The 260,038-nt window shown below is 40.6% G+C and overlaps 1 protein-coding gene and 1 pseudogene across 4 annotated transcripts; one reads left to right on the top strand and one right to left on the bottom strand.

Moving 5' to 3' along the window:
* Window positions 1–38,132: 38,132 nt before the first annotated feature.
* LOC129032701 (glutathione S-transferase Mu 1-like) lies at window positions 38,133–38,789 on the bottom strand (annotated as a pseudogene).
* A 29,381-nt stretch (window positions 38,790–68,170) lies between these two features.
* PPARG (peroxisome proliferator activated receptor gamma) lies at window positions 68,171–214,648 on the top strand. Of its 4 annotated transcripts, none has more exons than XM_054480367.2 (8): window positions 68,171–68,328; window positions 93,697–93,773; window positions 159,383–159,610; window positions 160,994–161,163; window positions 172,704–172,842; window positions 186,154–186,353; window positions 196,998–197,448; window positions 214,202–214,648. In XM_054480367.2, the coding sequence occupies exons 3-8, from the start codon at window positions 159,385–159,387 to the stop codon at window positions 214,447–214,449; spliced, it is 1,434 nt and encodes a 477-aa protein (XP_054336342.1). In that variant the 5' UTR covers window positions 68,171–68,328; window positions 93,697–93,773; window positions 159,383–159,384; the 3' UTR covers window positions 214,450–214,648. The 4 variants fall into 4 exon arrangements, with proteins under 4 accessions (XP_054336342.1, XP_054336343.1, XP_054336341.1 ...); XM_054480368.2 differs by lacking the exon at window positions 68,171–68,328 and adding an exon at window positions 68,900–69,458; XM_054480366.1 differs by lacking the exons at window positions 68,171–68,328; window positions 93,697–93,773 and adding an exon at window positions 131,184–131,441.
* Window positions 214,649–260,038: the final 45,390 nt, after the last annotated feature.

Raw genomic sequence — 260,038 nt, 5'->3', positions numbered from 1 at the left:
AGCCTCCCAAGTAGCTGGGACTACAGGTGCCCACCACCACGCCCAGCTAATTTTTTGTATTTTTAGTAGAGACGGGGTTTCACCGTATTAGCCACGATGGTCTCGATCTCCTGACCTCGTGATCCACCTGCCTTGGCCTCCCAAAGTGCTTGGGTTACAGGCGTGAGCCACGGGGCCCGGCCAAATTATCTTTTAAAGTTATTTTTAAAATGAAAAATTTAGTGGATACAAATTTCAATCTGATATCCTTATCCTTTAGCCTGAATAACTTCCTGTAGCATTTCTTGCACTGCTAGTTGGCTGCTGATGAATTCTCCCAGTGTTTTCTATTAATGTTTTTTTCACCTTTATTTTTTAGAGATATTTTCACTGGATATTTTTTTCTTTCATCATTTAAAAATCATCTGGTTTGCATGGTTTCTGAAGAGGGCAGGCATAATTCTTATCTGTGTTTCCTCAGTATTATAATGTATCTTTTTTCTCTAGCTGCTTCTAAGAGACTCTCTATAATTTGTTTTCAGCCAATCCATTATGATGTGCTTTGACACAGTTTCCTTTGTGTTTAATCTTGCTTGGGATTCACTGAGCTTCTTGAATTTATACGTTTATAAGTTGGTGGAGTTTTGTTTTTGTTTTTGTTTTGTTTTTTTTCAAATTTTGGGGGATATTGTCCTTTATTTCTTCATATTTTTTTTCTGTCTCTTCTCCTTCTTGGGCATTAGACCACTTAATATTCATTTTAGGCCCCTTAATGGTCACACAAATTACAAAGTTTCTTTCTATTTTTTTCCAATTTTTTTTCTTCGCTGTTTAAACTACATAGTTTCTATAGCTGTGGCCTCAAGTTCCCTGATCTTATTTTGCATTTTTGCATTGTCTAAAATGCTGTTAATCTCATTTGGTGAAATTTTTATTTCAGATGTTGTATTTTTCAGCTCTCAAATGTCCGTTCAGCTGTTTTACATATCTTCAATTTAATTTCCATTTGTATTCACATTTTAACTTAAATCCTTGAATACATTTGCGGTAGCTTTTTAAGTTCTTGTCTGATAATTCCACCATCTGTGTCATGTTAGGGCCGCCTAAAATAGCTACAGGTCACATTTTTTTTTTTTTTTCTTTTTTGCTTCTTCACAAGTCTCACAATTTTATGTTGGATACTAGAGATTGTGATGTTTTGTGTTGGTGTATTTTGTTATCTTCTTTCAAAGGGTATTGTGGGCTTTTTGGCAGGCAGCTAAAATACTTGGGGATCAGTTTGGTCCTTTTAAGGCTTCTTTTTAAGTTTGCTATGTAGATACAGAATCACCTAAGACTATAGTTAGTTGAGCCCTACTTCTAAGGCTTGATCTTTCTGAGACCTCTACTGAATGTGCCAGGTATTTAAAGAGTTCTGTCCTTGAATGCCTCCTAGCATTGTGTGAGCTCCAGGAATTGCTTATAGCATCCTGATAGTTATGTTTGTCCCCGTTATTAGCCCTGCATTGTGTAGTCTCATTCTGTGGGTGCTCAGCTTAGTATTCAGCCACAGGCTGAAGGAGAACTCATGCAAATTTCTGGAGCTTTTGCTCTGTGCAGCTCCTTTCTCACCATTACTCCATCCCAAACACTTTGTCTCCTCAGCCTCCTAGAACTTTAATCTCGGCCTCCTCAATCACCAGACCCCCATATACTGCCTGAGTTCCCCCTCCCTGGACTGTAGTCCAGATAGTGCCTTCAGCAGAAAGCTGGGGTGAGCAGAAGGCAACCTTGTTTGTCTCTCTTCTCTTTTTTTTTTTTTTTTTTTTTGAGGCGGAGTCTTGCTCTGTCGCCCAGGCTGGAGTGCAATGGCGCGATCTTGGCTCACTGCAAGCTCCGCCTCCCGGGTTCACGCCATTCTCCTGTCTCAGCCTCCCAAGTAGCTGGGACTTATCTCTCTTCTCTTAAGGATCATGGTCCTGTGCTCTCCTTTGTCTAATATCTGAAAACTGTTGTTTCATACATTTTATCCAGCTTTCTGGTTGTCTCCAGTGGGGAGAAAAACTCTGGTACCAGTTATTCCGTCATGCCTGGAAGCAGAAGAGCTAGAATCTGCTCTCTGGTTTCATGGAACAATGGTGGCTTATGTGTTCCCACTCTAGGTAATGTAAGGATGAATGAATGAATATGAATGTAATATAGTAAAATAAATTACCAGTGATGTAATCAGATCTCCTATAGCTTAGAGAAGGTTTAACTTCTCACCTTAAACAAGATCACTTTGTCATGTTGCCAGTTTAATTTAAGGTCCATTCTTCCTCCTAGGCCATGCATATTCCAGATATTATCCCTTTACAATGGGCCTTTAGTTACTCATTAACCCTACTGGAATGCCACCTCTAATGACATTAGCTATCTTCTGTGATTCTCTGCAACATAAGGGTAGGAGCATCAAATACGCCTTATTTCCCTGAGGTACAAATAGTAATCTCCAGCTTGCTCCATTGATGTTGGAAATAAGTCATCCAACCATGTTTTTAAGGTCAGGCATGCTAATTTTTGTCTATCTTTTCATGGAGAAAATAAGGTTCTCTTTATACGATACAAAAGTGTAAGTTCTGCTATGGAGATGATGGCCAGTCTCATTCAATTTGTGTTTGGGGTATGGATTTTGTTAATCATGGGGGGACATGGTGAATCGAAGTGGGTCTTCCATATTTTTATGTGTATTTTCTGACAGTCTACTCTTCAAGGCTTGTAACATATTAGATAATTTATATGAATGAGAAATTAATCATTACATGAAGTCAATTCTCTTAGGTATAAAAATCTACGGTTTATATTAACTTGTGTTTTGCCTGGTGTGCACTACACAAGATATTAAGCAACTAAATGCAAAAAGATAAGTAAAGGAGACACTATTATTTTCACGATTTAATGTTTATTCAAGTGCTCACAGCCTTCCTGGTGCTGCACTGAAAATACAATATAAGCAAAACTGGAAAACAGGTGGATTTCGTTAGCAGAGAGGTTGTCCAGGTATAGAGTGGGTTTCGCCTTCCACACTATGAAAATACAGCAGTCTATGTGCATGTCAAAAGTGCCACATGAGCCAGGAGGCTTCACTGAGACAAAAAATGTTTGGTGAGGGAAGGAGAGAGGCAGATTTGTATGCTTTTAAGATTAGAGGATTCCTAATTGTTTTCATGGCATAAGAATCTTATAGGAGTTGTTAAAAAGAATTTAAGGTAAGAAAGAAAAATTCCAGTCCTTTAATGACTTTCAGGTTTTCAGCACATCGTAGTTCCTGACTTTATGAATGGGAAAAGGTAGCATGTATCCACTGGCTTAATCTAAGGTGTCAACAGTCCTTCTCTGAAGTTATTGAAATAAGAGGAGTGCCCACAATTACTAAAGATCTTCCGGTGATAAAAGAGGAATTGCATAAACTTCTGGCTGCATGCATTAGAATGATTCAGTGTTTCACAAAAAAATTTACTCCCGTTGACTCTCCAGTTAAGTAAAATTTCAGGAATACTTTCTCCTCATATTTAGTTGAGTCACTCCAAAGACAAGAACTGCTCGCTCCTGCAGCAGTCATGGTTTCTGAAAGCTGGTCAGAGATTTGCTTTCATTGCACCTTCTTCATCTCCATTTTTCCCCAAATACTCACTTTTGACTGAATGAATGAGCAGGATTCTATCATACCTGCAAGCAGAAAGTTTTTCTCAACCAGGTTAGCAAGGGCAAGATGGCCAGTGGGCTAAGAGCATGCTCTGAACTCCTTGCAATTGAATTGCCTAATTCGCCTGAAAAACCTGCTCCTCTTCTCTTGCTTATCAGGCATGTGCATAGGGGACCTGATTAAGGAAGGCTAGAAATAGGATATAAAGGCACTGCCACAAATCTGCAGTGTGAACATCTACCTAATAAACCCTTTGTTGAAGGCCCATTAACCTTTAACTTCCGGGTCTATGCATACTGTCGACACTTGACTCTACAGAACTTTCAGAGAACGGCGTGCAGTTTGGATAGCCAAGTTTTCTGGATGGCTGTGAATAAGCAGTCAAGCTTTTAAAAAATTAACTGTTCTGGAAGGAAATCATCTGAAATTTGTTTTTCCCTTATAAACAAAATGTATAGAGTACCATTTTCTTGAAGACATAATCATTATTATTTGTTTATTTATTTATTTTTAGATATGGGGTCTCACTCTGTCGCCTAGGCTGGAGTGCAGTGGTGCAATCATAGCTCACTGTGGCCTTGATCTCCTGGGCTCAAGCGATCCTCCCTCCTCAGCTTCCCTAGTAGCTGGGACTACAGGTGTGCACCACCACACCCAACTAATTCTTTCTATTTTGTGTAGAGATGGGGCCTCATGTTGTTGCACAGGCTGGTCTTGAACTCCTGGGTTCAAGCTATCCTCCCGCTTCAGCCTCCCAGAGTGCTGGGATCACAGGTGTGAGCCACCATACCTGGAACCACTTTTAATTTGTTATTTTTAACTGGATATCGGCATAGGAATCATTATTGCCTGGTTTCTTGTGCAGACTCCCATATGAATAAAGTTCATTGACTATGGTGCATAGACTTGGTGACATATTTCATCTGCTCAAAGACATGTTTTACTCTCTCTTTTGGAAGATGTGTTCCAAATAGATGGGGCTGCTTGGGTTTTATTATTATATTATATAGTTTTAAATACACTGAAGAATTAATTCCCGTACTACCAAATGGAATAGCAGATGCTGTGGTGCAGGGCCCCAAATTCCCCCTTCAGGACTAAGGCCCTCTTTGCCCAAGCAGCACATATTGACTGCTCAAAGCTCACAGCTTAGTTTCTCTATGGGATTCTCCTTCAGCCACAGAGAGCTTCCCCCAAGGTTATGTGCCCTCCCTGGATGCAGCTCATATCCAGTGACCAGTCAGTGTGGGTGTTCAAAGGCCCAGCCTCCCTGCCTTGGCTGGAGATAACTTTGAAAGGCCACGCCAGCTCCAGAACTTTCTGTGGGACCAGTGGAGGCCTCTGTTGCAACCGTATTGCTTCCTTCACTCCTTTACACTCCTTTATTCACTGAGAGTAGTCCCAGTGAGCCTCCTGCAAGCAGATCTCCATCTCAGAGTCTGTTCCTCAGGGAACCCGCCCTAAGCGCGGCAGCACAGTGAGTAAGGAGTTCCCAGGCTGACGTTAGCCAGCCAGTCCTTCACACTCCCATGATGTGAACATTTTGCTTTATGGTGGTACAGCAGATCCCTGAATCACATTGTCAGTTCATTCTAAGTTCGATGAGAAAAAAACCTATCCCTGGCCGGGGCCACTGCCTGTGTGGAGTTCGCTCATTCTTCCCATATCTGCAGGGGTTCTCTCAGGGCACTCCGCTTTCCTCCCACATTCCAGAGATATGCACATTAGGTTCTTTGGCGTATACCAGTGTGAGTAAGCGTGGGTGTGTGTGAGTGCACCCTGCCATGGGATGTGAGTGTGGTTGGTGTGGGTGTGTGTGAGTGCGTCCTGGCTAGGGCTGGCTCCTGCCTTCTGAGCTGCCTGGCTGGACTTTGGCCACCTGAAACCCTGAATTGTTATAATTGGGTAAATCTTCTTATTTGTTTTTATTTATCTTTCTTAAATGTATGTGTAGCTCACATTTATTTCGATGTTTACTGTTAGAAGTGTCTTGGTCTTTATTTAGAAGTTTGGTGGGTTTTGAGACCAGAAATATGCCGTAGGAACTTAACTCTTGTTTACACTGGTCTATGGTAAAATTGGTTTCTTCAATGAAATCCCTATCAAAATACCAATGACATTCTTCACAAAAATGAAAAAAAAAATCCTAAAATTTATATGGAATCACAAAAGATCCCAAATAGCCAAAGCAATCCTAAGCAGAAAGAACAAAGCTGGAGATGTCACACTACCTGACTTCAAAATTTACTACAAAGCTCTAGTGACCAAAACAGCATGATTTTGGCATAAAAACAGACACATAGACCAATGGAACAGAACAGAGAACTCAGATATAATTCCACACAATTACAGCCACCTCATCTTCAATAAAGATCCCAAGAACATACACTATGGAAAGGACAGTCTTTTTAATAAATGGTGCTGGGAAAACTGGATAGCTATAAACAGAAGAATGAAACAAGACCTCTATTCCTTACCATACACAAATATCCAATCAAAATGGCTTAAAGACTTAACTCTAAGACCTGAAAAATGAAAGTACCAGAAGAAAACATGGGAAAATGCTCCAGGTCTGGGGAAAATTTTTTATGCAAGACCTCAAAAGCACAGACAAATCAAAGCAAAAATAGACAGATGGGATTACATCAAGCTAAAAAGCTTCTGTACAGCAAAGGAAACAATCAACAAAGTGAAAAGACAACCCGCAGAATGGGAGAAAATATTTGCAAACTATCTATCTGACAAGGGATTAATAACCAGAATATATAAGGAACTCAAACAGCTCAATAGCAACAAATCAAATAATCTGATTAAGAAAATGGGCAAAAGATCTGAACAGACATTTCTCTAAAGAAGACATACAAATGGCCAACAGGTACATGAAAAACTGCTCAACATCACTAACCATCAGAGAAATGCAAATCAAAACTACAATGAAATGTCATCTCACCCCAGTTAAAATGGCTTGTATCAAAAAGACAGGCAATGACAGACAGTGGTGAGGATGTGGAGGAAGGGGAACCTTCATACACTGCTAGTGGGAATGTAAGTTAGCATAACCATTATGGAGAAGTTTGGAGGTTCCTCAAAAAACTAAAAATAAAACTTCCATATGATCCAGCAATTACACTACTAGGTGTATATTCGAAAGAAAGGAAATAAATATATTGAAGAGATACTTGCACTCCCATGTCTATTTCAGTGCTATGCACAATAGCCAAAATATGGAATCAACCTAAGTGCCCATCAATGGATGGATGAATAAAGAAAATGTAATATATATACACAGTAGAATATTATTCGGCCATAAAAAAAGAATTAAATGCTGTCATTTGCAGCAACATGGATGGAACTGGAGGCCGTTATGTTAAATGAAATTAGTCAAGCACAGAAAGACAAACACTGAATGTTCTCACTCATATATGAAAGCTAAAAAGTAGCTCTCATGAAGGTAGAGAGTAGAATAGTGGTTGCCAGAGGCCAGGAACAGTAGGAGGAAGCAAGGGGGAATGGAAGGGAAAAAAGAAAATAAATGTATTTATTACCACTGAACTGTGCACTCAAAAATGGTAAAGATAGTAAACATATATATTTTATCTCAATAAAAAATAAATAAAATTTTAAAAATTGGTTTTATTATATGTTGTTTTGCTTAAAGTTGCAATTTCCAAAAACCTATTGAAGACACTGAGTGAGGACCTCTGCCTTGATCTTCTATTTCCACTTCTTGATTTCCATATTTTCTAGAGAATTCCTTCTTTGAGTGAAGATTTTATAGTTTACTAGTTGAGATCATTAAAATTAGGTTTCCAAACATAGATTATAGACTATAGACTAACATTTACTGCATTATTATCATTATTATTATTTTGAGACAGGGTCTCACTGTGTTGCCCAGGCTGGAGTGCAGTGGCACCATCTCAGCTCACTGCAGACTTGATCCCCTGGCTGAAGCAATCCTCCCACCTCGGCCTCCCAAGTGGCTAGGACTACAGGTGCACACCACCACACCCAGCTAATTTATTTTTGCATTTTTTGCAGAGGTGGGGTTTTGCCATGCAGGCTGTCCTGCATGACCTTTATTGAAGAGGTTTTATGTCTTTGCTTCTAGCCTATGAAGTGTCAGGAATTTTTCTTATAATTTTATTTTTTAAATGTTAGAAATGTTTATTTTGACTATCTTCTGTTTTCTTTTTTTTTTTATACCAAAGTTTATGCTCCAAAAGAAAAAAATGTTTATGAACACACATTTTCCTGTCTTGGCCTTCTTCAAATTCCCTCGCTCTGATATTCTTGCTGCAAAAATTTAGACAAGGGTTGTATACCTTCATTCTTTGCTTTGACGTAAGGTCTCCATCCTAGTATTTTGACAGTTCACTCTGATAATCTCTCTACTGCATTAGTTCCACCTGGAAGTTTCTAGTCCTAAAATACTGAAGTAGCCTGGTTAACTAAGTTGAATTCAGGGATTAGAAAAAGCATTGGAAAAAACTTTAGTATTCCAATGTAGTGCAAATGTTAATTTAGTTAAATCACTTACGAACAAAAAAAAGTATCACTGATCAAAACAAGCATACTCTAAACTAATGTAACTCATTTCACAGACTATCTGTCATCAAAGGGATCTTAGAGATCGCCTGATCTAAGTCCCTGATACCACAGATGAAGCCCGGAGAGGAGAAGTGAATTCCCCAGAGTCACAGAGCTGGGTAATAGTGACAAAAGCTGGAACTTGAAGCTAGGTCTCTTCATTCAGAAAGCTTGATACTCTGCCACATAACCACTGAATTCCTTTTACTTTCTCTCCAAATCACTCCATGAACCAAGAGAATTTTCTTGACTCAGTACTTTGGTGACCACAGTTATTTTAACTTCATTGCTCTGTCAACCTCAAGTGGGTTTCTGGCATTCCCAGTTCCTAATTCGGTTATGCAATCCATCAGCAAAATTTGACCAACGCAATTTAGCTTGGGTGAGAAAATGTTTAAGCACTTTCATCAATAGCTTTTTTTTTTTTTAAGCTTGATGAGACCATTTGATCTGCTCCAGGTGAACCCAATGTACTAAAATAATTGTTAGGACATGTGCACGTTCCTTTTATAAAATGTCTCACATAACATACATCTTTGTGGGGATTTTAGCCTCGCTTTGTGGTAGGATGAACCTCTTTTTCTGACCAAAAAGTACATGCAAATTGGTTCACTTCCCATAAACTTGGGCTCCATCTAAACAAATTGGTTAACTAAATAAGTAACAAATGAATATCCAATTATACAAATATTCATCAGGGAGGGCCATCAGGGTGAGCTTTCGAAGTGAATAAGCCTCTTAGAATTACTCAAAAAAGATAAGAGTGGTGCCAAGCTGGGGGATTCTATTTCACAAATATTTTCCTTTCATATCTCTGGTCTTTGTCAATCTCTTTGGAGTCACCAAGGCAGACAAGCAATTGACAGTTTCTTGCAGTAAATTATTTTGCCTGGAAATCCTGCATAGCAGGTATTGCCTGACTTAGCTGGAAATGATAAACTAGCAATGTTGCTATTCGAGTTGGGAGGACCTGAAGGAGCATAAAGCTACCTGCTGTGTTTTCATATCTCCTAAAGGGAGTGATAAAGAACTTCAGTTTAATGGAGGGGGTTGGGGACGGGGTGAAGGGAGCAAGAAGAACCAGAATTCTCCAAAGCCTTCCCTTTGGGTTAAACTACCCAGAGAAAAAGCCAAACCCAGCCTTGATCATAACTCCATTCTGCAGCAACATCTCCAAAGATATCACAGATCTACAGAGATCTGAGTTATAAAAATCTTTCCCTGGCTTCTCCTGGAATGTTCTGAACTGGCTTCTTAAGAAGTGTTCTCCTGTGTCTGGTGTGGGTGAATCTGACCTGCTTCTTGTATTTGCCAGAAGTGAATGGACTGTGCCAAAATGACCCACATCCTTCCCAGGGGTTTGGTGGATGCTGATACCTAAGGCACTGCAGGTATTTTAGTGTCCTGCTGCCTGTCTGGAGCCAGGTGGCCTCATTTAAAAATTCTTGAGCCTCATTCTGCACTAGCCCCCACCACCACCATCACCGCCACTAACCTCCTGGCATTCTTCCCTAGGGCACTGGGATTCAGGCTGAGACCTGCTTTCTTACAGAGATGTTTCCTTCCTATCTGGCATATCCAGGTAGAAATCACGTTTCATAATGTTTTTCTCCTTTTGTTCTCAGATGTTCTAAGTCGGCTCCCTGCAGCACATGTCAACATTAGAACACCTGGGGCAGAGCTGGCTCCCAGAACAAAAGGACCCTGCCAACAAGCTTGCTTAGTGTTTCTCTGCAGTGGAAATCTTGGGACTGCGGCCTGCTTAGAAATACCCGAGATAATGCAGGGGAGAAAAAAAGCGCAAGGCTTCCTATTAGAACAAGATAGAAAACCACATAGACCGTTTTAAGGAAGCTGAGCTTTTGACTGGACATGAGGGGAAATGGCATAGGGAAGGTGGCCTGTCACTGCCCCGCTCTTGTTGAGTGTACTTTGGGCTTTATTTCATTGGTCACGATTGCAGCAGGTTCTGCTGCTGACCTTCTATCAAGACGGTCCCTGGGTAATGTGGGGTCCAGCATCAGCTCTTGAGGAAAGTGGAAAGGCTGCTGAGTGTATGCGCCACAAGAAGCCCCTTCCTCAGCTCTGTCTCTCAATCACTAAGAATGTTGATTCGCTAAAGTCCAAACTTGCGCTGGCGCCATCTTGGCCTCTCATGCCCTCCCTGGTCTCTCTCCGTCACCTCCATAAAAAGCTACAAGTGAGTCAGCTGCAATGGGAAAAAGGAAAGAGGGTGTTTCTGGCTCCCATACATATGACTCTGAGCAGAGAACAACTGCAAACAAAGCCTTAAACCTGAAACTCTAAAGGGCAGGGTGTGGGAAGGTTTGCGGCCCGGCACGGGCAAGGTTGAAGTGGCATGTTCAGCAGGTTGGACATGTGTACTTTCCTTCCATTTAATAATTAGAAAGGAATGAACTCTCCCCACTGAACTGCGGTCCAGCTTCTGGTGCTCCTCGTGGAAAATACCACTTAAGACAACACCAAGCTTCAAAGCCCTTGCATTTCCTGGCCAAGGATAAAGCGTTCCCTCTTTCCCTGCAGTGAGTCCTACCCCTCTGAACCCGGCCCCAGTTACTCATGTTCTAGGATGTTTATTAATTAAGTTTGGCTTCTCTGGTTGATTTTGCAGAAAGATTTTTTTTTCACACTTTGAAATCAAGCATCTGCACACGGGTTGGTTGGCAGTCTGTTTGCAGACAAGGATGCAGAAAGAAAAGTCCTTGGACTCCATGCCGTGTTGTGTGGCTGCAGAACACTGCCTCTAGTGCCATTCCTCAAGGTCTGCATAACTAGAAGTTATCTGTGTTGTTAACAGGAGACAATATCACCCTGTCGTACCTCTGTGGAATGTTGCTAGGTAAGAAATGAGAATTGTTCATCCAGGCCTTGAGAGGCCTCTCATGAAGGACCAGCAGATATTTTGCAGGAATCCTGGATTGTTTCCCTTGATATGAGGCTTAAACATCTAGAAAAACATTATGAAATGTGATTTCAATCCACCTGGCAGTAAGGGACCCTGTGGTGTTAGGTTTTTAAAAACTCACACACACTTATAACCGTGGAGACAAGTTTTAGCCTGTACCTTGGAACCCCTAGTTAAATCCCAGGAGACAACGCAACAGAGAATGTGTAGGGTGGGATTCAGTGGACTCGAGTCAGACCACCCAGGTTCCAATCCCAGCTCTTTCACTTATGAATGCTAAGTAGGAGACAGCCACAAATTACTGAACCTCTTTGTGCTGTGGTTTCCTCATCCTTAAAAGGGGAACAATAGTAGTCCCTACCTCGCAGGGTTGCTATGAAGATTAAATTATATTTGTAAAGTGCTTAGAAGTGTGCCTGACACATAGTAAGCTCTATATAAGTGTTTGCTAAATAAATAAAATAAAGGTGTATGTTGCAATTGTATTAGTTTGTGAGGGCTGCTATAAGAAAGTACTACAGGCTGGGTGGCTAAAACAACAACAATTGATTGTCTCACAGTTCTCGAGGCTGGAAGTTCGAGATCAAGGTGTTGGCAGGGTTGGTTTCTCTTGCAGTCTTTCTCCTTGGCTTGTAGACAGCCACCTTCTCCCTGTGTCCTCACGTGGTCTTCCCTCTGTAGCTGTCTGTGTCCGAATTTCCTGTTCATAGAAGGACACCAGCAATATCAGATTAGGCCCTGCCGGAATGACCTCATTTTAATTTAATCACTCCTCTAAAGGCCCTATCTCTAAATACAGCCACATTCTGAAGTACTAGGGGTTAGGACTTCAACACAGGCGTTTTGGGGGGTGGGTAATGCAATTCAGCCCATAGCAACACTTTGAACATGAGCTCCTCTGGCTCCAGGGGGACTGTGTGGAGCTGAGGTAGACATGTGTAATGGCAACTACCAAACCACATGCAAGGAGGCTCTTCGATCTGTATGAATCATCTTTCAGCCCTGGTATGTTCATCCATCAAACTCTTATTTTATACTATACTCACAGGCTGGGCCTCTTCTGGGGACTTTAGGAGCACATTTCTTTAATTGGTCAAGTCTTTCATTTTCAAGCTCTATTGGATTCTCCCTAGTCCCGGCGTCCTTTTGTTAAAATCTGTCTTTGATAGACTTTGAGTATGTTGCTCATCAATCAATCCTTCATCTTTCCAGAGTGTCTTGATTCTTTAAGACTGCTTGCACACAGACTCAACCTGTTCTGTTTTTTAACTAATTTGATAGTTTTGTTTCTAATTCTTCATGGCATGCCTTAATGGGTGGAATAGAATGCTCTGTATCTCGCCACACATGCAAGAGTGTTAGCTTATGAGCAACTGGCTTGCTCTGATGGGGAAGGAAGCCCAAAGAAATACCACAGGAGTCATTAATTTTAGAAGTAGTAATGAAGATAAAATCCAAGTGTAAGTTGGAATAAAAAAAGGAAATTTAAAAAATCAAGAATCCCCCCAAACCTGAAGACACAGTGGATTAGGCTTTGAGCTTCATAAGAGCAGTTTACTCTTTGTTGTCTAGTACTCTTGTTTTTTTTTTTTCTTTAATTCTCCATGGTGACTAATGTAATTTTGAACATATATAAGTGCTTAATGAATGTTTGTGCATTAAAAGCATTTGATTGAGGCTAAAGTTTAAAAGAAACTATCTTAGGGCTTATCTGCAGAAAATTTATTAAATTCATTAATATGTAAAAGTACAAGTAAATGACTCAAAGGAGGTTTGAAAATATAAATGACTCAAAAGGGGCTCAGAAGTAGAGGGCTTTTCTCGTATAGGACCACTTACTCAAAGGGAAAAATATCAAAAATATTCTCATACAAAGAGGAACAATCTACTTAATTTGAGATAACAGTTTAACTCTCCTGCTTTAAACATAAGAAGAGAAACAAGAAATCATAGATGATAGAAGAAGGACATTTGCCTAGTTCATTTAAACCAAATCCCTCAACAGAGGCTCGGAGAGATGAATTAACTTGTCCAAGATCACACTGGATACCAAGCTGCTAACCTGATTCCCATATCCTATGCTTCCTCCTTTCTCCTGGTGATCTGGTGACTTATTTAGTACATAAATAATTTTTAATAGGCTTCAGTTTCAGAAAGCATGCACAGTAGTCAAGAAATGGGTGCAACCCACCTGTTCATTGACAGATGAATGGATAAAGCAAGATGTGGTCTCTCGTTACAGTGAGATGTTACTCAGCCTTAAAAAGGAATGAGTGTCTGACACATGCTACACTATTGATAGTCCTGTGTCAAATGGAATAAACCTGTCATGAAGGAACAGATACTGTAGGAATCCACTTATATGAGGTTCCTTATGTAGTCACATTCATAGAAACAGAAAGTAAATTGTGGCTGCCAGGGGCTGAACGAGTGAGAAATAGGGAGTTGTTTAATGGGAGCAGAGTTTCAGTTTTGCAAGACGAAAAGAGTTTTGCATGGTCACACAACAGTATGAATATTCTTAACATTACTGAACTGTATTCGTAGAAATGGCTAAGAGGGTAAATTTTATGTTAGGTAGTTTTTTTGCCACAATTAAAACAAACAAATAAATAAATAATAAATAACGGCTGGGTGCAGTGGCTCACACCTATAATCCTTCAGAGGCTGAGGTGGGAGGATCACTTGAGCCCAGTAGTTTTGAGACCAGCCTGGAGTTTGAGACCAGCCTGGACAACATAGAGAGAGACCCTGTCTCTACAAAAAATTAGAAAATTAGCCAGGTGTGGTGGTGTGTGCCTGTAGTCCCAGCTACTCAGGACACTGAGGTAGGAGGATCCATTGAGCCCAGGAATTTGAGGCTACAGAGAGCTGTCATCACACCACTGCCCTCTAGCATGGGCAACAGAGTGAGACCCTATCTCTAAAATAAATAAATAAGAGATAGAGAGAGAGAGAGAGAGAGAGAGAGAGAGGGAAAGTATGGGAGACAAAACACACACACACACACAAAATGATAAGAAAAATGGGGCAAAATACCAAAGAGAGAGAGGGAACAGCAAAGATGCATCCAGCTTTTTGCAGCCATGGAGCTCCCATCGCTGCCCCCTCCCCACATCCAGACTTCTGCTCTGATTCTCACTTCCACTCACCACACGTACCCATCTGTTCACCAAAATCACACTGCTATTCACACCAGGAGTCCCTCCTCTACGATCAAATTCCTAATCCCAATTTCTACTCACACACCTCATGGGAGGCCAAAACCTTCTTCTGGTTCTTCATTCTCTTCCTCCCCAGGGCTGACCATCACCAAAGCCAAACAGCTCTGCCATACTTTCTACTCTCTAGATAGCCAAGGAGCAGAACTGAACATAAGTGTGAAGATGAAATTTATTTCAGGATCCCTTATGCAGCTCCTGGGCAGGCAAGGGGCTCTCACTGTGCTCAGCCCACAGGCTCTCCATCTTCTCAGGCCAGCTGCCCTTTCTTTACACAGTCTTCTCTACTTAGTTCCTGCACCATCTCCTTCCCTCCCCCCATCTCTAAGCACCCTACCCCACAATCACATCACCACCTCTCCTACACACGATTCAAATTGGCTCTCAGGTGATGGTCATGCTAAAAATAAAATTAGACTGCAGAAATGATACTGGAGCAATATGGAAAGATGATGATTTATTTTCATGTGTTAATCTCTCAGAGAATATTTCCATTGTAGTGGGTGATACAACTCACATGACCATCTCCTGAATGGGAAAATGTTAGCCATCAGAGGCAGGTCTTTGGGAGAACCATCTTAGGGTGGTGAGATCTTTGAGGTACTCACCCAAAAGCCATGTAGCTCTGCCTCCTTTTCCCTCTTTTCTGCTCCCCGAGCCTGGTATGTGTTGGTGGCTTGTCCACCTAATCACCCTGAACTCCTGAGAAGTCTGCCCCTGTCTCTGTGACAGTGTCACCTTAGAGGGAAACAAAATTTGAAGTGTTGTGCTTGGCTCCATAGGCAGAGATTCCAAAGTCCCTACTTTCGAGTAGTTAATAATCCACATCTACTGCCTCAGTTGGGTGGCCAATTCAGAAAAATTCTCATTGGGAGACTTCAAAAGAATGGCCAGTTGAAGCGTATTTCTTAAATTCCTGGTAAATCAGCTTTCATCCTCTTCCTAATGGAAGCTTTCCCCAAACCTGCTGCTTTTAGATAACATCAAATTCTTGTCTGAGCTTCATCTTTTAAAATGTCTTCTTTACTTGGTTGGAAAGGCTAGTGAAAAATGGCATGGTCAGAAATTGCTAGGGAAGGTGGGAGAGAAACGCAGAGTGTGAATCTTATGAAAGTATCAGCTCCTTATTTTACTGAGTGCTGACTTGGCAGAAGTGATTTAAAAAAATGTGTTTCTAATGTGACTAGGTACACATGAATTATGGAGGTGAACCCTTGAAAATAAGTTCTTCACTGAAAAGCATTTTAGTGAATGGCACATATGTCCTTCTAAATTACCAAAAATGTTCAAGCACTGGGGTCAGTTCATAGCTGGAGTTATGGTTGATGAGGAGATTTGTTAGTCATTCTGAATGCAGTGATACAAAGATATGCAGCTCTCTGTATGCCTTTTTAGTGATAACTCATCTGTTGTTCATAAGCAAGACACCCAAATATCTAAGTGTCAGTCTCTGTGCTAATGAATGGACTTTCTGTTCTCACTCACCTTGAATTGTGAGAATGAAAGATCAGATAGTGTTAATTGTTTTCAATTGCACTTGGCAGTTGATCAGGGATCTCTGTAGCCCTCATCATGTCTTTTATTGCTCCCTCCTTGAAGTGGCATGCCAAATAAAGCAAGAATCTCTGCTGTGGCATATTTAAAGCCACCCCCAGTTTTTGTAGCACCAGTATGAAGAAGGAGAAAGTTCAAAATGAGAATTTGTTTTCCAAGGAAGAATGGTACAAATAAATCAGCTCTCTCACACAGACTGCTATCAAACCAACAAACTGATGCAGCTGCCTAGCCGGGGTAGCTGTTAGGGTGATTTGTAGCTAGGATTTCTTCAAAAGGCAAATCCACAATTCTATAAGAAGAGGAGTTAAGCTAACACTCCTAGGTAATCCAGTAAAGTTTCCAGTAATTCTGCTTTTTCTCTCCTCTCAGTCGTTTTATTTTTGTCCTTTGTTTATCATTTGGAATGATGACTCATATTGGCTATTGGGCAGCTCTTTGGCTCTCAACTTTCATTTTAGACATAAGGCATGCTGCACCCTTTTGAATAGTATGGAATTCCTTTTCTAGTTGAACATGTTATGGCAAATCCTAGAGACCATAAACCTAAGTAAGTCTTATTTACAAACAAGTTATCTCCTTTTATCTCCTAAATTTTTTTTTCTTTTAAATACACTTTAAAAAGGAAGAAATACTACAGTCTTCCCAAGAGCTAAAATTTTAGCCTCTATTTCAACTCTTCTTTTATCCACTTGAATTTCAATATTTTTTTGAATGGACTAGGTTAAACCTGGATATTAGGGGCCAGGAAAGAAAGATGCCTCCCTTGGGTTCCCTTAAAATTAATTAACTAACACTTTGGTTAGGAATTGACCCTGAAGAGCTTTAATGAATTTTCTTCTGCCAGAACCAATGCTTTAATGTTGGTATTTGAAAGCAGAGTAAAACAAAACCAAAATAAATAAATGAAATAAAGAGGTTTCTGTAAAGATTTTTAAATGCCAGGCATTAGAATGTCTACGTTTGCACTATATTTTGTAATTGTTGTCATCAGACTGAAAAGTCCTTATTAAGCCATTAAGTCTGCATGGTGCTGTGGTAAGCAATGCATAAAGAGAACTACATAGAGATAATTCCCATTTTGATGGGTAGAAAAGGGAAGCTAAGACTGAGGCACACCACGAAGATTATAGATTTGTTCCAGTGGGTAAGGAATTATGAAGATTAAGAAACATATGGGGGGTTTGTTTCTTTTCACAGTTAAATTTGTTAAAAAGCAGAATAACCATACAACTTTAGAAATAGAGGGGCTTTAAGGATCACTCAGACCAACCCTCTAATTTTATAGATTAGCAAACTGATCCTAGAGCTGCAAAGTGAGTTGCCTAAAGTTATAAAAAATTAAAAGAAACACTCACTGGGCGCAGTGGCTCACGCCTGTAATCCCAGCACTTTGAGAGGCCGAGGCGGGCCTCCTGGCTAACATTGAGACCATCCTGGCTAACGTGGTGAAACCCCGTCTCTACTAAAAATACAAAAAATTAGCCAAGCATGGTGGTGGGCACCTGTAGTCCCAGCTACTCGGGAGGCTGAGGCAGGAGAATCGCTTGAACCAGGAAGGCAGAAGTTGCAGTGAGCAGAGATCGCACCACTGCACTCCAGCCTGGTGACAGAGCAAGACTGTGTCAAAAAAAACAAAAACAAAAACAAAAAACAAAACAAAAAATAAAAAAAAAACAGGATTACAAACTAGGTTTCCTAAATCCAAATTAAATATTATTTCCATTGCACAATTTTGCCTTCATGTTTTCTAAAACACATTAGTAAGTTGTGTATAGATGCTGTGTCAGCAGAGATTTAAATTTTTTCAGGTTAGAAATGGCAGGATTCATTTAAGAGGAGGAAAGGAAAATATGAGAGGCAAGGGAAGAGCACATCTGAAGGAAAGACACGGTAAAGAGGCAAGTGGAGAAGAGGAAGGAGCTGCAAGTTGACACTTAGTCCCTCTTACCAAGGAGGAATAGTGAGATGTCTGGACAGCAGCGGGGAACACCGCACTGGGAAACAGGATGCCTGGGTTCCGCCTCTCATTGGCTCTGGACAATGGATCAGTTACTTAACACCTCTGTATCTTAATGCCTTAGTGGATAAAATAAAGGGTTGAATTGAATTCACTCTGTGGTGTCTTTTCCTGCTTTCTCATGTTATGATTCTGTTATTTGATGGACACCAAAACATTGGGTAGTGCTGGAAAGAGAATCCTGTGTTGTTACGGAAGAACGTGTAAGCTTCCCACAGGGCCACATGTGAAAATATAGTTAGTAGCCATGCGCCAGGAAAAATTATCTCTTTCACTAAAGACCATAGCAACACAAAAAATTCGGAAGTATTCTTGTTTATTTCAGTCTTAGTTTCTTCTTTACCATATAGGATGGTTTGGGTTTGGTATTTATTCACTTATGTATTAGAACTATGAGAGCCAGGTTTTTTGTTGTTGGTTCTAGGTCCATAAATATGTATGTAAACATATATATTAATAACTTTAGGCGTTATTGATAAGGGAAGTGTTTCTTTTTTTCACTCGTTTGGTTAAATTCTTCCTCCTTGCCTAAGTTCCAAATTTGGGGTGGTATAAAGAAAATGTGAGACACACACACACACACACACACACACAATGGAATACTATTCAGCTGTGAAAAATAATGAAATCATGTCTTTTGCAACAACCGGGATGGAACTGGAGAACACTATCTTAAGTGAAACAACTCAGAACCAGAAAGTCAAAACTGCATGTTTGGGGTGAGGGATGAGAAATTACCTAAAAGGTACAATGTACACTATTAGGGTGATGGTTACACTTCACCACTAGGCGATATATCCATGTAACAAAACTGCACTTGTACCACTTAAATTTATACACATTTTTTTTAAATGGGGGTAATGGATGAGTTTAGGGGAATGTTCCTCTAGTATGGAGTGGGTGAGGAAGCTGCACTCTGTGATCTCTCCAGGGGAATGCTGTGGTTATAAAGTGTACGCATTCTTGTATACTGGATACTCAATCTTGCATTGTCCTCAGTTTTTAAAAAAATGACAACTAGATCACACTGGTTGGCTGCTTTCTATTATGTTAAAAATGCAGCTAACAGGTAGCTACCAGAGACAAAGTTGACTATTAAAATAAATGTAATAATTCCTGATCCCAGTTTGGAAACCTGAGGGTACGAAGCTTTTTTTTTTCCCATGATGTGCTAAATAAAATTTTCAAACTTATGCATATAATTATGAAGGCAAAGAGTCAAAATTGTAACCCATCTCAGCAAAAGGCAAGCCAGCTTAAGGCATATTTAAACAAAGCCCATTTCCTGAGGCCTGAGATAAGTGCAGTGTGCATCTAGCCGTACCATCCCAAATATTTGGCCCCAACCTGCCAGGTTCTACCAACTGTCAGTGTGTTTTGGGTTATGCCATTTGGATGTTTTGTCTGCATGGCACTGTGTATCTAGATGTTTGAAAACATCCAGATGATAGATTTTAAAATTTTTGTTTTGATGGGATATTTAACATTATAATCAAGAAGCATTTCCAGTCAATACATGGACATCATCAGCTTTCAAAAAAGCATAGGCTTTATTTTATTTTAGATTAAAATGAGAGAGTAAAAACGTTTATAACTATTATATTTTAACTCAATTTTGCATATTGACTTTACATTTGCAAGAATTACAGTCTGAAACAACATAACCAAAAAGCAATTAAACCGTCCCTAAAGTATTTAGAACATTCTCACTCATTGTCTGCTTGTCTTTTTTTTTTTTTTTTTTTGACATTAAAATTTGATCTTTGCCTTATTGGAACTATGAAGAAATCTAAATCTGAATAGCCCTTTTTATAATACACAGCTATTGTTTGTACTTGCAAAACTGGATTAAGAAATCACTGGTGTTCTTACACGTTTTTTAATTGCCAAAGAAAATTCAGCATATTTCTGCTTAGCCTTGAAATTTCCACCAACCAGACGGCGAGATTGTGCACCACCCACACCCTTCTCCTTGGCTTTCCCAAGTCCCCAGGGAAATCTCAGCTGGAAGCCCGAATGACATGTTCACACTCCTCTGTGCCTTGCTGTGTTACAGCTGTCCTGCAGGTGAAACGATTCCCCTGCTGAACCCATGAGGAGGTTGAGCACTTCATTTGTTCAAATCAAACAAACATCTTCCCTATGCTTCCCCATTTCCATCCTGTCCTGTATCCAAAACTACAGACAACAACCTCTCTTTGAGGAGAACACTTTTCCATGTGCTTCTCCTCCTTAGTTTTAGACATCACACTGCACTGGGGTCATAACAATATTCTTTTTTTTTTTGAGGTGGAGTCTCGCTCTGTCGCCCAGGCTGGAGTGCCATGGTGCGAAGTCGGCTCACTGCAAGCTCCGCCTCCCGGGTTCATGCCATTCTCCTGCCTCAGCCTCCCAGTAGCTGGGCCTACAGGCGCCCGCCACCACGCCTGGCTAATTTTTTTGTATTTTTAGTAGAGACGGGGTTTCACCGTGTTAGCCACGTTGGTCTCAATTTCCTGACCTCGTGATCTGCCCGCCTTGGCCTCCCAAAGTGCTGGGATTACAAATGTGAGCCACCGCGCCCGGCCAACAATATTCTTAAGCAGAAGCACATTGCAACACATGTAATGAGTACAGCCCCCTTTAGTTCTGCAAATTCCTGTTATTCAAGCCCCAATCCCTGCCTTTCCTCTCCCTCTCAAAACCAGCACACACACACACGCACACACACACAGACGCACCACACACCGCACTCACAGTTTTTAAAAACTGGCATAAGAAACTGAATTCCCCCAAACCACCATCCCTGCGTTCTGCTTCTCAGGCACATCTTAATGACTTTCACCTCTTTCTTCTGCTATGTCTTCTGTTTCTTCTGATATTTCCTTTCATACTTCTAAATGCTATGCTTATGTTGCCTTTTTTTTTTTTTTTTTTTTTTTTGAGATGGAGTCTCACGCTGTCACCCAGGCTGTAGTACAGTGGCATGGTCTCTGCTCACTGCAACCTCCGCCTCCCGGGTTCAAGCGATTCTCCTACCTCAGCCTCCCAAGTAGCTGGGATTACAGGCGCCCACCACACCTGGCTAATTTGTTTATTTTTAGTAGAGACGGGGTTTCGCCATGTTGGCCAGGCTGGTCCCAAACTCCTGACCTCAGGTGATCCGCCTACCTCATCCTCCCAAAGTGCTGGGATTACAGGCGTGAGCCACTGCACCCGGCCTACGTTGCCTTTTTAATAGCCTCAGGAATCTCCCAACTTGAAGCTACAGAAGGTGTTAATTTAGTGGGCTTACTCTCCACCCCCTCCCTTCTTTCCTTTCCTTTATTCCTTTCTTTCTTTCAATATAGTGTGTGTGTGTGTGTGTGTGTGTGTGTGTATCTGAGACAGGGTCTTGCACTGTCACCCAGGCTGAGGTGCAGTGGCACGATTATGGCTCACTGCAGCTGCAAACCCCTACTTTCAGATGATCCTCCCGCCTCAGCCTCCTGAGTAGCTGGGACCACAGGTACACCCCACGATGCCTGGCTAGTGTGTGTGTGTGTGCAGTGTAGAGATGGAGTCCCACTATGTTGCCTAGGCTGGTCTTGAATATCTGGACTCAAGCAATCCGTCTGCCTTGGCCTCCCAAAGTGCTGGGATTACAGGTTATGAGCCATTATGCTGGGCCTCTCAATATAGTTTTATCATAATTTTTGGATAAATGAATGTTCTGTGTTTACATTATTATTATTATTATTATTTTAGAGAAGAGTCTTGCTCTGTTGCCAGGCTGGAATGCAGTGGTACAACCATGGCTTGCTGCAACCTTGACCTCCTGGGCTCAAATGATCCTCCCACCTCAACCTCTCAAAGCCCTCGGATTACAGGCATGAGTCACTGTGCCTAGCCCTGTTTTTACATTATTATTACCATGTAAATATTGTTCATGAGCAAGCCACATAGTACATTATATGTATATTCCTTTTTTTGTACAAGTTAATTTTTCTCGAGTTAATAATTGCCTCCCACTTACTTTTTTTGTACAAGTTAATTTTTCTCGAGTTACTAATTGCCTCATTTTTGCTCATGTATTTGTTTTTACTACCACCAATTCTTCCCAAATTCTCTAAAGAACTGTAAAACTCAGTTCAACACAGACACATCGGATAGGTAACCTATAGATATAATTTTGGGGGTGACATCTTTCTGGGAACCCTTCTATCCTCCCACTCCATGTGGGACTAGTTGCCCTTTTTTGGCCTCCTACCCCGCGTCAACCTTGCCTCTACTGTCATCCTGAGAATTGCCCTCCCTTTCTCCGGTGTTGGTTCCCCTGGTTCCTGGATTCTTGACTTCTTTGTAATTAGTTTACTCTGCCATTTTGTTGGAGCACATTCTGTAGTAACTGCCTAAGAAAAAGTAAGTGGGAAGCAATTTTTAAAACTTCCTAAGGAAAAGTAAGTGGGAGGCAATTTTTTAAAAAAGCTTTTTATTTGTGAATAATGTCAAAATTATGGAAGAACTGCAAGAATATCACATGGTACACTAATACAATCACCCAGATTCTCTTTTCTATTCTGTTTGCTTTATACACACACACACACACACACACACAGACACACACGAGAGAGAGAGAAAGAGAGAGTCTATGTATATATTTTTTGGGCCAAGTGTTCTATCTAATCTACCATCCATATTCCTATTTTGTCACCTGATCCAAAAATGTTTTTTGTGTATATCTTTCTCTCTAGAACAGGATCCAGTCTAGTGTCAGATATTGCTTTTAGTTGTCATGTCTCTTTAGCCTACTTTAGTTGGAAATTTCCACTTCTGTCTTTTTCCTTCTTTACACATTTTTTAAAAAGAATAAAGCCCTCTCCCTTTTATTTTAAATAAAATGCTCTTCATTTTTATTTCCTGATGGTTCAGGTTATGCATTTTTCTAGTCAGAATACCTCCTCAATGATGTGTCCTTTTTTAGGACACCACATGTAAGAGACACCTACTGCCCATTTGCCCCTCACCGGTGATGTTAATTTTGGTCACCTGGTCAAGGTGCTATTCAATTTCTCCATGTATAGTTGTTTTTCCCCCTGCAATAAGCAATCTGTGGGAAGACATTTTAAGACCATGCTATTATCCTCTTAATTATTGAAAATTTGCCCTGAACCAGAATCCATTAATAATTCTTGCCTGAGCCAATCTTTACTATGATGGTTGCAAATGACAATTTAATTCCTGCACTCCCTTCACATTCACCAGTAAGCCCTCAGCATTCTACTGAAAGAAAGAGCCCTCCCTTCTCTTCCCAGCCACCCATCCATTTACCCTTGCATCCACCCTCCCATCCAATATCTGTCCATCCATCCATCCATCTATCCATCCATCCACCCTCCCACTCAATAGCTAGCCATCCATCTGTCCATCCATCCATCCATCTCTTCATCTATTCATCCAATGTATTTATCCACCTATTCACCCATCTATCCATCTATTTATCCATATATCCATCTATCTATCCATCCATCCATCTGTTATCTCCCTTCCTTTGGTATGGACTCAGCTTTCTGATGTTTTTTTTCCAATGGTTTATCATTCCCTGTCTCTACTCTGTATTTCTAGAATTCCTATTTTAAAAATTCTAGCACAATCCTCTAGTTGTCTTATATTTCCTCTCTGTTTTTCACCTGCTGGCCTTTTAGTTCTACTTTCTGGGACTGTTTCTCAACTTCATTTTCTAATACATGTCTTGACTACTTTTATCTTTTTGGTTTTCAAGAGCTCTTGCTTGTTTGTGATTGTTCTTATTTGATAGGTACAATGTATTCTTTGTCTCCCAGAATATTGTTGCACCTGTTTTCTGCTTCTGGCATTATTTTCACTGAATTCTGCTTTTTTCAGATTATTTGCTTTGATTTTTTAATTATTTGTGTCCCTTTCATTGTGGAGGTGTTTCTCAAAAGTTTGGTGATATTTGACAGTTTATTTTTAAGAGTGAGGCATGATCAGTGTTTGTTGAATGGTGGACTTTGCTCTGATGTGATTCAGTAAGGCCCATTTATTCTATTGAGATGCCCCTAAATGTCATTAACTATAAATATTTTTTCTCCTAAAGTAGTTTCTCCAGGGGAGAATCATGCAATCTTCTGTTGGGGAGAAAGCATACTGGGGGCTAGGAGGGCTGGAGGGATGGTTGGGGAAAGTGTGGGTTATAAGGTTGGAAGCCAGAGAACAGAGGAGGGACTCGTGTCACAGTGCTCACCTGTACCCTCCATTATGCCTACAGTTCTTGTGCCAGAACCTCTCTTCCTCTTTCAATTTCTCCAAGGAATGAGCCTCCATTCTTTTGTAGGATAATGGAGGCACAGTGACTTCACTGGATGAAGGAATGGAATAGATGTGGAAATGTTCTTGATACAGGTTTTCAGGTAGTCTTCAATTCTCCTCATCCAAGATTCACCTGATACATCCAATTCCTGAACTTTCTAGGGTTCTGTAGAATGAATCAACCCTCTTCTCATTGCTCTCTGCATCGGTAGACCTGGATTTTTGCTTTCTCCACTCTACTAAGTCAGTTACCACTGGTCCTTCTACTTCCCACCTTCTAAAAATGTGGACAATCTTCCATCCATTGTTGTCTCCTTTTTGATTCCCTTTGTACTGGTGAGTTCGTGCCATGATAAATTCCTATTTTGTTATTTTGATGTTTCAAAGGGGAACAGAGGTAAAGATATGCATTGGATCCATTTTGTTTAACTGGAATGTGAACAAAAATTTGAATCTGGATGAGACAAGCAAAGTCCAAGATTGTAATTAGCATTCCAGCTGCCTGCCCTTATTCCTTTCCAAACCACACGTAAATGGCTCCTGGGTCTGAGTGCTGTGCACCTAAGTTTGTTTTGTAATCGGGAGAAAGACATGATCCTAAAGGAATAGTGTATGGGAAAATGTGAGGTAGCTGCTCGGGGGAGGGTGTGAAGAGAAGCGATTCACATCCCATTTCTTTATAAAATATGTAATATTATATCTCATCTGCACAATCCCACATGCCTTTGCAAGATGGATCTACAAAATGGAACAACTTCAAGTAGACCCAGTAACAGAGATTGCCATATGGATTGGCTACAAATGACCTCCATTTCACCACTGAAAATCATAATTCAGGTACAACATAAGATAAAAGGATGGATTTAATAAAAAATTCAGTCAGAAAACAGAAGTTAGTTTTTGTATGTTCAGCAAGTCATGTTCAACACCTATTAGATGCCAGACACCATTCTAAACACTTATTTCTTAGGTTTTTCTTGCTAAGTTATCATTGACATCCTCAACAGGAGAATATGTGTTTTTGACAGAAATGCAGACAAACCCAAGCTACAATGACGAAGTAGGGAACCTGTGGTTGACTTTCCACAGTAATAGAACTGAAGGGTCACTGTGAAGTATAATCTACCTAGGGTGTAACTGACTTATCTCACAGGGATTTACTAGTTTTACCATGTTTGCATGATAAAATATTACTTAGATACATAAGAGAATTATATTTTATCATTATATAACTAACTGGAAATTAATCAATTTGTCCAAATTAACAGTTTATTTATCACTGTTCACTTTGTGTGTGTGAAACCATAGCCAGAGTGCCGGTAAAGTTTATTTCTCTTCTCAAGCAGTGATGTAGTAGAAAAGGAAGACCCACTAGAGGATCCACGAGACCAAAGGGAAGAGAATTCATATATCACCCAGTACTCCAGTAAACCTTGATGGAGTTTTAGTTCAGTACTGTGATACGAGAAGAGAGGAATATTTTCAATACAACTCCTTCACAGAGTTTATTGATGGTGGGAGGTAAGAGGGAAAGGGGATTGTGGAGCCCTCCGCAATGTATCATTGAGTAAATGAAGGACATTGTGGTGTGTATGGTAAGATCCAGTCCGTGTTTGCAACGGGGGAAACATTCACATATTTATAGAGGGAGTCCAGCAGTGCTTACACAAATGGTTAAGACAGGTGATGGCAAATTTGCAGAATACCTTAGACCACTTGGTGATCACCTTCATTCCACCAAATATCAGAGAGGGCAATGATATGGGGCAAAAACTAAAATACTGCTCATGGCAGTGAAAGTTGGTACAACCATTTTGGAGGGCCATTTGGAGCTTCACCTCAGAATAATGCAAATTAAAACAGTGAGGAGATACCATTTTGTGTCCATCAGGTTGGAAACAATTTTAAAATCTTGGAATACTAAGTGTTGACAAGCATGCGGGAAAATTGAAATGATACAGTGGAAATCCAGACAGCCACTTTGAGGAGCATTTGGGCAACAGTTAGACTTTTTAGAAATGGTCTGCGTCCAGAATCCTTGCCTCTGTGAGGCTGCCTGTTGTTTCCTGTACCAATGAATGACATTGAGCATAGAACTTTTCAGGCATGTGCTTTTCACTCAAAATGTTTAGACATCGCTTCACTGTTTTAGGCAAATGTTCCTGTGCAGAAGTCTCGAGCCCACCTAATGAATTCCTTTTCCCTGCGCAGGTGGCTTGATCCTCTCTTTCGGGATACTTGTAGGAATTTTCTTTATCTTCGGCAGCTTCACTAGTATTCTTCTTGATATTGATTATTTCCTATGTATTCCCCAAGACTCTCTGTTGTGCAAATTGAAGTAATCATTGTGGTAATTCTTCCTCCTGCCACTGAATATGTCTTTGACTTGGTTTTCCATGTTTGTTCTGTGCTTTTTTACTCCTAACACATTTTTTTTGTTCTGGAACTGTATTGTTTTCTCCTCAGTTTCTTTCCTCAACATTTCCAGCTCTTTGGGGGCCTTATTCTTTAGTTTTGTTATCTCATCTTCCCTTTAATCTCTCAAGAGTGTGAAGGATATGGTATCTGAGCATTTCTTCTCCTTCCGGGGTAAGTTTGGATTCTTTACCAGTTCTGCATGGTTGGTTTTTGTTTTTTCTTTTTGGGGGCTTGTAGAGGGGAGAGTAACAAATTTCTGCATGGGTCCTGCATCCAACTTGTTTTGCCTACCCATCTTTGACAAAGCAATCCTATCCTGGACTATTTGCCCCCAAGATAGTGTAGGCAAATTCTCCTTGACTCCAAGGAGTTTATCTGGGTAATATTTGGATCCACCCTTTAGAACATGTGTTGAAGGGCAGATATGAATGGGGTGTGGTTTTGCTACATCCCTCACTTGCCTGTAGAGAGCAGGAAGGAATGAGAAGAGAGAGTTGGTGCTTGTTGCAGATGAGTTAATGAAGCTTTGTCACCAATCTTTGTAATGAGCTCTGAATCAAAAGGGCATTCTATTGAGTTAGGGGGAAAAGGGTCTGTCCCTGTAGACAAAGAGTTGAGGCAATGAGGCCCTCTTGAGTTTCAAAGTGTTCCCCTGTTTCAGAGTAAACCATCGAGCTGGTGCACTTAGTGTGAAAGCATTGGGTGTTTCAACTTTTAGTGTGATGTGGTCTAGTGTTCCTCCCTCCACGCAGAGATTTTATTTGCTGCTTTAAACAACAAACAAAAACTCTCTTTCACTTTCCACCTGGCCAAAGGGAAAAAGAGCTAAATTCTGTGAGTTGTTCAAAATGAGGCTTATGATCTATTTATCTAAGGAGGGAGAGGCTTGAAGATAGTTTTCTGCATTTTGTTTGTCACCTAAATATACAATCTTCATACCAAAACCTCGGTGAAATTTTCACTCAATACTGATTGCTCCACTGCATTTCCTTCTGAGAGGAAGTCAAGAGCCTATTCCTTGTAGCTCTTTTAGTTGGGTAAAATTTGTGTTATATCTGACAATAGTTTTTGAAGTTTGTGGAATGAAATGGAGACCTTCACATGGTTTCAACATTGATTGTATATTCTTTTCTCTTTTCACTTAATTTGGTACATTTGGCTCAATTTGGGGAAGAAAATTGTTTTGTAATCCTACATTCTAGCTGCCGTCTAAAGGTCTTTCCAAATTCATATTGTATATATCTTCTCTGTTGCGAATGTGGTTGGTTGAGTTTATTTGCATTGAAATTCTTTATGGCAAATCATGCGTTCAGATCTTTATTGGAATGTTTTCACCTGGTCTTAAAAAAGACCTTTCGTGGTCATCATTATTTCTATATACTTACTCCTACCAGCAGCCCACAGCCCCAAAGAAGACGGAAGATATGATCTTTTAAACAAAATACACTTGATTGTTTTAACTCTCATGGAAAGAGTAGATATAATAATAACATACTTAGACAATTCTACCCAGGTTAATGAGTAGCATTATCTCACAGGCTGTCTGTCCATTTGTAGTGTAACTGTGATTTGGTAAGTAGAGTATGAACAAAGGTGAAGAAATTTAATAACTTCCATGATCTTCTTAAGTTGTTGTTGTTGTTGTTGTTGTTGTTGTTTTTTGAGATGGAGTCTCGCTCTGTCCCCCAGGCTGGAGTGCAGTGGCGCGATCTCGGCTCACTGCAACCTCCGCTTCCCGGGTTCACGCCATTCCCCTGCCTCAGCCTCCTGAGTAGCTGGAACCACAGGCACCTGCCACCACGCCCGGCTAATTTTTTGTATTTTTAGTAGAGACAGGGTTTCACCATGTTAGCCAGGGTGGTCTTGATCTCCTGACCTCGATCCACCCGCCTCGACCTCCCAAAGTGCTGGGATTACAGGCGTGAGCTACCACACCCGGCCGATCTTCTTAAGTTTTAACAGAGTGCTTTTTTAATCGTCTACTTAGGTATACCCAACAAGCCCATACATAAAAATGGCCACTTGGGCACTTTTATTAATGGTCAAACACTAAAATTGTAATAAGGAAATCAGAAAAGGTCATTAACAAATGATTTAAAGAAAAAATACAAACAGTCATTTAAAATAATGTTTACCTCACTAGCTATCAAATGCATTTAAATAAAAAGATACCATTCCATTAAAAAAAAGAAAAAGCCCAAGCCAGGTGTAGAGGTGCACACTTGTAATCCCAGGTGCTCGGAGGCTGATGCAGGAGGATTGCATGAACCCAGGAGTTTAACACCAGCCTGAGCAACATGGCAAGACCCTATATGTAAAAAGAAAAAAAAAATTAAGTCCAGAACTGGATGGCTTCACAACTGAACTCTACCAAACATTTAAAGAAGAACTGATGCTAGTTGTTCTCAAACTCTTCCAAAAACATTGAAGAGGAGGAAACACTTCCAAATGCATGTTACGAGACCATCATTATCCTGATAGCAAAACCAGACAAGCATGCTACAAGACAAGAAAATTACAGATCAATATCCCTGATGAACACAGATGCAAAAATCTTCAACAAAATAATAGAAAACCCAATTCCTGCCACTGCACTCCAGCCTGGGTGACAGAGAGAGACTCTGTCTCAATTAAAGAAAAAAAAAAAAAAATTTGACAAAATTCAATATCCTTTCATGATGTTAGGTATAGAAGGAATGTACCTCAACACAGTAAAGACCATATATGAAAAGCCCACAGCTAACATCATACTCAATGGTGAAAAGTCAAAAACTGTTCTAAGATCAGGAACAAGACGAGGATGGTCACTCTAGTCAAGACAGTACTGGAAGTCCTAGCCAGAGCAATAAGGTGAGAGAAAGAAATAAAGGACATCTAAATTAGGAAGAAAAAAATGAAATTATCTATTTGTTGATGACCTAATCTGATACATAGAAAATCTAAAGACTCTACAAAAAAAAACTCTTACAACTGATGAATTCTGCAAATTGCAAGATGTAAATTCAACATACAAAAATCTGTAATATTTTTATACACAAACAATGAATTATTAAAAAAAAGGAAAACAATCCTATTTACAATAAAATTTTTAAAATAGGATAAAATACTTAGGAATAAATTTAATCAATGAGGCAAAAGACCTGTACCCTAAAAACTATAAAACATTGAGGAAAGAAATTGAAGATGAGACAAATAAATGGGATGATACCCTGTATTCGTGAATTGGAAGAATTAATATTGTTAAAATATCCACACTACCCAAAGCAATCTACAGATTCAGTGCAATTTCTATCAAAATTCCAATGTCATTTTTCACAGAAATAGAAAAACAATCCAAAAATTTGTATGGAACTGCAAAGGACCCCTAATGTCCAAAGCCACCTTGAGCAAAAAGAACAAATCTGAAGGCATCACTTTACCTTATTTCAAAATATGTTACAAAACTATAGTAATCAAAACAGCATGGTAATGGCATAAAAGTAGATACATAAACCAATGGAACAGAATAGAAAGTCCAGAAATAAATGCATGCATATATGGTCAACCAGTTTTTGACAAAGGTGCCAAGAACACACAATGAGGAAAAGACAGTCTCTTCAGTAAACGGGGTTTGGAAAACTGGATATCCACATACAAAAGGATGAAAATGGACCCTTATCTCACACCATATACAAAAACCAATTCAGAATAGGTTAAAGACTTAAATGTAAGACCTGAAACTGTAAATCTACTGGAAGAAAACACAGAGGTAAAACAATTTCTTGGGTAGGATTCCAAACTACAGGCAACAAAAGCAAAAATAGACAAATGGGATTGCACCAAACTAAAAAGTTCCTGCATAGCAAAAGAAACAACAGAGTGAAAAGACAGTCCACAGAATGGGATAAAATATTTGCAAACTATACATCTGATAAGGGGCTAATATCTAATATATATAAGTAACTCAAACAACTCAATAGCTAGAAAACAAATAACCCAATTTGAAAATGGGAGAAACACCTGAACAGACATTTCTCAAAAGAAGACATACAAATGGCCAACAGGTTCATAAAAAAATGCTCAACATCACTAATCATTAGGGAAATGCAAATTAAAACCACAATGAGCTATCACTTCAAACCTGCTAAAATGGCTATTATCAAAAAAAAGAAAGGTAAGTGTTGGTGAGGACATAAGATAAATAGGAACCCTGGTACACTGTTGGTGGGAGTGTAAATTAGTATAGCCATATGAAAAACAGTATAGAGGTTCCTCAGAAAATTAAAAACTGAATTACCATATGATACAGCAATCTACTGTGGGTATAGGGGATTGAAATAATTATTTCAAAGAAGTATCTATACCCCCATGTTTTTTGCAGCATTATTCACAATAGCCAAGATATGGAATCAATGTATAAGTGTTCATCAGCAAATGAATGAATAAATAAAATGTGGTATGTATACCCAGTGGAATGCTATTCAGGCTTTAAAAAGAAGGAAATTCTGTATAAAAACTCGGATGAACCTGGAGGACATTTTGCTAAGTGAAGTAAGCCAGACACAGAAAGATAAATACTTTATGATTACAATTATATGTAGAATCTAAAAAAGTCTAACTCATAATAGTAGAATGTAGAATGGTGGGTTACCTCAACCGTGGATTGGATAAAGAAAATGTGGTCATGTACACCATGGAATACTACACAGCCACACACACACACACACAAAAATTGTGTGCTTTGCAGCAGCATGGATGCAGCAAGAGGCCATTATCCTAAGCAAATTAACACAGGAACAGAAGACCAAATACCACATGTTCTCACTTGTAAGTGGGACCTAACTGTTGGGTACTCATGGACATAAAGATGGCAACAATAGACACTGGAGACTGCCGGGGGGAGAGAGGGAGCTAGGAATGGAAAAGTGAACCATTGGGTACTATGCCTAGTACCTGGGTGATGGGATTATTTGTACGCCAAACCTCAGCATCATGCAATACACCAAGGTAACAAACCTGCACATGTACCCAATGAATCTAAAATAAAAGTTGAAAATGCTTTAAAATAAATAAATAAATAGAAATTTTGTTTCACCTATGTGTAAAATTAAATAAGGCTCTGTTTACATAACAAAGGAAATCCCATTGAAAAAGATCTCATCTAACTGACTATTTGATGCTGTTTAGAGTGAATATTTCATTTCTAGTAAGTTGTTTTTGCCGTGATAGAGTCACGGATTTAGAAATTGTACCTTTTTAAGGAGTCTCATCAAAGAATAAAAGCCATTCTTCTTTGCATTGTTCTCACATATTGCACAAAGCCTTAACCCTATGTCCAATTTTGTTCTTAGATTAAATAAATTAATTAAACTATAATTTAAAAAGGTGGATTACCAGGACTGGGGGTGAGGGGTGAATAGGGAAAGTTTAGACATTGGTCAAATGGTACAAAGTTTCAGTCAAACAGGGAATAAGTTTTAGATATCTGTTCTACAGCGTAGTGGCCATAGTTAATAATAGCATATTGTATATTTCAAAATTGCTAAAAGATTAGATTTTAAATGTTATCACAAGAAACACACAAAAGATAAGTGATAGATATGTTAATTAGCTTGATTTAATCTTTCTACAATGTATGTAAATCAAAATATCACATTGTACCCCATAAATATCTACAATTATTATTTGTCAATAATAAAAAATTAGATATTATTTGCTTGTCAAATTGGCAGGTTTTTTTAAATTTAATTTTAAATGTTGAGAAGTGTGTAACGAGATACTCTGACACAAATAAACGTGGACACAACCCTGATGAAATATAATTTGAAAATTCTTAGAAAGAAAACTTTGAGGTTTTTGCTTTTTGACCCAGACATTCTACTGCAAGGAAACCATCCAAGGTAATAATCAGTGAAGAATATAAGCATTATGTACAGGAGCACTTATTGCACTGTTATTCATAAGAAAAAAAATTTTAAAACAACCCGTTTTCAAATACTAAGGGAATGTCTAAATAAATTGCACTACTTAAGATTAAATGTCATATAACATTAAAATTGTGTTTTGGAAGAATTTTAGCAACGTGGGAAAAGTAGAAGACGTACTGTTAAGTGATAGAAGCAGACCACTCTACATAAGTTAAATAATGATATGTCATGTGCATAAAATAAATCTGGAAAGAAATACACCAAAATATCATCAATGATACTATCTTGCTAATGGGATGATAACGTGATATTTTTATTTTTCTTAAAATTTCTCAGCCAGGCGTGGTGGCTGACGCCTGTAATCCCAACACTTTGGGAGGCCGAGGCGGGCAGATCATGAGGTCAGGAGATCGAGACCATCCTGGCTAACACGGTGAAACCCCGTCTCTACTAAAAATACAAAAAATTAGCCGGGCGTGGTGGCGGGCGCCTGTAGTCCCAGCTACTTGGGAGGCTGAGACAGGAGAATGGCGTGAACCCAGGAGGCGGAGCTTGCAGTGAGCTGAGATAGCGCCACCGCATTCCGGCCTGGGCAAAAGAGCAAGACTCTATCTCAAAAAAAAATTTCTCCACATTTTCCAAGTGTTTTATAATAAGCATGCAGTATTTTATAATAAAGTATGTTATTTTATAATAAGGTGCATTATTTTATAATAAAGTATGTTAAAATGTGTATTATGTTTACATATGCTATACATAATATCTGTGTATCCACAGTATGTCCTCAGCAGGATGAGGGCATGAGGACCTTATGTCATCCTTAAGATGACAGGTCAGGCCTTTCATGATATGTTTGCTGCTTACCTTTCTAGTTTGACAGCTTACTCTTCTCAGAACTTTCCATTTCACTTAAGTCATGCTGAACGACTTGTAAGCTCCCCGCACACGCCATGTTTGTTCTTGTCTCAGCATCTCTACAGATGTTGTTTTTTCTTCCTGGAATGCTCTGGGCTTGATTTCAGGAGAAGTTCATTCCTTTGGAGAAAAGACTTGTAAGAACAAGAGAAGGGCCTCAGTTCCAGGGGTTCTGGGGTACAAGGCAAAACATCATGACAGGATGTCAGGCAGAGGAGAATAAGGTGGAACCCCGGTTATGAGAATCGAGTAACCAAGAAACACATTAAATTAGGTGCTAGAACAACTTGGTGCTGAGTCCTATAATGCTAGACTAAAGCCCTTTGGTTCCCACTCCCTGAAGATATTACCGATGCCCATATTTTAATCTAAAAACAAAATCAAATTCTAAAGCTAAATAAAAAATGAATTGCAATTATTGTACCATAGTTTATCTTCATGAGAAGGAGTGAGGGAGAATTTGTTTTATCCTTAACCCTTGCTGAATAATCATCTAGGTCAGCCTCTGTCAAGCTTCCTCTACACACGAGCTTCTCAACCTGTTTCAATCACAGAGTCGACAGAAGTGATATCTTTATGGCACACAGGGGTAAATACAAGAGGCCCCCGTGGACACAAATGATCAGCCTTGGTTCTCCATGGGCCCCAGTCCTGGCCAGCTTCCCCTAGGGCTAAAATGATCATTATCTCAACCTGCCTGAGACGCATTCCCTGCACACCACCTCTGATCTACATCATTCCAGGCTGAGTTGAGTCTAGTCAGCTTGTAAATGTCCCCAGGAAAAGAGATTTCCTCCCTCTTCCTTAGGTAGTTTTTCTCCTTTGGCTGTTTCCTCAGATGTTGCCTTCTGAATAGCAGCCAGAGATTCCTCCTTTCAAACCATACACTAGTCTAGCCACCACTACCATTTTTAAGGACTTTATTTTAGTGTACACCCATGATTGCATTCTTTAAAGAAGCAATTTCCTGTCACTTTCTTTTGTACAATACCCTAACGTTATGCTGTACCTTAGATAGAACGACCAGACCATGACTTGCATTTCAATAGATTGCTTAATAAGCATCTTTTCTATCAAGTGTCAGCAAAATTCTGTAAGTGGAGACAGAAGTAAATCAGTTAGCAATCAGCCAACAGCTATTTTATTCCGGTTGTGTGAGGGGCCCTATAATACATCCTTCAGGAAGGAAAAAGGAACAAAAGAAAGAGAAGAGGTGAGGAGTTTATGTTGACCACTGTCTTCTGGTGTCTTATGATGCATCACAAACAGACTTATTTCCACCTTTCTTATTCTCTGCTAAAATACTATCCCTAAAAATGTGCTGCTTAATTTTGGTGAACATATTTCAAAGGAACAATAGATATGGAAAAAGGCAATTTTATAAAAGTACCATTAACTGTTCATTTTTAAGGGAACAATTAAAATGCTACCTATTGCAAATTGCTCAGGCTTAATTTCATTTCACCAAGGATAGGAAAATGATCAAATATTTTTTGATTTTTTAATCTTGCTGATTAGCTAAACTAGTTCCTACCATAAGCAGCTAATGGGAAGGGGTGGTATTCCAGACTATATAGATTCATTATTTGTTCCTGTCCCTCCCACTTCTCCAGTGTAGAAGTGTTGGTGCATAAAGCTGTGAAATCATTTACATTTTCCTTTTACCTAATGCTTCCTTAAAATGGCACATGCATCCCTTGCTTTGGAAAGTGGTAGCTACTGTGCCTTTTTCTAGCTCCTATTTTCCTTATAAATAATACTTAGTTCCAATAGCGATAGTGACAGCCTTAGAGGAGTTTCAACAAGAAAACTTAGGCAGAAACTACTCTTCATTTAAAGAAGTTTTACTTGTCAAATAAAGATTGAATATATTCAGCGTGTCCAACATGATGATTTGATACACATACACACTGTATAATGATTACCACAATCAAATTAATGAATACGTCCATCACCACCCATCCTGCACGGTGGATCCCCAGAACTTGTTCATTTTAGAACTGAAAGTTTGTACTTTGATCAACATCTCTCCAGTTCCTGTACCCCTGCCCCTGGCAACCACTGTTCTACCCTCTGCTCCTATGAGTTCAGCCTTTTTCAGATTTCATGTATGTATTAGTCCATTCTTGCACTGCTATAAAGAAATGCCTAAAACTGGGTAATTTATAAAGAAAAGAGGTTTCATTGGCGCATGATTCCGCAGGTTCTACAGCAGGGGTGTCCAATCTTTTGGCTTCCCTGGTCCACATTGGAAGAAGAATTGTCTTGGGCCACACATAAAATACACTAACACTAACTAACAATAGCTGAGGAGCTAAAAAAAAAAAAAAAAAAAAAAATTGCAAAAAAATCTAATACGTGTGTGTGTGTGTGTGTGTGTGTGTGTGTATTAATTCTCAAAATATCCTTAAAAGGCAAACACAAGTATTAGTGTGTTTTGCAGATGCAGAGATCAAAGTTCACACACAGTAACTACATCATGAAGCCAGGTGCCAAATGCTAGAGGCCACATTCTGAAATACCTCTCAGCTGCACCACACACTCAGATTATGTGCGTAGTCTTCTAGCTCTGAGAATACAGTTCAAACTCCTCAATTCAGTGTATAAGGCTTTATAGCATGGCTTTGGTTTATGACTTTATTTTCATCACACACACTATTTGTTGGAGCCATTCAAAATAACTGGTGCCATGCCTGAATGCATAGTATTTGTTTTTTGGAACATCTGTTAAACATGCAATACTTTACTGAACATATACATATCACTGTACTGCTCGATTAATTTTCTTTTTTTTTCCAATAGTTTTTTGAGGAACAGGTGGTGTTTGGTTACATGAATACATTCTTTAGTGGTGATTTCTGAGATTTTGGTGCACCCATCATCTGAGCAGGTACACTGTACCCAATGTGTAGTCTTTTATCCCTCACACCCTTTCCCCCAAGTCCCCAAAGTCCACTGTATCATTCTTATGCCTTTGCATCCTCATAGCTTAGCTCTCATGAGTGAGAACACAGGATGTTTGTTTTTCCATTCCTGAGTTACTTTACTTAGAATAATGGTCTCCAATTCCATCCAGGTTGCTGCGAATGCCATTATTTCATTCCTTTTTATGGCTGAGTAGTATTCCATGGTGTGTGTGTGTGTATATGTGTGTGTGTATGTATGTATATGTGTATATATATATATATATATACCATAATTTATTTATCCACTCGTTCTTGCTGGAGTAAGATGGTATCACATTGTGGTTTGTATTTGCATTTCCCTGATCGTTAGTGATGTTGAGCAATTTTTCATGTTTATTGGCCATTTGTATATCTTCTTTTGAGAATTGTCTATTCATGTCCTTAGCCTACTTTTTTTTTTTTCTTGAGACAGAGTCTCACTCTGTCTCCCAGGCTGGAGTGCAGTGGCGCGATCTCGGCTCACTGCAACCTCCGCCTCCTGGGTTTAAGCGATTCTCCTGCTTCAGCCTCCTGAGTAGCTCGGACTACAGGCATGTGCCACCATGCCTGGCTAATTTTTTGTATTTTTAGTAGAGACGGGGTTTCACCGTGTTAGCCAGGATGGTCTCGATCTCCTGACCTTGTAATCCACCCGCATTGGCCTCCCAAAGTGCTGAGATTACAGGCATGAGCCACCGTGCCCAGCCTAGCCCACTTTTTGATGGGATTTTTTTGTTTTTTTTTCTTGCTGATATGTTTGAGCTCCTTGTAGATTCTGGATATTAGTTCTCTATCAGATGTATAGATTGCAAAGATTTTCTCCCACTCTGTGGGTTGTCTGTTTATTCTGTTGACTGTTTCTTTTGCTGTGCAGAAGCTTTTTAGTTTAATTAAGTTCCATCTATTTTTCTTTGTTTTTGTTGCATTTGCTTTTGGGTTCTTGGTTATGAAGTCTTTGCCTAAGCCAATGTCTAAGAGGGTTTTTCCGATGTTATCTTTTAGAGTTTTTATAGTTTTACGTCTTAGATCTAAGTCGATCCATCTTGAGTTCAAAATCTCATAATATTTTAAGAAAGTTTACGAATTTGTGTTGGGCCACATTCAAAGCCATTCTGGGCCACATGTGGCCTGTGGGCCGTGGGTTGGACAAGCTTGCTCTACAGGAAGCATGGCTGGGGAGGCGTTAGAAAATTTACAGTCATGGCAGAAGGTGAAGGGGAAACAGCCCGTCTTCACATGGCCAGAGCAGGAGGAAGAGAGTGAAGGGGGAGGTACTACATACTTTTTTTTTTTTCATGGTTCAGGCTTTACTGGGCATCACACAGGGCTGGGGTAGGGACCCAGCAAAGGGAGCAGGGCCTGCAGATGGTCTTTGAGGATAGTGCTGGGGAGCTCAGGGATCAGTCCAGCTTCTCAAAGAAGAGACAAGCACTGATAGGAAAAGCAGTCAGGTTGGTGTTAGTGCAGGAAAAGGGAGATGTTAGGAGGGGGACTTTGATGGAGGAGAGTGGGGAGCTGAAGCTTTAAAGATCCTCGATGCGGGGAGGGATCATGTTAGAAGAAAGGAAGCCAACGAGGCCTTAGGGAAAAGAAGAGAGTGGAAACAAGGAAAAAGGAAGAAGTCTGGTTCAGGGAGTCGGGCTGTTCTCCAGGCTCCCAGGCAGCAGGGTGGGCTCCTCCCTCCCATCTTCTGGCATCACGGGGCCCTATTTACTGTTCAACGTAGCTGACTTCCCAAACAAAGGACCTTGGAGGCATTGGCTGGACTTCACGTAGGCAGAGATCTTCTTCAAACCCTCAATTCGGGAGATGAAGTCCTTCAGGTTTGGGAAGGCGTCCAGGCAGCTGGGGTCAAATATACAGTTCAGGTCAAGGATGTCATAGGCGAGGAAATCCACATAGGTGATCTTGTCTCATGCAAACCATGGCCACTTCCCCAGAAACTGTGAGTAGAGCTTTAGCTTTTCGGGGAGTTCCTCCAGGTACTTTGGCTTCAGTTTCTCAAATTCTGGGATGTAGCAGATCATGGCCAGCTGCATCAGGTTGTCCATGGTCTGGTTCTCCGAAATGTCCACACGAATCTTCTCCTCTTCTGTCTCCTCACACAGGTTGTGCTTGCGGGCGATGTGGCACAGGATGGTGTTGCTCTGGATGATCTTGTGAGCCCCATCAAACAAGTAGGGCAGATTGGGAAAGTTCAGGCCCACCTTGAATTTTTAATTCAGCTACTGGCTTCTGTCATAGTCAGGAAGGTCCCCCATTGTGTACTTCTTTTCCTCGTAGCTTGAGTCTGTGTATTCAAGGAGCAGACGGATGGCATGTGTCAGCCTGTGGATGTCCCCGTACCCCAGTGTCATGGGCATGGTGCTGGTTGGTGCAGATTCTGCAGACCGGTGCTACACACTTTTAAACAACCAGATCTCATGAAAACTCACTCACTATCATGAGAACAGCAAGGGGGAAATCCGCCCCCATGATCAATATCTCCTGCCAGCCCCCTCCGCCAACACTGGGGATTACAATTCAACGTGAGATTTGGGCAGGGACACAAATCCGAACCATATCAACGTATAAATGAGATCATACAATATTTGTCCTTCTGTGCCTAGCTTATTTCACTCAGCATAATGTCCTCCAGGTTCATCCATGTTGTTCCAAATGGCAGGGTTTCCTTGCTTTGTATGGCTGAATAACTTTCCATTGCATGTATGTATGTATGTACCATGTCTGTGAGGCTAGCTATTATCAAAAAAATGAGAGATAACAAGTATTGGCAAAGGGGTGGAGAAAAGGGAACCATTGTACACTGTTAGTGGAAATGTAAATTGGTATACCCATTATGGAAAATAGTATTATGATTCCTTAAAAAATTAAAAATGGAACTACTGTGTGATCCAGCCATCCCACTGCTGGGTACATATACAACAGGAATGAAATTAGTAGGTTGAAGTCCTATCTGCACTCTCATGTTCATTGCAGCATTAGTCATAATAGCTGAGATATGGAGCCAAGATTGACCTAAGCGTCTGTCTGTGGAGGAATGGATAAAGAAAATGTGGTATAAACAACTCACTGTTTGCACCTTGAAGAACATCTAGACTTAGGACAGACAACTTTCCTATCATAACTTTTTAACAGAAACTAGTAATATATGGGATCTGTATTTTTTTCAGTACAGATAAGCTATGTTGTTCGCCTTAGACTTACAGGATGGGATGTGTAGACAGGCTTTTTAGAAGCTGTTTTCTTTCATCTTATTCAACATGCTTGCAGTTTAGGTACTTGCCCAGAGATTAGAGGGGTCTTTTATGGTTTTATAGGACAATCAGCTAAATTTTCCTAGCCAGTATGGAGAACTGAAGCAGGGACAGCCCACAGCCTAGTCAGCTATGTTTTGGTTTTTGGTGTTTGGTTTTTTGATACAGAGTTTTACTCTCTTTGCCCAGGCTGGAGTGCACTGGTGCAATCTCGGCTCATTGCAGCCTCCACCTCCCGGGTTCAAGCTATTCTCCTGCCTCAGCCTCCTGAGTAGCTGGGATTACAGGTGTCTGCCACCACACCTGGCTAATTATTTTCGTATTTTTAGTAGAGATGGGGTGTCACCATGTTTGGGCAGGCTGTTCTCAAACTCCTGGCCTCAAGTGATCCACCCACCTCAGCCTCCCAAAGTGCTGGGATTATAGGCATGAGCCACCACACCTGGCCGTTTTTTATTATTTTTAATAATTGCTCAAGTATATCCAGTAATTCTACTTCTAGGTGTTTAGCCAAGAGAAATGCAAACATGTCCATGTAAAAACTTGTACCTGAATGTGCCTACCAATCTTATTCATAGAAGCCAAAAAGTGGACACAACCCAAATGTCCAGCAATGGATGTATCAGTAAATAAAATGTGGTCTATCCATACAATAAAATATTATCCAGCAATAAAAAAGAATGAAATACTAAAACATATTACAACATGGATGAGCCTCAAAAACATTATGCTAAGTGAGAGAAGCCAGTCACAAAACACCACATACTGTATGATTCCTTTGGTATGAAATGTCCAGAATAGGCAAATCTGTAGAGACAGAAAGTAGATTCATGGTAGCCATGGGCTGGGGGAGGCAAGGAGGGGAGGGAAAAGGGGAATGACTGTTAATGGGTATGGGGCTCCTTTTTGGGGTAATGAAAATGTTTTAAAATAGATCCTGGTGGTGCTTGCACAGTTCTGAATATACTGAAAGCCACAGAATTGCACACTTTAAACAGGTGCATTATATAACATGTGCATTGTGTCTCGATAAAGCTGATGTTTAAAAAATAGCTCAATCATAATTCCTCACTCAGGTGTGGGTTAGAAATATGACTTCCTTTCAAAGAGTACAGTATGGAAAGAGGGAAAAAACAAGAATAACTTTATCATGGAGAAAGCCGACAAACACCCGCTCAGCCAGGTGGTCAAGGTTGACATGATGTGATGAGGACAGCGCTTACCTCTGTGGTCTGCCTCCCCCAAACCCACAACCCCAGTCGAACCATGAGAGACACCAGACAAACCCCAACTGAAGGACTTTCTATAACATACCCAACCAGTCCTCTGCAAAACTGTCAAGGTCATCAAGAACCAAGAAAGCCTGAGAAACTCACAACCAAGAGGAGTCCAAGGCAAAAGGATGGCTAAGTGAAATGCGGCACCCTGGATGGGATCCTGGGACAGAAACAGGACGCGAGGGAAATACTGGGGACATCTGAATGAAACATGGGCTCTAATAATAATCTATACCAACATGGGTCCATTAATTGTGACAAATGTATCATACTAATGTAAAATATTAATAACGGGAAACTGGGATTTGCCTTAACTTCTTTGTGTCTCTTTCCTCATCTCCAAAGTAGGGGTATTAATGGTACCTACATCAGGGGTTTGTGGGGTATAAATGATTTAAGCCATTATATAATGTTGAACAGTGCCTGATAGTAAGTGCTCAATACATGTTAGCTACCATTACTATAGTTATTCATAATTTCAGACATTTTGTTTTAAAATGAGAGAGAGAGGTTAAGAAAAAATCTTAGTGCAACCATAAAGGTGACTGTTTTAAAAGAGGTTCAGAAGTGCTGCCCTTGCCTGATGTTTATTAAGTAAACACTTTTTTCAGAGGGAGGTGATAGAGAATTGAATACATAGGTACCTTTTTCTCTTAAGCCATCTACTTTTAAGATAAAGTTGGAAGGAAGTGGGATAAAGTATATACACCCAAGGGGTAAAATGTAAAGGGAATACTTTATATACTGCATAAGGGAGGAAAAATAGCAAGGAAACTAAATAGTTAGTCCCCAAATTAAAAACACCCAGCTCGGCCGGGCGTAGTGGCTCACGCCTGTAATCCCAGCACTTTGGGAGGCCGAGGTGGGCAGATCATGAGGTTAGGAGATCGAGACCATCCTGGTTAACACGGTGAAACCCCGTCTCTACTAAAAATACAAAAAAAAAAATTAGCCGGGCTTGGTGGTGGGAGCCTGTAGTCCCAACTACTCAGGAGGCTGAGGCAGGAGAAAGGCATGAACCTGGGAGGTGGAGCTTGCAGTGAGCCGAGATTGCGCCACTGCACTCCAGCCTGGGCGACAGAGCTAGACTCTGTCTCAAAAAAAAAAAAACAAGCACCCAGCTCACAAATATCACACATGTATATATACACACACAAATATTATGAATATAGTCAATTACAAAATACACAGTGCCTGGTTAAATTTGAATTGCAGATAAACAGCAAGTACTTTTTTTAGTATAAATTTGTCTCATATATTGCATGGGACATACACTAAACAATGATTTGTTTATCTGAAATTCAAATTTAACTAGGCATCCTGTATTTTTATTTGCTAAAGTTGGCAACCCTGCTGAAAGAGCATTATGCATTTCAGGTGTGGTGCGATGGCTCAGGCCTATAATCCCAACACTTTGGGAGGCCGAGGCAGGCAGATCATTTGAGGTCAGGAGTTCAAGACCAGCCTGGCCAACATGGCAAAACCCCATCTCTACTAAAAATACAAAAATTAGCTGGGCAACTGGGCATGGTGGTAGGCGGCTGTAATCCCAGCTACTGAGGAACCTGAGGTACGAGAATCACTTGAACCCAGAAGGCAAAGGCTGCAGTGAGCCGAGATTGTGCCACTGCACTCTAGCCTGGGACAGAGTGAGACTCCGTTTCAAACAAAATTACAAATGATCATTATGCATTTCAATGTTTATTATGTTTTCTTTCTAAGATAATCATGAGGCAGGGCGTGGTGGCTCACGCCTGTAATCCCAGCACTTTGAGACGCCAAGGAGGGCGGATGGCTTAAGCCCAGGAGTTCACGACCAGCCTGGGGCAACATGGTGAAACCTCATCTCTACAAAAAATACAAAAAAAAAAAAAAAATTAGCTGTGTGTGGTGGCACATACCTGAAGTCCCAGCTACTCGGGAGGCTGAGGTGGGAGGATCACCCAAGCCTGGGAGGCAGAGGCTGCAGTGAGCCACTGCACTCCAGCTTGGGCGACAGAGTGAGATCTTGCCTCAAAAAAAAAAAAAAAAAAAGATAATCATAAGAAACAGAAAACTAATCAGAAGTCCCTCTGAATGTCTCATGCGTTTGCTAAGCAGTAATTCTGTAAGCTGCAGTGATGCTGCTGTGTTTCTGTCAAAGGTCACCAATTTGTTGGGAAAAAAATTAGAAGTTGCAACAATTATATCTTTAAAGAAATTATCAAATCACCTTTTCTATTTAAATTCAAGAATAAAAATGTTTTATATTATAATTTCAAGGTTTCAGTGAGAAAAAGGAGAAAATGTTAGTGAATGAAAGAGAAACAGAGAAGAACAGCAGATGTGGAGATGCAGGGAGGCACGAGACAGAGACAGAGAAAGGCAGACGGGAATGAGCGGGGAGCAAACAGAGGAGAGAGAAGGACAAAGGCAGCCAGGCACAGGAGGCTCCGGGGTGAACTGCTGTGCAGAGGCTGTGGTCTCAACAAGCCGAGAGAGCACATCAGGGCAGTTGGAGTGCACTGGTCCTCGGAACCAGGTCAATGTCACTCTAAGGACTAGAAGAAATCAAGCTGAGGGTTGGATGTAGGGTATCCTACATACCCTGCTGCTAAAGAACCTTTTGCTTTAAGCTGAAATGAGAATATTAGAAATGAAGAAAGGAAGGAGTGAGGGAGGGAAAAGGGGAAAAGGAAGGCAGGAAGAAAAGGTGTCCAGCTTTCTCTTTAGTTATGTGTAATAATTTAACTCAACGGGAGAGACTTTAAAAAATAACAGTCTTTTTTTAATGTGCCTTCCAGCTTTCTTTATTTTATTTTTAATTTTTGTGGGTACACAGTAGGTGCATATATTTATGGCACACATAAGATGTTTTGATACAGGCATGGCCCTGTGAAATAAAAACATCATGGAGAATGGGGTAACCATCTCCTCCAGCAATACAATGGACCATCTTGAGTTTGGCTTGGGAATTAAACAAATCTCTCTCTCTCTCTCTCTCTCACACACACACCCCATGATTAGACTCTACATGTTTGACCCTGACTCAGTTGTGTTTCCTTTCCAGCATCCTTGAACCTGGCAAAGTGGCAAAGGTGGGGAAGAGCTGAGTCACCAAAGATAAAGTATAATTCAAGTAATCCATCAGTAAATCATAAAGATTTAGTTGTATGTTAAATTGTTACTAGGCCCAAAGAGTCAGACTTTGAGTAAAGATTTATTTGTATGTTAAATTGTTACTAGGCCCAAAGAGTCAGACTTTGAGAAAAGATTTTGAGCTGTTATACTTTGGATCATTCAGAAAATGAAAAATGGTAGTATTTTACTCAGGAAATTTCATTTCTACTATGTGAGTCTTTTTAAAGCACATGGATGTGGAAATTTTAGAGGAAAACGTCCTTATATATCATTGAAATGAAATATAAGTGTGCTTCTTATTAAGGTGGTGCACATATCAAAAGTCTTTGTTGTATAGGCCCTCGTTCTCTGAGGAGAAAATGCCTAATATTAACAAACAAGGATGGTGAGAATAGTATTTGGGGTTGTTTAATTTAGAAAGAAGGCTGGATAATAGCCAACAGATTTCTTGGCTTTAAATAAGACCCTGGTGACATGTTTAATTTTGATTTCTGAGATTAATTAATTATGGGAAAAATCTTAGAATTTATTTAAAGGGTCACATGGGAAAAGTCATGCAGCAGGAGAGAGGTTTGGTCTGAGATGGAGGAGGAGTTCCAAGATAGGATGACTGGCATGTGGAAAATTACTGAGAAATAAATAATGGCTAATGTTCATGTTTTCCAAATTAGAAAGGAGAAATTATTTTTGATACCACTGTAGAGACTGTTAGAAGCTTTACACAATTTTGTGGGGCGGGGGGTGGGGGAAGAACTTGATGTACACAGAATGGGAAACTTCCCAAATTATCCAGTGTTGTATCTCTAGTATCTAGCACAATGCTTGAGATATAGATTTTCTACTGAAATGTTGGATCACACAATCCATTTTTTGCATATGGATTGTGGGATCCAACATTTAAGTAGAAGGGAGTGAATTCAAGAGCAGTTGCACATTCTGATAAATAGAGAAACTGTAAGATTAAAAAGAAGGTTCAGGCTGGGCGCGGTGGCTCATGCCTGTAATCCTAGCACTTTGGGAGGCAGAGGCAGGCAGATCACCTGAGGTTAGGGGTTCAAGACCAGCCTGGCCAACATGGAGAAACCCCATCTCTACTAAAAAAAAAATACGAAAATTAGCTGGGCCTGGTGGTGTGTGCCTGTAATCCCATAATCCCAGCTACTTGGGAGGCTGAGGCAGGAGAATTGCTTGAACCCGGGAGGCGGAGGTTGCAGTGAGCTGAGATCAGGCCATTACACTCTAGCCTGAGCAACAGAGTGAGACTCTGTCTCAAAAAAAAAAAAAAAAAAAAAAGTTCATTGAAGAAAGAAATACAGACCATTTTATTAGACTGGAACTGGCTTCAGCAATTTAGATTCTTTAAGCATCTGCTAAGGTTACTGCAAAAAGGCCTGAGTGTAGCCAAAGCATCAGATTTTAAAGGAACATACAATGCACCTGTTGAAATTGAAGACGCAAAGGTGAAGATTTATTTTTGATCTCTTTTCTATCTATGTCTGACAATAGTCTCACATAGTATGCTTTTCAATTTTTTTTTTTTTTTTGGTAAACTGTAGAGTATTTGGGGGGAGTCTTTCTGCTATAGAATTTAATCCCCAGAAACAAACACAGTGGGGAAAAAAATAAAAAGAAAAAAACATAAGCAGAAGATTCCATTTAGAGAGCTAATTTTAGCTTGTTCTGTCTTCGATCCACTTTCCTCATTGATCTAAGGTCTTCTGCAAAGATAATAAAATTAATGGCAAATTCACATGTGCCATCACATACTCATGCTTCTATTCTCTACTTCCCCATTTATCTCGTGTCTCTCATCTCCCCTGTCAGAATTCTTTCACAGCTTCTGATTATTTTTTTAAAAGCCATGTTAACAGTTTGTTCCACATATTAACTACTTTTGCTGGAAAGAAATCTTTAGCCATGATTTAATTCTTCTTTTTTTTTTCACCAAGTGCCCCTTGCCTAATCTGCCTGCAACTCCAGATTTTGCAGCTTTCCACACACATTGCTTCACATTTTTCTCTGAAAAAGATGACTTTTTTAGCATTGCCATTATGTAAATGTTACTCTTCTTACAGAAAATTCTGCTGAAGCTAAATTCCTCCCCACCAAGCACATCAGTTTAGGTAAACAAATCCTTAAATACACGATGTTCTTTCTCTGTGTGGTACAAGTAATCATCTGAAAAAAAAAATTAATCAAGTGATTCTCAAAACTCACAAAGTAAATAGCCAGAGTTTAATTCAATACCATCAAGTTTTCAGTTATAGCACTCGCTCATATTCTGCAATGCCTTCTCTTCCACTTAAAACTGCTCAGTGGAGTCAAACTCTGAAAAGTAATAGTTACTTCTTAATAATAGTTACTGTCCCACAAATTCTGTCATATTCATGCCAAGAATAAAACTTTCACTTTTCTGCATAGGAGTAAGTGGAAAATGGACTTTAATTCCTTTTCCCAATTTAGGATGAATATTTATTCAGTAGCTACGTTGTTTTGGCGCCGTGTCGGGATACAGGTGCAGTTCCTTTCTAGATTTCACATTGTCTGGAATGTTCCATGTGTTGATCCAAAATATGCTTTATGTTCCGCAAATGAGAGGAAGAGCTTGGAGGCCTGGATTCTTTTACAACAGTAGTTTTTAAACAATTATTTGAAACAATTCAGTGTTTTGCATATTTTATTTACATTTTCATGACCCATGAGATACTTTTCCCCATATTTGACTTTTACTATTTTGATAACTATTAATGTAATACCTAAATCTCTGAAAAATGCAGAAAATAGCGAGAAAAGAAAAATCACCAGTACTCTGTCCCCCAGAGATAAGACCTTTTTAATGATTCAGAGTAATCTGTCTTCGAGTTTTTAGTCAATTTTAACTTTTTTGAAAGTTAGTTTTGCAACCTGCTTTTTAAATAATGTTTTGCACGTCCTCCATTTTCAACTGCCTAGGGTGGGAAAACAATTTTGTTAGCTACTGTTTCTCATCAAAAATAGTCCAGGATTTGATTATGTGAACTTGTAGGGATGGGGGACATTCCAGGAACAGAAATATCAGTTGTGGCATAGAGGAGAGAAGAGGATCCAAGAGAGGCAGTCTGACAATCGGTGCACATTGACAGTCCCCCAAATCCATAACACAGAGCTCAAATTGCTCAAATTCTGCAGATTTTTTAAGTTACGTAAATAAATTTCACCCTACTCGTCCTTATAAATCCTTTCCAGTTTTTTTTTTCAGTCTGAATGGTTAATTATTGGCTTGTAAGTGTTCAGAGAGGTATTAGGGTGTACAAAATATTCACTGGTATTAGTGTTTTAGATTTCAATAATCAGCAATAATTCTTAAATATTTTCCAAATATCTTTTTGGTTTGAGTAAAATCATGGCATGTAAATTTTTTCCCTCAAAATATACTAGCTCAATAATAGTGATCAAGGCTTGAGATATTATAAAAGTATTGTTCTTTTACATATGATGCATTTAGGATCCTGAAGCTATTATATTTCAATGCTTAATTAGTCATTTCCAAAGATAAGCATTCACTTTGTCTCAAAATGAAACAAACATGAAGTCTTAATTAAGATTTAAATTGGGTGAGGTATTACAGGATCTCAGGTTTGTTATTTTTTTTCTAACACACAGGACTCATTTTGGATGAGTTTTTAACTAACATATTTATGACTTCCATTGGGATGCAAAATAGTATGTGTTTGTTTTTCTTTAGTTTTGTTTTTAACAATCAATTCCCTGCACTAATGGTCTGGGTGAATTCAACGTGGAAATGTCCTTCATATTTTTCAGTTAAATTGATCAAAATGACATGTTGCTCTTTGCTGTTTGTTTGTTTTTTTTTTTTGGCCACTGCACATTAGCTAATTCTTTAAACTAGGAATTTTTTTTCACAAGGATCTAGTAAAAGAGAGAAGGGAACATTTGTTGTTAAATATAACAGAATAAATTATAATTGTATGTTTGTAGGTAACTTGTAGATACGTACTGCAATTTCCTAATAAATATTACTTCATTTCTCAGGCAATTCACTATAGAAATTATGCACTCTCCCACAATACAAAAAAACTAATGTCACAAAGGTGAATTCTAAGATACATATTGACAATAAAGAGCCGTAAGCACACGGTGGGCAAAAGTCCTAGCAAACTTGAAAAATATTTAACTGAACAATAATGGAGCGATGCCAGATGCTAAAAGTCACCAAAGATAATTTTAATTGTTGTAGATATAATGGTGTTCAATGACAGCTGTTTTGGAACAAAAAGGTTATTTCCTGAAAATTTCAGTAAGTTTTCTCCTAAAATAAACTCTCATTGATTGTTAAAATTACCAATTGTCCTTAATGGCAAATAGACACTAAAGTTGGCTAATAACTTTAAATATGGAGTCATTCCTACATGTTGATTTGTAAACACTATCTGGAGGAAAAATTAAAAAGACATAATGTAGCCGAGGGTTATTTCTCCCTATGGAGATATCACAGGACTCTTATGTAAGAGAAGTCGTTGAAAAAAATATCTAAAGCAAAAACTACTTACGGACCGAATGTTGCAACTTTCCCACTAAGCACAGCTTCCTCTCTCCTTTCCCCTCTCTTTTTTTGGAAATGACAAGAATAAGCTTTTTAAAAAAATAAATTTTGTGAAATTATAAATTTAAAAAATTAATTATTTAACAGAAGAGATGTCACATTAGTAAATAAAGGTGTATTTTGTGTGCTGGCCTAGTAGTACTAGAATAAAAACTGCTTTAGATGTTATGTTTATTTATACATTACAAGCCTATTTTTAAGTTTGTTTGACCCAAGGTTATAATTGTGTATGTTACACTTAAGTAAAAGTAATGTGGGGAAACGTAAAGATAAAGAAGGCAGAGTTTCTGTTCTCAAGCCAAGACACATGCTCATTCCATTCATTATTAATTCCTTTTATTTCATTTTTCTCTAATTAAGAAAACTAATATATATTCATTATTTTTAAAATTGGAAAGTTCAGAAAAAGATAAAGAATAAAGAATCACTTGAATATGCACCATCACCTGGAGATAACCACTGTTAAAACATAAACTTATGGTTTTCCTCCATACATGTGCATGTACAAATATATCTTTTTTTTTTTTTTTTTGAGATGGAGTCTCGCTCTGTTGCCCAGGCTGGAGTGCAGTGGTGTGATCTCAGCTCACTGCAAACTCTGCCTCCTGGGTTCAAGTGATTCTCCTACCTCAGCCTCTCGAGTAGCTGGGACTACAGGCACGCGCCACCATGCCCAGCTAATTTTTGTATTTTTAGTAGAGATGGGGTTTCACCATGTTGGCCAGGATGGTCTCGATCTCTTGACCTCGTGATCCACCTGCCTCAGCTTCGGCTCACTGCGACTTCTGCCTCCCATGTTCAAGTGATTCTACTGCCTCAGCCTCCTGAGTAGCTGGGATTACAGGCATGCGCCACCACACCCTGTTAATTTTTTTTTGTATTTTTAGTAGAGACGGGGTTTCTCCATGTTGGTCAGGTTGGTCTCAAACTCCCGACCTCAGGTGATCCGCCCACTCAGCCTCCTAAAGTGCTGGGATTACAGGCTTGAGCCACTGCACCTGGCCAAATATATCTTTAAACAAGAAGTAGATAGTGGGGTTTTTTTGTTTTTGTTTTGTTTTGTTTTGTTTTTAGATTTTAGTTATCAGTTTAACAATGATCAGAAAAGAACTGACTTTCTTTTCTTTTCTTTTTTTTTTTTTTTTGAGACAGAGTTGCTCTGTCGCCCGGGCTGGAGTGAAATGGCACCATTTCGGCTCACTGCAACCTCTACCTGCCCGGTTCAAGTGATTCTCCTGCCTCAGCCTCCTGCGTACCTGGGATTACAGGCGCCTGCCACTACGCCCGGCTAATTTTTGTATTTTTAGTAGAGACAGGGTTTCACCATGTTGGTCAAGTTGGTCTCAAACTCCTGACCTCAGATGATACACCTGCCTTGGCCTCCTAAAGTGCTGGGATTACAGGCGTGAACCACTGCACCCAGCCAGAACTCACAGTTTTTAAAGAACTCCCATTGTCCTTAGGTACCACAAGAATTCCCATTTTCCTGAGATATTTAAGAATCTTTTTCTTTTATTTCATTCTAGTCCTGCCTTGTGGGATCCATAGCATTCAATCATATATGCTAACTAGGTAGCATTCCAGTATTTTCCACTTAAGTGTTCCTTTTAAGATGCTTGGTTTTAAGCAAAACATTTATGTAAGGGCTTTTATATGTCAAAATAAGGTATTAATATTAAATCTATGTTTTTAAAAGATTAAAGTGGAGAAAATTTCCATGAGGCTAAGTCTACTCAAACAAGTAATTAAACATGGAATTAAACATGGAATTAATCACTAGTGTCTGCCAATCAAATGTTTTAGAATTTAGTAGTTTTTGTTTCACTCTCATGTGTGGGATACATTCTAATGTTTTAATACGTTTATTAATTTATTCTGTAGTAATACTACACTGACTTTAAAAAGAGTACATCTATATGTTCTGACATGAATAGACCTTCTTAAGGAAAAAGTTCACAGAAAAAATGTATTTTGAACAATTTATGCTGAACGATAATAAAAGTACATATGTTAAATTACATATGTGTAGAAGTATACATATTTGCTTCTGTTTGTGTGGAAATGCATAGAAAAGAGACTAGCAAGAAACACCTCAATTTGGGAAGGGAAGTGGAAGTGGGGAGGTTGTGAGGGGGAACCTGAACAATTTATTCTAGAGATTTCTATATTCCTTTCTGCAAGAATATATTCATGCATTACTGATATCATTGCTTTTAAATGAAAGAAATAAACATGCTTTTACTACTTATATTGGTGCTTCACTACTCTGAATTCTGGTCCTCATCTCTAAGAAAGCTGAGTGCTCCCAGAAAAGATGTCTGCACTGCACTTTGCACTTTCCCCACAGCCCTAGCATTAGTGCCTTTGCTCAGTAGGTCCCCAGTAGCGCATGTCTTTCTTGAACCTTTAAAATAATTACCTAGAGTGTGATTTAGAAGCCACTGCTCCACAGACCAGCAAAGCCATTACCTTGTGGAGGAATCTACAAAGAGCTCTGGGTATGAATTTCATTGTAAAGTCCTTATAATAAAGTTACAAATAAAAACTGGGATTAATTTTCTTTTCTAGTATGTTATTAGAAGTTCAGTTTAAATAAAGTTTAACCACACTTGGCACATAGTTTTCAAAAATAAGATCTGAGAGAACAGGGACTAGTAACTTCTAGTTCTGCTGCAGGACTGGCCAAGAGCTCTGCAATGGGCATCATTTTTTTCTATTGAAAAAAAAAAAAGAGGTCTCAGTGCTCTACTGAGAACAGCAACCAATGGAAAGAAAGAAGGTATTGGATTTTACAGTGTGAACACAGGAAGGAAAAGTGTACGTGGAGCCCCTCCCCCAGCTGCTACTATTTGCCCTGAACCTAGATATAGGTAGGGCCTGGTTGGATGTGGCAAGTGTAGTTCCGGATTGTGGTTACACAAGAAATTCAGTCTACTTCATTATCAATGATGTTCATCGTATTAATGAATTCCTAAATGAGAAAAGGTGACATGGACATTTTTTGCAGGTGATTTCTTTCCTAAAACACACTTAACGCAGTACCAAACAGCTTCGGTTGTTCACACTGGCAGGTTTTTTTTTCAGATCTCTTGTGATCCAGCCCCAGAAGTGGAAGTGTGGCTAGACAGGCATCAGTCCCTTCATTCTGAAGGCTTTTTCTTTTTTCCCTGGCTGTCTTTCCTTATCATGGGCAAGCCTCTGTCATCTTATTTCTTTTTTTTTTTTTTGGAGACGGAGTCTCGCTCTGTCGCCCAGACTGGAGTGAGGTGGCGCGATCTCAGCTCACTGCAAGCTCTGCCTCCTGGGTTCACGCTGTTCTCCTGCCTCAGCCTCCCGAGTAGCTGGGACTACAGGCGCCCGCCACCATGCCCAGCTAATTTTTTGTATTTTTAGTCGAGACGGGGTTTCACTGTGTTAGCCAGGATGGTCTTGATCTCCTGACCTCGTGATCTGCCTGCCTCGGCCTCCCAAAGTGCTTGGATTGTAAGCATGCGCCACCGCGCCCGGCCTCCACTGACAAAGATTTCTAAAGAGCAGGGGACACTCACTCTCTGTGCTTTCTCACCACTGTCGGTAACCAGCACATGACTGAGAGCAGGACTCACAAGTTAGGCTAAGCTGAGTCACAGTCAGCTCTGTTGCAAACTAGTTGTACGACTCTGGTCAAGATCTTCTGTGCCTCAATTTACTCATATGTAATCTAAGAATGATAATATTCATATTAATAATGCCTTCCCTCAAAGGACCATAGTGAAAATTAAATAGCACAGCAGTTTACAGTGCCTGGTACGTGCACAGTAGGTGCTTAATAAATGTTTCTGACTGGCGTGCCTTCCGCTGCTGCCTTGGTTCTCGTCAGAGTTCCCAGGCCTATCTTCTTGGACTTCTCTGTGCTGTATGACAGTGTTGTCTGCTCTTTTCCTTTGACCTTCATCCTCCCAGGTCGTTCTCATTTTTCTTTTTTCTGCCCTTCTAGCTGATCCTTCTCAGATTTCACTACCCCTTAAAAGCTCACGTTCCCCACAGAGGCCACCCCAGCTTGCCCTTCCTGGAGACCTCTTTCCTATCAACGGCTTCCATGGCTAGGCAGACAATGATGACCCCACACTGCATGTCCATCCCAGACCCCTTCCCGAAGTAACAAGCATGGATAACTATGGTCTGTGGACATCTTCACCTGGCTCTTCCCCACAAACACCAAAAACTTCACGTCTCAAACTGAGCCCAATTGCTCACGTCGGAAACCTGAGGTCAACTTAGGCTGTCTAGTACAAATGATTTTGTTTGTTTGTTTTTTAAAAGGCCTTGGACTCTACCTTCTAGGTTGTTAAAAAAAAAAAAAAAAAAAAGAGTCTCACCCTGTTGCCCAGGCTGGAGTGCAGTGGTGTGATCACAGCTCACTGCAGCCGCAACCATTAGGGCTCAAGTGATCCTCCTGCCTCAGTCTCCCAAGTAGCTGGGACTACAGGTGCACACCACAACACCCAGCTAACTTTTTAAATTTTTTGTAGAGACAAGGTCTCACTATGTTGTTATGGCTGGTCTCGAACTCCTGGGCTCAAGCCATTCTCTTGCTTCCCAAAGTGTTAGGATTACAGGCGTGATCCACCACCTTTGGACCCCAAGTATTTCTGTATGGCTACATCCCACTCATCCTTCAAGATTAAGCTCAGGTATTTCTTATTTGGGAAGTCTTCCCATTAAGCAACCTGGGTTAGGTTTCTCCCCTTCCTATGTACCTCCATGGCACCATGTTATTGCCATGTTTATTGCACTTTCTGCATTGTAATCTTTTTTTTTTTTTTTTTTTTTTAACCTTTCTGCCTCCTCTACTGGACTATGAGCTCCCTAAAAGCAGGGTCTTTTGTCTTTCACCCTAACACAGTGCAGGGAAAAGAGGATGTGCTTAATGAGGATTTGAAAGTGAACCTGTACTTAGCTCACCCTTCAAACTTGATTAACTCCACTGCTGTCTCAGGCATACTGATGTCAGCCTAGAATTTAGCAAGATGAGGGACAGATAGTTCAATAACATTCTAAAGAATTTACAAAATAGTAAATCTATTCCTAGATCATTAAGAGTTAACTGTGTACTGGAGTTCAAGGGAGTCTTGCCAAGTCAATAAATTAGTTGCTGTTTACTGAATACCAACTGTTTCCCCACATGCTGAATATGTTTACTATTTCCATTGCTTGCATTTCTTACCGACAGTAATTGGAATTAAACTTTTTTTTTTCGTGAGAAGGAAGAGATTCTTTTGGTAAGATATCATCTTAAATGATGGCTCTTAAATATTTGAAAATGCAATTTTTCTCTGTCTTAGAGTGTGGGATTTAGACTCTAATTTGCATGATAAAGAACAACATAAAAAAAAACTAGCCTTATATTTTAAGCTCTAACAAAATTTTTCAGTTTACTCATTCTGACCTTCCCGTTACAGCAGTGGTTCTCAAATTTTAACGTATGTGAAAAGCACTTGAGTCAAAGAATGAGAGATGGAATTGGGAATGAAAATATCATGGCTTTTTTGGAAATCTTTCAGTTGTTTAAAAGGAAAAAATTGTTTACGAAAATTTATGTAGTTAAAATTAAAACTTAGGCCGAGCGTGGTGGCTCACACCTGTAATCCCAGCACTTTGGGAGGCCGAGGTGGGTGGATCACCTGAGGTCAGGAGTTCGAGACTAGCCTGGCCAACATGGTGAAACCCCGTCTCTACTAAAAATACAAAAATTAGCCAGGTATGGTGGTGGGCACCTGTAATCCCAGCTACTAGGGAGGCTGAGGCAGGAGAATCGCTTGAACCTGGAAGGCAGATGCTGCAGTGAGCCGAGATCATGCCACTGCACTCCAGCCTGAGCAAGAGGGCAAGACTCCATCTCAAAAAAAAAAAAAAAAAATCGTAAAATATCACCCTATATGCATCTTAAATTTCAGATTCATGGACTCAAGTAGGTAGTTCTAATTAGTCCAGGAATCCTAGATCCCACCTTTCTGGGATTAGAAACAAACAAATAAACAAAACAATAACAATAACAAAACACTAAGTGTTTGACATGGATATGAGAACCACTGATTATTGATTTTTTCTTTTTCTTTTTCGAGACGGAGTCTCGCTCTGTCGCCCAGGCTGGAGTGCAGTGGTGAAATCTCGATTCACTGCAAGCTCCGCCTCCCAGGTTCACGCCATTTTCCGGCTGATTATTGATTTTTAAGTGGAAACACTTTTAAGTGATCTTGAAAGTTATCAGTTTAAGAACTGATACTTCTCTCATAAACAAATTGACAAAGTAGCAAAAAAAAAATTGCTGAAAAAAATTATCAGTTTAAAACACTACAAATAGTTAACACTGAAAGTTTTTAGTTTGCCAGAATTCTTAGATTTATCTTAGAAATAGTCCAAATTATATCAGTTTTTTGTTTGTTTGTTTTTGTGACAGGGTCTTGCTCTGTCACCAGGCTGGAGTGCAGTGGCTAGATCTTGGCTCACTGCAACCTCCGCCTCCTGGGTTCAAGCGATTCTCCTGCCTCAGCCTGCCGAGTAGCTGGGACTATAGGCACGCGTCACCATGCGCAGCTAATTTTTGTATTTTTAGTAGAAACGGGGTTTCAACATGTTGGCCAGGATGGTCTCGATCTCTTGACCTCATGATCTGCCTGCCTCGGCCTCCCAAAGTACTGGAGTTACAGGTGTGAGCCACTGCACCCAGCCTATGTCACATTTTTTACATTAGATAGTTTCCCTTCTAGAATGCCAGTTGAATAAAGGGCCTATTAAATTGTGTGGTTATTAGATAGTGTCTAATCTTTAGGCACCACAAATTAACAAGATTGTTCTTTATGCATTGATCCATTTATAAATATTCACTGAGTACCTACCATGTATCAGGCACACAAGCACTTTGTATGTAAAGTGCTGGGATTTGAGGAGTTCTTCCTGTTTGGAATAGCGTGTTATTTTGAACATAATAGTAATTCAATAAATGTGTGTTGAGTCACTGATTAAATTTAGTATAGAAAATACTATTATTTGAGCTCTTTTGAAATCTATACAAGAATGCTGTCAGAAAAAGTTGCATTGTTAGAACAAGTAAGTATCAGGAAATCCCCTTTGTAGTGGTGGCACTTTAGTGATATCAACCATAAAAACATATTCAGGGATCATAAGGTAAAGTTGAACAATATGCTGAATTCTCTTAAAACACAAAAAGCAAAATTAAAGGGACTATAGAACACACACTTAAACTAAAAATGTACTTTTTAACATTAACCGGATAATTTCCAACCCAATTTGCTAAGAGAATGCCAAATGGTGTTCTATTCTGGAAAATAATCCATTATAGTATATTCATTATAGTATGAGAGTAAAATGAAGTGCTTGACTTCTAATTCAAGAGAATAGACCTGAAGAAGTATATGTATTTACCAGCTCTCCAAAAATAGTCCCAAAACTCCATTAAAATGATCATCTTAAATGATCACTTGGCCTGGTGAGGTGGCCTATTCCTGTAATTCCAGCATTTTGGGAGGCCCAGGAGAGAGGATCACTTGAGGCCGGGAGTTTAAGACCAGCCTGGGCAACATAGCAAGACACACTATCTACATTTTTTTTTTAATCAGCTGGGCATGGTGGCACGCATCTGTAGTCCCAGTTACTCAGGAGGCTGAGGCAGGAGGATCACTTGAGTCTGGAAGTTTGAGGTTGCAGTGAGCTTTGTACTCCAGTCTGGGCAACAAAGAGAAACCCTGAGAAAGAAAAAGAAGAAAGAAAGAAAGAAAAGAAAGAGAGAGAGAGAGAGAAAGAGAAAGAAGGAAAGAAAAAGAAAGAAAAAGAAAGAAAGAAAGAAAGAAAGAAAGAGAAAGAAAGAAAGGAAAAAAAAGAAAGAGAGAAAGAGGGAGGGAGGAAGGGAGGAAAGGAGGAAGGGAGGAAGGAAGGAAGGAAGGAAGGGAGGAAGGGAGGAGGGAGGAAGGGAGGAAAGTGTTTTTAAAAAGATCAAAGCCACTGCTAGGTTATAGGCGATTTTTTAATGAATTAGGCAAAGATATCCCTTCTTTCAGGTAGGGTGAGCACACTGCTAGGATTTCAGCCCCGCTTCATCCACTTGGCTGGCTACCTTCGAGCAGAGTTAAACTGCACATCAATATGCTGCAGCCCTGGAATAACAGAATGACAAAACAGGGTAGGTGGGTGGAAAGGGGAAGCTAAAAACATGCTAGTTCTTATTTAGTAAAGGGAGGATAGAAATAATCATTTTTTTCTCAGTATCATTAAAAACATTTTTTAAATTGAGATATAATTAACATCCCATAAAATTACCCTTTAAAATGTATAATTCAATGGGCTTTGGTATATTTAATAAAGTTGTGGCTGGGTGCAGTCGCTCACTCATGTAATCCCAGCACTTTGGGAGGCCAAGGCGGGTGGATCACTTCAGGTCGGGAGTTTGAGACTAGCTTGGCCAACATGGAGAAACCCCGTCTCTACTACAAAATACAAAATTAGCCAGGCATGGTGGCGGGAGCCTGTAATCCCAGTTACTTGGGAAGCTGAGGCAGGAGAACTGCTTGAACCCAGGAAGCAGAGATTGTGGTGAGCCGAGATTGCGCCATTGCACTCCAGCCTGCGTAACAAGAGCAAAACTCCATCTCGAAAAAAGAAAAAAAAAAAAAGTTGTATAATCATCACCACTCTCTAATTCCAAAACACTTCACCCCAAAAAGAAACTGCATCCATTATCAGTCATTCCCTATGTTCTCCTCTCCCCCGCTCCTGGCAACCACTAATCTATTTTCTGCCTCTATGGATTTGCCCATACCAGACATTTCATATAAAAGGAACCATACAGTATTTGGTCTTTTGTGCCTGGCGTCTTTCACTTAGTGTAATTTTTTGTTTGTTTGTTTTGAGACGGAGTCTCAGTCTATCACCCAGGCTGGAATGCAGTGGTGTGATCTCGGCTCACTGCAACCTCTGCCTCTTGGGTTCAAACAATTCTCCTGACTCAGCCTCCCGAGTAGCTGGGATTATAGGCACCCACCACCATGCCTGGCTAATTTTTTGTATTTTTAGTAGAGACAGGGTTTCACGACATGGGCCAGGCTGGTCTTGAACTCCTGACCTCATGATCTGCCCGCCCTGGCCTCCAAAAGTGTTGGGATTACAGGTGTGAGCCACCGCCCGGCCCACTTAGTGTAATGTTTTTGAGGCTCATCCATGTGGTAGATGTATCAGTACTTCACTCCTTTTCTTTGTCTGAGTAATGTTCCATTGGCTATGTAGACCGCATTTTCTGTATCCAGTGTGGCATATACGTTGGATACACACAATGTTGATGGACATTTGGGTTGTTTCCACTTTGGGGCTATTATGAATAATGCTGCTACAAACATTTGCATACAAGTGGCTTGACCTTTACAAGAAACTTATATTCTGTAATTTTTAAAATAGTTTTAAAGAAAAGAAAAAAGTTGTTTTCATAAAAGGCTAAGTGTGTAATTTCTTTTTCTTTTTTTTAGTTTTGTTTTTCCCCTGTTGTAATTTCTTTTTCTTTTTTTTTAGTTTTGTTTTTCCCCTGATTCAAATATCCTTTCATTATTTAGTTGTACTGAGTTGAGTTGCCCATATATTAAATCGTTAATAATCTTGTGGCTTATAAATATGTTTTATGCAACATTGCCTCCTTTAAGCATGCTATGTGACAGATTTTTTAAAAGTTTTTGGAAATGTATGGAGATACTTGGATTACATCACTGAAGAATCACAGTGATAACTGTGTTTTATAGAGCCATGGTAAACAATGCCTTAAAGGCTAACAGTTTACTTTCAATCATTAATAAATTATACAGATCATGTAGACTACTGCAGTTCCATTTGGTGGAAGAACAGTTAAAGAGGTCAATCAAATTTATCTTTTTAAAACTAGGAAGAGTTAACTTCTTACTACTATAGAAATAATTTTTTAATAAAAACTCTGCATACTAAGGTGTGCAGAAATTGATCTGAAAGAAATTTACATACTGCACTTTTACTAAGAGAATAAATGAATGTTATAGATTAAAATCAGAAAAATACTTTGAGAAGGAAAAAAGTGTCCATGTTATGGTGGTAGGAAGAGATGCCGCCAAAACACAATGTCAGTAAACCAAATATCACTCTTCAGTGAAGCCCTCACACCTCCTTAACTCCCTCTTCTACCTCCTGTTACTATTGTACAAAAGTGTCTAAACTTGTAAATGCAATTCATGACTATCTACCAGATACCTAAACATTTAAAAATCCAGCAGAAATGCAAAACAGAGCTCTGCCAATGCCAAAGTGTCACCCCCAGAGAGGGGCTCCAACCGAAGACCAGAAAGAGAGCTCTCCTGAAGGCCCTGGCAGCAAGAAGTCTGCGGGCAGCTTGGCTCACATCCTTACCCTCGGGCATTTAAGAAATAGGCACGGGGAAAGGGAAGTTATATTACTGAACAATCATAGTGGGAACAGCCTATCTGAAATCACTCTGTTAGGAAGCCTTGGTCTTGAGCCTTCTCAGTCCTCAGACTTGGCTCAAAATATAAATTATGTATCAACAGTAGGTATTCAATGTATCAAGAGCCAAACTGGCACATGGGTCCAAATGTTCAAAACAGAATGTTCAAAACTGGCACATGGGTCCAAATGTTCAAAACAGTTTTTTGTTTATAAAAACAGAAAAGCCTGTGGCTACCTAAGTAATGCAAAAATCAGCAGCTGGGGACTTAACTAAGGGAATATTAATCAATGTTGTAGGCATATAAAAATGTAAATACAACCTCTTTTTTTTTTTTTTTTTGAGACGGAGTCTCACTCTTGTTGCCCAGGCTGGAGTGCAATGGCACGATCTTGGCTCACTGTAACCTCCGCCTCCTGGGTTCAAGCGATTCTCCTGCCTCAGCCTCCTCAGTAGCTGGGATTACAGGCATGCACCACCTCGCCTGGCTAATTTTTTGTATTTTTAGTAGAGACGAAGTTTCTCTATGTTAGGCTGGTCTCGAACTCCCAACCTCAGGTGATCTGCCCGCCTTGGCCTCCCAAAGTGCTGGGATTACAGGCGTGAGCCACCACGCCTGGCCTCTTGTTTTTATTTATTTATTTTTATTTTTTTAGACGGAGTCTGCCTCTGTCACCCAGGCTGGAGTGCAGTGGCACAATCTCGGCTCACTGCAACTCCCGCCTTTCAGGTTCAAGTGATTCTTGTGCCTCAGCCTCACTCTCCAGAGTAGCTGGGACTGCAGCCTCAGCCTCAGCCTCCCAAGTAGCTGGTACTACTGTATCTCAGCCTCCCGAGTAGCTGGGACTACAAGTGCGCCACCACGCACAGCTAATTTTTGTATGTTTATAAAGACGAGGTTTCACCATTTTGGCCAGGCTGGTCTTGAACTCCTGACCTCAAGTGATATGCCTGCCGCCTCCTCCCAAAGTGCTAGAATTTACAGGTGTGAGCCACCACGCTCAGCTGAAAATACAACTTGTAATGCTGACTGAATTGATGACACCACCATTATTTCAATAATACAAATTTATTGAGAGCTGTTCGCTAGGTGCTAGTCACTTGCCATGCACTAGGTGCTAAGGTTACAATAGTGAATTTAAAAATCCCTGCCTTCTTGGAGTTACCCTCTAGTGTGGGAAGGCAGACAATGTACAAGTAAAAGTTAAACAAATATATAATTTCAGGCAATGATAACTCATATGACAAAAAATAAAGCTGTTAAGAGTATGAAGAATTGACAGTGATGGAAGACTCTTAGGGGGCAACATTTGAATTATTTCCTTAAGAGTAGGTTTGGTTTTACAAGCTAGTCACTCGGCAATCAATCATTCAACAAACATTGATTGTCCACTTATTTGATTTCAGGCGCTGTAGTACAGTGAGTCCTGGGCATAAAAAGATTAATCAACTGTGGCTTCTGCTGTCAGGGCATTTACATCTTAGTAAGGGAAGATAGACATTTCCACAGCAATCTATACTGACATATAACAAGTGTTAGAGCAGTGCAGAAGCACAGAGGAACAAAGTGACTTCCCAGTAAGGTCTTCCAGAAGGTATTCCGAAGAGAGAAACGCAGCAGAGGTGGAAGATGAGGGCCATGTGTTGCTTCCCAATGTATAAACAAAAAGGGGTCAAGAAAGGTGCAAGAAAGTGACTGCCCCCCAGGGATCTGCCAACCCAGGCCCCACCCAGTTATCCCAAAGCTTAGGGGACCCAGCTCTGCTGTAATCTGTTCTTGGCACAGACACGCTTTTTGTTGCTTGTTTTTTTTCAGTAACTGAAACTACCCTATCTTTCCCCAGGTCTAGATTCCTTGAGCATTTCTTAGCCTGAGCATGCTTGTGTCCTTAGGTCTTCCGGAAGCTGTAGAGTGCACACAAGTCCTCTCGGCAATTAACACACTTTACAACTCGACCATGATAGACGTTAAGGGTTGAAAATATTTCAGTAGAGAAACTTTTCTGATAAATCCAAACTCCCCCAGAGCAAATTATTCTGACCAACGTTTAAACAGAAGACTTATAAAGACAACATTTAACAGAGTTTGAAGGTTTTATGATGAAATGCATTGTCTGGGATTTCCTTCAGAAATGTAGAGCAGGGAGGGATGTGGGTGAGGGTACAGATGAAACAAGATTGCCCAGGGCGTGACATTGGGTTAGGGTACGTGGGGGGTTCATTAGACTATTCAGCCTACTTTTATATAGTCTAGTGTTTTCCATAATAAAAAGTTTTTGGTTTTGTGTTTAGTTTTATAAGACAAAGCAGAATCTATAAATTCACACAAGTGTCCTGAGAAAAACATGTTCATGCAGAAATCTCGGATTCATAGCTATTTCAAAGTCTACCCACTAGACTCATGACTTTTTTTTCATATGCAAAAAAGAGAGTAGAATGTCCATGTAGACTGATAACTAAAGAGGAAACATATATTTTTAAAGATTTTAACATCCAAACTGTGTTTTAATGAGTGACTGTTTCAGATTAGTGACTGACTAGCAGTAAAAGTATTCTCAATGCTTTCATCCAGATGGTAAATAACATTTATTGAGTTCCCACTGGGAGCCTGATTTGGAAATTCCTCCTGTTATCTCACTGATGAGATTAAGAGAATATATATGTGTATATTCTTTGTTTTCTAATAATATATATATTCCTATTTTAGAGACCCTGTCTCTAAAATATATATAGACAGACACAAACATCTGTGAATATATATAAATATATATAAAATGTGTGTGTGTGTGTGTGTGTGTGTATATATATATATATGTATATTTTAGAGACAGGGTCTTGCTCCGTCACCCAGGCTGGAGTACCGTGGCACCATCACAGCTCACTGTAGCCTCAAAGTCCTGGCCTGAGAATATATTGTATTGCTATTTTACAGATGAGGGAACTAAGCCTCAGAGAGGTTGAATCTCTTGTTCAAAGTCACAACGAGCAGAAATAAAGGCCGGGGTTCTTTCCTTTACACCAGTACTTGATTAAAACAGAATTTCTTTCTTCAGAAAGGAGAAAACAACTAGAAAGTAGGACTTGCCCCTCCAAGAAAATCATGAGTTCCCATCATCCTAACTTTTACTCAATCGGCTTCCTACCTCTTGATACTTAGAGGATAACCTGATACCCAAAGTAGGTCCATTTTTAGGGAGAAAAGTGGAGAAAAATTGAGAAAGCAGGACAAATGGCCCTTTTTTTATTCCCTGAAAACCAAAAGCACTTTTGAACCTTTCAAATGTGTCTTAAACCATTAAAATCTTAAAATGTAAATAGTCTAACTCAAAACTGTTGAAATTACCAAGTGAAATCTCTCTGAAATTAAATGTCATTATTAATTTCATAGGCGTTTCCAAATTATAAAAAAAAAGTTTTCAAAAATAGATGAGTTAAAAAAAAACCAAGGAGTTATTTCATTCAGTGCTTTTAAGAGAGTGTTATTATATTTCTTTCCATTTTAAAAAATTACCTAGAGGAAAGCTCCATGTTGGTGTATCAAGAGAAAAATTACTAATTTGGCTATATTCTCCGTGGTTTTTTTTCTTTTCTTTTTTTCTTTCTTTTTTTTTTTTTTTTTTGGTGCTATCGCACCTCTGTCACCCAGGCTGGAGTGCAGTGGTGCGATCTTGGCTCACAGCAACCTCCCAGGTTCAAGTGATTCTCCTGCCTCAGCCTCCCAAATAGCTGGGATTACAGGCACACACCACCACACCCAGCTAATTTTTGTATTTTTAGTAGAGAGATGGGGTTTCACCATGTTGGCCAGACTGTTCACGAACTCCTGACCTCAAGTGATCCGGCCACCTTGGCCTAGTGCTGGGATTACAGGCGTGAGCCACTGCGCCTGGCCTCTCTGTGGGTTTTTTGAACCAATACATAGCTATATTATATTCTTGACTTGAATATAATCAAGATTAATATTTCCATTAAAATGTCCCAGAAATTTTTATTTATTTATAGGCAACCATTCAAAATAGAAATAGAATGCTGAGTGAAACAGAGGGGTACAGTATATGAGAAGATTAAGCAATTTTAAGTTAGAAGAAAAGGCTGTAAACCTGGCTTTGGTCCTTAAGACCTTGTAAGAGATTAGCAAGTTATTTTGTGAAGGGCAACATTGGAGGAGGCAGAATAAACAGAGGAGGAGAAAAGGACCTTAATGAAATTCAAAGTAAAATTAGGAGGTTGTGGGTAAAATTTCATAACTAGACGTAAAAATCACAAGTGGGAACATGTCAGAGTCATTCAAAAAGTAGATACATTTGTGGAAGTGTGTGTGTGCATATGTGTACGTTTAACCTGCCTGGCATGTTCAACTGGTTATGATTTTTGAAATTTTAAATTAAGATCTTCTAAACCTCCTGGGAATTTATAAGGCTTAGAGATTGATAAATGGTGTCAGATAAAGAGAAGGAGCAAATGTCAGCGCTACGATTACACACAGCTGCTGTAAATGAGTGGCTTGATTGCTTGACTGCAAATACAGCACACTAATTTTCCTAAACTCAATCTGCAAAATGGTTTACATGTCACTATTCTCAATGCCCAGTTTTGCCGAACACTTGGATAATAAAGAAAATTTTTGCTACGATTTTAAATTTTTCCCTTAAGAAGTAGCATAACACTACTATAAAATATCTGAGGTCTGTCCAGTGAGACTAATTTAAATATAGTTGGAGTAAAATGGAAAACAATTCAGTTATGGTAAACTTCTATTTCTAGACTTACACTCTCTTCTTAATATAATAAACATAGTATGCAATTATAAACCTGGGAACAAAGTCCTCTTTATTGAAAGAAAAGTAAATATGTATGCAAATCTCAAATGAGATAAACAACTAAGCATTAATTGCAAAAAAAAAAAAAAAAAAAAAAAGTCCCAAGGGACCAAACACCAATATTTGGAAGGAGTCCTCATGGTTTGGGAAAATTGAAACGGGCATAGTATTTTGTCTCTAGGTACCCCATATGGATCGCACTGCCTATGTGCAAAGTTGCAGGGTGGGGACCATGTGCTGTTTATCATTTTATTCCCGGCACTTAGCAGAGGGCCTGGCACAAAATAAGCACTCAATAAAATGTTTGTGGAAAGAAAGAATTCTACAGCTATAGTTTATACAGTGTTTTTCCAACTTTAAAAGATATGGCCCACAGTAAAAATCACATTTTATACCAACTCCTGGTATACTCAGATACACACACACATGCATTACACAAAAGTTATGAAGCAGCACTTTCTTTAATACAGTAGGCATGTTCTGATTATTCCTGTCCTTTTTGCTTGACTAAAAAATACTGGTTATGACTGAATAAATTGATTTCATAACCTACTAATGGACATATTATTTCAGTTTACATTACTTAACCCCTTACATTTATACACTTAACTACCCATAGGTCTCCTTAAAAAAAAAAAAAAACACAAAATTTTTGATCCAGAGGGAATTTAGAAAATATTCAGCTCAACTCTAAAGTTTTGCACCACTTATGAATTCACTGTTGTGGGGTTCCCCTTAGTCACTGTTATTGAATTATGGGAATTTTCCAACCAAAAAACAGATTGGCCCCCATCTCACATTACATACAAAATTTAACTCAACATGAATTTAAAACCTAAAGGTGAGAACTAAACCTATAAAACTCTTAAAATAAATATTAAGAGCAAATTTCATGACTGGGTTAGTCACTGATACGACACCAAAAGAAAAAACAGGTAAACTGGACTTCATCAAAATTAAAAACTCAAATGACAACATCAAGAAAGTAAAAAGAACCAAGCATGGTGGCATCTGCCTGTAATTCCAGCGATTCAGGAGGCTGAGGCCCAAGGATCGCTGGAGCCCTAAAGTTCAAGACCAGCCTAGGCAACATAGCAAGACCTCATCTTTAAATAAATAAATAAATAAATAAATAAATAATTATTTTAAAATGTAAAAAGACAACTTACAGCCTGGGATAATATATTGGCAAATCATGTATCTGATAAGAGACTTGGATATATAATATATAAATAAATAACTCTTACAACTCAACAATAGAAAGAAAAATAATCCAATTTAAAAACAGGGAAAGGATTTAAGTAGACTTTCTTCAAAAAAGATAAATGGCCAATGAACACATGAAAAGATGCTCAACAGCATAGTCACCAAGGCAATGCAAATCAAAACCATGAGACACCAGCTCAGGCAACATAGTGAGATCCCATCTCTACAAAAGAATACAAAAATTAACTTGTGTGGTGGCATGCACGTGTTGTCCCAGCCACTTGGGAGGCTGAGGTGGGAGGATTGCTTTAGCCCAGGAATTTGAGGCTGCAGTGAACTATGATTGCACCACTGCACTCCAGCCTGGGTGAGAGAGCAATACCTTGTCTCAAAACAAACAAACAAACAAAACCCCATGAGATATCACTTCATACCCTTTAGGTTGGCTAAAATAAAAAAGACTATAACAAGTGTTGACAAGGATGTGGAAAAATTGGAACCCTGACACATTGCTGGTGGGATTGTAAAATGGTGTGCCCAGTTTGGAAAACAGACTGGCAGTTCCTCAAAAACACCGAGTTACCTTATGATCCTGCAATTCTGTCCCTAGGTATATACTCAAGAGAAATAAAAATATATGTCCACAAGTAACCTTGTACATGAATGCTCACAGCAGCATTATTCATAATAGCCCATAAAAGTAGAAACAATCTAAATATTCATCAATTCATGGGATGAGTAAACAAAATATGGTATATGCGTATAATGGAATATTGACCATAAAAAAGAATGAAATATTAATATAAGCTATAACATGGATGAGCTTCACAAATACTATGCTAAGTGAAAGAAGAAAGTCACAAAGGACTTCATATTCTGTGATTCTATTTATATGAATTGTCCAGAATAGGTAAATCTATAGAGAAAGAATATCTCTACCTAGAGTTTGTGGAATGACTGTTAATGGAGAAGAGGTTCCTTTTTGGAGTGATGAAAATGTTCTAAGGGTAGATTTGGTGATGATGGCACAACTCTGTGAATAAACTAAAACTCATTGAATTGTACATTTTATTTATTTATTTTTGAGATGGAGTCTTGCTCTGGGGCTGAAGTGCAGTGGGGCAATCTCGGCTTGTAACCTCTGCCTCCCAGGTTCAATCAAGCGATTCTACTGCCTCAGCCTCCCGAGTAGCTGAGATTACAGGCACATGCCACCACGCCCAGCTAATTTTTGTATTTCTTAGTAGAGAAGGAGTTTCACTGTGTTGGCCTGGCTGGTCTTGAACTCCCGGCCTCAAGTGATCCACCGGCCTCGGCCTCCCAAAGTGCTGGGATTACAGGCGTGAGCTGCCATACCCGGCCTGAATTGTACATCTTACTTGTATGGTATTTACATTTTAGATTATATTAATTATTCCTCAAAAAAGCTGTAATTTTAAAAAGCAGGCTAGGCGCAGTGGCTGGTGCCTGTAATCCCAGCACTTTGGGAAACTAAGGCAGGAGGATCACTTGAGCCCAGGAGTTTCAGACTAGTCTAGGCAACATATCAAGACACAGTCTCTACTAAAAATTAAAACTAAAAAAAAAAAATAGCCAGGCATGGTGGTGTGCACCTGTAGTCCCAGCTACTTGGGAGCCTGGGGTGGGAGGATTCCTTGAGCCCGGGAAGTCGAGGCTGAAGTGAGCCGTGATTGCGCCACGGCTCTCCAGCCTGGGCGACACAGCAACACCCTGTCTCATGGAAGAAAGAAAGAAAGAAAGAAAGAAAAGAAAAAGAAAGGAAGAAAGAAAAAGAAAGCAGATTGGAACTCTGGAATGAACAAGAAGTAGGACACACGCAGCACTTCTCCCTGAGTGGAGACTGTGGATCCGCGTCAACCTGACTACCTTAATCACAGGCCAATAAATGGTCTTTCAGTGGTCAGTCCCTGTAAGATCTGTGGCTCTCAGCTTCTTAGGGGCTGTGGAGGAAGGACATGAGTCTGTTGATTTAAGCTCTGAATATTTTCCCTTGTGATACCCATCCTCGCAAAACTTTGCTTCAACCACAAACGAGGACCTTCTGTACCAGAGGGGCGATAACCACAATGAAGCTAGGAAGAAATGCAGAGCACCCCAGCATATAGTCCATAAGCTTCCTGAAGTGGGGGGCCTCAGGCATCGTTGCCTCTCCAAACAGGATCAGCCCCAGAACAGCATGCTCCAGAAATAAGACTGGAAAAAGGGAAAGAGGGGCCTCAAGTCCAGGAGACCAGCGGCTTTCTGAACGCGCACCTGCCAACCCACTTTGGACAGGTCATGATGGACAGCGTGGCAGGAAAAGAAAAGGTCACTGTCTGCCCAACACATGAGAAACTTTCTCATGCCTGACGTCCCCACTCCGTCCCCACCCATGTTGTCTGAGTCCCTCGGTGTCAGAAACACTGCTAAGAAATTTAAGAAATTCTGTTAATGAGTTTAAGAAATGTTTTTAATGATTAAAACTCAGTGACTTGTGAATAACCATGTAACTTACAAATGCAAGGAACTCTGAAAGTGTGCAGTACCACCGGCTCAGAAGAGAAAACCAAGGGACCCGAAATATGCTTTAATTAAATTTTCTTTTAAAATGTCACTGGAAAGAACATCTTGGGAAGACAGCCTGGCCGACCGCCGTTGTGAAGGGCAAGCCACTCTGGCCGAGAGGGAGCCCCACACCTCGGCTCTCCCCAGACCGGCCCTAGCCGGGGGCATCCCCCTAAACTTCGGATCCCTCCTCGGAAATGGGACACTCTCTGGGCCGCCTCCCAGCGGTGGTGGCCAGGAGCAAACGACACCAGGTAGCTGCCGCGGGGCAGACAGTGGACGCGGGAAAGCCGGTGGCTCCCGCCGCGGGCCCTACTGTGCGCGGGCGGCGGCCGAGCCCGGGCAGCTCCCTCCCAACCGCGCGCCGCCGCCGCCGCCGCCGCCGCCCCCGCCCCCACCCCCAGCCGGCGCCCGCGCCCGCCCCCGCCCCCGCGCCGGGCCCGGCTCGGCCCGACCCGGCTCCGCCGCGGGCAGGCGGGGCCCACCGCACTCGGAGCCCGAGCCTGAGCTGCAGTCGCCGCCTGGGGCGCTCGGGTCGGCCTCGGGGACACCGGAGAGGGGCGCCACGCCGCCGTGGCCTCAGGTCAGAGTCCGGGTGTCCGCGGCGCTCGGGACCCGGCTGCTGGCGGGGCGGGGAGTGCTCTGGGAGGGGGCGCGGAGGGCCGGGACCGAGGGTCTGGGGGCCGGGACCGAGGGAACGGGAACTGATGGGGTCCCAGACGGATGAGAGCTGGGGAAAAGGGGGTCTCGGCTGAGGGGTCCCGGGCTGAGGCAGGGTCATGGTCCGGGAGGACCCGGACTGACGGGTCGCGGGCGGGCGGGTCAGGGGTGACCGGGTGAAGGGGTCTCGGGCTGAGGGCACCCGGGCTGAGGGTCGCGTCTACCGGAGCGCGCACTAGAGGCGGAGGGCGCGGGCAGCGCGCGAGGCGCGCTGACAGAGAGCCGCGGCCGGTGCCGACTCGAGTGGACGCGAGCCGGTGAGTCCCGGCTTCCAGGACAGCCCCCCTCGGGAGAGCGCCGGCTGGGCGCGGAGCTGGGGACACGGGGACCTCCGCGTCCCCGGCGGAGGTGCGCAGGCGTCGGGAGCCGCTCTGGGGGAACTTTGGAGCAGGGTCTGGACCCGGGGAAGCGAACATCCCCGTGCGTCCGTCCTGAGGCCGCGCGGCACCCCTGCTGAGGAGGAGGTCCCGTTCGCTGTTCAGAGCCCAGGGGCGACCGCCGCGTGGGGACCGGAGGACCGTTCAGCGAGGGGCGCGCTTGTGGCTGGCCAGGCCCTGTGCCCTGACGCGTTGTGCTGGCCCTGCGCCCGGCGGAGGGGCTGGGGACGGGGACTCGGTTCCTCCGTGCCTCGGCGGATGGAGCGCGCAGCCTGGACCACCAGCCGCACCCCGGGGGGCTGGAAAGGCGAAGTCGCTGCGTTGTGGGCTCCTGCACATGCCAGGCGCTAACCACTCCTCTTGGGAGCCTAACTGAGCGGGGTAGAGGCAGCAGAGGTTAACAGAAATCTCAGGTCCCTTGGTGGAAGGTGGGTGTGTAGTCGTGGTACTTTACGCCTGGGTGTTTAGGGAGGAGCCTAAGGTAAAGAGTCAGAAACGGGGAGTAACCGAGCTGCGGCTTTTATATAAGGTCAGTGGTAGGTAAGGAAGGGGCCTTTACCTCTCCTGGTGACCAGAAGGCTGCATTTCTGCATTCTGCTTAATTCCCTTTCCTTAGGTGAGTTGGCTCACTCTCATTGCATTTTGTTGGAATGTGTTGGTGATAGGTCCGAAATTTGCAAAATTATTATATTATCCTTATATCATTTTTTTTGCAGTGCTCTTGTTTTATAAGAAGAATCCAATTCACTTGGGTCTTAGGCTAACGGTTGTAAAAATAGTGTCATTGTTATAAAAGAAATCAAGTCAAAAATAGTCGTCTGCCATGAAGAAACTAAAATTTTTCTTCTTTTCCTTGCAAGATTAGGGACAAAATGTAAAGTTTATTTGTGTAAATTATCATTTGGATATAAAACCAGACAATGATAAACTGAGTTGTATAATACCTATTCCTGGAAAACCTCTGATTTTGAAGTACATTATTTTAACCCCAACTGTTTCTGTCATTCGTGAGACAAATTGTTAACTGAAGTTATTAAGAGAACAGTGAATAACTTACTCTTTAAAAGGACCTGGGCAAATCTTCGACAGGTTTCAGGTATTTTATGGCAGTCTTTCTGTCTATAGCTAAGTGATCGATTGCTGACTGAGAACAGAACCAACTGATGGTGCTAGATGATTTAGAAAACCTTTCTGGTATAGGGACTGACATGGACATTCACTGTGGCTTTTCTCTTAAAGAAATACCTTTCACTCTTAGGGAAGTTTGACAGAAAACACTCATAGATGCTACCAGTTAGCATTTGGAGTAATATATCAAAACATTCTGTTCAAGTTTTAAAGTAAGTTTTGTGTAGTATATTTTCAATCAGATTCACTTTGGAATCAAATACACTTTATTTGATTCCAAATAAAGTGTATTTGAATATTCACTTTAATATACGAAACTTTAAAGGTAATGTCTCAACCAAAAGGTGAAGTGTATTACAAAACTATCCATTTTTGTCTTCTTGTGTACTTCACATAATTTTTCTCCCTGATTTAAATTATATGATATTTGATAGTTAACTTGCTAATAATTATGTCTTAAGAGATCTTTGAATCAACTGGTGGCCATCTCAATCTTTTAAAACTCACTTGAAGGAAAAAAGAAACACTAATGATGGTTTTTTTAAAAATCAAAAACTTTTTTCATATTTACAAGTTTGTTTCTAGTTCTTAAACAATAACTGCTGTAAAACCATGGCATCAGTGAGGTATAAAGTTTTGTAGAATCCCAGGCTGAAGACTTTTTAGATGTTGTTTTCTCATTCCTTTACATTAAAAAGAATATAATTTCTTTTTAAAATTAAAACTAAAATGTCCACCGGCATCATATTCTTTGTTGAACTTAAGTGCTTTGAAAATATTTTTGCGATTGATATTTTTACTGATAAAATATAATATTTTCTTTGAAGGACTAGTTTCCTAAATGTTCATTTTTTCGTATGTTTCAGAACTACTTTTTTAAAAATTCTAGATTATGTTTTAAAAAATTGCAATATTTCTAAATTCCTATGACATTTAAAATGTATACAAAAGAAAAGGTGTGACATGAGGAATATGAATTAGAAGTGGATTACTAATGGTCATAGTGAATTGTTTTTAATCAGTGTTATATAAATATAAACAAATATTTTTTTCTTTTGTAATTGACAATAAGGATGTTTGCCACTAACCTTAATTATCAAGATAATTGTGTGCATGAAAGCTGTGTAAAAGGCACAACCGTGGAACATATACAAATATTAATAATACATTTCATTTAGTTTTCAGGTTATAAAATCATTATTAATAACAAGAGGCTTTCATGAAGTAGGAAAATATGTTAAAATGATATTTTCTGAATGTTTCACACATTCTGGCCCACACTTCTTTCCTAGCATCTATATATTCCCAATGCATAGGACAGAGTTGGTCATTCTAATTGTGGGTGTCTTTCTGCTGGATTCATTGTCACTTGGACTTGGAAATACAGTATGTCATTAGGTGTGGCAAATGTACTGGAAGAAGTTTTTGGTCTCATAGGATTCCACTAAATATTAGCTGTAGAGGATTTTTAAAAACTCACTAATAGAGAAAACTTGGTGAAGTCACTAGTCTCTAAGTGTAAACATATGCACCCCCCACAACTGAATTTCTAACTTGCTTATTTTTCCTGGTAGATCTCCACTTTGCTTACTCTCTCTCTTAACATCCCAAAGCAACAAAAAGCGCAGTGATTTTAATTGCTTACAAAGGTCCTTTGAAACGGATCTAATTTGACTCCACAAAAGAATAGTAAGAGTTGTGAACAACCATCTTGCAAGTGTAGATATCCCCAGCGTATCAACTTTAGTTAGTTTCATAGCATTCTAAATCAAAAATTTAGATTTAAGATTATTTGAAATCTTCTTGGAAGTTCTTACTTACTGTTTGCGTCTTCTCAAAATACAGAGGTAGATTGGGGGAGTAATATAGTATATGTTTTAAAGCTGTTATTTAACTAAAATGTCATGTTTTAAATTTTATTTAACGCACTTAAAGTAGGTTCTTGGGATAAAATCTATACAAATGCAATAGGCCATGTTTTGAGGAAAACTTTTGTAGACGTTTAGATAATATCTGTCACCAATAATAGTATATGTTTAAATTATTTTATAAAAACAGATTTACATATTTTTAAAATTTCTCTTCAACAATAAGTATACAGCAATATTTTAATACCGAGAATTTCATTCAGAGTATGACTGTTTACATTTTCAACTGTTTCAATTATTATAGCTTAGGCAAGTACCTTATCCTTTCTCTCAATTTCGTCGTCTTTGAAACGGGGAAAGTGTTGCAGTTATTATTGCTTGCTTTTTTGCTATAATTTTAAGGCTTTATGAGCAAACCCATGTACTTTAAATGATATGACCATGACCCTGAATTTAATTGAGCTGATATTCTGAAAAGAACCTTCATGAATATCTATGTCATAGCTAACTCTTTTACTAATGTTAATAGTTCACCGTAGTTCAAAACTCAATAACTTTGAGATTGTTAAGATTGAAGATTATGCTTCTCATGTGGTGATCAATTTATAAACTGTTTCTGGGAATATTTTAATATCATTCCATTTAAAATTGTATTTTCCATTCCCTGATGACTTTGGACCAAAATCAGCATAGTAATTATTTTTATTCCAGCTTTGCGAGTCCTGTGTAGCCCCTCTTATGTTAATATTATACATCCGATGCATCTAGAAGGCACAGATTGTGTGCTTTTATTTGATAAAGCTCTAGTCTTTGCATATTTTTATGGCACACCTTGTGAATTCTTAACGTATATTCCCCAGGAGCAAGTTCGTTTTATAATGAGGCCTAGGATCCATCAGATCAGAAGACAGTTTAGTGTCACAACTTAAAAGACTAAATAGTGACTTGTGCTTATCATTAAAAATGGGTCTCTTTCAACAAGCACTCACCAAAAAATAGTGTTTTAGTGGCTTGAAAGGTTCAGATGTCTCCTAATAACCCACCTATTTGCTAGTAGGGAGTAAGTGGAAAAACATATAATTAACTGTGCACCATCCAAATAATAAATTTTAAATTCTTCACGTGAATTGTTAATACATATTGTTGTGAAGTGTCTCCTGCTTAAGAAAGTAAGGGACGTGGACTGAATATGCCAAAGAGGAGGCCTCTGCAAGCAGTGTCTTGGTGATGGGAAGTTACTGGTAACAGCACACGGGGTGATGGGGTGAAGAGGCTTGTGTGCGTGGGCCCGGGGGCTGAGGATTGTCGGAGAGGACTTCTCCCACCCTCGCTGGGCCCCAAACTGCACAGTGGACTGGCAAGCCGCTCTGCCCACTGCAGTGTGGAGCTACAAAGCCCAAGTAGGGACTTCACTGAAAGGATGCAGAGGCGAAGGCAAAGAAAGGCTCACGCTGGTGCATGTAGGTGGGCTGAGCGTCCCTGTCGGGGAGTAGGGAGCTGTGTTATCTTCCACTGCCTTAATCCTACAGTGTAGGCTTTCTCAGAGTCATTGCCATACCTTCAACTGTTCCAGTGGCCAGGCTGTTCTCAACTTGAAAATCTTTTGTGGGACAGTGCCATGAATTTTTTTTTCCTACTGTGATTTTTTAGATATAAAGGAATTGAATCCATTAAGTGGAGATTTTAAACCTTCCAGTCAGGATTTAAACTAGATTGTGTAAGTTCAGTTCAGTTGGATTCAATATCTGTTTAGGAAGCATTTTTATTCCACTTCATTGATTTTAGAAAATAAATTCATTGCTTGGTTTTAACTGTGTCACTATTAAAAAAAAAAACACCACTTTAATTTGTGGACTCATCTGGGAGGATTATAATGTGTGGATAAGACGTATTGAGACAGATTATCTGACCTTCTGAGAAGAGTTCAGATTAGCATAAACGTGGGGTGAGAAGTCCTTCACAGTTTGCCACAGATAAGGAGAAGGTAGATATGAGGGAGGTAGAGAAATAGGGAAATACCCTGAGTAGGAATGTACCAGATCTGTATATGCTCAACTCCCGCAATCAGCAGGTTGCATGATTACTGTGTATAGTCTTAAAATATAAGGTTGATTTCTAAGAATTTACCCTGCTTCTTGGTGACATCATAGGACATCTCAGTTTGCCTCTTAGCACTGTTGTTCTCTCTGGCTGTATACTAAAGGAGATAATTTGGGCAAGGGAATGGAAAGAGGTTACTTTTTCATCCTGTATGTTTAAGGAATAAATTTTCCTTTATATCGAGGGCAATGGAGAAACATAACTGTCAAACTGTTCGAGTGCAATGACGAAGTTCCGGAAGGAACTTCCTAACCTTGACCACACCCCTCTGGCTGTCATTCACCTCTTAAAATGTCTTTGAATTTGAAAGTTTTGGGTCTACTTTTAAAATGCCAAAGTTCCTAGCAGGGTTAGTTCACTAAACCACTATCAGCAAAAATATGAAAGACTAGTTGCTTATTTCCTTGCTACCTGAAAACAAGGGCTTTAAGGAGTAGAAAACAGATTTGGAGTTTGAAAGAGGGGGTTAGGAGAGGGAAAAATAAAGTTAATGCATGTCCCAGTTTCCTCATAAGCCAGACACTGTGAAACAAAATAGGAAAATAACCATTTGGAATAGCAGTGGATAGGAAAAGATATATTTACCCATCATTTTTTTTCTCTTAGTCAAGACAAGTCGCAGATCTTCCTTGAGCCATTTTTGACCTCAAAACAGTTATTCTGAAACATCAATTAACCTAAGAAATGTTATCACAGTTCAAGTTATGAGCTAGTATTATCTTAATGTAATTAAATATCTGAATATTATCACTTCATTATGTCTTGTATTTCCTCTGTGATGTTAGACAAATTATGTGGTCTCTTCATGAGTCAACTCTTCCAGGCTTTAAAAGTAGCTTCCTAATAGATTGAAATGAGAGGAACTTTTCAATCACTTCAGAAAATAATGTGCCAAAGTAGTATAAATAATGCTTAATCCTTTGGCAGATCCACAGATCAGAAGATATCATACATGCGGCCAGTCGCGGTGGCTCACGCCTATAATCCCAGCACTTTGGGAGGCAGAGGCAGGAGGATCACCTGAGGTCGGGAGTTCGAGACCAACCTAACCAACATGGAGAAACCCCGCCTCTACTAAAAATACAAATTAGCTCGGCATGGTGGCATATGCCTTTAATCCCAGCTACTCAGGAGGCTGAGGCAGGAGAATCGCTTGAACCCGGGAGGCGGAGGTTGCGGTGAGCCGAGATCACACCATTGCACTCTAGCCTGGGCAACAAGAGTGAAACTCTGTCTCAAAATAATAATAATTATTATTATACATACTTAATTTTATTTTTGCTGAAAATAGTATGGCAAGCCAGTGTATCTCTATTAGAAACAGAAACTTAGTAGCCACCTCAAAAGCAAGGTCATAATTCTGTGAATCAGCTAATAGGTGGTATTTAGCAGTTAGGTATGGGCTACCCTCATGCCTCATGACTAATCACATTGCTTACTCGTCATGCATTTTTTACAGTCTTGCTAAAGTCTGTGAATCTAAAACAGAGAATCTCAAAGTGTTCCTTACTAAATGTTATTCTTTCTGTCAGTTGATAATTACCTGTGTAAACAAGCTTTTGACTGCATCTAGAAAAGCACCTATATAAATTCTTTCTTCTGTTTTATATGGTGGATAAAGTTTATAAAGGAGAACAAACATAAGAATGATGTCAATATAAATGAAGTAAGAACTTTAAAAATCATTTGCATATGTCAAGTATAATCCAGAAGAGTGAAGAAAATACCCAGGCATTTGGCAATATAGGATTACTGCATGTTTTCCTAAAGAATTTGGAACTGATTAGAAACATCCTGATTTTATTTAAAAGCAATATAATGTATTTTTACAGTTTGTTTTCAAGAAGGTTCAAAAAAAAATTTTTTTTTTTTTTGAGATGGAGTTTTGCTCTTGTTGCCCAGGTTAGAGTGCAATGGCGCCATCTTGGCTCACTGCAACCTCCGCCTCCCAGGTTCAAGCGATTCTCCTGCCTCAGCCTCCCGAGTAGCTGGGATTACAGGCGCCCACCACCACACCTGGCTAATTTTTTGTATTTTTATTAGAGATGGGGTTTCACCATGTTGGCCAGTCTGGTCTCGAACTCCTGACCTCAGGAGATCCACCTGCCTCGGCCTCCCAAAGTGCTGGGATTATAGGCGTGAACCACTGTGCCTGGCAAAAAAGGCTCAAATTTGGTGACTTTTAGGACTAGAGCAGTTTGATGTCTGCAAAAATCTAGATGCCAGTTTCTTGAAGGCAAGTACTGACTGGATTCTATTCCAGCATATAGCACAATGCTTAGTAGGCACTTAAATGTTTTAGAAAGAAGAAACAGCTGGTTGTGGTGGCGCACACCTGTAATCCCAGCACTTTGGGAGGCTGAGGTAGGCAGATCACTTGAGGCCAGGAGTTTGAGACCAGCCTGGCCAACATGGCAGAACCCCGTCTCTACAATAAATACAAAAATTAACTGGGCGTGGTGGCACACACCTGTAATCCCAGCTACTCGGGTGACTGAGACAGGAGAATCACTTGAACCCGGTAGGTGGAGGTTGCAGTGAGCCGAGAAGATTGTGCCACTGCACTCTAGCCTGGGTGACAGAGCAAGACTTTGTCTCAAAAAAAAAAAAAAAGAGAATAAAGAATTAGTCTAAGGCAGTGGTTCTTAAAATGTGGTCCTGGGATCGTGAGCATCCTCTGGCAGCTTGTTAGAAATGCAGTTTCTTGGACCCCATCCCAGACCTGGGGTGGGCCTAGCAATCTGTGTTTTAGGGACTCTGCTTTATATGCTGTTTGGGAACTCTTGGTCCAAGATGATTCTTGCACCCCACCTTGTAGAGTGGGGCCCATTTGTCAGTGTGCTTTGGATGATTTCTAGTAGGCCTTACCCTTGCTTATGGTTAAGTTCTTTGCCCTATCTCTCCATTCATAGGATCTCTTGGAACCATCCTGTAAAACTACCCCCATTGGCCTATCATTTATTACTTAGAAAAGCTCAGTGGTGTTGTCAGTAAGCTTTTGTCAAGAGGCTAGCCGGCTCACTAATTAGACCTTGCAACACTGCTTCTTTTTAGCTTAGCATGGCTGCTTAGGAATCCCCAGTCTCCGCGTCAAAGACTACAACTTCAAAGACTGGATTTTATAAAATCATAGAGGATGATTGGCCCTAGAGGACTGGTTCATGTTAAACAGATTTACAAGATATGGATTTGTAAACCTCAATTCCAGTTTAGTAATAGTAGAAAATATTCCCTTCCTAGTGATTGTTGATAATAGTTTTTTTTTATTTTAAAATTCTATAATTTCAAGGATTGAAGAGATTTATACTCATATATATCTGATGTCACTAAGATTTAGTTCAGGTTACTTACAAAGCATTGGGCAATGTTTTGTAACTTTTGGGACTTTTTCCAAAGGGCTGGAGGATATAGGAAAAGCCGTATACACAAAGAGTTTCATAAAAGCATTGTTATAAGAACCCATATTTGAAAGTAACTTAAATATCCAACAGTAGGGAAATGTTTTAGTAAATTATGGTATAATCAATAGTTAAAATATTATACAATTATAATGACAATTTAGAAACTACTCGCAACTCTGAAGAATATTTAAAAAATAGGATAAAAAATGTATGTCAACTATTGATTGGAACCTTACAAAAATGTATGTATATGAAAAAGTCTGGAAGAGAATATACAAAAGTGATAATAGTTATGTTGAAGTAGTGAGATATGGAGGGCTTTTTGTTTGTTTTTATATTTTTCTCTCTTTCCCAAAGTTTATTCAGTAATATAAAATTACTTCTATAATTAAAAGCATACATTTATAGCCTTTTTTTCTTTTTGGTGTGTCTGTGCTTCTGATCAGTAAAGATCAAGGCAATACATGATTTTTTTCCTATTATACCCAAAATTTATTTTATACTAAATTTTATTTCACATATTGGACTTCCCTGTACATTTTACTTGCCTAGTCTCTATTTGGCATGGGGAAAGAAACCCATCTCTGTTATGGCCTCTTAATGTTCTCAGCCATACATAAAGTTTAATTTTGTTGATTTATTTGGGTCCATGATCTATTTGGTCTTTAGCATATGCTGGCAAATAGAGCTTTTAAAAAATAGTTTCCAGAGTTGCTTTCTTTTAAAGCCCTTCTCTCTTGACTTTTTTCTAATTTTTTTCTATTATGTTCCTTTTTTCTAAAATTGAATGACCTCATGATAGAGTTACCCAGTTTTCCTGCTCCTGACAGAATGTTGCACTTATTATCATAAATAGCAGCTGATGCAGATGCACACAAAGGTAAATTTCTGTTACAAATGGTCCTTATGAGCCCTTGATATAATTTGTGATAATAATTTTAAAAATAAAAAGAAATGTAAAATAGCAAGCGAGTAGAGGTTTCCCAAAATCAGTGTGAACATTGTGAAAGTGATATATATGTATAGACACACACACACACACACACACACACACACACACACACACACACAGTAATAGCCTTTGAATGAATTCCTTTTTCATCTTTTCTGTTGCATTGTCCTAGAAATCCCAAAGGAGAAAGTTAAGTGGTTTTGCCTTTGACAGCGGTTACAGATTACATTTTTCTTGTCACTTTCTTTGGGACTTCTTTTGTGAAACTTGTGGCATGTCCTAGAATAATCTTTATCTTAAAGTTTTAAAAGCTTTTTAGAAATTTCATATCAGTGTTATAAATGTTTATTCTGTATGCCTCCCCAGTTTGGGATGATTTCATCCTTAATGATAAGCCAAGACAAACTTCAGCTAACAATATTTAGTTTATAGATCTTAGAATGTGTTTATGGATAAAACAAACTCGATGTGATGATACCTTAGAGAATAGATCTACTGAGACTAATGCTTTTTATTTTCATTTTTGTATTTTATTTATTTATTTATTGAGACAGGGTCTCACTCTGTCACCCAGGCTGGAGTGCAGTGGTGCCATCATGGCTCACTGCAGCCTCAACTTCCTGGGCTTAAGCGATCCTCCCACCTCAGCCTCCCGAGTACTGGGACTACAGGTGTGAGCCACTACACCCAGCTAATTTTTATATTTTTTGTAGAAACAGGGGTTTGCCATATTGCCAGGCTGGTCTTGAACTCGTAGGCCCAAGCAGTCCTCTGGCCTCTGCCTCCCAAAGTGCTGGGATTATAGCCATGAGCCGTGTGCCCAGCCTGAAGCTTTTTTTAAATGAAGATTTATTCAACAAATGTCTATTGAGTCCCTACTTTGTGCCAAAAGCTGTTTCAGATAAGGAGGATAAAGCAATGAACAGACAAATTCCATTCCTCCTTGAGTTTACAATTATTGTTATCTAGATTTAACGAGAACATTTTTCAGTGGGAATGACGGTGACTAAGAGGGGGTGAATGGGCCTGTGCCTTGTAACTAGATGGCATTGCTAGGCACCATGGACTCAGGTGGCTCTCTCTGAGTTTGGTGTAGTGTATGGGGAAGAAAATCTGTGTCCTTGAATATTTTTAAATCTGTGTCCTTGAATATTTTTTCCTAGCTCTCTTACGTATCCTATTATCTTAGGTTATGTTGCATGTATTCTGTATTGTGTATTATGCATAATATATTTATAATTTATTTCTGTCTCAGTAATGAAGTTATTTCAAAGGAGGTAAGAATGAATCCTTTGCTAATAAGTTATTACTTTCCTTGAAAATCCAAATGACAAGAGGATTATTCACTTTGCAAAAGGATTATTTATTTTTATAATGTTTTCACAGTAGATTTAAGTGGTTAACTATTCAAGTGAATTTAATTTATAAATAAATCAATTAATTTAAAAAATTATTTACCACTAACAAAATGTAAAACAAAGTTCATGGAGAATGTCCCATTAACATCAAAAAAACTTTTTTTCTTGGGAGATAAAGTTGGCTACTTTCTCTTTAAAAGGCCATTACAAACTTTTACAAGCTTAGAATATAATATTTGCGTAAAAGGAGACCCAGATCCTGTTTTAAACGACCAAATTATTTTGATCAAATTACTTACTATAGCTATTTTCAATGTCTGTATTCACAAATTGTTTACTATTTCAGTTCTGTTTTCAAGTTGACAGAAAATATCATATTGACCACTTAGAAATAAATTCTGAACCACATGAATTTTTTGGGAAAAAATAATAAGGAAAATCAATTTGGATGGACTTTATATAAAGTTAAATATAATTAATTCTTTCATATATGCAGGGCCATGAAATGTTACAGTGTAACTCAATACAGATGTAACCAAAACCTTCAAATTTTGCAAATTGCACCAGAGTTAATTTGTATGGTTCTACAAACATTTACCAAATGACCACTCATTAAACCTGCCCACCTATGAACATGACCTTATAAAATGGTGAGACATAGCAGTATCTGGCACTGGGCACACAAATTACCACGGCTCAATAAAAGCTGAGAAAATGACTCAGTGATTGAACACAGCGCATTGCCATGGTTGTCTTTAAGCCATTCATGTAATTCATGCTGTGTATTCGACTTAGCCTGCTGTATGATCTTTGATCCTAACCAAGCACAATGCAGCCACAGTTAATTTCTTTTTATCATGAACATTAAATTTTTAAATGTCAGGTTGACTTTCTTTGTCATATAAATTGTGTATGAAATATTTATCCTGGTCCCAGTTTTTTTTTTCATTCTCAAAGGAGGTGAAACCAGCTTTTGAATTCAGAAAATGCAAACTAATATTAATATCAGCCTAAGTAAAACATAATTAGAAGGCAGATCTACTCTGAAATGGAATCTGATATATTCCATGTTCTGTGTTACACATATTTGCTGATTATTTGCTGTCATGTCTTATAATTTTCATGGGAAAATTCCATGTACCAAGCAAAATTGTTAGTTCCTAGAGGATAAGAATGTGTATAGTAGTTCTCATTCTCTTTACCTTGCTGTGCACTGTATACCTTCCCTAATTCCCAGCCAAACTGGGTGCACTATATACACTTTTTAATACTTTTCAACTTGATTTTATTTTGAGGACAAGTGTGTGCTTTTTCAATATCACTTGTATAGGATTCTCCACAATCTTAGGGAATTTCCTAAACTACTCTTTAAAATATTAATTCCTATTTTATGTATTGTTTTTATGATACATAATGATGTGAAACTAATGCCAGGAGAAATTTCCATTTTGTTATTCTGAAGCAGGCAAAATGGGATATGAAAGGGAAAAATGTTAATTATAGACTTCAACATTCTGTGTTGGACCTTGTAGTTGTTCTGGTCAGAAGAACAGGTTTTTTAATGGCCTAAGGGCCAGAGCATTGTTTTGCATTCTTGTTTGGAGACTTTCAATGGCAACTGTAACAAACTCTGCTTAGTACCACAGTTGGAGAAAGTTTACAATAATGCCCAATACGAAATGTTATTCAGACTTACTACTCATGCATAAAATAAAACTGGTTCTCTTCTTAAACTTCGTTAAATGTTAGATAAAACACTATCAAGTTTTGGCCTCATTTGTTTATAATATGTAATTTAATTCAGTTGCTCAGCTAGTTCATATATGAATCACAAGTATTATCATCACAATTATTTAACACTTAATCTCCTTTTATAAGGTAGATATGTGTTAATGAGCAACTTCAAAATACCAAAGAAACTGCTTTACATATACAAGCAAAGCAAATAGATGGACCTTGTGACATCTCTGGACACACACTCTTCTTGGTAGGCCTTCATCTGTGGGTGTAGAACGAAGGTAGGAGTCTGCTCACTAAAGATCAACGCAAGGAACTTCCATGCTCTCCACCCTTGGGCAACCTGCCATTCTCCTCCTGCCACCACACCTGTTCAGCTACTAGGGCAAAGAAGTGCCCTGCTAGACACAAGCAGATGCTTCTCTTACCAAGAGAAGATAATATAAGGAAGGATAAAGAACTGAAACAGGTTTGAGGCGTTCTCTTATTCATCATCTAGACTTCAGTTTTCTTGATTTATTATTCCTTCATGTCTTGCCAGACACAAGAGTTGCACATGTGTTCCAGTTGGTTCTAGGCACAAAGGGAGATACCAGAGCTTCTGTAGCTAGGAGCTTATCATCTGTGTGAGCCAAGAAGGGGTAATGTTGAAACAGGTAACTAACAATTCACTGCAGTATCTGATTAAGGGCTAAAATAAGTAAAGGGAGAAAACAAATGCTACGGAAATTCAGAGAAGGCTAAGATCAGTGTGGAGTGGAGGGCACAGCCAGGTAAAGCCTCGTAGAGAAAGTGGGAATTGAACTAAACTTCGGAAGCTCAGGGATTGACAGGATAGCCTCATGAAAAAATACTAAAAACAATACAGAAAAAGAAACAAGAAGGGAATTAAAGGATGATTCCATTTGTACAAAATATCCCGAGTAGGTACATCCATAGAGATAGGAAGCAGATGAGTTGCCAGGGGCTGAAGAGAAAGGAAAGGGGGAGTGACTGCTTAATGGGTACAGGATTTCCTTTGGAGGTGATGAACATGTTCTGAAACTACACAGAGGTGATGATTGCACAGCTTTAAGAATTACTAAATACCACTGGATTGTACACTTCATAAATACATTTTAAATTGTGAATTTTACCTCAAATTAAGAAAAAAAAAGTTCCTGGTTTGAGGTAACCAAAAGAGAAAATAATTTCCAGTATAAGAAAACAAAGCCTGGAATAGCGAATAAGCGTAAAGTTAGGGGAAGGTTTGCAGAGATTAACCAATTTGAAGTGGAGAGTGCATGGATGTGAGTAGTGAGAAACATGGTTGGAAGTGTAGATTTTAGGCCAGATGATAAAGGGTCTGGAATGCAGGAGAAGGAGTGTGGGTTTTATCTCAGGAGTGGGGAGATTCCAGATCGTAAGAAGAGGGGTGAGATGATTGAATCAGAAGATTGATTTGGCCGTAGCATGCAGGGAAAGCAGTCAGGAGGCTGCTGCAAAATCCGGACATACCATGAGGAGGGCCTGTAAGAGTGAAGTGGAAGGGCAGATGTGGACGATGCTCTGAAGCAGAGAGATGCTCAAAGTGTGGTCCGTGGCTTGATGCTGCCCCACAAGTGTTAGTTACAGACCTGGCACACAGTAACGATAGATTTGAGGGTAAGCCTTTAAAACTTTAATATTATTATGATATTCAAGCACATGATTTTGCATTTCATAGCAATATCCACAGTGGGTGGAAGAGACAGGAAAACTTCCTTCATCCCAAAGTTAGAAGACCGCTGCCCTAAAGGATGAATGAGTGGAGTTGATGACTGACTCCTGTAGGGCAGTCTTTTTTTTTTTGGAGATGGAGTCTCACTCTGTCACCTAGGCTAGAGTGCAGTGGCACGATCTTGACTCACTGAAACCTCCGCCTCTTAGGTTCAAGCGATTCTCCTGCCTTACCCTCCTGAGTAGCTGGGATTACAGGCATGCACCACCACACCTGGCTAGTTTTTAAAGGTATTTTTAGTAGAAGTGGGGTTTCGCCATATTGGCCAGGCTGGTTTCGAACTCCTGACCTCAAGTGATCTGCCTCCCTCAGCCTCCGAAAGTACTGGGATTACAGGTGTGGGCCACTGTGCCCGGCCAGGCAGTCATGTTTTATGGCTCCTTTACAATGTCCCACCCCTTGTGCTAGACACTGGGACCAGAGCAGTAGGCAAGATGGACTGACACTTTCCCTTGTGGAGCTCACTGTCACATAAATAGTCCTTCTTCTTTGCCAAAGGATTGCTAGGAATTAAAGGGAGGTCTAGTTCAGCTCAGCATAAGGAAAGCATTCTAATAACTACAGCTGTCCCAAGTGGGAAAGGATAATTTGTGAGAAAGTGAGTGCTTTGTCATTGGACATATTCATGCAGAGTCTGAATCATCTCTCAAGAAGTCTTGCTTTGGTGGGAGAAATGGTGTAAGTGACTTACAAGGTCTTGTGTAACTCTAAGGTGCCATGATTCCCTATTCTCTAATATGAACTTAGTAGAACATATTTTCTTCATAACTGGCTATATTGGAACATCAGTACATATACTAAGTTTCTGTCTGTTTCTATTAGCACTTGGAATTACAGTTACCTAAATTTACATGCAGATTCAATTTTGAACTTATCTGTACAGTTAGTACCACAATTCTTTTTAAAGCAAGTACTATTCTCTAATGCCTTCTCAGACATTCACTTATTTCCAACTTTAATATTTATAGTAAGTTCCTCTTTCACGTGATGTGTGTCACAAGTCATGCAAATTTCTGCAGAAGTGAGTTACATAAATTGCAGTCAAGCTGCTGACCTGTAAATCATTCGTTCTTGCCCCCGTGATGTCATGTTGTGGTTGAACAAGACCAGACGTGACTACTCACTTGAGGATGTATTTGGGATGCCATTTTAATTGGCTGAAATAACTTTTATTGTTCAACTTACGTGACTAGTTACTGCAAACGTCAAACTGTTACATTTAACAGCTAGAATGATCACAGGTTAATCGCACTTTAGAGGATGTGGAGGACATAGACTCCTATAGGAGTGATAGCCTTACTATATTTTGGGGGAAATTCTAGAATGTTTTTAACTCAAATAAAGGACAGTATTTTCATGAGGATGATTTTAATGCTTATGGTATCAGGTGAAGAAAAATGTTAGCTGCAGAAGAAAAAAATTTGTTTCGCTTCAAGTCTAGTAGAATATTTTGTTAAAATAGCCAATTTTCATTGTGTATTATTAAAACAGCTTATACTTTTCATTAAGATGTATGTAAGAATTTCACATGTGCCTGGTATTACACAGTAGTTACCCAATAAATATTTATTGAATATTGTTGAATGAATGTGAGGTGAGGGCGGAGAAAATATTTCAAATGGAAAAATAGTATGAGCAAAGGAAAACATGAATACAGAGAGAAGCAAAGATGGTTTCTTTAAAGTTGCATTTATATGTAATAACAATGGGAAAACTTTTTGGCTGAGTAATTTTGGTGGCTCCTTAATTTCTTAATATTTAACAACTAATGACGACTCTCTCTGATACTGATATCCAAAGCAAATAGCTGAGCTTGAACGTAGAAAAGTTACTGCCTCTGACTAATCGGAATGTCTGAGCCTTTCCTCTCTTCTTCTTTCCTTCCTTTCTTCCTCTCTTTCCTCCTCTTTTCCCCTCAATTGTGGCGCTAGCTCTTGTTCTTGTTCCCTCTACCCTTCTCCCCTTTTTCGTTCCTGGTGTTCCCTGTGTTTTCTTTTTTCCTTCTTTTTCTGTCTCTGTTTCTCTCCCTCTGAATTTCTGCTTCCTTTCCTCTTTTTCCCAATTGCTACCGTCTCTGCCTTTGGTTGTCTCTGACTGTAATATGGAAGTGAAGTATATTTTTATCTACTAAACACATGATCAAATAGGGATATTTTTATTCTGAATTTAACATTAACAAAAATGTTATGTTGCTTTTTATGAGACGAAATAAAGTTGGATGTCACTTATAAATGGGTTTTGATTGATTTTTTTTTAAGTATTGAATCACTAACCTTCAAATTGGTAGAAGGAGGTCAGTAAACTTTGGCTCATAAATTTTTGTAAGCATAATGGCTTGTTGAATAACTCCTAATTGTCTTTAACAACCTTGGTTTCTGTCCTCTTTTTTCCAAATGCAGACATAGCAGAGGTCTTCAGCATCTAATTTTTATTACACTTTCATATGTGCAGTCATACAGGAGCTGGAGTATTTGTTTTGTTAATTCTGTATCTTTATTGTCTGGAACACTGCTAACAAATAGCAGATGCTTAACAAATAATTGTTGCTTAATATTTCAAATCTATAGTGTCATTCTACCTCCTAATCCCAAATAGCCATCATAACTTTTTGGACTAATATTACTCATTAAGGTAACTTAGTTTACAATCAATTTATAAATGTAACCATACAATTTCGTGCTTAGGGAACGTTTTCTCTCCATTCTCTCTACCTTTAGACCATTCTGCAGTTTAAATCTTGAACCAAAATGTCATTTAGCCATCCTTCTAAATGATTACTCCATAATTAACTCAAGCACCAAAGGAGTCATGTAGCTCTTGATGGTAATAATTAATATTTGTTGAATGCTTATTCTATATCAGGCTCTGTTTTAAGGACATTATATACATTCTCTCATTTTATTCTTTCAACAGCTATGTACACCAGCAGTCCCCCACCTTTTTGGCACCAGGGACTGGTTTCATGGAAGACAGTTTTTCAACAGACTGGTGGCAGGGGGAAATGGTTTCAGGATGAAACTGTTCTACCTTAGATCATCAGGCATTAGTTAAATTCTCATAAGAAGCATGCAACATAGATCCCTTACGTGCACAGTTCACAACAGGGTTTGCACTGCTTGGAGAATCTAAGGCTGCTGCTGATCTGACAGGAGGCGGAGCTCAGGCAGTAACGTTCAGTTGCCCACCGCTCATCTCCTGCCATGTGGCCCAGTTCCTAACAGGCCATGGACTGCTACTGCTTCACGGCCCTGGGGTGGGGGACCCCTGATATGCAGTATTAAAGTCAGATGAAGAAACAGGAACACAGTTCCTAACACACATGGAATGCTACTGCTTCACGGCCCTGGGGTGGGGGACCCTGATATGCAGTATTAAAGTCAGATGAAGAAACAGGAACACAGTTCCTAACAGGCCATGGACTGCTACTGCTTCACGGCCCTGGGGTGGGGGGCCCCTGATATGCAGTATTAAAGTCAGATGAAGAAACAGGAACACAGTTCCTAACAGGCCATGGACTGCTACTGCTTCACGGCCCTGGGGTGGGGGGTCCCTGATATGCAGTATTAAAGTCAGATGAAGAAACAGGAACACAGTTCCTAACAGGCCATGGACTGCTACTGCCTCACGGCCCTGGGGTGGGGGACCCCTGATATGCAGTATTAAAGTCAGATGAAGAAACAGGAACACAGTTCCTAACAGGCCATGGACTGCTACTGCTTCACGGCCCTGGGGTGGGGGACCCTGATATACAGTATTAAAGTCAGATGAAGAAACAGGAACACAGTTCCTAACAGGCCATGGACTGCTACTGCTTCACGGCCCTGGGGTGGGGGACCCTGATATGTAGTATTAAAGTCAGATGAAGAAACAGGAACACAGTTCCTAACAGGCCATGGACTGCTACTGCTTCACGGCCCTGGGGTGGGGGACCCTGATATACAGTATTAAAGTCAGATGAAGAAACAGGAACACAGTTCCTAACAGGCCATGGACTGCTACTGCTTCACGGCCCTGGGGTGGGGGACCCTGATATGCAGTATTAAAGTCAGATGAAGAAACAGGAACACAGTTCCTAACAGGCCATGGACTGCTACTGCTTCACGGCCCTGGGGTGGGGGGCCCCTGATATGCAGTATTAAAGTCAGATGAAGAAACAGGAACACAGTTCCTAACAGGCCGTGGACTGCTACTGCTTCACGGCCCTGGGGTAGGGGACCCCTGATACACAGTATTAAAGTCAGATGAAGAAACAGGAACACAGTTCCTAACAGGCGTGGACTGCTACTGCTTCACGGCCCTGGGGTGGGGGGCCCCTGATATGCAGTATTAAAGTCAGATGAAGAAACAGGAACACAGTTCCTAACAGTCCATGGACTGCTACTGCTTCACGGCCCTGGGGTGGGGGACCCCTGATATGCAGTATTAAAGTCAGATGAAGAAACAGGAACACAATTCCTAACAGGCATGGACTGCTACTGCTTCACGGCCCTGGGGTGGGGGACCCCTGATATGCAGTATTAAAGTCAGATGAAGAAACAGGAACACAGTTCCTCACAGGCCATGGACTGCTACTGCTTCACGGCCCTGGGGTGGGGGACCCCTGATATGCAGTATTAAAGTCAGATGAAGAAACAGGAACACAGTTCCTAACAGGCATGGACTGCTACTGCTTCACGGCCCTGGGGTGGGGGACCCCTGATATGCAGTATTAAAGTCAGGTGAAGAAACAGGAACACAGTTCCTAACAGGCCATGGACTGCTACTGCTTCACGGCCCTGGGGTGGGGGGCCCCTGATATGCAGTATTAAAGTCAGATGAAGAAACAGGAACACAGTTCCTAACAGGCCATGGACTGCTACTGCTTCACGGCCCTGGGGTGGGGGACCCCTGATATACAGTATTAAAGTCAGGTGAAGAAACAGGAACAGAGAGGTAAAATAACCTGCCAGGTGATAAAAACTAGGATTTGAACGCAGACAATCTGAACCCAGCCACCCTGTCATACACAGGAGCCTACTTTGCAAGCATTTGGCCTTCCAGGGAATGAGATGTCCACATCCCATCACCACCACCACCACTATTCCACATTTAACAATTAGACCTATACAAGTGTAACCATATTCACAGGTAACAGTGGATTAAATTTAAACTCTTAGTTGTGTTAATTCACTGCAAATCAGCTTATGTGTCTTATAAGTAGTAAGCAACTTGAAAGTACCTATTGTTGCTTATGACAGGGTAAATTAGATCACCAAATCTTTATATTTAGTAACTTCATCATCACTTAAAAATCAACCACTGGGTCGGGCGTGGTGGCTCACGCCTGTAATCCCAGCACTGTGGGAGGCCGAGGTGAGCGGATCACAAGGTCAGGAGATCGAGACCATCCTGGCTAACACGGTGAAACCCCGTCTCTACTAAAAATACAAAAAATTAGCCGGGCGTGGTGGCGGGTGCCTGTAGTCCCAGCCATTAGGGAGGCTGAGGCAGGAGAATGGCGTGAACCCGGGAGGTGGAGATTGCAGTGAGCCGAGATCGCGCCACTGCACTACAGCCTGGGCGAGAGAGAGAGACTCCGTCTCAAAAAAAAAAAAAAAAAAAAACCACTGTTAGGAAATTCTTTTTTTTTTTTTTTTTTGGTCTCTCTCTTTCTTAAATTCCTCTTAATCTAAGTAAAGACATTTTATTTTGTCTCAGGATACAGAGGTCAATTGAATATAGCAAATTTTGTCAGTGGTGTAAAAATCTGGAGAGGAATGTAAACGGCTCATCTTGTGTCTGGCCTCTAATTGAATCAGTCAGCTATGGTGGGGTTAGGGGACAGATCCGTGTATTTACTTGCATAGGACAAAAATTAGTCATTTGTGAGTGTTCACATACTTCCACCTCTCCCAACCCACCAAAGAGAATTGTAATTTGACAGTACAATAATCCCTTCCCCTACTCTTAAAAAAGTTGATCTTACAAGGTCAGTCCTATATTTTTATGAAAAAGAATATGAGAATGAGTAGAAAGGAACTAGTCATGAAAAGCAGAAGATTTGGGTTGATATACATAACAAAGTGCTGGGAATGAGAGGAAGAGGGAGAATCGTGAAATTCCTGGGCTGGGAATAAAGACTGTGTGTAGGTAGGATGGCCTTTGGTGAAGGAGACACTTTGGAGAGCATGGTGTGTGAAAACACTTAAAGGAAAATTAAAGGGAATTAAGGGGAAATTAAAGGGAATGAGTATATGAGAAGGGTTGCTTTGTGATTATAAACTGAATTTTCTTTAATGTATTTTGAAAGATCCCGGTAAAGAAGGGAATTTCTTTTAATTTTGCAGAGAATGAGGAGTTGTCCAATTAGGTGTTGAATTGTTCCTCCTTGGAACTCTCAAGAGAGGAGTTGTGTTTAGGGATAGATTTGGGAGCTGTAAGCAAGTAGATGTGTTTATGAGTCACAGTGCTGAGGGCAAGAATATAAAGAAGAGATGAAGGCCAAGAAGAAACTTGGAGAACACAAAATAGAAAAGCTCAGAAAGCAGGGGTACCAGGAAAAAGGACTAAAATAGTTATCATATGGTAGGATAATAGGAGGCTGCTCACGGTGACTCACACCTGTAATCCCAGCACTTTGGGAGGCCAAGGCGGGTTAGAGATCAGCATGGACAATATAAGGAGATCTCGCCTCTACAAAAAAATGAAAAATTAGCCAGGTGTGGTAGCGCACACATGTAGTCCTAGCTACTTGGGAGGCCGAGGTGAGAGCGTCACTTGAGCCTGGGTGGTTGAGGCTACAGTGAACCATGATCACACCACTGTACTCTAACCTGGATGACAGAGCAAGACCCTGTCTCAAAAAAAAAAAAAAAAAAAAGGAGAAACTGATTTCAAGGAGCCAAGAAAAGAGACAGATTCAATAGTGGAAGATGGGCAAAATATCAAATGCTGCAGAGGCAGAGACCGTGGTGTGCTGGAGCCACATTGTTAAATTTTCCAATTTTATTGAGCCAATTGTTATGCACGCTATTATTAAAACTTAAATTGAATACAGTTAAACAAATTGTATTAAAAATAAAAGTAATAAATACACAAAGCACACCACTTCCTAATTACTTATACATTGCTGAGATGATTCATGCCCATGGTATCTGAGTAGTGGAAATACACTGTAATATTTGTGCTGCTTTTAAATCAGTCATGATGGGAGTATTTACACCACAAAAATTGGCAAACACTACCAATCAGGGCATTTTTCTCTGCAAGGGGAGCCAGTTAAATATTTACCAGCATGCCACTGAGAAAATAGAGTTGAAGTCAAGAAGAGTCTAATGGATTTAGCAAGAAGGAGGTGACATGTACTTAAGTTTCAGTAGAAAGGTAGGTGACAAAAACCACAGTGAAGTGAGTTGAGGAGTGAAATAATAAAAAATTAAAAACACGTGTTCAAGTAAGTTTGCGAACCGTTGAATTAAACCGAGAAGCAGATTGTTATTGATGATGATGGTTTTGTTTTTTAAATTACAAGGTTTGCAGAGTACATACTATGCTAATGTACTTTATTCATCTCCAAAAATGAAGACCATATGCAAATTTATTTTATGGTAGAACCTTTTCTGTTGGAAAATCTTAGGGAACAAGTTATCTATAGAATACATTTTGGGAAATGCTGCTCTAGTATTTCACAATTAAGATGATACTGATTGTAAAGTTTGAGATTAATATTCTTGTTTTTAAAGTTTCATACTTTTTAAAAGAAATTTTGTCAAGAATGGATGTTGAATTTTACTGAGACTGTTTTTGTCATTTTTGTAGTAATCGTATGGTTTTTTCACCTAGTGCTGTGACACATTTTGATAGATTTTCAAATATTAAATCCTCTTTGCCTTTCTGAGATAAATGTAACTTGATTATGGTGGTTCATTATTTTAACAGAGGATTCAATTTGTTAATTAGCATTTTATTTATTATTTAAAATCAATATCGATAGGTGGGACTGATATTTTTCTCTGTTGTCAGGTTTTACTATCAGTGTTATGATACTCCAGAAAAGTTAATTATGTCACTATATTTTTTCCTACTGAGAAACAGCTTATGTAGTAAGAAAATTATCTCTTCCTTGAAAACTTTAAAAAATCAACTATAAAACTAATAGCTTTTGGGGGAAGTAATTCTTTGATAAGTTTTCAATTATTTCCATTGTTAATTGTTTTTCTGTATCTTAAGTCAACTTCACCATTTATTTCATTTCAGAGAAGTTAGTCTGAGTAAACTGCCCTTGGCTTGCCTTATTATTTACTTACGTTCTGGTAAAAATCCCATCCCAGATGTAAAATCATTGTGTGAGTAGAGATGAACAGCCCCTATCTAACATGGGCTGTGTTTAAGTGAGGCAATTGCCTGCTGTCTTCACAGCCCAGTTCTCTGGCTTCTAGGGATGATGGGTAGGGTGTTTATAATCGAATGAATATAAACTAATCTTGAGTTAATTGACCAGATGGCAGAGGTGAAAGAACTGCAATCCTTGGTGTCTGCTTCCCCCAGAATGGATCTTGTCTCTGCCCTACTGTGTTTCACGTCTGGGGACAATTCCTTCTGAGATACAGTGCAATTCTGAGTGGGTTCAGAAGGAAGAGGACTAGTAAGTAGCAGGAGGGGGTCTGGGGAAAGGTTACCTAAATCTGCCTGACTCTGACAGTAGTAGGAACCAGCCAAGTGTTCTGTTTGATCCAACACTTGGGGCTACACACTAGGAATAGATACCAGTTTCTAGAAATCTTTACTTTTTGCCTTTTTTCCTTTGAAATACCTATGTATTTCAAAGGAAAATTGGCACAAGTATCAAGGAAAGCTGGTACGACTTAATCTTAACCTGGAATCAACTTCTTTAATTTTTACATACAGATTTGTTTCTGTTTTTTAGATTAAAATTTCTTCCTTTTGTTTTCACATATTTGAGCCCTTTTTAATAGTTGCCTTAAATGTTAAAAAAAAAAAAAAAAAAAAAAACCCAAGTGGTAATCTGTCATAGATAAAGGTGTTTCTCATCTCTCATGTGTTCTGCCTGTTGTGTGTAATGAGCGGTTTCGCTGTGGGTGCTCCTTTCATTTCTGGCTAACACATTAGAGTGTGTTTATGTAAATTGCTGTGATACCAGTCAGCAGTCACAGCCAGAAAACATAAAACATGCGGGCATTACACACTGACACATTAGCTCTTTCTAAAGAAGAGCATGTCTCATTCTGAAAAGAACATTGTTGCTTTATTTTTGATATTGAGTCTGTATTAAAAAGTTTTCTTTTTTATTTTTGAGACAGGGTCTCACTCTGTTGCCCAGGCTAGAGTGCGGTGGTGTGATCATAGCTCACTGCAGCCTTGAACTCCGGGACTCAAGAGTTCCTCCTGCCTCAGCCTCTTGAGTAGCTGGGACTACAGGCACACGCCACCATGCCCAGCTAATTTTTCTATTTTTTGTTGAGACGGGATTTCGCTGTGGTGCTCAGGCTGGTCTCCAACTCCTGGGCTCAAGCAATCCGCCTGCCTCAGCCTTCCAAAGTGAAAAGGTTTTCTCTCATTTTTCAAATAGAAGTACTAAACAATGCCAGAGAAATAAATAAACAGGCAAAATACATTGGCTATAGTTTATATTATTTCCTGCTAGAGTTAACAAAATGGGAAAACATTTTATCTTCGTGGTCTACTACATTTATGCCATGTGTTAAGTAATAAAATAGCTTTTGTAAATTATAAATTAAAGGGTACAGATTTAAAAGAGAAAATACTGTAGAGTTTCATGTAGGTTAGACTGTGTAGAATGTCAGGTCTCAATGTTGGCGCTATTCAAACCCTGATGATAAGGCTTTTGGCATTAGATGCTGTTTTGTCTTGATGGAAAATACAGCTATTCTAGGATCTTTGAGCCTTTCATAAGAGAGAAGGTTGTGAATCCTAAGACCCTAGGACCATTTACTTAGATGATCTGCTCTCTGGTTCATCCTCTGAAAAGTCTGCTTCGCGAGGGGTGTGCTGCATTTGCCGTGCCTAAGTGGTTGTGGCACACAACTGTACTGTCACCTTAGGCTTAATAACCATGTGTCATCTAGAATGAAGTTATATTTTACTAAGGATCGTTTTTGCAATGTATAACTTATCAAACATTAACTTTCAGGGTTATTAATCCTTTTAAAGTCTAGTTTTTCTTAAGTCTGCGCAGTAATAGAGGTATCGTCATTCATGTGACATAAAAGATGGAAAAGGGCTTCATTCATGTTAGTGACGGAAATAGAAAGGTAGGTGAAGTGAATCTAATACATGTTTCTTTTATGAAATAATTTTTAAAAGATTCTCCAGCCCTGCATGATTTATGATGAATCATTTTGTGGTCTGTTAGTTACTTCTAGAGAGTAGAAAGCATTGTAGGCTCAGGGAAAGCAAACATTCAGAATGAAATCCAATAGAGAAGGTAAATTTATTTGGGCATGTACATTTTGGCAGCCTAGGCTGTGTACATGTGTACACATTCTGAACATGTGTGTATATTGAAAATCTTGTTTCTTTTTTATTGTTCAGATTTGAAAGAAGCCAACACTAAACCACAAATATACAACAAGAAGGCCATTTTCTCAAACAAGAGTCAGGCTTTAACGGTAAGTAAAATCAGAATTTATACTGCATTTGTATTGAAAAGTATCCCTTTTAAAGAATATGCAAATTATACATTGTATTTTATTGTAAAATTTCCTAGAGAGCGATTTTTGACTATTATAATACTTTCTGCTATATAATTTTCCAGTCAGTTGGACTATGCAGTGTAACTTATTTGTCTAACACAAAACAAAGGTAAGATAGGAAAATGACCTAGAAGTTGAGAAATAACTCAAATCCTTAAAAATGAATCTCTAATTAAAGTCTTTTACGTTCATCTTATTTTTCTACTTAATAATTACATTATTTTAGATTCTTATGATACTTTTAATTAAATTGAGATAAAAATTAAGATTTCTTTCCTGGTTCCCTGTTGGCCATACAGTCATAATCTGGGGTCACAAAGGAGAAAGTAGCTTCGTATAAGCCAAATGTGCTCCATTCTAGGAGGAAGAATTGCTAAGTTATACTCGGCATTAAAACTACTTCCTTCCTGGAACTGACTAGATTGGGGTAGGATTTCAGAGGCTCCAGGGGCTCCCAAAGTTTTGGGATATCCACCATGGATAATTTATCCTTCCAAGGCCTAACTATAGGGTTCTAAGGCAGTTCTTAATCCCCAACTTTTTTGGGAAGGAAAAGGAGACCTGTCACTTTAAGGTTTTATGTAGTTTTAGGATTATTGATTTTGGTAAATCATGAGCTATCACAGAATAGCTCATTTTCCTGAAATCTGCAAATAAATGAAATCCACAACATTGAATAAAGAATCATCAGATAGATAGATACAGAAATTAATATAGAGATGTGTATATATGTGGGTTACTATACATATATATGTTTGCTAACTCTGTCTGCTTCTAGAGGACCTAGAAGCAGTGACTCCCCAGTAGCAAACTAGATCGTGGTTTCCAAATACAGGCTGAGCATCCCAAATCTGAAAATCTGAAATTCAAAATGCTTCCAGATTCCGAACTTTTCGGGCATATAGGTGATGCTCAAAGAAAATACTCTTGGAGCATTTTGGATTTTGGATTTTTGGATTTGGGATGCTCAACAAGTAAGTGTTAAGCAAATATTCCAAAATCCAAAAAAATTCAAAATCCGAGATATTTCTGGTCCCAAACATTTTGGATAAGAGATACTCAATCTATACCATTTTTCCTTAAAGGAAACCAGAGCTCTTTGGAGAAGTGGTTAATTCTAAGGCTGGGGCAGGGAAAATACAGGCTGAGCCTGGAGGATGTTGTCGTCAGCCTGAAAGAGCTCCCAGTGGCCAAAGCTGGAACAATTTCATCAATAACTATGTATAATATTGAATTATAATCTTATTTATAAATAAAATGTATACACATGAGTCCAGATTGATATACATTAATGACTGAATAAGTAAATAAATGGGGGGAGAAGAACTCTTTCTTGTAGAAGACTTTAATAAATGTAAAAGGAATGGGGGAAATAGAAAATTGTTGTCACAAAGCCACAGCAGTAATTGCTGCATGCAACTTCCACTGATAAATACTAAAATTAGTGAGTGGGCCAGGCATGGTGGCTCACGCCTGTAATCCCAGCACTTTGGGATGCTGAGGTGGGTGGATCATTTGAGGTCAGGAGTTCGAGACCAGACTGGCCAACATGGTGAAACCCCATCTCTACTAAAAATATAAAAATTAGCTGGGTGTGATGGTGGACGCCCATAATCCCAGCTACTTGGGAGGCTGAGGCGTGAGAATCACTTGAACCCAAGAGGTGGAGGTTGCAGTGAGCTGAGATCGTACCACTGTACTCCAGCCTGGGCAACAGAACAAGACTCCCTCTCAAAAAATAAATAAATTAATTAATTAAATTAAATTAAATAATTGAGTGAAAGTTTAAGGTGAAACAGAATATTTGCATAACCTCAAAGTATCTGCCCCCACTTACTCATTAATTACAAAAGGAAAAATAGTAACTTTACAGTGGAGAATCCTGATGAACACCACCTTAACCACATGATCAAGGTCAATATCAACGATAATAAGACATAGTGAGCTCATATGCCCCTGATAGAATGTCCTGAAAAGGACACATCATGCCTTTCGAATTCTTCCCAAACATCCTTAATCTCGTTTGACTATGAGAAAGCTTTAACCTAAATACAGACACATTCTTCAAAATGTCTGACCCTCGCCGTTCAACAGTGTGAGAGGCATAAAGGACACATCTTTACTAAGGAACCACCGCAGATTTGGAGGAGAATATTGCACGACAACTAAATGCAATGTGGGATCCTGGATTGGATCCTAGAGCTGAAAAGGGACATTAGTGGGAAAACTGGTGAAATCCAAATAGTTATAGTATTGTGCCATTCTCAGTTTATTAGGTCTTTTTTTGCTTTTATTATTATTTTTAATTAACATATAATTGTACATATTTATGTGGTACAGTGTGACATTTCAATACGTGCATACAATGTGTAATGATCAAATCAGGGTAAGTAGCATATCCATCACCTCGAACACTTATCATTTTTTTGTGTTGGGAGCATTCAAAATCTGCTCTTCTAGCTATTGGAAAATATACGATAGGTTGCTGTTAATTATATTCATCCCACAGTGCTATAGATCATTAGAACTGTTCCTTGTATCTAACTGTAATTTTGTGTCTGGTAACCAATCTCTGGCTATCCCCAGCCCTTCCCAGCCTCTAGTAGCAACTATTCTACTGTCCACTTCTATGAGATCCACTTTTTAAACTTCCACATATGAGTGAGAACATGTGGTATCTGTCTGGCTTATTTCACTTACCGTAATCACCACCAAGCTCATCCATGTTGTCATGAATGACAGGATTTCATTCTGTTTTATAGCTGAATGGTATTCCATTGTGTATGTGAACCACATTTTCTTTATCCATTCATCTGTTGCTGGGACTCAGGTGGATGCTGTATGTTGGCTTCAGTGTATCAACACTGATAATTGTGCTGGGACTGCACTGTGGTAACTGGGGTCAAGCTGGCTGAAGGGTACGTAGGAACTCCCTCCACTATCTTTGCAACCTTTCTGTAAGCCTCAGATTATTTCAAGTTAAGAAGTTTTTTACAGGTCACAATGGAGTCACTAAATAATCATTCTCATTAGATTTTCACTAATTTATAGAGTAAGATTCTGCATTTGCAAATCTTAGAGCAGAGTAACGCAGGGGCATTCTTTTCATCAAGAGTATTTCTTGAGCTATTTTCTAATCCTTCTCATACACACTTCCCATCCCTACCTCTGCAAGTCTGGTCTCTATTTAGTGTACTTAATACTTTAGCCAGTTGCTTACAGCCCTCTAGAAACCTATGAGTTGGAATAACTCCGCAAAGCTCTGCCTCCTCGGGAACCACATCTTAGCAGTGTTTTTTGTTGGTGACAGTGAGGGTCTGATTTGAATGTTCACACCAGAACTGTCGAAGTATTTCGTGAAATACTTTGAAAAAAATCTCTTGATCTACCAATCATCATTACCCAAGACAGGATTTGAACAAGAATTTAGAACTCGTAGTCTTATATTTGTTTGAATGGGAGGAGGAGAGAAGAAGACCATATTGTTTCTAGGAAAAATGTCTGGGAATTCAGTGAATACAGGTAGTACTACAGGAACTTTCATTCTTAAAGGAAATCAATGACAGCATTAAGTTGTCTAGAAAATCAGTTTAACTTTAGAAAAGCATAAAGCCGTTTAAAATCAAAAGAGCAAACTCTTAAAAGACAAAGTTAGGAGCAGGTACGTACTTTGGCGTCTGAAAATGAACGGTCTAAATTCAAGCATTTTGGCATGAAAAATGAAATGTGAAGTATTTGGAATTCAACCCTGAATTTTTTTGCCGGTAACTGTTGTGTATATTCAACTAATTTAGCAAACTGCACTAGTTCACATTTTTTAGGTGAAACAAGAAATAACAGAAGTTGCACCTAAAGTAGTCAAATTTCATAGAGACAGAAAGTGGAATGGTACTTACCAGGGGCTGGGGCACTGGAAGGGAATGGGGAGTTAGTGTTTAATGGGGACAGTTTCAGTTTTGCAAGATGAAAGCATCCTGGAGAATGGTTACACAACATTGTGAATGTACTTAATGCCATTGAATGCACACTTAAAATGGTTAAAATGGTAAATTTTATATTGTGTATATTTTATTACAGTTTTAAAAACTAAAAAAGAAGTAACAAGTCTTCAGCAGTTATATTCCGCTTCTTTGCCAGGGTGTCTGGCTCTAAGGGGAATCTCTGCTTAGAGGACCATTAATCCTTAGGAACCGTTTTTTAAAAAAAATCTAAAGATGGTTCCTGGACATCATTTACCAACTGGCAGTTTAAATGGCCTGTGTACCATAAATTGTGAGGTTAAAAAAAATCTGGTACACAGGAAACAGTAGAGCTGGGTGGCTGGGAGAGTTGCTTTTGGGGTTAATTTATAACTAAGACAAATGAATCTATAAAAAGAAGAAAAGCCCCATAAGAAATATGCTAACTGATGGTGAGGGAGAAAAAGGGTTTAGATAAAAGATATCTGAACTTGTTTGGTCTCAATGATTTTATGACTGAGGAATTCAATTATAGATGTACTGGGTGGAGCAAATCACAATTCTGTAAATTACTAATAGGACACAACGATCTTTATCATTTTCTGTATGTGCTCACATGCAAAGTTCAGTCCTGCCCTCTGTAAATAAACTCTCTGCCTAGCTATACCCATGCTATGAATTCAGGGCTTGAGTGTTGAAACATAGGCAATGCTTACTGCCCCAACCTTAAAGGCAGGTGAAACTGCGATCAGGAACGAAGACAAATTACTTTTGCTTTTGAATTTTGGCCTTTGGGTTTGTTTCATTTTTGTTCATTTCTTTTCGTTTTTATTACTAAAAAGCTGATTTTTTAAAATAAAAAGATCACAACCACACAAAAAAACTATTCTTCTTTAGTTTCTTCCAGTTTTGTTCACATGTGTATGCTTCTTATTTACTGACAGTTACCGTATATGTATCACTTGGCCCTCAGCCTCTTTCACTGTTAGGTCCTGTAAATTTTTCATTTCTACCTGGCTTTCAGAGTTTTCATAATGGCAACATAATCTTAGTGATAGCACGTAATTTACTAAGCCAGTTTTTAGGTGGCTTCTGGTGTTTTTATTATTGTATAATTATGTTTTATTCTTATACCATTACATACCATGAATATCTTTATGTACATATTTCAGTCAATTAAAAAAATTATTTTCTTCAGATAAATTGCCAAGAGGAATTTCTTTGTTAAAGTGTTTGAGCAATTAATTACCTTACTCTTGCATTATTAATTTTATGACATTTCAGATTGCTTGGAGGATATATTAACAGCAAATGAACAAAACATACAAAACATAAATATATTTTGGAAATACATTTAAATGATTTCTGTTAATTTAAATGAATTATCATTTACTTAAGGCTTTGGGTGTATGATAGTGGTGGGAGGCTGGAGAGTGAAGTGCTTCAATAGTTGTTTAGAGATTAGAACGATGTGAGTGGTTTATTTTTATTTTTATTCTTTAGAGTCAGGGCCTTCCTCTATTGCTCAGGCTGGAGTGCAGTGGTGCAATCATAGCTCACTGCAACTTCAAATTCCTTGACTCAAGTGACCCTCTTGCCTCAGCCACCGGAGTAGCTGGGACTACAGGCACACACCACCACACCTGGCTAATTGCTAAATTATTTTCAGAGATGAGGCCTTGCTATGTTGCTCAGACTGGTCTCAAACGTCTGGCCTCAAGCAATCCTCCTGCCTTGGCCTCCCAAATGGTGTTTTTTTAAAAAACCCAGCTTAATAGCAAAGAAGTTACAGATTATTTCCTGAGGCTATGTCAAATTTAAATAAAATGTAAAGACTGTGCTGTGGGTCCCTTACGACCTTTAAGTCTAAATTGCTAGTTATTAGGAAGAAATGATTGCTTTTGAAAATGCAGATTTAACAAAGTAGGACTTTCATAGAGATAAGTTCAAATCAGTTTTTTAAAAATGTTTATTTAAAACCAAATATTTTTAAATTTGTGGTTTGAATATTTGAGAAACAAATTTTAGAATAAAGATATAATAAGAATTTTAAGATACAAAACTATATGTTTACAATGTATTAAAATGAATAGGAAAAAGATTATGGGTGAAACGCTCTCCTTTTTATCCTCAACTTTCTGTTTGGGGGTTCAGTGTCTCCTTCCCCAGTTTTCTTTGCCTAAATAAATAAATAAAGCCAATTATGAGCTCTACAGTCTGAGTTATAGCATTCTTGGGTCTTTGGGTACCACCAATAACTTATATATCACAAATAATACATATACAGTGTTACATAGTAAGTGCTCAATAATTGGAAGCTAGTTCCATGGGGCAAAAGGAAAGCAACTGTGTTCTCTTTCATACTGTTCTAGTTTTTTTTTCCTTTAAGCTCGTGACTTCTTGTTCTTCAGTCCAGATCCTGTGATCTGAAATAATTTAAATTATTAAAAGTTAGATATTTTTAACCTTTTATACTCCCACTACACAGGACATAGGAAATTTAGTGACGTAAGCATCTTTAATAATCTTTAAAAGTCATAAGACTTGGTGGCTGGGACAAGAAACAATTAGGTATAAATTTCAGGGAAATATTGTAATGGCATGACTTTTGTTTTCTTTTGTTAACAAGCCACATGGCTTTCCTCTCAAGCCCAAGGAATACATAGTGTGTTCTCCTTTTAAGATTTCAGTTTTGTCTGCATCACAGAGATGTATGTTTCCCTAAGTTTGCTCACTGTAATTTGTGATTGCTATTTTTCTTATCTGCGAAGGAAGTACAGCAGCTCCCACTGGGGAAATACCATGTTAAGTTGATCCTAAAATAAGAAATCTAAGGGAAAGGTCACATCCTAATAACTTGTGCAAATCTAAATTCCCATGGAGCTTTACAATCATTTTGTAGGAATAGAGTATTAAAAAATCTATTATTGAACTTCTTCCAGATAGTGTCATAAAATTGAAGTACTTTTATATACAGAAGTAACCACTAAATTATAAATACAATTGACAAGACCTAATTTTTTAAGTAATCTATTATGAATACCTAGAGAAATCTGGCATGACTAATAAACCACAAAATCTTTCTTGTCACTTTCACTGGAAATATGAAGTATATTACTCATGAAGTATTGTGATAATTACATACAATAGTAATTTCCTATTACTATAGAGATATTTAATACTCAATTTTTACTTTTTTTTTTTTTTTTTTAACTGATGCTGAGCTTTTAATTATACTTTGGAAGAACCTTAACCATGTCATTCCAGGGAAATTCACTGCTTTGGGAGCCAGGTCACTGAGTTACTGTCTTTCCTCTCTGTTCTTTGGCCGCCGTTTAAGTTTCCTTACCTGTTAAGTAAGAGATATTTATGTTAAGGATCAAGTAAGATCAAATATATAAAGGGCTTAGAAATAATTTACAGCATATATTTATGGTATTACTGTAATAATTGCCTTCACTTTTTTATCTTTTCCAAATGAATAAATCAAAATAGAAAGAGGTCGAGTAACTTACTCAAGCGCTAACAGTCACCGGTACACACTAATCAGTGCCCCACTCACTGGCCAAATCTAAGTAATTCTTCAAGGGATGGAATGTAAATGGAAACTGCTCCCTTATGCTGCATACAGAGGTATTACATTTTTCAGTAAAGATTGATTGTTTCCTAGCACATACTAACCTGTTTTGAGGATGCGTTGTTAGAAATGCATCTTGGAAATTTATGTATATATACATGTATATATATATATGTATGTATGTATGCATGTATGTATTGCTAGAGGAATGTGCGTCCCTGCTTTCTTAGTACAAATTAAAGCCAAACAGAATGTGGTGTTTGTCTTTTGGTATTGTCTAAATAAATACCAGTATCTACTAGTATTTATTTCCTTGCTGGTAATAATGTGTTTTCATTAATTTAAGATTTATAGGAACATACTTGGGTGCTCTACCTGCTAGAAACTGATCTGTAGCATTAGCCATTTGTTGAAATTACTTAGATATTTCTGCATTTATTTATTTCTGTTTCAGACCCCACAATAACTATATTACTATAAGAAATATAGGCCAGACACAGTGGGTGGGTCATACCTGTAATCCCAGGAGTTTGGGAGGCCAGGTGGGTGGGTTATACCTGTAATCCCAGCAGTTTGGGAGGCCCAGGTGGGAGGATGGCTTAAGGCCAAGAGTTGGAGACCAGCGTAAGCAACATAGTTAGACCCTGTCTCTGCAAAAATTAAAATAAAAAAATTAGCCAAGCATGCTAGTGCCCGCCAGTAATCCCAGCTACTCAGGTGGCTGAAGCAGGAGGATCACTTGAGCAGGGAGGTCAAGGCTGCAGTGAGCCATGATTGCACCACTGCACTCCAGCCTGAGGGACAGAGTGAGACCCTGTCAAAGAAAAAAGAAGAGAAGACTAAATTGTTTTTTAAATGCTTATCTATGTGATGTGAGTTCAAAGAATCTCTGCAATGATTCAATATCTTTTTAATATTTTTGTTTGGGAAAAGCATTAAGCTCCTTCATTGTGTTAATTAATTCAGTTTTCTCTTTTATGTTATACACCAGCATGAAAAGTGTGAGATGTTAGAGGCCCACACCAGTACCCTACCACATATTTACCAGGAAAAGCTGACTTTATGCTTAATGGCAGCAGTGACTCCTTTAAAATGTGTGGCCTCTGTGTCCGATGGCGTGGACTCACTTCCTTTAAGTTCGTGTCCTTCTGAAGATCAGCTGGGCTGGGATGAGTGGTGGCTGGCATGTGGTGGAGTGTCTTGCTTCCCTCTGATACATGAAAGTTATAAAAAGTCTCACTAATGAATGTTCTTAATATATATGGGGTAACTAATTTATGCATCAGACTTTGGAATAAAAGTAATAGCAACAGCAAATGAGAGTCTAAGAATAATTCTTTTTTTTTGTACACTTCTGCCCCCAGGTGCCAAATGCTGCAGGGTGGAGGTGGAGGGAGACACAAAATCTTTCTGTATAGGAACCTACTGATCGCTGCTACTATAAATTTTTCTAACCATTTTATTTCCATTGATTATTATTTTTGTTCAGATTTTCCGTATTCCTCATTTGGGTTATTGCAGATTAGCTCTCTGACCCAGCAATCCATCGTTTCCATCATCCTCCAGTCCATAGTTATATTTCATCCCCTTTCAGAGAGCATTAGAGACTCTGTGGTCGGCCCAGCCTACCTCTTTGATGTCATCACCTCCACCTGCTCCCACAAATCTTATGGGTCAGACACACCAGGCTGCTCCATGTCCTCTCACAGTGCTGAGTTTATGACTGGGATGGATTGATTTTCATACTATTGTTGATTCAACATTTTTTATAGTGTACTTCTTGAGATTAGAGACCATGTTCAGGGATCCCTAGTGCTTAACACAATTCCTACCAAATATTATGCAAGTAATAAAATTGCAGTGTCATTGAACATTTTCAGATATGCGTTTATTTCTACTAATTAATCTTAGTGGTATTAGCAGCCTTGACTAAATATTATTTCTAAATTTATTAACATGCGATGCAAAGCATGCTACAGAATTGAATTAAGAAAAGAATTTCCGTGAGAGATATGCATTTACAATTTTGTAGATTTAATCTTTGCATAGACTTTTTTGTTGCAGATATTGAAAATGAATCCATAAAAATACATAGATCCCTTTGCTAGCCACTTTTAATTTAGGGATGAGGAATATTCAGTTCACAGACTGGCTAGCGCTTTTTAGCTTTCTTTAGCATTTGAAGCAGGGCTTCTAAGTCATATGAAAGACTAGACTAGTTATTGGCATTTAAATTTTTTGGCTCCTACTTGTATGTATTATTTATTAAACAAGTAGTTACTGCACTACCTTTATGTATGCAGCACTATTTTAGACAAAATAGAATTGTGACATATTCCTTGCTCATGGTCTTGTTTCAAAGACAATACCTACAACTGAAAGAATTAAATAATAGAGCCAGGCAATATCTGAGGAAAAACGTGCAGTAAAAGTTCAGAGAAGAAGATACACGTGCAGAACTGGAATGATCAGTAGTTGCTTCATGAGATGGTTGCACTGAGCTGAACCCTTAAGGATGTGGATACACGAGAAGGAAGAAGCTGGAAATTTTAAACATGAGGAGCTTCATGGGGAAAGAATTTCAAGCTATCAAAAGATATCAAAGATTGAGGAATTTGGACTTGGTCTGGGAGGTATTGGGGATCTTGAAGATTTGGGGGTAGGGAAGTGATGACAAAAGCTGTGTTTGGAAGGCACAAGTGAAACAGTTGGGTTTTTTTTGGTTTGTTTTTTTCTTTTTTTTTTAGACAGGGTCTCACTCTGTTGCTCAGGCTGAAGTGCAGTGGTACCATCTTGGCTCACTGCAACCTCAACTTCCCAGGCTGGAGTGATCCTCCTGCCTCAGCCTCCCAAGTAGCTGGGACTATAGGCGTACAACACCATGCCTAGCTAATTTTTGTATTTTTTTTTTATAGAGGTGAAATCTTGCTATGTTGGCCAGCCTGGTCTTGAACTCCTGAGCTCAAGCCATCCTGCCACCTCAGCCTCCCAAAGTGTTGAGATTATGGGCGTGAGCCACTGTCCCCAGCTAAAAGAGAGATTTTGATAGCTTATATGATTTGAAGACTGAATAAAAAATAAAGAGGATGAAAAAAGTGAAAAATGAATTTTTGGCTGATAAATAGAGAGATGGAGGTATTAAAAGAAATTGGGAAGAGAGACTCTGTTTCGGGAGGAAGAGGGATTAGCTTGATTTTTGGATTTGATGAAGATGTGAAGTTAGGTGACCAGACCTCGATTCAGATTTTAGAATCAGACTCTTTGATTTGGTGTCATTAACATTGATTGAAGAATGTTTTGAAAGCTGAGGTATTAAGAAACAACACAAAGGTGGAGTTTAAAAGAGGAAGTTGAGCGTGTGGAGAGAGTGCCATGCCAAAGGAGGGGACTTTTAAGAAAAGGAAGACAACACTTAGTACTTCTGTGTACCCAGCCTTGTAGGAATAACTTTACCTGTATAATCTTATTTCATTCTCACAGTACCATGTAAAGTAGGAATTATGATTGTCCCTGTTTGACAGGTGAATTAAGTGAAGTTTATTGTGGTTAAATAACTTGCCTGAATGTCATGCTGCTGGTGCAAGGTTAATCTGAATTTAAACTGAGATCTGTCTGTCTAACCCCCAAGCCCACGTATTTTTTTAATTGAAATGCTGCAAAATGGTAATGAAAGGTCAAGAAGAATAAAAAAAAAAGAGTAAGGCCATTAGAATGTTCAAGAAGAAGATCATTGTTTAAGATTATAAAAGCATAGTGGTAGGAATATTTCAGCATTTAGAAGGTAATGGTAAATTAATGGAGGAAGTGACCCTAGACCGTTGCTAATTTGGGCAGCGCGTAGGACAGTTCTCTTCTGAGGCAACTGAGTCAAGTACAGTAGGGAAGAGTGCTTATCAGTGGAGAAGGTGGGAATGGTGTTGGAGAGGTCTCAGAATAGACATTAAGTAATCCCAGCACTTTGGGAGGCTAAGGCGTGCGGATCACCTGAAGTCAGGAGTTCAAGAGCAGCCTGGCCAACATGGTGAAATCCTGAAAAATACAAAAATTAGCCATGTGTGGTGGCGCTCACCTATAATCCCAGCTACTTGGGAGGCCAAGGCAGGAAAATCTCTTGAACCCAGGAGGTGGAGGTTGTGGTGAACCGAGATCGTGCCACTGCACTCCAGGCCGGGCAACAGAGCAAGACTCTGTCTCAAAAGAAAAAAAGAAGAATAGACATTAAAAAGACAGACTATGTGAGAAAAAAGACTGCTCCCACCAAGTTTAGAAGAAAGGATAATGAGGTTGATGTGCCTGCTGTGCGGGGGGGGATAAGAGAAAGGTGTCAGGCAAGCATAGATGTATAAAAGCACTAGTTACAACTATACTTTGAAAGTCATATTTTACCTGGAAGAAATCTCAAAAAACAAAGACTACATGGCAGTTAAGTGACCCAAATCAAGTCACTTTCCCTCTTCAAGCCTCAGTTTTCCCATATGTTAGACAGGTTAAATTAGGTGAGACAAACTGATCTTTTAGGACCATTCTATAATACTGTGCTTAACTTTCTAAGCATTCTGGAATGGAGCAGCCTTGATCTTTTCACAGATACATCAACCATATAGCTTTATTTATAAAAGGAACATGTTGAGATAACTAAAATTAGAGCTAATATCTTCCTCTTATTAAAAATTGTTAAGATGTCTGATTAGACTAGTTGTAAATTCCCTTGAAAGCAAGGATGATATCCTGCTCTCTACTTTAAAGAGGCTTTGTGGCCAAGCGTGGTGGCTCAAGCCTGTAATTTCAGCACTTTGGGAGGCTGAGGCGGGCGGATCACTTGAGCTCAGGAGCTCAAGACCAGCCTGGCCAATATGGTGAGACCCCATCTCTACTAAAAATACAAAACATTGGCTGGGCGCAGTGGCTCACACCTGTAATCCCAACACTGGGAGGCTGAGGCAGGCAGATCGCCTGAGGTCAGGAGTTCGAGACCAGCCTGGCCAACATGGTAAAACCCCTTCTCTACTAAAAATACAAAAATCAGCCAGGTGTGGTGGCAGGCACCTATAATCCTAGCTACTTGGGAGGCTGAGGCAGGAGAATCACTTCAACCCAAGAGGCGGAGGTTGCAGTGAGCCAAGATTGCACCACTGCACTCCAGCCTGGGCGACAGAGCAAGACTCTGTCTCAAAAAAAAATAAATAAATAAAGGCTTTATATAGAACTCTTCCCATTCTTTTTTCTCCTCTTTGATTTTTTTTTTCTCAATCTCTTCCATGACAATTCAGGGGACATTAATTGTGCAAAAGGCAGTCACTTGTCTGTATTGTCTATTTTTATATCACTTAAATTGGTTTTTCATTTGGTTGGTATGTTGACTTTTTGTGAAAAGGGAACTAAACTTGTGAATTGACTGACAGTGGAAATCATAGGATTTTCAAAAATAAGTTTTGTAGTTACTTAAAAATTAGTATTCTAGTTTTCCATCGTTCATTAGTTTAAATGTTACCAATAATATTTTCTTTATAAGAAGAAATTATGTTTTATATTGTAGAGGAAAAATGATTTAGAAAAACAGAAATCTATTTCTGAACAAATTTAGTGATGCTGATGTAAGAAAAAGAAAACCACAAGAAGTCATCCCAAATTTAGTAATGCTTCCTATCTTAAACACATGATTTCACTTGTCTTCTGGCTAGCTAAAGGTTACAAAATGTCACCATAATACCTTTTACTTCCTTATGAGTTCTTGCTACTCCACCCCCTACCCCCAAATATGGTAGATCGAGTTGTAAAAACCCTGAAGTATGACAATATAGTTTATTGCACTTATAGTTAGAATTATTCTGCCAAGATGAGCTGAGAAATGGAGGAAATGGATTTATATTTACAGCAGTCCAGTGATAACACAATATGCTTTTTCCAGACCACTGAAACAGCAAGCCAACTTTTAAATTTAATACTTCATACAGTGGAAAAGTTACAGCTGTAATAAAATCAACAGATACATCTCTGGTTAATGTTCTCAAATGAGAAAATTGACTGCAAGAACATGTGTCCAAATACATGTTTTTATATACTTTATGCTACTTTCCAGAATATTAACAGTTTTACATAGCGCTGTTTTGGAAGTCATTCATTGTTTTCATCTTTCTGATTAAGAAATAGGGCCAAAGTTGTACATTGCACTGGTAGTAGACTTTTAAAGATGTCTTTGTCTCTTTTTCAGTACTAAGCTTCAAGTTCATAGATTATCCTTGATCTTTCCTTTCCCTAGGTAGAGATTTAGAGTATTTGTTTATGTGAGATATATATATAAAAAAGGAGATTTTAACAAATGACTGTTTGATTCTTGGGTAGAAACTAATACTGATCAAGACCAACCAAGTATTCAGACAAGATCGGGCGTGTTCAGGGTGGTACGGCCATAGACGACAACCAAGTATTCAAACATTGAGTGTTCAGTGGAGGCTGTACAGATATCCTGGGTTTTGATTCAAGATAGTGAGATAGCCATCCTATGAGAATGTGAACTTGAAATAAGATTTTGATTACTTTTTTTTCCTCCTTTAAAGGTTTGTTCAATTTTAGCAATTTTAACTTTTTTTTTCAAAATCTGCAGTATCACAGTATATTTTAAAAGAATGACTAATTTACCGTGATATATTTGGGAGTTACCTTGAAAGAGATTATCCTGTAATTTAAAATACCAGAGGTAGAGTGAAGAGTTGGGTGGCAAAAGAGAAGGAGACTGGATGTTTGTACCCAGTTTGCTTCTTCCCCTTTGTTCTGCTGCTGGTTTTATTTTAGCTGTTCTGTTTGCCTCACCGCAGGCAACGTCACCATTCGGGTTCCAATCTTCTGGACGTAGAGTTTTCAAACCATCTATAAATTAGCAGTCTAAGTGGAACTTTGGCAAATGAGGTTGCCAACAAGCATTTTCTTTATATTTAGATAATTTGAGCTCATGGCCTCTGGGCATTTGGTAAGAGGTCCAGTAAAGAGAAACCTAAAGAACAGAATCTTTATTATGAGTAGTCGCCTTTTTCCACTCAGCAGTTTGATTCCAAGCACCCTGAGAAAAACTAGAGACATAGTCTAGTTGGCAGGTTTTTTGAAGAGACTGAAAAGCTCAAACCAAAAGAGAATGAAGACCACAGCAGAGAACTACCGAGGCAGCTGGCGCAGATGCTTTTTTGGCACTGTTGAGAAAGGCTTCAGACCCACAGTCTGAAGAGGTGGAGAACCCCTCTTCCAGGAGCAAGGCATAAGAGTGACAATTGTTCTGTAGGACAGTGGACTTAGATTCAGGAAAGTTCTTCAGAAAATATATTCAGATCACAAAAAACGTGTTAAAATCCCAGGATTTTTCAGCCAAGAATGGCACTTGCTTCTATCAGCATCACTCATCAAGTTGAAATTTATGAGTGTCCTTTGTTATCACATACAAAGCAAGCAAACTGAACAAATGAGAATGCTTCTTTAGTATCTACGTGGCACTTTAAAAGCTGTTTTCCTTACAAAATATGTGTATGGAAAGGTAAAATGGGAATAAATAGTATTAAGTTCTGTTCTTAGAACCTACTGTATAGTGTAATAGTGCTCTCACTTTTCTCTCCTCGATTCTGATGTCACTTAATCACTCATTGTCACCTCCCCTAGAGGGGGATAAAAAGGATAATAGGAAATCAGAATATTTTGATTTGTAGTTCAACTGTTGATCAATTATCTTTGAGACTTATAACATTCATGACTAAGGAGGATTAATAATTAACATGAGCTGTAGAATTAAAGTTTGTATGGCTTGATAAGTATAAACCACTTTTGGGACCGTTATAGTTCTAAAAAGAGCAGGTAGACTAGATGATTAGTTGTACACTTATTACTGCTAATTCTTGATTGTAGAACAAATTTTCCTATGAAAACCATGTTGTGTATTTTATATCTCTATTCGTTCGTTAAAAGGTTAGCAGTTTTAGATGTCCAGCCTGTAAAAAACAAGTTGCCCATTCTCTCATTTTTTTTTATTGTGGTAAAATATATTTAACATGAAATTTACGATTTTAACCCATCTTAAGTGTACATTGGTACAGTGGCATTGGTTACGTTCACAGTGTTGTACAACTGTCTATTTCCAAAGCTTTTTCATCACCCAAACAGCTCTATACCCATTAAACAACAACTCCACATCACCCACTCCCCAGCCCTGGTTACCTCTGTTCTACTTTCTGTCTCTATGAATTTGGATATTCCAATTATTTCATATAAGTGGACTCATATAATATTTGTCCTTTTTATATGGCTTATTTCATTTAGCACAGTGTCTTCAAGGTGCATCCATGTTGTAGCGTGTATCAGAATGCCGTTCCTTTTTATGGCTGAGTAATATTCCCTTGCATGGATATACCACATTATGTTTCTCCATTCATCTATTGATGGATACTTGGGTTGTTTTTGCCTTTTGCTATTGCAGATAATGCTTCAGTAAACATTGGTGTTCAAGTATCTGTTTTAGTCCCCACTTTCAGTTCTTTTGAGTATATACCCAGGAGTGAAATGCTGGGTCATATGGTAATTCTGTTTTGCTTTTTAAGCAACTGCCAAACTGCTTTTCACAGCTGCTATACCATTCTGCATTCCCACCAGCAATATATATGGGTTCTAATGTCTCTACATCGCTACAACACCTTTTTAAAAAATATATATATATAGCTGTCCTATTAGGTGTGAAGTGTTATCTCATTGTGGTTTTGATTTGCATTTTCCTAATGGCTACTGATGTTAAGCATCTTCTCATGTGCTTGTTGGTCATTTGTATGGGTTCTTTGGAGAAATGTGTATTCAAGACTTTTGTCCATTTTTAAATTGGGCTGTTTGCCTTTTGCCTTTCTATTCTTCTCTTACTTTCAAATTGATTTTCTCCCATATTTCTCCACAAAGTCAAAAAGATGATTTCATTTGAACACAGATAAATGCTGTCAGCCTTCCATTGCCATATACATTGAATTAAGGTCAAATGCTTTTTGTGCTGTTGCTAAAATCACTTGAGAATCTGTCTCTCTTCAACTGAAAGAATTGTTCTGGATGCGTTGATGCTGTGGAATTCCTTGTATTCTCTCCCAAATCTCATTTTAACAAGCTCACATTTAGGGTATGATTCACTGTGAAGTATTCCAGAAAATAAAATCCGTTTTCTCAGAATGATGAGAAATTTTACACCTTGAAGAGACCATCTCTTTTCCAAACTGAGATCCACAGATTCTTGGAGATCCACATATATATTCTTGGGCTCTGAGAGTTTTAGAATTTTAAAATAATCTGTTTTTATATCAATAATTAAAACGTCATTATAAAGCCCAAATTTCACAATACAAGGATATTTTCCTGGAATAAGACTGTTTTCTTACATTAATAAGATGGAAGTGACTTGCCCAAGCTAACACAGCAAGTTAAAACCAACAGTAAAACTCATCTTTGGAAGCTTTACTCAGTGTTCTTTATACTAGTGTGGAGATCTTGCAATGACTCTGTCTTCATTAAGTCTACAGGTAGTGGGGAAAGCAGAAAAAGAACAAGTATTAACTAAAATGATGAGTGCTGTGAGGGAGAGAAATGGCAGTATGAGTTGTGTAGAATGAGAGCAGTTGCATAGGATGAGTTAAGCTACTGTGAGAGTTTGAGGAGGTGGTTTTTGTGCTGATAGTTGAAGAGTGAATTGGTGTTACCTTAAGGGGGTTGTGAGAAGAACCATATTACAGATGGAAGAAATAAGATGTGAGGGCTCTGATGTGGGAAACAACTTAGTTTACTCACTGATTTAAATGGAGAAAAGGAATCCAGTGAGGCTTCAGAGAGAAGCAAGAACTAGGTTATTCAGGGTTTAAGACAATCAAAAGTCAAAACAGAATTTAAACAGGGGAGTGACATAACCTGATTTGCATCATGCTGGCTGTAGTATGCAGAATTGATTGGAGAGGAGAGGATGGCAGACAGGACGCCAGGTAGGAAGCTATGGAAAGGTGCATATGAGAGAAGAGAGTGTCTTTGGATTCCAGTTGGTAAGTGGAAGAGATTGAAGCATGTGGCTGAATGTAAATGTTTAATAAGTGGAATTAAAAGGACATGGAGATTGGTTTGATGGGGACGTCTGGGCCATCAGTTATGACTCCCTGTTTTTGGCAATGATCAGCTGGGAGATTGGTGGCAGCATTTACTAAGATAGGGCTCATTGAAGGAAGACCAGTTTTAGGGAATAGAGGATGAATGGAGTTTTTAACCTGTTGAGTTTCAGTTGCCTATGAGATATTTAAATGGAGTTACCAAATAGATATTTCTATGTAGTGTCGAAGTTCATACAAGAGGACTGAGGCAGAGATATAAATTTGGTCTTAATATATCCATAGCGTTTGAAACTATATGTGCTGAGATAGTTATATACAAATGGTTGTCATATTAAGCATTTTTTCCAATTCCTTTGCCAGAATCTAGTCATGTGAAACGATGAGGAACTGGAATGTACAGTGTATACATTGTTCTTGGCAAAACTAAATTTAAATTTCTGCTTAACCTAATCAACCCAAAAGCCCTTTTCATTTCTGCCTGTGTAAAATCTTTCTTCAACATATTAAGCCATTTTTCTGTCTTGGTAAATATTATAGGGTGAAATAAAATTTAAACTGAATTTAGATAGCCCTGAATTGATGATTCAAGAACTTTTAGAATCTTAGTTTTATTTTTGAATAGCAAATAACATTATACTATAGATACAGAAAATGTTGAAGATTATCCCAGGAAGTGCTCTGGAAGCTGCTTTTAAAAATAAATAACTTTTAAACTGCCTTTTCCCCCTTAGCATTTGCCCATTTGTTCTAAAGGTAGAGGAACAACTTTCAGTGTGTTAAGGGTTTTTAATAGTTAATCACAGTTATATGGCATTTGTTTTTGTTTAATATGTGGATTTTTATGTAATTATCCCCAGAGTCCTAGGTATATCAGTACATTCCTCAGCATTATTAATGTCATCCAAATAGATAGTCTTTGATTACTGATCACTGACGCCATATATAGGGCAGTGATTTCAAAATTATTCTACTACCATTGCAAGTAGACATGTATATAGTAAAGAACCATCCGAAGGCCAGGAGCAGTGACTCATGCCTATAGTCCCAGCACTTTGGGAGACCAAGGTGGGAGGATCGTTTGAGCCCAGGAGTTCAAGACTAGCCTGGGAAACATAGTGAGACCCCATCTCTACAAAAAATTTTGAAAATTGGCTGGGCATGGTGGGATACATACTTGTAGTCCCAGCTACTTGGGAGGCTGAGGGAGGATCGCTTGAGCCTGGGAGGTCCAGGCTCCAGTGAGCCATGTTCACACCACTGCACTCCAACCTAGGCAACAGAGTGAGATCCTGTCTCTAAAAATAAAAATTCTGAAAAGTTACATCTAAATTAGGTTTGAGTAAATGAAGTCATGAGCCAACTGCATAGGTGATCTTTCTAGTGGTAGCAATACCAAAGTGGGCCTTGTAAAAACAAACAAACAAACAAACAAAAACACCCTTTTAAATGTAGTTCTGGGAGAAGGAAGCTAGTATTTCAACTTACTGTATGCCAAGCACTTCTAAGTGCTTTACATTATTCTCTTTAATATTATTTCTTATATTCATCACCACAATCCTCATTTACAACTGAGGAAACAGAAGGAGGTTAAATAGCTTTGCCCAAAGTTACACCACTGGCATGTGGTGATGCAGGGCTTCCAGCTTGAGTATATCTAATTTTATAGCCATCATTCTTTCTCTTTCCATCTCTGTATCTCTCTGGGAGTCAGGAGACCTATATTCCTGTGTTTTTGTTGTTGTTTTGAGACAGAGTCTCACTCTGTTGCTCAGGCTGGAGTTCAGTGGTGCCATCGTGGCTCACTGCAACCTCAACCTACTGGGCTCGAGTGATCCTCAGCTGTGCCATCTCGCTATGGAACCTTGACTAAGCCACGTTCTGAGCTATGGTAAAGCACGATAGTAGGTTCACATTCACGCTCCCCCATCATGCTGATGCCCCCTACCTCGCCTAGAAGGCTCCGCACTTCCTTTCTGTGTGCTCGTTCATTCAGTCTTCAGTCATTTCATCCGTTAGTCAGACAACAGTATTCATACGACATGAGTGACTGAGGTTCTGTTGAGTGACGCAGATAGGAAATAACCTAGCTGCATGGTCGCTGTCTTTCAAAAGGCTATACTCTTAGGATCCACATACAGGCCCCCGTCTCCCGTGAAGCCATTGTCCCCAACCAGCCCATTTTGATGGGTTTTTTTGAGTCCCTGTGAAACTCTGGCTTTTTTACATTTATCTGGCAGTTAACTAGGTGCTGCTTTGTGACAGTTCTTTTATTATTGGATGCAATTCTTAATTCAAATCATGTATCATTACTTAACTTTTCACCTCTTTGCAGCTTCTTTCTCCCAGAAGATTACAAGTTCCTTAAGAGCAGGCTTATACTTCTTTGTATAATATTTCCCACAGTGTCTCTTAAATAGCAAATTTTTTGACCTGATTTACTAAAAAAAAGTTTGTTGACTTGGCTTAAATTTTCTTTTCTTTTCCTTTTTTCTTTTTTTTTTTTTTTTGAGACAGAGTCTTGCTCTGTCACCCTGGTTGGAGTGCAGTGGTACGATTTCAGCTCACGGCAGCTTCTGCCTCCCGGGTTCAAGCAATTCTCGTGCCTCAGTCTCCCAAGTAGCCAGGATTACAGGTGCCCACCACCATGCCCAACCAGTTTTTATATTTTTAGTAGAGATGGGTTTTTGCCATGTTGTCCAGGCTGGTCTCAAACTCCTGACCTCAAGTGGTCCACCCTCCTCGGCCTCCCAAAGTGTTGGGATTACAGGTGTGGAAGCCACCATGCCTGGCTGACTTGGGTTAAATTTTTAAGTTTAGAGTTTACTCCCTGGTTGAATGATCTGGGCCAAGTTACATAGCTTCTGTGAACCTCCTCAGTTTTCAACAAAATGGGAATAATTCCTACTTCTCAAGATGAAATATATAATATATGCAAAAGTGCTCTGTGAACTCTAAAAGACTATACAAATATTACTGATTATTTTATACTTTATAGTCAAAGCCACCCTGTCCTGCATTGCTCCAGTAGACACTTTATGTACCAACATGTACTTCAGCTGTTCACATTATATACTTTTATCTCTGTTATCCTACCATCTAGATCAATACATTTTAACATCTTTATTTGCTCTAAGTTTATTTCTAATTTTTTATTCTTTATTTTGTTTATTCCCATACATTTACTTACAACTTACGACTATGGATTTAAGTAGCATGAACTGTCTTCAGACTGGCCTACTGTGATGAGTCACAAGACCCATCATAATGGATCCAGATTGCAAAATTGGGAGTAATAGAAATTACTGTTAATTTTCTTTTAAGGTAGTTTAATGCATTTACTTGCAGTTTCAGATTGGTAGAAATGGTACATTGTTAGGAATTCACTATTGAGATGATTTTTATTCTATATTAGAGCTCTGAATACTCTGCAAATAATATGTGAGCACTGGTACCATCAAAGCATGTGTTGCCTTAGGTGGTGTTTACAGACCTTGTCGGAGTTGGTAGTAATTCCAGAATATAATCATTTCAATAGCTAAGGCTTATGGTTAAGACTTCCAAAGTGTTCAGAATTTACTGAATTGAATTATTTGAGGTTTTGTTACTGTGTTACTTGTAGTCATCAAATCAAGCTTTATTTTACTGCCTTCATTGAAACAAGCAGTTTTGACCATTTAAAAATATTTTTAATAGGATACTTATTTTCTCTAGCATTTTTAGAGTGTGGTTCCTGTGTGGTGAATGTCTGTCACCTCTTGGAAGCCTTGAAATACACAAATTGACTATTGTTGTTTATGTTGAAAGATATTAAAATGAGATTTGTAATCTAAACGGGCATTACTTATTTCACATCTGGTTGCTTGAAAAGTGGCCAGATGCAACGATTCTTAATGCAAGAGAGCCTACGGCAAAAACTTTGCAATTCTCACCCTCTACAAAACAGCTGCCCTGTGTGAACCTTCAGTGGTAAAAAGAAGAAGAAAAGCAAAGCAAAGAAAATTCACCCCACCACATTCTAATTACAGATTTCCAATAAAAGTATTAATATGATTCCTAGATCAATGAGCTAATCATTAGAAGTAGAAGGCAATGTGGGGGAAAAAAACAAAACAAGAATGGCAGCACTGACCTAGTTTCTAGTTGCCAGGACCGAAGACATCGTGACACCACTGTCCTTTCTAAATCTCCTTACCTTGCTTAATCTTAAAGTGACGGTATGTCCTGGTTTGCCTGTGACAGTCCCGGTTTATGCCTGTTGTCCTAGTGTAATTTTTTAATAGTGCCCTCTTTCACACTTAAAAGTGTCCCAGTTTGGGTAAGGAGGTATATGCCCATCTTAATTTAATCTCTTTATCTCAGAGACATTAATTAGGAAGGGTAAGAAGTGGGAGTTATGAGAATATATTAAAGGGAAAATGATACTCCGGTTGAGACAGTGCTGGAACCAAAAAGCTACTGATCTGAATTCTCCGTAATAAGATGAGAATTGGTTTGCGAACACATTCTAAACATCACAAGATACATCAGATTAATGCTGGTTGCTCTTGGGGAGTTGTGGGGAGGAGGAGGATAACCAGGTCAGGAGTTTGTGGTATCTTTTATGCAACACTAACGTTAAGCTTCCTGTCTGAGGTTTTCCATGTTGTGAGTTTTCACCTCTTGACACTCTTTGAGGACTAGTGATGCTGATATCTACTAGAAACATTTCAGAGAAAAAAAAAGATGGAAGATAATAGTTCTTTAGAAAAATGGAAACATTTACATTATTCTTGATAACTTTGTTCTTCTTTGAAAAAGATTAGCTGAACATCCCTGCTGATTACCTTAATAATCTACTCTGAAATTAATTTTCTCTACTCTAGAAGGCTTGCTGTGGATATATTCTCCTTTAGAGTCCTCCAGATTTGATAGCTATTATTTTTTAATAATAGTTAAGTGCCTTTATTTTGTTTAAAGTACTGAAAACTGAATCAGGTCTCAGGAACTAGTTATGAGCAACTGATTATTCAGCTGGGAAAAGAAGGTAAAGAAGAATATTTTAATAAAGGCCTTTAGGTTTTTATAAAGACATTATGCAAAGAGTGATAACCATCTTTCTTACAACCTCTTCCGAAAGTAAAGCAAGGGGGCTGAGCTTCTTGTGGACGTTTAAGTTTGAATAGGGTACTCTCCTGAAGGCCTTTAAAAATACAGTAGTTTGTCTGTTTGGAGTTTAGCAATCAATCAATCAAGTCTTGAACACCTAATGCTGCACTAAGAATTATAAATGAAGTAGAAGGCATACTCCTTCGTGTCTTCAAATGACTTAATAATATACTTGGAGAAATAAAACAGATACACGTGAAACAGATCAGGTCTAAATTATGTGGTATTGACTCTATATGAGTTACTAGGATGAATTGGCATTCAAAGAACATTTAGTTGGTGCCAACCAATAGAAATATCTCATTGTGTTACAGCGTAAGAAAGATCAGGAAGCCAGAAACAAGTCTTAGTGGATGGCGGAAAATAAGAATATATACATTCATTTCTACACTAATTCATCTATTCACTATTTCTTGAGCACTTACTATATACTATAGGCACATAGGAGTGAGTAGGTACATTGTTCTGAGTAGAACTTATGTGTTAGGAAATAGTGAACAAAAAAGTGGGAGGACAGGTGGGTGTGTGGGCAGAGTATAGCAATAATATTGTTAACCTATGCAAAGGTTAGGCTGATTCTGAATAGAGCAAGAGTTCATAGTGGAAGATTCCTTTTAACACTTAAAATTCATGAAACAAAGAGCTCAAAGAAAATCTTAGAAGCCATCTAATCTACTCTCCTTTCCCTATCTCCACTTGAAAAATGGGGACTTAAGAGCAGAGCTGTTGCGACTTGCCTGAATTCATAAACCGAGTTAGTGGCGGAGCTGAAAGTCGAGCCTGGCTCTTCTGTTTTTACCATTTGCAGTTGCCGCCCCCCCACCCAATTCATGGGTTCCACATCCATGGATTCAACCAACTATGGATCAAAAGTATTTTTAAAAAATAAATAAAAATAGCAATACAATAATTAAAAATAGAAAATGTAAAATACAGTATAAACAACTATTTACATAGCATTACATTGTATTAGTTATTATACATAATCTAGAGATGATTTAAAGTATATGGGAGAATGTGCATAGGTTATGTTCAAATACTACACTATTTTAGATTAGGGACTTGAGCATCTTGGATTTTTGTATCCACAAGGTCCTGGAACCAATCCTTCATGAATACCGAAGGACAAATAAATATATCCTTCTGCCTCTTCAGTCTTAAAGTTAGCTAAAACATTTCAGTTCCCCATGCCAACTCTGTGAATACCAGATCTTAGATCCTAAACTAAAGGTTTGGAAGGCAATCATTATTCAGGCATAGGTAGGAAAGTATGACTTAGAAAATGAATCTGTTTCATGTCTCAATTTTAATAAAAGTCTTGTTTATAAAATGATGAAAGGCTCAATGAGATTAACAACATACAACTTGTAATAAATGTTTTGTAACCATGACACTGATGAGCTGTGTTTTAGACCTAGCTGTCACTAATTGGCTGTGTGATTTTTGCACAAGTTGTGTCTCCTCTTTTGTCTTTATTTATATTATGACAGAATTTAAATTCTGTTTCAGTTATTTTATTACTATATATATATATATATCTTACAATTGCTTGAGTACAGCACAGACTTCAAGGAAAAAATTTCTTATGATTCTCAGTGTTCACATAATTTTTATTAAATATAACTTAAATATATGTAAAACAAGTTGTAAACTATGTTTATAGCTCTTATATATTTGCACAACCAAAATAAATTTTAAAATAAGTTGTAAAGCCCTTAACATTAAAGGTACAAATATGGAAATGACTGCTATAGCATATACTTTTGGGGATTCAACACCTTTTGCTGCTTAATGCCATATCTGATTAAATTTTTCCAAGACTTTTTTCTTTTTCAACTCTTCTGTGAAACATTCCTTTCTACAGTATTACTGGATCTAGTTTGAACCTCAGTTAACTCAGATGAATCATTTACATATTAAAAGTTTACCTTTGTTCTTCTTTCACTAACCTTAGACAACTAAAGTTGTGATATTGGGCACCAGTGAAATCACAGGTAGAAACTGTGGCGCTGAAACTGCTTGTCTGTATTCAGTTATAAAATCATACATATAATCTAAAATATGAATTCTTATACATTTTATGTCATTAAAATTAAGGTAAAATTGAAAACAGAATTAAAAACTTTTCCTCAGAAATCGGAAACAATCTAAATGTCCATCAGCTGAATGGATAGACAAAATGTGCTATATCAATACACAGCCTAATCTAGGCAATTCAGCAATAAACAGGCATGAACTGCTGACACATGCCACAACCTGAACCTCCAGACTCAACCTCAGAACCTCCAAAACATTATGCTAAGTGAAAAAAAGCCAAACACATGAGACCATATATTATATGATTCCATTTATCTGAAATGTCTAATAAAAGAAGCAAATCTATAGAGGCAGAAAAGTATAGTAGATTAATAGTTGTCTGGGATTGAGGGTAGGAATTGGCGTTTGATTGTAAATCAGCATGACAGATCTTACTAGGTGATGAAAATGTTCTAAAACTGATTTATGGTGATGGTTGCAAAACTTGGTAAATTTACTAAAATTCATTGAATTGCACATTCAAAATGGTGAACTTTATGCTATGTAAAATATACATCAATAACGCTGTTTTAAAAGCTTTTTATGAAGACTTCTAGATCTCCTAAGAATATTTAGGTATTAGATATTTTCTCCCTTGACCCTTCCAAGGTCAGAAGACACAGCTGAAAAAATGCTTTTAGTGGAACCAAAGAATGGATCCAGTAACTACAGTATCGTGGATTCTAGCTTTGACTTTGTCACTGACTCTACTTGGGCAAGGCCCTGGGCAGGTCACTTAACCTCTTTGTGCCTTGGTTTCCCCATCCATAAAGAGGGTGTTAGTTTAAATGTTCTCTAGGATTTCTTGCACACATGACAGTCACATCCTCACATTTCTGTTATCTGTGAATCTCTCCCTCCTAGTGATTCCCCCCCGCTCAAATACTCTAACAAAGCCCCTTTATTCAGCATGGCATATGTGGCATATTGCTTGTCTCACTAATTCTTGCTCACACAAGCTTCCTGACCTTACTGCGTAGGTCTTTCAGGTACACAGTTCTCAAAGTGTTGATCTGAAAGTTCCATACAAGACTGGCTCCCCATCATTCATTAATCTCCCAGAGGCTACCTTCTCATCCTATGTAACTCTCTTATGGAAGCTCTCCCATAGATAACAATATACTTCCCCTTCAGGCAGTACATGGAAGAAACAATGGGCTATACAATGGAACCATCCTATGAGATTACACAGAATGAGAACCTGGCCCATTGTTTTATCCTGCTGCCTAAGGAAGCAGTTGTGCTCTTTGGATCCCTATACAGATTTTGGCTTGTCCACCTCCTTGAGTTCCCAAGTAACAATTAAGCAATCTGCCTCCTTCCCTCTTCTCATTTCAATGTGTAGGATATTTGTCAACTTGCCCAGAGTTACTGTAGGCATTTTGAGCTATTCATCTGACTGTGTGCAATAGATAACAAAAACATAATTAGGAGGAGGACTGAATTAAGTCTCAATTTTATTTTTATTTTTATGGCGGGGGAGAGGTGCTTACTTTAGAGTGGTAAAAGTTATTTCTTGTCCAAGTTTTCATCATCCCCTCCTTCCCTCTGTGTTTCAATAAAATGTTTCCAAAAGTTTCAAATAAAAAGTTTATTAAAATAGAGCTCGTGTTTTTAAAAATAAAAACGTAACATTTTACTTCCTAGAGGTATCTGAAGAAAAGCACTCCAGGAGTATAAAGAATAAACTAGATGGTTGGAATGTGGTTTATTAGTCCACAAACCTGTCAGGAATCTTGGACTCTTTTCCTAAAGCTATGCAGACATACAACATAACTTTGGAAGAACCAGTTAAGTTTGTATTCTAACTATGCCCTGTAATTTAGGAATAACTACCTGCTAAACACTGAAAATCTGTTGGTGGAAATCACTGGGTAAAACCAAAGCGTAAGTTATATTATTAGGGGTTGGTAAGTGGTTTTGTATATGCAATAAAAAGGATTAGATGGCTGGGCGCAGTGGCTCACACCTATAATCCCAGCACTTTGGGAGGCCAAGGCGGGCAGATCACAAGGTCAGGAGTTCAAGACTAGTCTGGCCAATATGGTGAAACCTAGTCTCTACTAAAAATACAAAAATTAGCCAGGCATGGTGGCACATGCCTGTAGTCCCAGCTACTTGGGAGGCTGAGGCAGAAGAATCACTTGAACCCGGGAGGTGGAGGTTGCAGTGAGCTGAGATCACACCACTGCACTCCAGCCTGGGCAACAGAGCGAGACTCCGTCTCAAAAAAAAAAAAAAAGGATTAGATATTTGAAGAACCATGGGATGGGTGTCCCGTTAATTGTCCATAGGGCCAAGGAAAATGGAGAAAAGTGAAGTTGAAATAAAATTCTCTAAAGATAGCTGAAAGAAAAACTTAGATATGTGTTTTATGATGTGAACATTCAATGAACAGAGGAAAGAGATGTGCCTAAGAAAGTTTGGTGTTGAAGATAGATACCTTTTTAATAAAAGAGAACAAATTAAACAAGCAGTCTTCCTTTCTTGTAGGAACTATATTTCAGGGTAATTACATGTCTTTAGTTGCTGAAGGAAAGATCTTCCTTACAGAAAAATGCCTCCTGTCTGGGTACAGTGGCTCATGCCTGTAATCCCAGAACTTTGGGAGGCCAAGGTGGACAGATCACTTGATCCCAGAAATTCAACACCAGCCTGGGCAATATGGTGAAACCCTATCTCTACAAAAACATACAAAAATTAGTTGGGCATGATGGCACGTGCAAGTCGTCTCAGCTACTCAGGAGGCTGAGGTAGGAGGATCGCTTGAGCCTGGGAGGCAGAGGTTGCGGTGAGCTATGATCACGCTGCTGCACTCCAGTCTGGGCAACAGAGCAAGACCCTGTCTCAAAAAAAGAAAAAAATTCCTACTAATCAATGTGGAAGGAGTGGTAGAATTAGAAAAACATTTCATAAACTCCAAGTATTGATTCAGGAAAACATGATAAAGTTTGTTACACCTTTAGGTGAATGATTAATGAAACTGAACATCCTTGTAATACCAAAGTAACATTGCACTGATGACTGTCTAATTGAAGGAGAAAAAGTAACTGTACAGTGGAGAGATGAGACATATCACCATTCTAACTTAGTGGTAGATTTTACCATGGCTGATGGTCAGTCATATATTATGCCTTCTGATGTGATGGAATAGGAAGTACACATCCCCTATGGTATATTCAAGCCTAAAATGTTTAACTTGAATCCAGAAATCCTTGGATATAGTGTCCAGTTTATAGGAAACACAGGGGATAGAGAATCAAGCTAAATGATACAACAAGAAAACAACCAGACAAATTCAGAAGTTGAGACATTCTACCTGATAACTGGCCTGACCTCTTCAGTTAGTCAGTGGCCTTAAAATTAAGGGGAAGGAGTAGTCATGCTAGATTTAAAAAGGCTTAGGAACATACAGCCAAATGCATTGCATCATACTGGATTAGATTAGGGTTGGAACAAACCAACTATAAAGAACATTTGGGGTCAACTGGGGAAATGTGAATATGGGCTGGGTATTGTTTGAAATGAAAATGTAATTAAATGAAAAGATGGAGATTATTGACTTTAAAAAGCAGAGGGCTGCCAGGAAGTACCATATCTCATTTTGATTAAAAAATACACATGCTGTGTGTATATGTATATGTGTATGTGCTTATGTATCTGTATATACATATGATCATACATATGCCCAGAAAAAGACCCAGATGCATAAACATTAAGAGTTCAACATTGGTTATCTCTGGTAGTGGAAATATAATTATTTTCTTTTTACCAGTCTGTATTTTCTAATTTTTAACAATGAACGCGGATTGGTTCTATAATAATGAAAGGTGTTTTTTTTTTTAAACAAAAAAACCCCTACCTTTTCAGATAGAAAAGCAGCAGTGTATTCTTTCCTTCAAGGAAAATAAAAATGTTTCCTTTGAGGAAAGAAGATATAAAGACTAGAAAACACTCTAGTATCTTTAAAAACCACCAAGCTTTCAAATACAAAGATTTAACATATGTAAACTGTATTGTACTTCATTTGAAATTCAGTATCTTTACTAAAGAGATTTCTTTTATCCTATCCTACACACGTACAGTATTATTTAATGATGTGCACACAGAACTCTGCCAGCCTGAAACAGTAGGTCTAAGACACGTTTGTTGTTTTTGGCTCCCCTGTGTTGATCTAAATCACTGCCTAGTAGCCCTTGGAAATTTCTATCCCAAAACGTCCCACAGAGGTGCCCAATACCGTAGATTCTCATTCCCCTGGTTCATTCTCATTCTTCTCTCTTGGTTCAGCCTTGCCTTTCTTCACTCTGTTCCCTTTCCTTGTTCCTGCCATCCAAAGCTTCTCTGTCTTTCAGGCTCATCTCAGATTTCCTATCTTTCCTGAAGCCTTTTTGGATTGCTTCCATCTCCATGCACAGTCAGAAGGGCTCTGTTCATCTCTGAATATCTTTCGCACTCCATTGTATCTGGTTTAAATCCCTTCTCTGCCTCTTATTAGCTATGTGATCTCAAAACTCAATTTCTTTATCTGTAAAATGGTGATAATAAATGACTTCACAGGGTTGAGGGCCTCAAGTCAGTGGCGAGTACTGCAGTAGAGGCAGAATACTTAGCTCAACAGAAATTACTCCAGTAATGGTCGTGATTGTTTGCACTTGTCTCAAGCCACCTACTCGTACATTAGAGTGCATTGTACTTGTCTTATCCTCTTTACTAAAAGTAGGAAAATGGCTTGAGAATTGATGCTCAGTCCTATTTATTATTCTATCCCTAGTTATGTGATACTTAACTGTATTGCTCGGTATTTAGCAGCCCATTATCTAATCATAACATCAACCTCATTCTTTCTGAGCTTGTTTCCTTTTTGTGAAATGGGGCTACCATTCAATCTCACAAATTTTTTTTTTTTTTTTTTTTTGAGACAGACTCTTGCTCTGTCACCCAGGCTGGAGTGCAGTGGGGCAAACGGCTCACTACAACCTCTGCCTCCCAAGTTCAAGTACTTCTCGTGCCTCAGCCTCCTGAGTACCTGGGATTACAAGCATGTGCCATCACACCCAGCTCATTTTTGTATTTTTGGTAGAGACAGGGTTTTGCCATGTTGGCCAGGCTGGTCTCAAACTCCTGACCTCAGGTGATCCACCCACGTCGGCTTCCCAAAGTCCTGGGATTACAGGTGTGAACCACCACACCCAGCCAATCTCACAGAATTTTTATAAAGTCTAGACAAATTTTTATATTTTAAAAGACTTAGCACAGCCCCTGACAGAGTAGGCACTCAATAAATGTGGAATCTGAATCTTACTTAAAGCTAGTTTATATTTTCAAGTCTTCTTACTTTTACTAATGCTGCTTTAAGATATATTCTGTAAGTTCAAATGTAGAGTTCTAGATTGAGAAAGAATTTATAATGTGTCTAATAAAGATTGTTAGAGACAAACTTTTAGACTGAACCAATCTACTACTAATGGACTGATGAATCTTACTGGAAAATAAACATAAAATATACTCTGTGTTGCCTGTGGTTTAATTGCCATCAAAATTAAGTTTATTATGTACTGATTTCACATATCTATTTGTTATTGTGAAGAAAATATGTCTACTTCCGCTAAGTGAACTTTAAAAATTTGTACTTGCTTTTGAAGATTCCATACTCTATATACCGTGTCTTCCTGAAACATATTTATGTAGCTCCTTTTAACATAAGAGCGATAAGAGTGTTGCTTGATGACTGCTCTTATTGCTTTATTAAAGTGTCGTGTAAGATTTAAATATTTGATTATAAGAATTCATAATATAATTTTGAGAGCCTACTCTGTTCCAGATGCTGATTTATTTAAATCATCTCTAATTCTCACAACTCCAAAAAGGTAAGAAAACAGAGATGTGACAAGGCTTGAATGCAAACCCAGGTCTGTTTGACTCTTTATTCATTTTGAATAAAGACAAATTACTCAAAGCTTTACTGCCAAAAACTATTACTGGTTCCACATTGAAACCCTATTCAATAGTTGTTATTATTTTCTTCTTTTGCTTTGAATAACCTCCCAGCATTGTTGTGAGTTTCAAACGAAATAAAAACACTATACAGATCCAAGGTGTTTTTTTTTTTTTAGAGTATTATTACCTCAAAGTAGAAATTTTCAAATAGTAATGTTACCATTTTCATAAGAGCAAGGAACTTTGTCAATAGAAACAAAAACATCATACCAGAAGAACCCCAGAATGCTGGGATGACTCATGAAGAATCTGTGAATGAGGCAAGAGAACATTTGTCAGCAAAATGACTCCATGAACTGATGTTCAAATATTATCAAATTTTAATTACCAAGTCATGATTGAGTACTTACTTTGTGGAGAGCACCATATCTAAACTCTGTGGTGAATGATGACATTTTCATAGGTAATTCCTCCACATTAAGTGATTCATCATAGAAAAATGCTTTCATGCTGATGACTTCCACCATGACTGTTGGCATTAAGGATCATTGACCTGAAGAATTGATTTGAACATCTTACTGCATTATTTTAATGAGATAGAGCACCGTTTGGAGCTTTGGACTGGGAATCAAGAAACCTGGTTTCTAGCTCAAACTCTGCTGCTAATTTATCTAGGTCATGCTTTGGGCAAATCATTTCATTCCTCTGGAACTCATTTTCCTTATATCAAAAATTAAGAGTTGGAATATGCTAATCTCCCTCCTATTAAGTTTCGTGAGCCCGTGATTTCAACAGTCCGTAAATTTCCTTTAGTACAGTCACAGAACTGGTAAGTGACACCAGCTGAACCTGAGTGCAGCTCTGCGGCTCTACGCTTGCTGTAGAACCTTTGTGAATTCCCAGTGTGCTTCACCAGTGACAGGATGTGCTACCCAATAAATCTCCATATAACTGATCTTGAAAAATTCATTGATAAAATCTGAAAACTGAAAAAGATACATATTTTAGAGGTTTAGGTTTCCCACAACATGAAAATGTGTCAGTTGATAATATAGCTCACGGTATTTTACTATGCTAGGAAACAGCTTACTAGAGAATTTCAGATATTACATGCAACGACAAGTTAACATAGTTTAGGTGGGACGTCTTTGGTTCAAAGTTACAGTAATTTCAAAAGTGTTTAGCTGATCCCTAGAAAGTGGTTAAACAGGTTAGGCTCTTTTTCAGGTATTAGAGGGAAGTTAACTTTTGAAGGTGGGCAGAAAAGGAAGTTTTCAGTTGGTTTTTTCCTTTTGAGACTTTTAATTTATCATCAGACACTATTTTTTCAGATGAAAGTGCCTTTTATACTGTTACCTAGGTATGAGTCAAGTATGAAAAGGAAATAGTAACTCAGGATTATAATATGAATAAGTATACAATATGGAGAATTTCCATTAAATTTTAAATAAATGAATTACAGTCATATTATTCAGTATCTCAACATTAAAACTCAAAAAGACCTTAAGGATTATTCTGTTTTGTGGAAAGGCCTTTTTCTGATTCTAGAGATGAGAAACGTGGACCCAAAGAGTTGACACAGTAGGTTTGTGGCTGAGCCCAGACAAAAACCTAAAACCTAGGCTTTCTGGCTCCAATGTCAGTGTTCTTTTCTACTGCTTTTGAGTTAAGAAGACCTTTTTTTTTTTTTTGATACCAAAGATACATTTACTGGAGTTATTGGCTTCTTTTTTTTTTAAGACAGAGTCTCACTCTGTCACCCAGGCTGGAGTGCAGTGATGCAATTACAGCTCACTGCAGCCTCGGTCTCCTGGGCTCAAGCAGCCCTCCTGCCTCAGCCTCTCAAGTAGCTGACACTACAGGTACATGCCACCATGCCTGGCCAATTATTTTATTTTTTTGTAGAGGCAGGGTCTCACTCTGTTGCCCAGGCTGGTCTCCAACTCCTGGGCTCAAGGGATCCTCTCGCCTTAGCCACCCAAAGTGCTGGGATTACAGATGTGAGCCATTGCACCCAGCAGCATTATTTTTCTTTAAATCAAAATAATATAATTGTTTAATATAATTATGTCCATAAAATATATTACTTTTGAAAATCTGAACAAAATTACAGTTTTTGGTTAAAGAAGAATGGATTTGCCTTTCAATAAAGTGACACACGGGAGACTGAGGCAGGAGAATTTCTTGAACCTGGGAGGTGGAGGTAGGTTGCAGTGAGCCTAGATTGTGCCGCTATACTCCAGGCTAAGAGACAGAGTGAGACCCTGTCTCAAAAAAAAAAAAAAAAAAAAAAGACACAGCTGAGTGTGGTGGTGAGCAACTGAAATCCTAGCTGCTCTGGAGGCTGAGGCAGGGGGGTCACTTGAACCCAGGAGTTGGAGACTAGCCTGGGCAACATAGCAAGACCCCTGTCAAAAATTTTTTTAATTTAAAAGATTTTCCAAAAGGGGCATGGATACATTGAACATTGACCTTCCTTTGTCTGCTTTTATGGGAATATCTGGCTTGTTGTGATGGTTGTGGTGAAATTTACATCCAGGATACAGGATTATTTGTTCTTCTCAAAGGAGTGTCCCATTGGCCCAGAATTTCTCCCATGTTGTCTCTCCCCTGTGACTATGAAGAAACCCTAAACTGATGCAACCACCACTTGAAAATAAAGTTCCAAGCCAACCTGAATTGCACTAGGAAAAGGCAGCCATTCTTTTGCGTAGGGGGAGAAGTGAGCTTGGCTGGTCATTCTGGTTGTTAGCAATTATCTGGCTTCTGTTGGAGCATCATCCAGAAATTTACATCTTATTGAAACAAGAAGAAAATGGATGCTATTATCAGTTTGTTAGGTCTCTAAACTCCTTCTTGAATGATACATGTGATATGGATGTGCTGTTCTTTCGTTACTCTCATCATCAACAAAAACAATATGTGTGTTTTAATGCCAACCAGGGATTCTGCTAGGTTCTAGGGATACAATGAGATCTAAACGCCTAACCTTTTAGAAGCTAACATAAATGTTAGTAGCACTTATAGCATTAAATGAAGCAGATTTTTAAATGAGGTTATAGCAAAAGAAAAAATACTGTACATACAATTTTATAACAATACTAACAGCTTATTTCACACAAAAGAAAAAGCAATTTAAGCAATTTTAAAAATTCAAATTTATTCTAGAGAATAAATTCCAAATTTATAGCAAAAAAAGAGCGAAGTTTTCATTAGCTTTCAAGAATAATGCAGCTCCAAAATATTTAATATTCTATATTATGGGAATATTTTATGTAAGTCATCCCAACACCAAGTAATGCTAAAAATAACTTTATATAGGTTCAATACCATGATTTTATTAACTATAGATTTTTAGACCTTTTCTTACTTTTTGTTATTGAATCATTCACAGCTTTTATTGGTTGAATTGCCTTCTCCTAAAAGTACCAAAGTGTGGAGAGTTTTTAAGGCTGAGCAGTATTCAGATTCTTGTAGCCAAAGACAGGTTCTGTGAAGTAATATTGAAGACTAAATGTTGAAGAGTAGCTTTCTCTAATACCAAGCGGTCAATTTTTTCAAATATCGTGAACTGGGGTAGAGTTAAGTTTTCATCCTCCTCATTATAGAATCATTCCTCATTATCCGCATTCTTTCTCCTGCTGAGGATGTGGTGGTGTACTCAAAGTCACATCCATACCCCTCTGTCTCCAAAGTCCTAGGAGAGATGGCCCTCTTCTCAACCTCTACATTGCACAGAACCTTACATCCCTCAACAGAAGGAGTACATAGTGCATAAGGAAAGTGGTCTTTTACCACTCCTCCTCACTCTGTAACATTACCAAGGACTATCCTGCAAGGGGACCATCCATAGGATGAATAGCAATAGACTGCTGCATTGATGTGCAAAGTGCTGACAACCCATTGGTGTGCAAAGCACCCTAAGCAAGATCTAAAGTTCTAAGATCTTATCGTGTAAATCACCAGCATGCTGTTTTATATATCTTATTATAATATCCTTCCAATCAGTATTATAAAGGGCAGGACACTGGGGGAATCTTAAGGCTTTGAAGATAGGGATAGTCACGTGCATGTCTTATAAATTCTCTGATGATCATATACTGTTTACTGATAGTAATGACTCTACTTAAACAAATAATATATTTCTCATATCAATGATTTCTCATATCATTGCATGCCAATTGACCTTCAAGTTTAAGCAAATGAAAAGATCACTCTTTTAAGTATATTTGGATAATTTTGATATAGTTACATGTGAACTCATTAAGTATAGAAACCTTGGCTTATTATTTACCACCTAAGCGTAGGTCAGTACCTGGTGCTTAGTAGGTATTTGATGGATGATGGGATGAATAAATGTAAAAATAAATCTTTTCAGTATCTGAAGACAAAACAGATACATAATAAGATACAAATGAGATTGGCTCATCTATCTTTATTTTCATTCATTTGAATGTCCATGTGAGCAAGTTATTTCTTAAGTGACCCAGCACTGCAGTGCAACTATCATTAACATAAAATATGATTAAATAATCCACATTGTATAACTGTTTTGTTAGTAATGTAGGGATGCTTTGCGTGTTGCTTGGTTTGTGTATGCAACCAAAAGTGTAAGCAACATTTACTGAGCTGCTATGTGGCAGGCCCTGTGCTTATTAAAATTGTAGTTTTTGCTAATTGACTGTTTTTTGACACATCCATCTTGTTCATCATTGTATACCTAGCACCTAGCTTTAGGCTTGCCACATATTATATTGGCAATGAATATTTGTTGAACAAACAAATGCATGAAATGCAATGAGTAAGACAGGTTTTTGCTTTCAGGTAAAACATAGTCTGAGGGAAAAAGGAATGTCAGAATGTGGTGGGTGCTATAGGAGTAGGTGTTATCAGATTCTGATGCTATGGAATAATAAACTGTTAAAATATGTAATCTTATGTTTCAGAATCTAAAGCACAGTATGGGAACTATTAGAGGCTTAGAAGGCCTCACTACCCACTAGACTCAGAAGTTGAATAGTGTCAGACAAAAGAGAATAGAAGTAACAGTAGATGAAGAGTCCAGAAGTGAGTCCGTTTGAGGACATGAGTACAGGTGGAAAGACTGCATCTGTGTGTTGCCAAAGAGTAACAGAGACTGGTATAGGACTTGAGTTCAATTCAGTCATATCCTTAAGTATTGTGCCATCGTGTCTGGATTACTTTGTAGTATAAGTAAATTTCCAAGCATGGGGAGGAAAGGAGAAACTCCTTTATTGAGAATTCAACTGAATATAGAGAAAACTAATTTTACACAACTGTAATCACTGTAGTCATTTGGACAAATTAGCAAACCCAAGTTTTGCTTTAACTTGGATTGCCCTAATAAAGATGTTTTGGGGCTTAATGGCACAGTTGCCCAACTCCCCACTTTATTCTGTGCTGTTCAGACCCAGCCAGCATTTCCCCATCAAGCTCTTGCACCATGATTGACAGGGATACTTTTACTAGTCCCCTTGAAGAATGAATAGTTACTCAATGGAGATTAACCAGATATATATTTATTTTACTCAGGGAATATCACGATAAGTATAATTCAGAGAATTATTGCCTTCTGATATACTGCCCTGTGTGGGGGCATCTTTGAAAGTCCGCAAAGTCACTGCAATTCTAATAGGCCACTCATGTGACAAGACCTGCTCCCACATCAGTAATTTGGCACAGCTAGTGTTTCTCCTTGCCAAAAAGGGCAAAGGCCTTGAGCAAGAAGCCAGCTTTTTCCTGATTACAAAACTGACCACAATTCCTCGCCAACCTAACAGCGTAAGTCTATTTTTTTCTGGTGGTGTGTTATTCTTCTCACAGAGAACTCCGTTTTTTCATTATGACATAGCACTTATCATTTAAACATCAATTGATGTTCAAACATCAGCTGATGTAACATTGCTGCAGTTGCTATTGATGGATAAGCTGAAGTTTTTAAGAAAGCAAACCCGATGTATAAAATTGAAACCATATCAAACCCTTCTTCATTCTCTCAACTATCTAATTTTACAGAATTTGGATAGCAGTCAGTATCATTTTGGGCTTCAGAAATCAGTAGAGTAAGTACCTTAGGAATATAACATATCAGTAGCATGCTGATACCAACGTTTAAACTATGGATACATATTTGAATTCCAAATTTTTCTTCAAATAATGTGATTAGAGATTCAACCAGGAATAGACACCGAAAGAAAACTTTGCTCAAATAAGCTTTCTGGTATTTCATAAGCAAGAGATTTAAAGTTCTCCATTTAAGAAGCAATTGATGTGAATTTTACAACAATAAAAAATGCAAGTGGATATTGAACAGTCTCTGCTCGATAATTCTAAATACAGTACAGTTCACGCCCCTCACAAGACACTGAACATGTGGGTCACCGGCGAGACAGTGTGGCAATATTCTCCCTGTAATGTACCAAGTCTTGCCAAAGCAGTGAACATTATGACACAACTTTTTGTCACAGCTGGCTCCTAATAGGACAGTGCCAGCCAATTCAAGCCCAGTCCTTTCTGTGTTTATTCCCATCTCTCCCAAATATTTGGAAACTGATGTCTTGACTCATGGGTGTATTCACAAATTCTGTTACTTCAAGTCTTTTTCTTTTAACGGATTGATCTTTTGCTAGATATAGACAAAATATCAGTGTGAATTACAGCAAACCCCTATTCCATGCTGTTATGGGTGAAACTCTGGGAGATTCTCCTATTGACCCAGAAAGCGATTCCTTCACTGATACACTGTCTGCAAACATATCACAAGGTAAAGTTCCTTCCAGATATGGCTATTGGGGACGTGGGGGCATTTATGTAAGGGTAAAATTGCTCTTGTAGTTTGTCTTCCAAGTTATGTTTGTTTTAATACTATCATGTGTACAATCCAGTATTTTAATGCTTAGCTCGTTGCTATTGCGTTCATTTAAAAACATGTTCAGAACCTTAAAAAAGGAAACCTAACCTAATCTGTATTTTATCTCTGTGCATGGCTCCCATTTCCTGAATTTTAAGCATTAAATGTATGGTTATATCCAAAAACAATCCTGTTCATTTTTATTTCCTGAGTTTGCGTAGATTTCCCAAGAATACATAAGGGCTTTTTAGACTTGAAGGGTCACTTTTTCCTCTTTCCATCTCATATGTTAGAGATCTCTCATAACTGTTTTTATCCCTCTTGCAGTATTTTTATTCCTCTTGAAGTACTCTCAGCTCTTTTCTGTTCTACTTTGAAATCTAGATATTTTGTGTGCACTTTAGCTCTCCCAAAGAATTGTAAGTTCCCAGAGTGTGGGACCGAGTGATGTTCTTTATTAGATTTCTTAGGATACTTCTAGCATAGTGCCTAATGCATTGCAGAATAGATTGTCGGAACCTTGAAAAATATCTGTTCCAAGCATCACATTTTATGCATAAAGAAAATGAGGTCCCTAAAACAGTAAATGCCTATTGCAAGTGACTACCTATTAACTTCTCTTCAGATGTGTCAGAATCAGATACCTACTTTTCAATATTTCTTTCTTGGCCATTGCGAAATATAAGTTCTCCACTTCTATAGCTCCTTCTACTGGAGTTTCTTAGCACAGCCTTTTCTGTTTTGTATTGTCTCCTATTGTCTGTACTTCTATTCATTTTATTTTTCTCTTCTCAGATTCTATGTAAAAATAGATTGTTAACTAGTGTGATTCATGTTTTATAAGTGCTAAAGCATTAAAATTAACTCACTTAATTGCTGAAATGGATGGCTTTACATTTTAACCTTTTAATTTTCCTGGAAGCCTGAAGTTTGAACATATTAGTCATCATTTTTAAAATATAAAGCTTTTTAAAAATTAGTAAGAAAATGTTTCCTGAAATACTGTTTTATTTTATTACAGTAATTTGATTCAACATGTATTTCTATCATCTAAGCCTCTTAACTAGGAGTTTTGTTTTATTCCATAAAATGCTGTTATTCTGTTTTTCTGCAAGCCGTAAAAATTGTTGCTATCTTTCTTCAGTTATTAATATAGCCTGCCTCAGGGCAGAATGTCCTGGCTATACTGTGATATAGTTCTTGAGTCAAAATTTGATAGTTTTGTCTATTTTGAAAGAACATGTCTAGAATGCAGTACAACAAATATCAACAAATAGGTTAACTGAGAGGCAAGTACTATTTGTGGTAAGGGATGGTTATGTGATTCAAGTTAGTTTTCATTCTGTGCTAATCTCTAATTTTATGCTTTGAATTTACTCTAAGTTTAATTTTTTTGAGTCACGATTTCCTCTAAAAGAATGATCCAGTACTTTTCTTCCTAATTAACATAGTGCAGAATGAAATTATTAGCAATTAAAACATTATATTTTGTACCAATAATTTAACCCTTGTCTTATAGGGTCTCTGGCTACTACTTCTTCGTAAGCACTGTTTCTCTGTTAAAAATGTGAGTTCCTAAAGGCCCAAGACCTATGATTGTTACTCCTATTGCATTTTGTAAATGACCTTTAAATAATTACTCCACCTCTTCCAAAACAGACAGACTTAAAAATAAATTAGATATGTGATCATCATTAGCCAAGGCCAGCTGAGTTGAACACTGTGGAGATGAGGTATTTGGTGTGGGTACAGTAGTCCTCTTAGGTGCTCCTCCTTCCTCATCATAGGCAAAGTGAAATTGGGGGTGTTGCAAATGGTTGGGTACTGCTATTAAAGAAAAAGTGTGAATGACTCAGATATCCAGGTAGATTGGTCATATTCATGAGATTAAAAATCTCAACTACACTTAGCCACTATGCCCAAAGAGGACTTCCATACTTTTTCCAAGGCTCCATCATTGCTGTGACCCCTTTATATTATTCCCCTTTCTCTTTTTATCAAGAGCTCCTCAAGCAACCCCAAGTAACCTCATGCTGGCTCTGAAACCATTTCCACTAGTAAAAATTGGCAGGATTGAAGGGAAGCTTCCACAAGCTCAAGCTGAATATGCCTCCTGCTTTTAGTGCCAGACTTAGTCCTGTGTGAATTCTACAATTTTAAGTTGTTGCACCAGAGCCTTGAAAGATGATGACACACTTGTCCTTTGGAGCTGATTGAGCAATGGAAATATGCCTTAGAGACATGATAAATGCTGCAATAGACAATCCTTCAAAACGAGTCTCTCCTGAGAAAGGAGTGAGTGATTGATTGTATGCCATTTTTATTGAGGGATACTTAATCTGTGGTTACATAGCTCCAGGCAACTATATATTCAGAAACATTTAGATAACTGACCAAAGTTTTCACCTTTCCAGAAGTTTAAAGGGACCCATGTAGTACCAGGGAATATAAGGACCAGTCCTTTGTTGGCCACATATTTGCTGTGTGAATTTAAGCACGCCATTTTTCTTCTCTGGCCTTCTGTTTTCACATATATTAACAGAATACACAGGATTAACGGGAGGATTAAATGACACAATACTTGTGAAAGTAGATCTAAAGCCCTATATGGAATTTATTGCTTTAGCCTTATAGCGTTATTCACTTGTGGCTAGAATAGAAGGCTCCGTTTAAAAAAAAAAAAGGCCGGGTACGGTGGCTCAAATCTGTAATCCCAGCACTTTGGGAGGCCGAGGTGGGCAGATCACGAGGTCAGGAGGTCAAGACCATCCTGGCTAACATGATGAAACCCTGTCTCTACTAAAAATACAAAAAATTAGCCAGACGTGGTGGCGGGCGCCTGTAGTCCCAGCTACTCAGGAGGCTGAGGTAGGAGAATGGCGTGAACCCAGGAGACAGAGGTTGCAGTGAGGCTGAGATTGCGCCACTGCGCTCCAGCCTGAGCAACAGAGCGAGACTGCATCTCAAAAAAAAAAAAAAAAAAAACCTAAATTTTAAGCACTTTATGGAATATAGAAAAACAAAAACTGCAGAACTCTTTATTGCACAAGAGTAAGTGGCAGTTTTATGAATGAAGCGGGGCATCTGCATGATCTCCTGTGAGTGTTTTGAGAAGGAGATGATCAAACTTAGAGAAAGCATCTTTGTCTCTAATTTTTTTAAATGATGAAATTATTTCCCACTTTCATTAATATTTGTCTATGAAGAAATTGAAGTTATTCTTTGGGCCAAAATAAAAGTGACAATTACATGTTTTCTTCTCAGAGGCATTGAGAGACTTAGATTATAATGTTTTTCATACACTGAAGTAGAAGTCCAGAAAGATTTGAGTTATTGACACAGATCTTTTTTTTTTTTTTTTTTTTTTGAGACAGAGCCTCACTCTGTCACTCAGGCTAGAGTGCAGAGGCATGATGATCACAGCTTACCACAGCCTCAACCTCCCTGGGCTCAGGTGATCCTCCCACCTCAGCCTTACTAGTAGCTGGGACTACAGGCCCTTACCACACCCAGCAAATTTTTGTAATTTTTGTAATTTTTGTAGAGACAGGATTTCACCATGTTGTCCAGACTGGTCTTGAACTCCTGGGCTCAAGGAATTCTCCTGCCTCGACCTCCCAAAGTGCTGGGATTACAGGCGTGAGCCATCGCAGCCTGCCCCTGAATTCCATAATTTCACATGTAATTAGAATTCAAGACCTTTTTCTTGAATATTACTATTGTCTGTATTAATTTTTTTCTGAGTATGGCTCTAGCTTTATCATTTTTTTCTGACTTAACTCTGATTAACCTCTTTTTTCATCACCAGTACTTGGCAGATTTTGTAGATTTCTAAACTCTGAAAATCACTGTTTTTCTGAAAACTGTCATTTGTCTCATACTTTCCTCCAAAATTATGAATTATAGGAAACACCCCAAAGAAGTATCATTTACATTAGCTGTTTACAAGAAAATACAGGGTTTCATTTTTAATTTTATTTTCCTCTACTATCTCTAAGGAACACAACTTGTCTTGAAAGCTCCCTGACAGCAACTATCCATTTAATCTGCCAATTGCAGTATAAAAATGGGTCATTAAATGAAAAACAATTGTATACCTCTCATAGAGGTTGTCATATATTACTATTTTTGTCAGCATTCTCACTTATAACTCTGTTAGGATAATCCTGGGAAAATTTCTAAAATCTTCATAGCTCTTTTGTTAGGTACATATTCCTCGAGACAGAGGAAATCTCAGCAAAGTAAATTTCTTCATTATCTTAGATCAACAAAAGAGATACAGAGCTTCTGTCCTGTTAGCTCCCTTTGGATGCTTAAAATAGGCACTAGAGGTTGTCCAGTAAATGCTTCATATCCATCTACTAGTGCTGAATATTTGTGAAAATATAGGTGATAATGAATTAGACTCGTTTTAATGGAATTAAGTTTCTGTAAAGTTTTACCAGATTGTCTTTCTTTTGTTTTTTGTTTTTTTGGTAAAAGCAGTTTTGCACCTGTAACTAATTTAGAGACGAAGAAATTGCACATGTAACTGATAGCAACTGCCATCCAACTCTTATAACCTCAGAATCAAGATCACGTGGCTATTTGAGTACACAGTGTTTTAAACCATGTAATTTTTATTTGAGCAAGGGATTTGCCAACACAAGATCGAGGTTCCCACAAGTGGTGAATGGCACTTGTGGTTAACACTGTAAAGCAGATTTAAAACAGTCAACTGTCAATTGCCTACAAGGGAATTATTCCTCATCATCTCATGGCAGGTTTTTATATAGCCTTTTAGCTGACCTTCTAAATGAGAAACTTTGCCATCCAGTGCAAACTGCCAATGGTCCTAAAATGCCTATCTTTATTATCAGTCTAATAATATTTATTGAGTGCCGATTTTCAAGGCACCATAGTGAATGCTGTGAAATCTAGACACTTTTTCCCTGGCTTTCAAAGCTCTTTATAATCCAGGCATATTTTATATATTTTACCTTATTTCTCACCACATTCCAGGCATTGGCCTGCCTTGCTCTGTTCACACTAATCTCTTTGTCCCAAGAGTAAGCCCAACCCACCCTTGCTCCAAGCCTAGTATGTCTTGGAATGCCTTTCCTAATTCTTCCACCTTTTCAAATCATCCCTGTCCTTCAAGGTCAGCTTCAAGTAACCTCTACTCCGTGAAGCATTCTCTGAATACATTGCTGTTCGTTGCTCCCTCTCTCCTCTAAACTGAAAATGTATTCAGAATATCTCTCTTCTGCCTCTTCCACTGCCTTCAGCTCAGTCCAGGACACTGTCTGTGCCTGGATGCTAGTCTCTTGATGGAGTTTTCAGCTTCCATCCTAGCCTCACAACAGCCTAGTCTCAACCAGTCACCCACAGGGATGATGCTCAAATGTGAGTCAGATCCGTCACTCCACCCATAGCTCTGCAGTGGTTCCCCATTTCACTTGTAACAAAAGTCCAAGTCTGGCCCCTACCTCCTGCCCTACCCCAACTGACCCCTCTGGTCTTCTCTCTCTCCTTCTCTCTCTCTTACACCCACTCTGCTCCAAGCACGCCAGCCTCCTTGCTGTTCCTCCCACATTCCAGATGCTCTCCTGCCTTCGTGCACCTGCCCTAGCTCTTGTTCCTGTCCAGGACCCTCTTGCTCTGGCATCCTCTGGTCTACCTCTGTCAACTCCCTATAATCTTGGCTCAAATCTTACCTTAGAGTGAGGGTGACCTTGGCCTTCCCCATCCTAGGACAGGGGAATTACCTATCCTCCCCATTGCTCTTCCTCCTCTACTCTACAATTTCCTATTTAAAAAGCATTTATCGTTTTCTGACATGCCATGTAATTTATTGATGGATTGTATGTATTGCCTACTGTCTGCTTCACCTCCCTGGAATGTTAACTGCATGAAGGCAGAGATCTTTGTCTAGTTTGTTCACCCACTGATGTATTCCAAATACCTGAATAGTAGTGCTCATTAATACTTGCTAAATGAAAGAATAGAATCTTCTAACATTTATGGCTACTATCACACAATTTAGCCCTGAGTTAAAACTGTCTGGTATTATTTCCTGTTTTACATATTCTCTAAGCCAAATCGTATAGTCACTGAAGAAAAGATCCATGTTTTATTCTATATTCCACAAATGCCAAACACATAATAAGTATAATCAGGTCTTGTTGACTTATTAATACCAAGCTGATCTCCTCCTAAGGTCAGAGACTGGAATATATTTAACAAATAAAAACAAAATTTTAGTGTGTGTTAAATATTATTCTAAAACCAATGCTAATATAAACAAACCAAGTACTGGATATGCTACAAACCAGGCACAAATATGTTTTGAATTATCTATTAGTTAATTTGCACCATGTCCCTCCATTAGTTTGAATAGCATTCATTGAATATCATTTGAATATTAATTTTAACACCATTTGTTTGTGAGTTACCTAAATCCCTGGCTTCTTCTGCAAATCTACCCACCTTTTGATACTTCCATTATTCATTTGAACCTCCAAAACACTTATTTGCTAGTAATGTTTAAAAAACAGTAGCTTATTTAATTACCTAATATCTAATATATGAAGCACTTAATGTATTAATTGCCTGATATGTAATAGGTGCCAAACATGTCAGTTCTGTCTTCTTCTCATCTTTGAAATGGAAGTTAATACAGACATAATGTCTCCCCTTGGGTCTTTTAAGTCAGATCTTTAGGAAAAAGTAAAATATTCTCATTATTCTTATTATTTTGCTTGCATTAGCAATTAAGTATGCATGATTTAAGATCGGTGGACATTATCTTACTATTATCTACACTTTACCTAAAGCCGTGCCTTTAGTTTTGTAAATAAAATTATAGACCTATTAGATAGATTGAGCAAGTTTGCTTAGTGGATTAAAATATGATGCTAATAAGAGCCAAAGTGAGTTTGATATTGGGTTGGCCAGATTTACACAGAAGTCTTTGCCATTTACAAAGGGATCTGTTTGCCATTGATACAGCCAAACTTCTAGCCACAGTTACCCAAGATATGTAAACAGTTAACTCAGGAGAAACCAACTCAATTTTCAGGTGTATGCCATATACAAAGTCTCATCACCTTTGCTATTATATACACTTAGTATTATTTCTTAAGCAATATCATGTAATATAAGCGGCACGTTGATGACAGGGACATGTACCTTTTTCTTGGGATTTCAATATGAATGACCATCCAAATCTTAATCATCCCAATGGCTCCACATAATTTGGACACCATGTCTACCGGAAAGCTATCCCTGATTATTGCAGGACATGTTAGTATCTTTCTTTTCCACATTTCTAAAGTACTTACTATCTCTATCATGAGTCTGGTCTCTGTACTTCCTTCTGCTACTAAACATCTCTCACTTTTGTAAGCTTCTCAAGAACCACAATACTATGTGTTTCTTGTAAGGCCTGAAAAACACCTTGCGCATAGTATTAGGTGATTAGCTATCTTGATTTAAGGTTTTAGCTTACTGATTGAACATTTACTGAGCTGAAGATATAGAGAAAGAAAAATGCCAAAGAAAATAAAATGAGGAAGTTTGGAAAAGAGAAACACTCTAGTAAAATATGATGGTAACTTCTAAGAAGCAAGGTTTATAAAATAGATTGTTGATACAAAGAAAACGTTATAAAAAATGGGTAGCTTGAATGGATTTAATCTCCTAACTTTATTTCATTTAAATGGAATGCCTCAAAAGACTACTCAGCTGATCCAAACATAGTAACTTCCCAAACACAAGACTCTTGACGTAGGCCTCAGAATTTGGGAAAAAAAAATTTCCTGCATTGTTTAAAAATACTGTGTCCTTGTAAAGCAGAATAGGCCTTATATACAAGCCAAATATATCAGTGCTAAAGCAAAAACAAAACTTTTACTACTTACTCTTTTATTTTTTATTTATTTATTTTTTTTTTGGAGACAGAGTCTCACTCTGTCACCCAGGCTGAAGTGCAGTGTCACCATCTCAGCTCACTGCAACCTCTGCCCACTGGGTTCAAGCAATCCTCCTGCCTCAGCCTCCCGAGTAGCTGGGATTAGAGGCACCCACCACCACGCCTGGCTAATTTTGTATTTTTAGTAGAGACGGGGTTTTACCATGTTGGCAGGCTGGTCTCAAACTCCTGATCTCAAGTGATCCGACTGCCTGCACTTTTCAAAGTGCTGGATTACAGATGTGGGCCACTGTGCCCAGCCTGCTTCACTCTTTTAGATAAAATGTACACCCTTTGAATTTTTGCTTCCGCCATTTACACTGATTTGAAGTCCTTGATTGAATATGTATTTAGCCTTCATTGTGCAAGGAAGCTGGTTACAAAAACAGTTTATTAAAATACTTGTGTTGGTTTTTAAAAAAGAATAGTTTTAATACAGTTTTTTCTCTTCTTTCTTTTTGCTCTTTTTGTTATTTTTTTATAGAGACACGGTCGGGCTATGTTGTTCAGACTAGTTTCAAACTCTGGCCTCAAGTGGTCCTCCCATCTTGGCTTCCCAAAGTGCTGGGATTACAGGTGTGAGCCACCATGGCCGGCCTTATTACTGTTTTATGAGTTCTGAATTGAATAATTTTTAAGTGAATGTCCTAAAATTCTATGACAATCCTTTTAACACAACTGGAAGAGTTTTTGTTGGCTTATTTGGTTTGTCTGCATGTTTCCTTCTGTCATTCCTCCACTCCTAGGACCCATATGGAACATTCTCTCTTAATTAACTCTTTTATTGAAGTATAATATACATAGAGGAAAAATGTCCAAATCATTTTCACAAGTGAACATACTTGCGAAATTAGCACCCAGACCAAAAAAAAAAAAAAAACAGAATAATACCAACACTCCAGAAGCCCTCTGACTATTCTAATTTCTAACTCATTGATAAGTTTTGCCCAGTTTTGAATTTTATATAAATAGAATTACACATTGTTTACTCTTTTGCATCTGGATTCTTTTGCTTAGCATTTATTTGTGAGATTAATCACACTATTGAATGTAATTGTACTTCATTCTCATTACTGTATAGTGTTTCATTGTATAAATATATCACAACATATTTATCCTACTGTTGATGGGCATTCAGATGGTTTTCATTATTGCAAATAGTACTGCTATGAACATTGTCCTGTAGGTCTCTTAGTGAAGGAGCCTATGCATTTCTGGTAGCTATATGCTTCAGCCAATAATAGAGTATGTTGAGCTTCAGGAGATGTTGCCAACAGTTCTGAACAGGACTCTAGAAATCTATACTTCTACTAGAAGTGCATGAGTGTTCTAGCTCTTCTACACCATCACTGGTACTTGGCATTCTCTGTCTTTTTCACGTTAGCCATTCTGGTGAGTGTGTTGGTATCATATTCTAATTTTAATCTCCCCTCTTCTGATGTCTAAAAAGTTAAGCATTTTAAAAAGTGTTTGTTGTCCATTTGGCTATCCTTTCTTGTAAAGTACCTGTTCAAGTCTTTCACCCATTTTTATATTGAGTACTTTAGGTAAACGTTCTAAAGCATACCTTGTCAGATACATGTATTGTAAATACCTTCTCTTATTCTGTGTGCTTTTTCGTTTACTTAATAAACAGACATTTCTAATCAATATAGTCTGATATACTAGATTTTTCTTTTACAGTAAGTGCTTTTTATATCCTTTTGGAGAAAGCTTTGCCTACTCCAAGGTTGATAAAGTATGTTTTTATTTTAAAAGTTTTCTGGTTTTATATTTCACATTTAGATCCATAATCCACACAGAATTGCGTATGTTGTAAGGTAAGGGTTTATCTCTTTCATGTGGATATCCAATTGATCTGCTTCGTTTATTGAAAAGATCATCATTTCCCCACTCCCCAGCAGTGACATTTTTGTCATAAACCAGGTGACCATATAGGTCTGGGATTTATTCTGGACTTACTCGTCTATTGCATTGTATTTTTGCACCAATTAAGATTGCCTTAAGTACTGTAACCTTATAAATAGTTTGGTATCTGGTAGTATAAATCCTCCAGCGTTGCTCTTCCCCTTCAAGATTGCCTTGCCACTTGGCCTTTTGAATTTCCTTATAAATTTTAGACTCAGCATATCAATTACCACACAAAAGTGCTGAGATTTTGATTGGAATTGTTCCGAATCTATAGATAAATTGGGAGATAATTGAAAGCTTTACAATATTGAGTCCTTCAATCCATGAACATGGACTATCCTTTCACTTATTTATTCTTTAATTTTTTTAAATAGTGTATTTGGGTTTTCATTATGAAGATCTTACACATATTTTGTTAGATTTTTTTCCCGTAGGTATTTGATTGTTTTAATGCTGTTGCAAAAATAATTTTTAAATTTCATTTTCTACTTGTTGCTGGCTTATAGAAATATAATTGGTTTTTGAATATTGACCTTGTACCCAGCAACTTTGCTAAATTATTTTATTAACTATGAGTTTTTTTGTGGATTTTTAAAAACACAGTCTGCCCGACATGGTGGCTCATGCCTGTAATCCCAGAACTTTGGGAGGCTGAGGTGGGTGGATCACTTTGAGCTCAGGAGTTCGAGACCAGCCTGGCCAACATAGTGAAACCCTGTCTCTACTAAAAATACAAAAAATTAGCCAGGCATGGTGGCATGCCCCTGTAATCCCAGCTACTCGGGAGGCTGAGGAAGGAGAATTGCTCTAACGCCAGTGGTGGATGTTGGAGTGAGCTAAGATAATACCACTGCACTCCAGCCTGGGCAACAGAGTGAGACTCTGTCTCAAAAATAAATAAATAAACAAAACGAACAACAACACAAAAATACAGTCATGTCATCTGTAAGTAATGTTAGTTGTAGTTTTATTTCTTCTTTTCCAATTATTCTTTGTCTTCTTCCTGTGTTGCATTGGATGGATCTCCAGTACAGTGGTGAGTAGAAGTAATGATAGTATCATTACCTTGTTGCTGATCTCAAGAGGAAAGCTTTAAATATTTCACCATCAGGCATGATGGCTACTCTAGGATTTTTGTTTGTTTATTTGTTTGTTTTTTATAGATATTCTTTAGCAGACTAATGAAATTCCCTCTCCTTCCTAAGAGGTTTTTTATTTAAAAAAAAAATTATGAGTGAATGTTGAATTATATCAAATGCTTTCATAGTTTGTTGTGGTGGTGGTTGTTTTTGAGACAGGGTCTCACTTTGTCTCCAAGCTGGATCATGGCTCATCGCAGCCTCAACCTCCTGGGCTCAAGTGATCCTCCCACCTCAGCCTCTTCCAGTAGCTGGGACCACAGCACATCACCACACCCAGCTAATTTTTAAAAAATTGTTATAGAGACAGGGTCTCACTATGTTATCTAGGCTGGTCTTGAACTCTTAGGCTCAAGTAATCCTCCCACTTTGGCCTCCCAAAGTGCTGGAATTACAGGTGTGAGCCACTGTACCTAGCCTAGAATATTTTTTATAGTGCTCAGGAGAAAGATTAAAAGTATGAAAAGTGTCTACTATGTATACTTTAATATCATATTGTAATACATTTTAAGATACTGTATAGTATAACTAGTGAAAATCTTCGAATCAGCTCATAACCACTAGTGATCTGGCTGTATCTGTTCTGACACTTTTGTTCTCAGTATCTGTTTAGCTTAACACCCTTGTCTTCTCATTAAGAGTGCTTGACACAGTAGGTTGAAAACATAATTTCAAAAGAGCATAGAGTGTCACATGGTTTTGCCAGACTAAACAACTCTGAGTAAGAAAGTGGCTTTCCTCCTATGGTAATGCCAAGCTACTAGAGGACCTTCAGTAGTAAAGTATGATTTAAAACCCTGACCCCATCTGTCTTTTCCCAGTTGCAGGAAGTCCTTTATAGTGTTTGAGGGTGGGCACAGCAGGGAAACAGTACTCTGGCGGATCTGCAGTGGTTCCCTCCTTTCTTAGTCATTACACACTTTTCTGGATCATTCCTTTCATTTTTCCTTTTCCTCTCCTCTCCCCTATTTTCATTCCCCTATCACTGCGAAGCCAAAACCAAAACGTGGAGGGGGAGCTAGCCGAGGAAAACATTCCAGCTTCTTTTTTCTGATCTAAACACCATTCTTCTTCTTTTTTATTTTTTAATTAATAACTTTATTTTAGGGCAGTTTTAGGTTCAGAGCAGAATTGAGCAGGAAGTACAAAGAGTTCCCATATACTTCCTGTCCCCCACCATGCACAGTCTCCCCCACTATCAACATCCTGCACCCAAGTGGTACACTTGTTACCCCCACTGACACATCATTATCGAAATCCATAGTCTACATTAAGATTCACTCTTGGTGTTATATTCTCTGGGTTTGTACAAATGTATAAGGACATATATCCACCATTGTAGTGTCATACAGAATATTTTCACTGACCTAAAAATCCTCTGGGATCCACCTGTTCATTCTGTTCTCCCCCTAACTTCTGACTATCACTGATCTTTTTCCTGTCTTGATAGTTTTGCCCTTCCCAGAATATCATATAGTTGGAACCATACAGTATGTGGCCTTTTCAGATTGACTTCTTTCACTTACCAATATGCACTTAAGGTTCTTCCATGTCTTTCCATGGCTTGATAGCTCATTTCTCTGCAGCACTGAATAATATTTCATTGTTTGGATGAGCCACAGTTTATCCACTCAGCTACCGAAGGGTGTCTTGGTGCTTCCAAGTTTTGGCAATTATGAATAGAGACGCTATAAACACCTGTGTGTGGGTTTTTTGTGGACTTAAGTTTTCAACTGATTTGTGTACCTACCAAGAAGTGTGATTACTGGATTGTATGGTAAGAATATGTTTAGTTTTATAAGAAATGGCAACACTGTCTTCCAAAGTGGCTGTACCATTCACTAGCAATGAATGAGAGTTTCTGTTGCTCCACATCCTCATCAGCATTTGATGGTGTTAGTGTTTTAGATTTTGGCCATTCTATTTGTAGTGGTATCTTGTTGTTTTAGTTTGCAGTGCTCTAACGACATATGATGTTGAAGATCTTTTCACATGTTCACATGCCATCTATGTATCTTCTTGGATGAAGTGTCTATTCAGATACTTTGCTCATTTTTAAAACAGGGTTGTTCACTTTCTTATTATTGAGTTTTAAGCGTTCTTTGTATATTTTGGATAACAGTCCTTTATCACAGTAGTCCTCGACCTTTTTGGCACCAGGGACCAGTTTCATGGAAGACAGTTTTTCCATGGACCAGTTTCGGGTGAAACTGGTCCACCTCAGATCATCAGGTATTAGACTCTCATACTGAGTGTGCAACCTAGATCCCTTGCGTGCACAGTTCACAATAGGGTTTGTGGTCCTATGAGAATCTAATGCAGCCACTGATCTGACAGGAGGTGGAGCTAAGGCTATAATGCTTGCTCATCAGCAATTCACCTGCTGTGCAGCCTGATTCCTCCCAGGCCATGGACTGGTACTGATCTGGCCCTGGAGGTTGGGAACCCCTGCTTTATCAGATGTGCTTTGTACAGATACATTCTCCCCATCTGTGGCTTGTTTTCTCATTTTCTTGACACTGTTTTGCACAGAGCAGACTTTTTTTTTTAAATGAAGTCCAGATAATCAATTATTTCATGGTTCATGTCTTTGGTGGTGTATCTAAAAAGTCCTATCTGTGCTCAAGGTCATCTAGGTTTTCTCCTATATTGTGTTCAAGGAGTTTTATAGTTTTGTACTTTACGTTTAGATCTATGTTCCATTTTGAGTTAATTTTTATGAAGAGAGTAAGCTCTGTGTCTAAATTATTATTATTATTATTATTTTATTTATTTATTTATTTATTTTTTGCATGTGGATGTCCAGTTGCTCCAGCCCCAGTTGTTGAAAAGACTGTCTTTGCTCCATTGTATTACCCTGGTTTCTTTGTCAAAGATCAGCTGACTACATTTATGTGGTCCTATTTCTGGGCTCTGTATTCTGTTCCTTTGATCTATTTGTCTATTCTTTGCCAGTACCTTACTATCTTAATTACTTTAACCTTCTAGTAAGGCTTGAAGTCAGGTAATGTCAGTCCTTTGACTTTATTGTTCTTCTTTAATATTGTGTTGGCTATTATGGGTCTTTTGCTTCTCCATGTAAACTGCAGAACCAGTTTGCCAATATCCATAAAATAACTTGCTGGGAGTTTTATTGTGATTACAGTGAACCCATAGATCAAGTTGGGATGAATGACATCTTGACAATACTGAGTCTTCCTATCCATGAGCATGCAGTGTCTCTCCATTTATTTCATTCTTTGATATCTTTCATCAGAGTTTTGTAGTTTCCCTATATAGGTTTCATATATATTTTATTAAATTTATACTTAAGTATTTTACTTTTCAGGGTGCTAATGTAAAACAAAACAGACATTATGAGGAAATGTAATGTCTGTTTGGGGGTAATGTGTTCTCAATATTAAATTTCGCTTGTTCATTGCTGGTATATAGGAAAGCATTATGACTTTTGTATATTAACCTTGTATCCTGCAACCTTGCTGTAATCATTTACTAGGTCCAGGAGATTTTTTTTTTTCTGTTCTTTTGGATTTTTTTATGTAGAAGTCATGTCATTTGCACACAAAGACAGTTTTATTTTTACCTTCCCAATCTGTATCCTTTTTATTTCCTTTTCTTGTCTTGTTACATTAGCTAAGACTTCTAGTATGATGTTGAAAAGCAGTAGTGAGAGAAGATTATCCTTGCCTTATTCCTAATCTTAGTGGGAAAGCTTGAGTTTCTCACCATTACATATGATGTTAACTATACGTTTTGTTTGTAGATGTTCTTTATCAAGTTTAGGAAGTTTTCTTATTTTGTCAAATTATTTTTCTGTGTTTATTGATATGATCATGTGATTTTTCTTCTTTAGCGTATGAGTGTGATGGATTACATTAATTTGTTTTCTAATGTTGAACCAACCCCACATACCTCAGCTAAATCTCACTTGGCCATGGTGTATAATTCTTTTCATACATTTTGGATTCAATTTGCTGATATTTTGTTAAACATTTCTGCATCTCTGTCCATGAGAGATTGGTCTATTTTCCTTGTAATGTCTGTTTTGTTTTAGTATTAGCGTAATTCTAGCCTCATTGAATGAGTTAGGAAGTATTCCCTCTGCTTTTATATTCTGAAAGAGATTTCAGAGAATTGGTATAATTTCTCCCTTAAATGTTTGGTAGAATTCACCAGTGAACCCAGTCTGGTGCCTTCTGTTTCAGAAAGTTATTAGTTATTGATTCAATTTCATTAATAAATTTAGGCCTATTCCATTTGTCTATTTCATCTTGTATGAGTTTTGGAAAATTATGTCTTTCAAGGAATGAGTTCATTTCACCTAGATTATCAAATTTGTGAGCATAGAGCCTATTACCCTTTAATGTCAATGAGATCTGTAATGATACCCCTCTTTCATTTCGGAATAACTTTCATTCATTCTTCATGTGCTAGACAAAGTAGAATTTCAACTAAACCAAAGCAACTGTTCAACAGATTTAGCCTTAGTCCTAATTAGATTATTAGTAATATCTCCCTTTAGAAATGTATGAAGGTACTTTTAGCAGAGGAACCAAGCTTGAGCTAGTTTGACCATAATGAATTTTTGCTGAGGAAGCAGAAGAAATGTTTATATTGGTGAGGGCATAATCCTGTAATCTTTTCTGTGTCCTGATACCTCAGGACCAGCGTAAGCAAACTCCCTAGACAAGATGTGGCTCATGCAAGAGAAAATATGCTTTTGAAAATGAACATGGGCCAAGCATAGTGACTCATGCCTGTAATCCCAACACTTTGGGAGGCTGAGGCAGGAGGATTGCTTGAGCCCAGGAGTTTGAGACCAGCCTGGGCAACATAATGAGACCTTGCCTCTACAAAAAAAAAAAAAAAAAATCAAAAAATTAGATGAATGTGGTGGTGAATGCCTGTGGTCGCAGCTACTTGGAAGGCTGAAGTGGGAGGATCACTTCAGCACAGTGGGGGTCGAGGCTTCAGTGAACCATAATTGTGCCACTGCACTCCAGCCTACGTGGCAGAGTGAGACCCTGCCTCAAAAAATAATAGTAATTTAAATAAAATATAATAAAAAACATGGTCTTTCTAATACCCTTTGTTGATCTGAATTTGAAAATTTCCTCTGAGACCTTCTGGCTTATTATAAAGAAATTTGCATCTAAAGATACATATTGGAATGCTTCAATCTCAAAGCTATCAATGGGAAATCAAACCGCAGAAACATCGAATTTGGTTTTGAATATAGTCTAAGTAGACAATAAAATGAAAATACATTTGTTTATATTGAAGAAGCAAATGACACACCAAATAGTTAATTTCTAATAGTTTTCATTTTTTTCTTTTCTTTTTTTTTTTTTTGAGACAGTGTCTTGTTCTGTTGCCCAGGCTGGAGTGTACTGGCATGAACTCGGCTCACTGCAACCTCCATCTCCCAAGTTCAAGTGATTCTCTGCCTCAGTCTCCCAAGTAGCCAGGACTACAGGCCTGCACCACCACGCCCGGCTGATTTTTGTATTTTTAGTAGAGACAGGGTTTCACCATGTAGGCCAGGCTGGTCTCGAACTCCTGACCTCAGGTGATCCTCCCACCTTGGCCTCCCAAAGTGCTGGGATTACAAACATGAGCCACCACGCCCAGCCTGTAATCATTTTCTTAATTCGTGGTGCCCAAAATAAAAGGTTCTATATTCAGAGAAACCATGACAAAATTTAAACTCTAGCCCCAGTACCTATTTAACATTGGGGAAGTCACTTAACCTTTTTATGTCTAATATTTTTAATCTGTTAGGTGGTAGTAATACTTGTGTATAACAACATAGGACTACTTACAACAAGCACTTAATAATTGTTAGCTATTGTTACTAAATTGTATTTCTGCTGATGGGTTCCAGAGTCTTTTCCTCCTTCACTAAACAAAACTCAGGATACTATGTGAAGGAAAAGAAGTGAGTTGGTAGAATTTATTTTTTAAATGCTTGAGTCAAAAGGAGAGCCATTTGTTGCTGAAGTATCAAAACTATTTTCTGATTTTCTTTCATTTTACTTGAAACTACATTAAAATTTTCTCCAATTTTCCAGATGATTGCATGATAATTCCTTTTAAGAGGACGGTAACACATGCAAGAAACAGACTTATTCCCTCTGTTAGGAGAAATCATGGAAAGATATTACAATTAAAAGATAGTGAATTTTAGCTTAATTTTTACCTTTATCTAAATAACACTTGTACATAGCTACAGCTTTCATTGAAGAAGAGATACTCATTCCCACAGCTAAATCCTGCTCCTCATAGGCAGTGATTTTAACTCTTTCACATATTTCTTCTGGTATTTACCTTCCTATCTCTAGAATAACATACTTACACTAATGGCCAGGCATAGTGACTCACACCTATAATCCCAACACTTTGGTAGGTCAAGATGGGCAGATCACTTGAGCCCAGGAGTTTGAGATCAGCCTGGGCAACATGGTGAAACCTCGTTGGTACAGAAAATACAAAAATTAGCCAGCAGTGGTGGTGCATGCCTGTGGTCCCAGCTACTCGGGAGGCTGAAGTCGGAGGATTGCTTGAGCCCGGGAGTTTGAGGCTACAGTGAGCTGTGACTGCATTACAGCGTGACAGCCTGGGCCACAGAGAGAGACCTTGTCTCAAAAATAATAATAATAATAATAACTTATACTATTATTTTTTAAATGGTATTCTTATCCATTGACTTCTTACTGTGGGAGATAATAATTTAGTCCTTTTACTACCATACTCCCTTTTCCAAAACACATACTTCTCCCTCCCCTCCATCTTCACAATGTAGTTACTTGTAATTTGGGGTTAAATCAGTTGTCTGTGCTTACATTGTAGTAACTGAAAGTGCTACTTAAGGTTGAGCCAAGCAGTGTGCTGTGATTCTGTTTCCTGTCCTGCTTAGCTATTTACTTTTCTGGAGTTCATTTTTTTCACTTAGTCATTGCTCATTTTGTTGTCATTTCTTGCTATGTACTCATCACTAATTCATCCTCAAACTCTCTGACAGAGTAATAAAAACTCCTCTGAAAGTGGTCAAACATATCAGGCATTCTGGTTTCTCAGGTGATCCCACCTGGCCTTCTTCCTCCTGCATTTTCTCTAGGCTGCTCTGCATCTGTAGCCTGGGACTACCTTCCACCTGTCTCTTGTCTTTCAGATCCTTTGTTTCCTGGTCCCATCTTTTCTCTTCCTTGGTTCTGGTGGAGAACTCTGGGAAAGAGTACATGGGAGGTAACTTTTCTGGATGCCTTATCGTTCTGAAAATGTCTTTACTCTCATACTTGATGGACGATTTGGATGAGTCTGAAATTCTAAGTTGGAAATTTTTTTTTCTCTTGAATTTTGGCAACATTGTTCTATTGATTTTCTAGCTTCCAGTGTTACTGTTGAGAAGTTCAGTGTCATTCTGATTCCTGATCCTTTCTATGGTACTTTTTTTTTTCCTGTCAGGAAGTACTTATGATTATCTCTATAGAAGGGGTATTAATCTTGACAGTGTTCCTTTCTGTGTGGTTTAAGAAATCCTTTCTCTCTTGGGTTTTGTTACTGTTTTAACCAACATAAATCCTTGATCTTAGTCATTCTAAGGTTAAAGAAAAACTGAGGAACAACTCAGGAATACGTTTCAAGTACATGTGATAAAAGGCAAATGTTCAGAGGATGATAACTATATGTTTAAAAAATGGGAAAAAAGATAGTCGCAAACTTCAATATAGGTTAGATCATCATTTCTCAAACTATATTCCATCACATATTAAACTCCTCAAATATTACACACTGTGCTTTTTTCTCTCTTTTGTGTATTCTCGTGAACATTAGCCTGTTAGTTTAAGAAGTCTCACAGTAAACCTATTTAACCTTGCTTAACCCAGCATTGCCTAAATTTACTTGATCACCAGATTTTTTTGTTTTGTTTTTAATTATTTTTAAAGGAACATTATTAACATATGTATAACACAGTTGGGGAAATGCCAGATAAGACATAGACTTTCCTGGCTGCTAAAGAGCAATTAGGCATTGGAATGAGTAACCAAGAGGAGCTGTGGACTCTCCTTTTCCAGAGGCCTTTAAAACAGGACATCTGTTTTAGGCGTAGTCCTGTTTAAACAATAGGGCTTTGCTGGCGGTTCTTCCTCTTCCTGTCCCCTAGTGGTAGTGTTGGAGGCTTTTAGCCCACCTTTTATATGACTATAGTACTCTGGTGACTAATGTGTACACAAATTACTGTTATACTATTAATATTAATTATATTTATTGAGAACTTATTAAGTATCCAGCCCTATGGTAAGTGCTCTACATACATTATCTAATTTAATCCTCACAATAACTCTAGGAGGGAGACAATATTAATATTCTACAGATGGAGATTAGATATGAAGAGATACAAACTTCCAGCAATAGGGTTGGATTGGAACCTCGGGCATCTGACATGGAGCTGTGCCCATCCTTCTTCACCATTAATATTCAGAACAGCAAATGGCACAAAGCAAACGAACAAATACAATTTGTATATCTGTACTTACTATGTAAAAACGAACCAAGATAATGCTTACTTTATTAGACTATTCAAGACTATTCCCTAAACCTTTTGATTAAGTCAGAGTTCATGACTTTTGTTAGAAACAAATTGTTACAGATTTAGTTCTTCGCATTTTATTCTGTGATAATTTGCCATACAGGAAATGGTTCCTTACATGAGACTTTTTCCCTCATAAATTTGATGACATTCATATACATTCACTAAAGACCCCCAAAAAATAAATCTGGATCTGTGAAAAGTGGCAAAGGTTAAAAGTCCCATTTTCAGTGTATTTACATATAGTAACAACTTGATAACACAGCGCTGAGAATGCCAGGCTCAGAGAAGCCAAGCTGGGCTTCCGTCCAGTCAGCCTCTGGCTCACCAGGAAACCCTGAGCAGGTCACTTTGCCTCATTTTCTTTATCTGTCAAATGAGAACTCAGATGATCTCAAAACAGCCTTTTCTGCTCTAGTGTTTCAGGATGATTCTTGTCTCTGGATGTCAGCTGTCATGATGGGAGAGGAATTAGTAAATTCCCAGGTCAGTTTACACTGCAGAGTGATCTTGATCTGCATGAATCAGTAGGGATGGGCTGGATAAACAAGTTGGAACCACAGTTATGAGTACCATGACATTAACCTGAAACAAATGAGAAGGGATTAAAAAATCAGCGGTTAAGTGTCTTTTAAGGTCATTTCCAACAAAACTACAAAGGACCTATGAAAGGCTTTTCAGGTACATACTCTTGTTGCCTAGCTGAACACATTTCTCTAATAAAGCTTTCATTTGAGAGTTACTCTTCGTAGTACATCCCCTGCCCCCCTGCCTGCCTGGCACATCATAGGTATTCAGTGAAAGTTTGTTGGAACTGTTAAATAATTGTTTAATATAGAACTGGAAAATCAGGAAGAAATAATGTTTTTCTAACCGATATCCAGCGTAAAGTCACAAATGTGGGCTATGGAGCTTCAGACCATCTGTATTCAATGCCAGTTCTACTGCTTAGTTACTGTGTACTTTTAGGCGAGTTACTTACTTCCAGGTCCATGCCTCAGTTTTCGCATCTTTAAGGTAAATTATAAGTGCACCTACTTCCTCGGGCTGGTTGTGAAGATTAAATGACACAATCCGGACACAGTATTTGGCGTAGTACTTTGCACAGATTTAGTGTCCTGTTAGTATTAGCTAATGTAAACATGAAGAAGATGTAACATTTTATCAGCTATTCTAATCATAGTTTTTCTTTTCTTTTCATAAGGGATAACATAAAACCCCAAAGGTAAAGCATATATTTCTGGTGTTCAATTTTACAATTTAGCGTCTTTTCCAACCCACTTCCATACTCCCAAATAATAATGCCTATCAGATTAAAGAAGTTACTTTATTTTTACATGAAATTGGTTGTATTTTTGTTGAACTACTTCATCCTTTGAGTATTGTGAAAAGTCTGCGCATTGACTATAATAGCATTTAAAGCCAAGTTTGAAGGTCTAAGATAATGGCACACATCCATATCCTTTGCTCACAAGTTCTGCCTAAAGACTTTAGCCTGCTTGAAACACTCTAAAGGTTGTGAAATTAATGGATATACCGCTGATGCAACACAACTCAGTGTCACCAGCTAGAGAGTTAAGACATGTTCTTGTTACTGAGAAGGGCTGTTGTTCATGCAAATATTTTGTTCATTTGTTCTTTCATGGGTAATTGCACGGAGTAACAAAAAACACCTCCTCAACTTACAGCTTGGCAGAAACAGTAGCTTATGTTTTCTAGAGACAAAATTAGAAGCAGGCTTTCTGGACCCATCTCTAAGTCAAAATAAAATAAAATGTCTAGGGAACCACTGTGCCTCCCAGTAACTATGGTCCATGGAATAATGTTGTTTAGGTCAAGGTGTCCCAGACCAAAAGGGAAGGGAGAAGGGCAGCGGGGAAGGGGAAAAGTGTGTTTGGGCAATGTTTTCATAGAGATGAAGAGGCAAGCTGTTTTTCTTTCTTACTTTGTCCTTTCAACTTAGAAAAATAAGAAAACCATCTAGGACCACAACCTTCCTCTTGTAATCAGCAAAAGAGAAAAAACTGAATATACGTCGTTGAGGGGGAACGGTTATAGCTTAAGTTGTATTTTATTGATAATGTTGAAGATTAACATTTTTTGGAGAGAACTTAAGTCTTAACAAAACTAAACTATTGAGAAAGTATTGTTATTTTTCTATCTTTAGTAGCAAAATGAAAATTTACTCTACTCTTTGCATAAAATATGATCATCAATAGGCAAGAATTTGGTGAAAAAAAAAAAAAACTGTGCATAGAATATGCACATGGGAAAATAGAATAATAAGATGCTGTCCTTTTGCTCCAGACTGGAAGTCTAATGATGGAGATAGTTATCCAGATAATTATATCTGAGTTAAAGGAGGAGGTACAAAGTGCTGTGGGAACACAGAGAATGGAGTGTTTTTAAGTTGGAGGATTCATAGATGGTTTTACGGAGAAAGCAGCATTTGGACTGGGTTTTGAAAGACAAGCAGGCTTGTGGCATGAAGAGGTGAGGAGTAAGAAGAAGATACAGCAGCCTCAGTAACCTGCATGACTAAAAGAGGCAGGGCATGTTTAACATGGGCAGATAGGATGATATGCCCAGCCACCAGATATGCCAAGAATGGGAGCGAGGTCTGGGATAACCAGTGGAAATAACACTGAAAAAGTAAGTTAGGGCTGAGACATAGAGGGCCTTGAATGCCAAGCTGAAAGGCCAGTGTTTCTCCTGCTTTTCCACCAGTATGCCCTTACTAGTAGAGGACAGCAAAAACATACCATTCTTGGGTGGAGGAAGGGAGGAATGAATAGGTGGAGTATGGGGTATGTTTGGGGCAGTGAAACTATTCTGTGTGATGCTCTAATGAATGCATGATATTATGTCTCTGTCAAAACCCATAGAACTTGGCCGGGCACGGTGGCTCACACCTGTAATCCCAGCACTTTGGGAGGCAGAGGCGGGTAGATCGCTTGAGGTCAGGAGTTCAAGACCAGCCTGGCCAACATAGTGAAACCCCTTCTCTACTAAAAATACAAAAATTAGCTGGGCATGGTGGCACACGCCTGTAATCCCAGCTACTCAGGAGACTGGGGCAGGAGAATCATATGAACCTGGGAGGTGGAGGTTGCAGTGAGCCAAGATCGTGCCACTGCATTCCAGCCTGGGTGACAGAGCAAGACTCCACCAAAAACAAAACAAAAATGTAGAACTATGCAACACAAAGAGCAGACCTTGATGTAAATCATGGACTTTAGTTGGTAATGATGTGTCAGTATTGGTTCATCAGTTGTAGCAAGTATACTACACTGTGCAAGGTGTTAGTAATGGGGAAAACCATGCTTTGTAGAGAGGGGACAGGAGGCTGGGGAAGGGCTATTATAAGAGCTCTGTACTTTCTGCTCAATTTTTATGTAAACCTAAAACTGCTCTCACAAAAGTAAAGGCTACTATGAAAAACAAAATAAAACAAAAACAGAAAACAGCATCCTTTTAGCCATGAGATGTACTACAAGTACAGAGTTTTCTAGGAATTTCATATAATATCTTTAAAAATTACATGAACTTTTCCTTCTTTCCTTAACACATAGATGGCTATTTTCACATTAAAAATTTTCCCAAAATTTCCACAATATAATACACGACCCCTATGGATATGACTTTTGTAATAAGAAGCATGACTTTGGCTGGGCACAGTGGCTCACGCCTATATTCCCAGAAGTTTGGGAGGCTGAGCCAGGAGGACCACTTGAACTCAGGAGTTTGAGACCAGCCTGGGCAACATAGTGAGATGCTGTCTCTTTAAAAGTGAGGTTAGGGGGGTGGGGAAGAGAGAGAGAGAGAGGAAAGAAAGCAGCATGGCTGTGATTGATAGGAAGTCACTGAAATTGTATGTTAAAAATGAAACAAAGCAAAATTAAACCAGTAAAATCATGAGCAACCAATTTCTCTCCCACCCCAGATATTTGTGCATCCTTATTTTCATTTCCCAGTATTCATACAAAAGCATATCCACTACCTTTAACTCACTTTGTCAGCCTTTATTCTGTATGCAGAAAACTTTGCAATAGCATAGTGAGAAATAGGTGATAAACCCACATTTGTGGATATTACAGTGTAGACAAGGGAAATATACTTTAATATGAAAATAAGTTATACTAAGAAAAGTAGATACAGAAATGAAAATTAAGCCTGCCAAGGAGACAGACAAAGTAAATGGAATGACCTGGGTTAGACAGGTTTGGACGAATTTTGAAACAAAGGACACACAGTTGGATGGGTGCCCTGTCCTTAGGAGCACAGACTTTTTTCTGGATGTCATTGAGACCTAGAATGACCTTTAACTATCACCAGTACACATTCCCCTTTTTGGTGTGCAGTGTTGACACTGAAACACAGATAACTTAAGGTTGTTTGGGTACTTATTTATGTAGATAGACATGTGAACCCGTACGGTACCTAATTAGTCCTCTTGAAACCACAAACGCACATTCACAGGACTAGTCTTGTTTATATTTTCAAGGCTTTTTTTTTTTTTTTTTTTTTTTTTTGAGATGGAGTTTCACTCTTGTTGCCCAGGCTGGAATGCAGTGGCGTGATCCCAGCTCACCGCAACCTCTGTCTCCTGGGTTCAAGCGATTCTCTTGCCTCAGCTTCCCGAGTAGCTGGGATCACAGGCATGCATCACCATGCCCGGCTAATTTTGTATTTTTAGCAGAGATGGGGTTTCTCCATTTTGATCAGGCTGGTCTCGAACTCCTGACCTCAGGTGATCCACCGTCTTTGGCCTCCCAAAGGCCAAATTTGGCTGGAATTACAGGTGTGAGCCACTGCGCCCAGCCTCAAGGCATTTTTTCTTATGAAGATCACAGCTGAAATCTTCAATCTTCAACTCATGCAAAAGTTTGCCTTTGGAGTGAATTTCTTGGCAATCTGCTTGGTAAGAAAAAGCAAGTGGTGTTAAAGTGAGAGCATTAAAATAAAATTGCTCCAAAAAATGATAAATAAACAAAAGAAAAGAAAAAGGAAAAGCAAGAGGCCCGTGCACAGATACACAGAGGAGAGTGGCCCCTCCTCCATAAGCCTGTTTCATCAATGAGAGAATCAAGAGAATACTGTATATACAGAAGAGGGTTTCAGGGTCAGTCTTGAGTTTGCATCTTCTACTTCCTAGCTAGAGGACCTTGGACAATTCACTTTACTTCTTTGGTCCTAGCTTGCTTATCTATAAAGTGGGAATATTTCAGATTATGCAGAAGAAAAGGTAGGATGTACTGGGCACATGGGAAGTGCTTGATCAATACCAGTTTGCTTCCCTCCTTCCCTGCCCCTTCTGCTAAAACTTCACAGCTATCTCATTAAGTCATCAATGTATTTAGTATTTAATAAATAAATATTTAACGAGCACCTACTATGAGACAAGCCCTTTGTTAGCCAGTGGGGATACGACTGCAAACAAGAAAGATACGCCTATAATTTGATGAATCCTGGAGTTTATAAGCAGCTCATCTCTGTCTCCAGTGTGAGCAGTCCTAAATTTACACAGTTCTCCACTGGTGTTTTTGACCACAGAGTTAACATTTAAAATACCTATGACTGCTTTTTTGGCACCACTTTGAATAATGAACTGGTTTCAGGTAAACAGAGTCCAGGTACCTATTGCAGAAAGTTTTCCAGTCTACACACTCGGTGGCTCACAGGTCCACGTGAAGTGAACCAAAAGAGTTTTGTTGCACTTACTGTGACAATAAATCATGTTTAGAAAAATGCATGTGGCGTACATGATATTGGGCAAATGATTCATGAAACTTGCTATTCTGTGGCCTTAGAATCCATATAAGTATTTTTCCTTTGTCTTTTATGTGTTTTCTTGTTTCTATCTCTGTTTTGTTTTGTTTTTGTTTTGGGAGTGGTTTAAAATTAATGCTGGGCTAGAGTCTGATTTTGACACTCTCGGGTGTGATCAAATGTTTCCACATATCTCTCTAACCTTTCTATTCTCAATGTGGGGAAAACTCTCTCCTCTTTAAGAAAAGGTGCATCCACAGAAAAGATTATTGAGTAATTTTTCATAGTACAGAAGTAATAATTGAGTAATTTTTCCCTTTAAAATTTTATTTTTGTATTATTTTAAGAACAAAATTATTTTAGGATGCAATTAAAGAAGTTCATTTACCTAAATTTAATTTGCCAACTTTTCTATTACACAAAAGCATTATAAATACAAGTAGAATAGCAAAAATTTCATCCTAAAGAGAAAAATATTTTGGGCTTCTAATTTCAAGAGAGTAAAATTGTCGTTGAACCCTGTGCACACTTTAAAAACAATCATTAACAGGTTGCACCAAACTAGAAGCTTCTTCACAGCAAAGGAAATAATAAAGTGAAAAGTCAGCCTACAGAATAGGGAAATCTGTACATCTGATATGGAGTTATGGATTGCAAATCGTACATCTGATATGGAATTAATATTCCAAAATATATAAGAAACTCAACAAACTCAATTGCAAGAAAACAAATAACTCAGTTAAAAAATGATAAAGGACCGGAATATCCATTTCTAGAAAGAAGACATACAAGTGGCCAACAGATATATGAAAAGGTACTCACCATCACTAATCATCAGGGAAATGCAAATCAAAACCACAGTGAGATATCATCTCACACCCATTAGAATGGCTGTTATCAAAAACACAGATGATAAGAAGTGTTGGCAAGGATGTGGATAGGAGGGAACCCTTGTACACTGTTGGCAGGAATGTAAATTGGTATAGTCATTATGGAAAACAGAATGGACTGCCTCAAAAAATTAAAAATAGAACTAGCACATGATCCAGCAATCCTACTTCTGGGTATATATCCAAATGAAATGGAATCAGTATGTTGAAGAGCTGTCTGCTCTCCCATGTTCACTGCAGCATTATTTGCAATAGGCAAGATATGAAATCAACCTAAGTGTCAATGGATGAATGGATTTTTGAAAACACAGTATATATCTGTATATATAAAATATGTATACACACATACCTATATACACATACAGATGTATATGTACACACCCAGTAGAATATTATTCAACCTTAAAAAAAGAAGGAAATCCTGTCATTTGCGACAACAGAGATGAACCTAGAGGACATTATGCTAACAGAATTAAACTGGGTGGTATTTGACACAGAAAGACAAATACCACATGATCTCACTTACACTTGGAATCTAAAAAAGTCAAATTCATAAAAGCAGAGAGTAAAATGGTGGTTGCCAGGGGCTGGAGGATGAGAGCAATGGGGAGATGTCAGCCAGAGTTTCAGTTATGCAGGATAAGTTCTGGAGACCTAAGTATAGTCAGCATGGTGACTATAGTTAGTGATACTGTATGATATATTTGAAATTTGCTAAGATAGTAGATCTTAAGTGTTCTCACTACACATATTCATACTCAAAAAGGTAACTGTGTGAAGTGATGAATATGTTCATTAGCTTGATTATGATAAGCATTTCATAGTAAATACATATATTAAAACATCACATTGAATATCTTAAGTGTTTTGTTTGTTTTTCGGTTTTTTGGGGTTTTTTTTGTTTTGGTTTGGTTTGGGTTTTTTTGAGGTGGAGTCTTGCTCTGTCGCCCAGCCTGGAGTGCAGTGGTGTGATCTCGCCTCACTGCCACGTCTGCCTCCCAGGTTCAAGTGATTCTTCTGTCTCAGTCTCCCGAGTAGCTGGGATTACAGGCGTGCTACCACACCCAGCCAATTTTTGTATTTTTAGTAGAGATGAGGTTTCGCCATGTTGGCCAGGCTGGTCTCGAACTCCTGACCTCAGGTGATCCTCCTGCCTAAGCCTCCCAAAGTGCTGGGATTACAGGTGTGAGCCACCGTGCCTGGCCTGTATACCTTAAGTTTAAAAATTTTTGTCTATTATACTCAATAAAGCTGGACAAAATTTTAAATAAATAACAGCAGTCATTAACAGACTCAATTGATGACCTTCTGTAGAAGATAATGAGAGCAGGCCTGTTGGAAAAAAGGCATTTATATGGATACACTGTATGTATCTGCACTGTTTCAGGATCCTCTATTATGATACCTGGGTAAAGGGTGACTTCCTTTCTATCATAAAACAGCCTAGACAGCACTAAGAAGGTGGTTATCTTCTTTTCTGTTGTTGTGAGAGCCTAGATGAAATTACTTTGCCAAAGACTCTTTTCATTTCTCTTTCTGAAACTCTGTGAGATTGCTGTGTTCTCTAGGACTTAACTTCACAGCTAGTCTATTTTTCCTTTCAGAAATGACCATGGTTGACACAGAGATGCCATTCTGGCCCACCAACTTTGGGATCAGCTCTGTGGATCTCTCCGTAATGGACGACCACTCCCACTCCTTTGACATCAAGCCCTTCACTACTGTTGACTTCTCCAGCATTTCTACTCCACATTATGAAGACATTCCATTCACAAGAACAGATCCAATGGTTGCGGATTATAAGTATGACCTGAAACTTCAAGAGTACCAAAGTATGATGTTTATTTTCACTTTTCAGACTGCTAGGACTAGAATTGGACTCATCTCTCAGTAACCCTGTAATAAATAATGGTCCAGAGACTAGAAATCTAATAGAGAAGGCATTCACCATTCATTTATTCACCCATTTATCCATGAAATATTAGGTATCTATGAAATGCCAGGAAGGGAGCTGGCCCCAGGTCAATCTTGCCTTCCCCCCCTCCTTCCTTCCTCTCTTCTTTCCTTTCTTGCTTACTTCCTTCTTAGGGACATTTTCTACCTTGATTACACTGCCAGTTGTATCTCAGGCTAAGAGTCCATCATCCAAACTTTGAATTATTTTGGCCCCTTATAAGTTAATAAGTAACCATTCCAAGTCACTTTATATTATATAACTTATCTTCACTGTATTACTGCTACTACAGTACATTTTTTCTAGTATGTCCTTTCAGAAGTTTATAGTGAAACCTACTTTTGAGCACAAATTTGTTTTAACATTGTAGCCTATTGATAAATTTTCATGCCATTAACTAAATCAACATCAAAACATCAGACTCAAGAAAAAACTAGAACTGCACTTTTTGAGATAAAATGTATTTCTGTGATGCTCTTTCCTTGATTTTTATCATGTGTGGGCTGACATGCTGGTTTTCCAAAGCCACCACTATGTAATTGGCAATCATTACTTGACAAGTAAGAACTTCCTGTATTTCTGGTGGCTTTTAAAGATAAATAATATGCTTAGTTATATTTATCTGTGCGGTTTTCAGTTAGAGCCTAATATGGAAATTTAGTAGCCCTGAGCCTAACTAGTAAAAGGTAGGGCTTACTTCCATAAGTTCCGCCATGCTCTGTCAAAGATTATTTCACAAACCACCACTTTTGACTGAACACTAATGGTAACCTGGGCTCGTATTTTTCATGCACCTCAAGCTAGGCATACCATGACCTTTTCACAGTGGTGTTCCTTCTGTGGTTCTTTTGCAAGAGTTGTTTCAAAGTACTTATAAAATGGAATATTTAAATAAAATGTATAATTTAATATTGTGATGAATACCAAAGACAGAACATTTCCTAGCAAAATAAGCTTCCTTGTCTCAAATCCTCTATATTGTCTGTTAGATATTGCAGGGTACTGGGGGTCATAGAACCACAAACTTAATTCTCGTTCCCATTTTATATTTATGGGTGAGGCTTAGAGATGTTGTAACTTGCCTGTGATTACAAAGCCTTCTTTTTCTTGCCTTAACTCCAGTGTTTTTTCATGTTCCACTGTGCTTTTACACCGAAACAATACAAATACAGCATGAAGGTGTACTATGGTGGCTTGCCCTGTTGTCTTTTTAGGACTGTTTTCATGGGATAATTATCCTCTCACATGTCTCCAAACACAGGTGCAATCAAAGTGGAGCCTGCATCTCCACCTTATTATTCTGAGAAGACTCAGCTCTACAATAAGCCTCATGAAGAGCCTTCCAACTCCCTCATGGCAATCGAATGTCGTGTCTGTGGAGATAAAGCTTCTGGATTTCACTATGGAGTTCATGCTTGTGAAGGATGCAAGGTAATTTAAAAAAAGTCTTCTTCAAAGAACTTGTTGAAACTTTATTATTTCATTTCAGCAGAACCCCTTTTTTAGTTGATACAATATATGAATTTTTTTTCTTCATGGAAGAGTGTCTTGCTCTGTCACCCAGACTAGAGTGCAGTGGTGCTATCCTAGCACACTGCAGCCTTGAGCTCCTGGGCTCAAGTGATCCTTCCCCCTTCAGCCTCCCAAAGGATGATATAATATTTGAAAGCCTAAAAAACTGGATAAAAGTTGGGCTGCTTTGCCCCACATTCCTTTCTCCAAATTGATTCTTTGAGACACTGATCTCATTTAATCCTTGCATCTTGCAGATTTTTACAAAAAGGTGACTTCTCCAAGGTGTCATGGCAAGACAGTGATGATCTGGCACCAGGATGCAGATTTCCTGCATTCTCTAGTTGTTTGTTTATTTATTTATTTATTTTTGCTGTACCATGTAATATTGTATAGACACTAGATTTTACGGATTATTTATATATGCATATCTTTGGATCCCTAGAGCAGTACTATAAGATTGGGCTTCTTTATGGCCACATTGCAGATGTAGAAATTACAGGTTAGTAAAACTTGCCAAGGTCATCCCTTAGTAAGTGGCAGACCTCAGTCTAGACTCTGACTCCTTAGGTGGTGTTGGCTCTCAAAGCAGTGCCTCATGTTTCCTTATTCCAGCATCAATGTGAGCCACATACACAGACAGGCAAGGAGGTATAACAGTGTGGGAAAGGAGATACTATTTATCCTCACCTCTTTCCTTTGTGAAAAGGGTATTTTGGAAAATTCAGATGTTTAGTAATTTATTGCTTAATTATTAAGAAAATATGTGAATCCACTCATATTTGGATATGCAGTCTTTTAAGATAATTTTAATATACACAATGAAAAAATAGTACTAATTTATTTTATACTCATTGCACAGAATAAACTTCTCATAAATATTCACCTTATAAAATAAACACCTGCTTATTGGGCTTTTTACTCAACGTAAAGATACAGAACAACAGTTAGGAAAGCTTTAGGACATCTTGGTTCCTAAATGGATGACGGGCCAAAAAAGGAAACTGATTTTTATTGAATTCTTACTACATGCCAAATACTGTATGAGGTAACATTTTCATACATCAGTATTTAACCACATCCTACCCAGGTTTTCTCATCTATAAAATGATTGTGGCTGAGTGTGGTGGCTCACGCCTGTAATCTCAACACTTTGGGAGGCCAAGGCAGGAGGATCGCTTGAGCCCAGGGGTTCAAGACCAGTCTTGGCAACATAGCGAGACCCCATCCCTACAAAATTTTTAAAAAGTTAACCAGGCATGGTGGCACATGCCTGTAGTCCTAGCTTCTTTGGAGGTTTAGGTAAGAGGATCCCTTGATCCCAGGAGTTCAAGGCTGCAGTGAGCTATGATCATACCACTGCACTTCAGCCTGGGTCACAAAAGCAAGACCCTAACTCCAAAAAAAAAAAATAAATAAGTAAATAAATAAAATGACACTGAATTAGATGATCTCTAAAGTTCCTTCAACTGAAACAGTTTTTACTCTAAAGGCAACCTAATACAGTGAAAAGGGACAAACCAGAGGTCAGCTCTGCCACTTTCCAAAGTCACTAGCCAGTCACATATACATTGTATCCTTCATCAGGTCCCCCATGTGTAAAATGACTTGGTTAGATTGGCTACACAAGGTCTTATTCATCTCTAAGGTCTGTAATTTCAAAATGACACTTTGAAACACTCCTGGCAAGAGATGCTTTCATTTAAAACACTAAAACCCATTCATTCTGTAATTTAAACCAAGTTAAAATATTTATGACCTTATATAAAATCATTGTATTAAGTCAATTATCTAAGATCTTGATGAGTAGTAAGAACATGTCATTTTATTGACTTGGATTTTTTATTGAGTGTTTTCTGGTTTTATTGAGTTTTATTGTTAGATTTAATGAGTTGGAGTTTATTTTTACTGAGTTGGATACCATTTTTGAGTGAATAAACTGTTGCTAAATTCTGAGCCATATTTATCTGAAGAAACCATTCTGTTTTGGTCATGTGATAATTTACAACTATAAATAAATAAAAACAGCATGGTTGGTTTAAGGTTCCACAATAAGTTATTGTTTTTTATGGGCTAGTAAAGCACTTAGAAAACTAAAACCTTTAAGCAAATAGTTCCACCATAATCCTAGTAGTCACAAGTTTGTGGAAAGCTAACATTAATGAAAACAGCTGAAAATGGAAAGACAAGAACATTGTCAGTAGTTGGTTATAGTGATAAATCTAAGTTCTGAGGGCACTAAAACTTAAAAGCAAGGAGGGAAGAAGAATAGCAAAAAGAGAAGAGAGAAGAGGAAATCCAGGTGCCTTCAAGTTAGGATTAGAAAGGGTAGAAAGCAGAGAGGGAGAAAAAATACTTAATAAAACCTGAAGACTCTAGGGGAGTCCTTAACCTATCATAGATTAAAAAACAAACATAGAAGAAAACTAAGTGTATTGTATACTAACCTGCAGTAATTTGCAAACCATCCAAAATGTGGATTCCAGAATTCCTAGACTAAAATGTAAGGAAGGTTTTACTCACTTGGAAAGGGAAAATAGACATCTACACATTTTAAAGGTAAGAATAAGAAAAATATTATTCTTGGAAAATTTAAACATTTAGTAATATACTACTTAATATAAAGAAAATATGTGAATCCACTTATATTTTGATATGCAGTCTTTTAAAATAATTGTAATATACTCAATGAATAAAATAACATTTATTATATACTGATTGCACAGAATAAATTGTTCATAAATATTTACCTTATAAAATAAACCCTGCCTCGGCTGGGGTTTTTATTCGGCGTAAAGATATAGAACAGCAGTTAGGAAAGAATTAGGACATCTTGATTCCTAAATGGATGATGGGTCGAAAAAGGAAACTTTTTTTGAATTCTTATTCTGATTTTTATTGAATTCTTAGTATGTATCAGATACTGTGTGAGGTACATTTGCATACATCATTATTTAACCACATCCTACTCAGGTTTTCTCATCTATAAAATGATTCAGATGATATTGGTAGGATGTGGTTACATAATGAAACAATATCATTTGGCTTCTTCAAGTATACATCAGCAGTTCCCAAAGTGTGGTCTGGGGCTTGGACCCTTTCAAGGCATCCATGAAGTTGAAACTATATTCATAGTAATGATTTTTATTGCTTTTTTCACTTTCATTCTCTCAGGAGTGTATGTGGAGTGTTCTGGAAGCTACATGATGTAGAATGATGACATAGCTCTGGTAGCTAATGGAATGTTTGCTTATATGTTCTTGTATATAATAATTTCTCAGTTGTAATTTCTAGTGTGATAAATGTCAGTAAAGATAGCCCACATAAACAAAATCTCTTTGGAGTCTTCCATAATTTTAAAAAAAGTAAAGGGATCTTGCAACCATAAAGCCTTCAGTCTCATTCTGAAGAAATGCAGTTACTCATTCTTTGCTACTTTGAAACTAAACAAAATTGCTGCCACATTCTGAATACTGCTGCATTAGACTAGTGGCTGTCAGTAAAGACATCTCCTTAGCTTATAACCAATACGCAATAAAAAGCCAGGAAAAGGGAATTAGCAAATGTGTTTAACTCATCTGCATGTATTTTCTGAGAGGTGTTTTGGAAGCTTCACATTTGCTATTGTAGTAGAAGGTGGGTTATATTCATAATTAAAATACGGTTGACCACAAAGCTGCAGGCTTATCTATGGATTGAAAAGAATAAACACAGCATAAAACAACTGTTGGTAGATCTTCCTAAACAATTTTACAATGTAAATGGAACAGGTTTGTATTAGTGATTCTTGCCAAAATTCAGTCAGACAGATGAGAATGAGTAGATTGGGTTTTAATTAAGGTGAAATAGTTACAGATTCTTGGGTGTGTTAATATTGCAAACATATGTAAAATAAAACCTTTAGCAACTGAAAGATATATATACTTTAGAGCTTGGAAAGCTATCATTTATTTGTTGTTTACATGTTGGACACATATTTTTATCTTTGGTAAGTTCCATCCTATTTTTTATCTTTAGTGAAAGATCGTTTTGGAACCATAGCTGTACCTAAAGATATAAGTAAATACAATCTACCATACAATACAATGTAATCTAAGTTTGTATTTCTGTATACAAAAGAATGCCGTATGCTTATTAGCCACTTGTATATCTATTCATCCCTACTTCAGAAAGAGTTTTAATTCTTCTCACCTGCCAGTCGTAGCTTATTAATCCAACTTCCAGGGGCCAGACTGCTTCATGGGAAAGCCAACTGCAAGCCCAGCACAGGGCTGTTAATTTCATTGTAAAATCAACAACATCATTCTGAGGTCTCATTGTCCCTGATGTTTTGTTAAAATTAAAGCAATTAAGGAGAGATCAAAGAAAATTTTTCAAATGATATGAAAAATTTGTCTGTTACTTTCTAACAGACAAATGTGCAGACATTAGAATCAATATATACACAAAACAATTTTCTCAAATGGTGACTGATGCATCTCCAACACACCACATCACAGACTTCCTGATCATCAGAAGAGTAAGTTGTTGAAAATGCATTGTTCTATGGACTCTGAAATAATAAAAAAGAGTGTTATTAGAGTGTTTCTTCATCAGTAATATGAAGAAAATTTGGAGAAGCCAGCCTTGTTCTGTAAATCAATAAATAATTTTACAGAAAAGCACTCGATAATATCCTTACATCTTCCTCTCTAGATTCCTTGAGTCAAATGACAAGAAAACACTTGGTTATCATGAACCTGGTGTAAAAAAAGTAAAAGCAAGTTCCAAGATGCATGCTAGGATCTGTGTATTCAGTTCAAGATTTTATTTACATATACAGTGTATAATGTTCAGAATGATTATTCATTGAAACACCTTGGATCATCACAAAAAATGTGATACACTTTTGAAAGCCATCAGCTGAGTCATGTCAGAAATTTCCATTATAAGAGTTAAACTCAATTCTCTTTTTTTTTTTTTTTGAACATGTGTCAAAGATTTATTTAAAACCCATTAACGAGGGAAAAGCAGGATGGTAAATCTAGTTCAAAGAAGAACTTGAAGGACCAAGAATATATAGTCACTGAAAGAAAGAATCCTGAAATAAGATTCAGAATGGTTAATGTTCTACAGGGCAATAAAACCATAACCTTGAGGTTATCTTTTCTTTTTTTTATTATTCTTATACTTTAAGTTCTAGTGTACATGTGCACAATGTGCAGGTTTGTTACATAGGTATACATGTGTCATGTTGATCTGCTGAACGCATCAACTTGTCATTTACATTAGGTATTTCTCCTAATGCTATCCCTCCCCCAACCCTTCACCCCCTGACAGGCCCCAGTGTGTGACGTTCCCTGCCCTGTGTCCATGCATTCGCATTGTTCCACTCCCATCTATGAGTGAGAACGTGCAGTGTTTGGTTTTCTTTCCTTGTGATAGTTTGCTTAGGATGATGGTTTCCAGCTCCATCCATGTCCCTGCAAAGGATATGAACTCATCCTTTTTTATGGCTGCATAGTATTCCATGATGTATATGTGCCACATTTTCTTAATCCAGTCAATCATTGATGGACATTTGGGTCAGATCCAAGTCTTTTCTATTGTGAATAGTGCCATAATAAACATATGTGTGCATTTGTCTTTATAGTAGCATGATTTATAATCCTTTGGATATATACCCAGTAATGGGATTGCTGGGTCAAATGGTATTTCTAGTTCTAGATCCTTGAGGAATTGCCACAGTGTCTTCCACAATGGTTGAACTAATTTACACTCCCACCAACAGTGTAAAAGCATTCCTGTTTCTCCACATCCTCTCCAGCATCCGTTTGTTTCCTAACTTTTTAATGATCGTCATTCTAACTGGCGTGAGATGGTATCTCATTGCGGTTTTGATTTGCATTTCTCTGATGGCCAGTAATGATGAGCATTTTTTCATATGTCTATTGGCTGCACAAATGTCTTCTTTTGAGAAGTGTCTGTTCATATCCTTTGCCCACTTTTTGATGGGGTTGTTTGTTTTTTTCTTGTAAATTTGTTTAAGTTCTTTGTAGATTCTGGATATTAGCCCTTTGTCAGATGGGTAGATTGCAAAAATTTTCTCCCATTCTGTAGGTTGCCTGTTCACTCTGATGATAGTTTCTTTTGCTGTGCAGAAACTCTTTAGTTTAATTAGATCCCATTTGTCTATTTTGGCTTTTGTTGCCATTGCTTTTGGTGTTTTAGTCATGAAGTCTTTGCCCATGCCTATGTCCTGAATAGTATTGCCTAGGTTTTCTTCTAGGGTGTTTATGGTGTTAGGTCTTACATTTAAGTCTTTAATCCATCTTGAGTTAATTTTTGTATATGGTGTAAGGAAGGGATCAATAATTCTTTTATCAAAAAACCTTCCTCTCCTAACCATGCCAAATAACTGAGCACTCTGTGAGTCATCCAGCTGTCAGCTTGCCAAGTAGCATTTTCACCCACTAATATTGTCTTTAAAAAGCAAGAATCAAAAGAGAAGTCAAGGAATATCATAAAATATCTGTGATCACAATGGCAAACATCAAAATTTTCACCAACATTTATCAATGAGAACAGTTCTATACATTAGCATTCTATTAATCTGTGAAAAAAAAAAAACTTTTTGATATCTGAAGGTCCTCAGAACCCTTTGAGAATTAAAGAGACTTCAACGCCAGCAAATTCTACATCGGGCATATTCTTTAAGACATTGCTGATCTCACAAGAGGTAGAGAAAACTCTCCAAAACAACATCAATGAAACAAACATACACTCAGTTCTGAATTGTGAGCTGCAGGCACACTTAGCAGGTCAGGGTTTTCCCCATGATAGATGCCCAGAGAGGTACAGTGGTGAGCATTGCCCCAAAGGCGGATGGCTGTAGCAGTTTTCTGAGCAATCAGTGAGAAGGAGCTGAGTGTAGGGCTTATGAATTAAGCCAGGATTCTCAATAGTGTCTGAAATAGTCATAAGTCAGTAGCACCCCTGGCTACTGAATTCCTAATTTAGACCTTGTAGGAGTCCCCCAGTTTAAGGTCAAGAAACTAGTTCCAAATAATATCAGCAAGCATGTGAGAAGCTAACCATCTTGAATGACATTCATCATCAACAAGAAAACTGATACAGACTCCCTGCTCTTCCCCTACCTGGGGAAAGCAGAAATTGGGACTGCCTGATACAGAATATAAAACAGCTATTATGAATTATTTAAAGGAAGAGGGCATAGGCTTGCAACAATAAACTATTAGGAATAACCAGGATGATTTGAAAACAAAGAGAAAAAAAGGTGAAGCTTCTAAAAGTTAAAAGTATAATTATTGAAATAAAAATTCAGTGGAAGGGTTAGATAGCTTACTGGATACAGCAGAAGAAAAACCTGAAACTGAAAGAGATATGCAAAGAAATTACCAGAATGAAACCAACAGTGTCTTAAAGAATATGCCCTATCCAGGATCTGCTGGAATTTGAAGCTCTTAGTTCTTGAAGGATTCATAGGATCTTTGAATATTAAAGAGGTATGTCTTCTTCACTGATCAATGGAAGAGTAAAGTGCAGAACTGTTCTCACTAATGAACTTTAGTAACTTTTGCCAGTGTAATTATATATTTTCATGTTATTTTGCTTCTGTTCTGATTTTTACTTTGGCAATCAATATTAGTGAGTAAGTAGTGAGAAGAAGTTGGAAAATAAAAAAGAGGCATTCAGAAATGTGAAGGCTAGAATAAGAAAGTCTAGTACTTGTCTAACTGGAGTCCAGTACTGATGAACATCTGAAGCTGTAATGCAGAAACAACATATCCAAGAAGATAAGTGAAAAGAAATTCATGCCCAAACACACTGCAGTTAAACTGCTGAATACTAAAGACAAATAGAGAGTATAAAAGCAACCAAAGAGAAAAGGTAGATCACCTTAGAAGTAAATTGACAAGAGACTTCTCAACAGCAAAATGAAAGCAGAAGGATAATGGAATTCAAAGTGTTAAGAGAAAATAACTGAGTACTCAGTAATCTCTCAAGAATGAGAGTGAGCCAGGCATAGTGGCACACGTCTGTAATCTCAGGCCTTTGGGAGGCCAAGGTGGGTGGATCACTTGAGGCCAGGAGTTCAAGACCAGCCTGGCCAACTTGGTGAAACCCCATCTCTACCAAAGATACAAAAAAAAAAAAAAAAAAAAAAATTAGCCAGGTATGGTGGTGCATGCCTATAATCCCAGCTACCCAGAAGGCTGAAGCTCAAGAATCGCTTGAACCTGGGAGGTGGAGGTTGCAGTGAGCCGAGATAGCAGCACGGCACTCCAGCCTGAGCAAGAGAGCGAGACTCTGTCTCAAAACAAAAAACAAAACAAAACAAAAAGAGTGAAATGAAATATCTATTGGTTGAAAAAACAAAAATACTGAAAAAGTACATTTCAAGGATAGTAAGCCAAACAGAGAAGATATTTGAACATCTGTAACAGACAACAGATTAATATCTAGCATATTTTTTTAAAAAGTCTAAAATTCAATTTTAAGGAAAAGACAGAAACTGGGAAGTGAAAAGCCAGGGACATACAAATCAAGATTTAAATTCAATTTTATACATTTCAGATTGTCAAAATTAAGAAGTCTGACAGCACCAAATGTGGAAGAGACTACAATTTTCATAAAGCGCTTATGGGGAGTGTAAATTGATAGCCACTTTGGAAAACAATTTGGCATTATCTTGTAAAATTTTAATATTCACACATTGTACAACCCAGAAATGCCACTTAAAAATATTTACAGGAATATTTAGAGAAACTCTTCTCATAATAGCAAAAAATTGACATTTCAAACATCCATCTGCATACAAATAGGTTAATAAATTATAGTATAGTCATACAATGGAATACTATATAATTATGAAAATGAGTAAATCATAGTCTTTCACTTGAGAACTTAAATGTTAGAAACCTCATACCAAATTTTAATGGTGTCCCAGAAAACTGCATATAGTATAATACCACTTAATGAAGCCTCAAAACAAGCAAAATTAAATAGTATATTATTTTGTTTTACATAGTAGGTGATAAAGCTGTATTTTCTTTTTTTTATTTTTTTTAATTTTTGTAATTTTATTTTATTTTATTTTATTTTAATTTTTTTATTTTATTATTATTATACTTTAAGTTTTAGGGTACATGTGCACAATGTGCAGGTTAGTTACATATGTATATATGTGCCATGCTGGTGTGCTGCACCCGTTAACTCATCATTTAGCATTAAGTATACCTCCTAAAGCTATCCCTCCCCCCTCCCCCCACCCCACAACAGTCCCCAGAGTGTGATGTTCCCCTTCCTGTGTCCATGTGTTCTCATTGTTCAGTTCCCACCTATGAGTGAGAATATGCAGTGTTTGGTTTTTTGTCCTTGCGATAGTTTACTGAGAATGATGATTTCCAATTTCATCCATGTCCCTACAAAGGACATGAACTCATCATTTTTTATGGCTGCATAGTATTCCATGGTATATATGTATTTTCTTCCTTTTTTTTTTTTTGAGACAGTGTCTCACTCTGTCACCCAGACTGGAGTGCAGTGGTGCAATCATAGCTTGGCTTACTGCAGTTTTACCTCCTGGGCTCAGGTGATCCTTCCATCTCAGCCGCCAGAGTAGTAGCTGTGACTACAGGCACATGCCACCACACCTGCCTAAATTTTTTGTATTTTTTTATAGAGACAGGGTTTCACCTTGTTGCCCAGGCTAGTCTCGAACTCCTGGACTCAAGCGATCAACCCGCCTCAGTCTGTCAAAGTGTTGGGATTACAGATGTGAGCCACCAAACCCAGCCTATATTTTCTTAAAGATCAAGGAAATGACAAACCCAAAATTGAGAATAATGATTACTTTGTCAAGCCTATTGCCTTTGTAATATCTCAGTCACAATTGGGAATCACAAACTACCAGAGATGGAAGTGCTTTCTCATTTTATAGTTGAAAAAGGTGAGGCCCAGAAAGGAAGTTACGTGACATCTGTATTAATTCCACAAATTTTAATTTAGCACTATCATAGGCATTTGGATTCCATCCAGGGGTATAAGAGACTATTCCTGCCCCTGAGGAGCTTATAATTTTAATTGAACAGTGAGGGAGGGGCAGAAAATAAACACTAAAACAATAATAAGTAAATTCTGTGGTGTGTTAGAAAGTCATAAGTGCTATTGGAAAGAAGAAAAACTGGAGCAGAGTAAAGAGGATCAAGAGTTCCAGAAGAGAGGTGGGGCAGGGACAGACCACAGTATTAAATAGGTTGGCTTAGCCCCATTGAGAAGGTGAGACACAAAACTTGAAGGCGATGAAGGAAATAGGCAAGTGTGTATTTAGAGAAAGCTTTCTCCTTGAGGAAAGAAAGAAGTCAAGAGTGATTTCAAGGATTTCGGCTTGAGAAACTGGGAGGATGGCGTTGCATCTGCTGAGATGGAGAAAGCCGCAAGTGAAGTGAGTTTGTAGTGGAGGGTCAGGACTTCAATTTGGACAGGCTGGCTTAGAGATGGCTATTAATTATTTAAATGAAGCTGTCAAGATATCAGAACATACTCATCCAGAGTTCGAAATGGACGTTTGGAGAAAGTCAAAATGGATGTCAATGTCCAAAACAATACTAATGCAGTGCTTTTTGCACCAAACAGGGCCAGATACATTTGAAAGAATTAGCAGTTAAGTTTTATGAAGATGAACACAATAGAAATGAATAGGAATATGATGAACCCAAAAAATGGAGTCAGAAAACACGTCCAATTCGATTTTTTTCAGCTCTTTCCAAAGATGTAAATATAGCAGAATATTCAGTTGGCCTCAAATTGACGTATTTGCCACTTTGAGATAGCAGTCGATTTTGTGAGGATTTATCTGATTACTTCTCATGTTATTCCCATAGTCTCTTTCTGTCTGTAAGCCACAACAATGATGGGGCACACTTTCAACAACATAAATAAGCGAAACAAATTCTGCAGGAAATTATGCAACATAGAGTATTCCAAAAAAATTATCCACATGTGGATTTTTATTGGCCCTGATCATGTTTTAGAATGAAATGATTATAACTTTGCCAGGCTGCTTAGCACAATTACAAAGGCTGGAGCATCCTGCGGGAATGATTTGCAGAGAGACTTAACTGATTACACGGTGTTTTATTTGCATTACATTAAATCCAGAGCACTTCTTAGAGCATGCTGAAAACCAAATGTAGAGCCAAGATCCAATGAAAGCCGCAGCTGGATGTGGTGTCTAAGAGCTAAAAAAGGGACCTGGAGATCCTCTAGTTCTTTATTTTATAGAAAAGAACATTTAGTTCCAGAGAGGTTAAGTGACTTGTCTAAAGTCACCAGTGACAGAATCATGTCAAGAACCTGCCTTTTCTGATTCCCAGGCCAGTATACCTTTCGCTGTAGGTTGCTGCTTCCATGTGTCATAAAGACTTAAAATTTGCTTCTTTTTTATCCCTTTGCAGGGTTTCTTCCGGAGAACAATCAGATTGAAGCTTATCTATGACAGATGTGATCTTAACTGTCGGATCCACAAAAAAAGTAGAAATAAATGTCAGTACTGTCGGTTTCAGAAATGCCTTGCAGTGGGGATGTCTCATAATGGTAAGTAAACAGTCATCACCATATACTTTATTATTCTCATTATAGCTGCCAGACCAGTGGACACTAAAGCCATTGCCAAAAATGTGTACAGTTTTTCCACCAAATGCCAGAATTTAGAATATTGCATGCCGATAAAACATTTCTCATTTAATCAGTGTTTTTAAAGTTTTATTATAGAACCTTTCTCTCTGGTTGGGCATCTGCCATGAGGAGAGAAGAGACTTGAAAAATCTGGGGGATGATGGGAAAAACTTTCGTGTTAGAACAGATATAATGATCATCATGATTAATTTTTATATTGCTTCATGCATTAAAAACAGAATTAAAATTTACTTTTGTGTATCAGTAGTGTCTTTCTACTTTAAATGTAAAAAAATCCTGAAGATGTCTGGGTCTGAAACTTTAAATGGCATATGAGAATTTAGACTCATTTAATTTTTTTTTTTTGCCGTTTATTATGTAAAGATGAATATTCCTTTCCTTCACTTCGAGGAACGTCCATGAGTTGTGGAAAGGGTAAAACAAATTATTTTTATAGTTCTGCAAAACTTCAAAGCCATAGAAACATAAGAGAATAAAACTTTCTACTTTTGAAACCTGTGTCTAAAGTCAAGCTTATGACTTTGGGTGTCAGCTTAAGGGAAATGATGTAGAAGACCTGAGAAAAGACCCATGTTTTCATGATCTGTGGAACTAACTCAGTAAGGTCCTGGAAGACAAACATGTTTGAAAAAATAATTCTTGGTCACTATTTGGTTCTGATTGGTTGCCTGGCTGACAAAATAAATTTTAGGTGTAACTTGATAGTATTATATGTGTCTAGTATTAATCAGTTCTTTTCAATGCACTCAAGAAAAAAAAAATGCCAACATGATCAAATTAAATTTGAAGTTTCATTTCTTCACCTATCCTAGTTTTTCTTTCCTTTGTTTTCATCTGTCTCAAAACTGATCTAGTAAGAAGGCAGTCTTCATCTATATGTACTCTAAAGCATCTGAGAAAATTAAATTTTTGCTCTATCACGCAGATACTTGGTTTTCACAGTGGAAACCATCAAGATATTTGAGAGTCACTCATTGATTAATAACCTACCCTTTAAAAATAGTTCACAAAATTCTATCCGTATGATTACTATGGGTCAGTTCCTCTAAAGGCAAGAATGTATTTTGAATAGAGCTATCAGCAGTACTGAACAGGATGGAAATTTGGTCCAACTTTCCTCAACAATTGACTACATCTGCTGTATACAACTTGTAGTCATGGATTGCAAAATAATTTGCTGGTTCAGTTCCATCAGTTTCCTTTTTATTTCAGACCTCATAAAACATAAGGGCAAGCTTCCAAGTCAAGGGTTGTATTTTAGGTGATGCAATCAAGTTGCAATAAACTTATTTCATCTTTATGAAGAAATTATTGACTTTGAGGTCATTATCACTGAGACAGCCTAGGAAAGCATGCCAGTTCCACTTTTAACACTATTTTTTGCCTATTAAAAAATTATCACTTCACACATTCATGTAAAATATAATTCCTGTTACTTACAGGCAGTGCATACATTGATGTAAAATATATTTCCTGTGGCTTTCAGGCATTGCATACATTTACTTAAAATCAATCTCCAACTGCTTATTGTTTATAGGCAAATATTATTTAAACCTCAACCTATGTAGTATGGATGGTATAATTTTCTCCTCCCATAAAAGTCAAAGAAAGTTATCATAAACTTAATAGGTCATATTTTGACTTCATATGACAATTTATTTTATTTCTAGAGAGGGTCAATCTTGATAGGGAGAATTTGTTCAGTTCTAGCAAAAGCAAGAAAATATAGGAATTAAGTGTCATGACATCAGAGACTTAGGCAGTTCAACGCTTAAAAAATTGCAAACATAGCTAAGAAAACCTCAGAGGTTTTTATGGGAGTTTGTTTGCTGCACAGAAAATAAACATCAGACTAACAACAAGGTTTTGATTAGTTTTGCCTGTTAGCTGCATGAAGAAAACATTTCTAAATACAAAGTTTTCTAGGAAGTTGAGTCACTATTTAAAATCCATTGTTTTGATCAATATGAAGCCAACAGGGTTTTCATTCATATAGAATGCCTTTTTATCAAAAGAGGCTCTGAGTGTTATACCAAAATCAGCACCTAGCTGTTTTCGGTATGTGCAAGAAAACATGAACGTCCCCCAAAGCAAATGTACTCCATTCTGTGTTAACCTTATTTCTGCTGTCTGGTCTCTGATTAGTTTGGTTGATGAATGTAGCTTCCCCTTTGACCATGCACTCACAGCTTTGAAGGAGGCTTCTGAAGGAACTGGTAGGGAACCCTAGGGGCTCTTGCTAATGTTGTTGGATAGTCACTGAAATCAGTGATCACCATGTCCTTTCACTTTGAAAATTCTATGATTCTGTATAATCAAACAGCCTAACTCACTGGATTTTTCACTTTTCAACCAGCTATTCTGTGTCTTACAGTGCTCCGGTCTTCACAAATATGTAGGCACCTGGCATGTCAGTTGCCTGAATTTGAAAGTTTTCACCTATATGTTTTGGTATGATAAAAATAAAAATATAATTTATATATCTGAATCAGGTCTATATGTTATGATCAATTGCTCAGCAATTTTGGGCAGTTGGTTTGATGGTTATGTAGTGATGTAGCCTAAGAGCAGAAATCCAGAGCCTCTGGGCTAGAGAAAGTACAAATGGCATCCTAGGCTATGTAGGGTTACAGCTCTTCAGAAGGAACTTTCATTTTCATTGTGACACATCGCCTACATGTTGTAGAAGAACATAGTTTCAGAATTCTTCCAGTTAGAAACATAGTTTCTCAAATATTCACTTTCAGCATTGGGTAGAAAAAGTACCCAGGTGATGGACTGATTGATATGCTTCAGAAATATGTTTTTTCCTGCAAGTAATGAAAATAAACACACGTTCTTAATTATTTTGGTCATTTAACAACCCATCATTTCTAGACCATGGGTTAATTCCACCGATTGCTCAGAAGCCTTCCTGAGTCATCTCAAGCACAATCAATTCACTACTGTGTCTAGACACTGCCCTTAGAGGAAAGCTCAAAATGAAAATGAAGCAGAAATACAGACCCGCTTCCTAGGCCACTCAGCGGTGCATGTAACTTACCAAGTGATCATTGCATCAACTACTCTTTGTTAGTGAAGCTGGTGTCTGCAGAATCTTGATAAAAAGACTCATGGATAATGTTGCTTCTTTAGTCAGATGGGCTCTTGCATGCATTTTTATAGATTTTCAAAGTAGTCATTTTTGTTTTAAACTCCTGCTGCCAAGTCCTTTATAGTAATCACATTTTAAAAATATGTCTTCTTTATTTTTTATTATTATTATTATTATTTTTTTTTTTGAGATGGAGTCTCGCTCTGTCACCCAGTCTGGAGTACAATGGTACGATCTTGGCTCACTGCAACCTCCACCTCCCGGGTTCAAGCAGTTCTCCTGCCTCAGCCTCCTGAGTAGCTGGGATTACAGGTGCCTGCAACCACACCCAGCTAATTTTTGTATTTTTAGTAAAGACGGGGTTTCACCATGTTGGCCAGGATGGTCTCGAACTCCTGACCTCAGGTGATCCGCCCACCTCAGCCTCCCAAAGTGCTAGGATTACAGGCGTGAGCCACCGTGCTGGCCTTGTCCTCTTTATTTTTAATAAAATTATTTAGTCATTAAGAATTTTGGCTAGTGGGCCGGGCACGGTGGCTCATGCCTGTAATCCCAGCACTTTGGGAGGCCGAGGTCAGAGGACCACTTGAGCTGAGGAGTTCGAGACCAGCCTGGGAAACATGGCAAGACTCCATCTCTACTAAAACTACAAAAAAATTAGTCGGGTGTGATGGCTTGCACCTGTGGTTTCAGCTACTCGGGAGTCTGGAGTGGGAAGATTGCTTTAGCACAGGGGGTGGAAGTTGCAGTGAGCCATGATCGCACCACTGCACTCCAGCCCGGGTAACAGAGCAAGACCCTGTCTCAAAAAAAAAAAAAAAAAAAAAAGAATTTTGACTAGTGAATAATTCATATTCAGAGCTCTTTTTAATGTATGAACTAAATAATAAAATAGTAAGTTTAAGGCTAAGTGCAGTTTTTATTTTTAAAATTGTATGTATTTATTATTACTATTTTTAGAGATGGAGTCTCCCTGTGTTGCTTAGGCTGGGCTCACCTCAGCATCTGGAGTTGCTGAAACTACAGGCATGTGCCACTGCACCTGACCTATTTAAGAAAATAATCTAGAGAAAAGTTGACATGTTATTTATGAATCATTCAGTTAGGTTTTCTCTATAACATTGAGATTTGGTTAAAAATATGTTTTTCATAAATTTAAAAACTATTGAAATCTTAGCTTTGCTGACTAGGGTGTCTTATATAAATGAGAGAGAGTTTTTAATATTTAAAAAAAAAACTGACAACTTTCGAAATAGTTTCTCATTGGCTTCATAAAAATCCAGAAAAAAGATTTCACAAATTTTTGCGACACTCAACATTTTTAAGGTAGTTCTCTCAGTGCCTTGCAAACAGCAGCTCTAGTGTATATTGAGAAAAGGAGATATACCTAATGCTAGATGACGAGTTGGTGGGTGCAGCGCACCAGCATGGCACATGTATACATATGTAACTTACCTGCACATTGCGCACATGTACCATAAAACCTAAAGTATAATAATAATAATAATAATAATAATAAAAGAAAAAGAAAAGGAGAAATTCTGAATGGCAAATAATATATTTCAACTTTAACCTATTCCTTTTTATTATTATTATTATTTTTTTTTTTTTTTTTTTTTTTTTGAAACAGAGTCTCGCTCTGTTGCCCAGGCTGGAGTGCAGTGGCACGATCTAGGCTCACTGCAAGCTCCACCTCCCGGGTTCACACCATTCTCCTGCCTCAGCCTCCTGAGTAGCTGGGACTACAGGCGCCCACCACCACACCCGGCTAATTTTTTGTATTTTTAGTAGAAACGGGGTTTCACTGTGTTAGCCAGGATGGTCTCGATCTCCTGACCTCATGATCTGCCCACCTCAGCCTCTCAAAGTGCTGGGATTACAGACGTGAACCACCACGCCCGGCTAACCTATTCCTATTTTCTTTAGTCTTCTTGGTTGTGTAAAGAAAAATTACCCAAATCTTAACTTTCAGAAAAGGTAACAAAGTCCTAATGCATGTGGCAGTACATGTTTGCTCCAGCTGCCCTGTCCCTCTACCCCGCGTGGACTCCAGAACCGCGCATGTTGGAGCCCACCTCCTTTCCCCACCCCTGCCCGCTTTCCACTCACACTTCAGGCGTTTAAACCCTGCATTTTGCTGTTCCTGGAAAATGGCTTATTCTTGGATACCTCTGGGCCTCTGTTGATGTGTCTGTCTGTTCCCTGTGGAAATTCTGACATTCAAGGCTGACATTCAAGGCTGCATTCAAATGCCTTCCTTCCCATGAGACTTTTCTGATTACCTGCTCTTCCTTTTCTATGTGTTTCATACCTTCCTGTGATATCACATTCTGCCTTAAAAAGCAAGAGAGTGATCAGATACATATTACCAAAAAAAACAAAACTACTGTTAGCAGTAAAAATGATAGAGAAAAGACTGGAACTGGGAAATCCATCTGAAGACCAATGCAGTATTAGGAAATAAGACATTGAGAAGGGTGAGAAGAAAGGAAATTGAGAGAAATATCAGAGCAGTGACCAATGAATAAAAGCTCCTGAAGGGAGAGATGTTGTCAAAGATAATTTAGGGTATCTAATTTGGGTGATAGAATGAATTAACCAAGAAAGGAACACAGGAATATGAGCCAGTTTGTAGGAGAAAATTTTAAATTCAGTTTTATATTGTGTTAGAGATGCCTATGGAGTATCCAGCAACTACGTATAGAGGAATATAGGAAGATGTGAAAAATAAGGCTCCAAATTTCAGTAAAGAGAGAGCAGGAATCATCAGCACCCATTGTAGGTTAGAGAGGTCATACTAGGGACCACAGTATGACTAGGGACAAGCTAAGGGAGAGGCACCATCAGAGAGCTCTGGAGAGCAGCTGGCAGAATGTTACGGGACAGAGAACAGCAGGAACCAGAACAAGAAATTTTAGAAATAAGAGGGTGGAGATGGTCGCCAGAGTTAAAGGCTGGGAGAATACTGAAGAGCCCTAGTCTATTGAGAACTTAGAAGAGGCCGTTAGTTCTGGCCGAGAGAAAAGCATTCAGGATTTTTACAAAGTTTTGGTAAATCCCAGTGAGCCCAAAGCTAGACTGCAGTAGATCGAGAAGTGAATAGAAAGTGACAAACACAGATGGAGTGAAAACAACTCTTTCAGTAAGTTCAGTGGTGGAGGAAAGATAGCTTAAAGAGGAGGTAATAGTAGAGTCAGAACCTTCAACCTGGGCAGAAAGGCCAGAGCCAGTACAGAGAGGTACACTAGAGAAAGACTCATCTGTGTAATATATCCAGTCTCCCCTACCAGACATGTCCTTTCCATCCTTTCACCCAGCCCCATCTGTGTAGCACAGTGTTGCATCAACCAAGTGTTCAGTGAATGAATTAAAGGTTGTCAGGAAGACTTCAGGGAATCAGAGATTGAGTTAGAAGGTGAGCTGGTGGTGTTTTGCTCATCTTCATTTTTGAAAGAAACCTAAGAAAATGTTTAAATGTCCTCTACAAATAGTGTGAAAAATGGTACCTCTGCATAAAAATAATTTAATATTAGTGCTAAAGTTGCTCCTTGTTTTACTTCAGAGGAACAACAAAAGGATAGTTATTAGATTGCCAAATCCTGCAGAACCTCCAGCAGGCACAAATTGTTTTTTTTCCCTCAAGAAAGAGAAGTGAGCCAAGCGTGGTGCTGCATGCCTGTGGTCCCAGCTACTCAGGAGGCTGAGGTGGGAGCATCCCTTGAACCCAGGTGTTCCAGGCTGCAGTGAGCCAAGATCACACTACTGTGCTTCAGCCTGGGCAAGAGAATGAGACCGTGTCTCTTTAGAAAAAAAGAAAAAGAAAAAAGAAAGAAAAGAAAAAGAAAGGATGGAAGGGAGGAAGGAAGGAAGGGAGGGAGGGAAAAAGGAAAAAAAGAAAAAGGAAGGGAGGGAAAGAAGGAAGGAAATAAAGAGAGGTGAGCCAGGTGTAGTGGCTCGTACCTGCAATTCCAGCACTTTGGGAGACTGAGGCAGGAGGATCACTTGGGCCAGGAGTTTTGGTGAGATCCCATCTCTACAAAAAAAAAAAAAAAAAAAAAAAAATTAGCTGGGCATGGTCATGTGTGCCTGTGGGCCCAGCCACTTGGGAGGCTGAGGCAGAATGATTGCTTGAGCCCAGAAGGTTGCAGTGAGCTATGATCATGCCACTACACTCCCACCTGGGTGATCGAGAAAGATTCTGTATCTAAAAAAAAAAAATTTTAAAGAGAGATGGGAAAACAACTTATTGGCAACAGCACGTGTTCTTGTTTGTATGCAACAAACATATAAAAAGTAGAAAAATTGACCATAAGACATAGCCTTACTAATTTTCAAAAACCTGATAATGATTGCAAATTCATCCCTTAGATGTGGAAAGACAAAAATAAGACTTGTCTTATTTCATTCTGTTATTTTCTATTGATTTATTATTTTGAAAACCTGCTTTAATTAACCTTGGTAATTAAGTAGCATTTGTCTTTAATGCTCCTACAATTAGGTAGATGTTTTAAAAACATGCCGATTAATTGTTTCTTAGCATTATACCCAGATCCAAAAAGCAGGACATCTAACTATTCCATGTGCTTGGTGTTTGTGTGTTCAGCAATATCAGTACTAAATACACAATACAGAATCTATCACATGCTAGTAGTAGCTACATTCAGCTCAATAGAAGTGTGTTATATAAAGGAATGCTAATATGCTTTCCCAGAAGTTAATGAGTCTCTGTCAAACCCAGTCTTCCTGAAGGGAGCCTACCAGTTCTGATATTGATAATTTTTTTTACCAAGATACCAGATTTCTCTGTAGGTGATGAATTATTCCAAATAGGAAACCGTGTGCCAGTGTTCTGGAAGTTGCTCTGTGTGACAGGTGCCGGATCTGTAGAACAGACAGAATGTATTTTTTTCGAGCCTCAAAAACTAGACAAATACTGCTTTTAAAAAGAGAGCAGAGCATGTTCTTGAGTACTATGTAGACATTTGTAGAACTTCAGAGCTAAATTTAGAGCTAAAGGAAGGAAACTTTAGAATCTTCTTTTCTAAGTTCCTCATTCAGTAAATAAATCAGTTGAAGACCAGAGAAGTTCAGTAATTTTCTTAAAGCCACATAGCTAGTTTGTCACTGAGCTGAAACTAGAAATTAAACTTCCTGACTGCATTCAGTGCAGTATTCATTCCCTTGCTTTCCAGAGAGGCCAAAAGTTCTTGCTCAGTGACTCACAGTAAGACATGAAGCATTTCCCTTTTAAGATTAATCAGCAGTGGTAGAAGATTTGGAAAAATACACTTGTATATGAATACACTCAGCCTTTATAGTTCTGACCCCCAATCCAGAATGTTCATCTTCTATTTCTAAGCTCTCACTTCAATCTTGCAGGAAACACCTCCCAACCTCCATTGCTTTCCTCCTCTTGGTTGTCAGATTCTCCACATAAAGGGTAGAACCTGAGGCTCAAGAATTACTTAACTAAAAAACACCATCTCACAAACAATTTAAAGATGGAAAGATAGAAATAGAGATAGGCAGACAGATAGACACATAGATTAGGTTTTCAGATTCTGTTCTTTCTCTGTGGGAGAGGTCAGCGTGCCATGACTACTAGCCTGGTCTGGAACCCACAGCAGCCATAGTTACCAAGACCACAGCAATAAAAGCTGTGTTTGTTAAGCATTGCCATGTGCCTAGCACTGTGTTAAACACTTCTTGTGCCTCCTCTTACCACCTCACATGAGGTAGATAGGTACGATTATGTGGGACTCAAAAGCAACGAAATAATAGAACTGGCTTTTTCCCCCTTAAAAAAGATATGCGTGCCTCAGCTGAAAGACAACAACAACAAAAAAAAAAAGTAGGCAAATAAAAATGCTTGTTTTCTGTACAATTTCAGATTTGTGTGTGTTTTATGTGAATTTAGTCTCACCAAATGGGATCGATTTTTCATTCCTTTTATGAACCTCTGGTGTATAAAAATGCTAGAATCACCTATGTAATTGGTTGCACTGGTAGTTAAATGGAACCTAATTTGTAGCATGGGCATTTAACAATACAGATAATTTATTCATTAGAGTTAGCCTTTGGGGGGAACTTCAACTTATAAAAATACATTTTAGTGAGATTATAGCAGAGGGATCTCATTTTTAATATGTCCTAATTCTAAAATGGTTTTTAGGGGTATTTTTTGGTTATATTTGTTAGATGATAGAAAAGCAAGACTAGTAAATGTAGTAAGTGGCTATCTTTGGCTGTTTGTCCATTTAAATTAACTTTTTTGATTACCCGTTAGGAAAAAATTGCTTTTCTAGGTGTGTAAAGTTTTGCATATGTTTATAGCCTCTTACCTATAAAAACTGAATCAGAGCTTAGAACCATGCCTGGCACACAGTAGTCATTCAATAATTATTCCTTGAATAAAGAGACAGTATTGTGTGGTCTGTGAAATAACAGAAGTTCAGGAGCAGCAGATAGTTGGTGATTTCTAGTCACCTCTATTTTGTTATAGGATGACTGATTTTCTCTGAGTTTTACACCAAAATTCCTTCTTCTTTTAATACGCCTTCTTACTTAGTGCTTTTCTCATGATCATTTTCCCAAACTTACTAATGGACATAGTGTCTCATTTTCTGTCTGTTTTTAAACCTGATATTTTGGAGCTTAATCCATCAAACATTTATTGTTAATCTACTATGTGTATTTTGTTACACCTATGAGCAAAGATGAGAAAACCTGTTACTCATATAATTTATATTTGAGTAGAATAACTGATATAAACCAACGTTGTAGTATAGTAACAGTTTAATACATGAGCTAATGTATGCATACAACAGGAGCCCAGCATTTAGGAAGTTTTTTATAAACTGTCCCAAACCCCAGGTTTTTTATATACTCCTAATTCAGTGGATGGATGGCCCATCAAAATCTCCCGTGGAAGACATATAATGTCAGAAGTTACTGAGTGACTCTGATATGCTCTGCCTCCCCTACCCTCCCCACTCCTCAGTTGGGAACTACTGGTGAACAAGAAATGAACGTAGTACAGCCATCCCTCCTTACTCCCTGGGATTGGCTCCAGGACCCATTCAGATACCAAAATTCCTAAATGTGCAAGTCTCTGATATAAAATGGCATAGTATTTGCATGTAACCTACACATACCTTCCTGTATACTTTAGATCATCTCTAGATGACTTATAATATCTAATACAGTATAAATACTGTATAAATAGTTCTTATGGCCAGGTGTCATGGCTCATGCCTGTAATCCCATCTCTTTGGGAGGTGGAGGCAGGAGGATCCCTTGAGCCCCAGGAGTTCGAGACCAGCCTGGGCAACATGGTGAAACCCTGTCTCTACAAAAAAATTAAAAATTAGCCAGGCATGGTGGCACACACCTGTAGTCCTAGCTACTCAGGAGGCTGAGGTGGGAGAATCGATTGAGCCCAGGAGGTCGAGGCTGCAGTGAGCCATGATTGTGCCACTGCACTCCAGCCTGGGTGACAGAACGAGACCCTGTCTCGAAAAAAAAAAAAAGAAAAAAAAAGTTGTTATACGTATTTTTTCATTTGTCTTATTTTTTATCATTGTTTTATTTATTTATTTTAGAGACAGAGTCTTGCTGTCACCCAGGCTAAAGTGTAGTGGCTCTGTCACGACTCACTGCAGCCTCAAACTCCTGGGCTCAAGGGATCCTCCCACCTCAGCCTCCTGAGTAGCTGGGATTAGAGGTGCACGCCACCACGCCCAACTGATTATTTTTATTTTTATTTTTATTTTTGTACAGACAGGGTCTCTCTAGGTTGCCCAGGCTGCTCTCAAATTCCTGGCCTCAGGCAATCCTTTCACTTTGGCCTCCCAAAGTGCTGGGATTACAGGTGTGAGCCACCACACCCAGCCCATATTATTTTTTATTGGTTCTTTTTTGCAAATATTTTCAATCCACAGTTGGCTGAATCTGCAGATGTGGAACCTGCGGGTATGGAGGGCCAACTGCATAAGGAATTCTATCTGAGCAAGTGGTCAGGAGGTCACAGAGGATTTTGAAGGAATATGCTATCTGGGGTTTTCTTTCCATTGTATTTCAAAATACAGTAGACAAGGACTTAATATGTGCCAGAAATTGTACTAAGTGCTGAGGATACAATAATGAACAAGATTCCTGCCTTTGTGGAGATTAAATGGCAAGGGAGGAAAGAAAACATTATAGATTAATTCCTGTGATCAGTGCTGTGAGATGAGGTCATATCCTGAGGGACCCAGACAAGCCTAGCGCCAGGGGCTGGGGTCACCAGTAGATAAAAATATGAACAACCATACCCCAGCCCCATGGAGCAACACAGAAAGAAATGGGGAAGAGTGAGTAGCGAAACAGGATTTTTGACCAAAACCTCCTAGTTTAAAGGTTTCTATATGAAGAGGCCATGTACCAAGGATATATTCACTAAAAGTATCTAAATATAGGCTAATTCAATTTAAAGGAATCCCAACTGAGAGGTAAGATTTTCTTCCCCTCTAACTCCCAAGTCTGGTCTCTAAGGAGGCCCCTACAGAACAATAGTTGTATTAGTCAGCGATAAAATTTATTTAGGGTCAATGGAAATGAATTTATGAATTTGAGACTCAAGGGTACATGTCAGTTTCTTCTTGGGAAAATCCAAGGTAATATTCACAGAGTACTCAGATGGGAAAGTTGTCATGTGCTGTCAAGTCTCATGGTAGAAATGCTACTCTTAGCATAATAACATATAAAATAACTATCTCTGGCTGGGCGCAGTGGCTCATGCCTGTAACCCCAACACTTTGGGAGGCTGAGTGAATCACTTGAGGTCAGGAGTTTGAGACCCGCCTGGACAACATGGTAAAACCCTGTCTCTACTAAAAATACAAAACTGAGCCAGGCATGGTGGCCCACCCCTTGTAATCCCAGCTACTCAGGAGGCTGAGGCAGGAGAATCGCTTGAACCCAGAAGGTGGAGGTTGCAGTGAGCTGGGATTGTGCCACTGCACTCCAGCCTGGGCGACAGAGCAAGACTCCATCTCAAAATATAAAATAAAATAAAATAAAAATCTCTTTGTTCTGGGATTCAGCAGAGACAGAGTCTTGCTAGAGACATAAACAAATATGACAGTCTCTGCGCTCGAGGAGCATATAGTCTAGTGAAGCCGATCACCATAAAAACGCATGGCTGTGATACCACATTGTGAGTGTAAGAACAGAGCTATGTATGCATGGGGAACAATGGACGTGATGACCAGGTACCCTTATTATGGGAAACATAGAACCCAAAGTGTGCTCCCAAAGGAACATGATTCAAAATAATATTTTGCTGAACATATTGGTAAGAAGGAAAGAAAACATATCTGAATTGAAAAGTTACAGTTTATTTTTTCCCCAAACTAGCCCCCACTAACCCCTCTTACATTTTCCTCCTTGCTTTTCTTTCTTTCATTATCTTCTTTCACACTTCCTCACCCTACAGGCAGCCAGTTTGTCTTTCTGACAAACATCATTAAGTGATAACTGTGGAGAGTCGGGAGATAACTATGGCTTCTCTCCACTACGTGTAAAAGTGCTCTCTGGACTAGTAAGATGTGATAAAGCACCATCCATATTTCTTTTTAACAGAGACAAACAGATCTTACAAACTCCCTGAGAACAAAGCCTATGTCTGTACAACTTTGAATTCTGCACAGTTTCGTATTTTAATTCATGAAACGTGTTGATCCTTCTAGTGCCTGACCTTAGGTCAAGTGCTGGGGATACAAAGAAGGTGACCTTTGAATTGGGCCTTGAGGGATGAGTAGGAGTTGGTTCTCAATTATTTCACATTTAAATCGACATACTTCCCTCCCTTTGCTAAACTCTTGAATTCTTTCACTTTCTCAGCAGCATTATGCATTAACTTTTAAAAGTGAAAGTGAACAGTTTAATTTTTACTGATGGTCTGTGCTACTTTTGTGAAATAAAAACATGAGCAAAGTGGTAGACAGAAACCAGAACTCAAGAGCAGTGGAGGAGGAGGGCTTCTACCGTGTGGGAACGAGGGCTGGGAGAGCACAGTGTGTGTTCAGAGCAGTAGTAATCCAATGATTCATCCTGTCATTCCTCTTCCTCTATAGCCATCAGGTTTGGGCGGATGCCACAGGCTGAGAAGGAGAAGCTGTTGGCGGAGATCTCCAGTGATATCGACCAGCTGAACCCAGAGTCCGCTGACCTCCGGGCCCTGGCAAAACATTTGTATGACTCATACATAAAGTCCTTCCCGCTGACCAAAGCAAAGGCGAGGGCGATCTTGACAGGAAAGACAACAGACAAATCAGTTAGTTCTCTTCTGCTGTCTTCATTGGGGGAGGCGGGGAGTTGTTTTGGGTTTTTGTTTCTTTGAGTAAATGGTTTACTGCGCTACAAATGCACACGCAGAATATTGTTCAACTGTTGGCCGTTAACATATTGCAGGCTGAGTCTGAAACGCAGGAAGTGTTTTCAGATAGCATAAGTCAACATTATTTTGAAGAGGGAGAAAAGTCCATAAAGTCTTTGAGAATAGTGTAAGAATGTATTGGTCATCCTAACTTTAATGAATGAACTTAAGCCCCCTCAGCCTATCACCCTCTTTTAGGATCCATCTCCTTTCTCGGCATCAAAATAACTGGCCACAGCAATATTCATTCAAGCTTTACTCTGGGAAGAACCCGACCTAGGTTTAGAAAAGGTATTGAATCCCACTATTTCACCTTTCAGGAGAACTACCAGAGTTACCTCCTTTTTTTTTTTTTTTTTTTTTTTGAGATGTCGTCTTGCTTTGTCGCCCAGGCTGGAGTGCAGTGGCACAATCTCGGCTCACCGCAACCTCCGCCTCCCAGGTTAAAGCGATTATCATGCCTCAGCATCCCGAGTAGCTGGGATTACAGGCATGCACCACCATGCCCGGCTAATTTTTGTATTTTTGGTAGAGACAGGGTTTCACCATGTTGATCAGGCTGGTCTAGAGTTACCTCTTATGAAGTTCAACATGAGGCATAAAAATAGATTCTAGATATTATGTTACCTTTCTTTCCTTGTAGCATTCTTGATTATTCCGGGGCAACTAGAAGCTCTATCCTTTTATTACATATGTGAATTTTATCTTCTGCAAGGCTCTGAGCTGCCTGGACCACTCCAGTGGACTCTCCAACATCTGTTCACTCATTGAGCAGCACTGTTTAGAAAACCCAGAATGGGTTGTAATTGTTACTGAGTTAGGTTTTCCAAGCAGCAGAGCTCTTCCCTCACTGGAAACTGAGAAAACAACATGGAATTATAGAATAAAATTGTACCTGAATTCTAGTCCCAATTCTGCCATCAGCTTGGATGACCTGGATCATGTCTCTGTACCTCAGTTTTTTTTGTTGTTATTGTTTTGAGACAGAGTCTTGCTCTGTTGCCAGGCTGGAATGCAGTGGCGTGATCTCGGCTCACTGCAACCTCTGCCTCCCTGGTTCAAGCAATTCTCCTGCCTCAGCCTCCCGAGCAGCTGGGACTACAGGTGCACGCCACCACGCCCAGCTAACTTTTTTGTATTTTTAGTAGAGATGAGTTTTCACCATGTTGGCCAGGATGGTCTTGATCTCCTGACCTCGTGATCGGCCCGCCTCTGCCTCCCAAAGTGCTGGGATTACAGGCATGAGCCACCGCGCCTGGCTTTGTAGCTCAGTTTTTAATGACAGGGTTTGGCTTTGATTCTGATGTCTGCACAATGCTCCTAGGGCTGTAAGAACTGCAGAACACACTGAGAAGACACCATCCCAGCCATGGAAAGCCCTTCTATGCAGTCATTTATTTTCACATGAACACCTCCCAGAGAGCTATGCAATTACTTGATAGATATGTGTAACTTTTCCCCTATTCAGATATATTGTTAGGAAAATCTCATTAACCTTTCATGTATTTTGATGACTATCTCAAGATGGTAGTTCTTCTGTTTAGCTAAACCATTTAGTAAGAGTAGAATCAGTTAATAGAAAAAGGAAACTTATGGCATAAAGCCATACGGTAATAAGGACAATGAGTTTTCTGATTTGAAAATAGGTCTTTGATACCTCAACAATAATATACCTGGATTCAATTCTTTACAGTATAAAAAAACCTTGCACATTTATTAGGTTTAAGCCACATGTACCTGACTACTGCTATTATTATCCTCTTTATTTTAGAGATAAGGAAAATAAAGTCCAGAGAGGTTAAACATTTTGCCCTAAGACCCCACAGCAAGTGTATAGAAGACCTGGGACTATAATGCAGGTTTTCTGGCCTCTAGTTCAGAGCATTCGTAGCATGCTAGCTCCTCAGTAGCACAGTACTTTAGGAAGCTAGTCTTTCCCACTTGCTGGTAGTAAGCCAGGGAGATATAATACACTAAGAAAGCTTCGCTCTGAGAAAACTTTCTATGATTGTTTTTTCTCAATTTTTAGAATAGTAGGAATTCTTCACCTCATCTGCTATCCCAACATATTCACAATTGGAAAATTTTTGTGCTGTTTCGGTTCTTTTCAAATTACAAAAGTCCTTGACTAGGACTGCTGGCTTTTACATGCACAGGACTGCACAACACTGGTGTTCATAAAGCTCATTCGTTCAATGAGAAAATTGGCCATAGCAAATCAAAAATAAATGAAGACCTCTGCATAGCTGATTGGACTACAGAAAATAAACCATTCATATCCAGGAAGAAAAAATTAAAAGGATTGCTGAAAAGGAAAGAGCCCTAAAGCAAACTATCTACAGTTTTGGTTAGTTTTCTTTTCTTTTCTTTTCTTTCTTTTTTTTTTTTTTTTTGAGGTGGGGTCTTGCTCTGTTTCCCAGGTGGGAGTGTCTTGTTGTATTGGCCAGGCTGGCCTTGAACTCTGGGCTCAAGCAGTCCTCCCACCTCAGCCTCCCAAAGAGCTGGTATTGCAGGTGTGAGCCACCAGCCATGATTAGTTTTCATCAACTGCTTTCTCACCTTCTTTTCATCCTCCAATTCATACCTGCAATCCTTATTAGAAATCCTGTCAACTTAATAGTACCAGAAAGTCAGGCAAAAGACTGAAGAAAAAAAAAAAAGCCTCGGTGGTCAAGAACTTAAAATTACACTACTGGTGTCCAACGTGCTGTTATCTGTGTTACTGGAGGACACCCTCAAGATACCTCACTCCAGTTGACTCCTTGGCTCTAAATCTTTGAGTTAAAAAATAAGGAGGTTCTTTATGAAATAAACAGGTATTAAGCTATTTAAAGGAGAGAGCTGTAAAATGCTTGATTATGGGCTTTTCAGGTTCAGAGGCCAAGCGTTTGTCATTTTCTTCCAGTAACTAGAACTGTGTCTTGCCCCTAATAGTTACTCAGACTATATTTGCTTAATTGAGTTAAACACGGTTGCCTATGCCCTTTGAAATTCTGGACTTTCAACAGAGGGCCTCTAGCCCAATATTTGCTTACCAAACTGGACATCATTGATGATCTGGATTCAGGCAGGGTCTGGAAAAAGAGAGACTGGGCCAAATTAAAATAATCCATTCACTGATGACACAAAACTAAACTACAATTGTTTGGCACCCTCTCTTCTCCTTATCTTGCAAAATCAAATTAAGCACTAGTGGAAAGAAACAGTTCAGAGAGGAATATGGGAAAGAAAAAAAAACCAAAATGTGATTTCCAACGAGACTAGAGATTTGTTCTTTATCTACATGGTCGTGTTATTCATTTGATAGCATCTATCTCAGGGGTATTATGTTATCTCTTGGCCAGGACTCATGAAAGTTAAGATTTGCATTGATAGGAAAAGTTTTGCAGAAATGTGGACTCTTGAGAGGGTGGGAGGTATATAAAAGTGGCTATGGCTGTGCAGCAGAGCAATTTGCATTTCTTACACACCCTGCTTGAGACTGATGTCATTAGTGTTGGTTAGGCCAAGGCTAGGGGAGGGTGACCCTAGCCCTCAGAATAGTGGGTGACCAATTACCCAGAACCTTTGGAAAAGGAAATGACTTGATTGAAGAGGCCATTCTTTAAATGTATCTTACTGCTCAATTTCACCATTGCCTATTGTAGAATGCCCGCTGCCCACTCAGCATTTGCCTTTAGGCAGACCAGGACTCCTTCCCCTCCCCAACTAAACTTCCTTCTCCTGTATCTTATTCCCTAGGGCCACTTGCACCTTTCAAATGGATAAATTAAATTCCCCTGCTCCCCTTCTACCAACTTTAACATCATATCCTTGGTGTATGATGCCCTACTTTTCATTGTTTTGCCTAAATAAGAGTATGCTTGGGAATTTTAGGCTTAGGGCCAGGAAAAGATGGGATATGGAATCGTCAGCTATAGATTGCCGGGCAAGAAATTTTAGGAGCAATAGACCTTTTAACCACCCTCAATAGGATGGAACTGACTGTCCGTACAACCTATTTCCCTTTCAGTGGCTTGCTCCAGCCAAGGCCCCTTATTTAAGAGATCTTTCTGCACTCTGAAAACCATGCATATGCCAGAACTAGGTGCTCTGTTTCATGAAGGCAGTTTGATAACTGAATGGACTTTGGAAGTGCCCAGTGTTTGACTATTACCCTGGTGTGATGATCACACTGGGTGTATCATTGTCACATGATCCCATGTTTGTTGATGAAAATAAACAGTGGTTTTCAAAAACCATTTTCAGTGCCATGGTTTGTCATAAAACAATAAATAGAAAAACGCTTGATGTGCCTGCCAACTTTTTACCCCCTATCTAAGAGATGGCGAAGCTCTGGCTGCACTCTATCTGCAAATAAGGAATAAAACTTTTTATTTGTGCTATATTGGACTTTGGGTTCCAAAGCATCACATTGTTTATGGTAGGTACATGTGAAGTCACCGTTTTTATAATTATAAGAGCAAACTGGTGCCATTGGAAAAAATGGTCTTTCTAAATAGTGTGTGAAATATGAAACTAGTGAAGAATAAAATCAATATGGAAATGTAAACTTCTATGAAAACATTTCCTTACCCGTTTAAGTTTGTGCATTCTGAAATTTACAATGGCCATCAAACCCAGTGACTCAAAGCTATTGGAAAGATATCTGTCCTTTTAAATCCTACACTTACAGCTCAACAACATATGGGCTCTTTTCCCTTTATCTCTGGAAAAGCCTGACTGAGCTGGAATTTGCTCCCCAAAGGAAAGACATCAGGCAGAATCCTCAGAGAAAGGGGCTTAGGGAACCCAGTAGAAATAAAATCAGGATAGTAGTGCCAATTCATTTCTGGGGCTGCTGGAGAAGTTAGGCTTCTGGGATCATTCATCCATGTATCAATATTAATAAAATAAATTCTTCTATTGCCAGGACTGTCAGGAATAGCTAAAGATGTAAAAGATCTGAACCAGTGTGTTCTTTCAGAGAATAAGTTAAAAATAATATTTTATAGAGTTAAAAAGAAAAGCACTTGGATTTTTTTTTTCCAATGGCTGGACTCAGTTGGCCAATACCCTTGTTTGCCCGCTGAGTAACTCTTTGGCTGGCAATTGATTTTTTTAAGAGCTGTGGTTATGTGCTAGTTCATTAGAGTGTGAATAATTCTTCATATTAAGTTTTCATTTGTTTGTCTTAAATCTCTAAACCCTGCAGAAAAGCAGAATATCTTTGACAGCTTTCAAACTTCACTTCCATCACACATAGCACTCCACCAGCACCTCTAGGAAACAGTGGTTCACAAGGCACTGCCCCAAGACCCCAGCATGTAAGAGCGTTAGTTTAAAATCTCCAGTTCATCCTAGAATAGTCATTTTAAAAGGAAAAGAAGAAGTGGGGAAGTCCTATAGAAAGCAATGGAAAGGGAAAATTTCTCAACCCAGAATCGGGGCTTAGGTTCTAGTTCCTGGTTTGCTATAAATGGCACTTTGACTTTGGAATGTCTCTGGCTTCCGTTTATTCATTAGTCAGAGAATGATGGGGCAGATTACTTCTGAAGACCCCTTATGTCCTATAAATCTCATGGTTCTCAACAAGAGGGAAACAGGAACAACAGGGGCAGAAACTAACAAGAGGCTGAGGAAACCAAACCAATGAGTTTTGGATTGTAGCTAACCGAGGAGAACCGTGTGTGTGAAAGGTGATGAAAGTCAGATGTATAAAAAGGAAGAAGGAAACAAAATGAAAACGATGAGCCCTAAGAATTCAGTGTTTTTCCCTGGTAAAACTAAGAACATCAGGAAAGCCACACTTCATGAGGCACACATTTTTCCAAGCCAGTTTTTACACTTGTTACCTCAAGTGATTGTTTGAGAGAGAGTAGAGGGGTTGACTACACTCATTCAATCTGCCAAATTAGAAAAGTCACCCTGAATACCCTGTGCTTTTTGAGTGATTTTCATGTTTATCTCCCTTAGCTTGCTATTTTGTTATTCAAAAGGAGTGTAAACTTACAGCATTCATGTATAATACCTTTCATAACTCATGTTAAAATGCTGATGTTATTGGATTTGTCATTAACACTACTGTTCTATTTCTCCATTCAAAAAGGTAAAAAAAAAATTAATTACTCTATTTTCATCATTAATCCCATTTACCCCATTGTCTTTGTATTCTACATAGGAAGCATGCCATAGATCTATAATTGAATTTACTTATCTATATAAAATAGTACTTTTAATCCCATCCTGAAAATCAAAATATATTTTTTAGAATCAAAATATGTCAAAATTGAAAATCAAAATGTGTCAAAATATTGAAAATTGAAATATTCAAAATTAATTATATTTGATGTAGCCCTCAAAAAATTGATTTCTCCTTACAGAAATCATTTTGCTTTCCTGGAAAAACACTGGGTTCACGTGCAGCTTTCTTCATTCCGTTCTGGTTTGTCCAGTATATGAAAAGCACAAGCACACAATGACCAGTGACAGATTCACCATGAAGCTAATGAAGCTTCATGGGGCTCTTCCCTTGTGCAGAGCTCCTTCCAGTGCTTGAGGAAGGGCCCAAGCAATTTTATTCTCATAATTTGTAATATTTTCCTTAGAGAGGCTCCACTACTATGTATATTTTATGCCCCACAAAACCTGAATTCACCCCTCATGTCCCAGTTGTAATTAAACTTTCTTTCCTGTTAAGGAGGGATGTTTACCCAGCCTTTTGATGTAGGGTCTGAAGATAAATACACTGTTAGCCCCAAACTAGAAGTGTAAAATCATTAAGACAAAATTTGAGGATGACACGGCTCCTATAATGGCAATCTTTGGATGATACTGTCCAAGCTGATGGAAAGTGTAAGGACTCCACTTTGCTTTCTAAAAAATAGAAAAACACAGCCATGGAAGTGCAGTACATTTTGTATGGAACATTTTACCACATTGTACCAAATGTCATGTTAAATTAATGATTCAAGATAAAATACAGACCAAATTTAACCAGGGTTTGAAGGGGTTCTCTCTCCATAAAGCAGGCTGGCCACGATCTTCTCACTAGGTTTGAGGGTAAGGAGGTCCCCTGTGAAATATGAAACTGAACTGTCTGCTATCTAAGAATTGGTGAATTGGTTGCAAAGAAAGGCAGACCACGCCCACCCAGGGATCACTCTTGCAGTTTGACAGATCTACCTGGAGGGTGAAAAAAATCTATGCAGCCTTCAGAAATGCAGTGAAAACAGTATAATCAGATATGACTAGGGAAAAAAAAAAAAAAAACTGGTGTTCATTTGCATGTCAACACCCAGAATTCTCTGCTAGTTCACCTCTTCTTCAGAATGCAGAAAGGATTGAAAAAGCTGAAATGGGGCCGGGTGCAGTGGCTCATGCCTGTAATCCCATCACTTTGTGAGGCAGAGGTGGGTGGATCACCTGAGGCCAGGAGTTCAAGACCAGCCTGGCCAACATGGTGAAACCCCGTCTCTACTAAAAAAATTTAAAAAATAAAAAATAAAAAAAATAGCCGGGCGTGATGGTGGGTGCCTGTAATCCCAGCTATTCTGGAGGCTGAGGAGAATCGCTTGAACCCAGGAGGTGGAGGTTGCAGTGAGCCTAGATCACACCATTGCACTCCAGCCTGGGCAACAGGAGCAAAACTCCATCTCAAAAAAAAAAAAAAAAAAAAAAAATGAAATGGTTTGGCATGATGGTGGGGTGCTGATTCCTCTCTCTGTCCTTGAGTATTTACTGCCAGGAAATCCTGACCAACATCAATTGCCAAGGGGTTAAAGTCACATTGTTGTTAAATTGGGAGAGAAAATTAGCAGGATTTTGTGCCCTATGTTCAACTATTACAGAGTTTCGAAAACAGGAACCTGGAGCTTTATATGAGGGGACAGGGGAAGTAAAGGGGAAGAGTGACAAGGGTGATTTATCAGGGCATAGTTCCAGATAAATCACTTACATGGAGGTGAAAGAATTTCATGCATATGTTCTGTGCCAAGAAGCCAAATGGTTGAGCAGAAGCTCGTCTGAAAGTTGAAGTGGGCAGTTCAGGGTACAGTCTTTCCACATGTGAAAAGATGATGATTTTATATTCATGTTATTTGTACTCCTGCATGTGCAGTTGGTCTTTTCAGGTGTCCAGACCATCATTTTCTCATGACATTAAAGAAAGCCAATAAAGGCTAGTTGTGGTGGCTCACACCTATAATCCTAGCACGCACTTAGGGAGGCCAGAGCAGGACGATCGCTTGAGCCCAGGAGTTCAAGACCAGCCCGAGCAACATAGTAAGACCTCATCTCAAAAAATGAAATAATTTTTTTTTAGAAAAAGAGAGTCAGTATTTCATTAATATAAATTATAATACACTATAAAATGCCTGGAGGACAAGAAACACATTTTCTCTAGGTTCTGTGAAAGCATCATTATGCATTCAAATTTTTCTCATAATTAGAACCTGACGTTCTGGAAAAATACAGTAAATTTTCATTGATGTTACTTGCTCTGCCCCCCTTGTATTCCTCCCATTAATAATATTAATCCTGAAAAGAAAAAAAGAAAAAGGAAAAAAACCACCCAAGCAAAATGTTTAAGAAATACGGTAAGGACAGTTTGGTCCCAATTTCCTTGAAAAATTAGAGCCACCAAGTAAACCTGTTTGGGGGTCCTCAAATCTGTCCTCTTTTGGAGTTTGCTAAGTAGTACAGTTGAAGTGAATTTTTTGGTAACAAAAGTAAAAACTTCCAGAATAACTCCAGTAAAGGGTGTTGATGTGACGTACAAGTTTGGAAATATATTTAACATCTGAGAGTCCTTAATATTGGTGTTATTTCCTCCAGTTTAGAACAAACTTAATCTTTTGATGAAAATCATAGAGTTCCATAGATATGAATAGACTCTCCAAGCAGTGCATCTTGAAGCCGGCTGCCACGGCCACTCACGCACCTTCTCTCTGCCCTTTCAGGAGAGAATTCTCAGCATCTCTGCTCAAAACAATTTTTCCTTTTAGTCCATCAGAGACTTCATGTTTGTCGTGCATGCACACTCACACCTCTCCACACGTATGCCCACTCCCCACACACATCCTGCTTCTGAGAAATGCAACTAGAATTTCCTCCGGAGAAGAGATGGAAACCCCTGATTGAGAAATTTAAGGCCTAGGAAAGGTAAATGACTTTTCTTAAGTCACATAGCTCACCACAGAACCAAAGCTGGAACCCAGATACCCTCAGCTCTTCTTCCAGTGCTTTCAGGTGTACAAGTATTTGAAAAGGATTCAAGGTTTAACTCCTTATGTGTCATTCAGTGTATCCAGTATAAGTAAAATGATGCCCCTTAGTCAGAACAGCCTTGAGAATTTCTCAATGACTACAAACCTTGGTTAGTTCTATACAAGGGAAGTAAGAGACAGAGAATGTCATGACCAAACGACTTAACTTTTGAAGGCAGCCTATTGCAAACTTGAATAATTGGGGCATGTATTTTATTGATTGTTTGACCTATAAGGACAGATATTTTAAAATATAAATTCAAAACTGTTTTTTTGCAGCATTCACCTATAGGCCTTCTATATCTGCTCTTTGTGAAATAGATGGCTTCCAGAGCATTAAAAAAAGAAATAGACATTTTCTTGGTTCAAGAGCTCTAATCTGCTTTCAGAGTGATTTTTAATAATTAAGCATATTTTATGTGCACATAGTTTCATTTGTGATCTGAGAAGATTTCATCTAAAACAGAAAAGTTATTACCTGTGAAGGAGAACAAAGGAAAAGGAAAAAAAAAATTTAAGAAAAAAAAATTTTTTTAAACCTGTAAAGTTACTTTATGTTCAAGTGGGTATTTTCAACGCTGAGTTGCTGAAATGATTTTTTATTGAAAGAAGGTTAAAAGTGTATTTCGTTGAAAGCCAAGATAAACAGTAGATTTTGTATTGTATCATTTTAAAAATCAACAATCAGCCGGGCGTGGTGGCTCATGCCTGTAATCCCAGCCCTTTGGGAGGCCAAGGCGGGCAGATCACTTGAGGCCAGGAGTTCAAGACCAGCCTGGCCAACATGGTGAAACCCTGTCTCTACTAAAAATATAAAAATCAGCTGGGTGTGTTAGTGCATGCCAGTAATCCCAGCTACCCAGGAGGCTGAGGCAGGAGAATTGCTTGAACCTGGGAGGTGGAGGTTGCAGTGAGCCCTGATTGTGCCACTGTAATTCAGCCTGGGCGCAGAGTGAGACTCTGTCTCAAAAACAAACAAACAAATAAATACATATAAAAATCAACAATGAAGACTCCCCAAACAAAGGAAATCAGGACTCTTAGCCAGTCATAGGTAAAGTGTTATAGTGTAAATTGAAGGGAAAGAAGACCAAAATTGGTGAAATATGTTTGGTCCCAGAAGATAATTAAGATGAATAAAAGAACTTGAGAGTATTTTCTCATTATTAAGCATCTTCAGCTTTAAAGATTTTAGTTAGCAAAGCAAGTTTACATAAACAGTTTTCTGAACTGGGGTGGCATTCACTGTGAGTTAGAAATCTCCAAGTCACCCACGTTTTCCCTGTTTTATTTGCAGCCATTCGTTATCTATGACATGAATTCCTTAATGATGGGAGAAGATAAAATCAAGTTCAAACACATCACCCCCCTGCAGGAGCAGAGCAAAGAGGTGGCCATCCGCATCTTTCAGGGCTGCCAGTTTCGCTCCGTGGAGGCTGTGCAAGAGATCACAGAGTATGCCAAAAGCATTCCTGGTTTTGTAAATCTTGACTTGAATGACCAAGTAACTCTCCTCAAATATGGAGTCCACGAGATCATTTACACAATGCTGGCCTCCTTGATGAATAAAGATGGGGTTCTCATATCCGAGGGCCAAGGCTTCATGACAAGGGAGTTTCTAAAGAGCCTGCGAAAGCCTTTCGGTGACTTTATGGAGCCCAAGTTTGAGTTTGCTGTGAAGTTCAATGCACTGGAATTAGATGACAGCGACTTGGCAATATTTATTGCTGTCATTATTCTCAGTGGAGGTAAGATTTGTCTTTTGATCTTCTATGAAAGAGGGTGGGATGACGGTGGGGTGGCCAAAAGAATTTTGGATTTCCTTAGTGTTAGTCTGCATTGTCACTTTAAGTGTCAATGGCATAATGCCATGAATCATCACTACACGTGCAAAACACTGTACCAAGAAAGAGTATCATAGGTTTGCGGTGTGAGAGTTATAAGTAACCCAGGATCGTCTCTTTCATCCCTCAACAATATATTTTTTCCAGTCAAATGCCCTCTTCTCCTTTTTCGTTTTCTTTTCTTTTCTTTGTCTCTTTCTTTTCTTTCCAGAAAGGAAGATTAGAGGCCAATCTAATCTTTGGTTCCTGTAAGTAATGGCATGTATAACTTTGCTTAAGACAATGCTCACTTGATGTAGAGAAGGGACTACTAAGTATTTCTGGTCAAATCATGCTCCTGCCCCACCATCAGTAAGATACTACTTTGAATTGCTTTCGTGATATCAGGAATTAAGGAATACCTACTGACCTCCACCCACTCTCTTGTGTGGATTCCTCTGATGGCTTCCCTTAAAGTACCTTTGTGAGGTAGTTAGTTGTGATTAAGAATGCAATCTGAACCGAACACACAACATAGAAATAAATTTAGTTATTTAGCAATTTGTTGTATTTTTGGCCCTGCAAGTACATGATCTGACTAACCAATTCCAAAAGCCAGATTTTCGTCTGAGTGTGACTTTTTTCTTTTTTTTTTTTTTTTTTTTTGTGTGTGAGACAGGGCCTCACTCTGTCACCCAGACTGGAGTGCAGTTGCACAATCATAGCTCACTGCAGCTTCTAACTGCAGTTAGTAAGCTATGGTCATGCTACTTCATAAAAGTAATACGTGGCCATTTTACAGTTGGGCTCAAGCGATTCTCCCACCTCAGCCTCCTGAGTAGACAGGACTACAGGTGCACACCAACATTCACTGCTAATTTTTAAAATTTTTTTGTAGAGATGAGGTATCATTATGTTGCCCAGGCTGATCTCAGATTCCTGACCTCAAGCAATCTTCTCACCTTGGTGTCCCAAAGCGCTGGAATTATAGGCATAAGCCACCACGCACAATCTAAACGTTACTTTCATTCGCCTCTCATGAGTAGAAGAAAGTTATACTTTCATCTCTCTGTATAAAAATTGTTTTTAAGTGGCAAGTTTTCCTATTGAAGTGGACTTCGGGTGAGCTTTCTGTATGTACTCTACAGTGTATCCTCTGTGAAAAACCCATCGGGGATAGTGGTAAACTGTGTATAACTGCACAATGTATTATAAAGAGCACGATCCCTATGTCGTCTTGTTGTCCAGTTGAAAGGAGAATGTTTCTGAAATCAGGTGCATAGTGCAGTAGTCATAAGAATAGCAAACATTTATTTAGTACTTGCTGTGTGCCAGGCAGTGTTCTAAGCACTTCATGCATATTTATTCAATCCTCACAACAATTCAGGGAAGTAAGGACCATTTTACAAATGAGGAAACCAAAGCACTGAGAGGTTTTCTCATTTGCCTGAGGTCACGTGGCTAGCAAAAGATGGAGACAGGATTGTGAGCCAGGCATGCTGGCTCAGACTCTACACTCTCTACCATCACATCATGCGGAATACCGGCCTTTAAATGCCTAGGGTGCAAATAGATCACAATACGGCATAGTTTACCTTTGGAGCTGTTAAGTCCAGGGTCAAGTCGTGATTCACTTTAAAATAACTATTTGATATTATGGGTTTTTGCTGTTGTTGTTGTTGTTGTTGTTTGTTGTTTGTTTTTTTGTTTTTGAGGCGAAGTCTTACTCTTGTTGCCCAGGCTGGAATGCAATGGCACGATCTCGGCTCACTGCAACCTCCACCTCCCGGGTTCAAGGGATTCTCCTGTCTCAACCTCCCGAGTAGCTGGGATTACAGGCACATGCCACCACACTTGGCTAATTTTTGTATTTTTAGTAGAGACGGGGTTTCATCATATTGGTCAGGCTGGTCTCGAACTCCTGACCTCAGGTGATCCGCCTGCCTCGGCCTCCCAAAGTGCTGGGATTATAAGCATGAGCCACCATGCCCGGCCGACATTATGTTTAGTAGAACAAAAATATACTACCTGGCATGGTTTAATATCTTGACCAAATCTACTTCCTAAATTAATCCCTGGCTCTCTGGTATCTTTGATTAATTCAGCAAAAAAGGATGAGATTCCAGTATATAAGAGGTTTGCCAGAAGAAAAATATTAAATTTTGAAAAATCAGATTAGAAAAACAGTTGATATTATTTATCTAGTATTTTATTTTACTTCATTTTATTTGATTTTATTTTTCGAGATGGAGTCTTGTTCTGTCTTGCAGTGGTGCGATCTCGGCTCACTACAGCTGAGTTTTCCGCCTCCTGGGTTCAAGCGACTCTCTTGCCTCAGCCTCCCTAGTAGCTGAGATTACAGGAATGTACCACTACACCCAGCTAATTTTTGCATTTTTAGTAGAGACAGGGTTTCACCATGTTGGCCAGTCTGGTCTCAAACTCCTGACCTCATGATCCACCTGCCTCAGCCTCACAAAGTGCTGGGATTACAGGCATGAGCCACTGCACCCAGACTATTTATCTACTATTTTAAGGCACATTTTACTTTTAATAAAATTTGGAAATATATTAATATTTAATTTATTTCAAATATTTTTCCTAAGCATGCTATATATCCCATGTCTATTCTTTTCACTTAGTCAATTTCCCATGTCATTACATACTCTTTGTTAATACTTTTTGTTAACTTTTTAAATAAAAGTAATACACAGTCATTTTATAATTGAAAGAGTACAGAAAAGTATAAGTGAAAAGTAAAGGGCTTTGCCCTTAGGATAAAATAGAATTAACAAAGTCCTATTTTTCCTATCAAGAAGTTTACATGCACACTCACGTATATAGATATATACGTACACATATGTGTATGTTCATAGCAGTTTGTATTCCTACCCACATATACAAAGGGAAGCATTTGAAATGAGCCATTCAAAGGTACTTAGTTTCTACTAGGCAAGGTCTAGACAAGAAACAGTCATGAGAATTCTGGGCTTTATGAAGTGAGATCTGAATCTCAGGCATCTATCGAGGGTGAGATCCACCTCCCCGATTGTGCTTCCTTAGAGTAAGACAAAATTTCTCAATTAGTTTTTCCTCCTATTCCAGATTTTCCATTCAGCTAAGCAAGAGGCTTTCATCCACTAAACAAATTTCTGATCCTACCCAATCTTAACAAGAGTGATTGTTTTCTCCTCTGCAATTTATTCTAAAGTCTATCAATTACTTTGGTGGTTTCAGAAAGAAGTGCTTTTGTTGGGGATCCAGTTGGCCTCATTCTGAGCTGGCTGTGGATTCACAGAAGAACTTCACTTCAGCAAAGGCACTTAGGGCCCCAGACTAAAAGAAAGATGAGCAAGATGTACATCATCTAAGAGTGGGTGGGGGTAAGGAATTGGGGATTAATGGGGGTGTACCTAGAGGACTCAAAGAGATTTTTAGATGAAAGTAACTGATTTGACCCAACTCAGTATTTGCTGGGGAAAGTGGAGTTGCTACCTAAGATTGCTGCCATTGAACTTCAGCCTTAAAAACTGCTGATACCATTTGATTGGTACTTAGATTTGCCTGGGCTTAGCATCTCTGCTGTTCACTCAGCTCTCAAACCAAGTTGCTGAGAAAGATGACCTAGTTCTTCTCGAGTCTTTCTCCCCTCTCTCTTTCTCCCCTGAGCTTGGGGGCAAGAATTAGACTAAATGAAAGGAACAGCAACCTATTCTAGAACCAAAGTTCAGGACTTGGTACCTTTTTAAGGGCATTTCATGTCCATTCTCTCATTCGATCCTGACAGTGCTCCTGGGCTTTTAATTCTCATTTCACAGAAAGAAAAGTGAGGGTCATAAACTTAAGCGATTTGTCTGAGATCTGACAAACTAGTGCCACCGTGGAACTAACATTGAAACCTGGATGTTCTAACTGTCCCCTCTGGCCCTGGCCAGTGGATTGTGGTCAGCACACTCACTCTTGTGTTGGTGGCTGCAACCTGTTCTCTCTTCACTATATCCCTAAAGTAGGCCCATACCTAGAAGCCAGGAACAGCGCTTCCTTGGTCATCATGGTAAACAATAACTTCCCTTGCACTCCCTAGTCTTACTGACAGGCTGGGCGGCGTCAAGAGTAATAAAACTGCCTCCAGCAAAGCCATGTTTGCAACTGGCGCCGCAGCATCATGCCAGCCACCCTAGCAAACTCCCAAAACCTACCCAGCAGCCAAAGCCAAGCGTAAAGCCCAGTGAAGCTGACAAGCCCCAGGACACTCTGGTGGATGTTTTGCCCCCTTGAGTGTTTGCTGTTTTGTGAAGAAAAAGTGTGGGAGAGTTCCAGCTGGAACTCTGCAGCAGGCAAAAGCTCTTTTTGTTAATTCAAAACAGTTTGGAATCCATTTCAGTTCTTCCTAAACCTCCAAGATACGGGGGAGGAAATTAACTGGATTTTACAATATATTTTTCAAGGCAAATTGCCATCGCTGTCCTAATGACAGAGAAGCTGCCGATATCACTACAACGGCTGCAGATGGCAAGTCATCCAGTCTCCTCCTGTGCCCTCCTGAGTCTGGCCTGGTGACGCAAACCACCTCGAGGGCAGCTCCTTCTTTTTCCAGCAGTCCCAGCACTGTTCCTTCTCTGTGAAGCCACTTTGGATGGCTGTTCTTGGCATGATCATAGACTTTTCTGCTGTTGAGTGGGCAAGGAGAATAGGGTAGAAGCAGGGGAATTGTTCTCATTGCTATACATTTATAGATCAAAGAGGAGCAGATATTTTATGTTAATTGGATAAGACCTAGTTCTATCAGGTCAGTAACCTGGGGTCCCTGGGGCTCCCCCATGGGTCATACCAGATAGATAGATTTTTTTAAAATTTGTTGGAATTAAAGTAGAATCAAAGCCTAGTGCTAGCCCAGAATAAGTTATTCAATAAATGCTTGTTGAGTGAATAATCATCCGAAATGATTATAATACTACCTACCATTTGTTGAAAGCTTCAGTATATGGGAGAATCTGTCCTGGGCACTTTATATACACCCATAATCTGTTTGTTTGGGTTTCTTGGTAGGAAGACTACATGGCTGCATACATGGTCTTTTATTACCTCCATTTTATAGATGGAGAAAATGGAAATTTAAAGAGGTTAAGCAGTTTGCCGAAGGTCACAGAGCTACTAATCGGTGAGGTCAAGGTTCAGACCCAGGTCTCTCAGACTTTAAAACTGGTGCACTTAATTAACCATTAGACCCTACTTTTTGCGTATTGAGATGTGGAAGCATCTCAATTAATTGCTTCAGTCTTGGAGTTCTTTGGCGGTTATCAAAAACTGCCTATTTCCATATTGCCTGCAGATATTGTAATTAAGAATTTCCAAGGCCAGGCACAGTGGCTTATACCTGTAATCCCAACATTTTGGGAAACCAAAGTTGGAAGATCCCTTGAGCCCAGAAGTTTGAGACCAGCCTGGGCAACATAGGGAGACTTCATCTCTACAAAAAATACAAAAATTAGCCAGGTGTGATGGCGCATGCATGTGTAGTCCAAGCTACTCTGGAGGCCGAGGCAGGAGGATTGCTTAAGCCCAGGAATTTGAGGCTGCAGTGAGCTGTGATTGTGCCACTGCACTCCAGCCTGGGCAACAGAGCGAGATCCTGTCTCAAAAAAAAAAAAATCTCCAGATTATAGTTCAGATATTACTTATTAATATCCAAAGCCCTCCTTAAGACACCATTTTAATCTGTCTAACAAAATTAACACCCTAGGTTTTGAAAATTACTTGAGGAAGGAATAGGGCCTGGTAATAGGGCTGAAGACTGGTGTTCTGGTTCTTTAATTTGTTCAGCCAGTAGGTACCTGGAAATAATAGTACTGTTTGCAGAACTCCCCATGAAAATGGACAGTCAACTTTAAATAACTAAGTAAACACATCTCTGCTTAATCAGATACCATCTTATACTAGGTTCTAATATAGATAAGTGGTTGCAGAAAAATTTATGAGAGGAATGTTAAATTGTTGAAATACCATCCAGTCCCTTCATTTGTTCCTGCCCTTCAGAAACAAACAGAATAACCCTGATGCAGCTGTCACGGCAGAACACTCATTCCAGCTCACAGAATACCAGTGTTCAATCAGCACTGAGTTTGAGGAGCACTGGATTTGGGAGTATTCATCTCTCTTCCCTGTCCCATAGCTGCCCTTCAAACTCTTGAGACTGTTCCCAGCTCTAAAATGGAAAGGGTCGTCTTCTCTCTGGAACAAAAGACAGGATGTACTTGCTTGAATAGGCCAATGCTTTCCTGGAGGAAACTCCAGCTTATGGAGCCTCTGCTTCTGCACAGCCCAGTGCCTTCCACCCCCTCTTCATCTGCTAGCATCTACATTAGTAGTTAACTGGAGAGGAGACCAAACCCAAAATATTACAAAACATAGATATTAAAAATACTGTGAACAACAATCAGCCCACTTTCTCCCACCTCTCCTGTACCAGCTAAATATTTAGCTCCCTCATCCGTAGAGTGTTTTTGGACAAGACAGGCTGGTGCCTACATGGTGAAAATTGTTTTTCTCTCTTTTCTTGTAATATTGCAAATAAACAAGGATATCTGCTTTCTCTTGAGCAGGACAACAGCCAAAGAATGTTATTGCATAGTTTCTGTCCCCTATCTGGGCTACGATTGTGTCTGAGAGTAATAACACTTATTTATTAACTGGAAGAAATTTTACGGGCACCTATGTTGTTTCTGCATAGCTTGTGAGGCTCCTCTCTTAGGCCACTCCTCTCATCATGCCTCCACAGCTAGTTGGCAGAATGGCTTTGAATAATGACTCGCTTTGAGTTATCTAGAAATGTCCCATTAGTTCACTATTTTCATAACCCCATAGACTTGGTTTGACAAGGGTGAAGTTTATTTATGAGTTCTCAACTGGCACCCAATTTTTAAAAACCACAGAGCTGGGGGCAGGGATAGAATGATGGGGAGGAGATGAAACATCCTAGAATCATCTGATATACTTTAAACATATACATATACAGGCTTTTGTTGTTTGTAAAATATAGAAGCATCTTTATCTGTGACTGGTTGAGAAATAAAATCCCTTCCCCAGCCCAGGCATGGTAGGCTGGGATCATCCCAGTGAGCGAGCAAGCAATTGGATTTGCCCTCAGAGACTGACTATGAGGTCGAACGCTGAGTCATTCCTGTCCCCACACCAGCAGTCCTGGAAGAGGCTCAGTCGGTCAGTCAGTGGGCTGCTTTCTGGAGCACTTTATCATTTTGGGCTCTCACAATGTGTGTTTAAACTCTGAGTGACCCCAGGCAGCCTTCCAGACTGGCACAGTTCACCAAGACGTTCAGACAGATCATCTGCAAGTGAGGAAGAATGAAAACCCAGCACTGGTTCAAATCACTCCTAACAGACAGAGGTAGTGAAGGCATCACACAGTCCTAGAGAAATCTTTGGAGGGTTCACCAGCATCACAAGTAGGTAGACCAGAAGAGGCAGCCTGGCCCAGTGCAAAGCCCTGGAATCAGAGGGACAGGAGTTCCAAATCCCCACTCTCTCTCTTCCTAGATGTGTGCTTGCGGCAATTATTTACCTCCCTGAGCCTTAATTTCCGTATCAGGACCCTGAGCAAATCAAATAACATGATGTGAAGCCTCTGGCACAATGCCTGGGACATGTTCAGCACACAATAAATGCTAATTTTCCCTTTTGCCCTATATGATATGATTTGAAGCAGTGCCACTCAATCCTGCCAGTCACATTGCTGGAAATGCCACCAACAGTCATTCTTAAGATCGCGTATTACAATATAAATACTCCTAGGAGATATCAGCTAATTGCTTTATCAACTATCGCTTTAAGGGGATTAGGTGTGGGTTGAGAACAAAACCCAGAAGGAAAGAGATCCTGGAGGAAGGGGAGGGCCTCGAAGTGGGGAGGATTCGGACGTCCTGTGGCCCCCGAAGGAGACGGGGAATGGCAGGACTGCTGGATTCCCAGCCTTCAGGAATTCCCATGAACTTCTTGGGGACTTCATGTGTTTAGACCATATTTAGAGAGCATGCCTGTGTTCTGAGATCACAGGTTTTTCTCAGAGACATTGGGAAGGAGGACAGCGGGGGAGTGGGGTGGAGAGAAGTCATACCTGGCAGCTTTTAACTTCACTTACTGCCCTTCATGTGCTGTTGCCATTTCCAGAAGTTGAGGGAGTAAGGAAGGGTAGGAGTTCTTAGTCTTCCCTTCTCTCTTCCTTTCCCTCCCCTTATCCTGCCCAGAGCATCGCAGGGTAGAGCCACCAGACGGATTCAGGGCATGGAGATGGCAGGTTAGTGGGAGACTTGGAAGGGATCGTTCTTCCCATTTCAGCACCACCCTTCTTCCTCTACCTCCCACCCTGCATTTCCAGCCCCAATCAGATTCCTTCTTGGACAGAGAAGGAGCAGAAATATACATACATCACTAGGCTTAAGCGGGGACTGCAGATGGCTCCCCTGGTCCTGACAAAAAGGTGGGGAGCAAACCGCATGGCTGGACGTAAATTGAGTGACCTGGAATGACTAGAACGACAGGGGGCCCCTAACCCCAGGGTGCACAGAGGTAGGGACACAAGGGCTTTCCAGGGTCGGACAGAAATCTCAGGTTCCATTTTCACTCTGAGAGACCCAGAAATGACAGAGCCCATGCTCAGTTTCCACTGGTGGTGCTGTCGAGTGGAGGGGCTTTGAACATGGCACACAGGAAAGGGTTGCCCACCCTGTCACCAGATGGGCTTGCGCTCTGTTTTGTGGTTTGGGAGTTGCATATTGGAGGTGGGAGTGGAGTGTTGAGTTGAGGCAAGTTGATATGTAATCGCTATTTAATAGGCGGATCAAAGAAAACATTGGCTGGTTTGATTTTTATTATGGTTATCCCGCTCCACCATCCTGGCCCAGTCATATATATTATTGTTATCGGGCATAGATAGGGGAAGCAATTAAATGTGAAACTGTTATTTAAACCGGCAAGTGTCAGAATGTTAACCCACTTCAGAGTGAAGGCTCTACCAGTAACATGTGTGTTCACTGCAGAATGTGCTGATTACAGATGATCTTTATCTGTTTGTCAAAGCATTTGCAAGATCTCTATTTTATGTCATCCCCTTTCCCTGAAAGCAGCAGTAAATGACATTGCTCCTCAAATCATCCATGGCTCAGACCTCTGATTGATTTAAGCTGGCCCTGCTAGCGTTCTTATAAATCCCCAACAAGGTGCAGGCCCAGGAGTGGAAAGGGGAAAACATCCAGAAAGCAGCGGGGGGCGGAGGGGAGGAAGGCTGAAGAGAAAAGAAAAAGGCTGAAGGGAGCAATAATTGAGGAAGAAAGAATAGGAAAAATATAGAAAGGACCCAAGAAAATCAGAGAAATGAGAGGAAAAGAAAGGTAAGAAGAAAATGAGGCAAGTTTACAGAGCAGTAATGAAAATAGTAATAGCTAATTTACTGTACAACAGACACTGTGCTAAGCACTTTCCGTATGTCCCTCAGTCCTCTAACCAACACTATGAGTTAAATTACCGCTACAGCTCCAATTGTTAAAGTGAGGAAACCGAAGTATAGAAAGGTTAAGGAACTTGCCCAAGGTTACCTAGCTTGCAAAGTTGTAATTCCAACTTCTTCTCACTCAGCTGGTAGTGTGCACCCTTGGCCACACATTAGAATCACCCAAGAGCTATTAAAAATCCTGAAGGTCATACCCCAGGCAAGTGAATCAGAATCTCTAGGGATGGGTCCCAGGCATTCGTTTGCTTTTTTAGTCTCCCCAGATAATTTTAATATGTAGCCAAAATTGGTAATCCCTGCACTAGACCAAGCTCCGATTCAAATTTAAATATTAAGAGGACACATGTATAATTTTGCTGAATTATTTTTTCCTTTTGGTAGGATGTGGTGGGAAGGAATTGCTATAGGCCACACCATGGTACTTTGCTGAATTCCGTTTAGGCCCACTGTGATTCTGATGGTTGGATCAGAAAAGTACCCTCAAATTCCCAGCATCATTTCTTCAAGGAAGTAGTGAATTGGGGCACCGTGGGTTTTTTGTTTTGTTATTGTTCTTAAACCACCTTGCCTATGTGCACTCAACTACAGGAACGAGAACTTGCCTGAAACCCCAAACATGTCTGCATCAGGCATTATTTTTCTTGAGCTCCTGAATTTCTGCTCCAACCAAGAACAACTCAAAAACCTTCAATTTCCTGACTGTTGATATGCCACCCACTCCTACTTACACTCCTGACCCCAACCCCATGGAAACTGCCTTTATTCGAACAAACACAAGAATTATAATATGTTCTAAAGTTCCTCTACCTATTTCATTCTCACCATACGCTTATGAAAGAAATGTCATTGTCTTGAAAACTAAGCCTAAATCCAGAAAGATTAGATGATTTGTCCAGAGGCACACAGAAACTAAGTGGAAGAGAAACAGGACTCAAGTCTTCAGTTTCCCAATCCACCGCCTCCTAGAACATGCCTGTAAACTTAGGGAGCCGTGCAATAAAGGAAACTTGAGAGGAAGCGCAAAAGGAACTTACATTGCAAAGTACTGGGTTCCCTAAGTAGCCCTGCCTCCCCTCCAGTTTTCAGCCCACGCCTGAACTAAGGTCTTTCATTGTCTGTGGATCAATTTGCAGCTGCCCTGCAATCAGATTTGTTTTGTTTGTTTGTTTTGTTTTTTAACGCCCTAGGGACAGTCGGTTTCAGATTAGTCTCTATCAGAGAGCCAATAGGGAAAGATGCAGAAAGCCGGGAGAGCAGCTCCTAGAATAGAGACGAAACCGCCTGCATTTTTTCTGCCTCTCCTTCAGGAGACTCCGCTGTGGTCATCTGGTTCCCTAATTGAGACACCTCCTGAGAAAATCTGTGCTAGGGCAACACCCAGCCCAGGTGGGCAGATCTCAAGAGGACCAGAACGTTTGAATCTGCTTCAGATAAACCCTCCACTTAACAGAACCAGATCTGAATGAGATGGAAGCTTTGTAGATTTGCCTATAATCAACAGTGCTCTGTAATCAATTCCAGGACCATGTGGATGGAGACCGGAAAGGTTTCTTTCCCAATTCTTCACAGCCTGGGGAGTAGGGAACTAGTAATTGACTCCAGCCTCCTCGAATGCTAAGTCCTGGAGTCTGAGTCACACACACTTCCCAAAAGGGCCTTCTAGGCAGCCTCCCTCAGCAGAGAGGACCCTTGGCCCTGGCCCTACTCCGGACTCAACTGTAACCTCAGCAAGGTGCAGGGAGAGGATCTCAGGCGGGCCTCCTGGGAACAGTGCCTTTTCAGGCACTCGGCTGTTGGGAATGGAGAGAGAAGAGAAAGGCCCAGGCACAGTCTGGGTGTTTGGATGGATTTCTGTGGCACAACTGTGGCACCTGGCTTAGCTCAGTAAAGGACTGAGTGTGCGTGGAGCAGAAAGGGGAAAGAGACTAGCCGGGAGCTCGTGACCAGTTGGAGGGTGGAGGGTAGGGAACAACCCTGGCAGATCCCTTTTGCCCTTGACTACAGCTTAAAGACCAAAGGAAGCTTTATTGTTGTTTAAGTAAGTCAGGTGTTCTAAGTTTAATGTTAATATGCTTTTTCAATTAGATGTTTGAGTATGTTTCCCCAGTTGAATTATGTAAAGGGAATTACAAATGAGAATATATCTTACAATTTTTGAATTAGAATCTTTGAGATTATCTATTTAGTCCGGTCTGTTTTGTTTAGACAAGAAAATTGAGCCCAGTGATCTTAATCAGTTTGCCCAAGGTCACAGAGCTGGTGAGTGAAAGCTTTAGATGTAGAATATGCAACTTTTCTCTGCTGCCCTCCTTTCCTAAACCATCTTGCCTTAACGGAGGCTCAGTGAGCGGGACAATGGGACTGATCTGTAAATGATCTAACTTGTCATTGCAGAAAATATACTTACTCCATGGCCACAAAATTTCAGCCCTTCAGCCAAGCTTCATCCATCACATCATAAAGAATAACTTGCCAAAGAGGGGTTTGAAAATCCAAACCAGATCCCTCTCCACTCCTAGAGAGGCCAGTTCCATGACACTGCACCGGAGCCAAGTGTTTCCAGCAAGCCCTGATCAGTTGCATGTTAGGGCTTGGTTGTATGATAAACGGGACCTAGTAGATTAACATCATCTCCTCAGCCCAAGGGCTGACCCCAGTGGTGCTGCTCAAGAGGAAGGAGGAGGCTGGGAGCGATGGCTCCCGCTTGTCATCCCAGCACTTTGGGGAGCTGAGGAGGGCAAATCTCTTGAGCCTAGCATTCTAGCATTCAAGAGCAGCCTGGAAAATGTAGAGATTCTGTCTCTACCCAAAAAAAAAAAAAAGGTGGAGGAAGGAGGAGCGGCAGAAAGGCTCCAGGAGCCAGTGTCTAGTAAGCAGAGGCCTAGCCCAGGCTGAGTGGTCCCAGCCCAGGAGGGCCTCTCTCAGCACCTGTCTTTAGATGCACATCTGCCTCTGGCCTTTGAGATGCACACATTTATCAAGTAGGAAGATCCGTAGTCATTAAACCAAGGTACCAGTCTGGGGCCCAGCCTTCAGTGAAGCATCAGTGGCTTTTTCATTCCCATAGAGCAACTGCGAGGAAGGCCCCATGCTCCCAGGGACCCAGTTCTCCAGGCCAGGACCAGATCATTTGTTCCTTCTCAGAATCTGAGATCTTTTGCTGATGGTTCCAAAATTGAATGCTGAAATCTAAAAAGAAAATTACACTTATTCTGGTCAATGGGATATGTTGGAGACCTGAGAGTGAAAAAATCAAACTAAAGACCAGTTTTCTTCTTTAATGGAAAAAAAGTAAGAAAGTTAACTTAGAAGAATATTTAGAGTTCTGAAAATCCCACTCTGAGACCACTCTGCCACCTCACATTGTTCCCTTGAGCCTCATCTCGATGGATAAAGGTCACTAGAGTTTATTAGACACAGGAAAACATCGTTTACAGGAGACTTCTTCATTGTGTAGGGATTCTGCCTTCAGGCCTGTTCACCAGCCGGGAGAATTGTGCCTTTTGATCCAGGGCTCTTGGCCAGAACAGCCTTCTTGCTCATTAATTCAGTCGACCAAATGCTTCCTGTGTTTCCACTGGTGGTTCAGAAATGATCAGAACATAATCTCTGCCCTCTAATACCTCATGGTCTAACGGGGGAGAAACAAGAAAGTCAGAACTTACAATATAAGATAATAAGGAATAAGAGCAGAGCCTTTGGAACCAGACAGACTTAGATCCAAATGTCAGCTCTGCGTTTACTAGCAAGTGGCCTGTCTTGGTAAGATGCAACTTTTTTCTCTAAGTCTTAATTTCTCCCTCTGTAAAGTATGACCTCATGGGGTTATTGTGAAGATTAAATGGCATGTTGTATATGAGGCCCTTGGCACGATCTTTGGAAAATAATAACCATTCAGTGAATGTAACCTACTAGTATAGTAGTGATTGAGGTGTTTATAGGGTGCTATGAGGGCCCAGAGAAAGGAGATGAGACGAACAGGAGAGAGGAAGGGATACTGTTGAGGAAGGATTTCAGGATGGAATCCCACCACAGGCTGTATTTTGAAGAAATGGTTGAAGTCAATAAGAAGAGTGAAGGGAACGTGAGAACATTTCAGGCAGGAAGAATAAAATCTGAATAAGTGCAGAGTCCTGACAGAACATAGGGTGTTTGAGGAACTTGGTATGGAAATAGATTAATATGGCTTAACATGGAGCAAAATGAAACAGAACTGAGGCTAGAAGATGACCAGGACCAGGTCATGAAGGATATTAAAGGTGGGTAAAACTCATACCATGAAGGAGAGAAGAGTTACAGTTTTTAAAAGAAAATAAATAGCCTTCAAGAGCTCAAATTTGAAATCAATATGAGATAGATGATCAAGTGAATGTTCTGTCTTGGTGAGCCTGACTGAGAAAACCTTATAATCTAACCCAAGGCAACAAACTGAGAAATTAGAAAATAAAACTTAGAGAATAGAAAACAAAAACTGAAACCCAAACTTTTCACTTGGAATTTTAAAAACATGCTTCTATATAACTCTTAGGTTAAAAATGAAATCAAAATTGTAAGACAAGCTGTTTAGAAAAGAACTATGAGAGTACTGTTTATCAAAGCCCATGGGATGAAACCAAAGTGGCACTAAGAAGAAAATGTGGAGGCTTCAGTGCATTTATTAGAATATAAGGAATACCAAACCAAATGAATTAAGCATTCAACTCAAAAAAACTAGAAAAAGAGAAGAAAGTAAACCTAAAGAAAGTTTTAAAAAGGAATTCAATAAATTAAAAACAAAACACAATTTTTAAAAACAGACTTGATTAATAAAAACAAAAGCTATGTTTTTTTTTAAAAAAGCAAGATATAGATAAATCTTTGACAAATCAGATTTTTTTAATGAGAGAATGCACAAATAAAGAGCTCTAAGAGCTGGGCATGGTGACTCATGCCTATATTCCCAGCACTTTGGGAGGCTGAGGCAGGAGGATTGGTTGAGGCCAGGAGTTTAAGACCAGCCTGGGCTACGTACCAAGACCCCACCTCTACAAAAAATTTAGAAATTAGTTGGGTGTGGTGGCTCATGCCTATGGTCCCAGCTACTTGGGAGGCTAAAGCAGGAGGATCACCTGAACCCAGAAGTTGGAGGCTGCAGTGAGCCATCATGATGATGCCACTGCACTGGACAACAGATTAAGACTCTGTCTCAAAAAAAAAAAAAAAAAAAGCATTAAGATTAAGTTAAGGGGCATGAATAAAAATAATACATTTCATATTCTAAGACAATATCACCTACAACTTTATTCCAATATAAATTACTAAAACTTTACCATATAAGTAGTAGAAAGCCTGAATAGATAAAAACTATGGAAGAAAAATTAAAGATAGTGATAGATTTATCACCAAGCTTAGACGGGTCTGCAAACAAATTCTAAGAAACCATCAGGGAACAGATCATTACTGCGTTGACACAGAAGGCAAACTTCTCAACTCAGTGTATAAGGCTAGTTAACATTGTTACTAAAACAGGCAAAGAACGGCCCCCAAAATAACTCTAAACCGGTATCACCTACAAATACAAAAACTCTATATAAAATATTAGCAAGTGAGTACAAGAGTATAAGGAACTCTATTAATGTAATTCACTGTGCTAGGTTAAGATAAAACCATAACTCTTCAGATATCATAGCTCTTTAGATAGAAAAATGTAAAAGCATTTGATAAAAATTCAACAACATTCCTGACTAAAACAAATTAAAATTTTAAAACCCCTGGAAAGTCAGGAGTAAAACATGTTCTCCATAATCTATAGCAAACATCATAGTTGCTGATAAACCATTAGAAGCATTTCCTTCAAAGTTAGGAATAAAACAAGAATTGCTACTATTGCTACTATTATTTAATCCCATATTGGAGGTTTTAGCCAACACACCATGGCAAGAAGAGGGAATGAGAAAGGTTAACGCTGCAAAAGAAGAAATAAATAAAGCTACCATTGCTGATATAATTATCTATCCAAAAAAAGTAGAAATCCATGATTAAAAGCTATTTGAACTGACAAAAGTTCAGAAAATTGGAATCGTTTCAATATACTAAAATCAATTAGTTTTCTACACATCAGCGGGGATATATTAGATGTAATGAAAATGAAGGGTCCATTCACAATAGAAGCTATAAAGTATTTGAGAATAAATCTAACAAGATCTACATAAAGAAAAAAGTAAAATATTTAAAAGTAATTTAAGTTCACCATTTGCAAATTGAACTAAAGAAGAAATCTAAAGAAAAACTAGTGAAAATTGCTTGCAATCTGACCACTCAAAAGAAACCTCTGTTAAAATATATCAGTATTTTAAAACTGTGTTTTGTCCTTTGGAAATATGCCGTATTAAGCAAACATAGCATAAGCAAATTAAGCAAAAAGACAAACCTTTTTTTAAAAGCATATTTGTGAAAAAAGCATATTTGAAGCTATGATAAGAAACTGAGTAGAAACTATAAAACATAGATTCATCAGGAAGGAGCAGAAGTTGAAAAGGAGATTTCTGGCTGGGCACAGAGGCTCATGCCTGTAATCCCAGCACTTTGGGAGGCCAAGGCGGGTGGATCACTTGAGGTCAGGAGTTTGAGACAAGCCTGGCCAACATGGTGAAACCCTATCTTTACTAAAAATACAAAAACTAGAAAGGCGTGGTGAGCACCTATCATCCCAGCTACTCAGGAGGCTGAGGCAGGAGAATAGCTTGATCCCGGGAGGCATAGGTTGTAGTGAGCCGAGGTCGTGCCACTGCACTCCAGCCTGGATGACAGAGCAAGACTCCATCTCAAAAAAAAGAAAAAAGAAAAGGAGATTTCTGAGTAGAAACATGTTAGCAGAGGAAACTTCATTTGGGGAACGGGATTGTTTTGATGCCATGCTCCATCCGCTGACCACACAGATTCCATCCTGGCCAGAAAAAGGCCCTGCAAAGAGCTCTGATCATTTTGGTTCTGATTCCATCCTCAGTTCTTACCCATTATCTGCTTACCCTTCCTCCCCACCTATTTAAGATACAAAGCAAAACAAACCAAAAACACAGATGAGTTGCTTGGTAGAGCTGCCTAGGCATCCAAGGCGGGGCCCAGAGGGTTTTTTGACTGAACCCCCTGTTGTGTTTTCCATATGTGCTTCCCCAGACCGCCCAGGTTTGCTGAATGTAAAGCCCATTGAAGACATTCAAGACAACCTGCTACAAGCCCTGGAGCTCCAGCTGAAGCTGAATCACCCTGAGTCCTCGCAGCTGTTTGCCAAGCTACTCCAGAAAATGACAGACCTCAGACAGATTGTCACGGAACACGTGCAGCTACTGCAGGTGATCAAGAAGACGGAGACGGACATGAGTCTTCACCCACTCCTGCAGGAGATCTACAAGGACTTGTACTAGCAGAGAGTCCTGAGCCACTGCCAACATTTCCCTTCTTCCAGTTGCACTATTCTGAGGGAAAATCTGACATCTAAGAAATTTACTGTGAAAAAGCATTTTAAAAAGAAAAGGTTTTAGAATATGATCTATTTTATGCATATTGTTTATAAAGACACATTTACAATTTACTTTTAATATTAAAAATTACCATATTATGAAATTGCTGATAGTATTTGAAGATTGAGTCTTGTGTGTTTCCCACCCTAGACACCAGGCTTTCTTTTTTACCTCTTTTCCTTCTCCCCTCCCTCCCTCCCTCCCTCCGTCCCTTCCTCCGTCCCTTCCTCCGTCCCTTCCTCCCTCCCTCTCACTCTTCCTCCCTCCCTTCCCTCCTTTCCTTCTTCCTTTATTTTTCTTTTATTTCTTAGACATTTTAAAATATGTGAGTGGAACTGCTGATACACTTTCATTCTCAGTAAATTAATTTTTTACTCAATTTACAACTTTTCGGAACTCTGCATCTGCTTTAACAATCAGAACTAAGAAGGGAAGGGGAACTTCAGAATCAGAAACTGCTCAGAGCATGTGTTTTGTAGCCTGGATGTGCTGATATGCAGCATATCCCTGGGATTACCCAGAATTCAGTCTTCTTCCACAATCCTAACCGAGAGTTTCACTTACCACCAGCAGCCTACTCGTATACTACCTACTAATCAATGCCACTGCGCACCCACAGAGCCAGTGGCCAGCAACTGAGCACTGCTAGAAACTCTGGGGAACACAGAATTGTTTTAAGATTTGGTATCTGGGCCAGGCATGGTGTCTCAAGCCTTTAATCCCACATGTTAGGAGGCCAAGGTGGATGGATCGATTGAGCTGGTCTCTTGTTCGAGACCCTGTCTCTACAACAGTTTTAAATATTAGCTATGTGTGGTGGCACACACCTGTAGTCCCAGCTACTCGCAGGCTGAGGCGGGAGGATTGCTTGAGCCTGGGAGTTGAGGCTGCAGTGAGCTGTGATGATGCCGCTGTATTCCAGCCTGGGCCACAGAGTGAGACCCTGTCTCTAAAAAAGATAAAAAAGATTTGACACCTGCCAAAAAGAATTTACTGATTATAAACTGAGGAGAAAAGATTAATCTTTTTCCATACAGATTCAAATACACAGATGAAATCACATGCCAGGTGAATGGTAAGAGTTTGTAGGAAGTAAGATGAATGAAGATTGGAATCCTAGAGACTGAATCTGTGGATTTGCTGAAGAGGGCCTCAGGGAAGTGTTAGACTGGAATAGGTAGAGAGGAGGAGAACAGACATTCCAGAGAAGCAAAATAACAGGAACACAATGAAAGGGAAAAAAAACTGAGGGAGAAGAGCTACTTTCTGTTTTCTCCTTCTGCAGGGCAGTTTTGCTGTGTTTATTCCTGTCCTCCTCCTTGGGACCACTCTGTCCAGAGATCTCTTAGTTTTCTGAACACAGAGGCTAACTATCCGCATCATTAACGGAATGCTTGCCTCCCAAGCAAATAGATTCTAAGTTCCCTGAAGACGTGACCATCTATTCATTCTTGGCACAGCGAATAGATTCGTTGATTCAATCCACCAAATTCACTTGCATTGGCTACTCATGAACTCATCATACTATGTCTTTGAAGAATGCCTTACGGGGTGTCCAAGGGAGAGAATAGAGTCATGGGTTCTCAGTTTCTGTTTCTGACTGGGCCAATAAAGCCCCTTCCTCATCCCTCTTTTCCACTTACCACTAGGGACAGAAATTAAAAACCATGGTTTCAAGCTACTAAAAGCCTAAACCAAACCAAATCAAACCAAACAACAACAACAACAAAATAAGGCAGGTTGGACAAGCTTACGAGTGTAACCAAACTATCTGGAGGCGTCTGTTGTGCAGGACGCTTATTTCCACTGACCTAAATTTCCCTGCCACTTCTCCCTTAATTTATCTTGCCTTAGGATATTTACACTCAGGAGACATAACTGCAGACTTGAGGCTTTCAAGCCAAAATATCAAGAAAGACCTGTTCATCTTTTGCTTAAAAATAACTATATCTCCAAAGAATCAGGTTATAGAAGTGAGTACTGACCCCAGCCCTAAAAATGTAGGATTCCTAACCCTTCAGGAGAGACCCTTCTGAGCTCAAACCTTTAGAATGACAGATAGACAAAGACTGAAGCCGTTGTCTAAGTAACACCAAAACATTTGGAAGGAAAGTGACAAATTCAGTCAGTCATATGGCTCTTTTTTTTTCATCCTTGATGGCAAACATCAGGATATTTTGAAACACCCAGAAGACTGGCTAGAGTCTTCTGTGTAGAGAGCTGATGGTCAGGGATTTCTTGAAAGAATGTACAGGCAGTAGACAAGATAGAGTCCACCTCTGAGGCGCTCCCTTATTTACAAGCTTTCTTAAACAAAAAGTCTTTCAGCCCCGCTGCCTGGTCTCAGTTCCCACCAGCGCTCCGCAGCCCATCCAAGCCTTTCCACATTATCGGAGCTGTTGCTGCCAATGGAAGGAGGAAGAGAAACGCTCTCAGCTCTCTGGCACTGATGGTTAGCATTAAATGGCTTTTAAATCCTGGCAGCTTTCAAATTCCCATCTCTCTGATTTTTTCCCTGTGGCTTGGATGATCATTTGCTAAATATTTGACAACACTTTATATTCAGCCTCCAAAGCTCCTGCTCCTTTCTCCCTCTTTCTCTCCCCCAGGATGAATCATAAGTTAACGAATGTGTCATCAGTTATTCATAGTACTTTCTCTGGACACAAACACACGTAGGGATGTGTGTTAATAAAAATAGGAAGAAAAGTAACCTTAGTCAAGAGTCAAGAAGGGGTTTCCAGGCTCCCACAAGAGCCCTCCCTCAGCACCTCCCTGGAACGGGCTCCCTTTTCCTTCCTCCCGCTGTGTGTGGAGCCCAGGAACAAAGAGGGGACACACAGAAGAAACGAAGCTGCACACCCTGTTTCTCCAGCCACCATAAGAAACTAGGCTGGCGTGAGTTTCTGGCTCCTTTTTTACAATGTGGGTGCAGAGCAAGGAGCCTGGGAGGCTCAGGGTCGGAAGAGGTGGCAGCACTAGCTGATGTCCCATAGCAAATTTCCAACTAGAGGAAACCAGAGGGGCAGCTCTGACACCTCCACTAAGGGGCAAAGAGGGAAGGGGGCGGAGGTGTCTGTGGCGGGCTTTCTTGGTGGCTTCTGGACTCCGATGACTTTTTCTTGGCTCCCTCAAGGCTAAAAAGCAGGTATTTTCGTGGACAGGTCCTCCTTGCTTGACACCACCCGCTGACCATGTGGTGCTGATGGAAGGAGCTGGGTGAGGGGCTGGATGTTGGTCTCTGGATATCCATTCCCTTGGAAATACCTAGTGGAGATGGGGGTGGTGCAGGGCTCCTAATTCTACATCCTGAGAGAAAGAACCAAAGCTCATTTCCACCACGCCCATCCCCATTGCTTTCTGGTCCCCCGTTTCCTACTCGTTCACTCCAAGAGTTTGGGTTATGAGACAGGAGGACCAAGATGCCGGATGGTCACTAGGTGGCCCCCTCCCTACCTTCTGCTCCCCCCCACATCCTGGTTCTTGGCCTCAGCCCCTGGCTGTCTCTGCATCATGAATGCTGTTGTTACTTGCACATCTCCACCCTCACCGTGTGATTGCACCTGGTAGATCCTCCATTTAACACCAACTGAAAAGAAATAGCAGGGTTTTAAGAATTCAAAAGATCCTGCAATGTCCCAGAGCCCCACCGCATTCATTAAACACATAGTCCATACTCCAGTCATGTCTAGCAGGTTATGATGGTGACCGCGACTAGGCCCTGCTCTCAAGGGGGGCACAGTCTGTGGATGAGTAATCACAGCTCAGCAGACGCAACGAGTGCCGAGAGAGGTGAAATGATTTGCAGAGCGTGTGCATAGGCCCAAGAGTGTGAAATTCTCCAAGTGTTCAGAAAACGGCCAGATGAGGGGCATGGCTGCCACAGCTCCCAGGCTAAAATGTGGATGTGGCCAGTCAGCGGCAAATTGTGGGAGCCTTGTCCTCCCTGATGAGGAGCTCTCTCGGGCTGTGTTGGTAGCAACTGGGATCCGGGGATGCTGCCAGGCAGAAGAGAGGCATGGTCAAATTGGCAATTTGGAAAGTCAGCGCCCCGAAAGTCAACACTCCCCAAAGTAGAAATTCCCTCTACAATGCTCCTGATGGTTGCCCAACCCACAGACAACTACTGAAGAGACAAGAAGCTCTCTCCCCTCTAAGCCCCTGGGTGATTTCCACCCCGCAGGCCTGGCTCTGCCCCTGGGCTCACACTTACCACATGCTTGTTCCTGCGCCCTGGGGGCTCCAGCTCACCTCCTTCCCTTCCATCTGGTTGCAATCTCTTGCCTCAATCATAAACAGCTTAAGGACACTGGCCCTATCCCCTGTTGATATCCATTCCCTACCGTTGCTCATATTGCCCCAAGCTACGAAGGTCCTCTGCTCCTCTGCTTCGAGGAGCTTCGTTTCACCTTCTTAATCTAATTCGTGGAGATCTCACAGTCATTTTTATCCACATATGTCAAAGCCTGCCTGTCCCATATCTCATGTCCAGAAAAGGCCTGCATTGGTCATAGACCTCAAGAAAATTAGAGGCTGGGCACGGTGGCTCATGCCTGTAATCCCACCACTTTGGGAGGCTGAGGCAGGCGCATCACCTGAGGTCAGAAGTTCAAGACCAGCCTGGCTAATATGGTGAAACCTCATCTCTATTAAAAATACAAAAATTAGCTGGGCGTGGTGGCGGGTGCCTGTAGTCCCAGCTACTCAGGAGGCTGAGGCAGAAGAATTGCTTGAACCCAGGAGGCAGAGGTTGCAGTGAGCCGAGATCGCACCACTGCACTCCAGCGTGGGCAAAAGAGTGAGACTCTGTCTCCAAAAATAAAAATAAAAATAAAACACATATTAAAAACAAAAGAGAGATTATTATATAAGACACTTAGAACTGTGTGTAGCACACGGTATGTGTTCAATAAATAGCAACTATTATTGGAGACGGCACCCTGGGGTGGACTGCAGAGTTACGCTGATTTGGGTTAAAAGTCTAACTTCACAGCTATGGTTCTAGGGCCATATGGCTTTGGCCAATCTCTTAATCTTTCTAGGCCTTAATTGCCCTCATATGTAAAATGAGATAATATCCACCTTAGAGGGCTGTTATGAGGCTTAAATGTAATAATGGTTGTAAAACACTTCACACAGGTTCCCGGTACATCCAAACCAGTCCGTAGTGTTGGCTGCGGGTAACGTTATTGCTGCTGTTGTTAAAGTGCCCCACCTTTAAGGAGGCATTCTGGGCCCACGGGACAGGCTCTTCCTGTGCAAGTGTTCTGGACCTCACCTGAGGAGCCTGGATTGAATTTGGCATTTGGCAGTAGAGTAAAAATACATTCTTTCAAAAGATTTTGCCTCCAATCTATAAGGATTAGGAGAAAAAAAGTATTTGAAAGACAACTGCTGTGTTCTGACTTAGAATACATGCTCAGGATGAGGCTACAAAAACATTCTCTCCCCAAGTAGTGGGACTTTTCTCTTGTGACTTACACTCCTAATTTTAGACTAATATTACATAGTTGGAATTTCCAGAGGGGTTATAAAGAATAAGAAAATTGCTAATTTGAGTCTGTAGGGAGTGGGTTGGGATATTTTCATCCCCTCCGGAGCTGTGTAAATATGTTCCAGGCCAAAAGTTCCCAGGAGAGTGTCATTCCTGGGGTCTATTTAGTGCCACGGGCTTGACTCAAGGAGGATCCTAGTGGCTTCCTGCAAGAGTTGGAAAATTGTGATCCCCTGGCCATTTTTCCACAATACTGGAAGCCGGAAAGTGTAGATTAGAGCCCCCATTGTCCGTTTGAGACTTAGCTCTGCCATTTTCTATGTATGTGGCCTTGGGTAGGTCACTTTCCTCCCTGGCGACATCATACCTGGCCTGTAGAACTATCTCAGCAAATTACATCTAATTCCTTCATGATGAATGGGCCTCAGTTTCCCTAGCTGTAAAATGGGAATAGCAGCACCTACCCTGCATGTTTTATAGAGTAAATGAAAAAAAGCAGGGCAAGCCTGGTCACCACTCTTTACAGATAAGAAAGGCCCACAGAGGTGAAGGATCTAGGCCAGAAAAATGGAGAGGCAGGGCTGAGGCTGGACCTCAGGCTTCCAGAGGCCCACCCCTGCTAGGGCTCTTTCTTGGTATGCTGTGCTGTCTCCAGAAGAACCAAAGACAGTGTTGCCTGGTTGGCAGAGCAAAAGCGTTAGGGCAGGAAAGACTTAAGTCTGACTTTGGTTCTGCCACATACTATCTGTGCAACCTTAGGTAAGTTGCTTCCTGTCTCTGGGCCTCAGTTTCTTCATCTAGTTGGTGAAGTCCCCAATTCCTATCTGATAGAGTTGTTGTGAGAATAAGAGGTCATAAATGGGTGAAGTGCTTAAGTCCCATAAACTATTAAAATCTTCAAAAGACAAGTACCTCCAACCTCACAGGATTTGCTAGGAGCTCATCCTGGCCAGGGGACATTGGTAACCAGCATCCTCCACCAGAGAAGGAATCATGAGACTCTGCCCGTGAGGACCTGTCCAGTGTTGCCTGGGTCTGATAGGGGTTTGCAGTGGGACTTAGGAAGTCACTTTCTCTGAGCCTCAGTTTCCCCATCTCCACAGTCAGAGAGCTGGTCTGCCCTTCTAGCTCTGATATCCCAAGGCCTTGGGGGCCTCTAGGGGAGGCTGGCAGGAAGAAAGAGCCCTCTCTGGCTGACTCTCGGAGGCCTGTGTTCTCTGCTGCCTGTGCCTGCATTCACCCCTCCGAGCGACCTAGGCCTGGACCAGGCAACAGCCAGCATTTATTAAAGTCCTGGGGCTGGTCCAGCCACCTCCAAGGGGAGGGGAGGGACACCGGATGGCTGGCTGGTTCCCACCCAAAGCCAAGCTGCTCAGAGAGGGGCGTTGTGCTGAGTCAGCGGGTTGGCAGCTCCTGGCCTGGGGTCCCTGGCCGCCTGAGCCTGCCAGATGGGCTGGAGCCAGGAAGGCCTCCGAGGAGCCAGCGTGTTATCGATGATGCTGCCGCTGCTGCCACAGCAGTGGGAAACGTGCCCTGGAAAAGCCTCTCCCCAGCCAGGCCTCCCGGGGCTGCAGGGTGGGGGATGGTTGCTGGGGAAGGAGGAGTTTTAGGAGTTGCCTCCTACTGTCAAGATTCTAGCCAGGGCTGCCCCCGTCGTGTCCCCTGTCTCCCCACTCTGTCACCTCACAATAGCAAGTATTCTTCTCCAGCACCAAGTACAAGCTTTACTTATAAACTGCTCTCTGTCTGCTGCATCCTTCCACAAGCCCGGTGAGGTGGTTTATGGGTCAGGATCCCAGCAGGGGGAAATGGCACACTCAAAAGAGACCATTGAAGAGCATGTCATGCAGAGACTAGATTCAAAGTCGTGGGAGGGTTAAAATGAAGGGAAACCAGGAAAGGATAGTGAAACATGCCAAGGCCGGCCTCCGCAGAAAGCCTTTACCCCCCACCCGCGCAGCTCTAAAGGACAAGGGAAGAAAAGGTGACATGACCTCCAGAGGGCTGCAGGCAGAGAAGAGGCTCCCCGCAGGAGTCGCACCCCTAACACCAAGGAATGCAACCACTGGTCACTCCAGCATGGCCAAGAGGAGTCCTTTTCTCCTCTCAGCCTCCTGCCAAAGTCTCCCATTGGCCAAGTCCAGCTGGAAGCCAGAGAGCAAAAGAGCCAATGGATACCATGCATGCGATTCAGCCTCCTGGAGCACACAGCCTGGTAGAGAAGAGCAGAGGGGGTATCTGAGGGGCAAGGAGAATATTCCGCACAGGTGGACAGTATTGTCAAGCCCATGATACTCAAAGGGAAAGAGAGAAACTGAACTCTGAGGTCACAGAGCCATAACTCCATTCTAGGATTCCAACTTAGGTCCTCCTAGCCCCAGAGCCATGGTCTTTCCATTACATGAGACCCGCTGCAAGAGAGGACCTAGGAACCAGGGCAGAAGGAAAGGGAGCTTGACTCATTCTGCATCTCCTTACATCCCTAGCCGGGATGGGGCCTTGCAGCTGGGAACCCGGTGCGACCCTATGGGGTGCTTCCTGCATGTTTCCATCATGTTCCCTGGAGATGTGAGGAGTGTAGTCTAATGCAGCCCACGCAGGTTTTCCTCTAAAAGTTAACATGAGCTTTGTCATTTACTCCTATATATGTAAATACCTTATATATAGATATTATATATATTTGTAACTTTAAAATTAATGTATAAAGTATCATTTAGAAGTTAAATGACTTCATTTATTTCTACCTACCCCAAAACTTTGAGAAGAAAAAGAGTCCCCAGGAAGGAGCACTACATCTTTCCTATGGCTTCAGGTGCCCCTAAAGAGAGGGCTGTGTACCCCACTTTGAGAGGCACAGACCCTCTTGTCCTTCAGGGAGAGAAGTTCCTTGCCCAGCATCTCCTGGGTAATAGTCAGACTTTGAGTCCCATGACCCTGCTTCTTGCACGGTGGAGACAAAGGAAATCTGGCCAAAATGGAGCCCAGGAGACAGCCTGAAAAGGGAGAAAAGGTCGCTCATGGTCAGCCTGAGAGGAGGGAAGAGGAAAAGATTTGAGCTCCGTGTCAGCAAATGCTCACTGACATTCTCTGTCCCCAGCTGTCCCCATGCTCTGGGGATACATAGATAAGCCTGGCATGATTTGGGTCACCAAAGAACTCACTCTCGTGGAAGAGAAAAACATAAACTCTGGCAACGACAAGACATCCGACAGGTGCCAGGAGTGGAATGGCTCGGAGGCAGGCAGGCGGGTTCAAATCCCCCACGCAGCCATTTCTTAGCAGTATCACCGTGGGCGAGGCATGTAACCGTCTAGGTTTCCTCTTTTATAATTGGGCAAGCTCATACCTACTTCCCAAAGTTACCGTTAAGGAATGAGATAGATGAAGTATGAGAGCACTTAGCACGTAACCCAATGCCGCAAATGCCGGGACAGAGGGTTGTGCACGTCACGACGAAAGAAGACAGCCATGTTTCTACAGCCCCACATTGCACTTATGATTCGACATCGAAAGAATTTATTTTAAATTTCCCAGATAACCTGAGCTCTGTGGTTTCTGTTGCTATGGAAGTGGGGAAGAGGTTTCACTCTGCCCTGGGGAGGTAAGGGAAGGCTTCACAGCGGAGGTGACATTTGAGATGAGTGGGAGGATTTATAAGAGTGGCCCAGGCAGACAAGGAAGAAACACCTGGCAAAGGGCTCATGCACAAAAGCATGTGGCATGTTGGGAAGTATAAATATTGAGATGTGGCTGGGATATGAGGGTGCTAGGGGAGGAGAAATGGCTGGAACAGTAGAATAGAATCAAGGCTTTTTAAATATAGGTCAGGACTTATACTGATGGACTGAGTGATTTCTACTTTATCCAGGGAGCATGGAGAGCCTTGGAAGGTTTTAAGCAGGGAAGTTGCAAATCAGATATTCCCTCTGGTGATCCCTTCATCAGCCGAGGAGATAGGACTTGACTGGAGTGTGGGAGACCACTAGGAGGCTGTGACCGTCATACAGATAAGAGGTGGCAGTGGCATGGTGAGGGAATGGCACTGGCATTGGGGTCGGAAGGAGTAGACAGATTTGGGAAACAGTCCCGGATCTACTTAACATGGAGGTGAGGGAGGGAGAACTCTCAAGGTGATACTCAGGTGACATGGATTATGGGACAGGGACATGCTCTTTATTGGACTAGGGGGCTTGTTGGAGAGAACATTCATAAGTTCTGCTTGAGAAATCCTGAGGGTGAGGTACCTGTGGGGCACCCAGGCGGGGGTGTCTCGTTGGCTGTTTGATCTATGGGTGTCTGGAGCTTAGAGGTGCAGGCCCGCTGGGGAAGAAGGTGACCAGGCTTACAGAACAGCCGCAGTAGAGGAGGCCAACATGTGTTCCTGCCAGAGTTCCCTGTAGGACCGTAGGTCTTGCCCCCGCAAACCCCATTTTCCCACTGGGGTCAGGAGGTCTGAATGTCTGCATTGTCTTTGTATCCACTGGCTCCCTAAAGATGTACAGAGCGCCTTCGGCATGCCAGGGGCTGCTGGAGAAATGGGATTCCCATTTAACTGCCCGTCATCTCATTTCTCCAGCACAGTGACCATCTGAGAGAAATAGTATTGTTCCATTTCACAGGCGGGTAAACTGAGGCCATTAAGTGACAGAACTGGGATTTAGACTCAGGTCTTCTAAATTCAAATACAGTGACTGTCCTTCAAATTGGCAGAACCAAGGACCTCTGGGAATTGAGGGTTAGGGTCCTCCATAAATGGGCCTCCCCCTCCCCTGTGGCTGTTTCTGCTGCCCCAGAGTGGGTATTTCTTCCACTCTGTCTCCACACACAGACGCGCACACCGTCCAAGAGGCATGCCTTGCTGACTCCCTCACAGGACTTTATTCTCTCCGGTAACTCAAAGGAAAGTTTCCCTGAGTGCCTATCTCGCCTCTGGGAGAGAGAGTTTTATTATCAGGGCAGCAGTGGCCCAGACGGCAGGGCCCCACAGGGCAGAGTCCTTTCACTCTTCAGATTCCTTCTCCCCGGGCTGCTGCCACCGCCCCCTCCCGCCCCGATCTGCGTCCCTGGACCCCAGCCAGCACCAAAACAGCGCTGAAAGTCAGCCCCTGCTCGGAAGCCCCGCCCATTCTTCCTTCTCACCCCCATGTTTTCAAGCATGAAGCCTTGGGGCCTCCGTTTTCTCATCAATCAGATGGAGGTGATCCTCCTTTCTACAGACCTAACAGGGCCATATGGAGGATTAGATGAGATAATGGGAGGAGAAAGTGCTTCGCAAACACCACAGACCAGCACTCCTGGGGCCGCCGTGTTATTACTACTGTTACCAGACCTGGTGTCTCTGTACCCGTGGCTCCTGAGTCAGGCCTCAGGGCGGGTACAATTCCAGCTCCAAGGGAATGAGGTTTTCTCCCTGGAGCTATTGGAGGTCCCCCAGCAAACTTTCTGCCTGGGCTTTACGAGCTTCGTGAGAGGGTTTCTGCTGTGACTAACACCCCATCCTCTGACTCCCTTGGTCACCACTACCTGCTAGGCAGGAAGTCAGCAGGACTCGACCCCCCTTAATCACTGCCACCTTCCCATGACCCGCCTCAATCACGTCTCTTTACAGTTGGGCAGAGCCGGCTGGGCCTCCTCAAACTTCCATATCTGCGCCGGGAGATCACTGATAGGGCTAATGGCATTTGCTCGCCTCCACACCCTGGGCCCAGTGCTCCAGGAGTCACGCAATCCCACAGGCCCAGGGCGGAAACTGTTCCCACAGCAGCAAGGCCCTCGGGCCTGGGGAGCCTCCCCGCCCCATAAAATATATGAAAAGAGCCTTTCTTCATGGCCACCTGGCCAGCCAGCCTCAAAGCCATAGGGAGTCCCCTCTCCTCCCCATCACTGCCCACCTCCATCCCTCCTGCCCTCATCCCACCACCTACCTCTGTGTGCTCTCTCTCTCTCTCTTTCTCTGTCTCTCTCTCTCTCTGCGTTTGGGCTCCCAGGGATCTCCAGACCCCTAATTTCTCCTGCCAGGCATGAAAACTTTGCTAATTTGGTAGCCCTCCATTGAATCACATATTCAGTCATTTGTTCATTCATTTGTTCAGTACTCACCAGGTGTCACCTCTGAGACAGGCCCTATTGTTGAATGCTGGAGACATAAAGATGAGTGAGACAATCCCTGACCTCCAGCAGTGTGTGGGTCGGGATTGGGATGGAGAAACTGGAGGTAGGGACCACTGAGGAGGCTGCTGCAGCAGCTCCAATGCAGGAGGCTGGCCCGTGTCCCTCGGCCTTACCACCTGGGTGCACACTGGCCCGACTTCTGGCCGCCAGCCCCTGTGGTTCCTTGCCTGAGCCCTTTCTAGCCACAGAAGTCTGCTTTGCTGTTCCATGCAGCCGACTAGATTTGCCAGGGTCTCAGTGCTCCCCAGGAGAGCTCTTGACTGAGGACTGATGATTAATTTAGTTGGGGCATATATACCCCGGCTCCCTCACATCTCAGGTAGGGTATCAGTTCTGCACAGACTCCCAGAGTTTCCCCAGTGGGATTCAGAGCCAGTCTCCCACAGTGCCAACCTGCCTGAAAACAACTTTTCTGGCTGACTTCTCTTCCAGGTCTCATTTCCTCACTCACTGCCTTACCCGTATTCTCTTATCTTCCAAATAAACTACTTGCACTCAAATCCTCTCTCAGGGTCTGCTTGTTGGAGGAGGCCAAACTAAGAAGACAGCAGGTTAGCAATAGAGGTAGCTGGAGTTAGGACAGCAGCAGTCACCCTCTTATACAGATAGTCAGTGAGAACACGCTTGAGCACCTACTGTATAGCCAGATCCTGAACGCTGAGGACACTGGGGTGAACCCATCATGGGCCCTACCTTTAAGAAACACACTGGGGCCAGGTGCAGTGGCTCACACCCATAATCCCAGCACTCTGGCAGTCAGAAGTTCGAGACCAGCCTGGCCAACATGCCGAAACCCTGTCTCTACTAAAAAAAAAAAAAAATATATATATATATATATATATACAAAAATTAGCCACGTGTGGTGGCATGCACCTGTAATTCCAGCTACCCAGGAGGCTGAGGCACAAGAATCACTTGAACCTGGGGAGGCGGAGGTTGCCGTAAACCAAGATCGCGCCACTGCACTTCAGCCTGGGTGATAGAGTGAGACTCTATCTCAAAAAAGAGAGAAAGCGGGGGGGGGGAGGGATGGAGGGAGGGAGGGAGGGGGGAAGAAATGCACTGGGCTGAGCACGGTGGCTCAAGCCTGTAATCCCAACACTTTGGGTGGCTCAGGTGGGTGGATCACTTGAGCCCAAAAATTTGAGACCAGCCTGGGCAACATGGCAAAACCTCGTGTCTACAAAAAATACAAAAATTAGCTGGGTGTGTTGGCTCACACCTGTAGTCCCAGCTACCTGGGAGGCTGAGGTGGGGGAATGAGTCCAGGAAGTCAAGGCTACAGTGAGCCGTGATCGCACACTGCATTCCTGCCTGGGTGACAGAGTGAGGCCCCGTTAAAAAAAAAAAAGAAAAGAAAAGAAAAAGGAAGGAAGGGAGGAAAGAAGGAAGGAAGGAGATGGAAGGAAGGAAGGAGGGAAGGAAGGAAGGAAGGAAAGAGAAAAGAAAGAGAAAGGAAGGAAGGAGATGGAAGGAAGGAAGGAAGGAAAGAGAAAAAGAAAGGAAGGAAGGAGATGGAAGGAAGGAAGGAAAGAAAAAGAAAGAAGAAAAAGAAAGGAAGAAAGAAAGAAGAAAAGAAAAGGAAAAGAAAGAAATGCACTGTCTAGTGAGTGAGGCAGACAAGTAAACCAACAGTTACCAGCAGAGATACAGGCGATAACGGAACTTAGTATGGGATGCTATGGGCACACAATGGAGAGCCCCTAACTCAGCCTGGAGGATGGAGGAGGCAACAACTAAGCTGCGTCTTTTTTTTTTTTTTTTTTTTTCCTTGAGACAGAGTCTCACTCTGTCACCCAGCCTGGAGTGCAGTGGCGCGATCTCGGCTCACTTCAATCTCCACCTCCCGGGTTCAAGCGATTCTTCTGCCTCAGCCTCCTGAGTAGCTGGGATTACAGACAGGCACCACCAAGCCGGGTGTATTTGTGTGTTTTTAGTAGAGACAGGGCTTCACCATATTGGCCAGGCTGGTCTCAAACTCCTGACCTCAGGTGAAGTGCCCAGCTCGGCCTCCCAAAGTGCTGGGATTACAGGCGTGAGCCACCGCACCCGGCCTAAGCTGTGTCTTAAATGTTCAGTAGGAGCTGCTCAAGTGGAAAAAGTGAGGAAGGGTGCTCCAGGTAAAGGAACAATATAGGTAAAGGCACAGAAGTATAACCAAGCACAGCCCAGTTCCAGAAACACTAAGCCATCCATTGGGGATGGGACATTGGGCATATATGAAAGAATAATGGGAAATGAGCCAGATTCCAGCTCCTAAAAGGGCTCTTGGACATTACATTTTTTAAAGGGGAATCTGAATACATCAATGTTTAACCTGAAGACATGAAACTGTAGCTGGGTATGGTGACACACCCCTGTAGTCCCAGCTACCCAGGAGGTTGAGGCCAGAGGATCGTTTGAGGCCAGGAGTTGGAGGCTGCAGTGAGCCATGGTCGCACCTGTGAATAGCCACTGCACTCAGCCTGGGCAACATAGTGGGACCAAAAAAGAAAGAAGAAAGAAAAAGAAAAAGAGAGAGGAAGGAAGGAAGGAGAAGAGGAGGAAGGGAGGAAGGAAGGAAGGAGAAGAAGGGAAGGAAGGAGAAGAAGGGCAGGAAGGAGAAGAAGGGAAGGAAGGAGAAGAGGGGAAGGAAGGAAGGAGAAGAGGGGAAGGAAGGAAGGAGAAGGGAAGGAAGGAAGGAGAAGGGAAGGAAGGAAGGAGAAGGGAAGGAAGGAAGGAGAAGGGAAGGAAGGAAGGAGAAGAAGGGAAGGGAGGAAGGAAGGAAGGAGAAGAAGGGAAGGAAGGAAGGAATGGAAGGAAGGTCGGTCGGTCTAACAAGGGCATATTTCAGACAGCTTAGGAAGCTCCTTCCCTTCTCCTTGTCCTGCTTCACTAAGGGTCCAGGCCTGGCTGAGACCAAATGACTGTTTGCAAAGGGTCCTGGGGGTAGTCTCTGCAGCAATGACTGATGAGGCTTAGGAGGAAAGGTTAGACTAGAGGGACAGCAAGCAGGGCAGCACTGTGCCCCCTTGTGTCAGCCAAGCCAGTAGTCAAAGCCCTTCCAGAATGATGCTTCCCAGGACCCAGCTTCCACCCTCTTCAGAGAGCCTTGTCCCTTTGAAGTGTGGAAAATCAGGTTTGGGTGCTAATTTGTGTCGATATGGGGAGGGGTGATTCTGACATACCTGGGTACATCTGGGAGCCAGTGGAATGGAACTGCCAAAAACCAGACCTGTGAGCAACCAGAAGCCTCTTAAAGAGTGGTGAGTGGGCATGGTGGCTCATGCTTGTCATCCCAGCACTTTGGGAGGCCAGGGCAGGAGGATAACTTGAGGCCAGGAGTTTGAGACCAGCCTGGGCAACATAGCAAGACCCCCGTCTCTACAAAAAATTAAAAAATTAGCCAGGTGTGGTGGTGCATGCCTATAGTCTCAGCTACTCAGGAGGCTGAGGCAGGAGGATCACTTGACCCTGGAAGGCTCCAGTGAGCTGTGTTTGTACCACTGCACTCCAGCCTGGACAACAGAGTGAGACCCTGTCAAAAAAAAAAAAAAAAAAAAAGAGTGAGGAATGACGGGTCTGAGGAGCTTGACCTGGTAGCAAAGCCTTCTGTGGTGGTAGGTGCAATTCCAAGTTCAGCAGGAGGCTGTCACAAATGTCTTCCCAGCCCAGCTCCATTGACTTCTATCTGGGTCCTAGAACAGAAAAGGCCTCCGGGTAAATCCTGGAAGAGTTGCTTTAATAAAATCTCTGTTCCAAGTTCTTTTCATGAGTTATCTCATTTAGTTTCACGACAGCTCAATGAGGCACTTATTAAATTACCATGTACCTTTTTAAGAAGTAAATGAGGGACAGAATTGCTAAGTAATTTACCCAAGGACACGTAGTTTTTAAGTCGGCAGAGACACCACACTGCAGCTAAGCTCAAGGTGAAGTAGTCACCCCCAAGAAATCTAGCAGGATCATGGGGGCTCCAGACCAGAAACTGCCATGTTTTTTAGGCAGCCCCTGCTGGTGTTCAAACTTCAACCTGATTGGTCTATCCAAGGTCACATGATGCACCACCTAACCAATTACTGTGTCCAGGGGGATGCAAAAAGCCAATGGGCTTAACCCTGTGTCACATGCACATCCCTGAAGCAGAGGTTGGAGCCCCACCCAAACCACACTGGGCAGACAAGAATTTCTGCAAACAAAAATCCAGGGCTGTTGCCAAAGGAAAAGGAAATTGTTTCTGGAGCAAATATCTTGCAACCACTACAGTCACCTAAGGGAAACATGGTTTATTCCATCTACAACAGGACATGGAGCACAAAGAGAATTGTGTCAAGGTCCCACCAGGAAACAGCAGGCACACTCAAAGTGGGTAATTTGAAGAGTGCTTAATAATAAAGGGATCATTTACAAAGGGATGGGCAGAGTGTAGGGAAACCACAGGGATGGGGCCGAGTCCAGGACCAGTCACCTTCCACAGGTCACCAGAACCTGTAGAGGGAGCCAGCTGTGGGAAGGCAGTGGCCTGACAGGAGCCTGACCATGGTCCAGGGAGGCAGCCAGCCTGTGGGGACACCATGGGGAAGGAACTGGGGGAATAAATCTCGGATCCCTCTCTGTTTCCCCAACCTGGCTTCCTGCATATATCCCGTTGACTGAAGCCGGCCAGAAACCAGAGGGGGAGGATGCCTGTTGATGCAAACCATACAAGTCAGCCTCCCAGGGTGCAAAGCATGGGGTGTGGATCCAGAGAGGCAATGAAGGCACCCAGCACATCTTACTACTCCCTGAAAGCAGAGCCTGAGACAGGGACTTGGGTGCAGCAGTGTCTGGAGGAGGAGATTTAGAGGAATCAGTCGTGTGTGAGAGAGAGTGAGACAAAGAAGGAGGAAGAGTTGCTGTTCTCCCCATAGAGAAATACTCCCAAGATGGTTCGTTTGAAGGACAGGCCTCATCCCTATTGGTTGAGGATTGCCCCAGGAGCATCCTGATGGTATTTATTTGTGTGCGGAGAAGGCTCCCATAGTCAGAGAAAGGAGAAAGTCCAGGGGCAGAAGGTGAGGAGATGTGCTGCGTTTACCTGTGAAGGGCTTTGATTATGCAAGTGAGTCTCAGCTTGCACCAAACCATTCACCATCTCACCTGTGGCTGAAATCATAAGTGAGCTGAGGGATGGGACACGGGATACCAAAAGCATAGGCATCTGCAAAATAGGTCTCATGTAGAGTCTTAACAGTCTGCGTTCTAGACCAACATCCCAGGAGGCCCTAAAAGAGCTGGGCAGCAAAGCACAATTGCAGAAAACTTCCATGCAGGATAAAATATCATGTGTTGGCACCGCAGGATGTGAGCAAGTCAGAGTCCCTCCGAAGAGGGAAGGAACAGTTAATCAGACTGATATGTCATTTTATACTCCTAGTGCATCAGTTATTCTACTGCTGCATAACAAATTTCCAAGATGGCTCACTCACAGGGTATTATGGACTGAACGTGTCCCCCCCACATTTGTATGTTGAAGTCCTAATTCCCAATGTAGTTGTATTTGGGGCCTTTGGGAAGGTAATTAAGGTTTGATGAGGTCATAAAGATGGTTATAATCCAGTAAGACTGGTGTCTTTTTAAAAAGAGGAGGAGGCACCAGGAGCATGCACACACAGGGAAGAAGGACCTGTGAGGACACAGCGAGAAGACAGCTGTCTGCAAGCCCAGGAGAGAGCCCTCCCCAGAGACCAGCCCTGCTGCCACCTTGATCTGGCCTTCCAGCTTCCAGAACTGTGAGAAAATTAATTTCTGTTGTTGAAGGTCCCCAGGCTGTGGCATTTTGCTATGGCAGCCGTAGCAGCCAAGTACATGTGGTTGTTGGCGGGAGGCCTCAGTTCCTCACCACGTAGACCTCCCTGCTGCATCTTCACAACATGGCAGCTGGCTTCCCCGAGTGAGGAATCTAAAAGAGCAAGGTGAATCCACAGTGCCTATTATGGCCTAGCCTTGGAAGTTATATTCCATTATTTTCACAAGATCCTATAGGTCACACAGGCCAGCCCTATTCACTGCAACAAGGGACTGCAAGAGCATGAATGCCAGGAGGCTGGGCATCCTCCTGGAGTGTGAGCATAGAGCTGGCTTGTACAGGCACTCAGTATTTAGTGACTGTTGACTGTGCCCCAGCACCACGCAAGCCCTGCTCCACAGCCCCTTTCCCCAAGAGCTTGTATTATTTTGGGAAAGTTAATGTACAGTTTGAATAAGGAGAGGCCAGACAAGCTAGTGCTCAAGAGAACCATAAATTGAAAAGGCTCAAGTGGCTAAAAGTGGCCTTGGAGTAGCTCCAGATAAGTTAGTGGTGGACAGAGAGCCAGGTGTGCCCCTATTCTGACCCTGCAAGGGGAAGGTCCTTACTGCTTGGAGGGTGGGGGTAGGAAGCCGTAGGCCTCTGCAACTCACCCAGAGCCTCCAGTGGTGGCCGAGTGACATTGAGCTGATCCTGCCCCACTGTTTTCTGCCCAATGGCTGACACCACCTGAGATTGTTGTTCCAGTTGGGGACAAGCCTGGAGACCTTGAAAGCAGGAAAGGCCCCCAGAGGCCATCAGATCTCATGTTTGATGTGAAAAAACTGAAGCCCAGAGAGAAAAGGGGGTTGTCCAAGGTCATCAGGAAACAAACATGTACTCAGCACCCTCTTTGGGCCACGTCGTGGGCCTGGCTCTTCACACTCATCATGTCATTTAATCTCTACATCAACCCTGAACTGTAGGAATGGTATACCCTGTTTTACACATGAGGAAACGAAGGCTCAGTGAAGAGAAGTGAGCTGTCCGCAGTCACAGACTGAAGTGATGGAACCTAGATTGGAGCACAGATCTCTCTGGGGTAGAAGGTGGACAAATGGAAGAGATGGCAGGATCGGACATCTACGCCCCTACCAATGGTGGCCTCTGGGAACTGTTTCTACCTCCAGCCCTCTCCAGCCCTGGCAGGAGCTCCCTGAATGGTGCCAGGGACACATGGCCATATTTAGCAATCCCCAAGAAGAGCAGGCTCGCTCTGGGACAGAGCACACCGAGGTGACCCCACTGAGCTCTTGGCTGCCTCCATGTTCCCCATTGCGAGAAGAGTTGCCGCCATGTGAAGCAACTATTGCCACAGGCATGGAGCCTCCGCATCTCAGGATAAGGCCATGGGGACTCAGGGGACCTGAGCTCTGGCGCAAAGGCTCATATGATCGGGACCAGCGTTGTGCAACGGTTTGGGTCAAGGGTTTGCCAGTCAGAGGCTCTGATAAACAACTCTGGGCTCCTTAGATACAAACACAACAAGTTTTTGTTGGGTGTGTCCATAGAGTGGCAGCCCCGAGACAGGACATTGAAATAGACATTATTTCATATGGTCACAACACCCTTTATAGATGAGGAAACTGAGGCCAGAGAGGGGACATGACACACCCAAGATCACAAAGTTATTAAGTGCCCAGGTTGAAATTCAAACCCAGGGCTACCCTCCACCACAGTCTGCCACCTTACTTTAAGGAAAACGCTCCCTGCTCCAAGGATGCATGGTTGGGTGGGCAGCCATTTCCTTGTGTTTACATTAGGATCCCTATTGAAGGGCTGTCAAGATTGGCAGTGTCACCCAGGGGTTAAATGTGGGGCATTAAGTGACTAGCAGACCTGCATTCAAGTCCTGATCTATAATTTGCCAGCTCTGGGGCTTCAGACAAGTCTGTGGACCTGAGTGCTGTCAGTCTCCTTATACCTAGCATAAGGATGAGAATCTCTGTGTTGTGGGTCACTGTGAGAATTCAGTGAGCTAAAACAAGGCACAGTGGCACGCACCTGTAGTCCCAGCTACTCGGGAGGCTGAGGCAGGGGGATGGCTTCAGGCTAGGAGTTTGAGACCAGCCTGGGCAACACAGTGGAGACCCCATCTAAAAACAAAGACAGAATTCAACAATTCTAGGGCCTGAATTCAAGGGCCTGTTGGAAGCAATTGGTAAATACTCATTGACCTAGTGAGGTTTTTTGAGATTTTAATTTATTTTATTTGTTTTTAATTGACAAATAAGATGGTATGTATTTATTGTGTACAACATGATCTTTTGAAATATATATACGTTGTGGAGTGGCTAAATCAGGCTAATTAATGCACCGATGGTGTTTTTTAAATCAATTTAGGCTGCTATCCTGAAAGGTGCTCCATATCTAAGTTTCACATGAGCCTGGGAACCCCTATGGGTACAGTCACCATCTTAAGAATCCTTGCATCTGCCTGACCCAGAACCTGGCAGACTCCAGCAGATAGTTCAAGGTCCAGCAACACCCTGGACAGATCCCTGCGTTGGCATTGATCAGATTGGAGAAGAATATAGTTCCATGGCCAAGAGCAAGACAGGTCTGGAAGGGAGTCCTACCTCTGCCACTTTCTAGCTGTGTGGCCTTGGACAAAGTGCCTGGCCTCTTTCACCCCAAGTATTCTTTTCTGTAAATAGGAATGATGACCCCTGCTCCCAGAGTTGTTCTGAGAATGAAATGCCGTTCAGGCTCTGAGCACGAAATTGCTCATTCATATTGCTCATCATCGTGACTGTTGTGTAAAGATTCTGTTTCATATCTGCCTCTCCCCTCTGGCTCCGAAGGCCAGGAGGTTTCAGGAGACCCAGGGGAGAAGGACATAGGAGCAGGACCCCTATTGAGCTTCCATGATATGCCAGTCCATCTCCACACTAGGGGCTTTGCCTATGTGATTATCCCATTTAACCCTGGTGACAGCCCCCTGCAGGGGAGGTTGTAGTCTCATCATTGTTACAGAGAAATGAACTGAAGCTCAGAGAGATTAAGTAACTCGCCAAAGCCTTCCCAGCTGTGAAGAGGTAGAACTGGGCCTCTTACCCAGGTCTGTCTGAAGAAGCCTGTGCCCCTTCCACCAGCTCCACCACAATCATCCCTACATCCTAGAGCCTAGCATAGTTGGGACCCAATAAATGCCTGTTGAATGAATAATTGTAACCAAGGTTCATGTTGAATGATGCATGAGAGGACCCCCCCCATCCAGTTATGGGGTTCAGGGCTGTCTGCCTCACAAGGGTAGATACAGGCACTTTCACAAAAGTTTAATGCAAATGCTCACACTGGGAGGAAAAAGATTTTGATGAACAGGCTTTGAAATCTGGTCCCACCCTTCCTACCCAGCCAAACTTATTGCACACTGCAGGCACCTCTGCAGATGGTCCTCAACTCAACCCAGGCTCACTGTCACCTGCAAGACTCTACTTAGACCAGCTCCCCACCCCAATGTCCCCAATGTCCTTCCTTCTTCTGTGTCCAGGAGGGGCTATGAGGGTAGGGAGGGAGCCATTCCTTACTCGCTCTTTCAAAAATGTTCCATTTATTTTTTTCTTTACCATGTAATTCATCTTATTATAGAAAAAAAACTATAGTCAAATAGAGAATGAAATTCTCTATTAGTTTCAAGTGAATTCTTTTCAGATATTCATTTCAAAATGAAAATAAGAAGTCAAGAACCCACTACAAGCTGGCAACTGAGAGACAAGTGCCGTTAACATCTCTCAAGCTTTTTGTCCAAATGCATACAGACATTTACATAATTTTTAACCGAAATGCTATTTGGAAACCTGCTTCATCCTCTTAAAAATTTTTCTGACAAAAATAATTCCTGTCCATTATATACAAAGTACAGACATTGGACAACATAGACACAAATGCCACTACTAATATTTGGTGGTGATTTGTTTTTCAATCGATGTCTCTATGCCTTTATAACAGGGTACAAAATTGTTCCACTGAACAGTTGAGGATAAATATATTTTCCTTCTAGATCAGGTGAGTCAGTTTTCAGAGTGGGAGCAATCTGGAAGGGTGCTAGAGGGGGTCTGCAGTGTTCCTTTTCTCATGGCTATGTCTGCAGTGCTTCCTGGGTGTTCTGTTCCTGAAGGTCAAGCCAGAGAGGGAGGAGGCCCTGACCGAGGTCCCCAGGCCGTGGGCCTCCGTGCCGGCAGACTCATTGGTGGCTCAGCTCCAGGCCACCTCCCAGGCCTCCACCAGTCTCCATGGACACAGCCCCCTGATTTCTATTCTGTCTAGCCCTTGAGCCCCTCTTCCTCCAGAATAGTCCAGCTCTACCACCTCTGGGAGCACAGGATTTCAGGGGTATGACATTCTCTGGAGGACAGTTGATTTTCTTGGGTCTTGGCCTCTTTCTTGGGTCTCTCGTATGTTCACAAGAACAAGGCAGAAATTAATAGACCAACGAATTATCCTGCCAAGAGCATACACCTACCCTAAACAAAAAGGCAATTGCAGCTTTTGTCACTGTTTTCTATTCCCCTTCTCAATATTTTCTCTCCTACTTCATTTAAGCTCTTCTCTTCATCTTTCTTGGTTCACTTCCACGGTCATCCCGGCCCTCGATGGCCTCGCCCTCTTTTGAACTCTTAGGACCTTAGGTTTTCTGGAACGGAGTAACTGGAGCCACTGGTGCCTGAGCTGGGATCAGGTGGCCTTCGGGCACGTGCCTTGAGCAAGGTGGGCTCAGGGCCTGCATCTGCCTTTGTGGTATCCAGGACAAAGCAGCTGGAGGCTTGGCAGGAATGCACCTCGACTGAGAGTCATGGAGTTGGACAGTGGACATCAGCCCCCCAAACCTTATCTCCAGCAGCACAACACGGAGGTTCCCCTTCTGTGGCTGCAGCAACTGGAAACCCAAGGCTGACAGCCATTTTTCTGGTTAGTGGCAGCAACACCTGTGCATGGTGGCCCGAGCCCAGGCAATACAGAGGTGGTGGGTCTCGGAGTATCTGGTCTTGGATTAAACGCCAGAGCCCCATGGCCCACCTTTAATCAAAGGTAGGGCAGGAGCACTGAGAAGGCCACTCTGTGTGGCCCACCATCCACCTTCAGCTTCACCCACTTCATCTGGTTTCACTGGAGCATCATTCAAGCTATCCCCAATAGCCCAGGAGGACTCAGAGGGAGGGGCTGCACCTGTCACTGTTTTTGTTTGTGCTCATTGCGTATTTATTCACGTTCATGATAAATAAGTGGTTGCCTGCATTGGCCAGCAAAGCATCCAGACTATCAGTGACTTTTTCACCGCCAGTGCCATCACTGTGAACTCTAAGGGTGGCTGTAGAGCAGCCTCCAGGCTGTTGAACGAGTTTTCCTGACCACCCTGTGGTTCTTCTGTGTCTTTCTTTGCTGGAGCTTGCCCCTCTCCTTGGTGTTGGGTTTTAGCAGCACTGCCCATTCCCCAAATTATCATCTGCTCTCTGGTGACTGAGTAATCACCACATTAACACAAGACATTTATTTATTTCTAAATTCAGCAAGTGCCTAACACATAGTAGGTGTTCAGTTCATCATGTTTGCTCTTTCATTCAGTCATGGAGCCTAAGGAAAGGGCCCAGACCAGGCACAGTGGCTGATGCCTGTCATTGCAAAACTTTGGGAGGCCAAGGCAGGAGGGTTGCTGGAGTCCAGGAGTTCGAGATCAGCCTGGGCAACATAGTGAGATCTCTTCTCTACAAAAAAATCTTTAAAATTAGCTGAGTGTGGTGGAACAGGTTTGTGGTCCTAGCTATTTGAAAGGCTGAGGCAGAAGGATTGCATGAGCCCAGGAGTTCAAGGTTACAGTGAGCTATAATTGCACCACTGCACTCCAACCTGGGCGACAGAGTAAGATCTTGTCTCAAAAAAATAAACACATTGGCTGGGCATGGTGGCTCACGCCCGTAATACCAGTACTTTGGGAGGCCGAGGCAGGCGGATCACTTGAGGTCAGGAGTTCGAGACCAGCCTGACCAACATGTTGAAACCCCGTCTCTACTAAAAATACAAAAATTAACTGGGCGTGGTGGTGCATGCCTGTAATCCCAGCTACTTGGGAGGCTAAGGCAGGAGAATTGCTTGAACGTGGGAGGTGGAGGTTGCAGTGAGCTGAGATTGCGCCACTGCACCCCAGCCTGGGCGACAGAGCGAGACTCCATCTCAAAAAAATAAATAAACAAATAAATAAATTTTAAAAAGGAAGGGGCCTAAAGAACACTCTCTCTCATTTCTCCTGTTGACTCCAAGTGTAGCAGCCATCAGATCAGTCTTCCTAAAGAGCCCTCTGGTTGTGTCATTCCCTTGCTCAAACATCTTCAGTGGCTCCCTATGACCTACATGATAAAGTTAAAAAGGCCCATCATTCAAGACCCTCACAATCTGACATCAGCCAGCCTTTCCAGCCTCTCCCCTTCCTACCCATGAGTTCCAGCTACACAGGGCCACGAAGCCTTGTTGAGCTGTCAACAGTGAATTCACCCTTCAATGCCAGACACTCCCTGACTCCCTCCTTAGTTCTCCCATAGTCCTGTGATTCTGATCCTCATCACAGTCAAACTTAGATTATCGTAGGATTTTGTCCAACCACACCATAGCCTGGGAAGCTCTTGGAATTAGGGGTGTCATTTTACCTCTTGTAATCTCGATCCCCTGTAGTCAGGAGGAGCTTGGTAAATAGCTACTCATCTAGCAGGCTCTCTAATCATTAGAATAGCCTAGCAAACTAGACAGTCCTTCAGAGTCGTATTTGCTTCATTGCAAAGGCAGAGCTCTTTATAATGTGTCTAAATTATGTCTAATGTATGTGTGCTTAAAAAAAAAGTCACTCTGCTTCCTGGGAGCCACATTACCTAGACCTGATCCCACCTCTGGTCTCTTGTTTCTGATCTCTTGGTCTGCCTCAGACTGTTATGTTTTTGGAACTCCTTACTTGGGCATATCACCCCCTTTCTCTGACCTTTAATTTCTTCTAATGTCAAGCAGGCATGATGGGCAGGGCTGACGAAGATAACACATACACAGCAGGTAACATTGTGCTAAGTCCTCTGCCTTCTTCCTGGGTGCCCTGCCCCATCTCCATCAAGCTCAACTGCTTCACTGATGGCAGAGAGACGCTGCTGGGGAGGGCAGAAGGGTGGGGCCCTATCATTCTTGGGGATCCAGAAGCATAAAACCAGCCTCCATCCCATAAGGCGCCTCTAGGCGGGGGCGGGAAGGGAGCCAGGCTCCCCTGAGGCTGATGAAATGCGTCTGTTGTGGGCCTGTTGGGAAATCCTGAAACTGGGAGGAAGGAACAGCCCTGCGGGGTCGGAGGCTACTTGAGCAAGTCCCCAGCAGTTGCTCCATTCTCCACACGGGGTGATGATGCCCAGGGTGGGATATTGCACCAGGTTCTTAGAAAGCTGCCTCCGTACACCCATGTCTATTCAGGGCTTTGTTTAATCACTGTCTTTTCCACTTCCAGATTTCTGAGGACAAATAGGGAGAGGGTGATGTGGTGAAATGATCATTATTAGCCAACTTTCCCTGAATGCTTACTCTGTGCCACGCACTGTGCTACGTATGCATCTTACACGTGTGATCTCGCACAATCCACACAGCAACCCCTGGGGCAGGGACTAAGCTTCTCCACGCTTGCCGATGAAGAAACTGAGACCCAGACAGGTTAAACATTTTGCCCACAGCCACACAGCTTATAAATGGTAAAGCCATGATTGGAACCCCCACTGTGTGATTTGAGGACTCTTAACTCCACCTCAGAACTGCTTCCCACGAGTGGGAGGAAACTGGGCTTTGAAATCAGGCTGCTCTGGGTGAATCTCAGCGACGCTATGGACCCACCACTGTCCTCAGCAGGCCCTTTCTCCTCTCTGGGCCTCAGTTTCCCCATCTGTAGAAGAAGTGGTTTAGAATCGGTCACTGGTTCTCAAATTCTGTTCTTTTTTAAAAACTAGAATGTAGGCCAGGTGCAGTGGCTCATGCCTGTATTCCCAGCACTTTGGGAGGCTGAGGTGGGTGGATCACTTGAGGCCAGGAGTTCAAGACCAGCTTAGGCAACATAGTGAGACCCTCGTCTCCACAAAATGGAAAAAAAATTAGCTGGCGTGGTGGTGCATGCCTGTAGTCCCAGCTATTCAGGAGGCTGAAGTGGGAGGATTACTTCAGCCTGGGAAGTCAAGGCTTCAATGAGACATGATTGTGCCACTGCACTCTAGCCTAGGAGACAGAGTAAGACCCTGTATCAAATATGTAACTAAAAATTAGAATGCTTCAAGCAAAGAGTGACTGCAGACGGGCATGAGGGAACTTTGTAGGGTGCTGGAAATGTTCTGAAACTGAATTGTGGTGATGGTTGCACAACTCCATATATTTTCTAAAAAAATCCTTGAGTGGTACACTTACAATGGGTGAATTTTATGGTATGTAAATTATACCTCAATAAAGCTGTAAAAAAAAAAGTAGAATGTTTTATGAAACATCAATATTCAACCCTCAGGACCCACCAGCAGGATTGTTTGAAAACCAGCAGGCCATGTGGGTTCTGGGTGGCCTTCAGACTCTGACCCTCTGGGATTCTGAGTTTATTTTTAGCACCAACTTGGTGCAAATTGCTAAGGATCTCATGTGGGCAGGGATTCTGTCCTCTACACTGTCAGCCCAGTTCCGGCAGAGCCTCTGGTTCATAATGGGTGCACACTGAGCATTTGGTGAATGAGTGAATGAAGGGCTGAAGGAAGAACTGCCACGTTTTTTATAAGGGTAGACTTGGGCTTCTTGGAGCAGGGACTGTGGTTCATTTCGGCACTCCCAACTTCCAGCACATAACCGGCACCGAGTAGGTTATTTGGTAACGGCTTGTTGATCAATGAATGAGAAAATGAATAAATGGCTCAGTCCCTGCCCTTGATACAAGTTGAAAAGGAAGCTATCTATGCATTTATGTATGTACACTGTGTATGACTTAGGATGCTCTGATTGCAAGCCACAGACACCAACTGTAACTGCAAGGCAAACAATTTATTCAGAAGGTACGAGGGAAGGGGCTCGCCAGTCATACTGTGGTAAGGGAGAGTCAAAAGCAGCTCCCAGGATGGAAGCTGCAGACCCAGCTCATTTCTTTAGGAAACCTCTATGGGATGATGTGGTTCTAACTGTGTTGGGTCCTTGTGTTATTCCCTTCGAGATTTAAGTTCCAGGAGAAGGGCTTCTGATTGGCTTGGCTTGGGTCAGATGCCCTCCCTTGGCCAAAAATCATTGGGCGCTCCTATTAACAGTCTTAGAAAGACTGCATCTCATGAAGGGAGTGTTGCGGGGGGTCTTAAAACCAAAACTGGGCTCTGATTTTAGAAGAAGGGAAGATAAATGCTGGGCAAATCAAAACAATCAATGTCCTCTACCCACTGGAAAGTTCCAAACCAGTGAAGGATGTAAACGAGAGTCAAAAGAAATAACAAAAAGAGATGCCACAAAGCCAGGTAAGGTCAGAGCCAGGAGTGCTGGGCCAGCCCTGACTACGACACACAGGTGGGGGCAGGGGGCAGAGAAGGAAGTGAGCAGTGGGCTTGGAAGCCACAGAGAATGGGAGTGACAAAGTTTCTTTTTTTTTTCTTGCTTCTTTTAAAACTCTCAGCCAAGCTACTGACTAATACTGATAGCCATCTCTTAATGCCAGGGTGATTTCCTTTTTGTTTTGGAAACTTCAGGAGCCTAGTAGCTTTGATTAAATGGTCCCCAAAAAGGACTGTTCTGGGTGAGGTATGTGGATGGCTCTACAGACCTAATGGCATTTAATGGCATTTGTCGTGTAGCATTTGCCTGTACATACCAGCCTCAGTCCTTATTTAAGAGAAAATGAGAAGGCCAGGCGAAGTGGCTCACATCTGTAATCCTACCACTCTAGGAGTGCGAGGCGGGCGGATCATGAGGTCAGGAGTTCGAGACCAGCCTGGCCAACAGGGTGAAACCCCATCTCTACTAAAAATACAAAAATTGGCTGGGCATGGTGGCCCGCGTCTGTAGTCCGAGCTACTCAGGTGGCTGAGGTGGGAGACTCGCTTGAACCCAGGAGGCAGGGGTTACAGTGAGCTGAGATTGCACCATTGCATTCCAACCTGGGTGAATGGAGAAAGAATGAATACTCCCCAGGCACCTTCTGTGGCATGTGCTGTGTGTCTGTATTCTGATCAGATCATCACAGCTGGTCTATGAGGTGAGTATTTTGAGCCCATTTGGCCGTTGAAGCAACTGAGACTGCCCAAGAGACTTGCCCAGTAATAAATGGCAAAGTCAGAATTTGAGCCCAGGACCAGCTGGCTCCAAACACCCTGTCTTCCCGTTACCTCCGGCCTGGGTGTTTCAGCTTAGACAAGTCATGTAACCTCTGGATTTCTCCATCTGCAAGTCAAGGGGCTGAAAGGGGCCTCTCCTGACCTTCCTGAATAGAAGCTTCCAAGATGGCCCCAGGGGCCATGGGTGCACACAGCTGGTGTGGCATGGGGCCCACGATGAGTCCTTCCCAGCTGGAGAGGACTGATTTAAGTGGCTTCAACAGGAGGAGAGCCAGCAGCCCAGCACAGGCTGGAGGCGAGGCCTGAGCAGGGAGTCAGCCCTCCTCTCCCTGCCACCACCGGGGCTGGGGACAACCTGTGTCTGGCCTCCTGAGGTCCCTGCTCCCCACCCCCAGGGGTGTCCTGCACACCAGGGCACAACAAACTCCACAGATTAGGAGTACGTGCTCAGACACACACAGACTTTGCAAACAATGCAGGGAAATAAAGTTCTCACAGGAAACATTATCATATTGACTCACGACAGACCCATCCATAAAACAAACCCCCGGTACCTGGGGCCGGCTCAGAGAGCAGCTGCCGGGGAGATAGCAGCACCAGCACGGCCCCTCTCTCCTGGGCCTGGGAGGAAGTGGGTGCCGCCAGGGGGAGGGGCAACTTCCCTTGGCTGCTCTGATGCTGGCCTAGGATCTGAATTATTTGTCAAAAAGAGAAAAAAATGATTTTTTTTACAAAGAAAAGTCCCAGAGCATTGTGGTCTCTTTGCCTTGTCACAATAGTCCTGTTGCAAAAACCTCTCTTAATGCCATAGTGTTTTGCAAATCATTTGCCATGTCAATGAGGAAAATATTGCCATCTCCAGAGGCCTGTGTCTTCATCAGCTCTTACTTAGCAAAGCAGGCTCGACTGCTGCCAGTGAACAAAGATATTTTGATCCAAGTCTGTTTTCGGATTTGGGAGGCCAACTGGTGCATCTGCAAGGCCTCAGATAGTCAGGCCTTTTACGGCATGTAATCTTACTTGGAGCCTCAGTTTCCTCACTTGCAAAATGGGAGTAGTCATAAGAACTGACATAAGAAAATGTATGTGTAGCACGTATCACAGTGTTCATTTTTCTGACCCTTTGTGAGAAGCAACCTGGAATGATGATTTGAGAATCCACAGATCCACCATTTCCTTTTTTTTTTTTTTTTTGAGATGGAGTCTCGCTCTGTCGCCCAGGCTGGAGTACAGTGGCGCGATCTCGGCTCACTGCGAGCTCCGCCTCCCGGGTTCACGCCATTCTCCTGCCTCAGCCTCCCGAGTTGCTGGGACTACAGGCGCCCGCCACCACGCCAGGCTAATTATTTGTATTTTTTAATACAGACGGGGTTTCACCGTGTTAGCCAGGATGGTCTTGAGCTCCTGACCCCGTGATCCGCCTGCCTTGGCCTCCCAAAGTGCTGGGATTACAGGCATGAGCCACCGTGCCCGGCCAGATCCACCGTTTCTTAATCCTGAGAGCTTGGGCAAGCCTGGGCACCTCTCCGTACCTCGATTTCCTCCTCTGAAAAAGCAAGGGGTCTAACCAGCTCTAGGCTGCCCACCTCCCAAAGCATGTTGTGGCTATAAGGGGAACTGGGTTGTCAACCAGGCTTAGGACACTGAGTTGTGAGAGATTTGTGAACCAAGAAGGTGGTGCCTGGATTACCGAGGCCACTGCAATCTCAGCTGAGCACTGGCCATTTTCCCCTCCTGGAATCAGAATGATATGTGGTATCCTGGAATCTGCCCTGAAAGGGGAATAAGGTCAATGTCCACTTTCTGCTTGCTGGGGATTGAGCTGAGTGGCACTGGGAAGAGGCCATCAGTGGTACAACAGGTGGATTCTAGCTTCCTTTGGAAGTGCTGCCAGCCAACTTCCAATCCCAGGTCCTGGCACAGTGCTGGCACATCACAGGTTCATGGGCCATGCCTGGCACTGACTAAGGGCCTCACATAATTGTACCCAGCTTTTCTGTCTCTATCCATTCTGCTTGTGGTGGCCAAGATATTTTCTCAAGAACATACTCTGATCAGGTCACTCCCCTGCTCCAAACACTTCAACGGGTTGAGCCCAAACTCCTTAGCTTGGCCCTTAAGGTTCCTTGGGGTTTGGCCTCTACTGAGTTCACCAAGTTTCCTCCCGCTATTCCTCTCTTCCACACCATGCTCCAGATCATTCAAGGACCCACATCTTCCTGTACCTGCCATGGTTTTACATTTTGATGCCTCACACATGCTCTTCTGACTTGTAGATTGTTCCTTCTGTTATCTTCCAATGAACTTCTATTCATCCTTCAAGCCCCAACTCAAATGTCCGTTTTTCTATAAAGAAAACCCTAAACCATCCTCCAAAGAGTTGCTTTCTCCTATGGGCTTCATAGTGCCCTGTCTACCTCTCTGTCATATAACAGCTAACTTTTTGTATTTGTAGTAGAGATGGAGTTTTATCATGTTGCCCAGGCTGGTCTCAAATTCCTGGGTTCAAGTGATCCACCTGTCTTGGCATCCCAAAAGTGTTGGGATTACGGGCGTGAGCCACCGGGCCCGGCCTGTTTACTTCTTTCTATATCTGTCTCCTGCTCTGGACCACAAGCTTGATAGGCTAGGAATTGTGCCTGCTTTCTCAGAAGTCCCCACTGCTCAGCCCGGGGCATCTCAGCTTCCTGGCCTGGAGAAAGGGCAGGAGGGTGTGTCTGTGCACCAAGCACTGGCTGACCTCTTCTGACTTGTCTTTACCTGCAGGATGGGCAATGACAAAGTCTCTTCTGTTTTTTCTTTAAAATCTTCTTTAGTACCAAACATTCTTTGGCAGCCACAATCTCCTTCAAAACCCAGGCAAGGCATGCGGAGCTGGGGAAATTGCTGCAGGCGGGGAGCCCATGTCTTGGTGTCTCTCCTACATCTGTAGAGCTCCCTTGGCTGCTGCCTGCTTATCTGTAAAGTGGAAAAGTAACTAACCTTCCAAGATTAGACCAGATCATGCCTGTCAAAGAGCCATAGAAACTGGAAGACACTGACCACTGTGATTTCTCTGTCTCTGGTGTTTGCCTTCAGTCCATTTCTGAGTATTTTACTATAAGCATTTAAAACATCCTCACCACGTTTAAGAAATTGCTGTCCTCAAAATGATGCCTGTGTGAGTTTTTGCTGTTGAAGGAATCTCTGATGGTGCCCGCATTTAAAACGTCCTCACCACATTAGGAAATTACCCCCTCCAAAGTGGTGACTATGTGAGTTGCTGTTAAAGGAATTTCTGATGGTGCCCGCATTTACAACCAAGTGCCTTCAAGGGAGCCGACTTTGCCTTCAAGCTTCAATAACCTGTTTTTTTCCTTTCTTTTTTTTTTTTTTTTTTTTTTTTTTGAGACAAGGTTTTATTCTGTCGCCCAGGCTGGACTGCAGTGGAACCATCACGGCTCACTGTAGCCTCAACCCCCCAGGGCTCAAGTGATCCTCCCACTTCATCCTCCCTAGTAGCTGGAACTACAGGCTCACGCCACCATGCCCGGCTAATTTTTGTGTTTTTTTTGTAGACAGAGTTTCGCCATAGTAACTTGTTTTTCTACCACATAGACTCTAAAAGGAACTGTAGTGACTGGTGCACTAATGCCAGCTGATGCATGCCTGCATTTTTTAAAGTTTTTAATGGGTAACTGTTTAATTCTTCCCAGGGAGATATTTTCTAGGCGATAGAGATATTTCGTAAATAATATACTTTCTTAGTGTTAGAGGGAAAGCAAGGAATGAAAAGTCAAAGCACCAAAAGTAAAACTATTTTGCCCTAAGTCAGGTCTAGGGATGGGAAACAGGATTCATTTTAACTCTAAGGAGTGAACGTAAGGGTCTCTGGGACATCTGTCTGTCAGGCAGAGTCGTCTGGAACACTTCCTAGAGATCTTGACCTGTCGCCGTAAGTAGGGGAGGCTAATTAAAGGAAATAAAAGACTAGTAGCCAGGAGATTCCAACGTGCTGAAAAAACAAAGGCAGCCAACCTCCAAATTGCTAAGTAAGCTCCCTGCTCTGGCCCTGCCCAGCTTCCCCTTGGAGCCACCTAAACGCTCTTCACTTTGCCTTAATTTCCACTACCTACACTTACTCTTCTCTGTTTACCCTGAGGGATTTGCAGAGATGGCCCTTGAAACTGAGGCTAATTCTGCAACTGAGGCTCCTGGACCCCAACTGTGGGTCCCTCCAGGGCTGGCACTATCTATTCCTCGTCCTGTGTCCAATGCAGGGCCCACTAGCAGGGTGTAGTGGTTCAGAGTGTGGACAGGGAAATGCAGCAAGGAAATGCAAATGAAAACTGCTAGACACCACTGTACCTCCAAAAGAAAGACTAAAATGAAAAAGACTGACCATTGGCTGGGCGTGGTGGCTCATGGCTGTAATCCCAGCACTTTGGGAAGCCGAGGCAGGCAGATCACCTGAGGTCAGGAGTTCGAGACCAGCCTGGCCAACATGGCGAAACCCTGTCTCTACTAAAAATACAAAAATTAGCCAGGTATGATGGCCCATGCCTGTAATCCCAGCTATTCGGGAGGCTGAGGCAGGAGAATTGCTTGAACCTGGGAGGTGGAGGTTGCAGTGGCCAAGATAGCACCACTGCACTCCAGCCTGGGCCAACAGAGCAAGACTCTGTCTCAAAAAAATATAAAAATAAAAATACTGACCATAGCAAGCATTGGTGAGGATGTGGAGCAACTAGAACTTTCATTCCCTGCTGATGGGAATGCACAATGGTACAGGCACTTGAGAAAACACTTCTGTGGTTGATTATAAAGTTAAATATGCACTTTACCATATGACCTAGCAATTCCACTCATAGATATTTTCAAAAGTGAAATGAGAACATACAGCCACACAAAGACTTGCACATAAATGTTCATAGCAGCATTATTCATGATAGCCCAAAAATGAAAACAACCCAAATGTCCATCAACTGATGAATGAATAAACAAAATGTGGTCTATCCATACAATGGAATAATATTCAGCCATAAAAAGGAATGAAGTATTGATACATGCTATAACATGTATGAACCTTAAAAACGTTACACTAAATGAAAGAAGCCAGACACAAAAGGCCACATGGTGTATTAGTCCATTTATATGAAACGTCGAGAAGGCATATCCATAGACAGAAACTAAATTAGGGTTGCTTAAGGCTGGAGGGAGGAGTGGGGGGATTACCAAGGGATGCAGAATTTCTTCTTAGGGTACTAAAAAATGTTCTAAAATTGATTGTGGTAATGGTTGCAAAACTCTGTGAATACCTGTATAGTATACTAAAAACCAACCATTGGTATCTCTCTGCTTGGCTTAAAATACAATAAAATTAAAACCACCCAATTGTAAACTTTTTTTTTTTTTTTTTTTGAGACAGTCTCTCTTTGTCACCCAGGCTGGAGTGCAGCAGTATGATCTTGGCTCACTGCAACCTTCACTTCCCAGATTCAACCCCTACCTCCCCACCAAGCGATTCTCCCACCTCAGCCTCCCAAGTACCTAGGATTACAGGTACACGTGCCACCATGCCTGGCTAATTTTTATGTTTTTAGTAGAGACGGGTTTTGCCATGTTGGCCAGGCTGGTCTCAAACTCCTGACCTCAAGTGATCCACCTGCCTCGGCCTCCCAAAGTGCTAGGATTATAGGTGTGAGCCACCACACCTGGCCCCCAATTGTACACTTTAAAAGGATGAATTGGTATGTAAATTCTGTTTCAATAAAGATGTTACTTAAACAAATGAATAAAGAAATAAATTGTGGTGATGGATGGTAATCATTATTCAGCCCAACCCCAGCAGTCTTGCAGCTGGAGAGTCCCATAATTAGCAACCTGCAGATTGAATCAGGCTGCGGGAGCTTGTTTGGCTAGTGGCGTTTGAAAACAGTTTATGATCTCCTTGCCTTCAGGCCAGGTATGTTTCTCCAGTGCTCTGTCAGGGCACACAGGATACTCATTTACACAACCTGATTGGCTTGATGTGTTCAGCCTTGTGCCAAGGGGAGCCCAGAGCAGAGGGGACAAGGCCCTGACCTGGCCTAAGCTTCTCTAGAAGCTCAGAAGCCACTGTACCCAGCACTGTCATGGGTGTTACATAATAAGATGACGCCGTGCTGGCCAATAGGGCTAACTTGTTTTTGAACTGGCAGAGTGGACTCTAGGATTGAGTCCATTGTCAGTATGAGACTGGTCCGATGTCCCATTGCATACTCTTTTGCATAACAGCAATAGCAGACAACATTTATGGAGTGCTCACTGTGCAAGCCCTTAGTATGTAGCATCTTATTTAACCCTGGCCCCAGCCCTAAAGGGGAGGTCCTAGTGTTACCCGTTTGATGGTTGTGTACCTTGCTCCAGGCCACCCAGCTGTAGGGAGTGGAGCAGGGATTGGAACCCTAGTCCAGACCCACAGTTGGCTTCACTGGAGCCACAGAGGCAGAGACCGAGGCATCATTTGTGCCTACCACACTGTGAGAGGGCAGAGGCAGGGAGGAAACAGGGCTTGTCCACAGGTCCGACAGCCAGAACCAGACTATTTCATCCCCAGACTCTCCACTCAGTTCTGTTGGTGTCACTCTGGCTCTCACATCAGAAGCACAGAGGAGCAGTGCATTTGCTCCGTGAGCAACAGGCGAGGAGGGGCGGGGAAGAGCCATGGCCTTTCTATCCTGAGATTGGGAAGAGCTAGATGTAGGAAATTACCAGACAGGAAGGAGAGCAATTTAACATTGATAGGGAGGGAGGGAGGGAACGAGGAAGAAGGGAAGGAAGGAAGGGAAGAGGGAGGGAAGGAAAGAGAGAGGGAAGAAAGGAAAGAAAAAGAAAGGAAAGGAGGGTGGGAGGGAGTAAATTCCTTGCAGCCCACTGAATATTTATAAGATGAGTGGTGTTATTTCTTGGTTGGTTGGTTGACTGGTTGGTTTTGGGGATCATCAATAATGGACAAAGCATAGATTCAGCTGCCTATTTGAATTAATTCCTGGATTTTCTTATTTAAGAAAACTCTGGCAGCCAGGCCCTGAGCTCCTGCCTGATTCTCCTTTGGCTCCCCGACTCTCTCTCCCATTTCTTTTCTCTTTCTTTTTTTTTTTGAGACGCAGTCTCACTCTCACCCAGGCTGGAGTGCAGTGGCGCTATCTCAGCTCACTGCAATCTCCACCTCCCAGGATCAAGCGATTCTCCTCCCTCAGCCTCCCGAGTAGCTAGGATTACAGGCGCCCGCCACCATGCCTGGCTAATTTTTGTGGATTTCGCCATGTTGGCCAGGCTGGTCTCGAACTCCTGACCTCCGGTGATCCACCCACCTCTGCCTCCCAAAGTACTGGGATTACAGGCGTGAGCCACCTGCCTGGCCTCTCCCTCCCATTTCATAGAAACACTCAAAATCACAATCCCAAATCTGAAATCCTTATCCATTGAAGAGATCATGAATGGGCTGGGCTCACATTTAGAAACAGATACAGGACGCCAGGAGCGGTGGCTCACACCTATAATCCCAGCACTTTGGGAGGCTGAGGTGGGTGGATCACGAGGTCAGGATTTTGAGACCAGCCTGGCCAACATAGTGAAACCCTGTCTCTACTAAAAATACAAAAAATTAGCTAGGCGTGGTGGCGGGTGCCTGTAATCCCAGCTACTCAGGAGGCTGAGGCAGGAGAATGGCGTGAACCCGGGAGGCGGAGGTTGCAGTGAGCCGAGATGGTGCCACTGCACTCCAGCCTGGACGACAGTGTAAGACTCCATCTCAAAAAAAAAAGAAAAGAAAAAAGAAATAGATACAGGTCATTTTATTATAGAAGCTCATGTTAAACTTCATGTAATTAGCCCAGAAAAGAAGCTCACATCACGCCGAGTGGTGATGGCAAGAGTAGCTGGCGTTATTGTGCACCCACTCCCAGCCAGGTACTACACACATCATCGTCAAACCTCTCAGTGTCCTTGCAGGGGTAGCCCTGCTTTCCCCGTTTTACAGATGAGCGACCCGTGGCTTAGGAAGATCACGTCACACAAATGCCCACAAGTGCAAGCTCTCGATTTTTCTAATCCTTGAGAGTGGATGCTTTTTCTCTTTATCTATTTTGTCTTGGCTGATGGCTGGTGATAGGGCTTTCTACAATTGGACCAACTTTCCCTGCCCAGCTCTTTCACAAACATTCCAGGTGGATTTATCATCCTGTGGGCTATATGGGACATTCTCATTCATTAATCCGCAGCAGAGCCCAAAGACAAAAGCAAACAGGAGACTCTATTCATTAAAAAAAAAAAAAAAAAAAAAAGGTGAATTAAATAGTACTCATCAAAAGAACTTGGTCAGGCCAGGCTCGTTGGCTCACGCCTGTAATCCCCACACTTTGGGAGGCCAAGGTGAGCGGATCACCTCAGGTCAGGAGTTCAAGACCAGCCTGGCCAACATGGCAAAACCCTGTCTCTATAAAAATACAAAATTCAGCCAGGCATGATGGTGTGCACCTGTAATCCCTGCTACTAGGAAGGCTGAGGCAGGAGAAGCGCATGAACCTGGCAGGTAGAGGTTGCTGTGAGCCAAGATCATGCCACTGCACTTCAGCCTGGGTAACAGAGCGAGACTCCATCTCAAGAAAAAAAAAAAAAGAACTTGGTAGAGCTTTAAAAAATGCATTTACAAATTCCTTTCTCCTCTTTACTTCATTAGCTTAAATAACATATTCTTTTCTGATAGCAAGGCCCAGAAAGCTACCACCTGCTGCTGTTTCCGCCTCTTCTGGCCATTCAACAAGTATTCACTGATGACTCTCAGGAGAAAGTCAAGGCACAGAGATGAATAAGGCCCAGGCCCAACCCTGCAGACCCCCAGGCCACTGGATGACATCCTTCCTGAAAGAGCAATGAATGCCAGGCCTCATCTGATAAGAGCTATGGAAAGGCTGTCATGAAAGTGCAGAGAAGAGAGAGGGCTTTCCTGCCTAAGGGAATCAGGTGAGGCTGAAGGATGGGTAAGAATTGGACAGGAAGACACAGTGAGGAAGGGCGTCTTGGAGGGCCCAGTTTCTTCCTCTCCATCGTTGTGGCTGATAGGCATTGTGTAGGCCAGGACTGTGCCACCCACTCTATCCACATCGCTCCTGCTGAGGCTGCTACCACCCCCACCCCCACCTTTCAGATGAGCAGCCGAAGTTCCAAGAGGCTAAGCTGTTGCCCAAGGTCCTAGGTGCGTTCCAGAAGCAGGCTTTGAATCCAGCTCTCCTGGCGCCCCTGCTGTTAGGTTGATTTACTGTTTTCAAAGAACCTTCAAACACATTATCCCATTTCATCTTCCTGTACCTGGGGTTTCTCTATGTCTCACCAGCCTGTTGGCACAGATGAGTCACCCTGCCCGTAATAACGCGAATTTTACTCGCCCGGCCTCCCCCTCCGCTCGCTCACCCTGGTCCTCCAGCCACCTGCACAGCCTCGCCCACTTCTGGCGGGAGTCCCCGGGGTGTCTGCGATCTCCTTTTCCTCCTCAACCCCACTCATTCAAGTTCACTGCCCAAGGAGGCAGTTGGAGGTCACTCCTCTTCCCTCCATTCCCAGTGTGTGTTCCTTCGAGAATTCTTTCCCAGCACCAGGGCTAGAGCAAGGTGGCTGGTGAGGAGAGGGGAGACCATGGTTCTAGTACCCACTGAGTGTGGGACCTCAGCGGCCTCCATCGTCATCCTTCTGGGAGCCTCAGGTTTCTTATCTGTGAAAGGAAAGGGGTCAGTTCAGTTTCACACGTGTCCCTCTGAGCAGCGGTCAAATGTGATACAGTAAACCAAGGGCCCTACGGGAGAATCAGCTCCCAGCACTCCATGGGACACACACATCAGCAGTCACACCTCCAGGCCCCATGTGTTGGGGTAAGCGCCATAAGGGAATGAAACTGGTGAGAAGGGCTGTTCCTGGCTCGGGGGGCCCATATGGAGGCCATTCCTCCAGACCTTAACACAAGCCATATCCTGCTCTCAGAATTTACCAGCATTACACACAAGTCCTCCCGGGGGCCAGCTGTGGCAGGAACCAGTTGAATTCCCATGTTAGAGACAAATAAACTGATGAGGCTCAGAGAGGCAAAGTCACTTGTCCAAGGTCACACAGCTAGTCAGTGGTGGAATCCGGCAGAACTGGGTCTGAGGGTCCCCCCCTCAACCCAGCCTCTTAACTGCTGTCTTCACAGAAGAAGGGCCAGTACATCCTGGCATTGAAAAATCAGCGCAATTCTGATGCCGTTCAGCACTAACCCTGCCTATAGGAATGATTCTCTGGATAGAATCATTCATCGTTTCCTCATCTGCACAGTCAGCTAGAAAAAGAATTCCTGGAGCTCAAGTAGGCTCCAGTGGGGATCTGCTCGCAACTCACAGAAAAGATTAAGCTGACGGCCATGGCTGTTTCAGCTGAGTTTTCCTTCTTTGTCGTTTTCTGAAACCTTCGGAGCCTAGAGCCCCTTGTTCCTGCTGGGACTTCATGTGTGATAGTATCTGGCTGACCAGAATGGTTGTAATCATGAATATCATCCAGCACTGTGCTGAGCACTTCACACGCCTTGCCTCATTTAACCCTCACCACGACAACATGGGACAGACACTTGATGTTTGTCTTGCAGAGAAAAAAACCAAGGCTAGAATAGGAGAAGTGTTTGTGTCTTGCCAGAGGGGACCCAGGTAGTAAGTGACCAAGCTGGCACTTGAGTCAGATCCATGTAGCCCCAAAGCCTGTGCTCTTAACCACCACATTGGACTGAGTTTCTTATTTTCCACTTTCTCAGTAGTTCTCTACCCAGACTGCACATTTGAAATACCCGAGATGCTTTTTAAACATACTGTGGCTAGGCCCATCTGAGACCAATGACGTCAGTCTCTCTGGGACCCAGATTGGAGACCTTGGCTCTAGGAGGTTCCTGGGGTTCCAACAAGAGCACCTGAGCCTCAGCTTGATCAAGTCTGACAAGTTTCGGAAGTAGCAGGAGAAGGGTGTGGGGCTGCGGGGAAGAGATGGCCTGTAGCTGATTCTTCTCCCCCTCACGTTCCCTTCCACTACTTCTCCTCTTCCAGCCCACCCAGGAAGTGGCCTCCAGCCTCCCTCGTGGTCTGAGACCATTTGGCATTTGGGATAAGGATTTCTATGTGGCCCCTATCCCAGATGGTGTCTTGTAAGCACGGCACGTCATGGGTGCTCAGCAAACATTTGTCGAACAGATTCTTGAAAGACTCCTCCATCCATTGCTTTCAGGCAGATGAGATTGCCTGGATTAATTTTGCAGGACTTGAAAGAACATCCACAATGGGCCCCAGTGTCACCCACCCCAGCAGGTCGCATGCCCCTCAGCAGAACCCCCCGAGTGCCCTTGTGCCACACCTTTCCCAGCAATCTGTATTAACTTAAAAAAAGAAATCCTTTCTAATTTAATAGGTTGGAAACAATCTCGGTTTTGGTTTGAATTTACATTTCTTTGAATACTGGTGAGGATGAACTTTTTTTTCATACGCTTATTAGTCATTTGAATTGCTTCTTCTGTGAATTGTCTGTTCCCAATTTACTAATTTACAACGAGAAATGTAACTGCCAAAGGGACCGGATACACGTGTCCTCCAGCCAACACATCAGCTCCCTGCAGGCACACTCTGCAGAAAGCCAAGTTCAAATCAAAATGGTGCTTGGTGAGCACAGAATGAGAAGGGAGGGGTCAGTTATGGAACTCCAGTGTTTAGCAGCATCGGGACGAGCTAGACCTACCACGAGGCTCCCCCAAATCCTTGGCCTGGGTCCTCTTTTTCCTCCTCTTCCCTCTGCCTCCCTGGCTACCCAAGCTTTCTTCAGAAGGACATGTATATGTTTTCTTTAGAAACTCCACTGCATCCATTTAGGGCTCTCTCTGGCCTAGTTTCCCTCTGGGTTGTATACTTGAACTCTCAGAGGGCAATCTTCATTCCTTTTTTAATATGTATTTTTTTGAAACAGGGTCTTGCTCTGTCACCCAGGCTGGAGTTCAGTGGTACCATCATCACAGCTCACTGCAGCCTTGACCTCGCAGGCTCAAGCAACCCTCCCACCTCACCCTCCCAAGTAGCTGGGAGTACAGGCCTGCACCACCACGCCCAGCTAATTTTTGTATTTTTTTTAGAGATGAGGTTTTGCTGTGTTGCCCAGGCAGGTCTTGAACTCCTGGGCTCAAGCGATTTTCCCACTTCGGCCTCCCAAAGTGCTGGGATTACAGGCATGAGCCAACGTGCCCAACATCAATCTTCATTCCTAATCCCTTGCCTCCTTGGACTGCCTACCCATTCCTCAGGGGTTTGCAAGGGGTAACTCACACCTTTTAGGGTGTCTGCCTCCCTGGTTGTCTGGGAATTGTCCCCTTCCCTCTTCCAAAGCAACTCCAGGGGGTCTGCCAAACTCCACAATGCAGTCCATATTTGGAGCATTTATATACTTGAGCATTTTTCTGGAGTGAGAATCAAGCCTCTCCCTAGACCCTCATAGGAGTCTCTGACCTCCAAAAGGCTAAGATCTGTTGCTACCAATGACTTTGAGAATGCAAAGGAAGATGCTAAATGGTGTAACCCCAAGAAAAAAAAGAGAGGAATCAGACAGAGGGGCTCTGGGGGAGGGTAGATGCATGGTCAGGGAAGGCTCCTGGAGCAGGAGATTGAGCTTGAAGGACAGGCAAGACTTCACTCAAGGAAGGGAGGGGTAGAAAGAAGACTGTAGGCGCACAAGGCCCGGCACCTCTCCCCTGGAGTAGGCAGCAGCTTCCTCCCTGCAGCTTCTCAGCCCCTAGGCCTCCAGAGCCACCTTCCAAAACCAAATCTGGCTGAGACTTTCCCTCCTTCCACCCTTCCCTGTGGCCCTACCACCCTTGGGATAAGACCCAAGCCCCTAAGGACAGCATCCGAGGCCCTTTCACAGCCAGGCTCCCACTTTCCTTTCCAGGCTTGCTTCTCCCAGGCAGGCTGCCTGATGGTTCGTGGATATGCCATGTGTGTCCACACCTCTGAGGCCCTGCTCAGGTAGGTCCCTCTGCCTGGGGTGCCCTCTCTGACTTGGTCAGTTCCTCCCCATTCTCCAAGACCCAGCAAAAGTCCATTCCTCCAAGAAGTCTTTCCTCAGCCTCCTCCTCCTGGGCGTCCCTCAGTTAGCATTGGCCACACTACTTGAGAGTCCAACTTTCCAGAGCTTCCTCCCCTGCTAGACTGTGAGAGCTTTGCCATCAAATATCACCTTGGGTTTATTTGGGTGTCCCAACCCTCCAGTGTAGAGCTGGCATGTAGGAACTGAATGGATGAGCAGGTCACTGAGCAGACACGCTGGGGGAAGCACCACGTGGAGGGAATCAAGAGACCTGGATTCTCATTCCAGTCTTCTGGCTCCTCAGGTAAATTCCTTCTTCTCTCTAGACCTCAGTTTCCTTGTCTGTAGAAGGAGAACATTGGGACTTGACTATCCTGCAATGCTATTTATTAAGACTTACCCCATATGAGGCCCTATTCTAGAAATGTACATACTATGATGATAGTATAATGTATATACTAATAGTAATGTAGATAACTATAAGTATTTCTGGTCAAATGAAAATATAAAGACAAAGTCCTTGAAGTTACTTGCGGTCTAGTTCTGGAACCAAGGAAGGCAGGACCAAGACCTTTTAGGGGAGTGTATTCCATTACAGGAAACATAATGCTGCTCTTGGCCCCCACAAGGTCCCTTGGGGAAGGGAAATAAACATGGATGTGACAGTCAGGCCGAGCATAGCTCAGATCCCTGCTCTGTATTCTGTAGATGTGTGACCCTTACAAGTCTCTTTACCTCTCTGAGCCTTGAAAATTGGAGATTGTGTAGCTATCTCAGAAAGTTGCTGTGAGGACTCCCTTGGATGTAGGACTCTGAATACTAGGAATCCTTTCTTTTTAGTCCCAAGGAGTATAAGCTATAAGGAAAGGGAGATTGGACAAGGGACTCCATGCTGTAAGCCTCAGTTTCCTCATCTGCCAAATGTCCCCATAACAGCCCCCTCTGAGGGATAGTGTGAGGTAAACTGAGGTCGAGGGTAGAGCAACTGCGCTGGGCACTCAGTGAATGTGAACTTCCCTCCAGCCCAGCAGTGGGGCATAAACTCCGCTCCATCTTCTTGGGCAGAAGGTTTAGAACAAGGGATTCGGAAATGCTCTGGAGACAGTCAAGAAGGAAGCACAGAAAAGGAAGAGTCAGAGGAAGGCTCTGGAACACATGAGGATTTGCCTTCTCCCATCAGAAAATGCTCTTAAACAAACAGCAAGCTTCCTCCATTAATAAGTCCTGTGGAATGCACATGAGATTTTTTTTCCTCCTCCTTTTTGCTGATTAAGTTCCCCCAAAACCCCCTTAAGAATTTTAATAAGAAATGCAAAAATCAACAAAAGTCCAGCAAACCCTTTCCTGTTATTAAATAAAGGGAAAGTAAATATTGCAAATTGGACATATTTCATAAGAGGATGTTTTGTTTGGGTGAAAAAAAATGAGAAAGAAAAGAAAAAGCTATTTGCTGTCTGGCAGCAAATATATGTCTTTGCTGAGTTTTGGTTTCAAATTTGATGACTGGGGCATTATTCCTGGTTTGCCTGGAATTCAGGCCTTTTGACATCTGAGGCAGATGTACCCAGGCAAGCAGGAAAGCCAGGTTTGGGCCATGTTCAGCCTCTTCTTCCATCTCTCTTGTGAGGAGACCAGAGTTTTTCAGCCACCCAGAAAATTAAAATTCCGAGCTCAGAGGTGGGGACCTACAGGGGGATCACATGCAAGACAAAAACAACTTGCAACAAAGAAGATACATACGTTATTTTGAGAGAGAAAGAAAGAGAGGAAACATAGCACTAAAGGTTGTTTGTACCTTCTTTTTGGATAAGATATGAGATCATAAAATACATCATACATAAAATGCATCAACATAGGCAAAAGGGCCTGTTGTGTTGGAGGACATGGGTTTAAATCCCCGTTGTCACTCTTAGCTGGGTTACCTTGGGTAAATTATTTAACTTCTCCGAGTCTCACTTTCCTCATCTTTAAAATGGGGAGAATAAAAATATTTACTAACAGGGGTGGTGAGGAATCGAAGAGTGGGAAAACAGGCCGATGAAAGTTAAACTCTAGGCTCAATGTGTACTCATATTATTTTGTGTACTATGACAAATGGAAAGGAAGGGAGGAAAGAGGAGAAGCGATGATCCTTTATCACTTGGTAGTGAGGAACAGTTTCCAAAGAACACTAAGGCTCGTGATTTCACATGCTGGTCAGCACAGCTCTGGGAGGCTGGCAAAGTGAGGACTGCCCTTTTATTCCAGTTGGAGCACCTGGTGCCGGAAAGTGGGCGTGGCCTGTCAAGAACACACATTAAGAAATGGTCTATGTGACCATGAGTTTAGAGAAAATGGCAAAAACAAGGGGAAAAGGGTGGGAAACTAGAAGGTGTGGCCACTGCCAGCCACCCTGGGTGCTCCCACAGGAGGAGCCACATTTTCCCCAGGGCCCCTGCACCTGCTCCTCGGTCCTCTGTTTCCTCCTTGAAGTGATCCTCACCTGGCACTCACTTCTCTCTGGCAGGGACAGCAGTCGCAGGGTGGTGGGATCATTTGTGGAATGCCGGGACTGGGTTCTTACCCTGGAAATGCTGGCGAATGGGACCCTAGCATGCCACATTGCCACAACAACAAAGCCCAGACCTGGGCTTTGCAGGGTCAGCACCTGCGGGCTCCTGACCTCCTTCCCCGCCTCCTCGAGGCCCTCCCGGAGTACTGGCTACCTCCATCTTCAAACTGTTGATCTTAAATGGCAAAATTACTTTGGTTTTGTTGTTTTCTAGCTTTGTACTTATTTGTTTGCTTGAAGCATCTTTTTGCACAAATATTAAAATATACAAATGAAGACAACAATCATTTAACAATCACCTATAATCCCACCACCCATATTTGCTTCTAATTGTTTTTTTTTCTTTTTAGGAAATAACACAATAGAGACAAAGCTGAAGTCCCTTTATCTACTACCCAAGTCCCACAGATAACTAATGAATTTGGTGTATATCCTTCTCATTATTTTCCAATATTTTAACATACCTATCCATATATTTAGCATTTGATATTGATTTATGTCTTAATTTACATAAATGGTATGATATGATTCACATTGGTGTACATCTTGCCTTTATCAACAAATGTTATGTTTTTGAAACCTACCTACGTTAATATATACTGTCCATAAAAGAGCTCAAGCCTGGGCAACACAGGGAGATCCTGTCTCTACAAAAATTTTTTAAATTAGCTAGGTGTGGTGGCACAGGCATGTAGTTCCAGCTACCCAGGAGGCTGAGACAGGAGGATGGCTTGAGGCCAAGAGTTTAAGGCTGCAGCGAGCTGTGATCACTCCACTGCATTCCAGCCTGGGTGACAGAGCCAGATCCTGTCCCAAAAAAAAAAAAGAATTTGCTCACTCCTTTCAGCTGCTGCATTGCTACATAGCACTCCACTGTGTGAACATTTTATACCACGTTTTACGTATCCACTTCTCTAGGGATACATTTACGTTTTTTTTTTTGTTTTTTTTTTTTTTTCTTTTTTCAAGACAATGTCTTGTTCTGTCACCCAGGCTGGAGTGCAGTGGAGTGATCATGGCTCACTGCAGTCTTGAACTCCTGGCCTCAAACCATCCTCCTGCCTCAGCCTCCTGAGTAGCTGGGACCACAGGCATTCACCACCATGCGTGGCTAAAGGTTGTCTCCTTTAAAAAAAAAATCATAATGCTTTAATAAAAATCTTTGTATTTATTTCTTTGGGCACAGATACCTAAGTTTCTCTAGGAAATTTACACAGAATTAGAGTTTGTTTGATTGCTCATGGGAAGAAACAGGGCAGGAGTAGGAGTATGAAATCTAGTCCACCCTCTGATGTTTTTGTTTTGTTTTTTTGTTTTCTTTGTTTTGTTTTGTTTTTGAGACAGAGTCTCACTCTGTCACCCAGGTTGGAGTGCAGTGGCAAGATCTCAGCTCATTGCAACCTCCGCCTCTCAGGTTAAAGCAATTCTTCTGCCTCAGCCTCCCAAGTAGCTGGGATTACAGGCAAGCACCACTATACCCGGCTAATTTTTGTATTTTTAGTAGAGATGGGGTTTCACTATTTTGGCCAGGCTGGTCTTGAACTCTTGACCTCAGGTGATCCACCCACCTCAGCCTCCCAAAGTTCTGGGATTACAGGCCTGAGCCACCGAGCCTGCCTCCTGCTCTGATGTTTACTCCCTGTGTGACCTTGGGCAACTCATCTCACCTCTCTGAATCTGTTTTCCTACCTATAAAAAGAGGTTGCTGGAGAGAATTAAGTGGGTCTATCTTTTAAAAACACCTGGATTAGTGCAGATGGTAGGAATCCAGGTAGCTCTCATCATCAGTGCTACAGATCTTTCTGGATCTCAGGTAATTCTTAACCCTTTGCACAAGGGACTCTTGGCCCTAAGAGCCCAAACACCAAGGCAATGCCTTGGGGACTTAACCAGCCCGTCCCTTCACACACAGTGTCAGCTCTATCCCACAGCCTGGCCTGGTGTTAGTCTGGTAAATAATGGCATAAATGTACGCTGCAGAATCTCAGCTTCCTCATCTGTAAATGGGATAATATCAGTGACCTCAAAGAGCTGCTGAGGGTCAATGTCTCTTTCAACATGGTGAAATTAGCGGA

This window comes from Pongo pygmaeus, chromosome 2 (assembly GCF_028885625.2).
Source record: "Pongo pygmaeus isolate AG05252 chromosome 2, NHGRI_mPonPyg2-v2.0_pri, whole genome shotgun sequence".
NCBI classification, from domain to species: domain Eukaryota; kingdom Metazoa; phylum Chordata; class Mammalia; order Primates; family Hominidae; genus Pongo; species Pongo pygmaeus.
Note: the sequence above shows the minus strand (reverse complement) of the source record. Positions and strands in the feature narration are given on the sequence as shown.

Coding starts and splice junctions, on each gene's coding strand:
- PPARG (XM_054480366.1), top strand. CDS start 131,360: ATGGGTGAAACTCTGGGAGATTCTCCTATTGACCCAGAAAGCGATTCC. Junction 159,611..160,993: donor GAAACTTCAAGAGTACCAAA/GTATGATGTTTA, acceptor CTCCAAACACAG/GTGCAATCAAAGTGGAGCCT. Junction 186,354..196,997: donor GAAAGACAACAGACAAATCA/GTTAGTTCTCTT, acceptor TTTTATTTGCAG/CCATTCGTTATCTATGACAT.